General features: G+C 47.3%; 5 protein-coding genes across 13 annotated transcripts in view; 3 read left to right on the top strand and 2 right to left on the bottom strand.

Annotated features, from left to right (window-relative positions):
- The window catches only part of NINJ2 (ninjurin 2), a gene marked incomplete at its 3' end in the record, with an annotated part of 904 nt that extends 901 nt beyond the window's left edge, over positions 1-3 (top strand). The window contains exon 2 of the mRNA XM_079937020.1: positions 1-3. This exon is cut by the window's left edge and continues 164 nt beyond it. Within this exon, the coding sequence (XP_079793146.1) occupies positions 1-3 (3 nt within the window).
- A 3,845-nt stretch (positions 4-3,848) lies between these two features.
- B4GALNT3 (beta-1,4-N-acetyl-galactosaminyltransferase 3) lies at positions 3,849-96,533 on the bottom strand (the record flags this gene model as incomplete). Of its 2 annotated transcripts, none has more annotated exons than XM_079936658.1 (20): positions 96,130-96,533; positions 25,395-25,498; positions 24,370-24,447; positions 17,408-17,503; positions 16,930-17,020; positions 16,459-16,559; positions 15,939-16,006; positions 14,811-14,889; positions 14,626-14,692; positions 12,947-13,090; positions 12,060-12,169; positions 11,224-11,324; positions 10,938-10,999; positions 9,624-10,422; positions 7,957-8,276; positions 7,116-7,269; positions 6,826-6,898; positions 6,310-6,463; positions 5,629-5,755; positions 3,849-3,957 (listed from the first exon to the last, which is right to left on the bottom strand). In XM_079936658.1, exons 1-20 carry the CDS (start codon positions 96,296-96,298, stop codon positions 3,849-3,851), a joined length of 3,006 nt encoding a protein of 1,001 aa, XP_079792784.1. In that variant the 5' UTR covers positions 96,299-96,533. The 2 variants fall into 2 exon arrangements, with proteins under 2 accessions (XP_079792784.1, XP_079792785.1); XM_079936659.1 differs by having other exon boundaries at positions 9,624-10,419.
- A 15,269-nt stretch (positions 96,534-111,802) lies between these two features.
- On the bottom strand, positions 111,803-138,742 carry CCDC77 (coiled-coil domain containing 77). Of its 5 annotated transcripts, XR_013830375.1 has the most exons (14): positions 138,579-138,742; positions 135,547-135,599; positions 133,647-133,890; positions 130,478-130,620; positions 123,177-123,273; positions 122,208-122,280; positions 120,312-120,403; positions 119,227-119,375; positions 115,682-115,898; positions 114,319-114,444; positions 114,068-114,220; positions 113,138-113,185; positions 112,906-113,024; positions 111,803-111,844 (listed from the first exon to the last, which is right to left on the bottom strand). XR_013830375.1 is itself a non-coding variant. In XM_079935932.1 (12 exons), exons 2-12 carry the CDS (start codon positions 135,582-135,584, stop codon positions 113,039-113,041), a joined length of 1,479 nt encoding a protein of 492 aa, XP_079792058.1. In that variant the 5' UTR covers positions 135,585-135,599; positions 138,579-138,742; the 3' UTR covers positions 112,911-113,038. The 5 variants fall into 5 exon arrangements, 3 of the variants coding, with proteins under 3 accessions (XP_079792058.1, XP_079792059.1, XP_079792060.1); XR_013830376.1 differs by lacking the exon at positions 113,138-113,185; XM_079935932.1 differs by lacking the exon at positions 111,803-111,844 and having other exon boundaries at positions 112,911-113,185.
- Positions 138,743-146,424: 7,682 nt separating this feature from the next.
- Positions 146,425-223,058, top strand: KDM5A (lysine demethylase 5A). 2 transcript variants are annotated; one of them, XM_079938598.1, is made up of 28 exons: positions 146,425-147,011; positions 149,494-149,571; positions 150,696-150,818; positions 158,333-158,503; positions 160,452-160,586; positions 166,649-166,754; positions 167,924-168,015; positions 168,627-168,785; positions 170,211-170,330; positions 171,033-171,191; positions 176,833-177,014; positions 178,462-178,624; positions 179,727-179,846; positions 183,198-183,392; positions 187,090-187,271; positions 187,658-187,782; positions 188,223-188,373; positions 189,698-189,812; positions 191,713-192,068; positions 195,670-195,808; positions 198,431-198,610; positions 200,164-200,325; positions 201,980-202,531; positions 202,918-203,061; positions 209,513-209,672; positions 210,536-210,756; positions 212,634-213,041; positions 220,257-223,058. In XM_079938598.1, exons 1-28 carry the CDS (start codon positions 146,847-146,849, stop codon positions 220,461-220,463), a joined length of 5,070 nt encoding a protein of 1,689 aa, XP_079794724.1. In that variant the 5' UTR covers positions 146,425-146,846; the 3' UTR covers positions 220,464-223,058. The 2 variants fall into 2 exon arrangements, with proteins under 2 accessions (XP_079794724.1, XP_079794725.1); XM_079938599.1 differs by lacking the exon at positions 160,452-160,586.
- A 23,769-nt stretch (positions 223,059-246,827) lies between these two features.
- On the top strand, positions 246,828-277,014 carry SLC6A13 (solute carrier family 6 member 13; the record flags this gene model as incomplete). Of its 3 annotated transcripts, XM_079938407.1 has the most annotated exons (14): positions 246,828-247,029; positions 256,317-256,451; positions 259,344-259,484; positions 262,972-263,056; positions 263,695-263,827; positions 264,667-264,801; positions 270,715-270,818; positions 271,636-271,760; positions 273,309-273,421; positions 273,652-273,789; positions 274,473-274,575; positions 275,055-275,155; positions 276,218-276,388; positions 276,692-277,014. In XM_079938407.1, 14 exons carry the CDS (start codon positions 246,828-246,830, stop codon positions 276,797-276,799), a joined length of 1,794 nt encoding a protein of 597 aa, XP_079794533.1. In that variant the 3' UTR covers positions 276,800-277,014. The 3 variants fall into 3 exon arrangements, with proteins under 3 accessions (XP_079794533.1, XP_079794534.1, XP_079794535.1); XM_079938408.1 differs by lacking the exon at positions 264,667-264,801; XM_079938409.1 differs by lacking the exons at positions 276,218-276,388; positions 276,692-277,014 and adding an exon at positions 275,807-276,142.
- Positions 277,015-286,182: the final 9,168 nt, after the last annotated feature.

Here is a 286,182-nt window from a genome sequence, read left to right as displayed (position 1 = left end):
TGAACACAGCCTAGAAGGCAGGTGAGGGAGGATGGGAGGTCCCCAGGTGGCGCTTCTCACCTCTGGGGCTTTGGGCTGGGAGAGAGAGAGCCTTGCCAAGCAAAAGGGGAAGACCTGGGGCAGGGACGGGCTCTTGGAGAAGAGCTTGGCTTGGGACTCCCCAAGGTCCCCTTGTGCTCTCTCTTCTTAGGCTGGGCTTCTCTCCAGCCTGGGCTGGATGGAGGCTGTGGTTAGTGGGGGGAAGAGGGAGATGTGGGTTTTCTCTTTGGCACTGTCCAGCAGCCCCTACAGCTCCAATCGTGGTCCACGGGCCAGCAGCGTCAACAAAACCACTGGGAACTGGCCGGCAGTGCAGAGCCTCAGGCCCCGCTTCAGATTCAGATCTGAACCCATACCTGCGTCCTGAGAAGCCTGCCAGGGCAATCGTGGGACACTTAAGCCTGAGGCACTGGTCTGACCTGCCCTCCTCACCATCTCTCTGCTTCCCTACAGGTTCTGGGCCGGCCACTGCTTCCTGCTCTCTCCCCCGCTGATCTGCCAGGCTGATGGGCACAGTCCACAGCCCCTGGGAGAGCTCCTGGAAGGGCAACGTAGATACCCTTGCTTCCTACCCTCGGCCCTGGAACAAAGATGGGCCCTTTTATTAGCTTAAGTGAACTCATCTCGGCCTGGTGTCCTGAGCTCGGACTGGGGTACCACCCACCTTCCTCCTGGCAGCATCTCCTGTACCTAAGGCATGCATACCGAAGGCTGGGCCTGCCCAGCTTAAGGGCTTTGGTTCTGACCCCACCCCATTCCTCCGCTCTGCTCCAGGCCTGTTTTCCCTTTCTGTGGGATGGAATGATTTCTCTTTATAAAGGTTTCTGCAAATCCACTGTGAGTCAGTTTTTACGTCTTCAGTTGGGGAGGCTCGAGCACCCGGGCTGCTCTCTCCGTGTCCTAGAAACGGCTCAAAGGAGCAAGCCCTAGCCCGGAGGGGGAAGAGGCTTTTAAGTCATTCCCTCTCCTCTGGGTCCTGCTGAGTCAAATTTCCTGGCCTAGTGCCTTGGGCTAATTACCATCTGCTGCATCAGTGGCAGACGAGTCATTTCTGGATTGGTGTGTGTACGCATGGTGCTTTTTGAGAACCTACTATAGGCTGCCCCAGCTTTCATAGCAGCATCTTCTCTTGGGCATGAGTTTAAGGAATACAAACTAATTTTGATCTCTGCCTAGACCAAATATGACTAGGACAGTACCTTTGTACCTGTAAAGCAGCAACAGGGCACCCCCAGCTCAAACAGAAATGACTTTTAGATTGTCTGCTCTTTTATTTTTATTTATTTATTTTCACATTTTATTTATTTATTTGGCCGCGTCGGGTCTTAGTTGCGGCACGCAGGATCTTCATTGCGGCGCGCGGGCTGCTCTCTAGTTGTGGCACGCGGGCTCCAGAGCCCGTGGGCTCACTAGTTGCAGCATGTGGGCTTAGTTGCCCCGTGGCATGTGGGATCTTAGTTCCCGACCAGGGATCGAACCCACGTCCCCTGCGTTGCAAGGTGGAGTCTTAACCACTGGACCACCCAGGAAGTCCCTATCTGCTCTTTTAGAATGAGCCACACCTCAGTTTCTCTCCACTGTTTACCCAGCCATCCTGTGTCCACCATCCTTTCTCAACTGAAACCACCAACCTCCATGAATCTAGTGCTCAGAAAATGCTCCTCAGACAGGAACCAGGTACGCCCCTTCAAGTAAACCACAGCCCAGGGAGGGTTGACCCCAGCCCCCAGGCGGTGAAGGGTGGAGGGTCCCTGGCACATCCGTCAGAGGCTTGACAGCTGCAGGACGGCGACGTGAACCCTGGGCCCACCCCTCTCCCACCCTGATGGGCCAGAGGAAAACACAAGAGCGTTTTGTTTTCTGAGAAGATGCTGTATTCAATGCTTTCCCTCCCCCCACCCTACACATTTCCCTACAGAGTAGGGGCCATGCCAGGCCCTCTCCATTAAGGCAGGCGGTGTGGAGGTAACAAACATCAAACACAAGGCACTGGCTGGGGCGGGGGGGTGACGGATCAGGCAGGGGAGGCTGGGCGGGCTCCCGTCATCAGGAGGGCTGAAGCGGGAGGGCTGTCTGGGTAGCTTCGGACCTTGCAGGGCGATGCCCAGGGATACAAGCAGCCCCAGAAAGAAAGCTGGCACCGCAGCCAGCCAACTGCAGCGCTCGCCTACTCCCTACAGCCCTTTTCCCAAGGCACGGAGCCTGAGCAGGGACCATAAAAAGCCACGGCCTGAGGGCAGATATGGCCTCCGTAAACCACAGTCTATGAATTGAAAAGTCTGTGTCCTTCCTGATTTCTTAAGAGGGAGGCAGGGATTCTCTTCAACCTCCAGAAGGTTCTCGGGGGGCTCCATTCTCCCATACGCCAAGTTCATGCTCTTGGTGAATGCGGGGCCCACCAAGTGGACCCAAGTAGACTTGGACTCCGCCACAGCACAGAGCCTGGGCCCAGCTGACTGGCCCCCTGGGCCCTGCTGCAGCTCCCCCTACGCCCTTCCTCACAGACACTGGGCTTCGAGATGCAGCGGCCGATGACCGTTGGTGAATCAGAGTAGCGGCAGAGGCAGCAGTAGTAGAAAAATCCCCAGCCATGAAGGCGTCTGGGATCATTAGTGCAAGATAAGTCTGTGATCGTAGGTGACAGACAGGGTGCCCCAGACTACGAAGGTCAAGGGCTGTGTTCCCTGAAACGGCTTCACTTTTCATCCTCCGGCCCTGCTCCCTTCCACGTGAGGAAGTAGTTCAGAGCGATCCCCTCACCTCCCCAGACCTTCCCCCCGGGTCCCTGTTCCCTAGTTCCGGGTGTCTTCCTCCTCGTCTTCCCCACCGGGCCGGCCTGGGGCCCTCTCTGCAGGAGGGAGCTGGGCTGTGAGGACTCAAGCTGCCCACTTCCCTTCTCATCCCTTCCCGCTGGATCCCACCCCTCCTCTCATCCTCTCCCGGCCCTGCTTCACATGGTCCCCAAGGCCCAGCTCACAGGCCGCTGGGACAGAAAGGGGCTTCTCGTCCCTGCCTTCCCCACCTTGCCCATGATACACGGCCTATTCACCCAACACCAGGGGGCCAGGAGCCCCCTGCCCATCGGTTCCCCGGCTCCCAACCCCCCGTGGCACCGGGAAGAGGATGCCAGTCTGGAGTTAGTGCCGCCTGGAGGGTAAGGTTAATGCCCTAATTGGTGGCCAGCTGTCGGGTGGCCACCTGGGAGAGATACGCGTGTCCTGGAGCCACACGCCTGTGGGAGAGCTGAGAACGACTCCACGTGAGGCCAGCTCCTCGGTTACCAATCAGCTGTTGGTCAAGGACCGAGCGACGCACCTGTGGGTCTGAGGTATGCGGGGGGCCCCCTAAATGCACGACTCTGCCCCCTCACAGTCAATGCTGGATCTGGACAGGTACAGTTTTGGTTTTCTGTTAAAAAAATAAAAACCCCAATAAAATACGTCCAATAGGAGAGCTTCCCAGTCCACTGCCCCCTGAGGGGCCCAGGGTGGACGCTGGAAGGCACCTCCCGGTCAGGGTGGTGTCGCCCAGGTAGGGCTTTCCTTCCTCAACCCGGTTCCGCGGCCCGTCCCAGGAGCTGTCCCGTCTCTTTCCCATCTTCTGGCCCCGGAGGCCCAGAGGTGGGGAGAGGCCTTGGCCTCCTCCCATGGAGGACGGCTGCCGGCGCAGGGGGTGTCGGCTCGGAGGCCCCTCGGGCCCAGCGCGGCCCCTGCTCCCCTCCCTCCTTCCCTCCGGCAGCAAGCGGGCACTGGCCAGGCCACCGTGGTGCAGGGGCCGGAAGCGGTGGGTCCAGCGGGCCACCCCCGGGGTTACGGCGTCTTCATCTGGCGGCGGTTCCACATGCCTCGCTTGGAATGGAAGTGATGGAAGAAATTCCGGAGGGAGAGACGCTCCACTTCCAGGCCTGCTTGGAGGATCCTGGGTGGGAAGGGGCGGGATGAGCAACAGGTGCACAGAGGCGGGGGTGGAGAGGGGGGCCCCCCGAGGAGCCTGCCTTCCACGTCTCCGCCAGGCCCTGTCCCTGTCACCCTCTGGCTACTCCCCACGGGGCAGGGGAGCGGGTGGGGCAAGCAAAGAGAGCCAAAGGGCCTGGGCTGGAAGCCCAGCTCCGGACCTATGAGGCACGGCATCTTTCAGAGCCTCTCCCTCTACAAAGGATAGCGATGGGCTGGGTACTGCGAGGGTGAGGCCAGGACCAGTGATGATGGAGGCGGGGGTCGGGGGTGGAGGGTGGAGGCCACAGAGCAGACCTCGCCCATCCCTCCCCGCCCCCTTTCCATATACATGGCCTGTTGGGAGGCCTGAGCTTCCAGCAGGTGGAAATAACTGGAATTTGGAGCCGTTTCTCTCTCCTCAGGCTTCAGAGGAGGCAGGGAGGTCCAGAACGGGTCGAGGTCTGCCTCTTCGCAGCGGTGGGGGTGACACCAGCCTAGGCTTCTGTCCACCTTGGGGTCTGACTGACAGAGCTTTACGGGAGCTGCGTTATCTAATACAAGCTCCCTCACCCTCCCTCCTTTGCACCTTAAATTCCCTTAGTTTTGTCACCTTCCCTCGTGCCTGCTCTCTAGGGAAAAAACAAACAGACCAGGTTGTTAAGCCTCCAACAGTCACAGCTGTGAGATTTGGGGCAAGTTGTTAACTTCTCCCCAAGGCTCAGTTTTCTCATCTGGAGAACGGAGACAATCACACCTACCTCACAGAGGTCTGGGGCGCAATAAAGGAGGTGATGGATGTAAATCACCTGCCAAGTACAGGCGCCCAGAGATTGGTGGGTGAGGAAGTGCCCTGTCTCTCAGGAAGAAGAGTGTATCTTCCCTGTCAAGGTCCCCTCTCCCCCGGAGCCCCTGACCTTGCCTGTCCACCTCCTCTGGGCACTGTTCCAGCAATCACACCCTTTCTCTCTTGGATTTTTCCCCTCTCCCTCCTTTGCCCCCACCCCTCAAGCTCAAATCTCAAGGGATCATCCGCCCCCCCTTCCCTTCTCTTGGCAATAAATTCTTGAAGGAGGAATCTCAGACTAAGCTTCCACTTCCTTACCACCCACATGCTCTGAAATCCCCTCACCCTGGGGTCCCACCAGCCTGCTCTCTGCTGCAACCCTTCTTCCCACCGCTCCCTGCCGCCGGCTGGTCCTGCCTCTTCTTTACGTACCACAGACCCTGTCCTCCTCCCCCAAACTCCCTTCTACCAGGTTCCAAGGACCCAGAACCTCCTGGATACCTGTTGCCCTTTAATGGTCCACACTGGCTCTTTTCCTGACCCTCTGCTGGGTCTCTTATCCACCGCCACAAGCTCAGCCTCCTCCCCAGCCGTGTTTTCCCGAGTGGGCAGGTGGGAGCCTTGCCGAGAACAGTACCACTCGCATCCACACAGCTCGGAGCCTGTGTTCTTCCCCCCGACAGTCTGCCAGGCACCCACCACGCCCGCCCTGTGACACAGGCAGAGGCAGTATCCCCTCCGATAGATCCAGTCTCGGCGAGGGAAGGAATCTGACCCCCAAGAGGCGGTGCTGGGCCTGGGGGGGTCTAGCCCTGCCCCCACCCAGGGCCCCTCCCCCAGGCCTCTCAGGTGCCCTCGCTCCCCACTCACCTGTCCAACAGCTCCCAGTCCTCTCCACCCCAGCGGTCTCGGAACTCCTTGGTGTTCATGCCCCCGATCCTGTCCAGGTCTGACTTGTAGATGCCGAGCAGCCCAAAGCCATTCACCTCCCAGTAGCCTGTGGACAGACGCCCCAGATGAGCTGACCCAGGGCCAGGAGGACAGAGAAGGCTGAAAGCTCTCATCTGCACGAGCCCCTCGCCTATGTGCGGGGGGGGGGGGGGAAGCCCCCGGAGCTAAGGTTCCGGGTCCAGGGGAGGCAGCAGTCCTACCAGGGAGGGACCAAGGGCCAGCGACAGCCCTACAGGAGGCTCTGACGGCAGCAGCCCCCGAGGGCACAGCCTTGGCCGCTCCCTCTCCGGGTGGGGAATCTTCCTCCCAGCTTTGTATCCTCACACAGCACGCCGTCTGGCACATAGTAAGTGCTTAATAAAGGTCTGATGAACAAAAGAAGGGGAAGATGAGGCGGGAAATGTTCATCGCTGCTGCGGCTGCGTCAGCTCAGCCCTGGGGCACTTCTCTGCGGTCTGTCCAGCGGGGGGGCGGGCAGAGGAGCGGAAGGGGAGGGTGGGGGAGGGGTGCTGCTATTGTAGACACGAATATTTCCAGCTCTGGGTTAAGAAGCAAGACAGAGAGGCCTTTCCTACCCTCCCCAGCCCAGGACAGGCTCACCCTCAGGCCACTGGGGAGTGGCGCCGCAGTGCAGCCTCATGACCATGGGGGCGAAGGCCATCTTGCCCTCCACACAGTGCTTCCGGATGGTATCGATGATTCCAGCTGGGAAGTGGATGTGGAGGTCACAGAGGAAGATGATGCTGTGCGGGTCCTGGGGACAGAGGTGGGAGGGTCAGCAGCCCCTACAGACCACGGCGAGGAGGCCAGGCCGCTCTCTAGGGCAATCCTCAGGCTCTTTCCCATTTCAATGACTGACAAACTTGCGTGAAACAAATTGTTGGATGGGTTTCCAGGGTACTGGGCATCAGGGCGCAGTTCTCAGCATCAGAGAGGGAATCCCAACTCCTCCCCGACCTTTCACGGACTCCGAGGACCCCGCATGAACGCTCCCACCCTGGTACCGGCCCTGCGGCGCAGCAGAGAGGACCCTGTGTCCTCGTCCCTTCCTCCCGGAGGAGCCGGCCGTCTGTGCGTCTCTTCAGCAGCCTTAGTCACGTCTCTCAGGCAGCTTACCTTCACCAGGTCCACGCCAGCCTGAAGCCCGGCTGAGCGTTCGAAGTTCCCACTTAGCTTCATGTACTGGTAGCTGCGGGGAGAGCAGAGAGGGGCTGAGCCTCAGAACCCGGCTGTGGCAGTCCCAGGTGGAAGCTGGCAGGCAGAGAAGAGGTGGTGCGTGCACCTGGGATGGGCCTACGGGCAGGCGGTTGCGGCCTCCGGGAAAAGCTAGAGGCTGGGAATCAGGGAAGCTGGCGGGGCTTCAGGAAGAAGTGGCTCAGGCTGTGACCTGCCGAGAACACCCTCACCTCCGCAGCCTGGACCTTCGCAGGGCCATCTCGACGTCCATGTCCTCGCTGCTGTAGTCGGTGATGATGATGTTGAAGTGCGGGTCGCCGGTGACACCGAACAGGGTCTCCATGTCTCTGATGAATTGCTGCACCCAGCGCGCCTGGTTCTTTACTGCCCGGTGGGGCAGGCGGGGTGGGCGGGGAGAAAGAAGCAGAGGTAACGCAAAGGAGGGCACCTCCACTCCCGGTTCCTGCGTGCTCAGGAGTCCCATCAGACTTTTGCTGAGGGTAATGCAGCTACGGGAAAGGTCAGCAGAGCAGCGGGGGATGGAGGGTAGAGGGAGAGCTCACCGTTACAGGGGCCTCCACACCACCACCACCACCACCACCCCGCAGAGCCTCCCAGGGAGGGCTCTGCGGGAAGGGCGGGGGCTTGTCATCAGCTCATCCTGGTAACCCTCCTGGGCTCTCACACTCAAACCTTCTAGCTGTCCATCTTACGGTCATCCTTCACGTTCTGTCCGACCCCACGGCTACACTCCTTGACAGGCTCCCCTCTTGCTATGAAAACCAGCCAGTCTGCCCTCCCTGTCGCACTGCCCCAGGCCAGCAGCCCAAGCTGATTTTCACGTCCAACCCTGAATGCTGGGTCAGTAAGAAGAGCCGCTGGCCTATGGGTCAGCGTCCTTCCCAGCTGCAGCCCTGACTGCCCACATGACCTCACACTAGTTACTTTTCTCCTGTGAAGTGGCCTCTCCCACAAGTTCTTGTGGAATCACATCGGGGAGCAGAGACCGGGTGCTCGTGATCACGTGAGGCCCCTGCTCCGCGGACAGCGCCCAGGTGGCAGGAGGCTCACCCGGCACAACGAAGTGGACCACGGCGTGGTGGTTCCAGGAGAAGCCCTGGGGCCAGCACAGCTTGGGCTCCGGGGCCCGGGCACTCAGGACATGTCTCTGGCGGTCGTGTGGGCTCCACACCAGGCCTTGCAGGTTCCGGGCCTCGGCCTCTTCCCCACCAGCGGCATCGACGCCCTGCCTGCCACGCGTGGACACGAACTCCGAGAGCCGCACCAGGTGCTGGCCTCGTTCCAGCAGCTCAAGCTCCAGCAGGTAGCGGCCCCCACGGAGGTGGTCCTGACGCTTCTCCACGTTCACGATGCGCCTCAGCTGGTACCTCCTGGCGGAAAGGGTGCGGGGCTTGGGTCACTCTTCCCGCATGTGGGAGCAAGGCCAGTCGTCAGGAGACCTTGGTCTTCGCCCAGCTTTGCTGTTGGTTAACATGCTTGCGTGATGCTTACCTGCTCCAGTGAGCACTGCTGCCATCTTTAAAAATGCACCTATTGGGGCCTCCCTGGTGGCGCAACTGGTTGAGAGTCCGCCTGCCGATGCAGGGGACACGGGTTCGTGCCCCGGTCCGGGAAGATCCCACACGCCGCGAAGCGGCTGGGCCCGTGAGCCATGGCCGCTGAGCCTGCGCGTCCGGAGCCTGTGCTCCGCAACGGGAGAGGCCACAGCAGTGAGAGGCCCGCGTACCGCAAAAACAAAATAAAACAAAATGCACCTATTGGGCTTCCCTGGTGGCGCAGTTGTTGAGAATCCGCCTGCCAATGCAGGGGACACGGGTTCAAGCCCTGGTCCGGGAAGATCCCACGTGCCATGGAGCAATTAAGCCCGTGAGCCACAACTACTGAAGCCCACGTGCCTAGACCCTGTGCTCCGCAACAAGAGAAGCCACCGCAATGAGAAGCCCGCGCACCGCAACAAAGAGTAGCCCCCGCTTGCGGCAACTAGAGAAAGCCCGCGCAGCAACAAAGACCCAATGCAGCCAAAAATAAATAAATTAATTAATTAAAAAAAAATAAAAGCGATAAAAATGTTCTGGAATCACGTAGTGGTGGTGGCTGCACCACATCCTGAATACACTTAAAAGCCACTGACTCGCGCACCCCAGAACGGTGGACTGAATGGTAGGGGCCTTTTTTTTTTTTTTTTTTTTTTTTGCGGTACGCGGGCCTCTCACTGCTGTGGCCTCTCCCGTTGCGGAGCACAGGCTCCGGACGCGCAGGCTCAGCGGCCATGGCTCACCGGCCCAGCCGCTCCACGGCACGTGGGATCTTCCCGGACCGGGGCACGAACCCCTGTCCCCTGCATCGGCAGGCGGGCTCTCAACCACTGCGCCACCAGGGAAGCCCGGTATGTGCCTTTTATCTCAACTAGAAAAATGTTGGTGGGTTGAATGAATGAATGAAAGAACAGAGCATTCATCCATGCCTTCTGCCCCCGCCCTTCTAGCCCACATCTGGGTCTCAAGGTGTCTTTTTAGCCCCAGTTTTGCCTGTCCCATCTCTCTACCAGCTCCCTCCCTGAGAGCCTTCCCAGTGTTCAGCCTGTGTCCTGGGACAGGCCCCAGGGATCTCAGACCTTGCCTGATGGTGGGACCGAGACCTGACAGGCACTCATCCTCCCAGGCGCCTGCGGCCAGGGCCCCCCCCCCCGCCCAGCCCACGAGAGCCCTTTACCTTACCCCCGGCTGCGCTGGTTAAGCTTCTTCAAGAAGACCCGCGTGACCTCGAGCGCCTCCTGCTCGGGAAGCAGCAGGTTGCCAGACGTGTTACAGCTCAGGTCAATCCAGTCGGTCCGCAGGGCTTGGAAGTCGAGGTTGCCGGCACTGAAGGTCTGGTCCCAGTTCACCACCGGGTCGAACATGGACAGGTATTCCAACACCTCCCTCACCTCCTCCTCCTCTTCTTCCCCCTCGTCCTCTCCCTCCGCTCGTCCTTCCTGGCCGCCAGCCGCGGCCAACACCTTCTCCGCCTCCTTAGGCCAAGCCCTCCTGGGGTCCGGAGGCTCCGTCCTGTCGCCCCTTCTCTGCTTTGCAATGTATGACTCAACTTGACTCAGCCACTGGGACTGCCCCAGCGTCTTCCCGGGGCTGCCACCCGCGGGTCTGGGCCTCTTCACTGGAGGTGGGTGCCCTGCTGGGCGTCCCGGGGGCCACTTGTCAGGATGCCGTGGAGCCTGGTGGGGCTCGGGGTTGGGCTTCCTGGCCTTCTTCTCTGCTGGCTGGGCCGGGATGGCGCTGGTCCTCGCTGGGAAGGGGGCTGTGGAGTTCTGCGTGGGAGGGGGCACCACCAGGCCCCCCTGCGGCTGAGCCAGAAGCCTCCGCAGGCTTCGGAGGCGGCGGTTGGTGGCGTCCTGCCCGGGGGCCGTCGGGGGCCCTTGCTTCCCCTCCGGTGTCCTGGCGTTCTGGCCGTCAGGGGCAGGGGTGTCCTCTGCCGCTTCTCCGTACTGGGATTCTTCTAGAAGGCCTTCCTCGGAACCTGCTGTCAACAACAACCATCCCTCGCGTGGGGTTTCAACCTCTCCCCAACAAGATCCACGAGACGGCTGAGGACCAGTGGGTGAGCCAGCGGGGGTCCCTGGCGGGGCCTGCACTGGGCCCGGGGTGAGTTACTCAACCTCAGCTAAAGCCAGGGTCTCCCTCTTCCATAGGGTTGTCAAGAGTGAGTGACACGAAGGACAGAAAGCACTAGCCGGGGCCTGGCACATGCAGGGACCCAGCAGATAGCCCCACTTAGTCCCCAGTACTGCAAGGAGAGAGGCCACAGGAAGACAGTGCTTCTGCACAGCAGAGCTTCCCTAATGATGGGCCGGGGTAGCGAGGCCCTCGGACAGTTCAGGTAGCGTCCCCCATGGCCCTTCGTCCTCTACATGTGCCTTGGAAAGGAAGAGGGGGGAGAAGGGCTCCTCCCCCCACTCTTGGGGCTGGGGGGAAGGGCTGTGGGGTTTGCATTCTAAGCTCCTGCGGGGGGAGGGCGGCTCGGCTGTCACTCTGTACCTGGCTGCTCCGGCCCCTGCTTCGGAGGCTGGTCAATCTTGATGTAGTCCTGAAAGTTGAGCCTGCAGGAGTGAGGGAGGCTGGCATGGGCACCCTGCAGGCCATGGCGCGGTCGGGAGGGGCGGCCTGAGGTCATGCCCGGCCGGGGGTGCAGGGGGGGAGGCTGCGTGTGTGCACGTGTGCTTGTGTGAAGCACCCAGGAAGCGCCAAGGCTCCTTGGTGGAGGGTCTCTGTGGCCCTTCTGGTCCAGGCAGCCCTCCCGGCTCCTGCCCCATCAGTGTCTCACCTGTCCTGGTAGTAGGAGTTTTCCTGGTAGAAGCACTTATTATGGGTCTCCATGTGGCTCAGGCGGGTGTAGTCATTGGGGTAAACAAAGGACAGGTGAACCTGGAGGCGGAGAGCAGGGCTGCTGTGGACACAGCATCGGGATTCCACCCCACCCCTGACGTGCCCTCCCCTGGGCTCTGGACTGAACGTGCCCGGGTCAAGCGCCCCGTGTGCACATCCCAGCCTCCTGCCCTGGCTTGTTCTCCGCAGCTGCAGCCGGGGCCACCCCTCCACCCCGCCCCTCCTGCGGCCTTGCCCTCTCCTGCCACCTCCCACAGTCCCGAGACAACCCCTGTTACTCCCTGCACTGTCTTTTGCCCCCTTTCAACATAGCTCGAGGCCTCGGCCACCAAAAGCCTTCTCAGCCCTGCCCCACGGCTACCCCCAGCCTCTCCCGCCGTCACCTCTGGACCCAGGGGCGCAGCAGGATCCTGCCCCTGGGGCTTCCGTGCGGGCTAGGGGTTCTCCAAGGCGGAGCTCCACCTCACCAGCGCCTTGTCTATAAGTTTAATAAATACCGCCACCCTCGGGGCGGAGGGTGGGAGGCCTTAGCCAGCCCTCCCCGCACGGCTCCGGGCCCCGCAGGGCAGCCCATCCGGCCCCGCAGGGCAGCCCATCCGGCCCCGCAGGGCAGCCCATCCGGCCGGGCACAGCGAAATGCCGGTTCTCTGGGCCCCAGGAGGCATCCCACCCGCTGGCGTGTGGAGTGGGGAGGAGGGGCCAGCCTCTGCAGTCCCGGCAATGGGCAGCGAGCCCCCTCCCACGCCTGGCCCTGCCGCCTGGCCCGAGACTTACAAACCGGAGTCCCTGGTAGCGCTGCAGACGAAGCCCGTCCACCAGGTAGCTGGGCTTGTAGGGACAGTCGGGCAGGACGCGGCGGAGCTGGGATCTGGGGATCAGTGGCACTGGGACAGAAGGAGGCGGAGTGAGGTTGAGTGAGGGAGCCTGAAACAGGCTGGCTCACAGCCACAAAGCCTCCAGGCTGCGGGGCGAGGGCTGGATCTGCGGCCCCAAGCCCACACGTTTCTGTTTTCACTCGTGGCAGCATCCAGCCCGGCAGCTGAGGCCACCAAGCGGAGGCTGCCACCACTCTTGGGGGTGGGGGTGGATTCCAGGGGCAGCTGGAGGCAGAGAGCTCGCACGCAGCACCTGATTCGAGGCACAGGACGGTGCTGGGATCGCTGTACAGGGCCAGTCTCAAAACAGGTTTAGAAACTCCCAGTGAGGCCAAGAAGCCTCCCCCTAGTGCAGTGCCAGTAACTGAATTCCCTTCCGGCTGTCATGGCGGGGACAGGGCTGGAAGGGGACACTTTGTCGTCTTTTAAAATGTAAACACTCTGGACAGCTTAAGACTCCTACACCTTAGTGGGGACGTACTTCTCTCACTGGACAGCAAGAGCTAGAATCCAATAAGAAACCGATATACGTGATTGCAGAGGGCACACCTGGGTTCTGGCTCTATTTCTTGTCCTTTAATGTTTGCTCTGTAATGATTTGTACAATTGCAAAGCTGTACATCTGTCTTTTTGTACCTTTCTGTATGCATGTTATATTTCATACAAGTAAAAGAAAAGAGTCTCTGATTTGGGGATATTGCGGTAGCACAGAGGCCTCCTCCTCGACATCCGCGGACCTGGCAGCGCGTCCCCCGGCCGGAGGTCAAGTCCGCAGTGAGGTCGTACCTCGATAGAGGGTGTCCCGAGGGTCGGGCCGCAGCATGTCGGCCAGGGGCTGCTCATCAGTGGGAAGAGGGTCTGGGGAGCCTGCATGGCTGGCTGCTGTCTGCGGGATGTGGCCCACCTCATCCATCCTCAGGACTGTCTCATCTGGGCCCAGGGAGGAAAGAACAGAGGGCAGCTGTGACTCCCAGAGAAAGTCAGCCCAGAAGCCAGGCCCCTGCCTCCTGGAGGGGCCAGGAAGGGGCCGACTGAAGGCTTCCGTATCCCCAGGCTGGTACAGTATGTGACGCGCTCAATCCCGCTTGCCCCCAACCCTGCCTCCACAACCTGTGGTCTCCCTTGGACCCCCTGCACCAGCCCAGGGCCAGCACACACCACAGTTTTGTGTGAGTTGGAAAAAGCTACCTCTTCCTCAAAATGTGTTACCTGCTACCTGCTGGAAATTCATCATTAGAAGTCTGTTTATTTAACAAACACAGGAAGGGCACTTACTAAATAATAAGCCAGGCGCCGATCCAAGCATCTTACAAATATCAACGCATTGAATCCTCAGAGCTGCTGGGGCTTATGTACTATTACCATCATTCCCACTTTACAGACAAGGAACTTGGGCAAAGGGAAGCAAAGTCACGTGCCTGAGATCACACAAAAGCTGAGTGAACCCAGGCCTGTGTCTCAGCCTCTCCAGCAGACAAGCCCAGGCCCAGCAAGCAGGGAGCCCCTAGGCTTCCAGCACCCACCCCTCACCTCCCTCTGGGGGTCTGGTGTTCAAGACTACTTGTCCCCTATCTGACCAGCCCCGGGGGCTGGCTCCTTGTCTCTGCTCCCTGCTTCCTGAGATCATCTGCCGTGACCCCAGATAAGAGCTCGGTTACCTCTGGCCCATCTCACTGGCTTCTTACCTGAATTGGCCTCGGGCTTCCTTTTTCTTGGTTCACACTCAATCTATGGATTCCAATCTCCCTTCCTCTTCTGGCACCAACTGGCCCTTCTGCCCTGACCTCCTGCTTCGGTCACCGGCAGCCTCCCCCGACCCCTCTCGCCCCTTCCTCACTGCCGCCCTCTCCTGTGAACCAGACCTTCCGTTCCGCTCTCCCTCCTGCCCTCCGTGCAAACGCTCTTCCCACCGTCTCCCGGTCTCCTCCAGACCCACCTTCCCTTCCTCGCCAGGGCTTCTGCTCTGCCAGCTCCTCCTATACCTGGGCCCACACGGCCCACCTGCCGGTGGTGACTTCTCAGTGGGGCCTCCAGGCAGGGGGAAATCATAAGCAACAAGTATACTCGGGGAGTCCACTGACTGCAGCCTGAGAGAGGTGAGAACGCTTCCTCTCCTCTGGCCACAGCCGTGCGAGAACCATGGCGGCTCATCTGCAAAATAGGGACTGGCCTCCCTCAGAGGCTTTTCATCTGGAGTGAGCGTCCTGGTCTCTGGATCCCCTTGAAATCATACAGACAACACCGTGTGGAGGCGGACGGGTGTTTCTCTGGGGCGAGGGCTCGGAGAGGTTCCGGAAGGCGCTCACAGGTCACCGACCCCCCGGGAGCTAAGGACCTCTGACCATAGCGCCCTTCAGGCTCTGCTCCTTGGTCCGGACCCTCCACACCTCGTTCCAAGCAGCCCTCCCAGCCCCGCCAAGCCAGCCCCACCTCGGCCCGTCCCCAGGCTGGGGCAGGACACTCACTTGTGAAGAGGGACAGGGAAGCGGAGTCAATGATGCTGAACTTGGCCCCGGGGTCATTCCGTCGCCACTGGGAGAGGAGAGAGGGTGGACGCGGCAGGTTGGAGGTGGCTGATTTGGAACAGAGCTCAGGGGCCTGGGCAGAGGGGCGGCCAGGCACAGAGGCAGAGGGGACCTCGGGGGCTCACCGCGACTTCCACGTGGTCGGTGCCCTGGTCGTTCTGCTTGTGTAGCACCTCGAAGTAGTACCTGCGGGCGGCTGACAGGCTGGCGGGAGAGGGCAGGGAACGGGGGCTGTCTCCCAGGCCTCCACGCCGCCTGAGCCCCCTCCCAGCGCCACACACGCCCCGTCCCTCCCTCCCTTCTCCTGGTCCCAGGGACCTGCTGGCGAGCATCTGGGTCAGAACCCCCATCACCGCTTACTGACAGGGCGGCCTCAGTCTTCCCTCCCGTGAGATGGGATAACAACAGCACTAACCTCCCTGGATACTCAGCTCTCTGTTAACCCTCAGAGAGCTGTTCCTATGTGGAGGCACTGTGCTCAGTGCTTCATACACATGAACTCACGTAATCCCTGTTTGCAGGTAAGAACCCTGAGGCGCAGAAAATTTGGGTAATTTGCCCAAAGTCCCCAGGTAATAAGGGTGCAGGTGGGGTTTGGACCCAGGCAGTCTGGCTTTAGAGCCCTCATCCTCGGCTGCTGTGCTGAGTCACACGGGAAGTGGTGACCTCGGGGGCTGGCACGGTCAGTGCTCTGTGCAAGCTGTACTGTCTCACTACCATCAACACCAGCACCGGCACCTTCAAGCCAACACGTGTTCTTGCCAGTGTGTGCAGGCCACCAGGTGGCGCTCTGGGGCTGGGATGGTTCCCATCCCAGCCACTCCAGGCCTTCCCTCCAGCCTGCCCAGGGGCTCCCCGCCATTCGGAACTTTCTGCAGCTCAGAAAGAGCAGAGGCGGTCCAGCTGTGGACCCTGCAGGGATGGAGAAAACGGGCAAGCAAGGGCGGGAAGAAAGGAGACCCATTCTGTTTTCCAGTCCTGAGTGCGTCTGAACAGTTGTGTGACCCTCATTAAGTCACAGCCCTCTCTGGGCCTCAGTTCCTCATCTGTAAAGTGAGGAAGGATGGGCCAGGTGGTCTCTAATCAAAGACCTGGTTTACCTGAATGCACGTGGCCCTGGCTCGCTGAACCTCTGTGATGGGGCGGCGGGGGGGAAGTGTCCCCTGGGCCCGGGCCCCGGCCCTGAGCCGGCCTCTCGGCACCTCACGGAGGCTGGGGCTTTTGCCGTTCCTGTCACCACACTCCCTACTCACCTCACTGGTCTGGACATTTGACTCCGAAATTTCCCGAACTCTCCAGGGGCAGTCCACTCTTTCCCAGTCTGGAGGTGTGGGGAGCAAGGGAAGAGAAGGGCGGACACAAAGGCAAAGTATGGAGGGTGGGAAGTGGCGAGTGAGGGGACACAGGCAGAAGGAGAGAGGAGGCAAGTGGGAGGAGGGAGGAGGGGAGATGGGGAGGGTGGGAAGGGACACGGGACCACTCGGGAAGTAACTCCCCTTCCCCGCACGCCCCTCCCCCAGCAGCCGGCGCCCACCGCGGGAATCCTCAGCATCAGGACCAGAGCACCCAGGATGGGTGTGGCCCAGTCCTGAGTCTTCCCCGGGTCTGTTCCCGGCCACACCCAGTCCATCCCTCTGTAAGATGGGAGGCAGCGGGGGAGAATGCTGCTTCTTATGTCTCTTCCCTGGCTGTCACACCAGACTGTCCTGATGGAGGCAGGTGACCTGGCTCCCGGGGGCAGTGGGAGGGCCCATGGGACCGTGGGGACCCTACCTTGCCGACGCTGGCCAGCAGCTGCAGGCCTGAGACCTGGTCGTCACGGCTCAGCCAGAATTCTGCGTTGTCATCGGCGGCGATGGCAAACTGGATCTCCCCTGGGCATGAGGGCAGTCTCCAGGTGAGAGCAGGACGGGCCTCCACAGAGCGGGTTCTCATGTCTCAGGCTAAGTCCTCTTTGGGGGCTTGCTGCTGGGCTCCCCGCTTTGTAAAGTGGGGGTCTCTACACCCTGGGAGACCCCGTGGAGATGGAGACTTACAGGGAGGGACCAGCTAGTTCCAGACCCTTCAAATCAGGGCGTGAAGTGGCCGCCTGGGGGCCTGCGTGAGGCCTCACCACGGCCAAACTCCACCCCTCCCCTGAGGGTGGGCTAACAGGGTCCAGCTGACCCAGGGCAGGCGATGTGTTCCGGGCACCCTGAGAACTCGGGCAGGAAGGGGAAGAGCGGGATCCGGGGCTGGCCTCACCGTCGCTGAAGGGGTGCAAGTAGCCAAAGATGCGGAGGCCGTAGTTGGTCCACTTGGGGGACACGGCCAGCTTCCTCAGGGTGGTGCGGATCTGTGCCGGGAAACCAGAGGGGATCGTTACCCGGAAGAGGGAAGAGGGAAGTGAAGAGGCTGGTCTGCTCAGGGCTGGCGGGAGGACGAGGAGGGCGGGAGGCAGGCGGACCCGCCTCCCGCTCCCACTTGCTTCTTTATCTAGGTGACCTGCAACAGTGCACAGCCCCACAACTGTATGTGGCGGCCTCCTGGGTAAACTATATTGCCAGGGAAATCCCTGGGAAGGGAACAAGGGAGACACTGTGGGCGTTAGAAGGGGGTCCACAGGATAAAGGAAAAGAAACGAACCAGAACAAAAGCAAGGGAAAGTGAGGAAGACAGAAGCGGGGTGCAGGCGTGGGCGCCAGGAGCGGGGCAGGAGGGCAGCGGGGGAGGAGGCACTCACGTGTGGGTACAGGGGGAAGTGGAGGTCCCTCCGCAGCTGCTGCATGGAGCTGCCGCACCAGTCTTCAAACACGTGCAGGTTGACGCGGCCCCGGAACTGCAGGGGCAGGGACAGGGTGTGAGCGTGAGATGGGGCCGGCCTGCAGCCCCGGCCCGGCCCGAGCGCTCCTCACTGTTGAAGGTCATGGTCCACCCAGTCCCGCTCCCATCCTCGGCACCCGCGGCTGCCTGGGGAACCTCATCCCCGTGGCCTGGCCCTGAGGCCTGGGGCTGTTTTTCTGTCCTTGCACGTGTCCACACGCCCACATGCATGTACACGCACATATACACACTCCCGGCTCTTTCCATGCAGGAAGTGGGCTGGTCTGCATCCCCCAGGCAGGGGGAGTAACAGCCAGGACAGAATGGCAGGAGGGAGGTGCCAGGCTGGGGCTTCAGCCGGACCCGCTCTCCCTCCCCTACCGCCTCGTAAGAGGACACCCGCACAGCTGTCTGGGTGAAACCTCACCCACCCGTGGTCTTCGTGCTACTGGCTGCCCTCACGGGGAAGCAGCTGGCAAAGCTGCAGGAGGTCTGGGGGCCCCATCGGCAGAGGGGCTCTGACGGCTCTCCTGGGAGCTCAGAGCCTCATGCTGCCCAGGCCTCTGCTGGGATGCCCACCAGGTGCCTGGGCCTTCGGGGCAGCCCTGGGAAGGTAGGAGCAAGGAGGTACCTGCCTCCCCTCCTCGGCTGTGGGGCTGGTGGGCACGGGACTGAGCTTGGAGGCCTGGAGCACAGGGCCCCCCTTGGAGGGGAGGGGAGGGCAAGGGCAGCAGACTGGACCCTGAGTGGGTGGAAGGGTGGGGAGTTGGAGAGGGGAGGGGGGTGGGGACAAGGTCCCAAATTATCCTGACAAAGGGCTTCAGATCACCCCATCTCAGCCCTTCCCCACTCCCCGCACCCCTCCCCAGCTTAATCTCCAGGTTGTGGGAGGTGGGCCCCAATCAGGCCACACAAACAGGCCCTGCCCTTCCCGCCGTCAGATATCAGAATCCGAGCCGCCCTTAAGGAAGACAGAGGAGGGAGGGACACCCAGACTGGAAGCCCAGACAGAAGGGCTTCAGCAAGAGATCCGTAGGGAGGGATGACGGGGGAGAGGAGGGGCCGGGGAGGGCCCCCTGACAGGACTGTCCCCTCCCCATGCGGAGAGCCCGTCACCCCGTCCCCTCAGCAACTTGGTTCTTCCCGGGACCGCAGGTAGCAGCCGTCGCTCCCCAGAATACGAGTGGGGGGCTGGGACGGGTGGGAGAGAGAATGTGGGCTGGGTAGGTGGGGGTCAGGCTAGGGCTTCTTGGAACGAAAGAATGGGGGCATTGTGCTACTTCTGGGGAAATTCCTAAGTCCCTTTTACAAGACTCAGTTGTCTTCCCCACGCCCCTTCCGGGAGACTCGCCCCCAGAAGGCTGCTGTGCTCAGCCAGGAGGCCAGAGGCTACAAGGGCTTGTGCAGGGGAAGGAGGAAGGAGCTGGGCTAGCCCCCCACGGCCCCTCAGGGCCCTGCTTAGGTAGCGGCAGAGGAAACCCAGGCAGGGGGAGCACTGTCCACATCCCCGGGGGCTAGGCCCTGACTCAGCACAGAGCCAGCGCCCCAGCCACGCTCCACCTGCCCTCAGGCTGTAGGAGGGGATGGACACCATCCCCGAGGGACCAGTGGGCACCTTCTTCCTCCCCAGGCCCTGACTGGTGACCCTCACCCCCACCCCGGGGCCCATGTCCCTCCAAGCTTTGGAGACTTCGTGTCAGGCAGGGACATGGGACTCTGGCTTGTCAGCACGGCCCTCTGCCCCCTCTCTCCACCGTCCAGCAGAGCTAAGGTCCAGGGAAGAGTACTGGTTACTCCCACGCCCAGAACACGCCCACGGCCAAAGACGGATTGGAAACTTCTGCCTACAAGCAGTGGAGAAAATACCTGTTGAACCCTCTCATTTTATTTTTTATTTTATTTCTTTCTATTTTTTGGCCTCACCACACGGCATGCGGGATCTTAGCTCCCCGACCAGGGATCGAACCTGCGCCCCATGCAGTGGAAGCTCAGAGTCCTAACCACGGGACCACCAGGGAAGTCCCCTGAACCCTCTCATTTTAGAGGTGAGAATATTGAGGCCCAGAGAGGTAAACTGAGCCCCTAAGGACACACAGCAATGAACCCTGTGGAAGGGGGGGGGCTTCTGGGAGTACGGATGCAGCCTGGTGGGTGCTCACCCACCACGTCCACTGCCTTCCACCCACCACAGGGTCCCTGCCAGGCCTCGCTGGGCTCACAGAGCCTCCCGACCGGATGGAGGCATCTCCCACCACTGACTCCTCACACTGCCTGTAGAACTGTCTTTCTAAAGACAGATCTGATCACGCCACTCTGCCACTTCACACCTCCGAGGGTTCCCAGAGGCTTCTGGACAAAACCTCACCCTGCCTTCCCAGCCTCACCTCGTCACACTCCCGGTCATACCTACACCCCAGCGCGCACACGCCTCTGTGCCTTTGCAGATGCTGTTTCCTGCTTGGAAGGCCCTTTCCTTTCTTCCCCACCCGGCAAACTCCAGCTCACCCTTCAAGGTTCTTTTCAAATCTCTCTCCCTAGGCTTCTGCAACTTCCCCAGGCAGAGTTCCAGCTCCCTCCTGTGGGTTCCCTGCACATCTTAATGATCTGAGTGAACAAATGCTTGGAGAAGCTAAGTCTGGAACCATATGTTCCTTCATTTATCCTATAAGCACCAAGTGTCTGCTCTGTACCAGTGATGACGCAAAGATGAAAAGGGTTCCTCAGAGGAGAGAGACATGCAGACAAACGGGCCACCTGTGCCGGCTACTGCAGAGGCTGAGATGCAGAGGGTACGAAGGCGGGGCGGCCAGGTCCACCTCCAGGAGGGGTGAGCAGCCCAGCACGGATGTGAGCACAGACCATGCTGCTGCTTGGCCAGCCCGAGACCAGCACACCTGGCTGGACCACGTGACTTCCACCCAGCAGGACAATGAGGTCACCAGTTCCTACACACCGGACTCCCGTTCAGAGTTTCTAGCACCCGAGCTACTATTTTTTCTTTTTTAATAAATTTATTTATTTTTGGCTGTGTTGGGTCTTCATTGCTGCACACGGGCTTTCTCTAGTTGCGGTAATCAGGGGCTGCTCATTGCGGTAGCTTCTCTTGTTGTGGAGCACAGGCTCTAGGCGCCGCAGGCTTCAGTAGTTGTGGCACATGGGCTCAGTAGTTGTGGCTCGCAGGCCCTAGAGCGCAGGCTCAGTAGTTGTGGTGCACGGGCTTAGTTGCTCTGCGGCATGTGGGATCTTCCCGGATCAGGGCTTGAACCCGTGTCCCCTGCATTGGCAGGCGGATTCTCAACCACTGCGCCACCAGGGAAGCCCACCCGAGCCACTCGATTCCTGTTCACACCTGCCCCTCGAGGGAGCTCCCACTGGGAATCCAGGGGGTCCCAGCTCCAAGAGGGTAAGAGGTGGCTCTAGATTGGGAGGACAGGGCCCGAGGCCCGTCTGGTGAAATTCTGTTGGAGGGAATTGTCCCCATTGGAACAGATGGTTTGTAATTGAACTGTGGTGTCCCTTGTGTCTCCCCACGGTGACAACGTGTATGTTGGTGGTGGTTCAGGGCCCTGAATAAAGGGCAGCCTGATCCGCTCTGAAACCCGTACACAAACGTTCACGGCAGTTTTATTCCCAAGAGCCGAAAGAAGAAACAACCCAAATACCCATCTATCGAGGATCATAAAATGTGGTCCATCCACATAGTGGAAGATTATTCAGCAAAAAAATGAACACAGTTCTGATATACATGCTGCTATGTGGATGGACCTCGAAAACTTAATGCCAAGCGAGAGAAGCCAGACACAAAAGGCCACACAGAGTGTACGATTCCCTTTATATGAAGTGTCCGGAGCAGGCAGGTCTAGAGAGACGGTAGATTCGTGCTTGCTGGGGGCTGGGGGCTGGGGGGCAGTGAAGGGGTGGTGGCTAACAGGTGAGCGGGTTCCTTAGTGGTGAGGAAAATGTTCTAAATTGAAAGTGAGGGATGCACAACTCTATGAATATACTAAAAGTTACTGAATTGTACATGTTAAATGGGTGAATTATATGGTATATGAACTATATCTCAATGAAACTGTGAGAAAAAAGCGGGGGGAGCCTGAGAAGGGGAATCAAGGTCCCAGCCCTCCTCTCAGGAGAGAGACGCCACCTCGCCAAGCCCGCATGACGTCACCCACGGACTCTGACTTGCTTTGATCTGATTCTGCGTTCACCAAATTTCCTTCTTATAATTATTTTGCTTTTCTGGGGGTAGCGGCCTGAGCAGCAGACAGTGTCTGGTCAGTGGACCGTATACTGACTGCTAAGTGAATATACTGGCACTGAGGTTTGTTAATTGGTGGGGTTTGCTAGTCAGTGTCTTATGATCTGGGCCGACAGGGACAAGTCTTTGAGAGCGGTTACCCCGTGCAGCCCAGCCCACCAGCCGTCCACTCCCGGTCTTACAAGGGAGTGGACTAAGCCTGCTGTGCTCGAGAGCGACTGCTGGCCTCAGAGATCCTGAGCTGCCGGCCAAGGGCTGGGGCGGGGAGACGGTCAAGGGAGAGACCACGGGCAGCCTTCCCGTGTTCTGTCCGTGCTCACCGGCAGGGCAGGGCTGCAATAGCTACGCCACCTTGGGGGAGTGACTGAGTCAACCCCTCTGGAGCCATCGCCAGGAAAGGGGTAACAACAGTGCAACCTGACAGCCGTGACAACCAGCAGATGTTCAATAAATGACACGTGTCCTTCACCTGAGCACTTCCTGCTGAAACCGTATGTCAAAAGGCAGGAGACAGGTAAGGAGAGGGGAACCGAGGTCCCCACGACGGGCTGGAGGAGAGGGCACCACTGCAGCTGGGAGACGGCATATGCTAGTTATTTAAACATTCGGGGCCTAATTATCCTTGCCGGTAAGATAAGGAGACTGGATCAGTGATTCCCTGAAGATCCATGAAGACTGTAATGAGGATTTTATAAGCCACTTTTTGTTTTCTTTTGGCCACACCGCGTGGCTTGTGGAATCTTAGTTCCCCGACCAGGGATTGCACCCCGGCCCTCGGCAGTGAGGGCCCACTGGACCACCAGGGAATTCCCTATAAGCCACTTTTAATAATAAAAGGACAAAGTCAGTGGAAATCAGGCATTTACCACCAAAAGGCTAAACACACTTACTAAAAGATCAACTATTTCTTTAAAAAGTCAATTCTATTTTAATCACTATTTACTATTTGTCACTGCTGTCATGGAGATATATACGTATATATCTCCATCCTTGATTGGCCAAAAAAGGTAAGAAAACTAATGACTAATAAATGCAGATTATTATGTAGTTATAATCTTTCAAAATCATTGGTTCATTAAGAGAAATGATCCAGGGACTTCCCTGGCGGTCCAGTGGTTAGGACTCCACGTTTCCACTGCAGGGGGCACGGGTTTGATTCCTGGGGAACTAAGATCCCGAGAGCCGAGGCCAAAAATAAATAAATAAATAATCCAACTGGCCTCAACGGACAGAAGGCTGGATCGCTGGACCAATGGTTTTCGCAATGCCATCTCCAGGTGGGGCGGGGCAGGGCCTAATTACCCGATGATATCACCGGGTACAGGTGTGCCGGTGTTGTAATCCATCCTCTCTCAGGGTTTAAACAGAGGCAATTTCACGGTGTAGATAACCTACCATCATATTTTGTATGACACGCATCCTTCACGCCCACCCCACGGCAAATGGGTGGACTGGAAATAAAATCACCCAGGTGGAAGAGGTCAACCTGTGACAGGTATGGACGAGATGACGGGCTGGCTGACAGCACCCAGCCAAGAAAGGCTTGGACAAGTTGCACGATACAAAACCTAAATTTACGATGTTCACCCCCAAAGCACCACGCTGCTCTGGAGTCTGCACAAGCTTTTACTCAAGGTGATCTTGTGCATGTGATTAACCCCCTGAGCCTCTGCTTCTTCACTGAAAGAAAAAGAATCTGTCAAATCCTATGTAACAAAAGGTATGATGATGCTTATGACAACTTTCATTCACACGTTTAACTGCTTCCTATAAAAATTTTCTAGGGCTTCCCAGGTGGCGCAGTGGTTGAGAGTCCGCCTGCCGATGCAGGGGACGCGGGTTCGTGCCCCGGTCTGGGAAGATCCCACGTGCCGCGGAGCGGCTGCGCCCGTGAGCCATGGCCGCTGAGCCTGCGTGTCCGGAGGCTGTGCTCCGCAATGGGAGAGGCCACAACAGTGAGAGGCCCGCGTACCGCAAAAAAAAAATAAAATAAAATAAAAAAATTTTCTAAAGCGGAGTTTCCTAGTATATGTCCCTTAGAACACTGGTTTCATAGAATATTAATGGTTCATGGGAAACAGTAATTCTGGAGGCAAATAAGTTTGGTACGTGCTGAGCTAACAAACCCAGTCAAACAGATGACCGCAGAGCTCAGAGCCTTTCATGTGCTAATGTGTACTTCCAGGGAGTGGATGTCTATAGATCTGAAACCATATTTAACAGTGGATTCCATTCTGCCTGGAATATCTTATGGGATTTAATGGTCCATGAAAGACAGTTTGGGAAGCCAAATTTTATAACTGGGGATTAACACGGACATGAAAGTCCTGTAGCTTTCCTCAGCTTTGCTTTCCTCACCCATAAAATGAGGACATTGTGTTATCCTATAGGGTCATAAAGCTGACAGGAGATTATGCACAAAGCCTGGCACCCAGTAGGCCCCCTGCAAATGTTAGGATTCCTTCTCTAAAGGAAGAAAATTCAATGAGCCTGGAACCCTTTCATTTTTTTCTTCAAATTAGATGAAAAATTTTAATAACAACCACTAGAAGAAAATTTTCTGGAGCCTCTGGAATTCCCTATAAACATTGTTTTTTAACCCTCTCCAAGAGCAGCCTCACCTCTGACAGCCAGGGGACCGGCTTATTCCACTTCAGGTAGCTGCTGTTCCCCCCGCCACCTCTCGCAGAGTCTTGGTCCTGGCAGAACAGAGAAGAATGAACTTGGTGGGAATATGAGGGTGACAGCAGGATCGGGGCCCCTTGAAAGTGCCTGTGGAAGCAGAGGCTCAGGAGACCCAGCCCTGCTGTCGGAGGCTTATCGACTTACGGACACTCCCCTTTCTGGCTCACACTATATCCCTCAGGAATATACCTCCAATGTGTAACCCTGAGGTGCTTCTACTTCCCTGACTTTTCTCAGTCTTCCCATATGGAAAAATTTTTTCTAATTAGACCAGGCTCTCCTGAGGGCAGGGACCTTGCCTCCCTCTCCTGTGACTCATCTGTCCTAACAAGTGGGGGCCTCCTTGGAGGAGACACCCCACCCCCTCCCTACCCTGCAGGTCCATGGGTGCAGTTTGGCCCTGGTCCGGCCTTGGAGATCCATGTCTGTTCTAGGCTCAGAGGCTCAACCTTAGGGCTCCAGGCTGAACTGGACCTCAAGTTCCCTAATCCCCACCCAGAGCAGCTTCTAGGGACCATCAGCCCAAGAAACACCATAGGGAAAATACTCCAGTACAAATCTGTCCCCCAGCTATTTGCAGGGAGGGGCCGTCTCTACCGCATCATCTCTGACTCTTAGCGGCAAGCACTGGGACTGTCACTAAAGTACCAGCCCAGTCTTCATCCCGGCAAGAGGCGAGAGGTGCTGGTCCAGCTCAGACTGCTGATGGAGGCCACATGCCTGGACGGCTCAGACTTGGGCATCTTGAACTATGCGACAAGGCTTTGGGGAAGGCACGATGGACGTCTCTACCCACAAAGCTAGGAGAGCCCATGAGGCCAGCCTGCCATCCAGGGACTCCCTCTGCTCTGCCCTCTCCTAACACAGGATGTGAAGATGCCCTTAAGGCTCTGTGGGCAGCAGAAGCCGAGGACCCATGTTAACGCGCCAGCAGGGAGGACGGGCTGACCCTGCCACGTACCTTGAGGCCCAGCCTCTGGGGACGGTAGAACTGGAGATTTGGATCCACAGCCGGAATGTTCCTGCTGGCCAGAGCCTTGGCCAATTCTCTCCAGCTGCCATACCCTGAGGAAGGGAAAGAAGAAGAAAGGAACAAGGTCAGCACGACCTGAAGACCTCATAAATCCGCGAGATTCAGGGCGTAATAACAGAGGTAATTGTGTACCTTCTGTGGCTCCTGAGCCCTTGTCTTGGGGTGGGTATGAAGTGGGGTGGAGTGTAGGGGGACAGTTACAACCTCGGCCAAGGTCAACACGGCAGAGAGCGAGGGCGTGAGCTCATCTCCTGTTAGGACTCGCTGTCTTTCCCAATTCTGAGGAGGAACCAGGTCAGGTGAACCCGGAGCTTTGTCCTGCCATGTGACCACCACAGGCTGCCTGTCGAGGCCAATTTCGCCCAGAAGCCACTGGGTGCACGGTGGCGAGCTGAGCTTTCCCCTCACAACCTCCCTGCCCCCGAGCCAGGGAGCCGGTGGGGCTATCTGACGGGGGGCCCTCCCCCTGCCCACCGTTAGTCGCTGGGCTGCTGGATGGACCCAGAGCTGGGGGCGCCAGGAGACCGTGGGCCAGGACTTGGCGTTTGCCTTTCAGAATTATAAACAGCTGGAGATATGAGATTTGAGGCCCAGCTCCTCCTGGATGCATCTAGAGGCTGTGTGTGACGGCTGACATCTGTGCCCTGAGGCCCTGGAGCCGGTCGGCTTTCACACACCTGGGAAGGTAACAGCCAAACCACGGTGAGAATGAGGGAGACGCACGTGCATTCACAGCCACGCAGAGGGGCAAGGAGCCGCCGAGGGTCTGAGGGGGAGAATCAGAGCTCAGTGGTCAGCACTGCTGTCCACTGGGGGCTGGGGCTGCCCACAGGTCAGGGGGACGCTCGGGCAGGATGGAGACTTTGTGGAACCGTAAGGCAGAATTACAGGCCACCAAGAGCTGGGAGGGGCCTTCAAGACCACCTAGTCCTCATTTCAGGTAAGGAAATGGAAGCCCAGCTGTCTGGAGTCACTTAGCAAACACAGTTGACCCCCTTGTCCACAGGGGATACACTCAAGACCCCCAGTGGATGCTTGAAACCACACGCAGTACCGAACCCCATATATACGATGTTTTTTCCTATACATACTTATGATTAAGTTTAATTTACAAATTAGGCACCGTGAGAGATTAATAATGTTAACTAAAACTCAAATAGAACAGTTATAACAATATATTGTAATAAAAGTTATGTGAATGAGTCTCTCTCAAAATATTTTATTGTACAAACTGAATGCCTCTGCCATCTTAATGGAGCACTTATCATTCACTGTGGCTGGAGCTTCTGCAGTTTGAGGTGCGACAGCAAAAACAGTAAAAATTTCTTTTCCCTTCGTCACAATTTCACGGAGAAAAGATTCGCTCTTGCCGTAGATCTTAGCAACCTTAGCATACGGTTTTTTTTTCTTTCTTTAAGTTTCACCTTTTCACTCAAAAGAAGCACCTTATGGCTTTCCTTTGGCAAATGTGAATTTCCAGCATCACCGCCGTTGCACCGTGGGGACAGTGTTAAGTAAAATAAGGGTCCCTTGAACACAAGCACTGCGATGCCAGGACAGTCCATCTGGTACCGAGACAGCTACTAAATGACTAACGGTGGGAGGGGCTGGAGAAAGGGGCTGACTCACTTCCTGGGCAAGAGGGAGCAGGACAGCGCGAGATTTCGTCACGCCGATCAGACCGGCACACACTTGAAAGCTTATGAATTGTTTATTTCTAGAATTTCCCATTTAGTATTTTCAGACCCTGGTTGACCTTGGGTAACGGGAACCATTGAAGGTGAAATCATGGCTCAGGTAGGACCACTGTAGTGACAAAGCTAAGGCTAGAACCCAAGAGTTCAGATGGAACCCACTGGAAAAGCGCAGAAAGCTCTCCCACAGCTTCATCAAGATGCTCCCAGGACACTGCCGTGGGCAATGCCCGGCAATTAGACTGGCACCACTGGCCACCATGAGCCAAGAGATGCCTGGAAGCAGATGCATCCTAGGACCCCCAGGCGGGCACCAGTAGCGGCACAGCCAGCCAACCAGACACAGAAGGCGGACATCAGCGCTTTGCCAGAGTGTGTGTGTGTGAATACCTCCAGGAAGGTGGGTGGAATGTGGGGCGCGGCGGGGGAGCTTTTCTTACCCAGTTGCATGCTGGGTGCTCCACAGGGTTTACTCAGCACCTCGCAGGCACGATCCCATCTGGGCGAGGCCTGATTACCCCCGCTTCCCAGATGGGGAAAGAGAAGCCCAGGGCTGAAGGTCACGGAGTCCGCCGTTTCAAAGCGGGCATCGGAACAGAGAGCCTGTCTGCCTCACCAGCCAGCATTTCCTCTTCCCGCCTACATTTTCTCCTGTGGATGCTGTTTGGTGTGGACCTGGAGGAGACCCGGGGGCAGAGCGTCCGCTGGGGATCTGTGCCCCTGGGTTTCTGCGCAGACATGAACCGTCCACTCGTGTTATGTTTATCGGGACTTCCGCAGGTTTATCCTGCTGCCATCAAGGTCTCTGCTGTTTCCATGGCTGGCCAGCGGGCAGGCAGAAACAGGTCAGACTAGTTCGACACAGAGAGATGTTCTGGGGAAGAGGATCCAGGAGCCAGTGCGGTGTCGTGAGGGGGAGGGAGGGAGGGAGACAGAAAGAGAAAGAATGTTCCCAGACCCAGCCCTACCTTCCCGCCTGGTGTTCCTGCGCTAACCAGCCTAAGACACTGCTATCAAAGGAGCCCCATCCCTGCCCAGGCCCCGGGGACTGTGGGTTAGTAGCTGGAGGCTCAGGGGCCTGGGGGACAAGTGAGTCGTACCGTGGGAGGGGAGGGGAGGCGCTGCCTTGCTTCTGCCTCAGAACGACTGGGTCACCTCTTCCTTGACTTTGCTCTGTGGCTGAAAACGACCTACTTGTAGACAAGGTTGTGAGGATATAACCCTAAAAATTCAATTTGCCGGGCTTCCCTGGTGGCGCAGTGGTTGAGAGTCGCCTGCCGATGCAGGGGACACGGGTTCGTGCCCCGGTCCGGGAAGATCCCACGTGCCGCGGAGCGGCCGGGCCCGTGCGCCATGGCCGCTGAGTCTGTGTGTCCGGAGCCTGTGCTCCGCAACGGGAGAGGCCCCAACAGTGAGAGGCCTGCGTACCACAAAAAAAAAAAAAAAATTCAATTTGCCACATCCGAGAGAGTTCCAGCGTGTCTCCCAGGCACGTTCTTTCCCACACACTAGTTTTCAGTGCCAGCCAAATTCTTTGACTCCTGGAAAGTGAGACAGGTCACCCCAAGGTCAATGGACTCTTCCCGGGGTCTTCACTATGCCGTGTCCTTGCATTTACTGGGAAGTGACAAGGAACACTGTCTCCTGGACCAAACTTCGGAAGGGCTCCTCTGAGCACTCTTTTCGACTAGGCCGTAGTCCTTGGGCCCTGTCCTTGGCCCGCCCAGCCCAGATTTTAGGAAGAATCCTGTTAACTCTGTTTACAAAACCCTCCACCCTTGATACCTGAACCCAATCAGGTAGCCAGGATGCTGCTAGGCTGGGCTAGCAAGAACCCCCCACCCTGATGTCTCCTCCTGGCAATTCTCCATCCACTGACCCATCGCGCTGCTTGTGGGCTGTAAATCCCTGGCTGCCTTTGGAACTGAGCTCAGCTCGATACCTCGGTCTCTTTCCCACACTGTGGTAGTACTGAATCAAACCTGTCCGTCACCTTTAACTCGTGCCTGGCTCTATTTCTCTTTAAAAGAGGGTAACAGGTGGCTCTCCCAGTAAACAAGGGCAAATCCACAGAACGGAGGGGATGTCAGGGGTTAAACCTAACCAGGCCCTGCCCAGGTCACAGGTGCGTCTGGATGGCTTTGAAATTACTTGGAGCTGAGACAGTCACCAGCCCAGCCTTTAGCAATTCAAGGAGCAGGAAACGCCCTTGGCAGACTTCACAGTGTGGAAAAGACAAGAAGGCTTGGAGTCAGGATGCTCTCCATGGATGGCCACCATTATAAACGGTAACCGCTTGAGCAAGTAACTGAACCTCTCCGGTCTTATCTCTCTGGCTGGTGGAGATAAGACCCCTGCCCCTGCCGTGAGGACTAAATACTGTGCGTGTCAGACACAACTAGCACCCCGTCCCCCAACAATGTCTGAGTTCAGGGTTTTGGACCTGGGTGTCAGAAGATGTGAGTCCCAGCACCTCAAGAATTTTATAAAAACCGGAAACGGCCAGTCGCCGCCTCTCTCCTCTGGGCAGAGAAGCAAGACGACCATAGGCAGCAGCGACTCAGTGGTGGGGGTAACAGACAGCACTTCCTCTCTGCTGCCCGGCTGTTCTCTGCGCCCCTCCCGCCACCCACCTATCCTCCCAAGCCCGTTAATATTCACTGAGTGCACAGCAGGCGTCAGGCACGGTGTGGAGCTTTTCCGCCGTGTTAACCCTGCCAGAGGTACCCTGGCCCCACTTAGCCCCCTGGGGGAACCAGGAGCTAAAGAATGTGCTGATTTAACTATTGACATTGTCACCTGCCCTCGGGTAAGTGAACTCCTGCTCCTGGCCAGAGCGCCAGCTGCCAGGGCCCCTTTCTCCTGCAACAGGTGTCACATTTGTGCCAGGAGACAGACACCCCGATCTCAGGTGACAGATAAAGCACCACCGTGGGCCTCACGTTCTGCCCTCACAAAGCTGGGCTATCAAATTCACCATCAGCCGGAACTCTGCCAACATCTCTCCTCTGTGCTATGTGGACTCTTCAAAGGCCTGGAGAGCATCTCGTTGGCTCTTTGGTGAAAATACAGCATAAGTACAGCCCTTGGTGCTTTCTTTGTTTTATTTCAGATGATACTTTTTTTTTTTTTTTTTTTTGCAGTACACGGGCCTCTCTCTGTCGCGGCCTCTCCCGTTGCGGAGCACAGGCTCCAGACGCGCAGGCTCAGCGGCCATGGCTCACGGGCCCAGCCGCTCCGCAGCATGTGGGATCTTCCCGGACCGGGGCACGAACCCGTGTCCCCTGCATCGGCAGGCGGACTCTCAACCACTGCGCCACCAGGGAAGCCCGATGATACTTTTTTTTAAATTAATTTATTTTATTTTTGGCTGCGTTGGGTCTTCACTGCTGCGCGGGCTTTTCTCTAGTTGCGGCGAGCGAGGGCTACTCTTCGTTGCAGTGCACGGGCTTCTCATTGCTGTGGCTTCTCTTGTTGTGGAGCACGGGCTCTAGGCACGTGGGCTTCAGTAGTTGTGGCACATGGGCTCAGGAGTTGTAGCACATGGGCTCAGTAGTTGTGGCGCAAGGGCTTAGTTGCTCCGCGGCATGTGGGATCTTCCCGGACCAGGGCTCGAACCTGTGTCCCCTGCATTGGCAGGCGGGTTCTTAACCACTGCGCCACCAGGGAAGCCCCCCTTGCTGCTTTTTTTTTTTTTTTAAACTCTCACCTATATTATTTCCCTGCATCCTCACCAACTCCCTGTGAACTGTTGTCCTCTTCTTTAGAGATCAGGAAACAGAGAAGTGAAGTCACACAGTGAATAAGATAATCCATGTTAAGGACTTAGTGCTTGGAACACAACAAGCAATTAACCCATTGCAGCTCATTAGTTTATGATCCATCACAGCACTGCAGATGTGAAACTTGCATTCGTTTCTCCTGATCTCTGGTCTGATTCTCTTGCTGATGTGTCACGTGGTCCACAGGGACATTCACACAAGGGGCAAAGGCAGCCCCTGGCTGCTCAGACAGATTTTGGATAGATTGTGAAGTTTCAGCTGAGGGACTGGACATGGGGAGAGGAATCAAGAATGATTCAGGATTTCTGCCCTGGCCGTTGGAAGGCTGGAGTTGCGCTTACTGAGATGGGGAGGACGGGTGTCAGAGGAGAGGCCGGGCTGAGAGTAATGCCCAAGAGAGAAGTGGAGGCATGGTGGGGAGGGGGTGCAATGAACGTGGTGTTTCTGAAGCTCCATCTCCAGCTTGGGCAGGGCTCTGCTGGAAAGGGCTCCCACCTGCCCTAAGACGCACTTTGCAAGAGGGGAAGGCCTGCACCCTCAAAGGCTGTAGGAAGGTGGGGTTCAAGGACGAGCCAGGAGGGCTGGTCCCACAGGCTCCATAGGTGTAAAGGACCCAAAGATCTGCAGATCCTTAGCAGACGATCTGCTAAGAAGCTCAGCGTCTGTAGAGAGAAAGGTGGTGAACCCCAGAGGAGCTGAGCAGAGACAGAGCCCTTGTCCCACTAGAGAACAGCAGGTTGTCCAGGGAACAGGAGGTCATGACACCCGGGCACGGCTCCACAAAGGCCAGGAACCAGCACGGAGTCCTGGGATGAAAAAGCAAGGCTCTGACCTTGGAGTGCACCCGAGAGCCAGTCATGTGGGCTCCGCAGAGCAAAGCTGCCATGGCTGGACGCCAGCAGGGCCTGGATGCCACCAGAAACCCGAGGTGGCACAGTCAGGGATGAAGCCAGGGACTGTCACCTGGGAGAGAGTCTCTAAGGTAAACCAGAATCTCTGACAGCAAAGACACGGCCTTTCCTTTCCAGCCGTGACACCCCAGAGAACGTGATGCAAGAGGAACTATTATTAATGTAACCTTAACGTTTACGTGTCGGGCATATACTTATATTTATAGTAAATGAAATATAGATGATTTTATTTAGTACAAAAACCCTATAGGAAAATAAGGCTTAGAGGATAAAAATCTCACTGAAAGTCCCAGAGATAGTAAGTGACAGAAGATGTGAACGCTGTGTCCTGAATTCCATGCCTCTTAGACTTGAGAACCTGGTCCAGCTATGCCACCTCATCACCTGGTGTCAGGCACACCTTAGTCACCGGCCCATCCCTCCCCAACACCCCACAGAGTAGCTCCCCACTCCCTTTAACGCCAGTAACGCCAATAACACCTCCCCATATACGCCCAATAAGAGCAAGAGGGCGCATGGAGACCCAAGCACCCCCGAACAGCTGGAGAGCTGGGCAGAAGCACCTGCGAGCAGGCCTGCTGCCCTCGCCCCGGCCTCTGAGCCTCTTCCTTCTCGACACGAGGGTGAACCATGCAGCCGCGGGTCTGGAGCAGCGTGGGCCCCAAGGAGGGTCCTAAGTGTGGGTCCAGCTCTGTCTCACGCTCCCTCGTAGCACAGGTACAGGGCGGACATCGTGACAAAGAACAAAACAAACCCCACAACCTTTCAGGCCCCATGTTACTCATCCGGGTCATGACAGGACAGTCAGAGCCACAAACACAGTTCTGTCGTGGGGAATTTTGATGAAGACCCCGGATGAAATGAGATGGTTTCAGGAAAATCTAGAGGTAACAAGGTCCAGGATTTCTAAAACTGGTCCATGCCCACTGAAGAGGTGCTTTAATCCTCGGGTGGACCTGGTAAAGGACCCCAAGGGTCAGACTCTCTTGTCCAGTCATCCCGCTGGACTGGGACACAGACAAGTTTCGGAACGTGGAGAAGCAGTGGGGCGATCCTTTCCCCTCCAGGAGTCTTTCAAAGAGGAAGTTCAGTGGCGGTCAAGGGTAAGCAATGGCAGGCTGGGAAGAGTGAATGCATGAATCAATGAACCAACCAATCCCCAGCCACTTATTGAGCGCCTGTTGTATACTCAGTGCTCTGCTAACTGCTGCAATGGGGAGAAAGGTACAAAAGGAGACATTCAGCTCCATCCACTCCTGGCACACCTGGGGTGGGTGTCGTGGTAAATGAAGGGATCCACGTGACTGTGGCCTCGTGCATGTACTCTGGACCCACGCCGCGCCCCATGCAGGGCACGCACAAGCCATTCCTGCTTTGGGCAACAGACAGCCACACCTCAGGCCGCTGAGCTCACCAGATGCTGATGGTGTGATGCTGTGATGATTTTCCAGACTTGCAGGAACCTCAGACAAAGTGCTCTGCTAACATTTTCTGGGACCAGAGAATGGGTCTCCAAGATCCTAGAGTTCTGGAGAAGCAACACAGAGAGAAGAAAACCCTGGTTGCAGAAGATGGCCCTGGAGTCATCCCAGCAGAAAGGTCACCAGGACCCACCTGAAGACCTGACGCAGCCCACAGAAGCTCTGGGGTTTGGAGCCACAGCGGACCATGGCCCAGCAGCTAGTCAAAGCCCATGCTCTCGCTCCCGCGCCTTTCCAGGTAGAAGGACGGAGAAGTGGAGGCCCGAGATCCCAGAACTCTCTTTCCCGACTGGATGGAGGTGGGAGGGGTACTTTCCACAATTAAACTGAACGCTGGAAAAAAGGCTGGGGGAGGGGGGAGTGGAGATTCCACTAGGAATGTGCCTTTAAAAAAGGAGAAAAAAAAAAAGAGAAAGAGGGACTTCCCTGGTGGCGCAGTGGTTAGGAATCCACCTGCCAATGCAGGAGACGTGGGTTCGAGCCCTGGTCCGGGAAGATCCCACATGCCACAGGACAACTAAGCTCATGAGCCACAACTACTGAGCCCGCGAGCTGCAACTACTGAGACCGTGCGCCTAGAGCCCATACTCCACAACAAAGAGAAGCCACCACAATGAGAAGCCCGCGAACCGCAATGAAGAGTAGCCCCTGCTCGCTGCAACTAGAGAAAAGCCCGGGCGCAGCAACGAAGACCCAACACAGCCAGAAATAAATAAATAAAATTATTTTTAAAAATTTAAAAAATAAAAAAGAAGAGAGCGTCACCCAGCCAACTAACGAGAGACACGGAAGGGGAGAAGTGGGAAACATGAGACAGCAAAGTTAACTACGAAGACTGTGGGGAGACCATAGTGAAATGCCAGAGGGGACCGGTAGGGTAGCAGCACTGCTTACAAAGCCCCCGTCCACCCATTAACCCGCCCCACCCAGCGGCCGGCTGGTACCCTGTGCACATGACAGGGTGACCATCACAGCTAACATGTGTGCACTTGCCCAGGCCGGCGTGTGCTAAGCACTGGACAGGTGTTGTCTAGTTTAATCTTCATACAATCCTTTCAGGATGGTGCTGATATTCTTCCTATTTTACAGATGAGAATACTGAGGCCCTGGGCAGTTCGGAGAGTACACTCTGCTCAAGACCTCAGAACCCTTAGAAAATAGAGCTGGGATTCTCAAACCCAGGGCATCTGACTCATTCCATGCCAGGGAAGTCCCATCATCTGACTCTTTTAAGACAAAAAAATATTTCTTAACAGGTATCTAATACAGACCTTTTTGTTTGTTGAGTGAGGAAACAATGGAATCCAAAGGGAGCAGGAAGAGAGAGGCACCCCGAGGCCAAGAAAGTTTTCTAGGACCACACAGGGACTAGGTTTGGGACCTAGAGCCACCAACCCCCAGGCCTCTCTCCCCTGATGTCTCCGCTGAGAACAATGTACTCTTTCAAGCTGAACCCTTCTCTCTTCTCCATCAGCCTTGAGAACAAGGAAGATGAAGGATCTGATCTGAAGGCTGCCAGCCGCTAGCTGGTGAGGTCTGATCGAGCTGACGTGCCAAAGCCAAGCTGAGGTTGTCGTAACCTGTCCTGGGGAAGGAGGGCCAAGCGTGAGACCGGGAGGCATGCCCGGTAGTAGCTCTGGTCTCCAGCCGAGGACCTGGGCGCTGCATTCCTCCAGAATATCACACTAGCAGAAGCTCAAGGGCGAGACCACACCTAGGATGGAGGCTGGCGTCCTGTGCTAGCCCCCAGCCCTGAGTCAACAGCATCCCACCACGGTCCATCCATCCAAGGCCTTCATGTCCAAGCTCTCTCTTATATTTTCATCCCAATCCTAGAGTCATGTCCATTTTGCTGACGGGGATACAGAGACCCACAGATAAGTGAACGGACTTGTCTACCGTCAAAGGGGAGTCAGCGTTAAGACCGGACTAGAGCCGAGGCCTTTGATTCTGGGCCTGGAGCTCAGAGCATCACAGCACCGTGCTCACCCGTGGCTGCTGGGTTCAGTGGGCTACAGGGAGCCTGGCTGGACTCAGTCTAGGAGAGGCTGAGCACTAGCACCACGCTGGCAGGAACTAGGTCTCGTCATTACATTCACACTGTGTAAATCAGCTGGAATTAGAACCACCGTCCTACTTCCTGTCTCTGTGAATCTGACCACTGGACACCTCAGATAAGGAGAATCATACAATATTTGGCCTTTGGGTCAGGCTTCCTTCACTTAATGTTTTCAAGGTTCATCCGTGTGGTAGCATGTGTCAGAATTTCCTTGCTTTTCCAGGCCGAACCATATCCCATCATATGGACGGACCACATTGTGTTCCTCCGTTCATCTGTCGATGGACACTTGGGTTGTTTCTACCTTTGGCTACTGTGAATAACACCGCTGTGAACATGGGTGGGCAAGTGTCTGTTCGAATCCCTGCTTTCTCTTCTTTTGGGAAGGGGCTCTCTCTTAAACTGCTAAAAACTTTGTCCATTCTTCCAGAGGTAGGCCAAGGGGGGCCAGGCTGCTGCCCTCATGGCAGAGACATGGTGGGAAACCTCGTGTCCACCTGAGGACGCAGGAAGTCTGTGGACCATGGGTGGGAGTAGGGTGGAGTCTCCCAGCCAACACGTTAAGAGGGAGAGCAGAACTTCCGAGGGTGCCCAGGGTGGGGCCCTCCGCGTGGACAGCAACGTCCTAGTCTACTAGCCTCTGTGGAAATGAGCAGTTTCAACACATCCCAGCTTCTGAGACAGGCTAAGTTACCTGGGCCCCTAGAACTCCAGCCCAGTGCCAACACGGGTCCACAAACTGGGGGCTACCCGTCCTCAAGGAGACAGGTACGGGAGCTTAGAGTAAACATTGGGAACCTGTGGATGCGAGCTGACATTTCTGTAACACCAACATAGGACAGTGCGGTGTGAACCACTCTGGATGTCTCGAACTCCCACGGTGAGTCATGAGGGCTGCAAGCTACTTACTGGTAACGTGTAGTGAGACCACTCTTGTCACAGGTTGGGGGCCAAAATCAAGAAGTAGAAAAACCGGCCCTTCACTCAAGATAGTTTGTTCGGTTAGCATCAGGGGCCTGCCTGCCTGTCTTCCTTCCTTTCCCTCTCCTCCTTCCTAATTTGGACAAAAGGCAATTTGGGGAAAGACTACAGCGTGGCTCACAGAATCAGCGAGAAGCACACAACCAGGCTCCAGAAAGGCCAAGAACCAGGGCAGTGATGGAGGCCCCACCAGCCGGCCAATGATGCTGCAGATATCTGTGTGTCTCTACTCAGAATACAGATTCCCAGGAAAGAGTCCAAGTGGCCCCAGCTTGGGCCGGGTGTCCCTCCAGTGGTGAAGGGGGACGTGCTGTGGGCAGTGGGGCTGAGACCCCTGCAGCTCCTCTGGAAGAACAGGTCGGGGGAGGGAGCCTGCTCCCTCCCTCCATGTGGAAATCATGGGGATTTTCTGAATCTTCCGTGTGAAAACAGCTGAACTCAATAATTGACCATTATTCCTGAAACAAAAGTGGGACTTGTCTGAGAGCCCTCTTTTTTAAGCAGGGGCACATAAAATGCAGATATAGCTGAAAGTATGAAAGACACAGACATACAGAGTTGGTTCTATAATACTTAAAAGACTTTACAAGATAAGGGGAAGATGGGAGAGTTGATTATCTAGTATATCCTCAGGAAAAGTAAATTCCAGACTCATCCAGACACACAATGTTCACAACACAGTTCTTGGGAAGAGAGGTAAAACCATCATCTGTCAGAGCCTTTGAAAGTAACACGTCATCAATTCATCAATTCATCAAACACTTCATCAATTCATTTCAACCTTGGTTAAAAAAAAAAAAATGTAAGCACTGCAGTCGAGGGGAGCTGAGAAATCGTCACTGCAGCCCCCTACATGCTACATAAAGAAAACTGACGCGTGAAGACCGAGGTCACTGTCTGAGGTCACAAAGCAAGTTCGGGGCAGAACTGGCACTAGAACCCAGGTCTCCTCTCTTCCGGATCAGGATCTTCCGTCCAGACTGCAGGACGAACCTGGTTGTCCCCTGTGATGAGCCTGGCGCGAGGATCGGGGGCGGTGACGGCACTTTGTGGTCTGTGATCCTAACACTGAGGAAAGGGCCATGACCTAAAGCAGCCTGGAGAACACGTTTCTCTGGGTATCTGATAGCTTGCTCGTTTGGGTCCAGCCAGTTCTCAATGTAGAAGCTGTGAGTGTATAAAGGCGGGCCTCAGAGCCCTTCAGACGCAGAGCTGTGCCACATGCACCTCCGACCCCCCTCAGCCACAGCTTTAAGTAGGAAGATGTTCGGTTTCCTTTGAGACGAGATGGTGGAGTAGAAGGACCCCACCGAGCTCACCTCCTCTCACGAAAACACCAAAACATCACAAATAACTGCCGAACAACCATCGGCAAAAAAGACTGGAACCTACCAAAAGAGATGTTCTATATCCGAAAACAAAGAAGCCACAATGAGATGATGGTAGGAGGGGCACTTTCACAATATAATCAAATCCCATACCCGCCGGGTGGGAGACCCACAAACTGGAAACTTCAGTTTAAAATACTCAACTCCATTAAAGCAATATCTGCATTTAAAATAAGCTGGGTAGGGGACTTCCCTGGTGGTGCAGTGGGTAAGACTCTGTGCTCCCAACGCAAGGGGGCCCAGGTACGATTCCTGGTCGGGGAACTAGATCCCGCATGCCGCAACTAAGAGTTCACATGCCACGACTAAGGAGCCCGCGTGCCGCAACGAAGAGTCCACATGCCTCAACTAAGGAGCTCGCATGCTGCAACAAAGATCCTTCGTGCCACAACTAAGATCCAGTGCAGCCAAATAAATATTTTAAAATTTTTTAAATAAATAAGATAAAATAAACTTGATATATTATAATGCATAACACTCAAATGTTTACTCAAGCTTACTTCTGTATGGAATGTTTTCCAGTACAGTAAGCCCCCTACATACGAACGAGATCCATCCTGAGAGCACGTTCCTAAGTCCAACAGAGTTAGCCTAGGTACCCAACTAACCCAATCAGTTATATAGTACTGTACTGTGATAGGTCTATAACACTTTTCACACAAGTAATACATAAAAAACAAACAGAAAATAAAGAAAGCATTTTTAATCTTACAGTACAGTACCTTGAAAAGTACAGTAGCACCAGCACAACAGCTGGCACACGGGGGCTGCCATCGAGTGAACAGGCAGGAAGAGTTACTGCCTGGAGGAGGGAGAGGAGGTGGGAGATGGTAGAGCTGAAGGGTCGTCAGCAACAGGAGACGGAGGAAGCTGCAGTTTCACTCACGCCTGACGCTGATGGCGCGGGTTCTGGGCTGGAAATAAAGACACTGTCCTGCTGTGCTCTATACAGTACCGTACAGTAAAGTACACAAAAGCACAACCACTTGTAGGGGATGCACACACGTGACAACGTACGCCAGACACGTGCACTGACTTACGTGACTGGACATGCGAACGCACGTTTGCATCTTTGACAGTTCACAACTCGAAAGTGCGTATGTGACCTTGAAGGTTCACAACTTGAAGGACTTACTGCATGTGATCTAAAAAGTGGCTGTAGTCAAGTTCAAAAGAAAGCTACTTTAAGGAACAAATCCAACTGTACTAGATACGCTTGTAAATAAACTTATGGCATTAAAAAAATGACGTTCAATGAACAACTAATGATTTCATGGAAATAACTTTCATTGTTTTTATCACAGTTTGTCCTCTAAGCACCTTTATTAAAAAATATTTAATCCACGTATACAGACGTATCCACAAGCACATTAAATACTCCTTTGCCAGGTTATCTATCAACACTCTACATGGAAGGGAACAAATACCCTTTTCTCTGGGTTAACGACCACTTTTTAAAATAAACAAACAAAGGTAAGTATAGTTGAGAATAGGGAGGAAAGGAGCCAGGCAGGAGCAGTGATGGCCAGCTCGGTTGATGTTATGTCTGTTTCCTACCTTCACAAATAAGACTCTGCTCATTGGACTACAGTGTAGTTGTTAAAATATCTACGTTAGTGCCAATGCTACTGAGCTAAATACCATAAGAGAATCTCTACCGGGCTATTCTTAGCTTCACAAATGCAATGAGGACTTCCCTGGCAGTCCAGTGGTTAGGACTCTGTGTTTCCACTGCAGGGGGCACAGGTTCGATCCCTGGTCGGGGAACTAAGATCCCACATGGCGTGTGGCGCAGCCAAAAAGAAAAAACCACACACGCACACAAATGCCATGAAACATTGCCCTCTAGGACGGCTGATTAAACTATTAGGATATGGTCTTTACATCCCTAAGAGTCAAACACCATCTCTAGGTCTACAGAGAAAAGGGCAATAAATAGGAGAGTGAAAATCTGATGAAGTCAACTGGTTATTTGATGTGTCAGTGACCACATTCCCTGAACCCAAAGTCCGGTTATGTGGTCTGACCAAGGCAAGAGCACATCTGCAACAGTTCATCTTTCCTGGAAACCCAGGCCAAACAGTCACATTGTTTATTTGACACAAAATTATCGGTTTCACAGATCGCCATTGTCTTAGCCTCACCAAATCTGCTAAACGCACTGGTGAAATGACCAGACAGGACTGATCTATGCAACTCGATCTAGCCTGTCTATAGCTGGGTTAACAGGAATCTGGCCAAAGAGGCACAAATAGCTCGAGAGGATAAAGTTCATTCCAAGACCCTGTACCCCATGCTGTGCCCTCACCCTCCCCCCCACCATCTCCCCAGCACTCTCCTCCCCCTGAGGCACAGGCCATGCTGGACAGGGACAGCCGGCCCAAACCATACAAGAGGGGGCAGCACAGAATCACTGCGAGGCCGGGTATGTTTTGGAATTCCCCCACATCAAGGACACGTGGAAGGGTTGAAAGCCAACGATGTCTAAGTGGCTCCCCTGGCAAATCAAAAAAAAAGACTTTCAGGGTAAACGTCCCCAGGATGGCCACAAGCACTACGGAAGGTGAGGGGAGGCTCCACTCTACCCGCTTTTTGCTGAGGATACTTTGCTAAGAAACACGGTCACCCAACCCGAACATGTGTGCCCGATGTGTCTTAAAGAACCGCAGCGAACCAACAAATCAAGGTCCAGCAGGAACCAAAGAGGAACTCAAGGACTCGTGCCCGAAAGCAGACAGATGGACGGCGCTGATCCTTCACAAAATAGGAGAAAGTGAAAGAGAGAGCTTTGGAGAAGGAGCCAGGCCCACAGGCACGCTCCAAAGGCGCACAGGTGGGGCTCACGACCACCGAGCCACGCGCTGCGATCAACCTTTGAGATCGCAACCTTTTGGTCCGAGCAATTCTCGTTTTACCTGTGTGATACCTAAATGGTTTCTGGGGTACTTGTGAAGACAAGTGAGGCACTGAGAACTTAGATTATTTTTTGGCCTCCTGAGCGTAAACTTTGATATTTAATGACCCGTGATAGCGGTCGGTATCCTAGTAATCCAGAAGACCCTTGGGGATCTATTAACTGTTTAGCATTCCCAGGTCTTAGGGGAATATGTTTTCCGTCTTTCAAAGAGCCTGTTGTAGGCAATTTGAAGAGTAAGATGCAAATATTCCCCAGAGTGGGCAGAGCACTGCGCTAGGTTTCCCCAGAGCTCACCAGCACACAAAAACAGATGCAGGCTTCGCACAAAGAAGGCACAGTCTCTTATTTATTTTGAAGTGGCTTCTTGGATCAGCTTCTTAGAGTTGCGAGGGCTGCACTAAATGGTTCATAGTGGGAAGGAAGCTCAAAAAAAAAAAAGAGAGACCCGTGGAATTAAAGCGGAAGCTGCAGGCAGTCAATTAGCTGGATTTATTGAGCATCTCGTACGTACCCGTAGCCGCTCTGCCCGGCTCTGTGTGAAGAGCCAGTTTGGGAGCCAGGAAGATCTGGAATCGAGCCCCAGCCCTGTCACTTCCAGCTGTGTGAGCTTTGGCAAGTTCCTTAACCTCTCAGGGCCTCAGCTGAGTCAGCTCGCCACCACCACCCCTTTCCCTTAGGAAGATTAATTAGATCCTTGAATGAATTAAACCAACGTTTGCTCCCTGCAGACGGGGTAACGGGCAGCTTCCTCAGCATCACGGTACCAACTGCTATTTACCAATTGTTTACCCCGTCCGGCATTTTTCATTCATTAATTTCCAACATACACTAACCCTGTAAGGTAAATATTTCTCTCCCCATTCTCCCAGTAATAAAACTGAGGTTTAAAGAGTCTACATGGGACTTCCCTGGTGGCGCAGTGGTTAAGAATCTGCCTGCCAATGCAGGGGACACGGGTTCAAGCCCTGGTCTGGGAAGATCCCACGTGCCGCGAGCAACTAAGCCTGCGAGCCACAACTACTAAGCCCGTGTGCCACAACTACTGAAGTCCATGCGCCTAGAGCCCGTGCTCCACAAGAGAAACCACCGCAGTGGTTTCTGCGTGCGTCTGGTGCGTTTCATACCACAACGAAGAGTAGCCCCCGCTCGCCGCAACCAGAGAAGCCCGTGCGGAGCAACGAAGACCCAACACAGCCAAAAATAATAAACAAATAAAATAAATAAAATAAATAAATAAAAATAAAACTTTATAAAGAGCCTACATGATTTACTCAGGATCCCATAAGTGGCCAAACTGGGATTCAAACTAGACCTGTCTGGCTCCAAAGTTCACAGTCGTCCCACTGCTGCCAGGTCGACCCTCCCAGCAGCCCGGTGACGGCAGTGGCTATGGAGCCGTGGCCGGAGGGGTGGGTGGGGGGAACGGAGGCAAAGGACCCAGCCCAGGTCGGAAGGAGGAGCCTCAGCCAGTGCTGCTAACGCACAGAGGGCTCCGCTTCCACGCACAGGTCTGATGCCTCCTGTGCTTCCACGACACAAGTCTGCTTCACACACGCAGGGCGCAGCGAGGCCCCTGGAATTCAGAGAGGAGGACCCTGGTGGTCCGGGAAGACGTTGTGGTGAAGGAGGTCCAGGGCAGGTGCTCTGGGAAGCGGGTAGAGTTGCTGGGCCTGGGAATGGAAGTAAGTCGCCGCCCCTAAGGAGTCATGGTTTTTACAGGGCAACCTGGGTTGTTTCCATCTCCAAGCCCCACCCAGGCACCCACCTTGGCTCCCCGCGTGGAACACAGAAGTTTTTACCAAGATGAAAGTAGCCTATGAACACCACCCTCCCCCAGTGTCAGAGTGCAGAGGTTCACCAAGAGAAAGCGATGACCCTTGCAAGCCCCACTGCCCCCGCTGCGGGCCACCGCTCAGTTCTCTTACTAATAATGCCCCCATTACGCCTACCTTCACAGCCGGATAACCCACCCGGGGGCTCAGTCTGGACTATCCTCTTCCCTGTCTATGCCCCCACTCTCTGGTCCCTGGGTATCCCGTCTGCACGTGGACGACTTCCCCAGCTGCCCCCTGCCTGCCCCCCGAGATTCACATCTGTATCTCCGATGTACAAACCCACTCCCCTGCCTGGAGATCTGAGAGGCATCTCAAACTCAACAGGCCTGAAACCAAACTCTTGATTTTTCCTGCCAAACGTGCTTGCTCCCGTGCTCCCCATTTTAGTAACGGCAACTCCAGCCTTCCAAGTGCCGGGTCAGAAATCTCTGAATCATTCTTGATTCCTCTCCCCACATACAGTCCATCAGCAGGTCCAGTCATCTGCGCCTTCAAAAGCTACCCGAAGTCTGACTTCTTCCGACACCTCTACTTCCTCCACCTTGTCCCGGCCACCATCTCTCGTCTGGTCCCTGTGCCTCCACCCTCACCCCCTACAGTTCAGCAGTCAGAGTGACCCCACCAAAATGCAGGCCACGTCAACCTCCTGCTCAAATGCTCCAGTTCCTTCCCAGCTCATTCCGAATACAATCCAAGGTCCTTCGGATCTTATGAGTGAGGCTTACTGGGGGCAGACCCAGGTCACACTGTTTCTTCCGGCAGCCTTATTATCAGCACACACTTGCACGATCAAAAGTGTCCCACAGAATGTAAACTGGTGCAGCCACTATGGAGAACGGTATGGAGGTTCCTCAAAAAACTAAAAATAGAGCTGCCATATGATCCTGCAATCCTACTCTTGGGCATGTATGCAGACAAAACTGTAATTCAAAGAGATACGTGCACCCCAATGTTCACAGCAGCACTATTTACAGTAGCCAAGACATGGAAACAACCTAAACGCCCATCGACAGAGGAATGGATAAAGAAGATGTGGTGCATATATACAATGGAATACGACTCAGCCATAAAAAAGAATGAAATAATGCCATTTGCAGCAACATGGATGGACCTAGAGATCATCACACTAAGTGAAGTAAGTCAGACAGAGACAAATATCATGATGTCACTTATATGTGGAATCTAAAATATGACCCAAATGAACTGATCTATGAAACAGAAACAGACTCACAGACACAGAGAGCAGACTTGTGGTTGCCAAGGGGGAGGGGAGTCGGGGAGGGCTGGACTGGGAGTCTGGGATGAGCAGATGCAAACTATTATATAGAGAATGGATAAACAACAAGGTCTTACTGTAGAGCCCAGGGAACTCTATTCAGTATCTCGGGATAAACCATCATGGAAAAGAATATGAAAAAGAATGTATATGTATGTATAACTGAATCACCTTGCTGTACAGCAGAAATTAACACAACACTGTAAATCAACTCTACTTCAATAAAATAAATTTTTTTAAAAAGTGTCCCACAGACGATAGGGTCCCTCGACTGGAGATGCCCCTCATGTTAAATCTCTGCCCCGATCTCCTCTCCCGTCCCCTTATCACTGTTCCGCTCCAGCTGCTCTGGTTTCCTTGCTGTTCCTCCCACCACCAGGCATGCAGTACCTCAGGGTCTTCGCACCCCTAGACTTGGACATGGCTGTTTCTCTCTTCCCTGGTCATCCCATCTACAACAGTTCTCTCTGCCCCCAGTCACCACCCTCTCTTACCCTGCGTTATTTTTCTTTTTTTTTTTTTTTGGCCGTGCCACGCAGCTGGCAGGATCTTAGCTCCCCGACCAGGGATCGAACCCGCAACCCCTACAGTGGAAGCGCGGAGCCTTTACCACTGGACCGTCAGGGAAGTCCCCGTTACTTTTCTTAATAGCGCTTATTACCGCTTGACTTGTTACGCGCGTGTGTGTCTAAAATCTATCTTCTCCCCATACCTATTTTGTTTATTATGCCTAGCACACAGTAAGCACCTGTTGAGGAAATGATGTCACTGTTAAGAGTATCCATCCAGCTCCACACAGCGGTTAAAAGGAAGAGCTGCAGGGCTTCCCTGGTGGCGCAGTGGTTGAGAGTCCGCCTGCCGATGCAGGGGACACGGGTTCGTGCCCCGGTCCGGGAAGATCCCACATGCCCTGGAGCGGCTGGGCCCGTGAGCCACGGCCGCTGAGCCTGCGCGTCCGGAGCCTGTGCTCCGCAATGGGAGAGGCCACAACAGTGAGAGGTCCGCATACCGCCAAAAAAAAAAAAAAAAAAAAAAAGGAAGAGCTGCAGAGTCAGATGCCATGGTATCTAACTACATGATCTCAATCTCTAAGCCTTGGTTCCCTTCTCTAAAGTAATGATATTAGTAGGATTTACACCTTACGGGGTTCCTGGTTATGAGGATCAAATGAGAGTGGCATATAGTAAGTGCTCAATAATACTGGAGATAATAATAGAAAAAACAAGGATTAAAACATTTAGCATTTAATATGTGCCAGGCAGGGTACTAAACATACTATAAACATTATCTCATTTAATGCTCATAGAAACCCTTTGAGGTAGGTACTGTCATTATCTCCATTTTACAGATGAGGAAACTGAAATTCAAAGAGGTTAAGTAACTTTCCCAAAGCCACACAGCTGGTAAGTGGCAGAGCCAGGATTTGATCCCAAGGTCTCTGGTTCCAGCATCTGTTCTTACCCACTCTTCTGCTTTGATTACAAACTCTTCCTCTGTGTGGTTCCTTTTGTTTTCTAAAAATTCCAAGTGTTCATCACAACCGGTGAACTACAGAGAGATACAGTCGGCCCTTGAACCACATGGGTTTGAGGTGTGTGGGTCCACTTAGATTAGATTTTTGTCAATAGTAAATACAGTACCCGTACTACTGTAATAATAATACTTCAACAGTATTACATGATCTGCAGTTTGTTGAATCTGTGGACATGGAGCTGCAGATACAGAGGAACCACAGAGACGGAGGAACCGCTGATACGGAGGATTGACTATAAGTTATACTCGGATTTTCGACTGTATGGGGAGTCATCACCATAAGCCCTACCTCGTTCAAGGGTCAATTGCATGGGATTTTTAAGGTTATCTCTGCTCCTTCTTTCTCTCCTCACCACAACTAATGGTAACAGTCAGGCCAACTTCCATACCTTTGCACTTGTTTACACACTAACAGAATTCTTAACTTTTTTGTTTTAAAAGATATATTTATATTCCTCTGGAACTTGCTTTCCTCACTCACATTGTAGACATTTCTCTTGGTTAAAACATAATCCATTTTTTAAAATAGCTGCAATAACATTTCATGGTATTGGCTATAGCACGAGTTAGCAGACTGTTTTCCTACCGACAGCCATCCACTTGTTTCCAAACGATGCTTCCAGCTTGTGTGGCTGCTACCATCTCTACAATCAAGTTTCAAAGTGAGACGTCTAGGTACAATATATTTTTAGTAATTGACATATTACTTTTCAAAATGGTTTGAAAACAATCCACCTTGTCAACAGCGTGATTTAAAAGCATCTGTTTCCAGGCAACTTCATCAGCACCACAGGTTCGTCTTTAAAATTTTTGCCAATCTGATGGAAGTATGTGTTTTTTAAAACACAGATGAACTTACGCTATACATATTATCCTGCAACTTGCCTCTTTTTTTCCCTCAACGACAGTATCATGGACATCTTTTCAATTGTTGTAAACATTGCTGTTTACCTCATACAGTTCACCTCTGTGTCCTGGAACACATTTCTTTCCCACATGGGACAGCTGATCTATGGGCAAAGATGGCAAGAGAAGGTAGAAATTGGCAAGAGAAGGTAGAAATTATAATAAAACAAGTACAGAATTGGCAAGAGAAGGTAGAAATTATAATAAAACAAGTACAGAATCACTTCACACCCAGTGGGATAGTGGTCATCAAAAAGACAGAAAACAACAACTGCTGGCGAGGAGGTGGAACAAATGGAAACCCTCATATACTGCTGGGGAGAATGCAAAACGGGGCGGTCACTTCGCAAGACAGTCTGGCAGTTCCTCCAAAGGTTAAACGTAGATACCACGATTCTACTCCTTGGTGTACACCAGGAGAAACAAAAACACCACAGCACTAGTCACAATAGCTGAAAAGTGGAAACCACCCAAATGTCCATCAGTGATGAACAACTAACGAAATGCAGGAGTGTGTCCACAGTATGGAATTATTATTCAGCCATAAAAAGAAATGAAATGCTGATCCAGGCTCCAAAATGGAGGGGCCTCGAACGATGCTAAGTAAAAGCCAGCGCAAAAGGCCACGTGTCGTACGATCCCGTTTACGTGAAAGTCCACAAGAGGCCAGTCCACAGAGACAGAAAGTAGATGAGAGGCCGCCAGTGCTCTGGGGGAAGGGAACAGGGAGTGACTGCTGTGCCGTGCTGGGTTCCTTTTGAAAACGATGGAAATTGTCTGGAATTAGATAGTGGTGATTGTTGCACAACCTCGTGAATATACTGAAACCACTGAATTGTATAATTTAATGAGCAAATACACCCACACGGCCTCTACTTCTCTTTCCACCGAACACCTGAGGCTCCCCACTCCCCACGCCTTCCGGAGCATCTCCACCTCCAGTTCAGTAATCCTCATCCTGAGAGAGCTGGCAACAGGTTTCTTTTCAAAGCCGCCTGGTAGGGTTTGTCGATAGCACGGCCCCACCCCCACCCCGCTCAGACCCAACCCCCTCTACTTCGTACCCAGATCGTTTACTTATTAAACCAATTAGATTAAATGACTCACGCTGCACCCTTGGGCAGGAGACGGGTAAACAGCTCACAAAGGAGTCTGACTTGGACTGGAAAGGGCCTGCTTCCCTCTCAGCCCAGACTCTCTTTACCAGGCACCCCCCCACGCCCACCCCCACCCCCAACAAAGCGTTTCTCAGGTCGCAGGAGGATGCCTGAGATGGGGGGGGGCGGTTTGCTGCCCCCGCCCACTGTGCTTTCTCACCCCCTAGGACGCCCACACCGATCCCTCAAAGAGCTGACAAAAAGAGCCTTATCTCCACTGCTTACACAGCCAGCAGGCCACCAGCCCAGCATCCGCGTAAATGCTCGTAGAATTCCTGGTTCTCCCAAAACCTGTCCTTGTGCAAAACGGCCAGGAGGGTATCTAGCACCCTTTGCTGCCACATCTTAGCCCCACAGAGGGCACCTCGCTGCCCCATCTTCCGAGGCTCCATCCCTGTCAAGATGTGCTCGGCTTGGAGGCCGTGGAGAGGCCCTGCAGCTAACTGGCTGAAGCAGGCGGAGCTCCTCACTCATCTTACCTAAAAACGAGGGGCAGGGTCTGGATCATTTCTCCAGACTCTGAGACTCGTGACTGTTCAGTTCCATGAACACTGACTGAATTCACCGGGTCCTGGAGGGGACAACTGTCACAAGGTCTCCATCCCCAGGGAAGACAGCGGGGGACGGGAGGGCTGACCCCCCAAGGACACACTCTCGGGACAGTGCAGGGGCTCCCTGGGAGTGTGGACAAGCGGGCCCCGGGTCCCCTTTGCTCCCTGCTTCCACACCCCACCCTGCACACGGTGGAGGCCGCAGTTAGAACCACCCTGATCTGCTCTCAGCATCTCCTTCCAAGCACTACCTCTGAGGCAGCCCCCTGTGACAGCTTGGAATCCGGGAGGGAGGTGTGATTTGAGTCAGATCCTGTCCTGGAGTGGAACCACATCCTCTCCTGCCAACCCCCCCCATCCAGGAATTTCCGCCTTTGTATATTTATAAGACTCTCTTAAAATAGGTCCCGGCAAACAGGAGCAGAGACCTGATTTGGGTCGATGAAATCAGCATTTGGGAGGGTAAAGACTCCTGGGAGTAAAGCTGGTATTTTCCCTCCTATTCCGTATCTGGCTTCCAGTACCATCCAAATCCCCCAGGAGGGCTCCCCTCCCCCACTCAGTGCTGCCTCCCAAGCTTCTACCCTGGGAACCTCCCCGTCTCCTGTCCTCTCAGTGCAGAGTTGCTTAAAACACAGCAGTCCCCGGCCACCCTCTAATGCTCATTTATTGTTAAGCAGCTGCATTTTGCAAAGTCCTTCTAGGCTGTCAGCCTTTTGCTCAGTGAGCCCATCCACCCACCTAAATGGGGTCTGAGTTTTAGAAGGAGGGGACGCAACGATCAAGGGAAGGTCAGTAGGTACAGATGTCTGTCCTCGGCCCCCATCGGCCTCAGGACAAGTCGTCCATCATCCGTGAGGGGCTGGAAAGCAGGCGGTGATGAGAAAGGCAGCGTCCCGGGAGCGTGTCGGCCTCAGACACCAGCTGGGGCCTGGCAGAGACTCCCGGTCGGGTGAGAAAAGCCAGTATGGTCTCCACCTTTCCCAGCGGAGCCTGGCACCTCTGCCCGGCGTGGGTTACACACTGTCTGGTCAGCCTCCCTGGGCTGCATGGGAGGAAAGGACATCGGCTCCCCTGATCCTTTTCTGAGAAAGGACTTATTCTATTTTGCAGTGTGGGAAGCCTGCTGGGGTCTTTGTGGAAGGAGACAGAGGGTTGTCTCTTTCTTCCCTTACCCTGGTTTGTCTAAGTCCCAAGGCAGAGAAGGTCAGGCCTAAAAGGAGTCCGTTTGTAATCCCTGGCCGGGGGAAGAAGGGCCCTGGAGCTCTGCTATTGGGGCCTGTGTAAAGGAGAGGTCAGAGGGAAAAGACCAGGGCTGAGGCAGTGGACGTGGGGCTTGGGATGGTAGGGAGGGTTTAAGGCAGGTCAGACGCTATGGTGTTCCAAGGGACAACTACAGATAACGAATCTGGGTTAAACAGGTGAAATATAAAAATAAGACGCTGGGCTTCCCCGGTGGCGCCGTGCTTAAGAATCCACCTGCCGGGCTTCCATGGAGGCGCAGTGGTTGAGAGTCCGCCTGCCGACGCTAGGGGACACGAGTTCGTGCCCCGGTCCGGGAAGATCCCACATGCCCCGGAGCGGCTGGGCCCGTGAGCCATGGCCGCTGAGCCTGAGTGTCCGGAGCCTGTGCTCCACAACGGGAGAGGCCACAACAGTGAGAGGCCCGCGTACAGAAAGAAAAAAGAAAAAAGAAAAGAATCCACCTGCCAATGCAGGGGACGTGGGTTTGAGCCCTGGTCCGGGAAGATCCCACATGTCACTGAGCAACTAAGCCCGTGCGCCACAACTACTGAGCCTGCGCTCTAGAGCCCGCAAGCCACAACTACTGAGCCCATGTGGCACAACTACTGATCCTGCATGCCTAGAGCCCGTGCTCTGCAACAAGAAAAGCCACCACAATGAGAAGCCTGCACATCGCAACGAAGACCCAATGCAGCCAAAAATAAATGAGATAAAAAAAAAAATAGCTTTTAAGTAGAAGGAAAGAGATGGAAATAAAAATAGAGGAGAAGCAAAATTGGAAACCTGTGCTAATATTCCACTGTCCTGTAATAGGAAGGGCACTGGGGCAGGGGTCAGGAGGCCGGGGTTTTGTCCTTGTCCTCTCACTAGCTTTGGGACCTCTCTGACCCTTGGTTTTCTTCCCTATCAAGTGATGACATTTAAGGATATTCCAAATGTCACCTTCTGCGATTTGATGATAAACACACATAAATGAAAACTGCATGTTGCTGGCAGATCCATCCTGGGTCCTCTTTAAATATTAAAGACCCCCTCCCCCATACATTTAAAATATTTCAGTCCGTAAAAAAAACTTCTGAACTGCACAGGATTTTTCAGGGACAAGTCTACAGGTACACTGTACCTCTGCAGTTTTAGAGGTTAGAAAAATGAGAGAGAAATTGGGTTACAGTCTGATTTATAAGAAGAGTGCTGGCTGATGCTTAACTGGCTCAAATCTATGCAAATGAAAGAAGACAAAAAAGATGGGTGGAGTTGCAAATGGCAGTCCTCCCGCTTGTCCCCAAACTAGGGCTCTTCATGGGAGAGGGCTGGAAATCCTTGGCGGCTCCGAAGAGCTTTGTTTCCAGCTCCCCACGCACCGCCCCCAACTCCTATCAACTCCGGATGCCCAGGAGATTTGAGAGGCAGACCTATTCAGAGCCCTATCTCTCTGCAGATAGCAATCCTGGGCCTGGTTAACGTGAAACGAGGGTCTTCACTCGACAATGGAGTGTGGCGGGGAGACAGTATCACATCCAGTGGGAACATTCCGAAAATGGGACGAGAAAGCGTGAGAAAGGCCAGAAATCGCAACAGCGCAACCCAAGGATGGGGACAAATTTCTCCCCCTGGCAAATTTCAGCAAGAGCCAGTTCTTAATCGATTTGGGGTTTATCCAAAGAAACTCTCCAATCCAAAAAGGATGGGGGTGGGGAGACTGTGTAGATAGGTGTGCCTTCCCTTCCCCGGCTGGGCTCTCAGGGTTGGAAAGGACGCTGGCGCCGTACTGCCTGTTCCCGGGGGGGCAGTCAGCATGGTGGCCACCCATCCCTGTCTTTACCCTTTCACTTGATGTTAATTTATTCTAGGAAGAGAGTCAAAGCCGAGGTACCAGATAACTCGCTAATTCACCGCTTACATAGTGTAGAAGTCTGCTAAACCCTGTGGTGAATACAAAGGGCAAAGCTGAGTCTTTTACAAAACACCAACAGATATAAATTAATACAGTGCAAACCAGTAAGGATTAAGCTGACGCGTAACTGGCTCAAATCTTAAACTAGTAAGTACTGAACTATATTAATATAGTACAAACTGATGAGTGGGCATGGAATAATGGAGTGATTAGAAGTGCATGGAGTTAGCCTCGGAAGTGGTAACTCTGTGTAAGCCCAGCCTAGGCCCTCCTGCCCTGGCCGTGGCAGCCCTGGCACTCAAGGCAGATAGAACTCTGGACCTAGAAATCAGACCTAGATTTCATCCTGGTTCTGCCACTCAGCCATGCTGCCACTCTTCAGTGGTGGGCCATTTTCTGTTTTAGCCTGTGTCAAAGAATAACAACCCCTGCCCTTTCCAGAATGTTACAAGAATCAAGGAAAAAAACAAACAAAAAAAACCATTATATATATAATGAGTGCTCTGAAGTCCAAGGAAGGAAAAAGCACCAAGATCAATTCAAACAAGTTCTGTGTGTTAGTTTCCAATATGAAATAAAAGAGATTTCAAAGGCAAACCGAATGGAACAGTGGTCTTTGTTACGAGGTCTACACTTCCTCTGGCCTGAGCCTGTCAGCGTGCACGATAATTCGATCAATGACCCACACTGCCTGGCACAAAGAGGGAGACAGACCAGCGTGGCTAGACACCAGTTCTGCCCACGGTCTCACTCACGTCACCCTTATCTCAACAGGGCACCCAGACCCCTGTCCCTCTCCCCTCCCACGATTTTATAACTGTGACGGGACAACCCCTTTAATCCCCTCCTCCCTATAAAACTCACCGCCTCCTGGCAGCGCTAGGATTTCAGACACTACAGGCCCAAGGCCCATCTTCCATCTGTACTCCTGGTTTTCCTTCCCAACTCATCCCTCCCTCTCTAATTGCCTTTCTTCAGCTTTCCTTCTTTCCCTGGGGTAGCACAGGAGACCGTCCCCGGAGTTCTGAGTTAGGGGTTCCGAAGGAAGGAGGGTGAGGTATGAGGACAGTGCTGTGGGCAGTGAAGACATGGTTTTATCTTGTTATCTTTGGCTGACAGGCAGCAGGTTAATTTTTTAAAGATTTTTTGGTGTGGACGGTTTTTAACGTCTTTATTGAATTTGTTCCAATATTACTTCTGTTTTATATTTTGGTGTTCTGGTCACGAGGCATGTGGGATCTTAGCTCCCCAAGCTGGGATCAAACCCGCACCCCCTGCATTGGAAGGTGAAGTCTTAACCACTGGACCGCCAGCGAAGTCCCAGCAGCAGGTTAATCTTACGGTACCTTCTCTCTATAACAAACTCTGCATATTAGCAGTGGGCGGGGGTTGGCTGATAAAAGTCTCGGTGTCAGAGGGCTTATTGCTCAGCTTTAGGCTGTGTGGCACTTGATAATACAAGGCAGGCTTAGCTGTCACCCTGGTCAAGCATCCTAGGCTACAAAGAAGTGGGCCCCGTTTAACATTCCTGGATCCGTGGCCCAGAAGGGGGCTGGCAGAACCCCCAGGCAAAGTGTCAGAGAAAGGGACCCCACCCAGCGGCGGGCCACGGAGTCATACAGACATGTGTTTGACTCCTGGCTTTGCCATTTAGTTGGTAAACACCCTTGGGCAAATTCTGACCCTCCCTGAGCTGTGGTCTTTTCAGCTGAAAACGACCTCAAGAGCTCCAACAGAATGGAACTGAAAGAAAACCTCACGTGGAATCACTGAGCTGGGCGGTGTGTTTTGAGTTGAGGACCACCACCCATCAGTGGTCCATGAAATCAACTTAGTGGGACACAAACAGTATCTTTAAAAAAAAAAATGAAAGGAAAGCATCACAGTCACCCCGAGCTGAAGGAAGTATTGTGTTGTTCAATGGTTCCAGTTCCGTCTATAATGGTAAGTGTGTGTGCACTGGCAATGCAAAGGGCACTATTTTGTGGATCATGGTAAAAAAGTTTGAGTCCCTGACCCAGAAGGATCAGCTAAGATCTGGGGAAGAGTTGGCAGGTGATGTCACATGCGTCCCCTACATGGAATACCCTGTCTGAATCTGTAAACGTTGGCCTGACATTCGTTCACTCATTCTTCTCAAACAACCCGGCCCCATCACCACACATGCTCCCCTGCACTCCCTTGCCCTCCTCCCACACTGGGACTCTGGCTCAGCCTCAGCATCTGGATTCCGAGCCACTGTCTGGGGCTCGCCTACACCTCCCCAGTCCAACCATAAGTTCCCCAAGGGCAGCTGGCAGCGTCTTATCCCTTTCTCAACAGCGGGCAGCAGAGGCCCTGCACGGGGCGGGGAGGGGGGCATTCAGCAGCAGGGGAGCAGGTCCAGGTTTGTGGAGGGAGAAGGACAACTGGGTCCCTTTAGAATTCGATTCAACAGGATTCTTACTGAAGGCTCGTGCCGTGCCGGGCACCGTGCTGGTACCATCACTAGCACCGTATGTAACTTGAAAAGAACAGGAATTATTATTCCAGTGTTAAGGGTGAAGAAGTTGAGGTTCACCCAACAAGGAAGCAGCAGATTTGAATGCTAGTCTAACTTTCTTATTATTCACTCATTCCTTCATTCATTTATTCTTTCAAAGGACACCTAACAAAGGCCGGCCATACGCTAGGCATCGTGCCCAGCACTGAAGACACAGATAAAGATGAACAGTCCCTGACCTCAAATAAGAGCTAACAGACACTTAACTATGTGAATCTGGTAAATGCTTAGAGAAGGGGATGGACAGAGCGGGCTAGATTTGAGACGCGTTTCATGATTATACGGGAGAGGTGGGAGGACGAGTGATTTTTATATTTTACTTAAATTGAAGTCTACAATGTTGGATTTTTTTTTCTTTTTCTTTTTTTTTTTTTTACAACGGGCATGCATTACTTGTATAATTTTAACAAGAAGGACACAGGTGGTCAGCGGCGTCGGATGCCGCCGAGGCTGGCGGGATGAGGCCTGGAGAAGTGGGGTCTGCCGGACCCCAGGTTGGGGGGACCTGCCCAGATAATCAGGGCTTGTCTGCATGGTAGACGGTAAAGAAGTGGGGGCAGGGCTGCTGGGGGCGGTGGGGGAGGACAGAAGCCGACTTCAGACAATCTTTCATCTGACAAGCCCCAAGTTCCTTAAAGACATGGATTCAGGGCTCCACACAGCAAGGAGGGTTAGCAGCGATCAGAAATCTGAGACACAGACAGGAGAAACGCTTTGTGCAAGAGCCGCGGAGGAGTTGACCCCCGATGGCAGCGATGTTGGGGGCTCCCGGGAAAGGTGGGCTTGTGGGGCGGGGGGGGGGGGGCGTGTGAGCTGCAGGGGGGGCGTGTGAGCTGCAGGGGGGGTATGTGAGCTGCAGGGGGGGCGTGTGAGCTGCTGGGGGGGGGCGTGTGAGCTGCAGGGGGGGGCGTGTGAGCTGCAGGGGGGCGTGTGAGCTGCAGGGGGGGTATGTGAGCTGCAGGGGGGCGTGTGAGCTGCTGGGGGGGCGTGTGAGCTGCAGGGGGGGGCGTGTGAGCTGCAGGGGGGGTATGTGAGCTGCAGGGGGGGCGTGTGAGCTGCTGGGGGGGCGTGTGAGCTGCGGGGGGGCGTGTGAGCTGCTGGGGGGGCGTGTGAGCTGCAGGGGGGGCGTGTGAGCTGCAGGGGGGGCGTGTGAGCTGCTGGGGGGGCGTGTGAGCTGCAGGGGGGGTATGTGAGCTGCAGGGGGGGCGTGTGAGCTGCTGGGGGGGCGTGTGAGCTGCGGGGGGGGGCGTGTGAGCTGCTGGGGGGGCGTGTGAGCTGCAGGGGGGCGTGTGAGCTGCAGGGGGGGGCGTGTGAGCTGCTGGGGGGGCGTGTGAGCTGCGGGGGGGCGTGTGAGCTGCGGGGGGGGGGCGTGTGAGCTGCGGGGGGGCGTGTGAGCTGCGGGGGGGGGCGTGTGAGCTGCGGGGGGGGCGTGTGAGCTGCGGGGGGGGGGGGCGTGTGAGCTGCTGGGGGGGCATGTGAGCTGCAGGCACAGCCCTGGTGGAGTGGGGAGGCACCGCTGGGACGTGGGATCACGGGGTGCGGCCCTGGGTAGGTGGAGGACAGGGGTGCAGGAGAGAGAGGAGGTGGGCCAGGCCGCGGCACCCAGATCTCACCCTGGGCAATGCCGGGAACAGCGGGTGCAAACCCCAAACGGCCTCGGCCTCCCGCTTGCCTCTGTTGAGCCACTGCACCTGCCTAGGAGTTGCTACTCGGGAACTTGCTTAAACAGAAAGGAAAGATGTCACCCGTCCTGAAAAGATGGGAAGAGCTGCCACACTGTCCGCTTCGGGGCTGGGCATCTCCCCACCTCTTCCCCACCTTCCCAGACTTCAACGTCTCCTTGCCTGGCCTGTCATGGCCTCTCTTCCTGAGGCTTTTCTGCCCCTTCCTCTCCCTCCTCCCACTGGTCTCTCCTCCCTCCTCTGACCCCTCTGCACTGTGTCTCCACCCCACGTCCCCTGTGCCACCTTCCACGTCCTGACGGTCCTGATCAACACTGGGAGCCGACCCCACGAGGCTGTGACGATGGCTTCCGTCGGGGGAGGCCCAGCCCCGGGCAGGCGAAGGGCCCTGGCAACAGCTGCTGTAGGCAGAGCCCCGCCAAGAGCTCAGGGGTGCTGGGGCCGCTGTCAACAGGTGGCCTGCACAGGCGGCCAACTGGGCCCATGCCCGAAGGGCGGTGATGGCGAAACCACCCATAAACAAGTTCGTCTGCCTGGACCGCATCTCCCCTCCCGGAAGGACACCCAGTCCTCACCTTGAGCGTCTGGTTTATCCTGAAGCCCAAGCGGCTCGGGTCCCTCCTCCCCTTGGCCTTTGCTCTCGGCCTTAAGGGAGGCCTAGATCCCTCCCGGGGGGCGGGACAAGATGTGTGACGGAAGCAGCAACACGGGGTGGGGGGCCGGGAAGGCCCCACCCCAGCCGGCTGAGAAGTTCCTTCTGGTTCACATCTGCCCTCTGGCCATCACACCCCACCCGGCGTGCGTCTGCACCCATACAGGGCCTGCTTCCTTGACCTAAGTCACCTGCTTGGACCTTAACTTGTTGATACCCAAACCCGAGCTAAACGTACAAAGGTCAGAATGACCACAGCCAGACAGGCGACTCCCATGATGTCACACCCAACCAGCTCAAGCTTCCTGAAGGGGGACAACAGTCCCTGAAGCCTCCCCAGGCCTCTAAAAGAGGTCCGTCCACAGCTTCTACATTGCTGGGCTCCCTGGGTTCCGACCCAGATCACCCCCACCAGACTTTCCGTCTTCCGGCCACACCAAAGCTCCACTGCCAGGTCCCTAGATTCGCCAACTCGTCATTTAATTGGATTTCCCAATTCCACCATCGAAGAGATACGGTCACTGAGATTCTTTTCAGGACAGGCCGATGCCCCGTTGGCTGTCCAGCTCCTCCTGGAAGGAGCCTTTTTAAGGATGGGCTTGGGAACACCCAGGAAGACAAAGTTATCAGTGTTGCCTTATCAACACAAACTCCCCGACTCTGCTGTCTGGGTTTTCTTTCCCTCAGTTTGCTGTTGCAATCAGGAAATTTTCTTCTCTTATAGGTACCAACCCAGCCATTCCTGCCTCTCCCCACTACCCCGACCTATGATCCCACACACGCGGGAATCCTCGCCTCCTGAGAGCTTATCAAAAACCAACACGGGTGTGGATCCAAAAAACGAAAAAGAAAAAAAACCCCACAGACCAAGGAATGGATCAAGAACCAACTAAAATCAGGAAGTCAGTGTTAAATGGGCCCACAGATGCAGCCATTAAAATTCATCGTGGGGGCTTCCCTGGTGGCGCAGTGGTTGAGAGTCCGCCTGCCGATGCAGGGGACACGGATTCGTGCCCAGGTCCGGGAAGATCCCACATGCCGCAGAGCGGCTGGGCCCGTGAGCCATGGCCGCTGAGCCTGCGCGTCCGGGGCCTGTGCTCTGCAGCGGGAGAGGCCACGACAGTGAGAGGCCCGCGTGCCGCAAAAAAAAAAAAAAAAAAAAATCATCGTGGGTCTGACAGCATCCCTCCAGCACATAGTACAGGGCACTGGTTTGAAGCATCCAAAGCCAGCAGAGTGTGGCCCTGTAGTGACCTGCAGTCTAAAGTGTCTAGTTTTGGGTGGCAAGTGGACTTGGGTGGAAACGGGGGTGTGGGAGCTGGGGTGACGTGGCAGCACCTCGTTCGTTCAAAGGCCAACCTCACGATACTCATCAGAAGCAGCATCAATCAGGAAGAGGGAAAAACAATCTCTCTTCGGGTCAACCGCGGGGCACTGCTAAGGTATCAATAAGCCCAGGGGCAAGCACAGAGGACTTGGCAAGTGGCCAGGGTGGGGGAGGGGCATAAGGCTAGAGGAGTAGAAGCAGGTCTGTTTATTGTTTAGTCACTGCACCGGAAATCTGGGATGGGCATCCAAGTCGGGGGGCAGGGGAGGGCAGGGACTAAGAAACCCAGTGGGCATTGTACCCAGGAGGGGTCTTAAGGATCACAGGCTAGGAGGTGCTTTAGGGCATGAAATCCAAACACCCCGGAGGACGGCTGTCCTACTGCACAAGAGAGTAGCAACAAGGAGATGGCAAGCCGGCCTCACCAAGGACAGGATGTCTACATCCTGGCATGGAGACGAGGTGAAGGTGGAAGGATGGAGACAGGGAGGCCAAGCATGGCACAAAGCGCTCAGAGAGAATGAACGAAGGCCGTTCCTCAGGAAGAAGAGTTACCGTGTGACCCAGCAATTCCACTCCTAGGTGTACACCCAGTAGGCTTGAAAACAGGTGTCAAAACAAATATTTGTGCACCAGTGTTTAGCACTATTCACAACAGCCAAAGGTGGAAGCAACCCAAATGTCCGTCAATGGATGAATGGATAAACAAAATGTGGTCTGTTCCACACAACGGAATATTATTCAGCCAGAGAAAGGAACAAAGTACTAACAACACGCTACAGTATGGACGAATCTTAAAACCGTTATGCTAAGTGAAGGAAGCCAGTCATAAAGGGTCACATGCTCTATGAATTTGTTTATACAAAATACCCAGAGTAGGTAAATCTATAGAGACAGAAAGCGGAATAGAGGCTGGCAGGGTTGGGGTAAGAGGAATGGAGAGTGACTGCCTGAAGGGTACGGAATCTCCTTTGGGGGTGACGAAAACATTGCAACAGGGCAGAGGTGATGGTCGTACAACACTGCGGATGTACTAAATGCCACTGAACTGTACACTTTAAAAGGTCAATGTTACGTGAATTTCCCTTCAATTAAAAAAAGAAAGAAAGGATGTCCCTGCTGGTCCAGTGGTAAAGAATGCACCTTCCAATGCAGGGGACGCGGGCTTGATCCCTGGTTGGGGAACTGGGATCCCACATGCCACAGGGCAACTAAGCCCACGCAGCACAACTACTGAGCTCGTGTGTCTCAACTAGAGAGCCTGCGTGCCGCAAACTACAGAGCCCATGCGCCCTGGAGCCTGCACACCACAACTGGAGAGAGAAAACCTGCCCGCCACAACTAGAGAGAAGCCCACGTGCCACAACAAAGAGCCCACGTGCCACAATGAAAGATCCCGCACGCCTCAAGGAAGACCCTGCGCGCTGAAACTAAGACCCGATGCAGCCAAAAAAAAAAAGAAGAAGAATGAATAAAGTCAGTAAGGGAACAAGGCTGAGAAGACGCCAAAAGAGAAAACAGGGACTAGAGGTGGGCTAGAGATTGAGTTACCATCACTTGCTCTCCAGGTCCACTGCTCTCAGCCTTTTCTCTGCCATAATCCTTGACAGGTGACCTGTCACGGCACATCCTTGGGCATAGCTGGGGCTCTTCGCAGCTCTCAAGGAGCTAACGAATTTCAACCTTTTCTCCACACCTCAAGAAAGCGTATTGGAATACAAGTGAGGGGAAAAGGACATAAAGGGCTTTTATTTTATAGATACATATATGAACACAAATATATATACTACCAGTCAAGTATAACAATGTATACATACTTTTAAAATATAAATCCTCCATGAGCATTGATATTCTTGTAATTCTTCTCTTCACAACCGCCTGGCCCCTGCTTCCATCATTTCATGGGGATACAATTTGGGAGATTAGGATTGACATAAATACACTACCATGTGTAAAATAGATAGCTAGGGGAACCTGCCGTACAGCACAGGGAGCGCAGCTTGGTGCTCTGTGACGACCTAGATGGGTGGGATGGTGGGGGGCGGGGGGCGCGAGGCTCAAGAGGGAGGGGATATGTGTATACATACAGCTGATTCACATCACTGTACAGGAGAAACTAACACAACATTGTAGAGCAATTTTACTCCGATAAAAAAAAAAGAAAAAAGAAAGCTTTCCAAGGGCAAGACGTAACCCTGAACTGCTCCAGCATACTCAGGACTACCCTTAACCTACCTGGTACCTTTGTGCCCTTCCTCTGGTCACGCAACTTGGTAAGTGGAGCTCATGCTAGATTTTGTCCCCGCACACTCCCCAGAAGGGGAGCATCTGTGCAGTATACAACCTGCACAACTGTACACACAAGCCCTGAGCACAGGTTGGAAATATAATGGATACTTCCTAAGTGCTGAAAATAGGAAGCAAACTTAGACATCATCACATCTCACCTACGGCATCTTTGAGGTCTAGGCGACCCTTCAGTTTCTTATTTCAGATGGTGCATTTGGGGAAGGGTGCACTGGTCAACTGAGTGAAGGCTTACAATGAAAGTCAAGGTGACAAACGGGAAAGAGAAAGTCCCAAGGATTCCAGAGAAAATGAGGACCCTCGAAGAGGGCAACTGGAAAGCCTCCCTCAGTTAAGTGAACCACTAAGCCTTTTAAAAGCACTGGAGAAGAGCAGTATACTGAGGTAGCTAGGAGCATGGATTCTGAAGTCAGATAGACCTGGACTGAACTCCTGACTCTGTTAGAGTTGGCCTGTGCTAAACCTTCTGAGCCTCAGTTTACCTATCTGTAAAAGAAAAATAATACCTACTTTGAAAGAGGGCTTTTAAGATTTAAATGAGGGGAGGGGCAAGATGGGGGTAGGAGATTAAGAGGTACAAACTACTATGTATAAAATAAATAAGTTACAAGGGTGTACAGTACAACAGGGAATATAGCTAATATTTTATAATAACTATAAATGAAGTATAACCTTTAAAAATTGTGAATCACTAGGTTGTACACCTGAAACATATAATATTGTACATTAACCATATCTCAATTTTTGAAAAAGGCCTTAGCCATCAAGAGACAAAAGACTGAACAGTGGAAAAAAAAGAAAAAGTTTTTTTTTTTTTTTTTTTTTTTGCAGTACGCGGGCCTCTCACTGTTGTGGCCTCTCCCGTTGCGGAGCACAGGCTCCGGACGCGCAGGCTCAGCGGCCATGGCTCACGGGCCCAACCGCTCTGCGGCACGTGGGATCTTCCCGGACCAGGGCACGAACCCGTGTCCCCTGCATAAGCAGGCGGACTCCCAACCACTGCGCCACCAGGGAAGCCCAAGAAAAAGATTTAAATGAGCTATTGCACAAAAAGTGCTCCACAAATACCAGTTATTACTAATCCTCCAGCACCTGTTTATGCGAGTCTGAAGCTAACAAACTCTAGGTCTCCCTTTACACCCCCAGATTTCTAACTCCTAACCAAAGGAGCCAGGTGGGACTCTCACAGTATTTCTCAAAATAACAAGGGACATCTGATCCTAAACCCTGTAAATGCTCTGGTTAACGACTCTCGGTTACCAAGGAAAAGACACTCCAGGGAATTTCCCAGCAGTCCAGCAGTTAGGATTCTGTGCTTCCACTGCAGGGTGCATGGGTTTGACCGCTGGTCGGGGAACTAAGATCCCACATGCCTCGTGGCACAGCCAAAAAAAAAAAAAAAACAACACAGGCCCCCATCATCAGACAGGCAGCCTGCCTTCCACTCTCCCACCACTGCCCTCGGGGCCCTGTGTGCTCCAGCTTTTGGTGCTCGTGCCACTTGCTCAGTGCCATGGCTGGTGACCAGGGGCCGATCGGTGGGTCTTCCTTCATCCCTGTCCTAACGCCTCAGCTTCCAGTACTACTCACGGGTCTCTGAGACAAGGAAAGTCATATCCCTCCGGAAGTTCTCCCAAGCCATACAAGTTACACCTGCATGTTAAGCTGGTCCCTTCCCATCCTGCAGCGCTGCTACAGAGTGGGGAGGAGGGAGAAGAAACTCAGGGCCCAAGGACTCACCTGCTGGCCTCCTGGCTCCTAAATTCAGCACTATTCACAAGGGCTAAGTGAGCAGAGTTCAGCTTAAGTAAAGGGCCACTGGCTTTCCCTGCTAGTGCCGTGGATAAGAACCCGCCTGCCAATGCAGGGGACACAGGTTTGAGCCCTGGTCCGGGAAGATCCCACATGCCACGGAGCAACTAAGCCTGTGTGCCACAACTACTGAGCCTGTACTCTAGAGCCTGTGAGCCACAACTACTGAGCCCGTGAGTCACAACTACTGAGCCCGCGTGCTACGACTACCAAACCCCACACGCCTAGAGCCCGTGCTCCACAACAAGAGAAGCCACCACAATGAGAAGCCCACGCACCACAATCAAGAGTAGCCCCCGCTCACCACAACTGGAGAAAGCCTGAGCACAGCAACGGAGACCCAACGCAGCCAAAACTGAATGAATGAATGAATGAATAAATAAATAAATAAGTAAATACTGCTTGAAATGCCAGAGCTTGCAACGTGAACTCTCTGACTGATGGTACATTTTGCAGAATGGACAATAAGGCCCTTTTCTAAAGGTGACCTATGCCCATGAGGATGAGAACCACACTGAGAAGACCTCAGGCTGAGAGACCGATGCAGAAGCATGGTCAGCCTCCCAGCATGGACTCTGATGCTGCTGGGCCATCAGTTCCAGGTGATGTAGAAAACGCACCACCCACCTCGATGGCTACTGTTACTTCTATTAATTTTTTAAACTACCTCCAAATCTTGACGATTCACATTTAAATGAGATGGAAAATATATCTGAGGCCATGTTAAAAGCTTGTAGATAAAGGTAGGAACTACTAAGGAAAGTGGCTGATATACTGACAGTTTTTAAACTCTTGATAGATATAATGGTGAATTACTAAAAGCTCTCCCTCCAAGATCAAAACAACATTCATTGTATTTCAACACTGAACTTACTAGCCACCACAGTAAGGCAAGAAAAAGAAAGAAAAGGCATAGTGACAGGAAAGGAATGAATAAAACTGCATTTATTCTTAATCCAAAGATTATGTACTTAGAAAACCCAAAGCAACTGAGAAACTATTAAAATTAATGAATTAGGGGCTTCCCTGGTGGCGCAGAGGTTGAGCATCCACCTGCCAAGGCAGGGGACATGGGTTCGAGCCCTGGTCCGGGAAGATCCCACATGCCACGGAGCAACTAAGCCCGTGCTCCACAACTACTGAGCCTGCGCTCTAGAGCCCGCGAGCCACAACTACTGAGCCCACGTGCCACAACTACTGAAGCCCACGCGCCTAGAGCCCATGCTCCACAAGAGAAGCCACTGCAATGAGAAGCCACGCACCACAACGAAGAATAGCCCCTGCTCGCCACAACTAGAGAAAGCCCACACGCAGCAACGAAGACCCAACACAGCCAAAAATAAATAAATAAATATTTTTAAAAAGTGTTTAAAAAAATTAATGAATTAATTAGCAGGCTTGCAAGACACAGGGTCAATATACAAGTCAACTGTATTTTCTACATACTATCAATAAACAATTGAAAATGAAATTTAAAATACAATATTTACAAGAGTATCATAAAACATCAGACACATTGGAATAAATTTAGTGAAAGATGTGCATGAACTTGACATCGAAAACTCAAACCATTGTTCAGAGAAATTAAAGAAAAACCTGCAGGGAATTCCCTTGTGGTCCAGGTTTTCACTGCCAGGGCCCAGGTTCAATCCCTGGTCAGAGAACTAAATCCACAATCCGTGTGGCACAGCCAAAAAGAAAGAAAGAAAGAGAGAGGGAGAGAGGGAAAGAAAGGAAGGAAGAAAGGAAGGAAGGAAGAAAGAAAAGAAAGAAAGATGCCATAAAAAAAAGAAAACCTGTATAAGTAGAGAAATATTACATTTTTATTAATTGGAAGACTCAGTATTACTAAGATGTCCATTCTCTCACAATTTCATTCTATTCAAAATCCCAACAGACTTTTTCTAGAACTTCATAATGAGCTGATTCTAAAATTTGTAGGAAGGCTAAAGGACCATAAATAGGAAAATCATAAAGAAAAAGACCAAAGTTGGATGACTTATACTATAAGATTTCATAACTTACAATAAAGCGACAGCAATTAAAACAGTATGATATGGGTATCAAAGTTGGACAGTCCAATAGAAGAGTCCAGAAATACACACACACACACACACACACACACACACCTGATTTTCAATAAGGATTCCAATGCAGTTCAATGGGGAAAGGAAAACAGGAAAATATTTTAAAATAGAGTTAGAACATATAGATATCTGCATGGAAAAAAATTAAACTTAATCCACATCTGTCACCATACAGAAAAATTAATTCAAAATGGATCACAGAACTAAAGTCAAAAGCTAAGTTTCTTGAAGAAAATATATCTAGAAGATAATAACTTCATAACCTTGGGATAGGAAAAGTTTATTACACAGGATATAAAAGGCACTAATGATAAAAGACAAAAAGAAAATTAACTGGACCTCATCAAAACTAAAAACTGCTCATTAAAAGACAAAGAAAAAGCCTGAAAGTGAGGGGGAAACGTGTAAAACGTGTCTGACAAAGGACTCATACCCAGAATATTAAAAAGAACTCCTACAAGTCGATAAGACAATTCAATTAAAAAATGACCTAAGATTTAAATACTTCGTGAAAGATACAGGAATAGCCAACAAGCAAACGGCAAGGTCCTCAACCTCACTGGTCAACTAGGAAATATAAAGTAAAACCATAATGAGATACCACCTCAAAACCACTTGAATTACTAAAATTAAAAGACCGATATTGTCAAATGTTGTAAGGCTGTACACCAACTGTAATGCTTATACCTTAGTAGTGAGAGTATAAAATGATACAGAGACTATGAAAACAGTTCAGCAGTTTCTTACAAAAATTAAACATATACCTACCCTATGACCCAGAAATTCTACTCTTATATACCCAAAAGAAATAAAAGTATATGTCTACACAAAGTCTTGCATAAGAAAGTTTATAGTAGTTTTATTTACAACAGCCCAAACTGGAAAGAACCCAAATCCCCATCAAGAGAAGAATGGATAAACAAATTGTGGTTTAGCCAAAATTAGGAATACTCCTCATCAATTAAAAAAAAAAAAAATCTGTTGCAAACAACAACATGGACAGATCTCAAAACCATTTCTAGTGAAAGTACCAGACACGAGCCCATTACTGCACGACTCCATTCACACACGGATCTTCCTCGACTTATGACGGGGTCCTGTCCCAATAAACCCATCATAAGTTGAAAACATCATAAATCGAAAATGTGTTTAATATACCTCACCTACCAACCACCACAGCTTAACCCCTCCTAGCTTAAACATGCTCAGAACACTTATATCAACTTACAGTTGGGCAAAATCACCTCACACAAAGCCTATTTTATTATAAAGTGTTGAATATCTCATGTAATTTATTGGGTACTGTACTGAAAGTGAAAAACAGAACGGCTGTCTGGGTGCTACGGGACGGTTCTAAGTGTATCAGTTGTTCACCTTCGTGACTGCAGAGCTGCCTGGGAGCTGTGGCTGCTGTCGCCCAGCATCTCGAAAGAGGATCAGATCACAGCATTACTACTGCTGCAAAAGATCAAAATTCAAAATGCAAAGTACAGTTTTGGGGTTTTTTTGGCCATTCCCCGAGGCTTGCAGAATCTTAGTTCCCCGACCTGGGCTCCTGGTAGTGAGAGTGTGGAGTCCTAACCACTGGACCGCCAGGGAATTCCCCAAAGTACAGTTTCTACTGAACGCCTATCGCATTTGTACCATCATAAAGTCGAAAAATCGTTAAGTCAAACCATCATAATTCAGGGAACATCTGAATGAAGTTCAAGAACAGGCAAAGCGAATCTATTAGAGAAATCAGAACAGTGGTTGCCCAGGAGGAGCTGACTGAAGAGGGGCTCTATTCCCTGCCCTAAAACTCCTCTGCACTCCACTGACTCATGCCTCCCCTTGGCCCTAACCCCAGACAGTCGCTGATCTTTTTACTGTCTCCACAATTTCACCTTTTCCAGAATGTCAAAGAGTTCGAATCATACAGCATGTGGCCTTTTCAGACTGGCTTCTTTCATTTAATAATTCGCATTTAAGGTTTCTCCATGTCTTCGACAGCTCATTCCTTCTTAGTGCACTGTCTGGATGTATCAGTTTATTGAACCATTCACCTCCTGAAGGACATCTTTTTTTTTTTTTTTTTAACATCTTTATTGGAGTAGAATTGCTTTACAATGGTGTGTTAGTTTCTGCTGTACAACAAAGTGAATCAGCTATACATCTACATACATCCCCATATCTCGTCCCTCTTGCGTCTCCCTCCCACCCTCCCTATCCCACCCCTCTAGGTAGTCACAAAGCACTTAGCTGATCTCCCTGTGCTATGCGGCTGCTTCCCACTAGCTATCTATTTTACATTTGGTAGTGTATATGTCCATGCCACTCTCTCCCTTCATCCCAGCTTACCCTTCCCCCTCCCTGTGTCCTCAAGTCCATCCTTTAGGTCTGCGTCTATATTCCTGTGAAGGACATCTTGGTTGCTTCCAAGTTTTGGTAATTATGACTAAAGCTGTTACAACATCTGTGTGCAGGTTTTGCTGTGCACACAATCCTTTAGGTAAATACCAAGGAGCATGATTACTGGAGTAGATGGTAAGAGTATCTTTAGTTTTGTAAGAAACAGCCAAACTGTCTTCCAAGTGGCTGCACCATTTTGCATTCCCACCAGCAATGAATCAGAGTTCCTGTTGCTCCACATCCTCACCAGCATTTGGTGGTGTCAGTGTCTTTGATTTTGGCCATTCTTACAAAAAAAAAAGAGTTTTTTGTATATTTTGGATAACAATATCACGTGTGTCTTTTGCAAATATTTCTCCCAGTCTGTTGCTTGTGTTCCCATACTATTGACACTGATTTTTGCAGAGTAGAAGATTTTAACTGCAATGAAATCCAGTTTACCAATTATTTCTTTCATGGATTGTGCCTTTGGTGTTGTATCTGAAGTCCTTGTTATACCTAACATGAGATGGTTTTCTCCTGTTAACTTCCAGGAGTTTTATAGTTTTGTGTTTTAAGATCTTGTAATCCTTTTTTTTTTTTTACTTTTTTTTTTTTTTGCGGTACGCGGGCCTCACACTGTTGTGGCCTCTCCCGTTGCGGAGCACAGGCTCCGGACGCGCAGGCTCAGCGGCCATGGCTCATGGGCCCAGCCGCTCCGCAGTATGTGGGATTTTCCCAGACCGGGACACGAACCCGTGTCCCCTGCATCGGCAGGCGGACTCTCAACCGCTGCGCCACCAGGGAAGCCCTTGTAATCCATTTTGAGCTGAGTTTTGTGAAATGTGTAAGGTCTGCCCTAGATTCATTTTTTTGCATGTGGACGTCCAGTTGTTCCAGCACCATTCATTGATAAGACTATCTTTGCTCCATTTTACTGCCTTTGCTCCTTTGTCAAAGATCAGTTGACTAAATGTGGGTCTGTTTCTGGGCTCTCTATTCCATCCTGTTGACCTACTTGGCTTTTCTTTTTTGTCTGTCAATACCACATTGTCTTGATTACTACTGTAGAGTTATAGCAAGTCTCGAAGTTGAGTGGTATCAGTCCTCCAATTTTGTTCCTCTCCTTCAACGGTGAGTTGGTTATTATGGGTCTTTTGCCTCACCATATAAACTTTAGATCAGACTGTATATATCCATAAAATAACTTGCTGAGTTTTTGACTGGGAGTGCATTGAATCTATATATCAAGTTGGGAAGAACTGACATCTTGACAATATTAAGTCTTCCTATCTATGAACTTAGAATAGCTTTCCATTTATTTAGTTCTTCTTTGATATCTTTCATAAGAGGTTTATAGTTTTCCTCATAACTCTTGTACATATTTTACTAAACACCTAAGTATTTCATGGGGGGGTGGTTCTAATGTAAGTGATAATGTGTTTTTAATTTCAAATTCCTTGTTCATTACTGGCGTGTGGGAAAGAGATTAACTTTTGTATACTCATCTTGTATCCTGCAACCTTGCTACACTTGCTTATTAGTTCCAGGAATTTGGGGGGTTTTGGAGGGTTTTTTGTCGATTCTTTCAGATTTACTGCATAGACGATATCATCTGTGAACAAAGGTGGTTTTGTTTCTTCCTTCCCAACCTGTGTACTTTTATTTCCTTTTCTTGTCTTATTGCATTAGCTAGGACTTCCAGTATAATGAAAAACAGTGGTAAGAGGGGACATTCTTGCCTTGTTTCTAAACTTGACAAAAGCTTTGAGCTTCTTACCGTTAAGTACAATATTAGCTGCAGGTGTTTTTGTAGATGTTCTTCGTCAAGTTGAGGAAGTTCACCTCTATTTCTAGTTTGCTGAGACTTTTTATCATGAATGCATGTTGGATTTTGTCAAATGTTTTTCCTGTATGTATCCATAAGATCATGTGATTTTTCTTCTTTACCCTGTTGATATGATGGATAACATTAACTGATTTTTGAATACTGAACCAGCCTTGCATACCTGGGATAAATTCCACTTGACTGTGGTGTATAATTATTTTTATACACTGTGGATTCAGTTTGCTAATATTTTTTAAGATGTTTATTTTATTTATTTTTAAATAAATTTATTTATTTTATTTATTTATTATTTTTGTCTGTGTTGGGTCTTTGTTGCTGTGTGCAGGCCTTCTCTAGTTGCGGCGAGCAGGGGCTACTCTTCGTTGCGGTGTGCGAGCTTCTTACTGCAGTGGCTTCTCTTGTTGCGGAGCACGGGCTCTAGGCGCGCAGGCTTCCGTCGCTGTGGTGTGTAGGCTTCAGTAGTTGTGGCTCATGGGCTCTAGAGCGCAGGCTCAGTAGTTGTGGCGCACGGGCTTAGCTGCTCCGCGGCATGTGGGATCTTCCCGGACCAGAGCTCGAACCCGTGTCCCCTGCATTGGCAGGCGGATTCTTAACCACTGCGCCACCAGGGAAGCCCCCAGTTTGCTAATATTTTGTTGAGGATTTCTGCAGCTATGTTCATGAGAGATAATTGTCTGCAGTTTTCTTTTCTTGTAATTTTCCCCCCCTGGTTCTAGTATTAGGGTAATGCTGTCCTCATAGAATGAACTGTAAGTAAAGTTAACCCTTGCACACCACTAGTTTGAGCTTTGTGGATCCACTTACACAAGGACATTTTTCAATAGTAAATACTACGGTACCACATAATCTGTGGTTGGTTGAGTCCATGGATGCAGAGGAACCGTAGATATTAAGGGCCAACTATAAATTATACCCCTGCATTGTTCAAGGGTCAACTGTATTCCCTCTGCTTTTATCCTCTGAAAGAGACTGTTGAGAATTGGTATACTTTCTTCATTAAATGTTTAGTAGAATTCACCAGTAAGCCCACCTGAGTTTTGTGCTTTCTGTTTTGGAAGGTTATTAATCATTTATTGAATTTGTTTAATAGATATACACCTATTCAGATTGTCCATTTCTTCCTATGTAAGTGTTAGCAGACTGGATCTCTCAAAGAATTGGTCCAGTTCACCTAGGTTATTAAATTTGTAGGCAGAGGGCTGTTCATAATATTCCTTTATCATCTTAATGTCCATGGAATCTACAGTGATGTCCCCTCTTTCATTTCTGATACTAGTAATTTGTGTCTTCTCTTTTTTTCTTAGCTTGGCTAGAGGCTTATCAACTTTATTGATCTTTCCAAAGAACCACCAGCTCTTGGTTTCATAGATTTTCTCTACTGATTTCCTATTTTCAATTTCACTTATATTTCTGATCTAATCTTTAAAATTTCTTTCCTTGCTTACTTTGGAGTTAATTGGCTCTTCTTTTTCTAGCATCCTAGGGTGGAAGCTTAGGTTATTGATTTCAGATCTTTTTTCTTTTCTTATATATACATTAAAACAATGCTATAAATTTCCCTCTAAGCACTGCTTTCACGGTATCCCACAAATTTTAATAAGCAGTATTTTCTCTTTCATTTAGTTCAAAATATTTTTGAAATTTCTTCTTTGACTCATTATTTAGAAGTATGTTGTTTAACCTCCAAGTCTTTGAAGTTTTCCAGCAATCTTTTTGTTCTTTATTTCTAGTTTAATTCCATTGCAGTCCAAAAGCAGACACTGTATGATTTCTACTCTTTTTAAATTTGTTAAAGTGTGCTTTATGGCCCAGAAAGTGATCTTGGTGAATATTCAGTGTGAGCTTAAGAAGAATGCGTGATATGGTGTTGTTGGGTGAAGTAGTCTATAAAAGTCAGTTATACCCAGTTGACCGATGATGCTGTTGAGTTCAACTATGTCCTTACTGACCTTCTGCCTGCTGGATCAGCCACTTCTGATAGAGGGGTATTACAGTCTCCAATTATCTTAGTGGATTCATCGATTTCTCCTTGCAGTTTCATCATTTTTTGCCTCACATATTTTGATGCTTTGCTATTAGTCACATACACATTAAGGATTGTTATGTCTTCCTGTTGTATTAGTATCTAATGCCCCTCTTTATCCCTGATAACTTTCTGTGCTCTGAAATCTGCTCTGTCTGAAATATAGCTATTCCTGCTTTCCTTTGATTAACGTTAGCATGGTATATCTTTCCCCATTCTTTTATTTTTAATCTATATGTATCTTTATACTTAAAGTTGGTTTCCTGTAGACAATGTAGGTGGCATGTTATTTTTGGATCCATGTGACAATCTGTCTTTTAACTGGTGTATTTAGACCCACTGATGTTTAAAGCATACATAATCAAATACATTGTTGCTATTATTATTTTGAACAACTGTTATCTGTGAAACATAAAATTTTTTTTATTTTACTTTCATGTATTCATTCTCCAATGCTCTTCCTTTCTTTATATATATAGATGAGTTTCTCACCTATATAGTTTTCCTTCCCTCTGAAGAACTTCTTTTAACATTTCTTGCAAAGCAGGTGTACTGGCAATAAATTCCCCCAATTTTTGTTTGTCTGAGAAAGTATTTCTCTTTCACTTGTGAAGGATAATTTCACAGGGTACAGAGTTCTAGGTTGGTGTTTTTTTTCTCTCAACACTTTAGATACTTCACTGCACTCTCTTCTTGCTTGCATGGTTTCTGAGATGTCAGATGTAATTCCTACCTTTGCTCCTCTATAAGTGAGGCATTCCACCCACCCCCCAACTTCTTTCAGGATGTTTTTCTTTATCTTTGATATTCTGAAGTTTGAATATGATTGGGGGGAAGGGATTTATCTTGCTTGGTATTCTCTGAGCTTCCTGGATCTGTAGTTTGATGTTTGACATTAACTTGGGGAAATTCTGAGTCATTATTGCTTCAAATATTTCTCCTGTTCCTTCCTCTCTTCTCCTCTGGTATTCCCATTGCACATGTCACGCATTTTGTATTGATAGCTGTCCCGCAGTTCTTGGACAGTCCATCCTGTTCTGTTTTGTTTTGTTTTCCTCAGTCTTTTTTCTCTTTACTTTTTAGTTTTGGAAGTTTCTATCATCACATGCTCAAGCTCAGAGATCCTTTCCTTGGCATGTCCAGTCTATTCATGAGCCCATCAAAGGCATCCTTCATCTCTGTTACAGTGGTTTTGATCTCCAGCGTTTCTTTTTCATTCTTTCTTAGAATTAAGATCTTTCTCCTTACATCACCCATCTGCTTTTGCATGGTCTACTTTTCCCATTAAAGCTCTTAACATATTAATCGTAGATTTTTAAATTCCTGGTCTAATACAGGATGGCTAGAATGGCCTGGAGTTGGGTATTTCCCTTCCCCCAGGTACGTCAGGCTCTGGTAAAACACCTTCTCCTTAGGGCAGACCTTGTTAAGAAGAACAGTGTGCTCTGGCACATTTCAAAGTGGTCCTTTCCCTTCCCCCTGCCGGAAGCATATGGGTATTTTCCTCCAGTGTTCACTGTAGGTGAATGAGGACCTGGTAGAGCTCCAGGAAGTAAAAACACAGAAGTGTAACCTCCCACCCCCATGACTGGGGTTTTTTTATTTCTTTTATTGAGACTTAATTGACATAAAGTGTACAACATGTTGATTTCATACATTTATATGTTGCAATATGATTACCACCGTAGTGTTCGCTAACAGCTCTATCACGTCACATACTTGTGGTGGGAACAATTATGATCGAGTCTCTTAGCAACTTGGAAGTTTATAATTCAGTATTGTTGACCATAATCACTGTGCTATGCGTTAGCTCTCCCCCCTGAAGTTTTCAACTCTCAGACTTGTCCACGCGGAGCCTCCAGCAATTTGTCAATTACAGGTTAGGTTTTCCTACCCTGGCACTGGTTCCTAAGGAGCTTGCGGCTCCACCATGTTTTGTTTTTAAATTAACTATATTTGAGTATAATTTATATACAATAAAATGTATCCATTTTAAGTAAACAGTTGTATGAGTGCTGACAAACATATACGCCTGTATAACCTCCACCCCTTTGCCTGGATTATTCAGCTTCCTGGATGGTCTAGCATGCAGCTGGGGCTGAGAACCACTTCTCCGTCATTCTCCGTGGTCAGCCAAGGGCTTGGGACTCCCAACTCTGAGGTTATTCACTTATTTCTGGGTCTTGGTTTCTTCACATCTCTTGCTCCTGGATGGAACCTCTGTGAGCACCACCCACCACAAGAGTACCTATTTGCTGATTCCTGATATTATAGAATCCAGCTCAAAGTGGACACAAAATTTCCTTAAATGGTCACCTCAGCTATCTCTCACATATCTGTTGAGCCTGTAGCCATTTCCCATAGCTGGCTCCTCCCTCCGCATCTCTCGATTTTAGCCACCCTTGGACTGTAAGGACCTCTTTCCTCTCCCTGCCCATCTTCCCTGGGGAATGCAGCCACCTCTGCTCCCATCAGGGCGTGAGGAAGAGCCTGGCCTGGCCCTCTGTCTTCATCGTCCCTCACCTCCATTTACCTAAGTTCTCCACATCATTTGTGTCCCAGTTCAAATCCCACCTCCACCACAAAGCCTTCCCCCCCAGCTAGATTTTCTTTCTCTTACCTGTACCAGGCACTTGAGCACATAATCACGCTCCAGGTTCCCTTAGCACTCACCTTGTACTAGTTATTTCAAACAAGCAAATTCAATTAAACAAATATGGAATCAGCTGAGGGCTTTCTTTGAAGACGGCATAAGGCTAGGTTCTGGGCAATACCAGAACTAAGACCCAAAACAGACATGGTTCCTGCCCTCACATGACAGACTCTAAACAAAAGTAATAAGCTGGGGCTTCCCTGGTGGCGCAGTGGTTGAGAGTCTGCCTGCCGATGCAGGGGACACGGGTTCGTGCCCTGGTCCGGGAGGATCCCACATGCCGTGGAGCGGCTGGGCCCGTGAGCCATGGCCTCTGAGCCTGCGCGTCCGGAGCCTGTGCTCCGCAACGGGAGAGGCCACAACAGTGAGAGGCCCGCGAACCGCAAAAAAAAAAAAAAAGTAATAAGCTTTACCCAAGGTGAGGGGGTTTCTGGGCACTGGGGAGAACAAGCCAAGGGGATGTACTATTTCTGATGTACACACCTGTCTGTGCAAGAACACCATAGCTCCTGCAATACCAACAGGGCGGGGTTCACACTTCTCTGTACCTGCTGCAGCTCTCACACACCGAATTACCAAATGTTCATTGACTGGACCTGAACTCACAGAACAGGTACTGTTGGACAGGTATGGGGTCATCACAGGGGGTAATTTAGCATCCTCCAACACTAAGCTTTTTTTTTTCTTTTTCTCCTCTTTCCTTTCCTGCTCACTGTCTTTCCTTCCCTGTTCCTTGTCCCATTTCCAGGGTTCCCTGGCCTAATCCTGGACCAGCCTGGGGCCCAAGGGCATCCTGGTCATTGCTCAGCTGTGTACTCCCTTCCTCTTCATGGCCGTTTATTTCTTAGCTCATCCCATGCGGAGAGAAACCACAGCCCTAAGGTGGTCTACCTTGGCTACTCGTTAGAATCACCTGGAAAGCTGATGCTTAGCCCTCATCCACCCCCTAACCTAACTGATTGACTTGCGGTGAGGTCTTGGTAAGGACAGGCCGTCAAGTTCCCCAGGTGATTCAAATGTGCAGCCAGATTGAGAACCACTGGGACAGACTAAGGATTTCAAAGTCTTCCCCTTCTCAGTTGAGGGTGATGGTGCCTCCCCAGAGATAACCACAGAACTTGGCGTGGGCCAACAGAACAGTATCGCTCACGCTGGGGGTGGGCTAAAGACAGGACTTTGTATCTCTAGCATCTCAGCTCCGGAATGGACGTCATGGCAAAGTTGAAGCCAGCTCCCCTGGAGAAGGCAGGGAGAAGAGAGTTTTATTAACAGAGGAATGCTGAGAGCAAGAAGGCAGACTGCCTGGTGCTCTCAGTGGGGCAGAGGGGAGATCAGAGGAGGTACCACCTGAGAAGGAGCTGACACAGCATTATTTCTCAGTAAGTGTCAGCTTTCACGCTGATACAGTGCTTTTATATTCAAATGATTTGCACAAGAAGGATCACCAAGTAAAATGAGTTCCATTTATCAGATTTGGAAGTAGACGTTTACAGAGATTAAGTAACCTTCCTGCCTTTGTATCCTCCACCCAACCCCATAGGCCAACTGACTGCGAAATCAACCCATGTAATGGCTAGGGTGTCCACACTCAAACTTGACTGCAAAGATGACTCGCCACAAAACCCTGAACAAGGTAAGTAACCTCTCTGAAATTTAGTTTTCTCACCCGTAAAGTGGCATCTATGTAAAGGCTCCCATCCCCCCAAGAGCCATTGTGAAGATTGAATGAGCTCCTTGCAAAGTACACACGGTGGGCTATTATCACAACAGCTCTGCACTAGCACCCCTCACCTGCCAGGTAATACCTGATTGACCTGTCTCTCTTCTGCTTACCTAAGCCCCCCAAAGGCCATTTTTCTGTAGTTTGTAAACTCGCTGTATTTTTAAAATTACTTTTTAAAAGAATTATATCATACATATAAAAGGATACAGATGAATGGTTTAAAGAATAACACCTGGACTTCCCTGGTGGCACAGTGGTTAAGAATCCGCCTGCCAATGCAGGGGACACGGGTTCGAGCCCTGGTCCGGGAAGGCCCCACATGCCGTGGAGCAACTAAGCCCGTGCACCACAACTACCGAGCCTGCACTCTAGAGCCCACGAGCCACAACTACTGAGCCCACGTGCCACAACTACTGAAGCCCACGCGCCTAGAGCCCGTGCTCCGCAACAAGAGAAGCCACCGCAATGAGAAGCCCGAGCACCACAACCAAGAGTAGCCTCTGCTCACGGCAACTAGAGAAAGTCCGCACACAGCAGCGAAGACCCAACTCAGCCAAAAATAAATAAACAAATAAACTTATTTTTTTAAAAAAAAGAATAACACTTGTGTGCCCATCAGTCTGCCTAAGAAGTAGACATAATCAATTCCTTTGAAGCCCCTTGTGTCTCTGTCCAATCTCATTCCCATCTCTCTCCCCCAAAATAACACCTTCCTGAACTGCTTCCTTGATCTTTTTTTTGAAGGTCAAAATCTTTCATTTTTGCCAATATGACGGTGGGAAAAATGGTATCTTTTTGTTGTTGTTGTTTTTTCCTTGATTTTCTTTTCACCAAAAACAGATTGAGTCCCAGCAACTATTTTTAATCTTTGTATCCCCAGAATATTGAACTTTACAGTATTCAATAAATATCGGATAAATGAAGAAATGTCCTAGCAGAACTAGAACCACAACTGGTTTTTTTTTTGTTTGTTTGTTTGGTTTTTTTTTTTTGCGGTATGCGGGCCTCTCACTGTTGTGGCCTCTCCCATTGCGGAGCACAGGCTCCGGACGCGCAGGCTCAGCGGCCATGGCTCATGGGCCCAGCCGCTCCGCAGCATGTGGGATCTTCCCGGACCGGGGCACAAACCCGTGTCCCCTGCATCGGCAGGCGGACTCCCAACCACTGCGCCAGCAGGGAAGCCCACAACTGGTTTTTTTAATTCTCATCTGCTTGACCTTGGGCAAGCTTCTCTAGTCTTCAGTCTCCTCATCTGTAAAAGTGAGGACAGTTTCCATGATCCCTGGGTCCCCTTCCAGCACACGTCTACGATTAACCCAGGAGCTGTCTCCTGGGGCTAGGACCTGGCATGCTGGAGAATGATGTCACAGCCTCCAACAGGTGTGTCCTGACCCCCTGGCGGGCTTCGCGTGGGTGACACAGGTGCCAGTACCAACCCCTTGAGTTCTCGGCGCAGCAGAACCCTAGGGCTGGCTGTCTCCAACCACAAATATGCTTATCTCTTTACCTCCATATGTGATGCAAATATCTTCTTCCGTCATTTTTGATGTGTGCCAAGAGGAAAAAGGTTGAGAAAAACGATATTAGACTTAGCTTGGTGGTGAGCGGGAGGCTGGATTTAGCCCATAAACCCAGGACAGTCTGGGGATTCTGTCTCTTCTCCATGTTGCCCCAGCTGCCCCACGATGGAGGTACCCTATCAGTAGTTTCCGGGGTACAGAGCCATCTAGAAAGAGACGGAGGAATGAGCTATCGTCACGCAAGAAGGGGAAAGGAAGACTTGGAGAGAGCAGTGGCTTCAAGGTCCCACCCCCTGTGCAGAGGAACCCTTGTCCCCCCAGGCCATCCCTGCAGCTGGGACAGAGGCAGGAATGTGTTCCCGAAAGCAGACCTGGAGGGCCGGGCCCAGGGCTCCCGGCGGGCAGCCCAGCCCCACTGCCAGGCAGCCACAGCTGTTGGCAGGGAGTCCCCAGGTCTAAAATTAGCCTCCTGCTCTCCACCCAGGCAGCTCCACGCTCCCTCTGCCAGATGGGCCCTGCGGTGAGGTAATGGGAGCCTCAGGACAGCAAGGGGGCAGGGACCACAGCACAGAGCAGAGTCCCGCTTCCCCCGCAGGGTCAGCCTCGGGCTGGGGGACCGGGTACAGAAGCATGTGTGTGTGGAAGCTCAGCTTCTCCTCCGCGTCTGCACCTCTGGGAACACGCTGTCCTGTTCTGAGCTCGAAGTCCAGCAAGGAAAGGAACACACCCTCTCCTGAGAGCTTAAATGTGCCAGGGCCTCAATGGCCACCACGGCCTTGTGGGGTCAGGACCATCATTCCCATCACACAGAGAGCATGGGGATGCTCGCCGAGTCAGCTGACCTGAGCCAGGGACCCTGGGAGGGAGAATCCAAAAGTGCCCGCCCCCTTCTTTGGGAGGGGCATCTCCTCCAGGAGGGGCACCTTTTGAGGCAGAGCCCGAGCCCGTGGCTCCCTGACCTCCACCTCCAAGCCCCCCAGCTTCTGACGGTCTGGTCAGGAAGCCTGTGGCTGGAGCTGCAAAAATAAGAGGCCGATCCCGGGCAGCAGGCCTGCCTCTGGGGGCTGAGCACACAGAGGGCTGCCCAGGGGCAGGGCGGGGAGGCTCCGGGCGGGGACTGCTCAGAAATGCAGAGGAGTAGGAGGGCTACAAGGAAGATGACCGTGGTCACCAGGGGCTGTGAAATGCCCGCAAGGTCACCGAGCCTCTCCAGCCAAAGGCTTCCGAGACCATCGCCCCCAAGCCCATTACCCAGGGCTCATCCAGCCTCACCCCTCCCTCACCGACCCCACCTGGGGAGCCTGTCCTCCCACCCCCAGGTGAGTGGGGGAGGGGAAGGTGGGGGACGGTCACTGTCTCGCCAGTAAGAGCTGGACCCAGTGCCCAACTCCCACTTCTGCCTGCCTGGGAAGGCAGGGTCACACGGCTAGGAAGGGAGTAGAGAAGGGCTCTGAACCCGGCACCTTCTCGCTTCCAATCTTTCTCCAGCCACCTCCAGCTCAGAATCCTTAGTGCTGATGCAAACACCGCTTCCTCTGCGAACAATGTCAGAGCCAGAGAGCACCTCAAGGACCAAGGAGCGCAGCCTGCTCCATTTGCAAGTAAGGAAGCTGAGGCCCACAGGGCAGAAGTGACTTGCTCAAAGTTACAAAGCCAGTTCAGATCAGAACCAAGATGAACCCAGGTCCCCTGACTCCAGCCCAGGGTCCTTTCCCCTAACACTGCGCTGAAAAGAAAGCCCAGATGCTCCGGTTCTGTAACATGGCTTCTCCTCTCCTCCTTCTGCTAGGACAGGCCTCAGTCGATCAGCCAGCTCACCAGTGACCTCCTGCTGCTTGGCCAAGCACGCCAGGCCTCCCTTCGGGACCTCTCACCCGCACCTGATCCTGCTGCTCATCTCTTCCTTAGCAACACGACTTCTCCTCCACGTTTCCTTCACGGTTCGTTCTGTCTCCTCGTTGGCTGGCTGTGGACAGCCAAAGGCCCCCGCAGGTGCAGCCCCTTCTGCTGAAGACCAGATTCCACATCCCACTCCCCCATTCCAGCTCTGGCAGCCCAGGGAACATCCATCAGCTGGTGGAGGGGAGGGCTCTGGGCAGGATAGGACAGTGACACCCTTAAGGCACAGCCGTGAACCCAAAGGCCCTGCGCAGGTGCTGAGCTGCCCAGGGGAGAGCCTGGACCACAGACTGCAGCCCGCTGAGCTCCTGAGCCATCCGCATCTCTCTCCTGTTCTGAGAGTCGGAACCCTCCAGTGGGTCTCACGGGTTTGTCTATGCCGGCACCTCTTGCCTGCCCTCTCTAATAAAGGAGCAGCCCTAGCTGCTGTCTTCCCCGTGAATTCCAGGGTTCAGCACGCAAATGGTCCCCCACCCATAGACTCTGGCCGAGGATACCCTCCCAGACAGGTGGAAATGACTAATCTTCCTTCGGGAAAAGGGGCAGCAGCCTCTAATCCCAAAGTATGCCGGCAGCCTGACTGGGTCCAAGTTCCCAGGAAGAAGGTTCCACGTGAAACAAGGGCCACTGTTCTCCCCAGGCATCCATGCGTCCCTCACGTGACTGGTTCACGAAAGTCCTGCCAGCTGGGGAAAGTGCTCACCGCCCTGGGAGTTTCCAAACCTTCCCAGAGACATAAAGGAGCAGAAAAGTATAGAAAAACAACTCCTTCTTGAGAATTTTTTTTTCTTGGTTTTAGAAGAAACAACTTTGGGGTTTTCTTCTGCCTGTCAGGCTTCCCGACGTCTAAATATACCAAGCGTAATCATTTATTGTACAAACCAAGTTATGTACAATATATGTTTATCTTGCTAAACTAAGAGAAAACTACTTTGGATCTGTAAGGGGTGCCAAAAGTATTTCATAGTTGTTTCCCTAAAAATATTACAGTACATTTTCATTTCCCAGAAATCGAACCCCCCCTAATTTTTATATGAGCAAGTACCTTGGGCAGTTTATACCCATTTCTTTTTCTCAAAGCGGTAAATATCAACTTCCAATTTAATAGCTCCTGCTTCTGTAAATGTTTCCCTGCAACAGACAGGTGGTATTTCCTAAGTAGTAAAATTAAAGCTTCACTATTGTAGCATGTTACTTATGCAAATATTTTTCTAATTTTCATGCATCAGAGCAAAATTGAATTCTTATTCAACATGCTAAATCAAGCTTTAATATTATTTTTTCCACCTCCTCTCCGAACTCTTCCAAACACGTTCTGAACCCACTTATTGCTGTCTACCTGCAATTTTTCTTCAACTTGTCATCCATTTCATCTTTTACCCCCAAAAAGAACTGCCTCTTACAGACTTCCATAATCCCAGTACTAGGATTATGAAAACATCAGCCCTCATCCGCTTGTATCCTTCTACAGAGAAGGAAGGAGAAGATAACATTTTTCAGAATTTGTTACATGTTTTCCTACCAAAGGGTTTCATGATTCACGTGCTCCTGGATTCTTCTGATTTAAAATCAACTTTGTCGCAGTGAACACTGTGGTACGTCTCTTTTTGAATGATGGTTCTCTCAGGGTATGTGCCCAGTAGTGGGATGGCTGGGTCGTACGGTAGTTCTATTTTTAATTGTGTAAGAAACCTCCATACTGTTCTCCATAGTGGTTGTAAGCAATTATACTCCAATAAAGGTCTATTCAATCAATCAATCAGCTTTGTCTATTGCTATTCCCCATCCCTCCTCAACTCAAGGAGGTAAGACAGGAAATCGTAACTCCACACGCTTTTTTTTTTTTTTAAGGTCTATGCTTCTTTAGCAGAATGGGCCCTGTTTTTTGTTGTTTTTTTTTTTGGTACGCAGGCCTCTCACTGTTGTGGCCTCTCCCGTTGCGGAGCACAGGCTCCAGACACGCAGGCTCAGCGGCCATGGCTCACGGGCCCAGCCGCTCCACGGCATGTGGGATCTTCCCGGACCGGGGCACGAACCCATGTCCCCTGCATCGGCAGGCAGACTCTCAACCACTGCGCCACCAGGGAAGCCCAGAATGGGCTCTGTTTTGAGGATGGGAGGGTGCAAGGGACAAAGGGACCTGCTGGATGAGGACTGTCACGTCTTGGCCGCCCTTTGCAATATGAGAATTCAACATCAATAAGAACTTCCTTGCGGGTGACCTTCAGCTATCAGTGCACTATCAATGCAGAGTGTCGCTGGAGAAATTTCAGAAAACCCACAGATCAGCCCAACAGCAGCTGAGTTGGACACATGATCCACCCCCAGCTAAACGGCAATAACTTCAGCTAGGTAACTGGCAAGATAAATAGATCTGAGAACCAGTCATATGCATACTTAGTACACATCAGGGAAAAAGGACCACGTGAATCTCAGACATTAAAAGGAAGCTTCTCAGCAAACAGAAAGGGATGGTGAGAGCACTGCGTGGGCACTGGGAGTCCTGGGCCCAGCACTGCTCCCTGGGCAGGTGCTGAAAACATTCTCGGCCTTAAATCCTTCACTGGTAAAATCAGAAGGCTGCGCAAACACTGCACTTCAAGAGGCAACTCCAGTCGACTTGTAGCGACAGCCCGGCGAGCTGTGTTGAGAAAAATTCTGAGTCTGCAACTGGGCTCAGGAAGAGAATTTCATGTTCTACTGGAGATGCCTGCCACTGACCTGGAATAAGAAAGGCAGGTATTTTCCATCTCAGAATTTTAAAATCTCTGCGCTCCATTCCTATCCTAGGATTCTTTATGATACGTGAGAGAAAGCCCCCAAAAAACAATCAAAAGAGAGACAAAGGGGCTTTACAAGCTGATTAAGTGATAATAATAATAGCTAACATTTATTAAACAGGAACTGTACCAGGAACTGTTCTACGTACTTTATATGTGTTACTTCACTTAATTGTCATGATGAAACCCAGTGAGGTAGGTACCACTATTAATAATTCCATTTGATAGATAAGGAACCAGGACACATTGATGCTTAGTCACCTGCTCAGATTTAAACTCAGGTAGTCTGACTGCTGAGCAAGCTAGGAGGGAAAGGAGGGAGGGAGGGAAGGAAGGGAGGGAGGGAGGGAAGAGAGGGAGGGAGGGAAGAGAGGGAGGGAGGGAGGGAAGAGAGGGAGGGAGGGAGGGAAGAGAGGGAGGGAGGGAGGGAAGAGAGGGAGGGAGGGAGAAAGGGAAGAGTAAAGACACTGGCAGGTGGCGTGGAGGACACCACAGCAACCTCAGAAGTTAAGGCAGAAGGGCTGGCAGTGTCCACACAGGGGAAATGCAGGCCCAGCGAAGGCTGTGCGGGCTGAATTCTATCAGTGCTGAATTCTATCAATTCCATGAGTGCTCGTGGGGAGGATGAAGCAAACTGCCATGACCGGACACTTGGGAGCCACCTCTGGCTTCTCTGACAACCTAAGCTGGAGTTCACAAGAGCAACCCAGACAAAGGAGGCATCAAAGAAGATATCAGCTGTGAGTTTCAGATAGTTAAACAGACGTTCCAGAGAGGGTGAGGTCAGCTGGCACAAAACAACGAGGAAGGCTTCAGGAAAGGGATGAGGCCGACAGGATGGGCAGGGGCGTGAACGGCAGGCAGAAGGGTATCATGAGCCTGCAGAGCAGCGGTGAAGAGTTTGAGGAAGACCAGCCCGAGGGACAGGAGACCCCAGCTCCGGCTCCCCATGGCGAGAAGCGACGGTGAAGCTACTGCTCTCTGGACAGTCACTCCCAGAGTTTATACACGCTCCTCTGCATCTCCTAGCAGCCGGACTGCTTCCTGGCTCTTTGTTCCCCTCCCCACCACTGCAACTAGGGTAGAGGGATTTAATTGGGAGGATGTCCCCAAGTCAACCAAACTCTGAGAATTTACCATGTGCAGGTATCGGGCAAGGCACTCAGGCAGAGTTCTCAACTAGGGATCCACGGACGGGTGTCAGGGGCCTGTGCACCTCCCCAGAATATTATGCAAAATATGAGGGGGGAGGCAAATTTCTGGGGAGAGGGTCGCCAGTTTCCTCATCAGATTCTTACAAGGGTACACAAGCCACAAAAGGTTAAAAATCTCTGCACCAGGGAGACCAAGGGGGAAGTGCCCAGGTTTGGCACTCAAGAAATGCAATCTCGTGGGGGAAGACAGACAAACAGAAATAACCCAGGCAAGGCAGCCTCTGAGAAGTACCCTAACGGAGTACAAAAAAGCAGAGTGAGGGAGGGGGGCAGAGGTTCATTCCAACGGGGATGCCCACAGGATGTGCTCCCCACACCCCAGTTTTGGGATCCAAGTTTGCAATGAAGGAAAAACAGACGTTACAGTAAGTCCCCTACGTATGAACCTTCAAGTTGCGCAATTTCAAAGATACAAAACGTGTAGTCCATCAACGTCAGGTGTGAGTGAAATTGCAGCTTCCTCCGTCTCCTGTTGCTGGCGATCCTTCAGCTCTACCATCTCCCACCTCCTCTCCCTCCTCCAGTAAGTAACCCTTCCTGCCTGTTCACTCGATGCCAGCCCCTGTGTGCCAGCTGTCGTGCTGGACTACTGTATCTTTCAAGGGAATGTACTGTAAGATTAAACATGTTTTAATTTGGGGGTTTATTTGTTTTTATGTATTAGTTGTGTGAAAAGTATTATAAACCTATCACAGTACAGCACTATATAGCCGATTGTGTTAGTTGGGTACCTAGGCTAACTTTGTTGGACTTAGGAACAAATCGGACTTACGGAACTCGTTTGTTTGTAGAGGACTTACTGTATTACTTCTCCCCAAGCCTAGACAGAGCCCCTGGCTCAGGTACTCCCAGCAGGAAACCAAGAGTGTGAGGCCAACCTTATCCCCCCAGAAGGAGGGGGAAGGAGGACACTGCTCCAGGACTATGGGAGGTGGCAGGAAGATACCCTTCCTGAAAACGAGCGCTGACCCTGGTCCACCCGTCCCCGCTCTGCCAGCTCCCATCCTCTGAATTCTTGGGGTGCTTGTGGCACTGACCCTCGGGAGCCCCTCACTCTCCCAGCCTCAATTCTCCCACCCTTTGTCCAAAAACTTTGTGCCATCACCTGTTTCATTCTCTCCCAAGACCTCACCGCCATCTGAAATTCTCATCTCTTTGTTGAAGTGTTCATTACCTGTCTTGTCCTCATGAAATGTAAGCTCCATGACAGCAAAGCCCTGAAATGTCTGGTTCCCTTCTCCACCCCTAATACCTACAACACCGCCTAGCACGTACGCACACTCACTACATATTTGGTGAATGAGTGTCTGTCTCCTGTCCCTTTGTATGTATTCTCTTGAAGGGCCAGCATGGCATCCAGGTCCCAGAGGAAAGTGTAAGAAGAAACAGAGGCACTTTCTTCCCCAGAGACCACTTCTGAGATACTGGGTGTGCAAGGCGGCCCTTAATTTAAATGATTACGGCAGAGCGTAGCCAGAGGACCACGTGTGAAGCTCAGAACTTTAGTATCCTATCACCTTCTGCATCAACAATACTGCCAAAGTGTCATGTGTTTCTCTGACAGGTCTCAGCTTTCCTGTCACCCTCCTCAGCTAGGCACTCATCGCCCATACCTTAGGTCATTGCAGTGACCACCTAGGTGGCCTCTGTCGCCAAACCATCTTACGAACCTCCAGCAGCTTCATCTGCCAATAATCACTGTTCCTAGGACATAAAAGGTGTCCACAGACTTCCCTGCTGGTTCAGTGGTAAAGAATCCGCCTTAAAACGCAGGGGAAGTGGGCTCGATCCCTGGTCGGGGAACTAGGATCCCACATGCCGCGGAGCCACTAAGCCCATGTGCCACAACTACTGAGCTGGCGCACCTCACACAAGAGCCCGCGTGCCGCGAACTACAGAGCCCACGCTCTCTGGAGCCCGTGCGCCACAACAAGAGAGAAGCCCAGGTGCTGCAACGAAGACCCCGCAAGCCACAACTAAAGACCCGACGCAGCCGAAAAAAGTAAATAGAATAAATTTTAAAGTAAATAAAGAACTGCTTTAAAAAAAAAGAAAAAAAAGGTGTCCAGTAAGTGTCTGAAGAATTAAAGCATGAATCCGTGGATGAAAATAAGAAACACTGCCTTCATCATATAAAATCCCTGCTTTCAAAAATCTATGTTGCAATACAACAAACTAGTGAATATAACAAAAAAGAAATAGACTCCCAGATAAAGAGAACAACCTAGTGGCTACCTGTTGGGAGAGGGAAGGGGGGAGGGGCAATAAAGGGGTAGGGGGTTAACAGATACGAACTACTATGTATAATAAAAATCAGGGGCTTCCCCGGTGGCACAGTGGTTGAGAGTCCGCCTGCCAATGCAGGGGACACGGGTTCGTGCCCCGGTCCAGGAAGATCCCACATGCCGCGGAGCGGCTGAGCCCATGAGCCATGGCCGCTGAGCCTGCGCGTCCAGAGCCTGTGCTCCGCAGCGGGAGAGGCCACAACAGTAAGAGGCCCGCGTACCGCAAAGAAAAAAAAAAAAATCAGCTACAATGATATATTGAACAACACGGGGAATACAGTCAATATTTTATAATAACTATGAATGGAGTATAGCCTTTAAGAACTGTGAATCACAACAGACTCACAGACTTAGAGAACAGACTTAAGATACCAGAGGGGAAAAGGTGGGGCGGAGGGATAGTTAGGAAGTTTGGGATTGACATGTACACAAGGCTATATTTAAAATGGATAACCAACAGGGACCTACTGTGGAGCACAGGGGACTCTGCTCAATATTCTGTAGCAACCTAACTGGGAAAAGAACTGGAAAAAGAACAGATACATGTATATGTATAACTGAATCACTTTGTTGTACACCTGAAACTAATACAACATTGTTAATCAACTATACTCCAATATGAAATAAAAAGTTAAAAAAATTGTGAATCATTATATCGTACACCTGTAACTTATATAATATTGTACATCAACTGTACTGCAATTAAAAAAAGAAATTAAAAAAATTCTATATTGCTCTCCACCAAGTCCAAACGCGAGCACCCTGGCACTCGAGACTCTGCAATCACGTCACAACCACCCGTCCAATGTCATCTCCTTCACACTGTGGGAGCCTCTGCCCTCAGGATCTGAGTTCCCTAAACTTATAGTTAGCTTATGCTAGACACCCCCTCCAAATAGCCGCCTTTGCTTAGGCGCGCGCGCGCGCACACACACACACACCCCAATAACAACAGAATCTTGGAGCTGGAGGAGGTCTTAAAAACTGAAGCCATAATGTGTGTATGTATAGCTGATTCACTTTATTATACAGCAGAAACTAACACACCATTGTAAAGCAATTACACTCCAATAAAGATGTTAAAAAATAAATAAAAAATAAAAAACTTCAAGCCAGAGCTCTTCTTTTGGGGAAATACAGCAGAACACTAAGAAATGCTGCATAAAATTTGACAAACTTATTTACATAGCTAAGGGCTCCATAAAGTAAGGGCAATCTCCAGGAGTCAAAAAATGAAGATGTGAACATTGGTGCAGCTCTAGATAACATACTAGGCAAAATTAATTTTAGAGTATTAAAAACAGAACAATTTTTAAAAAGGAACCAAATCTGAAGCAGAGCCAAGTAAAACTTACAGATATGAAAAATACAGTCATTGAATCCAAAGAAAAAATGGGGCAGATGCCTCTGCCTCAAGGTCCCTACCTAATTTTCTACCCCTTCTTTGTGCCTATGCAGCTTGCCTGCCTTCTGTTGCTGGAAGTTGTTCACCTGAGATGGGCTCTCAGCCTCTCCCTTTTCCCAGCCCTCTGCTCAGCTGAAATAAAGAAGCAGAACCAGGAACTGAGAATTCACCCCGACACTCTGTGCCTGGCTCCTCGGGAAGCCTCCCAAGTCCTCACCGCACCCCCCTGCCCCGAATCTTTGGCTAAGAGGTGGTGGTGAGAGGTCCAGAGATCAGCTGGCCGGCGAGGGGGCTGTGCATGTGCACAGGCCTGCACACATCCATTTGGACCCCGGTTGGCAGGAAGGGTGGAAAGGAGAGGATCAAGGGATTTGTAAGAAGATCTCAGCAGAGAGGCCTTTAATCTTTGAAGCAACTGCCTGAATGGAGGCCACATTGTCAGGGATGACCTTGGGGGCCAAATAGCCAGAAGCGCTGGGATAACTGCCACCCCTCCGCCAGGCAACTGAGTCTTGAAAGACCGGAGCCCAAAGTCCAAAGATGGACAGGCCCCGTGGCCCCTTTGTGACACGGTAGTGGCTCCAAACCAGACCCGGAAACAAGCATCCCATTGAATGGAAGACTGCGAAACTGAAGCCCTCAAAAGAAACAGGACCTGTGCAAGCACCCGCGATAAATCAGCTTCAGAGCTTAGATTAAAACAGAGATAAAGCCCAGTGTTCCTGCCTCTGAGACCCGGAAGTCCTCCGAGCATACTCAGGGACACGCAGTAGAGTGACAGGCTACGTTGCCCAACTGCTGACCTTTGGTGCCCTGGTCCGTTGCCAAATGGCTCTCATTCTCCACAAAACCCTTGACTTCTAACCCACCCCTCCCCATCAGTGCAGATCTGTGTCTGGGGTGCAGACAGAAAGATGGAGGATGGAAAAGAGTCTTGTGGCAGAATGCGCGTGTGGTGGCAGGTGCGGGCGTGGATGGCCTGGAGACGGCAGAGGGACCGGGCACAGCTGTGTCACGGGCCAAGAAGCTGGAGAGACAGTGGCAAGAGGGCCAGCTGAGGAATGCATCTCCACACTCCTGCCTGCCAGCCTTTTTCTAATTCTTACCAGATTGTAAACTCTGAAGGGGAAGAGATGGGAGCCAACTCTCTCCTAGCTCCTGACATGTGCTAGGCTTATGTTCAATCTAACCGGGCACTTCACATGTGCAAGGCTAGCTAAATCTTATCGAATCGAATCATAAGAAAAGCTCCACAGGGAGGTCATATAACCCCATTACCCAGATGAAGCATCTGAGGCTTGAAAAGGAATAAGTACTTTATACAAAGTCCTGCAGCTGGTGAGAAATAAAGCTTGGATTTGAACCCTGCCCTGTCTTTAAATTCCATACGTTTTTCCAGGGATCATCAATGCTTTTTATCCCACTCAGTCCCCCACAAAAAAGTAAATGCTCCATAAACATCTTACTTAAGTTTTAAAATAAATCACCTCTGCAGCCATTCAAGATTTGCAAAATAAAAAAAAAACTGAAAACTACACATCACTCAATTTCCTGGCTTTACTGCACTTCGCAGATACTGGATTTTTTTTTATTCAAACAGAAAGTCACAAAAATTATAATCATCCTCACCAGTTCACTCAGTCCCATGTAATTAATTTTTTTTTTCATCTTGATCTTTTGTTAGCACTTTTATGAACTCATCAGTTTTCCATTAGAGTTCAGAAAATGCTTATTCATTCAGTTCGGCAGTATAGTCAGTTATCAGAAACCTGTGCTTGTCAGAGTCTTTTCCATGAATTCCTTGAAGGTGAAACCCTTTTATAGGCACATTTTTGCAAAAGCACCAGAGTACACCCAGAACTGTCTGTAAATGACAAAAGACTTAAAAATGACCACGGTTAAAGATTTGATGAAAGTTCATAATAATGCAATTGACAAAGAAATTTAGTTATTTCTGAGATATGCATTTTAAAATAATAACTAGAATTATGACTTATAACATGCATTTTAAACATGCATTTTATAACATGCATTTTAAAATAATATATAACATGCATTTTAAAATAATAACTAGAATTATGACTTATAACATTATACCAGGCTTATAACTTATAACGTTATAACATTATGACTTATAACATTATACCATATACCATTATACCTAAGATTTTTAGGAATTTCCTGTAATGTCTGAAACATTTACATTAACATATTTCCATACGAAAGCTTAGTATTAGTTTCTTTTTTAATTTATTTTTTTATGCAGCAGGTTCTTATTAGTCATCAATTTTATACACATCAGTGTATACATGTCAATACCAATCGCCCAATTCAGATACTGGATTTTCTACAAATTGAAGGTTTGTGGCAACCCTGCGTTGAGTGTCGAGCAAGTCTATCAGCAGCATTTTTCCAACAGCCTTTGCTCAGTTCGTGTCTCTGTGTCACATTTTGGTAATTCTCACACTATTTCAAATTTTTTCATTATTATTCTCTTTGTTATGGTGATCTGTGATCTGTGATCATTGATGTTACTTACTTTTTTTAATGATGTTACTATTACAAAAAGATTATGACTCACTGAAGGCTCAGATGATGGTTAGCATTTTTTTAACCAATAAATTGTTTTCTCCCCGAATTCGACCAATAAAGTTTTTTTTGTTTGTTTGTTTGTTTGTTTGTTTTTGCGGTACGCAAGCATGTGGGATCTTCCTGGACCGGGGCACGAACCCGTGTCCCTGCATCGGCAGGCGGACTCTCAATCACTGCGCCACCAGGGAAGCCCCCAATAAAGTATTTTTGAATGAAGGTATGTAGATTTTTTTTTTTTAGACATAATGCTACTGCACACTTAATTGACTACAGTATAGTGTAAACATAACTGTTATATGCACTGGGAAACCGAAACATTTGTGTGACCCTCTTGCAATATTCCCTTTATCGTGGAGGTCTGGAACTGAACCCACAGTGTCTCCCAGGTCTGCCCCTATAAAATCCATGGTCTGTCTGGAATATCATTCCTCTATTCCCACCCCCACCTTTCCTTCTCCTTTTCCCACCTTGGGCCCTCTTCCCAGGCCTTGGTGCCATAAAGCGCAATTCCACCTGCAATGGCTGATGGGATCTTAGTTCCCCAACCAGGGATCGAACCTGGGCCCTGGCAGTGAAAGCGCCGAGTCCTAACCAGGGAATTCCCAAAAACACAGTTTAAAAGAAGAGAAGAAATGGGTAGGAGGCAGCTAACACCTCTTCCCCTGGCCTGTTTTCTCATCTGTTAGTAAAGGGGCTGGACGGCTCATGTTCGTGACTTTCTACACCCAGAAGCCACAGCTCTTCACGCTCCTGGTCCCCCCACTGGCCTGGGGGGAGGTTAGAAGCCCAAAGGACAAACTTGAGGTTCCTGGCCTTCCTGGCCAGTCCCCTCGGTTGTTTTATTAGTATTGTCAGGGGTGCCCCAAGCTTTATTAAATTTTCCTTACATTTATGTCATTGTTTCCAATGACAGTGGCTCAGGCCCCAGCATGTCAGTAAATTCCAAGCTTTTGATGTCCACTTCACACATAAGGAGGTGAGAATTTATTTTTGAATGTCATTCAATTTTTCAATACCTAAATAGACTAAAAACAAAAACATCAGGAAAATAATAATTCATGTTTTGGGGGGGGGTGTTTAATCTAGAATTCTTTCCAGAATCCAGCATCTGGTTATCACAGCTATTATACTTTATTTATTTTTTTTTTTTTTGCGGTACGCGGGCCTCTCACCGCTGTGGCCTCTCCCGTTGCGGAGCACAGGCTCCGGACGTGCAGGCTCAGCAGCCACGGCTCACGGGCCCAGCCGCTCCACGGCATGTGGGATCTTCCCGGACCGGGGCACGAACCTATGTCCCCTGCATCGGCAGGCGGACTCTCAACCACTGCGCCACCAGGGAAGCCCCTATACTTTATTTTTTCTTTTCAAGAATCTCTAGGTCAGAGTAGTGGGATTATAGGTGACTGTCAGTTTCTTCTTCATACTTTTATATATACCATAGCACTTTTATTGATTTCTTTATGCCTTGATTTGGTCCAGAAGAAGTTAAAGCGGCTTGCAAGTACCACAGAATATAAGATGACATAAACTAATAGTAGTTGTGGGAAAGAAAGAAAAAGATAGAGGAATAAAATTGGTACCAAAGTGCAAATCGTAAAATCTTTTACACTTTTTTCCAAATGAACCAAAAACTGAATTCTAAAGCTTTCTAGTAACCAACACAAAGGGAGAAACCTGTGTGGTTATATAATTTACATGGCCAATAAAAATGAAAACAAACGGACTGCTCAAGAGAGCAGAGCTAGTTCTAATATCAAGATCAGAAGAAAAGTTCTCATCACAAGAAAAAAAATTGTAATTATGTGAGATGATGGATGTTAACTAAACTTACTGTGGTGATCATTTTGCAATGTATACAAATATCACATCATTATGTCGTACACTTCGATATGTCAATTATATCTCTAAAACTGGGAAAAAAAAATAAAGACCAGAAGAAACGTTTCTGGAAGGTTCTCAAACACAGGATAAGCAATGACTCTCAATCCCATCCTTGGAGAATGTCACAGGGCTATATCTCATAGCACTTAGGTCCTGGGTCTTGCCCCTCCTTAAGTTATTGGATCAGTTGTACTCGGTGCCTCATGCACAAAAAGGTAATTTTATAGGGGTTACTGTGGTCCAGATACACAGCCATTATCTGGTATAATGAACATGTGTTGTTTTCATAATCATAAAGAAATATTATTTTAAAATAAATCACATACTGTGTGATTCCATTTCCATAAAGTATAGAAATAGACTCTATTAATCTATGCTTATGGTAGTGACAGAAATCGCTGGTACCATTCTGTTTCTTCATCGGGGTGTTCGTTACAAGGGTATGCTCAGTTTGTGGAGATTCATCAAGCTGTACCCTCACATGTGCACTTTTCTGTACATATAACATACTCCCATGGGAATTTCCTGGTGGTCCAGTGGTTAGGATTCCGGGCTTTCAATGCCAGGGGCCCAGGTTCGATCCCTAGTCAGGGAACTAAGATCCCACAAGCCACGTGGGGCGGCCAAAAAAAAGAAACCAAACCAAACAAAAAAACCCAACAAACAAAAAAAGGTACTTCCATGAAAAGTAAAACAAAAAAAAAAGGGACCACATGGACAATTTGCATGCTTATTTTCTACAAAAGTTGGTCAATGGTAAAAAAATTTTAAAGTTTAGCATAAGAAGTAAATTACATACTAAAATATCACAGAGATTAAAAAAAAATATATGGATACTTCTAACACTGAAAGCAGTGCTTGTTGGAACCTAAGAGTCTGTAAAAATTTAATCTATCCGTCATGCTTTGCTCAAATGTATAACATATTCAGCCCGGGACCCTTTATATATACCCCATCCAAACTACTCTCACCCCTTCCAGTAGTACTTTTTATATCAGGTAACGTATAAATCTATTAATTGTGGATCACAAGGTCAAAGGAGGGTTGTCTGAAAGCTCAGAACGTATGCTTGGCCTAGCTGAGACCTCATCATCCTCGGACAGAAGGAAGCGTGCTTGTGGAAATTTAAAGGTAGGATTTGAGAGCGGTGCAACTCGGTAGAGAAGCAGACAGTCAGTGGCCAACTGCAAGAACAGCCTCCAGGCCCCCTTCCAAAGCAAACTCTGCTCTGGCGGCTGCCCTGCTCCGCTCCATAAAGCCCAGCCCAGGCTCTGGGGCCTGGAAAACTACTGCAGCGCGCCGCCAGCCACTCCTAAAGCCAGCACAGAAGTGGCTGCTTCAAAGGCCTCGTGCTGCAAAGCAGTCAGAACCGTGCGGGGCATCTGGACACCTCCCAGGACAGGCGCCGCCGGCAGCCCAATCACCACCAAGCAGGAGATCGGGGCCTCAGCCCACACGAGGGTCCCTGGGTGACAGCAGGATAGCAGGGCCGGCTGTGCTGCTGGGATTCTGCGGCCACGTCAGAAAGGACTAGAGAGACCAGGAAAGGAGAGGCCAAGGCTGGGTGAGGGCCCCTGTCCTCACACCCTGTGGTCCTGGTGCAGACGGCGCTGGTCCAAAGGAAACACACTTTTAATAGGAAAAGCAGTGATGGCTTAATTCTTATCCTTCGCATTTGTGTGTAAAGGCTACCGCTGTTTATACGTATTATGGTACAAGGAACAAGAATTCCTAGGTTCTATTCTTGGATCCATGACTGATAAGCCAAGTATCTGCCAGTGAAAATATCAGGTGCTTGGAAATTCAGAGCTTACCGTCCATAACCAGAAGGTATTTGAGTGCCCAGTATCTGCCCTGAATTGATTACTGACTTGAAGTTCCAGGCAGCAGCCGGGTGGCCAGAATGGCAGCATAAAGAGAGGTAAGTAGGACGGAGGAAAAGGAGCCAGAGGCTCCATGGGAAAGAGGGGCAGCCCAGCCAGGGCGACATGCGACAGGGTCCCGGGCCCAAGGGGCCCACGAAGCAGCTGTGCTTCCCTCCACACTTGCCTCTGCTCTGAGGCTCAGCTCTAAGCCACAGCCTTCCCGCTCTGCCCACACATCTGTCTCATCTGTTTTTCCCTCTCTCCTGGCCTGCGTCTCAGATTACCGTTCTGCCCTGAGCTACCTCTGTCACTGGAGGGTTTGTCTCCCTTCCAAATCGGAATGTCTGTGGCGACCCCGGGAGCCACAGGGCCCGCCTGACATCTGTGGCTATGCCACCGCAGCCCACTCGGAGTCACTTAGGAATCGCAGGGGCCAGCTGGACAGATGTGTTACAAGTTTCAGGCTTGGAAACACCTTGGGGTTTAGCAGGTACACTGGACACTTAAATGGGGACATTGCAGACCCAGCCTTGTGAGACGTGGAAAGAGGCTGGTGTGCACCACCGTTCGGCCCTGGCTCTGTGGCCAGCTGTGATCGCTTGGTTCCAACACCAAGTTGGTCTCAGCAGTAGGTCAATTATCGAGCAAAGAACCTAGAAACCATTTTAGTCCAGACCTCTGCCCTCAGGCAGGACGTAGCTAATCCAGTCTGAACAAATGGGTATAGCTCATTAAAAGCTGCCAGGACGGGGTCTTTAACTTCCAATAATAGTCTGGGCCTGGGGTTGCTCTCAGCCAGTACACACCGGTACACCTGTGCCAGTTCTCAAAATACTGGAACACTTACGAACGTGTTGGTATATAGTGACTGCCCCAGGTCCTCTGAATGTCCCACTAGAGCCCTGACCTGTCCTCAGGAGAGCTCCATGACCCAGCAGCTAAAGACTAATGCCAGCCACAGTAAGGAAACTTCCGCCCCATCCCAGCACCACCATCCATACCAAAGTACAGTATGGTTAAACAGTTTTACTATTTCCCTATCCATTCTACAACACTACCTTATTCTAAAACTTTCGACTGCTTTCTCTCATCTACTGAATAAATGCCACCCTTTAAGGTTGTTCTTCAGAGTCTTTCATACTGTGGCACCATCCCCTATCCTCCTTCACACCCTCTGCTTCACCAAACCCAGACGCTCAACATTTCCAAACACTAACTTGTCCTTGACTATTGGTCTTGGCTTCTGCTGCCCTCTCTGCCTGGAATAGCGTTCTCTTTCTGCATCCACTAAAGTCTTACCAACTCCTCAAGATCTCCTGAAATGTCACCACTTCCATGAAATATTAGTTGAAAGAGCCGTGCCCCATTTCCAGAAGTGTCACAGCAACGTGTAGGTTCTACCTCTGTAAAACGTAACGGTTGTCTCCTATTACGATCATTCTCATATACGCACCTCAACTCCCCTCCTAGAGGGAAAGCTGTGAGAGGCAGAAACCATAACAGAGTCATCACCACATCTAAGTGACCGAGCACAATGCCCTGCTCGAGCTACGTGCTAAACAAATATTTGTTTAAATGAGTGAGTATGAAGCCCGCGCACCTAGAGCCCGTGCTCTGCAGCAAGAGAAGCCACCGCAACGAGAAGCCCACGCACCGCAACTAGAGAAAGCCCACACGCAGCAACAAAGACCCAACGCAGCCAAAAATAAATAAATGAATAAATAAATTTATAAAAAATAATAATAAATAAATAAGTGCGTGAGTGAGTAAACAGCTCTCATTCTTTTGTCCAAGGGACCCATTCTTCTATCCGTGAACAGTTTCGGTGGCTTCTCCCTGAAGTTACTCCAAATGTGGTTGTATCTTTTTCTACAGATGGAGCCCAAACTGCATATCACGCATCTCAAACTACGGGGTTATTCCATAAGAAGCAGGAAGCGCGCTCCCTGTCATTACTTGACCACCCTGGAGTTTGTAACTACCAGCTCTCCATACATTTCTCCCAGCACCAGATCAGGGCGGCAGTCACACAGGGACAGGCAAATGAAAGGTTCTTGGTAACGGAGGCTGGCCTTACAGATGACAGGAAGGCTGGTGGTGCAGTGAGCTGGCAGGGGCTGCTACAGAGAGGCAGGGTGGCTTGCTGGGAAGCAGAACCAGGCTGGGGCTCCGGTTGCTGCTGTATGCCAGGGTGTACGCGAGGGAAGGCTAGCAACCCTCTTCTTACCGCTGTGCTTTCTAATCCCTCCTTCCCCACTCTCCCTCCAGAGGAATGGCTGGGAGTAAGACCTATAAGACAAGACAGGACTTTGATGCACGACGTCTGAGCTTCTTAAAAACAAAGGACGGGGGACCAGGAGCCAGAAAGCACAGCCACTGTCTAAATCTCATTCCAAAAGGAAATCAAGGAAAGAGTAGAGTACGATGGGACAGCCCGGCATGACAAGCCACCCTGCCAGCAGGTGGGCTTCAGGGCTCTAGGAGGCTGAGAAGAAGGTACGAGGGATCCATCAGTGCCCAGGCTTGGGCCCCCGTTAAAAACAACAGTTAGGGAAACGGAAAGCCAGTTCTGGACTAGGAAGCTGAGAACATTCTTCTGGAGAAGGGTCCATTTGGAAAAGGAAACAAAGAATAAGGAAACCCAGTCAGAAAGTGAAGATGCATCTAGAAGGGAAAAGAAACTGACCCAGGAATTGATGGCTAAGGATGAGACAGCCAATAGGAGACAGAGGTTGGGAGCCAGGTGTGAGATGATCATTATGGCAAACTGCTTCCGGTCTCTGAGGAGAAAGTTCACTTGGGGTAAAGGAAAAGTATGTGCTGGGGGGTGAGGGAGGCGGATGGGCGGCCATTCATTTCAGGGTCACAAAGCAACTGCTCTGCTCTCTGCGTTTGGCCATGCCGCAGCATGCGGGATCTTAGTTCCCTGACCACGAATGGAACCCGTGCCCCCTGCAGTGGAAACGTGGAGTCCTAACCACTGGACCGCCAGGGAAGTCTCTCCTCTCTGGTTTCGATCTGTGCAGTGGACTCCACTGGCTACCAGGTTAACAAGATGGTGGCCAAGGAGGAGAGAAGGGAGATCCCTCCCGGGGCCTCCCACCCACCCACACTCCACCTGGGCTCCTCCACGGGGGACCCTCTGAGTGGCCGTGGTATGGAAGAGTAGATACACTCTGTCTTTCAGAGGAGCGAGCAAGGCCTGGGGAGCTGAGGGAAGGCAGACTGGTCTTCAGAAGGAAGAACTCTTCCTACTTGAGACCTGTGGACCTGACTTGGGAAGACCCTTCCTCGTGGTGTGCTGGGCTCCCTGACCCTGGAAATGCTCAGGCGGGGAGATCACACAATCGTAGTGTTCACACTGAAAGGGACCAACTCCCCCCTTCTACCTGAGAAGCTGCCATTTGCGCCTGGATTTCCCAACTAGTTAGCGTCAGAACCAGGAATGGAAGGCCAGTCTCCAAACACACAGCCAGAAATATTTCAGCAGCCACAGAGTGAGCGGTTCCGCCATAAATACCCATCTCTGTCCTGAACCGGCTCAATTACTGACCCTAGTAATTCCCTGTCTTTGGCCACAAGAGGAGGCAAAGCACCACACCCAGCCCTGGGCAGAACAGCTGACACAAGAACTTAGAGCATCTTCTCACCAGAGTTCCATCCGTCGTCCCTTAGTTTTCCTGAAAGGGGGAATGTTTGTCATTCCATACGTTGTCTGGAATTATAAACCTCCCCCCTTCAGGATTGGGAAGGGCACCTAGTAGTTCTGGGAGTTTCTCTTTTTTCCAACTATTGCAGCGACCTTTTACACAGTGCCTGACACTTCGGAGGTTTTACTTCACTCTGTCAGTGTAAACTGAAAACCACCTCGGACAGGCATGCCTGTTGAAGTAAAAAGAGAAAGAGAGCATCCCCTCCGTTTTCCTAGGAGGAAACTGAGACAGAAATTTTAAGTGGCTCTGGCTCCGTGGAAAAAGAGAAGCAGGAATCTACCCACTGCCCGGTCCACTGAGCTGCCCTGAGCAGGATATGGGGGTTCAGCTCATTCCGCAGGGTTCCCGAGGGGGGCTGCAGACAACCCGCTGGGGGTGGAGGGTGGCCAGGACCAGGAGGGGGGACCGCTCGAGGGAGGTGGGAGACTTGAAGGAAGAGGAAGGGGCTGGGAGGGGAGTGGCCTGTGGGAAGAGGGGGAGGCGAGTGGCTCACGGCGGTGTCGTTAAAATAAAGGACCCCTCCCCCGAAAACGCCGCAGGGGAGCAAACGGAGCGAGCCACGGAGAAGGCGGGTAGCAAAGTTTGGGTCGCGCAGACCGGAGCGAGCGGCCTGGTGGAGGCGGCCGAAGGCGCCCCAGACACGGACCTCAGCCCGCGTCGACGCGTTTCTCTGGTACCGGGTCTGCGAGCCGAGTGCGGCCAGGGGTGGCCCCGAGGCTCCCCCGGCTTCCCTCCTGCGGGGCGCCCGGCACCTGGAGACCCAGCGAGGTGGAGACCGGGTCTCAAATGGGGGGTGGGTCCCCCCTGAGGCGGGAGCCGCCGGCCCTGCCCCCTCCCTGCTGCGCGCCTGCCGCGGCCCCGGCGCTACTCACTCCGGTTCAGGGGGTTCCCGCCGACCTGGGCCGACGCCGCCAATTCCAGATAAAGAGTCCAGAGCCCCACGGACACCACGGCGAGCAGCAGCAGCAGCCGGAAGCGCCTCCGCAGCAGCTTGACCGGGCGCAGCAGCAGCAGCAGCCGCGCGGCCCGGGGGCCCCCCATGGCCCTAAGCCCCTGGCCCCGGCCCGGCCCCGGCCGGCTCTCAGCGCCGCGCCCCGGCCGCCCGACCAGGCCGCCCCGCCGCGGGGCGCCGGCTCATGCTCCTCCCGAGGCCCCGCCGGCTCCTGCCCACGCCCGGACGCGGGCTTGCTGCCGGCCGCCCCACAGATCCTCGCTCGCCGCCCGCTCTCGGGCTGCCCACGAGGAGGCTACCCAGGTGCGCCGCCCCGCCCCGCCCCGCCCCGCCCCGCCCCGCCCCGCGCCCCGCCCCCTCCCGCGCCTCCGCCCGCCGCCCACCTGCCCCGCCCCCGGGCCCGCCCTGCCCCCGCGGCACAGGTGGGCCCCGCCCCCGAGCGGAGCCGGGATGGGGACCGCCGCTCAGGCCTCGCTGGTCAATACCCGGCGCCTCCGCCAGCCGGGGGTGCGTGGGGCAGGTATGATCTGCACTCTGCTCCCCAAGCACGAGTGAGGTCGAAGCTTTGTAGACGCGGGGCGCGGGGCGGGGGTAGTGTTGGGGAGGCTGCGGCTTGGGGCGTTTCGTGGCCCGCAGCGACCCTACCCCTGCCTTAGAGTAGACATCGGAGCTGGGGAACCCTGGCGTCTCAATTCAGCCGCGGTCTCCTCTCCCAACCACATCTCCAAGAGACCCTGGGAGAGTTGTACGGCCCCCGGGGTGAACCCAAGTAGTTGCTCCCAGACGAGGATGACAGAGCCCGGGGGGAGAATGGATGTTGGAGGGTTCTGAGGAAAAATTACAAATCAGAAAATAAACCAACAAAACGACAACAAAAACACAAACTCACTCCTAGAGTTAAAAAAGTTCATCAAGATATTCTGCATTCCAGTTCTCTGCCTTCAGGCAGGTAAAACATTATTACCTGATTTAAATGAGAGAATTAAAGTCCAGAGGAACACAGTGGACTGCCTAAGGTCATTCATCGGGGAACACTGCAGTTTTCTTTTTTGCTTTTTCTCCTGGGGACAATGCTCAGGAGACTATGGAGAAAGCAGGGGGTCAAAAGCATTCCCGGACATTTTAAAGCCACATGAACAGCATGCAAATACTGTTGACACACAGCTGTTCACATAACTGAGTGGTTTCCCCTCCCCTCTGCTACCACTGTAGCTGGATGTCCAACCATCCCATAGGCCCTACTGGACTATTGGAACTTTTCTAATTAGCCCCGCAACTCCAGGCTCCCCACCTGCCACCACCCCCCATCTTCTCTACTACCACCAGATCGTCTTCATAAAATCCTCTATGCCTCCATACACCTGCTCGAAAATGTGCTTACTGGTTAAAGTGCAAACTGTGAATCTGGCATTCAAGGCCTTCCGAAACCTTTTCCAACTTTACGTGGCCATGCGAAAGCTGCTGCAGCTGAAATGAGTTGATTCACCGCCTCCAACACATTTTCCTTTCCAGTTGGTCCAGTTGGTCAGGTCTGACCCCTCCTCCAAGGTCCATTTCAGGTCTGTGAAGCTTTCTTGGACCCGCCCAGTCCTGAGCAACCCCATCCTCCTTGGAGCTTTGGCACAACTGGCAGCCTGATGTGTACCCACCTACTGGTAGGTGCACACTCACTTTGAGTTTGAGTATAGTCTCCCAACTTCCCTGTGAGGCTTCAAAAGTGAGAACTGAAAAACAAATATCGCATATTAATGCATATACGTGGAATGTAGAGAAATGGCATAGATGATCTCATTTGCAAAGCAGAAATAGAGACATAGAGAATAAACAAACAAACGTATGGATACCAAGGGGGAAGTCGGGCGGGGTGGGGGGGGGTGAATTGGGAGATTGGGATTGACCTATATACACTATTGATACTATGTATAAAATAGATAACTAATGAGAACTGACTGTATAGCACAGGAAGCTCTACTCAATGCTCCATGGTGACCTAAATGGGAAGGAAATCCAAAAAAAGAGGGGATATACGTGTACAAATAGATGATTCACTTTGTTGTACAGTAGAAACTAACACAACGTTATAAAGCAACTCTACTCCAATAAAAATTAATTTAAAAAAAGGGGGGGGGAGAACTGTGCACCCTCAGGATGCAGCACAGCGTCCATTTGTCACTTGGTACCCTTTGAGGAGGGAGGTAGTCCCAGGAGGGAACGTCCCCCAGAATTCTCAGTGTAGTTATTCAGCAAAAGGTGAATCTGAAGGACAGTTCTCTACTAATAGCCCTGGGGAAATGTCTCTGTGAAGGTCCAAACCACAGCTGTGTGCACTTCCCACCCCTTCTTTCTCTCCCAAAGACCAAGACAGGAGCAGCCAGAGGGCACAAGCTTGGCCAAGGCAGGTGGGAGGTGACCAGGGCCCCTGCACGTGGAGTCTCTCTCTCTCATGGGGGGCAACCACCCTGGACGTTAGGCTGAATCACTTTCAGGACTTTGTATGAAAATTGGTGGCAGCCCCACAATTCTCTCCTTAAAGACTGGCCCTCTGGGGCTTCCCTGGTGGCTCAGTGGTTGAGAGTCCGCCTGCCGATGCAGGGGACACGCGTTCGTGCCCCGGTCCGGGAAGATCCCACATGGCGCGGAGCGGCTGGGCCCGTGAGCCATGGCCGCTGAGCCTGCGCGTCCGGAGCCTGTGCTGCGCGACGGGAGAGGCCACAACAGTGAGAGGCCCGCGTAACGCAAAAAAGACTTCAATCTACCAGACCCTTGAAGTGTTTATTATGTGGGAACTGGGAGAGATATAAAACATGGAGCATGCCATCTAGTTGAGGAAAAAGACATTCCACTAAAAAAGAAAAGTGACACTTTAAAGGTAGAGTTTCTGGTCCAAATAGTGAATTCCAAAGAAATTCAGAAAAGGAAAGAGATCAGTCTGCACCTCTCAGTCCTGTGCCCTCCTTTTCTCACTTCTCTGTTCTTATACCTTGAACAGATGGTTACTTTTGTGCTTATGGTGAGAGGGCACAGGGGTGGGGAGGGGTGAGGAGGCCAGGAGACTCCTGGGACTCTCCCTCCCTCTTCTGTTCTCTTTCCTGCTGTGGTTGCCTCACATCAGACCCTGATTTCAGACCACTTGCTCCAAATCCCTTTTCGACTCCTAGTGACATCACAGCAGGGAAGGATCTGGATTCTTTCTCAATCGGTTGAGCTTGCTGTCATCCTCCCTCAGATCCAGAGGTATTTGTGGTGACAATTTTTGGTGGCATAATATTGCCACCGAGGTCTGCTCATCGTGTCAATTTAACTGGATGCTCGCTGGTACTTCTGATGATTTTCTCCATCCTTTCACTCTCCCACTTCAGCCCTGGCACCTGCCCTGAATGGCCCAGGGCCATAACACACAAACTGTACCTGAACGGAGAAAATAAGTTCCAGCATGTCACCTGTCGTATTGATGGGACAGACTCTGTCTTTGGCTCGGCAAGGATGTCAGAGTCCAGCCAAACCACAAAGGTTCTTCTCCCAAATTACAGAGGCTTTCTAACAGAAGTCAACCTAAGCTTTCTAAAATGGGCTGAGGATAGCACAGGGAGCAGAAAATTCTGATTTGTAAAAGGGAGGGGTGTCCACTGACCTGTAGGTATGTGAGCAGAACTCTTGTATCCAGAGCAATTCTTACTCTAGACGATGGGGATGTCAGAATATACTAGATCCTGTAACCCCAGCGTTACCCTTCCCCTTTCCTAAAACCTGATGTCTACGTTATAATGCAGCACCTTTGGGGAATTCCCTGGTGGCCCAGTGGTTAGGACTCTGTGCTCTCACTGCCGAGGGCCTGGGTTCGATCCCTGGCCCTCAAGCCATGTGGCATGGCCAAAGAATAATAATGAGAGTAATGCAGCACCTTTGAACTTACAGCACGTGTGTTTTATTTCTCACCATCACAGGAGACTAACAGGGGAGATATTCTCCATTTTACAGACAGACTTCACAAGTAAGCTTTGGTTTCTTGAAGGTGACCTGCACCAAGTTCACATGACCAGTAAGTGCTGGAATCAGGACTAGAACCAGACCTTAAGCCTCTGGCGCTCTTCCCATTGCACCCAGGAAGTCCTACCTCTCCCGCCCCACCCTCCCTATTGCTTTCAACCCACACAGAGCCTCACCCTCCTCTTCTCTTTTACTACGGGAGCTTCCCTGCTATTCAAATGTATTTCATGGAGATAGCTTGGTTGGAAATTCCAAGGATAAATCAGCGAGGAACTCTGGGCCATCACGAAGCCAGTGTCTTCGACGGAGACACAGAGGCCTGAGATCCTTTGAGAGAAATCCTGAGAGAGAAATGAACAGTGCTGAAGTGATCCCCAAGGGCCACAGTCAACTCATGTAACTCATCCATACGCAAAGCTGTAGGTTTCTCTGATTCCATTTTGCACGTAGGAAATGGGCTCAGAGACGATAAATAACTTACTCAAGGCGATGTAGGTAACCCTATCTCACATGGGACTCAAACTCAGGCTTTCGAAGTTCAGACCTGCTACTTTTTTCTTTTCTCCCTTTGCACATATTGCTACCCTGGAGAAATATAGTCACCCTGGAAACTGTGAGCTCACTCTCAGCACGTCTGTAACCCACTCAGCCACGTGACCGTTCTTCTCATCCTCTCCTCCCCACCCTCATTCATGCTGCCTGGGCGGCCCTTTACTAAAGATGGCTTTTTTTTTTTCCTGTCCCTTTCTTCCACGAGTCCATCTTTCACAAATCTTTCTGCAGAGTTCGCTACTGCAGAGGTCAACCCCAGGAGAAGGTGGAGACCCTCACTGAATGCTTCTTATTGGCTACTTCTCCTGATGTCCAGTGCAGTTGAGTCCTTCTGTCTGGCTGATAGAATTGTATGAGCCCGGGCCAAGCCCCTAGCCTTAGCTCCACCATCTGTGTTCCTAAGTCATTTCGCATACTGGACTGGGAAACAGATGTATATTTACCATCTCTGTAGAAGGATCTGTGCAAGACTACATCACAGAGAGTCAAGGGAACCAGAGGAAGAGGGTAGAGATGTTGTGCTGAAGGGTCAGATCCCAGGCAGTTCACATACTGAGAGCATATAACTTCATCTCCCTCCCAAGCAAATGAGCCTCGAATGCAGTCCTCAAACTCGAGGCGTGACCCAGACCGGAACTCTACGCTTTGAAGCTTTTTTGGCATCTATGGCTGGGTCTGGCTTCCCTTTCCAGCCTGCACTGATTGCCTCCAAACCAGCACAAGCTCTCTTCCAGCATTCTGCCCCCAGGAAAGAGGATTCCCCAGCAAGTCAACAGACAATTGTCCAGGTTGAAAAACTAACTTTGACGTGTGCAGTTTTCACCTGAGTAATACCAATTATTCCCCTCCACTCAGGTCTGCTTGGTTGCTGGGAAACCTACAGGGAGAAAGGGTAAACAGCAGTCTTGGTGGCTCATTCACTGTTGCTCAAACAGAAGCTAAATCAGCTCTCCCTGAAGCTCCGCCTCCTGCCTCTCTGACACTAAACGCAGTGGAAAGGTATTCTCTCACCTTCTCTGGGAAGATGGTCTCTCCTGTCTGCATCTTCCAGCCTGCTACTACAGGTACTGGCGAGGAGCTTTGCGCTGAAGCTAAGGATGACGACCCATGGTTCTGAGTAAACGTATGACGTCTAGAAGCTGTGTGACTTACAGTGGCTCCAGGCCCACGGTCCACAGCGCCCGTACCTCTGAGAGAAGTCTTGGGGTTCCCGACTTTTCTTCCAAGGGCACATCCCACAGACCGGGTCCCCACGAGTACAGACACACAGGTGTACACACACTCCCCTTTGGGGGCTGCACAGGTGGCAGCTTCCTCGCACACCTTAGCTCTCTGGTACCACCTCCTGCAACGCTGAGGGTGTTCTCTCAGCATTTGCTGAATAGGCTGTAGGTCTCCAGGCCTCTGAGCGAAGCTGGATTTCCTGCCTCTCTTCTTTGATCCTGGAAAAAGAAACTCTTTCATGTACGTCTCCCACTCTTGACTTCACAACTTCTCCTGTCCCCAGCAGGGCTTGTCGGTGACCACACCTGTCCTACGTTCTATAGTCTGTACTGCTTCTGAAGCGTCCAGCCCAGAAGTCATTCCATAAACACTTTGTGCTCACGGAACGTGTTCTTACCCCTGCTCATAGGAGGTTCCGCCTCTTTTAAAGCCCATTCATGCAAGGACGCCTTCCTCTAATAAAGCAGAAACGGGAGCATGGATGTCCCTTCCCTTGCCTCAAATACCACTGAATCCACTCCTCTGCTGGGGGCGCTGCAGGCAGCCCAGGCAAGGGATCGGCAGGGCAATGTCAACCTACCTAATGGCTTTGCTGGGGAAGAACAATGATCCCAAAGCCCGGGACATGTGCCGAGTGCCACAAAACAGCTCAAGTGCTCAAGCCCCAGACAGACTTTCTGAAAACCTTCTTTGTCTGAGTTCATAGGTCCAGGCTATGAACCCTTGTGCGAGAACCCCAGTCACTCCACTTAGCGTTCAATCACTGCAGCATCTCAGCGGCCCGACTCAGGTTCCAGACAGTGATGCTGGGCACCGATGGAGCTGAGCTGTTGGTTTCAGGTTTCTCAGCTGTGTTATCTAAGGACCGGCTGCTTGGGATTTGATCAGGGCTGGTTTGGGAGAGAGGCAGACGCTGTCTTTTCCCCAGAACAGACTACTCTTTGAGCTGGGCCGCCACCCGGACTGGGGATGGAAAAAAGAAAACACAAATCCCCACTGTATGTGGTTCTCCGGAATTTAGCTTGGCCCTGGAGAAGGAAAGTTAACAGCAACATCGCTCTCCGCTCCAGGCCCTCTGCAGGCAGCAAACCCCATTAACTGAGGCTTGTCCGGACTGGGAAGGCTTAGGGCAGGGCCAAGAGCGAGGTCTGACCCTCTCAGCAGGGGCCGAGGCTCCTGTCTCTTTCCAGGTCAGTACTAAAGTGCTGAGGGCAGGAGACTGATTTCAAGTCCGTTTAGGAGGACCGATTAACATAGAACATTCTCCTCTGGCCAAGCTCCGGAGAAAGGAGACCAGCCCCGTCTAAGGACTTGGAACAAGACAGTCAGTGAAACGACTCAGGGGATGCGGTGCAGGTTCTGTTTTCCTGGCCCCTCATGTTCTGTCCATGTTCACCACGTGTAGGTGGTGGTGACGGAGGGCCATTGGGGAGAATGTTCGACGTAAGGACCCGTCTTTTAGAGAATGTGACCTGCTGAGTTCTTCCTAAGCTTTCAGAGCTGATGAAAAATTCTTCTGCCTTGACAAAGATTCTGCTTTTCATCCAGGCCTCTTACCGTCCAAAGAGGGCTGTCAGTGCAGGTCACTGAGAGACGTGGAAAACCTTTTATTCTGTCATCCCAGGTCTTTCTAGGGGACGTTGCACACTCTGTTTTCCTTTAGAGTATTTAGAAGGTGACCTCAGAGACAACCAATCCATCTCTGAATTATTTTTCTCATCTTGCTCAGCTGTCCTTTGCTATCCATTTTCCAATCCCAGTGTGATCTTGGCTTTCTAGGTGGCATATTTTTCTTCCAGGTGTGATTTCCCTTAAATCCCATACTGTTCTCAGGGGCAATTACCCCTGCTTTCAGAGACCTCCAGAAGAAATCCCACATCCCCACCATTAGTAGTTGGAGTTGTGGAAAAACTTGAGCTCACACGGGGGGGAGGGGCTGTGAAGAGAGCCTGTCCGAACCCTGGGAACCAACACTGATGGGATGCACGGAAGAGGGGTCAGAGGTGAGGAGGGGGCCAGCCCAGCAGACACGGGAGTCCGACGAGAACAGGGCTCGAAGGGGCAGAGGGCGGGGGCGGGGCAGGTGGGGACAGGGCGGCACATCTCAAATGCCAGCACTTGGGAGGTGAAGCTGGGGACCAGCTTTGACCACAAGGAGACGGGGAGGGATGAATTTGAGAGGGGTCGGGTCAGACTGGGCCGAGGTGACATTCAGAATCCCAAAGATATTAGAGAGGATTTAAGCAGAGAACATACAGAGAAAGAAGAGTTTTATAAGGTTGTTTTTGGGGGGCGTTGGTGTTCGTTGGTTTGACATGAAGTGAGAAAGAGAACAGAGCTATTTGCCCACAGAGAGCAGAGCTATTTTCTGCAGAAGCTTATCATGTGCTGGCTGGGCCTGGGGAGCGACACAAGAAAAGCAGGGCTGTGGTGGGCAATTGCTCTAAGTAAAAGAATCCTGGACAGACCAGTTCAATCCTGATGTATCACCGAGCTTGGGGCCAAAGGAAATCTTACAACAATCTGCATGACAGCACTACTACAGTAGGCTCATCCAGGTTTTAGATCTATTTACTATTTATTTTTTTAATTAATTTTTATTGGAGTAGAATCGATTTACAATGTTCTGTTAGTTTCTGCTGTACAGCAAAGTGAATCAGTTATACATATATCCACCCTCTTTTAGATTCTTTTCCCATATAGGTCATTTAATATTTAATGATCACTGTTCAAATGTCAAGCTGAGGTGGCCAATTAAGAGACTCTGGAACTGTCAACAGAGCAATATCAAAATTGTGCTCATTTAAAATTAGCCCGGACGTTGCTAGATACTAAAGTGCTTAGTGGATCTGAGACAATTGGGAGCCAGAAGGAGAAGAAAATGTCACAAAACCAGCACAAGGCCCAACATTGTGATCCAATCTGGAGTTACTGAGATGCAAAAACTGCAGACTAACCATGTCCACATGGAAATGGGGGGAGACTGGATCCTGTACATAGGATCACCATGTGCGAATCTACAATTATCTAAAATGGATAGATAGGTAGGTAGGTAGGTAGAGGTAAGCTGACGTATCAAGCATATTATTTTATAATAAATATTTGTCTAAAATAAAAAAATATATATTTAGCATGCCAACTTGAAATGCCTCTATAACCCAAATTCCGATGTAAATTGGGTGTATTTCTCAACCTCATATTCCTTGCCATTGGCTGGTCTGTTCCTGTGTCAATACAACACGGTTGTTTTTTTTTTAATTTATTTATTTTATTTACTTATTTCTGGCCGCGTTGGGTCTTCGTTGCTGCGCGCGGGCTTTCTCTAGTTGCGGCGAGAGGGGGCTACTCTTCGCTGCAGCGTGCAGGCTTCTCATTGCGGTGGCTTCTCTTGTGGAGCATGGGCTCTAGGCACGCAGGCTTCAGTAGTTGTGGCGCACGGGCTCTAGAGCGCAGGCTCAGTAGTTGTGGCGCATAGGCTTCTATACACAGTGACGTGGGTGTACTGCGTTGTCACCTTAGGAGGTAAGTAATTCTCCAGAAGTCCAGGCTGTATCCACACCAGCGTTTTGTAGGGCTAACTTGAAACTAGGCTACTAGCCAGTGCAGGAGTGGGAGACTTCACAGCTCAGAACCATCAAGCAATGTTTTCATAGCGAGACTTAAAAAAACCCTTTCCAAACACTTTCTTTGCTGAGCCTTTCCTTTCGCTTGGCAGCCAAGCCTCCCTCCAGCTCCACCTTTTGTTCTGCTGCTCTGCCTATTCCTTTCTTTAAAAAAAATACTAATTTATTTATTTGGTTGTGTCGTGTCTTAGCTGTGGCAGGCAGGCTCCTTAGTTGCGGCAGGTGGGCTCCTTAGTTGTGGCTCCAGGGCTCCTTATTTGTGGCATGCAAACTCTTAGTTGTGGCATGCATGTGGGATCTAGTTCCCTGACCAGGGATCGAACCCAGGCCCCTTGCATTGGGAGCACAGAGTCTCATCGACTGTGCCACCAGGGAAGTCCCTCTTTTTTTTTTTTTCTGAGTAGCTAGGTCCAAACACTTCATTTTTTACTTATTATTTTTAAAAAATTTTGGCTACGCCACACGGCTTGCAGGATCTTAGTTCCCCAACCAGGGATCGAACACAGGCCTCCACAGTGAAAGTGCAGAGTCCTAACCACTGGACCACCAGGGAATTGCCTGGTCTGCCTATTCCGATCCTTTTGGGGGTCTGTGCTCTTATCCTGGGGAAGCTGGGAGGGCGCGTGAAGCAGACTGGCTTGCTACAGTCGGAGGCGTTTTTCCATCGGTGGTCGACTCAGCTCCGTGTCCTTCGCCAAGATCTACTCTTAACAATTCTACCACCTGCCCCTCATCACTCTTTCCTGGCTTGCCACTCTTCTCAAGCTCCACTCACATCAATGCCCCATCTCACTTTCAGTGGATGGCTTTGATTTTATTTTCTATATGAAAAATGAGGCAGCCACCTTTCCACAGTTACTTGCTTCTCTGCTCTGATTGGCCTCCATCAGCACCGGCTCTCACCCTCCTGCAGCTTCTTCCTTCACAAACACCCCCTCATCCCTCTGTCCTCAGTACCGTCCTCTGGCTTTTTCCTTTCAGTCTATAAATGTGATCACGTCTTCCCCAACCTGAAACCAAGGAAAACTGCTTTCCTTGGTCTTATTGTCTCTAAAGCTACTTCCCATCTTCCTTCTTGTCTCACTCCTCAGCCTAATAGGGACCCACTTCCATCTCCACTTCACTGGAATTGCTTTAAATTCACCTGCTACTAAATCACCAAATCCAATATTGCAACTCCAGTTTAGCTTATTTTTCTGCAGTGTTTGACAATGCTGCCAACCTCTCACTTCTTGAAGTTCTCGTTCCCCTAGGTTTCCAGAACACTGTTTTCTCGTTATTCAGACCGTTCCTTTCTTACCAGCCATCTCTCTGACCATTAAGGTTTCCCCCTCACCTACATCCATAGTTTGGATCCACGATTTCAATTATCTTCTTTATGCTAGTAAGTCTCCATCTCTATCTTTAATCCCAACTTCTCTTCGGACCTCCATATCCCTATTCTCAAATTTACTGGAAACCCACTGCTAAATCTCAGTTAATGGTGTCACTGTACACATGGTTCTCCAAGCCAGAAACTCTGGAGTTAGAGAACTACCCTTAACTCTTTCCTAACACTCACATCCATCACAAAGAAATGATGTCCTGGGCTTCCCTGGTGGCACAGTGGTTGAGAGTCCGCCTGCCGATGCAGGGGACATGGGTTTGTGCCCCGGTCCGGGAAGATCCCACATGCCGCGGAGCGGCTGGGCCCGTGAGCCATGGCCGCTGAGCCTGCGCATCCGGAGCCTGTGCTCCGCGACGGGAGAGGCCACAACAGTGAGAGGCCCGCGTACCGCAAGAAAAAAAAAAAAAAGAAATGATGTCCTTTCTACTCCTGAGTGTTCCTCAGATTTGTCCCCTCCTCTCTATTCCTGATGTCTCCCTCTAGCTCAGGCCATGAATTTCTCTTCTGGATCAGGGCTGTAGCCATCTCCTTTCTTCTGTTCTCATGTACCGTGAGTGGTGACAGCATAGTCTGCTATGTTGCAAATATTACAGGGAATCTTGGTAGCCAACCTAGTGTGGTGTGGGTGGAGACGCAGTAGGAATCATAAGACTGGATCAAAAATAACATGGCCAGAGGCGATTTTATGTTGTGAAAAATCACATAAATTTCATGGATAAAAAGTGATTTATTCCTAAGCAACTCCTAAAAAGAGAAAATTTAAAAAGCAAAGCAGATGACACCAATGGCTCTTTTCTTAAGATCTAAAGACCATCCTTGGGACTCTCCTGGTGGCGCAGTGCATAAGACTCCGCACTCCCGGTGCTGGGGGTCCGGGTTCAATCCCTGGTCAGGGAATTAGATCCCACATGCATGCCGCAACTAAGAGTTTGCATGCCTCAACTAAGGAGCTCTGGAGCCACAACTAAGGAGCCTGCCTGCCGAATCTAAGGAGCCCACATGCTACAACTAAGGAGACGGCGGCTGCAATTAAGACCCGGCACAACCAAATAAATAAATAATAAATATTAAAAAAAAAAAAAGAGACCATCCTTTGCTTGGTTCCTGCAGATACTGCAATAAGCCCTGGTATTTAGTGATTGTGCCTTATATCCTGATCCACAGTACAAAGATTTCCCAAGAAATAAACATTTCATAGATTTATTATTGCATCATGCTTGCTTACTCTCACCCCTAATTTTTAAGAAAGTGAGTTTGCATTTCAGATTCTTTCTTCATGCATGAATTGATAACACTATGCTTCTTTTTAAATTTATTTTTATTTATTATCTTTAAAAACAAAAATTTTGTTTGGCCCTACCACGCAGCATGCATGAACTTAGTTCCCCAACCAGGGATGGAACCCACGCCCCGTGCAGTGGAAGGGCGGATGCTTAATCACTAGACTGCCAGAATGCTTCTGATTTTGGTTATTGGGTCTTTTTTTCCATTTTTAAGCAAAACCAAATGTTTTCAATTATTGCAAAGGTCTTGAAATACGTAACAGATTTACATTATTCTGTTAAGTGAAATTTCATACCATTTCTTATGCCCCATGTTCTAGGACTGTCTCCTGTATCCTACACTTCCCCAAACTTTCCGTTCTCCCTGCCTTTGCACATGTTCTTTTTTTTTGCGGTACGCGGGCCTCTCACCGCTGTGGCCTCTCCCGTTGCGGAGCACAGGCTCCGGACCCGCAGGCTTAGCTGCCATGGCTCAGAGGCCCAGCCGCTCCGCGGCACGCGGGATCCTCCCTGACCGGGGCACGAATCCGCGTCCCCCACATCGGCAGGCGGACTCCCAACCACTGCGCCACCAGGGAAGCCCTGCACATGTTCTTTTTCCACCTGAAATGCCCAGTCCTCTGACTCCAAAATCACCTCTAAGTTGAGCTCAAACATTACCTCATTTAAGCCACCTTTTCTGCTTTCTGTCCTCTGCACCCACAGCGCTCATCTTCCCACCAACCTTTGGAGCAAGAACACTGTTTTTGTGTTCTCTATAAACTTAAGATCCAGCACAATTTCTAGGATGTACAAAGCACATAAAAATAAAACGCTGAATGAAGGAATGAATGGTATTAAATACATCTTGGAATCTGAATGACAATGTTGGGAAATAGATAGGAAGTCAGTTGAAGCCAAAATATAGAAAATAGTTAACTGTAATTGAGTGCCCACTGTATGCGAGGCACACAACTAAGCCATTTCACAGACTTAAAAAAATTGATAAACAACCCACATAAAATTCACCTTTTTTTTTTTAGCTGCACCACGCAGCATGCAGAATCTTAGTTCCCCAATCAGGGATCGAACCTGTGCCCTCCTGCAGTGGAAGCGTAGAATACTAACCACTGGACCTCCAGAGAAGTCCAAAATCCACCCTTTTAAAGTATGCAATTTAGGGCTTCCCTGGTGGCGTAGTGGTTGAGAGTCCGCCTGCCGATGCAGGGGACGCGGGTTCGTGCCCCCATCCGGGAAGATCCCACATGCCGCGGAGCGGCTGGGCCCGTGAGCCATGGCCGCTGAGCCTGCGCGTCCGGAGCCTGTGCTCCATAACGGGAGAGGCCACAGCAGTGAGAGGCCCGCGTACCGCAAAAAAAAAAAAAAAAAAAAGAAAACAATAAAGTATGCAATTTAGTGGCTTTTAATATATCCACAGATTTGCAAACCATCACCTGAAAGAAACTCTGAACCCATTAGCAGTCACTACTCATTCCTCCCTCTCCTTGGGAACGAACTACTTTCGTTTTCTATGGATTTGCCTGTTGTGATGTTTCATTTATACGGATCATTAAACATGTGGCCTTTCGTGTGTGGCTTCTTTCACGGAGCATCATGTTTTCCAGGCTCACCCACGCTACAGCACAGGTCAGGCCTTCACTCCTTTCTAGGGCTGAACGATATTCAGTTGTCGGGATGAATGACATTTTGTTTACCTGTTCACCAGTGGATGGACGTTTGGGTTGTTTCCACTTTTTTTTTTTTTTTAGCTACTATGAATAATGCTGCTTTGAACAACTTCGTAGTTTTTGTGGATATGTATTTTCATTTATCTTGGGTGCACACCTAAGGAGTCAAAGTGAAGGATCACATGGTAACTCTGTGTTTAACTCATTTTTTATTGAAGTATAGTTGATTTACAATGTTGTGTTAGTTTCAGGGTGTACAGCACAGTGATTCAGTTATACATACATATATATGTAAGAATATGTATATATTTTTTTCAGATTCTTTTCCCTTATAGGTTATCACAAGATATTGAGTATAGCTCCCTGTGCTATACAGGTCCTTGTTGGTTACCTATTTTATTTTTTTTTAATTTATTTATTTATTATATCTGGCTGTGTTGGGTCTTTGTTGCTGCACGCGGGCTTTATCTAGTTGCGGCGAACGGGGGCTACTCTTCGTTGCGGTGTGCAGGCTTCTCATTGCGGTGGCTTCTCTTGTTGTGGAGCACGGGCTCTAGGCGCGCGGGCTTCAGTAGTTGTAGCACACAGGCTCGTGAGTAGTTGTGGCTCGTGGGCTCTAGAGCGCACTCAGTAGTTGTGGCGCAAGGGCTTAGTTGCTCCGCGGCATGTGGGATCTTCCCGGACCAGGGCTCGAACCTGTGTCCCCTGCATTGGCAGGCGGATTTTTAACCACTGCACCACCAGGGACATCCCGGTTATCTATTTTATATATAGTAGTGTGTATATGTTAATCCCAAACTCCTAATTTATCCCTCCTCATCCTTTCCTGTTTGGTGCGTGTTTAACTTATGGTAACTGCTAGACTGCATTCCAAAGTGGCAGCACCATTTTACAATCCCACCAGCAATACGTGAGGCTTCCAGTCTCTCCACACCCTTGCTGGCAGTACTGTCTTGTTTATTCTAGCCATCCTGGTTGGTGTGAAGTGGCATCTCATTGTTGATTCCACTTCTTTAGTAACTAATGTTGAGCATCTTTTCATGGGCTTGTTGTCCACTTGTATATTTTCTTGGAGAAATGCCTATTTGGATCCCCGGGCCACTTTCTGTGTTGTTTTTTATCGCTGAGTTGTAAGAATTCTTTACATACTCCCGCTACTAGATTTTCTCTTTCTTAATCCTCACAATCACGCTGCTTAAGCAGGTAGCTTGATCTCCATTGTTTAGGTAGAGACTAGAGCCTGGAATTCTAGTGAGAGGCATGACGGAACCTACATCTGTGAGTCTCCAAAGCCTGTGCTCTTCCCACTACTCTTTACTGCCTCTTGGTGACGGAGTAGCTTTAACTGACAATGAGGTTTAGAGAGCGGCTACACTAGTGTGTGGTTAATATGAAGACCGACGAACGTCGCTGGAATTGAGGCCAGGGTGCTAGAAACGTTATTGGCTCACTGCTGAACCCAGGGGGGGGAGGCCTAAGTCGCATATGAAATAAAATCTCTAAGATTCCTTCTTATTCTGAAATCCTGTGATTTGATAAGCCTTTTTGTTTTGCCCAGCATCAAACAGCAACAGTGATGGATAGCTAAGGCCTTAAGTGTTATTAGGACAAAAGGAAGCACCGCCCACTGACGTACATCCCTCTGAAGCCCAGGACTGGTCCCTCTGGGAATCCGTCTGTTTATCAGCGAAAGGCGCTTGATCTGCTATCATAGGCTTTGGGGAAAAAAAAAAGCAGTATCTCCTACTGACAGTTTAATCACCACTTTTCCTTAACACAAATATGAAACGCTGAGTTCTTTCCTTTGTCGTGGGTAACAGAATGATGCTATACTAAGCCAAGACCAGCTGAATTCCCAAAGGCTGTCCATGTACTTTCACAGCGACTCTGCCCCAAGTGCATGGCTATTTGCCTAGAAGAAGGACAGAGATGGAAAAAATGGATACGGTTTTAATGTCGTCATCTTACACTATCTTTGCTATCTCCAAAACGAGACGATTTCAAGGGATGCATTTAGGAGAACTTTAATACTTGTAGAGCACTGTAGAAACCATGGACTAGGTAAGTAAACTGAGTCATCAATAAAGTATAAAAGTGGTTTTAACAAGCGATTATAGAAAACTCAAATAGAATATTTTCAAATATATATTTTATTGAAAAATAGTTAAATTAAAATATATACATTATTTTTAAAAAACCATAGTACTGGGGCTTCCCTGGTGGCGCAGTGTTTGAGAGTCCGCCTGTCGATGCAGGGGACACAGGTTCGTGCCCCGGACCGGGAAGATCCCACATGCCGCGGAGCAGCTGGGCCCATGAGCCATGGCCGCTGAGCCTGCGCGTCCGGAGCCTGTGCTCCGCAACAGGAGAGGCCACAACAGTGAGAGGCCCGTGTAACGAAAAAGAAAAAAAAAAAAACATAGTACTGGTAAAACACTGAAATTTTCATACAAGGATCATTGAAGTTTCACTCATGCTTACCAAAGTGGCACCTTTCCTTTCCTAGACAAACATTTTGCTTAAGAGTAGGGCCTCTGGTGCCCTCTGGTGAAACTTCCTGAGATGCGGTGTCCAGAAAGGAACTCAGGCCCTACAGCTCAGGGCTGACAGAACTGCGGCGGATTCGCGTTTGACAGGCTGTGATTTGCAGCCTTTGCCCTCTGCCCAGGAGAAAGGCAAACTGAGACCAGAGTCTTTATCTCCTGGGGTGGGCGCTCCTCCCACTAACACTCAGCCAAGCTCACAGCAAAAACGCTTTCTTTTTTGTCATTGTCTCTTAAAAAAAAAACAAAACAAAAAAACCCCTGTCATTATAAATGGGAGAAATACTGTGGGAAAGTCTGTAAATAATTCAGATTATAATCCAGACCAAATCACACCCCCAGCCCCACCCCCCCCTAAAAAAACACAGAAAAGGTTAACAGGACAGCAAAAAATCATAAAGCTTAGGATGCAAAAAAAGCCCATCTTTACCTTGCCTTTATAATAACGGATACCACTACCCTAGACAACTCTGTGCCTACGGTTTCTGGGAGAAGGTGACCTTTTCCTCACATTTCAGGAAGCAGACCTACTCCAGATGTGTGCCAGTCCTAAAAAGTAAACATCAACAGAGTCTAAGTTCGTTCTCCAGGCTGAATACTTTGGACTTGAGGTTCTTCAGTTCTCCTTGTATTCTATGTGCCCGTCTGTTGCTGTCACGAACCTCACACAGGATGGCAAGATCCTGGTTTGCCCGGGTGTTAAGTGTTGCCTAGAGATTTGAAAAGAAGAAGAAGAAATGATTACGGCAGATGCCAGAGAGAAACCAGTCATAAAGACCAGGCTCTGTTGGCTCCTTTCTATGAGTCTTTTAGTACATAGGATAGCTTCGAGCCTTAGTTTAGTGACTAGCTAAAAGAAGGAAAATATGGAGTAGAATTAAGGCACAAAGGGCATGAGACACTTTGCTTTCCCACACAATAGTAAAGGAGCCTTGAGATAGAGGTCAATCAGCAATTAACAATGAGTAAAAGGAAGAGACCGATATAAACATTATTAGTAAATTTGCCAAACAATGAAAGAAAGCATCTCTTCTCTTCTGTCATTAACCTGCTTGTCGCACAGTGATCATTCAGGGTGTGTGGATGACCGGTTAAACCTCTCCAAGGAGGCACTGAGGGCAACTCGGATTCTACACAAAGCCAGGTCTGACAGGAAAAATTGCTTTTTAACTCAGCTACTCACTTTCCCCATCTGTAAAACAGACACAGTGCTTTGTTTCCTTTCGGCCGCGCGCGCAGCTTGTGGATCTTAGTTCCCCGACCAGGTACTGAACCCCGGCCCTGGCAGTGAAAGCGCCGAGTACAAATCACTGGACCGCCAGGGAATTCCCCGTAGACACAGTTCTTTTAATCTACTTCTTGAATTGGGCGGGATGAACATTTCTGTTGAGTTTAGCTTAGGTGGGAGCATGATGATGCCGTCATTCAATTACTTCAGTCTATTCTGTCCTCCCTCCGGCATGCACTGTTTAAACTGATTTTTGTGAGAGTGAAAGGGTGGGGATGCGGCCCAGCTTTCCTCTGAGGGGCCCTCGTGCCCGTCGGCTCACCTGCACCTCTTTTCTCCCTCTTGGTAATTCAGGATCAATTACCTTATAGAGCATCTGCTCCAAGTCTTTCAGTTTTTGCTTGAGAGCCTTAATATCAGTCTTAAAGCCTTCTACTTCCAAGACACGTCGTTTCTCCAAGGCCTCGTAGCGTTTCATCATGACCTGTAGACGCCTCCCCATCTTGTTGGTGCGATCCTAAACACAGGGACACAGGAGGGCATTTGTGGAGCTGAGGGAGCATCCCCGCGCCAGCTGCACTGCCCACCCCGTCGCGAGTGCAGAGAACTTCACACCTTAAAGATCTCTCTCCTCACTCCCTCCTCCTCACGAATTTGGGCAAGTTCTTCTTCTAGGGAAATGCACTGCTCTTGGTACATGTTGGACAGCTTTTTCTCTTGTACTATCTTTTCCTTCAGGGACTATAGGTCAAAAGGAAAAAGAAATTAATACTCTGTTCTGGAATTCAGACTACTCATATAGCACTTAGGTAAAGAAAGGAAAGAAAGGATTTCTAGAAGTACAAAATGAGTTAAGCAACAAGACTCCAGCAAGGAACTCTGGAGAATGTTTGAAAACCTATTTCTAGAGGAATCTCTTAGCTTTTTTCCTAAAGTGTACACAGTAGAAATTCTTTAAAATAAAACAAATATTTTTGGCTCTGGGAAGAGTCAGATAATGGAGTTCAGAACTGTACCAAGTAAGACATTACAACATACGTTTTGGGACATATTTCTGAAGTGCTTCTTTAAAAAGGAAAAAACATCAACAACACTTAAAATACACATGTTCCATTGAGCAGCCAGAATGATCTTGAAAAAACCCAAATCAGAAGTCACTTCCTTACACACAATCCTTCAAAGACATAGAAAAGCTGAGGGCTGCGTCTTCTCAGCAGGACCGGGAAGGCCCCACGTGAGGGCCGCCCCCCCAACCTCCGAGCTCATTCCTCCAGGCCCACGACGACCTCCTCCCTCACACCAGCTCTTCGCTCTGCCTCATGCTCTTCCCCGAGGTCTGTGTGGCAAGCTCAGTCCCGTTTTTCAGGTCTCAGCAAAAACACCAGACTTAAGACGGTGTCCCTGTGCTTCTCTACAAAAGTACACCTCCAACAACAATATATAATCTTCATACAACCCTTTTATTCCTTAGTACCACTTCTTAATTTTTTTTTTAATTTAAATTTTTTGGGGTGTTCTTTTGGCCACGCTACGTGGCTTGTGTGATCTCAGTTCCCCAACCAGGGACTGAACCGGGCCCATGGCAGTGAGCCCAGAATCCTAACCACTGGCCACCAAGGAACTCCCAGTACCACTTTTTTATAACCCATCGTTTCCTTGGTTATTTGTTAATGTTGCTGTTGTTTCTCACCCATTAGAATGTAACAGCTTGTTTACTGCCCCAGAGCCTAGCTCAGCGTAGGACTGCGACAAGTAATTGTTGAATGAATTTATCGATCGAGCCATACTTTAATTTTCTGAATGTGCAAACACTATAATGATGAGCTACTCTTTGAAACCTACTTCTTGAGGTTGCCGCTACAACAGCTTCCCGGACTAAATAGATCTTATTTGACAATTATTAGGTTCTTTGAAATTCTCTGAGTTCTTTCAACAATTCCAGAAAGAAAAAAAAAAATTCTGTAAAAGAGGAAACTACCTTAATGTATTCATTTTGGTGGTAATGGCTCTCATGAACTGGCCAAACCTTTCCACTTTTATCTTCTTTCTTCTTACACTGCACCCTGTATTGCTTAATCTTTGACATCAAATGATCCTTTTCAAGCATCCAGGACTTCTCCTTACTTTGGTTTTCAAATTTGAGTTGCAAGAAGTCTTTGGTGCTCTCGTAGAGCAGTTCCTTGGCGTGATGGAGACTAGGAAAGAATGTACAAATGCGGACAGGAGGATGCTTCTACAGCACATGTGACACAGTTATTCCAAACAAAGCAAAGACACAGGTCCTTAAAGATGGTACAATATGTAAACTCTGTAAAATATTATTAGCAGTTTTAAAAACACGCTTCATCTGTTCACTGGCAATCTTATATATGTTATTGGACAAAGTATAAGCATCTACACTGGTTCACACACTGGTCATTACAGATATTCTCCCGAGGGCTGATTTCAGGTTATATGATTAGAAGGACTATAGAAATATTTACACACAGCCTAAGTATGGACTTTTCCCAGGCATCAGACTTTACAATAAAGAACTAAACCATGGTGTTCTGAATGAAGGTTAGCACGAGTTCTAAAATGTCAAAACAGCTTTGCTTTTTTCTGTGCTGTGCTCCACGTGCAAGCTGCCCAGCATCAAATCCTGGCCTTTTTTCGAGATCGACTTCCTCTATGGCGGCACCTCAGCCACTTCAGCCCACGCAGTCTCTTCATTCTCTGAAATTCCCCATCGCTTTAAATCTACGTCCCTGCGCTGTAATTTGACACTCGCTTAACCTTATTTATCATTTATTTTTGCCCCGATACCACTAGATCATCAAGGACAGTACCAACTGCTGGATACACACAGGTACTAAATATAGATTCCTGCTGACTGAGATTTAGGAAAAGGCAAATGATGTTTCCATCTTCAGAAAAGAATATCCCTAAGAGTTAGAACTCATTAGTTTAATATCAACAGCTAGAAAAATACTGTATCAAATGATCAAACTGCTTGCAAAAGGTATTAAATACCGTGAGGCAACCACTGCAGTTTTCCACTGAACAAATGTCAGATCCATGTAGTTCTTTTCATGAGTAACACAGTACAGAGATAAGGGGAAAATGATAACATAACGCCAGAAAGGTACCTGTCACCAGAGGAATAGATATATTATATACAGAAATACACATTTATATCCTTATTTAGGTGCGTGCACACGTGTACAAAGAGGGAGAAATTGATTCAGTTATCACAAGCACTGCTCTTGCTTTCAACAAGTTATTTTATTCTATCTTATGTTATGGTCTCAGTTACAAACTGGGAAAGCATGATCTTGTTAGCGTACAAATGGTTTGAAAGTGACACCTAAAGGGCAGCCATTAATAGCCTTGGATTTCATGCCATTCAATACTCTCAGGATGATGAGCTAATGGAAGGAGCTGATTGTGTGCTCAGATACGCAGATGGCGCTAAACTAGGATGGTTATTAATAATCTGGAAGACAGATATAAAGTTACAATTTACCATGACAATTTAAAAATATTGTTCCCTTAAAAACAATTAAAACCCAACAAAGAGTGGAGCTGCTATGCTTAAGCACAAAATACCAACAATAAAAACGGAGAAGTACCAGCCAAATGCAAACATGACACTATGTTAAAAGCAGCAGAGCCTGCCGAGGGCTGGGAGGCATCTTCTACCTGCACTGATCAGAGAGCTCGACTTGAGTATCACCTCCAATTCTAGTGACCACACTTTAAAATGGAGGAAGAGACACTAAAGAAAGTCTGAGAAGACAAATAAAAAACACAACAGGACGAAGAATGCAACGTGAAAAACTATTTTAAAATGTAGGAAGTTTAATGCAGAAAGGAGAAGGTAAGCTAAATCAGCAAGTCTTCCAGAATTATTTGTTGTGCACACGGGGCAGGGCAGAGGCTACAGCCAGACCCTGGGAACAAAGACACAGTTATAACAGAAGGTGAAAAGGCCCACCACGCAGTCATGCTGGTCATCCAGGAAATGGGGGAGGAGACGTGTACCTCTGCTTGGGAAAGGTGTCAGAGAAGGGGTGACACTGCATAGTGAGGGGCCTCCTACACCGCAAGTGCTCTGTGAACAACGGTGTTACTGGTCTGACTGAAGAATGAGGTGAACTACAGCCACAGAGGAGCAGAGACTGAGGGATGAGGCTCCTAAGGGCTGAGGCAGCAGGACTCCATCAGAAGATACACGCAGTGAGGAAGCCTGCAGAGCACAAGGGGACCAGTGCCAGGAAGCACATCAGTTACTGCAACAATTTAAACAAGAACACAGCCTGGGCCAAGGTGGTAAGACAAACAGGGCAGAGAATGGACTGGACACAGGTTTCTCAGGCTCATACCTGACAGGGTCTGGAATTAGGGAACAGGAGAGCCAGGAGTCGAAGATCATCCTGAGGTTCCCAGCTTGGTAAACTAGGTGGATGTGACAGCATTAAACTAAATGGGGGGCTTCCCTGGTGGTGCAGTGGTTAAGAATCCACCTGCCAATGCAAGGGACATGGGTCCCACCCCTGGTCTGGGAAGATCCCACATGCCGCGGAGCAACTAAGCCCGTGTGCCACAACTACTGAGCCCATGTGCCACAACTACTGAAGCCCGTGCGCCTAGAGCCCGTGCTCCGCAACGAGAGAAGCCACTGCAATGAGAAGCCCGCGCACTGCAACGAAGAGTAGCCCCCACTCGCCACAACTAGAGAAAGTCCGTGTGCAGCAATGAAGACCTAACGCAGCCAAAAATAAAATAAATAAAATAAAATAAATTACACACCAAAAAAAGAAATGGGAAAAGAATGAAGTAGCAGGTTTGAGGTGGGGGAGGGGTGCTCGTTGGGAAAGAGAAAGTTGAGTTTCAAGCACAGTAAATTTGAGGTGTGCAAACATATTCACCTGAAGATGCCTTTACAGCCCAGCTCTGGCCACTGGAAGTGGACAGAAGGCTGAGGAGGGTTAGACAGGAGGGAAAGACAGGAGCTGCAGGAACCAAGGGAGACTAATTTCAAAGAGGGGGTGATCAGAGGGGCCAGACACATAGAAAGACACTCATTACAGCTGGGACTGTGCAGAGGTAACTGGTCACAGAAATTAAGAAATCAGTGATGACGTCAGAGAGGGCACACTTAGTAAAATGGGGGGACGAAAGCAGACTGCAGAAAGCGGGGGGACAGGCAGGCAGGTCTGGGGCAAAACAGCAGGTTCAGATAGTTTCCATTTTCTTGTGCAGGTATGTTATACTGAGTCAGGTAACACATCAGTGGAGAAAAGGACATTTCTTGACAATAAGATCAAGCTAAAACCCGCAAATGGGTTGAAGGGAGTGTGTGGAATCCCCCCAGCCCTTCAGGAGAAGCATCAGCGCACCCAGGAGCCTGGAGAGAGGCGGGCGTCTGATAAGACACATCCTCAGCGCCGGGACCCCGTGCTGCGAACGGACAGGACTGCCACCTTCTAAACCAGCGGCAAACACCTTAAACCCACTGGTGCGGCCCTCTTGAACACTCACTTTCTGGTGAGCTCTGCGACTCTCTCCCGATCCCTCTGCTGATGAGCCTGCACTTCCTCCATGCGGATCCGCCTCTCCTCCACGAGCCCCGCCACCTGCTCCCGCGAGAGCCTGCTCCGCTCCTCCAGCTGGGCCTGCAGCGCTTCCACCTGGACGGGCCAAAGGGGCGAGGTGTCCACTCCTGCCCTCCCCCACTCACTTCTCACCTCTAAGTGAGCCTTTCTCCAGAAAAGTTTAAAAACAAAAACCCCACGAACAAAAGCACAGCAACACAACAAACAGGAGAAAAATCTCAGCTGGACTCCTCTTCACTATCTTACAAGTGGGCTTAGGCGACACAAGAACAGACTCCGTCCACACCGAGCAAAACACCTACATCACACCAGGAAAGCTGGAAAAGCCAGTCTCCCCTACCTGGGACTCTCATCTTCTCACCACCTCCCTTTCTGGACTTTTAGGACCGTCTCCCTTTTAAGACTTCCTAGTTGCACAGAGAGAGAATGACTCGTTTCTTCATCGTTAAATTTAACAAGTAGAGCAGAATGTGTATAATGTAATTTCCTTCTCTGAGGCTGGCCGTCACAACCCCAAATGGAGCTACTGGCCAAAGGTAGAAACAGTCATTTAAATCAATACGCCCCCTGATGAGGACAGGAACTTGAGTGCAACTAGATGAAAAATCATGGTTGCAAGTGACATAGAGAGACCAGGTGGTTAGAGGATGACTTGCTACTTTCCTAGACTTTAGAACACACGCACCAGACAAATGGACTCATCCCTGAAGGTCAGTGTATCGGGACAGACAACTGCAGCTCTGTGTGTCTCGGCGCCAGCTCCAGAGGGAGTTCTGACTGTGATGGCTTTGTTGGGAGGGCTCGGCCTACGAGCTGAATGAACTGCAGGTTCAGAAAAGCACTGCTAGAATGGTGGAATACAGGGTAACGGTTGTAACACAGAACCCTGGAAAATTAAGAAACTCAGCCTTCCAATCACATGGCGTCTGGATGGACCATGTGGGCAAGGAGGCACTAGGCATATGTGATGCCCGAGCCAGGCTGGTGGACAGAAATGGTTGTGGTCTGTACCTGCAGGATGAGGGTCTCCACGTCCCTCTGGTGCAGCTGGGCACTCTCCTCCTTCCGTCTCACTGCTGGTTTTCTCCTGCTGCCTTTAGAATCTAAAATAGAACATAAAAGTGAGGGGAGACCTTTACTTAGCTTTTCTTTCTGCTATTCAAGCATCAGCATTACCTTTGCAGAGGAGTTTGGTTTCCTTTATCTGTAAGGGAAGGAAAGGAAGAAAAAAGACAATGTACAATAACTATAGTGGTAAATTGTTCAAAGAGGAATCTCTTAAGGGAACTCTGCTAGGATATCATCTGGATAGTAATATTCATCTTTCTGAAGAATACAGTACTCAATTTTCTTTGGAGTTGTCTATTTTCTTTGTAAAATCTTATTTAATTAGAAAGGGTAATGAATAAAAATACTAAGTCCAAACATTTTAGTTATAATGTATAACCCAATTTTCAATGGACAAGATGATTTTAAAAATAAGCAACACTAAAATTGCACTAAACATAATTTAATTCTTTAGATAATTCAAGAAGCTTATTTAGGGACTTCCCTGGTAGTCCAGTGGGTAAGACTCCGTGCTCCCAATGCAGGGGGACCGGGTTCAATCCCTGGTCAGAGAACTAGATCACAAGTGCATGCCACAACTAAGAAGCCTGCATGCCACAACTAAAGATCCTGCATACCGCAAGTAAACATGCCACAGCGAAGATCCTGCGTGCCGCAACTAAGATCCGGCACAACCAAAATAAATAAATAAACATTAAAGAAAAAGAAGCTTATTTATTTTTTTCTTTTTTTAAATTGAGGTATAGTTAATTTACAACATTAGTTTCAGGTGTAAAACACAATGATTCAAATTTTTTACAGATTATACTCCATTTATAGTTATTATGAAGTATTGGCTATATTCCCTGTGCTGTACAATATAGCCTTGTAGCTTATTTATTTTATACATAGTGGTTGGTACCTGTTAATCCCCTACCCCTATTTCACCTCTCCTCCCTTCCCTCTCCCAACTGGTAACCACTAGTTTGTTCTCTGTATCTGTGAGTCAGTTTCTGTTTTGTTATTCTCTAGTTTGCTTTATTTTTTAGCTTCCACATGTAAGTAATAACATATGATATTGTCTTTCTCTGTCTGACTTATTTCACTTAGCATAATGCCCTCTAAATCCATCCATGTTGCTGAAAATGGCCAAGACTTCATTCCTTTTTATGGCTGAGTAGTATTCCACTGTGTGTATATATACACACCACATCTTCTTTATCCATTCATCTATTGATGAACACTTGGGTTGCTTCCATATCTTGGCCATTATAAATAATACTGCTGTGAACATTGGGATGCACATACATTTTCAAATTAAAGTTTTCATTTTCTTTGTAAGAGACTAGATCTTAAAACCTCCCATCACACATAAAAAAACAACTTGTAACCACATGCGTAGTGATGCATGTTAGCTAGACTTGCTGTGGTGAACATTTTGTAATATATACAAATATCAAATTACTATGTTGTACACTAGAAACTAATGTTATATGTCAATTATATCTCAACTAAAAAAAAAGAAAAAGAAATAAAATTGGGATTTCCATTAAAAACAGAGAGAGAAGAATAAGGAGACTGAGGCTTAGAGAGGCTAATTAATAGTCTGTGATTCCAGAAGTTGTCCAAATCTGTTTTATGACTTACCACCATAAGCATGTTAATTATATATTTTTTATTCTACTTCATTAAAACGTCATGGAAAGGTTTTAAAAAAAAGGCAGCTCAATAAGACCTTAGACTCCAGAGGCATCATTACGAACATTCATTATCACTATATGGTATGAAAAAGTTTCTAATTATTTGTACTGTGCTTTTTAATTCTGCATCAATAAGAATTTCTAATAATGTGGTTGGTACCTGCTCTGAAAGCTGAAGATTCATTCTGTTCACTTACTTCTACAGCTTGGATAGTCTTTTGGAAAATGCTGACCTGAAGAATCAAAAAAAAAGAGAAAAAAAAAGGTACAGAAATAGCCTTCTTATAAATGCAATATTTCACTTTTTAGCTTTAGTTCTGCAGATTAAACATTATTCGTAAATTAAATTGGTCAAAATCGATACAATCATATGAGGATGTCATGCATATGAGAGACCAAAGTGGACAAAGTAACAAATTGGATAAAACCCAGTGTTCTGAATATAAATTGGATAAAACCAGTGTTGGTGATATAAATGAAAAAATAAAACTTCAGGGTTATTTGGTAATATCGGCCAAAAAAAAAAAAAAAGCAGTCTTTGACAAGGTCCTTTAGGAAAGTAACAGAAACACAGAAGTATGCATATATAGATATGTATAAAAACGGCTCATTGAAGAACTGCTTACAGAAGTGAAAAAAGGAAAATCTCAAATACACAAATATTTCTATATGAATGGAAAAAGAGCTTTATCTCTGGGGTACAGAATTATGGGAGACTGCCACTTTTATATTAGATTCCTGAAATATGTGTGTTATTTTAACAAAGACCATGCATGAATTTTGTCATCAGTATAAACAAAGATTTAAAAAGAAACTAGTACTGAAACTTGTTCCCACACTAAGTCTGCTCCTGCTGTTCTCTCTAATCTCATCCAAAACATCTCCTCTGAGCTTTAGGTTTCCAAACGGTGAAACGGGGTAAACAATGTTACTTCCAAGGTTTTTGAAAAAAACTCACAAAGCTCTTTGTAATTAGAGAAAATGCTTTGAAAACTTAGGTAAATGTGAGACTACCATAGCTAATTCTCCTTCTAGCTTCTTTAACAAGTACCAAAATTATTCTGATTATGGACCCCAGCTTGTATTTTGTAAAAGCCATGCCCACCCTGCTATACAAAGGACTACTTACCTTGTTGGGAGGCTCCTTATAAAAATAGGTCACTTCTCCAGTGTCTGTTCCCACAAGAGCCAAGAGATTCTGAATCTTCTTCTTGTCTTCTAGCTCCCTGCAATTCTCATAGAGAATAAGCAAACAGTGTCCAGAGTAAGTAAATTTTTGCTTAAAGGCTCTCCCTTCTGACTTTTTTTTCTTTTTTTTTTTTTGGTGATGCCACTTGGCATGCAGGATCTTTAGTTCTCCGACCAGAGATCAAACCCATGCTCCCTGCAATGGAAGCGTGGAGTCTTAACCACTGGACTGTCAGGGAAGTCCCTCATTTATTTTTAAAGCAATGATAACCTCAAGTTAAAATTAAATAGGATTAACCCTCCTACACTGTTGGTGGGAATGTAAATTGGTGCAGCCACTATGGAAATCAGTATGGAGGTTCCTTAAAAAACTAAAAATAGAATTACCATATGATCCAGCAATCCCACTCCTGGGCATATATCTAGAAAAGATGAAAACTATCTAATTTGAAAAGATACATGCACCCCAGTGTTCACAGCAGCACTGTTTATTGAATATAATAGCCAAGACGTGGAAGCAACCTAAGTGTCCATCAACAGAGGAATGGATAAAGGTGTGGTACATACACACACACACACACACACACACACACACACATATACACAATGGAATATTACTCAGCCATAAAAATAATGAAATAATGCCATTTGCAGCAACATGGATGGACCTAGAGATTATCATACTAAGTGAAGTGAGTCAGACAGAGAAAGACAAATATCATACGATATCACTTATATGTGGAATCTAAAAAAATTATACAAATGAACTTATTTACAAAACAGAAATAGACTTATAGACATAGAAAACAAACTTACGGTTTACAAAACAGAAATAGACTCATAGACATAGAAAACAGACTTACAGTTACCGAAGGGGAAGCAGTGGAGGGATAAATTAGGAGTTTGGGATTAACAGATACACACCACTATATATAAAATAGATATCCAACAAGGACCTACTGTATAGCACAGGGAACTCTACTCAGTATTCTTTAATAACTTATATAAGAATCTGAAAAATAGATGTATATGTGTACATACATACATACACATAGATATACATATGTATAAATGAACCACTTTTCTGTACACCTGAAACACTGTCAATGAACTATACATCAATTAAAAAAAAGTCAGGGCTTCCCTGGTGGCGCAGTGATTAAGAATCGCCTGCCAGTGCAGGGGACACGGGTTCAAGCCCTGGTCCGGGAAGATCCCACATGCCGCAGAGCAACTAAGCCTGTGCACCACAACTACTGAGCCTGCGCTCTAGAGCCTGCAAGCCACAACTACTGAGCCCACGAGCCCAGAGCCCGTGCGCCACAACTACTGAGCCTGCGCTCTAGAGCTTGCAAGTCACAACTACTGAGCTCGCGAGCCTAGAGCCCGTTCTCTGCAACAAGAGAAGCCACCGCAATGAGAAGCCCGCGCACCGCAACGAAGAGTAGCCCCCGCTCGCCGCAACTAGAGAAAAGCCCACACGCAGCAACGAAGACCCAATGCAGCCAAAAATAAATTAAAAAAAGAAAAGGTCAACAGAGAGGAGTCAGCATCTGCAACAGGCTCCAAAAAATTAACTAAATTAAATTAAATAGGATTTATCTAGACCTTACCTCTAAATTTTTTTGAATTTTATTTTTTTATACAGCAGGTTCTTATTAGTTATCTATTTTATACATATTAGTGTATATATGTCAATCCCATGGCAGTGACTGAGACCTGCTGTAACTGAATCGCAGTTCAACTTCTGCCCACTCAGACTTCCCTTACTCCCTCACAGGTGGTTTATTCCTGAGAGCACTCCCCAACACACCTCTTGCAAGCAAATCTCCATTGCAGAGTTTGTTTTCCAGGGAACCCAACCAAAGACAGTTGATACCAGAAATGGACCAAGGAAGCAAATTTTAAAATGACATTTCAGAGCCTGTGATACGATGTGTTACAGAACACAGTGTTCTTAGGAGCAAGACAGATGAGTGATCAACAGGGTATAGCTTAAACAATTAAATAAAATTAAAGATGGCGGGGGGGACTTCCCTGGCCGTCCAGTGGTTAGGACACCGCATTTCCACTGCAGGGGGCATGGGTTCCATCCCTGGTTGGGGAACTAAGATCCCACATGCTGTGCAGCACAGCCAAGAGAGAAAAAAAAAAATGGGGCGGAGCTGGGGGCTGTATATTCTATACAAACTCACAATCTCTGACCCATTTTCCATACCTCTGCTAGTTTTAAGACCCAGAGACTGTTACCTAAAGGAGAAGCTGTATCTCCCAGGAAGTAAGACCTGGTGATACCACAGCAAGTGTACATTGTAATGATTCCCTCATTACCTCCAAGGGCTTAAGCCATTTACTCAAGTAATCGTACACTGTGGGAAAGGAAATACCCAGACATTTCAAGGATTGCTGGATGCAGAGTCTCAGCTGACACCTGGTGACGTGAGCATTATCTAGGGCATTTGGGAACCATGCAATAAATGGAATTTTGGTCCAGGTCCAGCTCAAGCTCAAAGTGGGTCCACTGGATCCAGACCCAGTCAGTGGTCATTTCCCCCATCTCCAAACGTATAATTGGAATGGACATAATTGGTAGCTGGCAAAGCCTCCAAACTGCTTTCTTGGTTTCTGTGCTAAAGCAAGTGGCAGCCTCTGAAACTGCCCCACCCCACCCCAGCCACGATGGCAAATAAAGACCTAAAGGATGCAGGGGTGGAGGTCCCCATCAAATCCCCATCCATTCACAAGTATGACTCATGCAAAACCACACAGTAACAGTGGGCTACTACCAAGTAGGTCCAATTCCGGTGACTGCCAGATGTAGCAGTATTTTTGCTAGAGCAAATTAACTTGGTTTTAGGTACACAGCATGTGGCTACTGATTAAGCAAATGTATTCCTTCCCATTCGTAACAGGACCAGAGCAGTTCTCATTCGTGTGAGGGGAACAACAGTATACTTTTACAGGCTTCCCTAGGACCTCGTTAACTCTTCTGCTCTCTATCAAATTTGTCCAAAAGGACCTGGATCTGGCCATTCCACACATCATATCAGTTCACTACTGAGATGTCCTATTAAATCAGACTGGATAGACAAGAAGTGGCGAGTGTGTTAGAACCTTACATGAGCTCTAAAGGGTCAGAGGTAAACCCTACGAGGCACGTCAGTGAAGTTTTAGGAGTCTGATGTAGGCTTGCCAGGATACTGGCAGGGACAAATCCCTGCACCTCACACCGACCACCACCAAGAAGGAAGCATAATGCAGGAAGAACTCCTCAGCTTCTGGAGACAACTTTTCCATACTTTGGAACATTACTCTGACCCATAAATCAGGTGACGTGGAAGGTGAGCTTTCAGTATGGTCCAGGGAAGCTAGGCATGAGGTCAAGGCTGAAACTATTAAGGAGATTAAATCAGTAAATCAAAAACCTCCCAACAAAGAAAAACCCTCGACCTGACGGCTTCAGTGGTGAATTCAACTAAACATTTAAAGAAGGACTAACACCAATCATTCTCAAACTTTTCCAAAAATTGAAGAAAAGGCGACACTTCCTAGCACTTCCTATGAAGCCAGCAGTGCCCTGATGCCAAAGCCAGACAAACATTACAGAACTACTACAGACCAATATCCCTTATGAACATTGATATAAAAATCCTCAACAAAATATTAGCAAACTGGTATTCAGCAGCATATTAAAAGGATTATACACCATATGTTAAGTGGAATTCATTCCTGGAATGCAAGCAAGCATGGTTCAACATATGAAAATCGATCAAAGTAATACAGCACATTAACAGAGTGAAGGAAGAAAACATACGATCATCATCTGATACAGAAAACGCATCTGACAACGTTCAACACCCTTTTGTGACAAAAACATTCAACAAATTAGGGATGGAAGGAAACAACCTCTGCACAATAAAAGCCACATATGAAAAACCCACAGCTAACATCATACTCAAAGGTGAAAGACTGAAAATTCTCTTCTAAGACCAAGAACAAGACAAGGATGCCCATTTTACAACTTCTATTTAACAAAGTATTGGAAGTCCTAGCCAGAGCAAGTAGAGAAGAAAAAGAAAGAAAAGACACCCAAATAGGAAAGCAAGAAATAAAATTACCTTTGTTCACAGATGACACGATTTTATACATAGAAAACCCTAAGGGTTCCGCAAAAAACTCTTGGAACTAGTAAGTGAATTCAGCAAAGGAGCATAACACAAATTCAATATGCATTTCTATACACTGTCAACAATCCGAAAAGGAAATTAAGAAAAGAATTTGATATACAATAGCATCAAAAAGAATAAAACATGCAGGAATTAACCAAGGAAGGGAAAGACTTACACACCGAAAACACTGCTGAAAGAAATGAAAGAATAAACAAGTGGGAAGACATTCTGTGTCCATGGATTGGAAGATGTAACATTAAGATGTCAATATGACTCAGAGCAATCTATAGATTCAGTGCAATTCCTATAAAAATCCCGAAATTTTTTACAGAAATAGAAAAATCTACCCTAAAATTCATATGGAACCTCAGGGGACTCCAAATAGTCAAAATAATCTTGAAAAAGAACAAAGTTGGAGGGCTCACACTGCTTGATTTCAAAACTTTAGTACAAAACTACAGTAATCAAAACAGTGTGGTACTCCAAACAACAACAAAGGGAATTCCTTGGCAATCCAGCAGTTACTACTCTGCACTTCCACTGCAGGGGGCACGGGTTCGATCCCTGGTCAGGGAACTAAGATCGTGCATGCCATGCAATGTGGCCAAAACAAAACAACACACACACATATACACACACAAAACAGTGTGGTACTGGCATAATGACGGACAAATAGACCAACAAAATACAATAGAGAGACCATAAATAAGTCCTGCATAGATGGTCAAATGATTTTCAACTTTCAATGGGGAAAAAGTCTTTTCAACAAATGGTCCTGGGAAAACTAGGTATCCACGTGCAAAAGAATGAAGTTGGACCCTTACCTAATACATATACAAAAATTAACTCAAAATGGATCAAAAATCTAAATGTAAGATCGAAAACTATAAAACTCTGGGCTTCCCTGGTGGCGCAGTGGTTAAGAATCCGCCTGCCATTGCAGGGGACACGGGTTCGAGTCCTGGTCCGGGAAGATCCTACACACCGCAGAGCAGCTAAGCCCGTGTGCCACAACTACTGAGCCTGCGCTCTAGAGCCAGTGAGACACAACTACTGAGCCCATGTGCCACAACTACTGAAGCCCACGCGCCTGGAGCCTGTGCTCCGCAACAAGAGAAGCCACCACAGTGAGAAGCCCGCGGGCAGCAATGAAGACCCAACACAGCCAAAAATAAATAAATAAATAAATTAAAAAAAAAAGAAAACTATAAAACTCTTAGAAAAAAACCATAGTGATATTGGATTTGGCAATGATTTCTTGGATTTGACACCAAAAGCAGAAGCAATAAAAGGAAAAATATACAAATTGGACCTTATGAAAATTAAAAACTTTACTGCATCAAAGAACACTATTAAAAGCGTAAAACGGCAACTGTCAGAATGGGAGAGAACACTTGCAAATCACTTACCTGATAAGGGATTAATATCCAGAATATATAGAGAACTCCTAAGACTAAATAACAGCAAAAAGCAACTCGATTCGAAAATGGGCAAAGGACTGAAATAGACATTTCTCTAAAGAAAATATACAAATGACCAATAAGCAATGGAAAAAATGCTCATCATCAGTAATCATTAGGGCAATGCAAATCAAAATAACGAGATACTACTTGACATCCATAAGGATGGCTTATTATTAAAAAATGGAAAACAGGGACTTCCCTAGTGGCGCAGTGGTTAAGAATCCGCCTGCCGATGCAGGGGACATGGGTTCAAGCCCTAGTCCGGGAAGATTCCCACATGCCATGGAGCAACTAAGTCTGTGCGCCACAACTATTGAGCCTGCGCTCTAGAGCCTGCGAGCCACAACCACTGAAGTTCGCGCGCCTAGAGCCTGTGCTCCGCAACAAGAGAAGCCACTGCAATGAGAAGCCTGCGCACCGCAGCAAAGAGTAGCCCCCGCTCACCGCAACTAGAGAAAGCCTGTGTGCAGCAACGAAGACCCAACACAGCCAAAAATAAATAAATAAATAAATTTTTTTAAAAAATGGAAAACAAGTGCTGGCGTGCTTTAGAAGAAATTGGAACCCTTGTGCACTGCTGGTGGGAATGTAAAATGGTGCAGTCACTGTGGAAAACAGTATGCTGGTTCTTCAAAACAAATAATTAAACACAGAATTAGCATTTGATCCAACAATTCCACTTCTGGATAGATACACAAAAGAACTGAAAGCAGGAACTTGAACGGGTATTTGTACACCCATGTCCAGAGCAGGGTTATTCACAACAGCTAGAAGGTTCAAACAACTCAAATGTCCATCAACACATGAATGGATAAACAAAATGTGGTGTATACATACAATGGAATATCATTTGGCCTTAAAAAGGAATGAAATTCTGACACATATGTTGTACAATGTGGATGAACCTTGAAAAAATTATGCTAAGTGAAATAAGCCAGACACAAAAGGACAAATACCGTATGATTCCACTTATATGAGGCCTAGAATAGTCAAATACATAGAGACAGAAAATAGAAGAGTGGTTACTAGCGGCTGGGGGAGGGGCAATGGGGAGTTAGGGTTTAGTGTTTGGGATGATGAAAAAGCTCTGGAGGTGGATGGCGGTACGGCTGCACGATGACGTGAATGTACTTACTGATATTGAACTCTACACTTAAAAATGATTAAAATGGTACATTTTAGGTTAAGTATATTTTACCACAATAAAAAAAAAGTGCACTGTAGTGGATGCCATGGGACACTGCTCAGATGCTGCCCTCAGGACCAAGATGCCCATAACCCGGGAGCTGCCCTTGACTGAAGGGGGCTGCCTCTCCCGAGCTTATCTCCCTGGTGGCAGCCTGCATGCAATGACTGACCACCCGCTGTGGGGTTGGCTAAGGCCTCTGTTACCTCGGTGGACTCTACCACAGTTCAAATTCTCCCTCAACCCAAATCTGCTCATAGCTGTTCTTCCTAAGAGCCTCCCTGCTAACCATCGTGCCGGCAAATCTCCATCTCAGAGCCTGTCCCCTGGGAATGCAACCTAAGAGAAGGACCACAGAGAAATGTATCTTGTTGAGCTTGATTTAGAAACATACCCCCAACATTTCCCTTCTCTCACTTGGTACCTGATTCTCAGTCGGTCGTTTTCTGAGTAGAGGCGTAAGACATGCTCCCGCTCCTGGAAGAGGCAGACCTGCACGTCGCTTAGAGCTTTCCGCAGCTCAGCAATCTCTTCCTCCCTTTGCTGCAAATCCCATTCAAGTTTATGCTGGGGAAAAAGTTAGTTGAAAACACACTGGGCTTCATAGGAGTATCTCTCGTTGGATGCGGCAGAGTCAGTTCACGTAGAAATATTACAAAGCAGATGGTTTCATCAATACAGGATCCAAATGACAACAAAAGGCTGTGTACAGACAAGTTGAAAACTACAAAGTGAGCGTGACGTTTGCATTCAACATCAGAGCTCTCACGGTTCCTTTTACAGACGAGAGAACCCAGGACGCCACGTGATCCACCTGTTCTAGTCACACTTTTAATGCTTTCTATGTAAGAAGCATTGTTATGAAATTCCGGAAAACAAAGATGAAAAGGTATGATTCTTGCCTACAGAGCTGAGGAATTGTGTGGGGAGACGGACATGCCAACAATTAAAATGCAAGAATTATTTAATGGAGAAGCACGCACGGTAAAATGGTAGAGGGGGAAGGTACGGCAGGAGAAGAATCTCTGGAGCCTGTTGGGGAAAGTCAGAGTCCACCACCAGAAAGCTGAAGCCTGAAAGGAAGGCCGTTAGAGACAAGCAGAGGGCAGTGCTCTCGGGAAAGAGTGTGGTAAACCAGCACAAACCAGCAAAGAGCCAGAAATGCTTGGCCGACCACGAGGACCTCAGCATCGCTGGAGTGGAAAGTGAGAGGCGGCCGGGGTGGTGTGGCGCTGGAGGCTGGGACCGTGGAAGATGCTCAGGTGAGATGAAACTGGAGTTTGAATAGTGCGGCAGCAGCAGTGATGAGGTGGCCGGAAGGGACTGAGCGACATTCAGGACGCAGAATCAGTGGGTCTTAGCGAATGACTGAATGGAGGGCTGGGCAGAACTGCAGGCAATGACGCCAGTCACGAAGGCACAGAATAAAGAAAAGTTAAGAGACAGGGGTGAATGGAGGGAAATGGCAGTGGTCTATGCGCACACATGGGCAGGGAGAGGAAAAGGAGGTTCGTTCAGATACAGACACACCACCCTGGAGCTCAGGAGGAGAACGAGTCACTAGTTACCTGGATGTCACAGTCCCATAGGCAGAACTACAATGCATGGATAAAATGAGATCATTTACGGTGGAGTCGGGAAGAACTTGGGAAGACTAAGGAAGGAGAGCTGTCAACGGACACTGAGAACCGGTCAGAGAGGGCGACAGACACTGGGAAAGAAAAATGACACCGGAATCAAGACGGGAGCAGAGTTTTGGGAAAGGAGACGTCGACAGTGACAAACACTGCAAAGGGCACAGAGAGATGAGGTAATTTTGGCCGCAGGTCCTGGAGTCCACAGGTGGAGCAGCGAGGACAGGACCCAACCACAGTCAAGGAGTCGCCGAGTGGGTGAGGAAGTCAAACTATTCCGGAAGGGTGGCTGGGAAAGAAGGCGCCTCCCCGCTGAGAGTAGGTGGGGGTGCAGCTAGAGGGGTGCCTTTCTCTTTTGTTGGGAAAGACTTGAATCTGTCCATATACTGAGGAGGAAAAGCCAACGTCAGGCAAGAGGTTAAAAACAGAACACAAAGGGGAGTTCCCTGATGGCCTAATAGTTAAGATTTGGGACTTTCACCGCCATGGCCCGGGTTCAATCCCTGGTCGGGGAACTGAGATCCTGAAAGCCGTGCAGCATGGCCAAAAATTAAATTAAAAAAAACAAAACAAAACAAAAAAACACAAAGAGGCGAGGTAGCAAAGCAGGGTTTCTTAGGAAAGAAAGGGGGTTGGGTAGCAGAGAAAGTGCTGGATCATTCAGCTCACTGTGGCCCCTGGATCAGTAAGGAGGAGGAGATGGATACGGACGCAGGTGACTGTGTGTGGATGGGCAGGAAGCTGGTGTTCCCTCTGTGAACTGGGAAGCAAGGCTGCCTGAGGAGACAGGGAGCATGCGGGCAGGAGGGGAGCAGTGAAGGCAGGGCACAGGCGTGCAGGGACGGGGAGCCGACCACTGATGGGTAAGAAAACTGCTGCGTGGTGACTGAGGATACAGATGATTTGTTTACCATGAATTTATCCTGTAATGACCTGTGACCTTTCTAGGACAGTGGTTCTCAACTGGGGTGGTTTTGCCTATGCCCCCAGGAGAAATCTGGCAACATCTGGGGGCATGTTGGACTGTCACAACTTGGGGGTGGGGTGGGCTCCCGGTATCCAGCGAGTAGAGGCCTGGGATGCTGCTACACATCCTGCATACACAGGACGGTCCTCACAGCAAAGAATCATCAGCCCTCACGTCGGCAAGGCCAAGGCTGAGAAGCCCTGCTCCAGGACACAGGTGGTCGAGGATGGGGCTAAGCCACAGGGAGGGCTTCTGCCGGGCAAGGGGTGCAGATGAGCAGGGCCGCGTGCAGGCAGCACAGCGCCTAGACTACTGGAGAGAAGCCCGTGGGCTTCGGGTTAGAAGCGGGACACGGTGGCCAGAAGCTGCCCTGCTGCCCTGAGCACACTGAGAAGCCAGGAGCTGTGGAGGCAACACCGAAGCGAGGTCAGGTGTGAGGGAGAGAGAACCAGAGGTGCACAAGAGGCTGAGACAAAGAGTGAAGACTTTAGAGATGGAGCACTTTAGGGCATCGTGATCCAACGGGGCACCCAGATGGTGGGCAGCTCAGCTGGGGTGGAGGGGATCAAAAGAGGATGTTGAGGACTTTGCTGGTGGCGCAGTGGTTAAGAATCCGCCTGCCAATGCAGGGGACATGGGTTTGAGCCCTGGTCCGGGAAGATCCCACATGCCGCGGAGCAACTAAGCCTGTGCGCCACAACTACTAAGCCTGCGCTCTAGAGCCCGCGAACCACAACTATTGAGCCCACGAGCCAGAACTACTGAAGCCCGCGAGCCTAGAGTCTGTGCTCCGCAACAAGAGAAGCCACCGCGATAAGAAGCCCACGCACTGCAACGAAGACCCAACGCAACCAAAAATAAATTAATTAATTAATTAAAAAAAGAAAGAGGATGTTGACAAGTGTACTGTGACACCAGCTGGCACTCAAAGGCCTTCTCAGCAAGGGACGGGCTCACGCAGAGTGCACGAGGGGGCACCGGCTCCTCCTCACCTGCCCTTCGCAGGCCTCTCTGTACAGCTCCAGCTTCTTCAACAGGCCCTCGTTTTCTGCCTCACACTCAGACATCATCTTCTGGTAATATTCTAGAAGCTCCTGAGAAGGGCAGAGGACGGCGAGACGATCTTCCACTGAAGGCAAGGGAGTTGACTGCACGGAATCGGAGAAAGACACCCCCTTCCACCTGGTGGGGCCACTGAAGCCACCGGCAGCCTCCTGCTTGGGGAGAGCCGTCAGCCTGTGTGAGATTAGGAAGGACACGTTCATAAACTGTCTGGACATTTATGAGATGTTACAATTTCTTAAATTAAAAATCAGGTTTATGTCCTTAAAGTGCTTATAATTAAGGTGCTCACAAACCTTGAAAGTCTGATGTTACAGGTTTGTGAATAATCTTATGAACTGCTTTCCACGTATTAAAGGTTTAAGGCTGGATTCAAAATACAAGTTAGAGAGTAAAAAAAATCATTAAAAAAAAAAAAGGAATATCAACTAGGTAAGACCAGATAGTGACAGTCAAAAATTTGATACTATAAGACATACAGCAATAGGAACTTATGTGCTGTTGATGGAGTGTAATTTGGTGAAACTACAGACAGTAAATTGGCACAATCTAGTAAAATTGCAATTTCTTTTATCTGCACAGACATATGAGGTAACACATACAAAAATGTTCATAATAACATTATTTGTGATAACAAAAACAGTAAAGCTTCCAATGTCTGTTTGATAGGATAGTGGATAAACTATGGTATATTCATACCGTGGAATATTCTCAAAGTTATAGAAACTATGAATTACAGATACATGTATGAATATGAATGAATTATCTAAACATTAAATGCAAAAATGTATGTAGATGCATATACAGACGATATTGCCATTTAAGATTAAAACATGCATAATGAAACAGTTTATTTTTAGGGGTAGATATATAAGTGGGAAAACTTTTAAGGAAGGGCATGATAAAGATTCAGGATTAGAAAATACAGGCTAGTCAGTAACCACACGACCAATCAGACCCTAGTCTCTAGCATCAAAGACTTGAATTACATGGACCAAGACCAGCCAAGATCAAAGGCTAATCAAAGGCTGAACCAGAGGGATTTTTTGTTTGTTTGCTTTTAGTAAACAAGAGACTTAAGCTGAAAACAATGAAAGTTAGAAAACAAATGATACAAATGAAAACAAATGAAATCCTCATGTGAGAATTAATCCACTTTGGCTAACTGCCTGCAATTTATTATACAACAACAAAATAGACCACAGAGTAGAGAAATTTTATACCAGAAGCCCCGAGTTGTAGTTAATGAAGGTTATGGGCAGCACTTTTAATAAGTGAGCACGTACAGGAAAGACATTAAAATCCACTTTCAGCTAGCATGAAGAACAAATATTTTCTCAATCATCAAAAGCTCACAACAGAAATATTACTGTACTTAGTTTCATGTTTTGAAAAGGTGTTGCCTTATAACTCTGGGATATAGGTTAACAGATAAACTAAGAGGTATTTCTGAGATTCTGCAAACGAGAGTGTGGCAATGAGCATGAAGATGAGGCATCATGCAGGTTGACACAGAGGCAGAGTCCAAAGTCCCCTGTGTTTGTCTATTGGTTGTTTCCTCTATAATCCAAGGGTCCACTGGCACCGTATGAGGCCCATATAAAATGCCTGTATTCTTGTGTTAACATTTACTGCCCACATAAAATGCCTGTATTCTTGTGTTAACATTTACTATGTCCTAGTTTTTAATCTAAATTCCACATAATTAGAGAAATGAGGTCTAATATAGTCCAAATCCAAAACTCTTCTAGTTCCTAAGCCAATGTGTACTAAGGTGACAGAAGTCTGGATTCTTTATTTCAACAGCTCAAAAATAAGCAAATGTCTTACCTTCTGCAGACAGGAGATTGCGTCGGGGTAAAGTTCATGCTGTCCTTTCCCACCTGTCAAATACACAAAAACTCAAAATGAGGGGTCAGGAACAGAAAAAAAGTACAGGACGTACAGACAGGTCCCTCCCCACCAGCATCAGATGTGCTTCTGACAGCATCAGAATGTGATGTTTTATTTTGTTTATTTATTTAATTATTTTGCCACACTGCTGGGCACGTGGGATCTTAGTTCCCCGACCAGGGAACGAACCCGTGCCCCCTGCATTGGAAGGTGGAGTCTTAGCCACCGGACCACCAGGGGACACCCCAGAATGTGATGTTTTAGAATGTAGTATTCTTTAAAGTAGTTCCAAATCCTGAAATTCTATGAAGGCATTCTTCCTTATTATTATTTTCAAATAAAATCAGAATGGCATTTAGTATTTCGATGGACAAGCAGACAAAAGAACAGCCTTAGTATGAAGGTTTACTGCAACAAATTTACATGCAAAACAAATTTACAATCCTTTTGCTGAAATTATAGGAGAGGGAGATGCAGAAAAGTTTCTAATAACCAAGAGAAATTAAGTGGATATTAAGGTAGAGGACCCATCATGCTAAATTTAAGATAAATACAAAGCCATTGATATTATCTTTATCTGGTGCGCTGTGTCTATTGTTTCCCATCCTCCTCCATTCAACAAGTCACTCCTGCATTTGACAGTGTTAACCTCCCTTTTAAAATATTGCTTTGTCGTTGAGAGCTCTGAAATCAGACAGACTTGGATTTGAGTCAAGGTTCTGTCCCCTATTATTTGTGTGACCTCAGGCAAGTTTTTACTTAACCTCTCTAAACTTCAGTTACTTATTAGAAAATGGGGATAATAATAGCATTATGTCATAGGTTGGTGTAAGGATTAAATGAACAAAAGGGCTGAGCACGTGTCCAACACATTTAAGCACTCAATAAATGCAGGTGACTGCTGTTTTCACTGAAAATTTTACTCCCTTGGTTCAAAAGGTTTTGTCTTCAGGGACGTCCCTGGTGGTCCAGTGGTTAAGACTCCACGCTCCCAATGCAGGGGGCCTGGTTCCATCTCTCGTCAGGGAACTAGATCCCGCATGTCGCAACTAAGACCCGGCAGAGCCAAATAAATTAAAAAAAAAAAAAAAAAAAAGGCTCTGTCTTCAACTTTCTTTACTACTTCCTCTATCCATTTCTTCAGGAACATCATTATTCCCACTGCTTTTATGATTACCTGTATCATCTAAAACACTACCTGGCAAAGAGTAACAAACAAGTACTTGTTTAATGAATAAATGACATCTCTTTTCATCTCCTGACTTGAATTTCCAATTATGTAACAGACATTTTCACCTATATGTCCCACTGGAGCTTGAAATGTTTAACTTAAAAAAAAAAAAAAAATCCCAGACTGAAACAGCTCACTCCTGGGTCATGAACCCAAAGATTTGGTCAAAATTGACCTATGAAACTCCTTAATATTAAAAAAAAAAAAATCATTCAAGTCACATATTTTTTAGCACCTCAAAGCTAACACTTCCCAAACCAAATACAGCATCTTTGTCATCCAAACATATTCCTTTTTTCATATTTTAGTTAATAATTCAGCATCTTCCAAACCACCTGGACTTGAAATTTTATTTTTTTAATTTTTATTATAGTTGCTTTACAATATTGTGTTAGTTTCTACTGTACAGCAAAGTGAATCAGCTCTACGTATACATATATCCCCTCTTTTTTGGATTTCCTTCCCATTTAGGTCACCACAGAGCACTGAGTAGAGTTCCCTGTGCTCTACAGTACATGCCCGTTAGATATCTTTTTACATAATATCAATAGTGCATATATGTCAATCCCAATCTCCCAATTCATCCCACCCCTGCTTTCCCCCTTGGTATCCATACTCTATGTTGGACTTGAAAATTTAAATTCATCATTTCAATACTCCTTCTCTTGACCCTTTCATCCAACCGTATGAAAATCCTGTATATTCGGACAATGGCCATGTTAACTCAGGATCTCCACATCTTCTTCCCCACCCTACTACAATGGCTTAACTCTTTTACCACCCGCCCCTCTCCTGGACCATCTTCTAATAAGTCGTAACATTCATCCATGGCTCCTGAGAGTCTAATGCACTAAATCAAACTCTGCCTAAACGTCATGCCTTTTTAAATTTAAGGACCAAACCTACCTCTCCTACCTTACTTCCCTCCACTCCCCTAACGTGCCCTTGGTTTCCAGATAACCTTGCCTCCGTGCCTTTGTACATGAGCCTCCCTCCAGCGGGCCAATACTTCCCTCCACTCTCATAATTTCACTTAATGAAATCCCATCTCCGCACGAAAACTCAAATACTACCTCCTCCACCTCTTCTCTGCGTCTCTCCATCCAAAAATGAACTAACCGCAAAAGAATCCCATTTGTAATTGTCTAAAACTGAACACAGTAGAGTTCTTTGTGGCTACCACCTCTCCCACGATGGGGTACGTTCCCTGTAGGTGGGAACATGGTTCTATCTCCCGAAAGAACGATACCCTTGTTTATAGACAAACTACTGAGTTTCATCCAGCTTCTATCCATCCCTGTGACACCCCTGTTTAGGTATATATATTTATAGCTTATCTATTTACAATTAACATCTGCTTAGCACTTGAACATTTATTATTTTCTTTACTCCACAACTCTGTTTAGTATTTTTATTACCCCTCAACTTTACAAGTGAGGAAAGTGAGGCTGAGACCGGCGGGGGGTGAGGGAATTCCAGGGTCCCACATTCCGTACTCTTTTCTCCATTTCTCCCCGCCTTGACCCCCGGTGACCACAGCCTCCCATCCTCCAGCGCCCTCCCCCGCCCCACCAGCCCTCCGGCAGATGCTAACGGTTCCCTCCGGCCTCCCGACGCGCCCTCTCAGACTCACACCCCTCCCCTTCGCACTCCTCCCGCAGTTACTTCCCCGCAACCCGCCTTTTCCTCCCCAGACCCCTTCCCCGACCCCCGTTCCGGAACCCGGAACTCTACTCACGCCGCGCAGAGCCGCAGACGCCGAGAGCCCAACCGAAAAACAAGTCAAACCACCGGGCGTCGCGGCGCCACGGAACGTGCAAGACCCCGTCCAATCGCCCACTGGTTTACACGGCCCTCTGGATTGCGCACCAATAGAAAAGCTGTTCACACAGAGGCCCGCCCCCCCATTCCCGCCCTCCCTCGCGCGCCTTGCCCCGCAGAGGTCGCCGGGAAATGTAGTTTTCCTTCTGCACACAGCTCTCTGGATGGAGGAGTTGGCACACGAGCAACCCAGCGCCTCCCGGTACTGGTGGTGTTGATGTTTGGGGTCCGACGCCCTAGTTCTGGCGCACTTTAGGGCTCCCAGTTTAGGCTTTCTCAACTACTTTGTTTTCATGAAAGATGATGCAGAAATGCTATGCATAATCACAGGATTATTATGAATTGGAATATACGAGTTTATCTCAAGGAGGTGAAGAGCCTTAAGAAGATAGTTTCTTCTTCAATGACCTGATGGTGTAGAGCCAAGACAGGACCTGTGGATCAGTTTCTACAGTCAGAGGAGTATGTATATAAATGTTGTTTTTATCAGGTAGCAGACACACCCTCCTTTTCCTGAGAGGTGTGAGAAACTGTCTTTAATCATATATGTTAGTTCAAAAGCTAATTGTGATCTCATCTTTGCAGAAGAGTTGGGTGTAGGGGGAAAGGCACTTTAATATCAGAGCTGCAGCTACTGAGACAGGCTGGGATGTGGGACCCTTTACTGCAATGCTTGCACCTGGACAAACGTCTCCTCCAGCAACAGAATACAAAGAAACTATGAGAGACTAAAAATAACTGAATGCCTGCACAGTTGGGGCAAAACAGGAACAGGAAGATACAACAAGGCCAAAACCCACCTGCCACGATCCGTGCACACAGCACTACCGGGGGGGTAGGCAGACCCCCTAAGCCACCCTTCCGGCCCGGGGTTGAGCAAGGGCACCTGTTACTTGTTTTCACTCCCTCCCTGCTGCAGAATGAGTCCCAATAAAGCCTTGCCTGAATTCCTCGTCTGGCCTCTTATCAATTTCTATTGATTGAAAAATCCAAGGACCCTGGTTGGTAACACTACTGGTATGGAAAAGCTGGGACTCTTCACTGGTCTGAGACCTAAGGAAGTCTAAAAGGAACTTGCCATCCTCAAAATCTACTTTTTTTCCCCTTTTGTGATTTCCTGTTAGTTATATCAAGATTTTCCCAGACACCTTGGCTCAGTACTTTTGTCTCTCTTTTGGCACCTGCATTTTTTAAAAAAACAAATCATGGTGATCTTACCTTCCTACTAGTTCTCAAATTTATATCTTACTATTTATTTTCATTGTGTGTCTCATTACCATTAACTTGGATTACTTCAATAGGTTTCTCTAACTGGTGTTTTTGCCTCGGGTTCTTTTTTTCCTTCTCCAATCCATTCCTTAAAAGCTGCTTTTTTTTTTTTTTTTTTAAAGCACACTTCTGGATAGGTCATACTGTTACCGACCTGGGTTCTTGGACTCTTTAATCATTATAAATTGATGAGGCCAGAAGAGAAATTCAGGCAAGGCTTTATTGGAGCTCATGCTTCAGCAGGAAGGAGTGAAAACAAGTAAACAGGTGTCTTTGCTGGCTCCCCGAAGCGGGGGTGGTGAGATGGTCCCTTAACTGGGGTGAGGGTATGGATGGATCGGTGGATCGGCCTGAGGGGTGGCTTAGGGCGTCTGCCTACCCCCCTGGTGGTGCTGTGTGCAGGGATCGTGGCAGGTGGGTTTTGGCCTTTTTGTATCTTATTGTTCATAATTTGCCCCACCACAGATGCATGCAGTTATTTTTAGTTCCTTATAGTTTCTTTGTGCTCTGTTGCTGGAGGAGAAGATGTTTGTTCAGCTGCAAGCGCTGCAGTAAAGGGTCCCACGTCCCAGGTCCCAGCCTGTCTCAATACTCCTGCTCATAACTTCTGGTGACTCCCCACAGAGTAGAGAATGAAATCCAGATAATAATAGGGCACTCAAACACTGCCACAGTCTGACCACACTTTCTCCATTATAATAAATAACTAGTTATTTCTTGAATGTAGCATGTGCTTTCCACCTTTGGCTCACACTCTTCTATCTGGATTGACCCTTTCCATGAATCTTCATAAATTTCTACCAAGGCCAATGCAAATACCATCTACTTAATTGGATGTTATTCCTCCCCTTTGATATTCATGTAGCAAGTTGTCATTATATATATATTTTTTGTTTGTTTGTTTTGTTGTTTTGTTTTTGCGGTACGCGGGCCTCTCACTGTTGTGGCCTCTCCCGTTGCGGAGCACAGGCTCCGGACGCGCAGGCTCACTGGCCATGGCGGGCCCAGCCGCTCCGCGGCATGTGGGATGTTCCCGGACTGGGGCACGAACCCGCGTCCGCTGCATCGGCAGGCGGACTCTCAACCACTGCGCCACCAGGGAAGCCCCATTATATGTTTTAAAGCACAGCTTCTATTCGGATGTCATCAATCTTGAGTCCTTCTCTGACCGCCCTATCCCCCGCTTAACACCCTCCACACCCTCCCTTCTCTACTTTTTAAAAGACCTCATCACTGCCTAGAATAGTATATATTTGCGAGTGCTCATGATTTTGTCTCTCCTCACCGCTAGAATCTAAGTTCTGTGAGGAGACATACTTTGTCTCCTCGTTGTTGCTCATTGCCCACATATCCAGCACATAGAAGATTGCCTGGCACCACGCTAAATTCATTGATAATGATGTTCCTCGCCTTACAGCAGTCCTTTATTTGCTCAGTGGAAAAGCATAGGTGATTAGGAATCCATTCAAGGTCATACAAATTAAATCATAGTGAAGTAACTAATACTTATATCTTGGGTAAAGCATAAGCTGTGGACACTTTGAGGGAAGGTAGCCATAGATTAAATATGAGTGTTTAAATATGAATGATTTGAAAGTAGTTGTTGATGCCTTAATTAAGGGAGGACAATAAAAAGTGATAATTTGCAAGTAGTTTCTGTCGACTTCAGTTAAGGTACAAATATTTTCATTGATTGTCTTGAAGAAGAGATAAAATAAAACTATCAATTACTTATGAAGAATACGTCAAGGTTTAAATTTTTTTCAAAAATTGTGGAATTTTAAGGCAATGTTGAAGCCAATAATAAGTTCAGTTAGTACAGCATAGTATTCCAGGAGAAGAAAGAGAAGACAAATATAGAGGAGCTTTGGTTAAGAAAATACATTTATATCAGAGTTGTTGTTGTTGTTGTTTTGGCCATGCCACATGGCATGTGGGATCTTAGTTTCCCAACCAGGGATCGAACCCATGCCCCCTGCAGTGGAAGTGCAGAGTCTTAAGCGCTCGACTGCCACGGAAGTCCCCAGAGTTTTTAACATAGTGATCTTTCATTTAAACATTAAGATACAGAAAAGGAAGTTATAAAGGAAGGGATTAATTCAGTATTGCACAGCAGCAGTTCATAAGAATTTGGAGATCGCTTGTAAGTGTCAGGCCTACATCATATTTAATGGCTCTGGTAGGAACGTGATCTGAAGATTTTTTTAAGGCAATATTTCAAGTGATGATTACAGTTGATCCTTGAAAAGCACACGTTTGAACTGCATGGGTCCATTTATACATGGATTTTTTTTCAATAGTAGATACTACAGAACTCCATGACCTCAGATTGGTTGAATCCATGGATGTGGAATTGTGGATAAGGAGAAACTGCAGATACTGAGGCACCATGGACACAGTGGACTGGAAATCATAGTGGATTTTTGATTGCATGGAGGGTTGGTGCCCTTAATCCCTGTGTTGTTCGAGGGTCAACTTATTTCCTTATAAACATCATGATAGGGACTTCCCTGGCGGTCCAGGGGTTAAGACCCCGCGCTCCCAATGCAGGGGGTCCGGGTTCGATCCCTGGTCAGGGAACTAGATCCTGCATGCTGCAGCTAAAGATCCCGCATGCCACAATGAAGATCTCGCATGGGACAACGAAGATCCCGTGTGCGGCAGCGAGGACCCAGAGCAGCCAAATAAAAACAAACAAACAAAAAACATCATGATAAAGGAAGAAGGGATATTTTAAGCCATAGCTTTTCAACCTGTATAGTTCATAAAAATTGAATTTCTCCCTCCTATTCCAATTTGTCCCCTATGAAGTACTTGCAGTCTGTCTTCCCAAACCCCACTTAAAAATGTGTCTTATGTATATAGTATATGTATTCCTATTAATTGACTCTGTTGGCTTTTACTTTCTCTACTTTGTAGTACAAATAACAATTTTTGTCTCTTTTCTAAATACTAAGTCTGGTTTTGCTAGGTCCATATACATGCCTTCCCCAGACTCCATTCTGACACACGTTAAGAAGCACTGGAGTAAGTGATCAAACATAGCATTGGGTGGGAACCAAATGTTAAGAGAAATGTTGATTGAATTGAACATAATTGAATTCAATCACAGACCACCAGATACAAAATGAACTGTCATTATTTTGGCCTAAATGAATTTAAGGGTTTGTTAATTATACTTGATTCCTTGTAATGTTAAAGTATGTCAGAGAACCCATTTTATTGTATTTTAGAAGAACCTAGTGACATATACAGTGTAAAAACTTAAATGTTTAAATATTTAAGAATCAAAGATCTGTTGTTGAGACTGTTGCTCTAATAGGTTATTTACTTTTCTTTCCTCTATTTTTAAAAAAGTTATTTATTTATTTATTGGCTGCGTTGAGTCTTCGTTGCAGTGTGCGGGCTTCTCATTGTGGTGGCTTCTCCTGTTGCAGAGCACAGGCTCTAGGCATGCGGGCTTCAGTAGTTGTAGCTTGTGGGCTCTAGAGCGCAGGCTCAGTAGTTGTGGCGCATGGGCTTAGCTGCTCCACGACATGTGGGATCTTCCAGGACCGGGGCACGAACCCGTGTCCCCTGCATCGGCAGGTGGACTCTCAACCACTGCGCCACCAGGGAAGTCCCTCTTTCCTCTTTTTAAAGCAGGTCTTTTCCAGTCCTTTCTCCTTTATTATGTTAATTCAAATTATAGGATAAACCAGCAGTTCTCAAAGTGTGGTCTACAGACTCCTATTTGTCCCCAGACCCCTTTGGTCCCTGAGATACTTTCTGAAGGTCTTGCAGTCAAAAGTATTTTCATACTAATACTAAGATGCTATTTTCCTTTTTCACCAATGATATTTGCCCCAATGGTGCAAAGGCAATGGTGGGTGAAATTGCTGGTCCTGTAGCACACACACATCACAGTGGCACCAACACACTGTAGAAGTGGTCTTCATCACATGCACTCACGGTTTAAAAAAAGCCAGTTTTACTTAAGAATACCAGATGAAGCAGTAAAAATATTCATTTTAATAAACCTTGACTCTTTAATACATGTCTTTTTTAATAGTCTGTGATGAAATGGGAAGTACACATGGTGCACTTCTGCACCAAGTGGGAGTGTCTGCTCAAGGGAAAACACAAGCTAAACTAGCCATTTTTTCCATGGAACACCAGAAGGCCTAATAGACAAACTATAGTTATTCAGATCTAGGTTTCTGACAGACATTTTCTTGAAGATGAACAATGTGAGCCCATCTCTTCAGTGGAAACAATGGATGGTATTTGTTGATAATGAATATTTGAGCTTTTCAAGTAAAAATTGTAATTTTGGAAAACTTGTTTCTGTCAGTATGAGTTTGACAGCTTCCTAATTTTTTGATAAGATCAATGGTAATATTTTTGTGATTTAAAAAATAATATATGATCTGCATCAACATTTGGAAGATCTGTATAACTCAGTGAACCAACATTTTTGAAATGATCAATGCATGATGTTACAAAATGACTGGGTAAAAAGTCCATTCAAGGACAAATGTTGACTACCATTTTAATACAACAGAGTACAAAAAGTTCATTGATAAAATTTTAGATTCCACATTGCTAGCCTCAAAGAAATTACAATGATTTGAAAAGGCTAAAATTTTAAAAAATACTTGTCCCTTTTCCATTCACATCTGTGTGGTGTTGGATTTTCTTCATATATTTTAACCCAAACAACATACCACAACAGATTGAGGGCAGAAATAGATATGAGAATCTAGCTGGATGCCACTAAGCTAAATATTTTTTTAAAAATTTCAAAAACTGTAAACCAATGCCACCCTTTTCACTAAATTTCTTTTGGAAAATATTGTTATTAGTCATCAAATATATTTATATTAACAGTGTGATGTGTTAACTCAGAGGGTGTTTTTTTGGATGAGATTAACATCTAATCAATGAACTTTTAAGTATAGCAGATTGCCCTCCATAATGTGGGTGGGCCTCATCCAATCAGTTGAAGGCTTGACTAGAACGAAAAGCCAGCCTCCTCAAGCAAGATGGAATTCTCCTGCAAACTGCCTTCAAACTTCATCTGATAAAGAATGAGTAGGAATTTAGCCAGAAAAGGGATATAGGAAACTGTGGGGGTTGGGAAACATTATCTGTGAAGGCTCAGAGGTGAGAAAGCATGGTGCATTGAAGTCACCACAAAAGTTTCTCTGTACTGCATGGAGAAGCATAAGAGAGGAAGCTTGGGGGTAAGACAGCAAACAATAAAGGAGTTTGGAGTTGTCGAGTTTGGTTTTTTTTGTTTTGGTTTTTGGTTTGTTTTTGGCCCTGCCATGTGGCTTGCAGGGATCTTAGTTCCCCGACCAGGGATCAAACCCATGTCCCCTGCATTGGGAGCACGGAGTCTTAACCACTGGACCGCCAGGGAAGTCCCTGGAGTTGAGTTTGGAGATGAAAAGTGACGAGGTGAATTCTGGACTTTAGACGAAGCAACCTGATAAATGAGAGGAAAGAGATGTGACAGGGGGCAAGAACTGAGCTGTTATCACAGTCCAGGGGAGAGAGAATTTAAATTAGGATCGTGATAATTTGGATGGAGACATGGGTGGATTTAAGGTTTTTAAGTGATAGAATCTCCAGACTTGACACAGGGTTGTATGTGGGTAGTGAGAGAGCAAGAGTTAAGGATTATTTCTGGATTTCTGGATCAGGCAACTGAATAGATGAATGAAGTCATCCGTGGAAACTGGAAACACTGAAAAAACAGTAGGGAACTATGAGTTCAAGACACATTGAGTTTACCAAAGTGTAGTTGTCCAGTAGGTAGCTAGATGTACTGGCTTGTAACTCAGGGGAGGAGTCCAAGCTGCAAGTACAGATTCGGTAGTCATTAGCCATAGCTGGCAATTTAGGTCCTGGGGGAAGCTTAAATTGAAAGGGAACATGAGATCAAGCCCTGGGAAGGAAGTCTTCCTTCCAATAGATAATACAAGAACTACCGTTTCACGGTTTCTTCTTTAGTACTTTCTGCGTCATTCTCAGCAACTTGGAGGAAGCGTCTATGCCCGCCGGCACAGAGATGTTCGACAAGCAGGGCCAGAACAGCTGCCGTAGCTGTTACAGAAAACTGAGAAAGGCTCCAACGGTTGGAAAAACAAGGTCAACAGCCGTTGCTTCTCGGAGGACGAAATCAATTCCCGGATGGTGGCGAAGGCCGGCCCACGGGGAGATTCGGGAGGGTGGGCTGGACCCGAACTTGTTGCTATGGAGATGGGGCGGATTAAAGTGGCCGAACGAGATTATTCGAGAGGGACACCAAAGGTGAAAGGACTAAAAAAAGGGCGATGCCGGAAAAGGTAGTTATCTGGAAACAGACAGACACGGAGGTTGAAACAGGCAACCCTGCGAGGTCCGGTCGCTTGTGTTCCGGTCCATTTGTACACAAAGAGGGACCGGGCTCCGCTCGCCGGAAGTAGAACCTCTGCCCCCGGCGCATTACGCATCCTCCGCGCCGGAAGAGCGCCCCGCTCGGTCCGGCCGCTTCCCCCACAGCCCAGTAGGAGGGGCGGCTGGGACGCCGGGCTGTGCCGCTGGGAGTCGTCGGCAGCGCGGAACTTCGGCGCACGAGGAACCAAGGAGCGACCTGCGTTGCCGGGAGAGGGAGGGGGAAGGAAGGTCGCGTAGCGGGGCGACACGTCGCTGCGGAGGGATCCTGTTTCTGTTGGCGGAGGGATTTGGTCGCACGCCGACTTCCGGTGAGCCCCGATCCGAGAGGAAAAGCCCCGAAGGAAACAATAACAAACGCAGGAGGAAGCGGTTTGGGGGTTCGTGTGTTGAGCGGGTCTCGCCCGAGAAGATGAGCTTCGGCCCCTGTCAGGGGACGTGAGCGCGATCACCGGGCCCCAGCCAGCGTTTCTCCCCGTGGGCCCCCGGTGCCACCATGGCGGCCGTGGGGCCGGGGGGCTACGCGGCGGAGTTCGTGCCGCCGCCGGAGTGCCCGGTCTTTGAGCCCAGCTGGGAGGAGTTCACAGACCCGCTCAGCTTCATCGGCCGCATCCGGCCCCTGGCGGAGAAAACCGGCATCTGCAAAATCCGACCGCCCAAGGTACTGGAGTCTGATCGGCTTAGCTCGACTTCCCGGTCCGCTGCCCTTTCGCGTTCGCTCGCACTGGCGTCTCGACACCTGGACTTTAAGTTTCTCCGTGTTTCCGCTTTGGTTTCTTTGGGGTCTTCGGTAGGCACGTCTGGACGCGAGAGTCGTGTCCCGGGGCCTATCCGCCAAGAGCTTGGGAACTGATACTTTTCTTCCCCTCTTGGGTTGTGGGCAAGGGTAACAAAGGCTTTCGGCCTTTCTTTGGCCGTAAGGTGACTGAAGTATCGTGACGTGACAGCCCTACCCTCGCGTATAATCCTCGTTACAGTGCGATAGGAAAAACTGCCGTTCCGTCGGCTCTTGCTTCCTCCTAGCCCTGCTGACGCTTGATTTATTAAGTATCTGCAGGCCTCATCTCAGGGCTAAGGTTTCTTAAGTGGTAATCTGAGCTCTAGTTGTCCCTTGAGGTGGTATCCCCAAACAAGCACCCCAGACTGATTACCGCGGCAGTGAAAAAAAGTCTTCCCGGGGGAGGAGAAGGAAAAAGTAGCAATTACTTTAAACATTTAGAGGTTTAGAAAAAATTTGTCAATAATGGAGGTGGAAGAAAACGTTGAAATCTTAAAAACATAAGAATCGCAGTTATTGCACGTAACTGGGTTTGCCTCTAGGTTAGTTAGGATCCTGTCTTTACGGCGAGGAAAGCTGATACTACTCTTTGTTTTGCGGGGATTAGTGCCCCAAGAGGTTGAGGGTTTGCTCAAGGTCAAAGGTTTTCTCTCTACCCGTTAGGTCCAGTGCTTTCCAAATGATGTTCCTGGTCCACCTGCACTAGGGTCGACCGGATGCTTGTGAAAATGCAGATCCCTAGGCCTCATTCCCAGACTGGAATCAGTTTCGGGATATGGAAGTTCTAGAAACTGCTTTTCTAGCAAGTACTTTCCTGATTCTTAATGAACATTAAAGTTTGTGAACCATGTCTTAGTGCTCCTTAAAGGGATATCTTGCTTTATGTTTTGTCTACTAGTAATAAAATAAAATCCAGTCTTTTTACACCTTGTTGCATTTTAAAAAGCTTCTCTCATCGCAAACTAGCACAGAAGTGTGCAAACTACCACAGTGAATAAAAAGAGCTTAGATGGAGGGGGGAGGAGGAGCAGTTAGTGTAGCATTTACAGATGTTTTCATTTAATATTCTTTGAAGCCTCAGTAAGTAAATAAGGTCATTTTACAGATGAGACAAGTCTGGATAAGTTAAATAACTTATCAGATGTGTGATCTTGGGCAATGGCAAAGTAGATTTTGAATCTAGATCAATCTATTTGTTTCTAAAACTTAGGCAAGCTACTTCCTTTATGCTCATTGAATTTGATTAAGATTATAGACTATCAGTTGCAAGCAAAGGATTAACAAATAATTGCTATGATGAGTGGTGGTACGTGTATTGGCATCCTCCCCAAAGTTCACTTAACTATTTTATGAAAAATTTATTTTCACTTAATTCTTTTTCTATCAAGATTACCTGATATTGACAAAACCTTAAGCACTGAGGCTTTTCCTAAACCATATTTTCATTTATTCTGTTGCTTTAATGAATTAGAAATTCTATACAAGGTTCCTTTTAGTTTAAAAAAAAATATATATATGTATAGCTTTTTTTTACTTACAAAAGGTTGAAATAATATACCTTCTCTTTGTGTCACAATATTATTATCGAAAATAAATGTTGTTTACAAGCAGAATTTAATTTCAATGTTGGTGGATTTCTTTAGTTTCCAAGGTAAGATAAAAATTTTTTACTACTTTTCACATTTTTAAATAGATTACTATTTAGGCTAAATCAAACTATGGTCTCTGGAACTCTACTTGAAATGTGCTGTCTCATTTCAGTTATACCACATCTCCAATCTGGAAATTGTCCTTGTTCTGTGGGTTTGCTATTTTTTAAAAAATTTTAATATTGAAAAAAAAATTTGGGTGCCCAGAAGCTGGGCTTTGAACAAAACATTTATATAACATAGACTTTAAAGTGCTGTGTCACATTCCACATGAATGAAAAAACACATTGTCAAATTACATAAGTACTTCTAAAACATTACTTTTTGGTCTTTAATTTTACCTTTTTTTGTTTCTTTCAAATTCTATTTTCTTTTTATTTTGATAAACTTGGATGTTTACTAGATGCTGTATTGAGATGAGCTTATTGCATTCCACTTGAGTAATAGGGGAAAGCGTAATTGTCAGATATAAATGATGGGACTGTGAGATTTGAGGAGAAAATTGATAAAATAAGCTTAGTATTAGAATGTTAGAGATAAGTAATAATAAATTATTTTATCTAAAAAATATTATTCTTTCAGTCTCTAACTAAAGAAGACTTGTAAGTTGATCTGTTGTCAACATGATTTGTGGCAACTCACCCCTTAAATTAAGGGAATGAATAGTGCATTCCTTGCTTATTAACCAATATGGTGAAGAAATTTTTTCTATTTAGGATTGGCAGCCTCCATTTGCATGTGAAGTAAAAAGTTTCCGTTTTACTCCCAGAGTCCAGCGTCTGAATGAACTTGAGGTGAGTGTTGTTACATCACCGTTTCTGTCTCCTGATCTATTCTTTATATCAGGACTCCAGGTAGAGAACTTTAAGAAGCTCATGTACCAGGGCTCAAAATTAATGTTAATTGGGACTGAATGGAAGGAAGTTTCCGATTAAAAAAAATTGTTTATAGTAGTTATTACAGTTTCTTCTGCTTAACTGGTATTTTGGGACACTATCTCTAGCCATGTTTTTCACGGTGGAAATATCCAGTATTTAGCTTTAGAGAACTGGAATTCTTAAATTCTACTTTCTTCAGTGCTAATTATTCTAATAAATTTTTCTTTTGTTAATGTTGGAGGACTCTGTATCTTGTAGTTTTTGGAAAACCGTTTTAAAAATTCTTCTATTAAAAAAACCTAGTTTTCCAAGGTGTTTTTTGTATGTTTGTTTGGTTTTTTGCTCTAACAGAACTTTTCTAGGACTCTTAATCTGATTTATTAAGGTCTCCCTTTAAACATTTTGAATGTCTCTTAAATTTCTAAGTTGAAATCTGTTTAGATAGTTGTTCTTCCTGTTTTTGAGATTTTCAGAAGATTCTTCAATGTGGTAAAAAACTTCCAGAGTACAAAAGAGAAATCTTAGACAGTTAGGGCTTAATATGTCATGCTGAGTTTGTTTTTTTTCCTTGCTGCTCCTAAAGCATTTATTTTTTGAGATTTTAATACCTTTTTTTATTTCCTTTAGTCTCTTATAAGATATTTGATGGAGGATCTTAATATCAGTGAGGTGGAGAGTTGGTGTACTTGAAGTATGCATATTATCTCTAGATGAAATGACAGGTTTAGAATGCTTAGAAAATGCTTAGAAAAAATAATTCGATTTACTAAATTTTCTGATTAGCTTAAAGTTAACTTTTACAAAAAATTGCTGTGGTTGATAATATGAGAACTTTTCACATATATTAGAGTAACTTTTTTGTCTTAGTAAAGTTTAATAGAAGTATTTTGCTTCTTTTTTATTGACTTATAACGTTGGACTAAGCAGTAATGAGAAGTCTGAATTTCTTTAAAGAAATGAGTACCTTTGTTAAGTAAAACTCATTTACTTTCACTAAAACTTAATTCCTATCTCTCATTTCTGTATTTTAATAATCTCAGGCAATGACCAGAGTGAGATTGGACTTCTTGGATCAACTAGCAAAATTTTGGGAGCTTCAGGGGTCTACCCTCAAGATCCCTGTGGTGGAGAGAAAAATTCTGGATCTCTATGCTTTAAGCAAGGTGAGGCTTGTACTTTGTTAAGAAATTGAACAGGGGCTGGTGAATTTATGAAATTAGGAATTTCAGATATACTTGATGGAAAACATCGCTTCCTATGTAGGATTTGTTTGACAATGAAATGCAAGCATGAGTAAATGGAAATGATAGATTTCCAAGTTATTTTTAAAATCTATTTTATAGTTTGTTATGAGATTAATATTTAATAGCTACTCAGAATAGTAGGTTCTGTTTACACAGTATGCAAAAGAAATGACAGAGACATCCTAATATTATTTTGTATGAAATGAACAATGTCCTATATTGAGTTTGTCAGCTTTTTTTCTGCTTCTTAATTGAAAATTTGGTATATTAAAGAGATTAATGTCACTCAGCATTCTCATGTGTGGTACATACCAGTTGTATTAATAATACCTGTAAGTAGTGTTAGTGGTTAACTGAGGGCAGCATTATCCAGTAGGATGAATATTAACTTTGTAATGTTACGTTCCCTAATGTGAAAAAAACTAACTGACCTGCAACAGGGTTTGTAACGATGACCTTGACAACATATTTTGTTAATACAATAAGAAAAATCTATGACTGCTCTGACTTGTGAATGAAGATAGCTTGATTATCTGAGGAATTTTGCAGAACAATTTATTTTTTATATATTTATTTATGTACGTATTTATTTATTTATGGCTGTGTTGGGTCTTTGTTGCTGCGCGTGGGCTTTCTCTAGTTGCGGCGAGCGGGGGCTACTCTTCGTTGCGGTGCATGGGCTCCTCATTGCGGTGGCTTCTCTTGTTGCGGAGCATGGGCTCTAGGCGCGTGGGCTTCAGTAGTTGTACCTGGCGGGCTCAGTAGTTGTGGCTTGTGGGCTCTAGAGCACAGGCTTCAGTAGTTGTGTTGCGCAGGCTCAGTAGTTGTGGTGCACGGGCTCTAGAGCGTAGGCTCAGTAGTTGTGGCACGCGGGCTTAGTTGCTCTGCGGCATGTGGGATCTTCCTGGACCAGGGCTCGAACCCGTGTACCTTGCATTGGCAGGCAGATTCTTAACCACTGTGCTACCAGGGATGTCCCAAAACAACTTATTTTTGTGACCTTTCATATGCTATGATTGATAGGCTGTTTTGAAGTAAAAATTTATTCTCACTTTAGGAAGCTTCCACTTTCAAGGAAAAAAAATGCTAGAATAATTATATTTAAATTATTTTTTATGATACATTTAAAAATTAATGTCAGGTCAGAATTCTCTAGAATTTTTCTTTTATGTAGTACTAAGCATTTTGGAAAGTATAATCTTACGCTAAAATAGCAGTGCTAGGCTTATTTTATCAGTAAGGTAATGATATCAGTAATAAAGGACTGTGAAAATCATGTCATGCAGTTGTATAAAAAAACTGTGATACTGGGGCTTCCCTGGTGGCGCAGTGGTTGAGAGTCTGCCTGGCAATGCAGGGGACACGGGTTCGTGCCCTGGTCCGGGAGGATCCCACATGCCGTGGAGCGGCTGGGCCTGTGAGCCATGGCCGCTGAGCCTGCGCGTCCGGAGCCTGTGCTCCGCAATGGGAAGAGGTCACGGCGGTGAGAGGCCCGCGTACCCAAACAAACAAACAAACAAACAAAAAAACTATGATACCAACGGGCAAATTATAGTGAATTTGAGGGATAGGTTTTTGTCTTGTAGGAAACCATTAGGATAAAAAATTTGTTTTGAGAATTCTCTTTTTTGACATTTCTATTCAGTGAAAACTTACCTACTAACTTTTCTTTTTTTTGGCTGCATTGGGTCTTCATTGCTGCGCGCGGGCTTTTCTCTAATTGCTGCAAGCGGGGGCTACTCTTCATTGTTGTGCGTGGGCTCCTCATTGCGGTGGCTTCTCTTGTGGAGCACGGGCTCTAGGCGCGCGGGCTTCAGTTAGTTGTGGCTCGCGGGCTTAGTTGCTACGTGGCATGTGGGATCTTCCCGGACCAGGGCTCCAACCCGTGTCCCCTGCATTGGCAGGTGGATTCTTTCTTTGCGGTACGCGGGCCGCTCACTGCTGTGGCCTCTCCCGCTGCGGAGCACAGGCTCTGGATGCGCAGGCTTAGCTGCCATGGCTTACGGGACCAGCCGCTCCGCGGCATGTGGGATCTTCCTGTACCGGGGCACGAACCCATGTTCCCTGCATCGCCAGGCAGACTCTCAACGACTGCGCCACCAGGGAAGCCCTTAGACGTGATTTTGACACACTTTGATTTCCACTACTTTTTAGCGGGAAGCAGATTTTCAATCTCCTGAGTCATTAAATTATCAATGTGATTGTTTCCTGTTTTGATTAAGTCACTTTGTCTTTCTCCCTGGTTATTTTTGATAGTAAAAAGTGTTACTTGGAATGTCTGTAATTTAGTGGAATTCTGCATTAACAATTACTGTTTATAATCAGTGCAGCAAGGAACATTAGTCTAGCCATTTTTAGAAGAAATTTTTGTCAAAATAATACATTAAAAAAAAAATAAAGCTTAAAATAAAAACCAGCATTCTCCCTTCTTCATCTCTCCACTCTCTTTACTACTCCTTAGAGCTAATCACTTTCATTTCTTTTAGCTGTTTGATTTTGATCTCCATATTTCAAAAAAACCATGCTCATTATGCTATTTCTTCATTTTTAAGTGTTAAATATCTTATACGTACTGATTGCATACTATTAGAGATTGGCAATGGGTATAAAAATTAAATTCTTATGTACTTCAGGTCGCCTATTCCCTTATAGTGTAGTTAGGTCAATTTTTTATTAATCAGAAATTATTGCTGTGACTGTATAAATACAAATTTATTTGTACTTGTGCCTAATGGTGTGCTATGATTATGTCTCATGTTAATAGTGTGCTATAATTATGTTACCAGTTTTTATTTTCCTTGGACTTAAGAGTCCCGTTGCCTTTCTTCATTTTGTAAGTTTTCCTTGTGACTATTAAAACTTTATTTTCAGATTTTCCAGAAGTATAAATCTCTCAGTGTGCTCTCACCCATCAGAAAATCTGCCAGTTTCCTTTCCTTCTTGGATCCCTTCCTCTGGAGTTCTCTTTCCCGCTCCAGTCCAGACTAGTTTTTTGGTTTTTTTTTTAAGGTCAGCTCTCAGCTTAGAACTTCTTTCACTATTATCATTCTGGGAATTCCCTTTGTCTTTCTCCTTGTTTTAAGTCTTCGTATTACTTGGTTTATTCCTATTTTAGTAAAACATTTCTTCTCCTAGTTTGATGAGCAAGAAGAAAAATGGAATGTAAACTTTTTGCTTGTCTGAAAGTGTTCTGCTCTTAAACTTCATTGGTAGTTTGGTGGGTTTAGAGTCTAGACTGCAAATCATTTTACTTCAGAATTGTATTTTGAAAGCTTTACTTCATAGTCTTCTAGCTTCCAGTGTTGCTGTTGAGAAGAATGATGCTATATTAATTCTTGTGACTTTTTCTTGAAGACACAGGGTCTAATCTTTATTCCCAGTGTTTTGAGATTTCACAGTGGATATGCGCTGGTATGTGTTAATTTTCATTGAATATGTTGATTGCACTTGATGACCTTTTTAATCTGAACTCACCTCTTTGAGTTCTTGTAACTTTTCTTGTGTTAACTCTTTGACGGTTTGTTCCACTTACTTTTTCTTTCTTTTTGAACTCTTATTGGTCGGATGTGAGACTGTTAGACTGATCCTCTACTTTACTTACCTGTTTCTTTCTTAGGTTAAGAGTCCCTTCTTTTCAAACTCTCCTGAGAGTAAATCTCCAGGCTTCTGCTGTTGTTGGAGAGGGATGGTTGCCTGGCGTGCTAACCGGGGGAGGTCTGATTGCTTTTATACAGGTTTTCAGTCAACACTGTTCTTCTAAAATTTAATTTTAAAGGTACTGCTGCTTCCATTTCTTAAGCCTTTCCAGGTTCTATGTTGCGAAAGCTTCTCGTTAGCTTTCTTCTGTTGCAAGTGCTTGGGGCTTTTTCGTCTGTTTTTTTGTTTTTGCTTGCTAGATGATCATTCCTACATCTGCTTTTCTCTTGGTCTTTTTGTCCTCTTGGGAGTATGCCTTTTTGTCCCTTCCTTTTTAGTGGAGCTTTGAGAGGGAGCTTTTAAGTAGAAGACTGCTGCTGTTTTTCGTCTGTTAAAATTGTCTCTTGCTAACTGGAGTTAGTTTTTCATTGGACTGAAATTTTGGCCTTGAGTGGCATTACTCTTTTGTTAAGTTTTAATTAAGGGGCTGTCTTCATTGTGTTCAGTTTAAGTGCATGCCGTGTATTTCTTTATAGGGCATGGGTCATGTGATGTTTTTCTAATGACAGTGGTGTGATATAGTGCATGGCAAATGTTTGGAATAAATGGTTTATATTTTGAAATTGTGCATGGTAATCCTTGAATCTCTCAGCTGAAGAAAAGCAAGTATTAAGGTTTTGTGTGTTTTTATAGTATTAGGCCCGGTTAGATTGTTACAGAGTATCTAAACATGAAGCCAAAGTCATGGCTTTGATTTCTTTGTTAGTTTTGTCTTACCCTTGGCCATCCCCGATTATGGTGCTGTCATTGTCACAGCTGTGTGCCAGAAATGGTCAGAGCTGGGTGGGAAGCATGACTGGATCCGTGCAGCTATATCATTACTGACAGAAGCAGATTATTATGTAATTGTGTTGGGAAATGCAGATTACTGAGAGGGCTCCTGTTTCCTCTCTTAGACTTTTACTGCTCCTCCCCACTTGCTTCAGCCACAGTGGTTTCCTTATTGCTCCTCAACATGCTAGGCAGGCTCCTCATGGGGCCTTTACTCTGGCTGTTCCCTGCCCTGTATATCTGCTTGGGTAACTGCTTCACCTCCTTCACGTCTTTGCTCAAGTTTCACCTTCATAATGAGGCATTTTGTGACTGTTTGATGCTTCAATTTACCCTCATTCTCCTACTTGGGAGGCTTTTAAATTACTCTTTAAAATTTTTTTCACAGCATTTGTCACTTCAAAATTGACATGTTATGTTTAGTCTTCCACTAGGCTGTAAGCTCCAACAGGGCAAAGATCTTTATTTTATTCATAGCTGTATCTCCAGCACCTAGAACTGTAGCTGACAGAGTAGAAACCCTGGGAAGCTATGAATGAAAGGCATTCTCACTCATCCATTTGCTTCCAGACAGCCCTCTATCCAAACCACCCTTAATGTGTCTTCCTCTACACTACAAAATTTGAAAAATAATTTTTTTTTTTTTGTGGTATGCGGGCCTCTCACTGTTGTGGCCTCTCTCGTTGCGGAGCACAGGCTCCGGACGCGCAGACTCAGTGGCCATGACTCACGGGCCCAGCCGCTCCACGGCATGTGGGATCTTCCCGGACCGGGGCACGAACCCGCGTCCCCTGTATCGGCAGGCGGACTCCCAACCACTGCGCCACCAGGGAAGCCCTGAAAAATAAATTTTTTTCTCTACATGATTTTTCCCTGGTTGGCTCTCATTAACAGAGGGAGCTTCTTTGAGGATGTAATAAGAAAAGCTAAAAAATTGAAGATGGGTTCCACTCCTGTGCACATGAACTTCTGTGTTTCTATCAAGCTTTCAGGTACTTCACTAGAGGAGAATTTTCCTTTGGCTATAGTTTCATCTTTGCTATAATAAAATCCTAAGCACAATAGTAGAAAACGTATCCTTTACTTATTTATAGCATGTATATTCTCCCCCCAACCCCCAACTTCCCCCCCACACAGACATTTATAATACAGCCAACATTGATACAGTGTTTACTGTGTCCCGGTGCCATCCATTCATTCATTCATTTTGGCTGCGCTGTGTCTTAGTTGCCGCACACGGGATCTTCGTTGCTGCACGTGGAATCTTTGTCGCGGCATGCGAACTCTTAGTTGTGGCATGCATGTGGGATCTAGTTCCCCGACCAGGAATCGAACCCGGGCCCCCTGCATTGGGAGCGTGGAGTCTTAACCACTGCACCACCAGGGAAGTCCCTGTTCTGGTGCTTTTCATGTTTTAATTTGTCTTCACAGCAGCCTCATAATAAGGAATAGATACTGTTATTATTACTCTTTTAATAATGGTGAGGAGTCTGAGATGCAAATTATGTAACTTACCCAAGGTCATACAGCTACTGAGTTAGCAGAGCTGGGATTTGAACTCTGGTAATCTGGCTCTGGAGTCCATGCTCTTAGCCTTTAAAAAAAAGTTGTGGTGAAACGTACATAACTGTTTACTGCTTTTCAGTGTACAATCTTATGGCCTTAGATATTTTCAGAGTGTTGTACAACCATCACTACTGTCCATTTCCAGAACTTTCCCCTCCCTGTAGCACCTGGTAAAACCATTATCATACTTTCTATGAATTCACTTATGCTAGGTTATCTCATTTAAATGGGATCATACAATATTCATCTTTTTGTGTTTGTGTTATTTCACTTAGCATAATGTTTTCAGGGTTCATCCATGTTGTCACATGTATCAGAGTTTCATGCATTTTTAAGGCTGAATAATATTCCACGTACGCCTTTACCACATTTTTTTTTATCCGTTCATCTCTTGATGGATATTTGGGTTGTTTCTACCTTTTGGCTATTGTGAATAATGCTCCTGTGAACACTGGTATGCAAGTACTGTTTGAATCCCTGCTGTCAGTTCTTTTGGCTATCTCCCTAGAGGTGGAATTGCTGGGTCATATGGTAATTCTGTTTAATTTTTCCCTTAACTTTTTGATATAGTAGAATACAGTAGTGTACACTCAAAGAGGAAAATTGCTTTGAATTCAAATAACTTAATCACACTCTTTATTCTGTCATCAGTGAAACTGAAAACTGCCTATATTTTAGAATGTGAGAGATGTACATATCAGTTTCTGGAAGATGGGGGCCTGGGTACATGTCTGCTCTATACTGTGGCTGGTTTGATGTGAGCATTCAGCAAAAATTGGCCAATTTATCCCATTACTTCCTACCTTAATACATTCTGTGCTATGTTCTAGTACATCTCCGGAATTTATTTTTCCCCATCATTTCTTTATAATATTCTGTGTAAAGCCTTTCTCTTTTTGAAAAATTACAGCCTCTTTTTCAAAATATCCTCTGAATCCACTGTTTGTTTGACATTTTTGTTAAATCCTGTAAGTTAGTTGCTATATTTTCTAGTATCGGGATTTACATTCACTTTATATTATATAATAACATTCACATGTCTATACTTGGTCTGTTTTTAATTTTTATTTATATTTTGAATTCCATGTGGATATAGAGTACATGTATGTATTTAATTTTCTCAAGGTGCATAGCGTGCAAAGCATAAATTCATTAAATATTTTTGAATGCTTGGTTCATTGAAGGTACGCACAGTGGCCAGTAATAGAGTTTAAAACTTCCAAAAGTTATTGTCTCTTTTCCATACTTTAAATGTTGATGAGTTTCAATTTTGTCACATATTTCTTGAAAGGAAATATAAAATCTAGGCCCAGAATAATTTTTCCATTTAGCAGACAAGATGTAGAGTCAGAATACATGAATCTACCTCTTTCCCTAAATAATTTTTACTTTCTTTTCAGATTGTTGCCAGCAAAGGTGGTTTTGAAATGGTCACCAAAGAGAAGAAATGGTCTAAAGTGGGTAGCCGCTTGGGATATCTGCCAGGAAAAGGAACTGGGTCTCTTTTGAAGTCACATTATGAAAGAATTCTCTACCCATATGAGCTTTTCCAGTCTGGTGTCAGCCTTATGGTGAGATGCATCACTTTTTTTAGGATAAATCCACTCTGCCATATATAAACTTTAGATTGTTTACTATAACAAGATAGCAATTGGCTATGATTTCACCAGGTACTGAAATTTGGGGGGAGCAAGGTGTAGTTTAAAAATCACAGCTATTTTTGGTGGTTTACAAGATAAAGGCTAATGGGAATGAAGAAAGTTTTCTTATTTAAATGTGTAAGCTTATGCAAGACTTACGCTTTTAAAAAAATTCCTCCACTTGGTTTCATGTATTTTTTTTTGAACAGCTTTATTGAGGTATAATTTACATGCTACAGAATTCACCTATTATAGGTACACAGTCAATAAGCTTTAGTAAATTATACATTTATGCAACTATCATCACCATCCAGTTTTAGAACACTTCCATCAGCTCCCAAAATTCCTTTGTGTTTGTTTATAGCTGGTTCTTCTACCCTCAAACCTGGACAACTCCTGATCTGCTTTCTGGCTCTATAGTTTTGCCTTTTCTAGAAATTTCATGTACATGGAATCATACAGTATGATTTTGTATATGGCTTTTTTCACTTAGCCTAATGTTTTTAAGGTTCATCTATGTTTTAGTATTCGTACTTCATTCCTCTTTATGGCTGAATAATACTCTGTTGTATGGATATACCACATTTGTTTCTTCATTTATCACTTATGGACATTTGGATTGTTTCCAGTTTATGGCTGTTATGAATAATGCTATGAATATTCATGTACTAGTCTTTGTGTGGACATACGTTTTCATTTCTCTTGGGTAGATACCTAGGAGTGGAATTGCTGGGTTATACGGTAAGTTTATGTTTAACTTTTTAAGAAACTGCCGAACTGTATTCCAAAGTGGCTGAACCATTTTACATTCCCGCCAGTAATGTAGAGGCTTCCAGTTTCTGCACATCTTTGCCAACACTTGGTATTGTCAGTTTTTTTGCTTACAGCCATTCTAGTGGGTGTGTAGTGGTATCTCATTGTGGTTTTAATTTTATTTCCCTAATGACTAATGGTGTTGTGTATCTTTTCATGTGTATATTAGCCATTTGTATATCTTCCTTGATGAACTGTCTGCTCAAATCTTTTTTTTATTGGGTTGTCAGTCATTTTATACTTGTTTTAAGATTTTGCTAAATAGTCTGGATATAAGTCCTTTATCAGATGTATGATTTTATAAATATTTTCTTTAGTTTGTGGTTTGTCTTTTCATTTATAATGGTGTCTGTTTGAAGAGTAATCTATTGATTTTCTCCCTTTTTATGGATTGTGCTTCTGTTATCATATCTAAGAAAATCTTTTCTTCACCTAAGGCCAAGTGTTTTTTTTTTATAGTTTTAGCTTTTATGTTTAGGTCTGTGACCCATTTTGAGTCGTTTTTTTGTGTATAGTCTGAGTTAAAGGTATAAGTTCATTTTGGGGGCAGCGGAGAGGGGGTATAGGAATATCCAATTGTTCCAGCACCATTTGTTAAAAGACTACCCTTCTCCCATTTACCTTACCAAGGTGATTTACCTTGGCACCTTTGTTGAGAATCAGTTGACTATAAATATGTGGGTTTATTTCTAGTCTGTTTTGTTCTTTGTTTGATCTGTATGTTTTACCCTAACACCAATACTATGCTGTCTTGAGTACCATAGCTTTATAGTAAGTTTAGATATCTGGTAGTGTAAGTCCTCCAGCTTGGTTCTTTTTTCAAAATTTCCAAACAATTTGCATTTCCACATAAATTTTGGGATCCACTTCTCAATTTCTACAACAGAAGCCTGCTAGGATTTTGATAGGGATTGTCTTGAATCTATAGATCAGTTTGGTGGGAGAGTTGTCATCTGGTTTCATGTAGTTTTAGGGATTTTTTAGAAATTTATTATTTTTCTCCTTATTCTCAAATCTGATTTCTTACAAGTGAATCTGCCCTCTTCCTGTGCTCTCAATTCTTTAGGGTGTACAAATGCCTAATTTAGATCTTAAGGAAAAAGTGGAGCCTGAGGTTCTTGGCACTGATGTCCAAACTCCCCCAGAGCCGGGCACAAGAGTGAACATTCTGCCGAAGAGAACAAGGCGTGTCAAGTCTCAGGTATCAGTTTCCATGGGCCGCTTTTGACAGGCGTTTCTAGAGTGTTGACTGTGCAGAACACTTACTTGGCTCTGGGAGGTCATTCACGTGCTGTCGTTCTTTAAAACTCGGAGACGCGTTTCCATATACCTTTGAGATGAACGAGGAAGGGATTGTAAACTTCAGTCTGATTTGATTTAGAGAGTTCTTTGTTAATTTTGAACAGCTATGACAGGGGTGGCGGTTCAGAGAGTGACTCTGGATACTGTAGGGCCAATTTCATAGACATGCTGATGAATTCTAGTATATTTTATTTTCGTGGTTAGTATAAGTGAGAAGAATAGGAAAGAGTGGTTTTATCTTTACTCATCATTCCTTTAAAAACCAGTGGGTAAGTTTCTTAGTCTCCGAACCATTCCAGTGTAATTTCTACAGTGTTCTTGTGACCTGGAATAATTTTAAAGCCTAATGAATACATCGGAAGAAAAATGCCCTAATTTCTTTTTGTCTGCCCCTCTTCCCCTCCACCTTTTTCCTATTCCCATTTCTTTGTGGTCCTCGAAGTTGTGTTTCTAAAGGTTTTTGTTATAGACAATCTGTAGGCTGGGGAGAGTGAGGTGCCCTTAGGACTCTTGAGATGTGGCCCATTTAAATTAACATATGGGTGAACTGGGACAGCAGCTTTTCTGGGTCCTAAACACATTTAAGGATGGAAGTGGTTCACATGGAAAGTGGGTTCACTATTAACAAGAGATACTGGATCTGGGGTTGTGAGGAGTCCTGTCACTGTAGAGGCAGGCTAATGATACTTCATCTTGCTTTTCTGTAGCTCAGGGGATATGTCTCTTTCATGCCATGTCTACTTTCCTTGTTCTGAGTTTATGCTCGCTAAATAACCTCTTGATTAATAATTTAGCTTCTTAGGTACTCTGATAGCAGAAAGGTAGGTGTCTTGAATGGGGCATGTGAATTTAATGGAAATTTTTGGAAAATGATAGCTCTATTTTATTTTTTTAATTTTAAAATTTATTTATTTTTTTTGACTGCATCGGGTCTTCATTGCTGTGTGCGGGCTTTCTCTAATTGCGGCGAGCAGGGGCTACTCTTCGTTGTGGTGCACGGGCTTCTCGTTGTGGTGGCTTCTGTGGTTGCGGAGCACGGGCTCTAGGTGCGTGGGCTTCAGTAGTTGCAGCACTTGGGCTCAGTAGTTGCAGCACGCAGGCCCTGGAGCATGTGGGCTTCAGTAGTTGCGGCGTGTGGGCTCTGGGGTGTGCGGGTTTCAGTAGTTGTGGCTCGCGGGCTCTAGAGTGCAGGCTCAGTAGCGGTGGCACACTGGCTTAGCTGCTCTGTGGCATATGGGATCTTCCCGGACTAGGGCTCGAACCCGTGTCCCCTGAATTGGCAGGTGGATTCTTAACCACTGCGCCACCAGGGAAGTCCCAATAGCTCTATTTTAAATTAGTAAACTCTGGTTTGGTTGTTAAGTGATTTTTATTACCATGGTTGATCTCAGAAGTTCTGATCGTCTTTGGGTATATAGTGAAGATTCTGTCTTAAGACCTGAAATACTTGAAGACTAGTCTCTTTGACATGGTGACTCAACTTTGAAGAGTTGCCCCAGGTGGGCCCATTTAATCAGTTGCCAGCTTGTGAAATCCCTTGATGTTCCTTCTGAAACCATGAAAAAAAAGTCCTGCTTATTTCTGATTGCCTTTCATCAGATTATATAATGATTGCCATTCATTATGTAACAATAGGGACTACACAGAATACTTTTACCCATTGCAGTAATTGTTGCTGTAGTCAGATTGATTGATATTGGATTGATATTAGAACCATTTGAGGATTTGCAATTAAGAATTTCTTCACCTTGCAGTTTGTCCTTAATTAATTTTGCCAGTCTGCCTCATTCCTAGTCTTCTATTTCAGAAAGACAGTAAAGGCTTTCTGGTAGAACTTCAACCTCTTGCCCCATACATGAAACTATCTGGTGTTCATTCTTAATCTCTACCTATCTCTGTGGGCAGAGTGTGCCTTTTTCTCCAAGGGTAATCCTTCTACTCCCATCCTTCCCGGCTTTAAAAACAGAAGCCCTCTTCCTAGATAGTTCCTTACTCCTTGCCTCTTTTCATGAAGAAGTTCCCTGGAAAATCATCTATATTTTCTCAGTTTCCTCAGTATCTGTTTAGTTTTTAAACCCTGTAATCTGACTTTGAGCTAAATAATTTCCTTGAAACTACACTATTCAAGTTACCACAGAGTTAATAATTGTCAGATGCTGAGACCCCTTTTTCATTTCTTAACCTACTTCATCTCTGATCATGTTTGCATTTCTTGAAATTTGCTTTTTCTTTGGCTTCTGTGACACCTCTCTTCTCGTTTCCCTCGTCACTCTCTGACCACTCCTCAGTAATCTTTGTTATCTCTTCTCTCTGCCCTTCATGTAGTGCTCTCAGTCTTCCTTATCTTCACTCTACTCAGCTGTCTCTTCCACCCTGTGATTTGTTACTACCTATCTCTCAGGACTCCTAAATAAGTCATGACATCCGTGCTTCTTCCCTGTTCACCAGGGGTCTTGAGTGCATGTGTGTATATGTATGCCTTGGTGGCCACACACAGCTAAACTCAGTATGTCGCAAACATTATCACCTTTTCTAAATCTGTTTTCTTAAAAAATATTTTCTAGCTTGGTGATAGTGACAAGCACAGCCATCGAATAGTTTCCCAAACAAGAAATGGAAGTTAAGAAAGTTATCCTACTTCCCTTTCCCATCTCTATCACATCGCTTGATATACTCTGCTTTAATTGGTTTTTTCTGTGACCTCACTAGAATGAGTTCCTTGAAAGCTGAGATTGCAGTTTGTTTATATCAAGAATGACCAAACCCTTAACACTTATACATTAGAATGCCAGTATGTCCCATTTTTGGTGACACTAAGTTTGAGCCAGCACTTCTTCATTATAATGTACTATTCTCCTTGTAATAAAAGTAATCAGAGTAAACTATAAGACTGTGGGAATAACTTGTTTTCCATTAACTTTCCATTATTTTTCAATAACAATATTTCCATTATTCCATTAACTTGTTTTACCCAATAGTTTTAACATTCATTGATAATCCTTGCCTCAGTTAATTATGTTGGTGGTTGCAAACCAGGTGATTTTCTGGTTCTGTCATTTCTTCTATGTTTATTAGTTAGCATTTTTCTTTAAAAAAACTCTACTCCCACGCTTGAGTATTTTTCATACAGTAAAATGTGTATATCTTAAGTGTACAGCTTGATGAATTTTGATGAATGTATATACCTATGGAACCAACCTTGAGTGTCCCTCCTCCTTTTATAGTCTCACTATAGAGCATGACTTTTTTGATAAATGTCTTATAACCTATTACTACTTTTTATTCCTTTTTGATACTTGAATTGTTCCAAATTTGGCCTGCGGGAGCCCCTTCAAGAGGTTCATATGTTCTTTGACAAGTCTCCATCAGTTTTTTTTTTTTGTTTTTTAATTAATTAATTAATTTATTTATTTTTGGCTGTGTTGGGTCTTCGTTGCTGTGCGCAGGCTTTCTCTAGTTGCGGCGAGCTGGGGCCACTCTTCATTGCAGTGTGCGGGCTTCTCACTGCCGTGGCCTCTCCCGTTGCGGAGCACAGACTCTAGACGCGCAGGCTCAGTAGTTGCGGCTCACGGGCTTAGTTGCTCCACGGCATGTGGGATCTTCCCAGACCAGGGCTCAAACCCGTGTCCCCTGCATTGGCAGGCAGATTCTTAACCACTGCACCACCAGGGAAGCCCTCTCCATCAGTTTTTGAGCACTTACTTTCTAGCACAAAGAATCCCATTGTCTTCTTGCCGTGACTTAGACCTGGAATCAGCCATTTCTCCAAGGAATCCTGGTTCACTTTAGTGGGAAATGGTATTTAGAAGCCAAGATTTGAGCACAAGGTGTGCTTGTTCCTACTGGGATACCATTGCTTGTAGCCCCTTCTGGTGGCCAGGGCTGGGAAATCAATTTTTAAAAATTGTGACTTTATATTTTCAGCTCATACTGATAATTCTAGTCCTAATCTAGCATCACAAAGTTCTTTTGGTTTGTGTTGTAATTGTTTTCTTAGCATTTTGAGTTGGGAACTTAATTCATTTATTCCTGCTCTTTTGCTTTGATTGCTGTGTTTAAGACTATAGAATTTCCTGTGATTATTTCTTTCCTTTGTTCCAGAGATTCTGATATATGATATATGTGATATATGTATATACAGAGAAAAAATTCCAGGTGGAAGGGCCTTTTGATTTTGTTTTTTTGTTGTTTTTTTTGCGATACGCGGGCCTCTCACTGTTGTGGCCTCTCCCGTTGTGGAGCACAGGCTCCGGACGCGCAGGCTCAGCAGCCATGGCTCACAGGCCCAGCCGCTCCGCGGCATGTGGGATCCTCCCGGACCGGGGCACGAACCCGTGTCCCCTGCATCGGCAGGCGGACTCTCAACCACTGCGCCACCAGGGAAGCCCGGGCCTTTTGATTTTTGATGTTATTTCTAGCTTTATGCCAGTAAGATCAGAGAATGTTGTCATATTATTTCCACTTTTGGGGACTTTATTGTCTGTCTGAAAAGGTGGTTGTAAGGATTAATTGACTAGAATACTTTGATATGGCATATACTATATACTCACTATGTTAGCTTTTATTACTGTGTACTTTGCTTTAACAGTGGTAAAGAATGTGTAGTGTTAGGGGCTTCCCTGGTGGCGCAGTGGTTGGGAGTCCGCCTGCCGATGCAGGGGACACGGGTTCGTGCCCCGGTCTGGGGGGGTCCCACATGCCGTGGAGCAGCTGGGCCCGTGAGCCATGGCCGCTGAGCATGCGTGTCCGGAGCCTGTGCTCCGCAGCAGGAGAGGCCACAGCAGTGAGACGCCCGTGTACTGCAAAAAAAAAAAAAAAAGAGAGAATGTGTAGTGTTAATGTTTTTCATTGGACTGACTATAGGTTAATATAACCAAGTCAGCCTACCAGAGTTTAAAGATACATTTTGAAATGCCATTTTGGTTGGTTTGGTTCTTATATGCTCTTTTAGTAGTCCAGGCTGCCTGTGTCTGTCTGCTGTTAGGTCGCCATAGACTTATAAAGTAGTCTATTTTATCCTGGTTTATTTTTATTCTTATCGACTAAGTATATTTTAAGTAAATTTTGATTATTACCCTGCATTCAGAGATTATCTAAATTCAAGGTGTAACACTGGTGTCTGTCATGATGCTTTAATCCTCAAGTACTAGAATGCCAAATGACAGTAGCTTAAACATTGACAACACAGTTTTCACATGCGGACACATTTTCCACATTAGATTTTCAGAGATAAGTAGTTCTAGGATTCGTATAGCAACTTCACATTGTCATCAAGGGCCAAGCTCTTTCCATCTTCCTGCCTGGCCTTCTTCAGTGTATGGGTGATACATATATCTCCTCTTAATTGCATTGTGGCTGCTGTAGCGTCCAGCGCTGTGCTTCCATCAGACTGAGTCTTGTAGCAGTGGGGAAGGAAGTTGGGTCAAAAGGACTTACTCTTTGAGATGCTTTCTCTTTTATTAGAAGACGAAAATCTTTCCCAGAGGTTTGCAGTAGACCTTCCTTATGTCTCACTGGCTAGAACACGATAGCATTCCCACCCTTAGCTAGGTGATCGCCAACAAAGAGAAATGGCATTGGCATGATTGACTTAGGACAGTCAGTATTCATCTCCTAGGATGGGCATAATTGCCCTAATCAAAGATGGGTGTCCATTAGCAAGTTAGAAGTGGGCATTTCTATCGAGTTATTACCACTGTTACACCAGTAATTACCAGTAGTGTCTGTCTCTGGACAGAACCTAATTGACAACTATGCTTTTATGAAAGGTAGATTTTCTTTTGTGGAAAGGAATCTGGGTGTTGCAGAGCGCTTTGGTGACTTCAGCAATGAGGCAGCAAGTGGATTTAGAAAAATTAAAATTTTCCTTCATTTTGAATTGGATCTTGAGACTTTTCCTGGGTAAGAAAATAAATTTATGAATCACAATAATTAGACTAATGTGAGTTTATTTTTTTTTAGTCAGAATCTGGAGAAGTGAATAGAAACACGGAACTGAAGAAACTTCGGATTTTTGGGGCTGGGCCTAAGGTTGTGGGCTTGGCAATGGGAGTAAAAGATAAAGAAGGTAAATCTGTTATTTGGTCATGAAAAGAAATAAGGTACAACAATATGGTTATAACAAGATTCATATGATACTCGATCGTAGTCTGCCTTGGGATTTTCTTAGGCAGCATAGTTCCTAGACAGATCACCTTTTTAGTGGCAGATAATCTTAAGGTGTGAGGAGCCATATTATGTTGAATTTTTGTAATATTTTGGAAGAGAGAAAGTTCCTCCTCCATGTCTAACACATGACACAGAAATTGTAGTTTCTAAAGGCTAGTTTATAAGAGAATTGCAAAATTAATGGTTCTCACCTGGTAATCTAAAGCTTATTATTTTTAAATTTAAAGAGAAATAGAGGATTTCTCTGACCTTTAGTATCAAAATATACTGGGGAGAGCTAATGATTTAGATTCTAACCATAATTTTGACATTTTTCTTTAATTGCCTTTACATATTATGATACTTCATTTAAGTAACCTGTTTAAAGAATGCCTAGTACTCTCAGCTTAGCATGTTAGAAACTTGTGAGTAAAATTGCTAATGCGGAGATCAGGTTTCACAGTTCTATGTGCATGTTAGTTTTAAAGCTCAATTTAACAAAGATTGTGTTGGATATGTTTTTACTGTGTAAGAATTTAATGAATTGCTATAATCACAAGTCATATTGATTACTGTGCATTTTATGATATGGCTAAGTCTTTATTCAGATTGTGGGTTGAACTCTGGATAATCAGGTAATATTCTTCCATCACTCGCAAAGCATTCAGTGTGATAGGACTTCTAGATACAGTATAATGTTTACTATTGCTCTTTTAAAAGATTAAGGACTTTATCTTTTTTCTGTTTGTAATTGTATTAGCTGGCAGTGATCTCAAAGCTAGTCCCAGATTAGTCCCTGATAAGTACTACATATGGGCAAGTGTAGAATTAGTAGTTACGCTCTCTGGAGCTTGATTGCCTGGACTAGAGTCCCAAGTCTGCCGCTGACTGGCTATGTGATTTTGGTCAAGTTATCTAGCTTCTCTGTGCTTCAGATTCTTTATCTTCAGTGGGGGGATAATAGTTTATCTGCCTCATAGTGTTGTGAGATTTTAACTAATTTAAATAATCTAAAATAGTGTCTGGTCCATGGTAAGCTCTCAACATTAGTTTTTACTATTATTATTATATAACTATTTTTATTTCAAGATGAGGTCTCCCGAAGACGAAAAGTTACCAACAGGTCAGACGCATTTAACATGCAAATGAGACAACGGAAAGGAACTCTCTCTGTTAACTTTGTAAGTGTTCTGAGATGTGTCAGGAGGGAAAGGATTTATTTTTATTTTAGTTTTGCACTTTTTACCTTGCTATATCTTAGTATGTTATCTAGTTAGTTTATTTAGTTGTAAGACTTGATGGTGCATCTGAACTTGCCGCTTTGGTTTATATAATACTAACTCTGCTTTGTCCCATATACACAGACTGTTCCCTGAGTCTTATACCTTGTAAGTGAGTGAGTGAGAGGATGAAGTGAAACTGTAAATCCTTAGCTGTATTAATGCTCGGTGTTCAGCCCTCTACCAATAAAGAGTATTTGTGTATAGAAAGGGTGATGTGGTATATTTTATTTATATAAATTGACTTTCAAGTACCCTAGATTTGTAGTCTTCCTTTATTCTCATACCTTGATATGCTTTTATTAATTTGCTTGTAGAAGCTCTGAGGAAATTTAGGAAGTTTTATGCAAAGTATTTAAATATAGTTATTTAAAATAAATATTAAGGATTTAAGTTATGTTTACTTTTTAGTGTACATTATTTTGTTTGTTTCAATTAAGGTGTTCGTGGTAAAAATTTAATATTGCTTATTACAGAAAATAAACTTTTATTTTATTTTGTTTTTTTAACAGGTTGATCTTTACGTTTGTATGTTTTGTGGTCGGGGAAATAATGAAGATAAATTGCTGTTGTGTGATGGGTGTGATGACAGCTATCATACATTTTGTTTAATTCCCCCACTGCCTGATGTGCCCAAAGGAGACTGGAGGTGTCCCAAATGTGTTGCTGAGGTATAAGCCTAGCCTCACCTTTGGAATTAAGAACAGTAACACACACACACGCGTGCACAGTGAACACACTCCGTGAAGCTTCTTCTCCTCTCTCTTTGTTCTTCAGTGTTTGAAATCGCCAGGATTTTTGAAGAGTGATAGTGACTGGAAATGTAACAGTTCTACTGTGGCAGTTTGTTTTCTAAAGGGTCTTTTTCTGACTGTTGGTTAGATAATTCTGTTTATTGCTGCAGACTTTGTTCAGAATATTCATATTCTTGGAAAACAATAAAAATGAAGAAAGTCTGTAGGTTATTTGTTTTTTCTTTTTTTTAAAAAGTAAAAATCAGACATGAAGCTCTAGAACTTAGGATTCATGCATCCAGTTTTCATGCTACCAATAGATAAACAAGTATCTATTAACTTGTTTAAATTTTGACTTGATTGTACTAAATTGTTATTGAAAGATTATAATGATGTCATTATCATGAAATGTCTGGTCTGTTTACTTATTTTAACAAAATGTGATAGGACGTTGAAGGGAAAGAGATGGTATATCTAGATGTAGTCAAAGATGGATATTTATGGCCTTTGAATTATTTATTTATTTATGGCTGTGTTGGGTCTTCGTTGCTGTGTGTGGGCTTTTCTCTAGTTGCGGCGAGCGGGGGCTACTCTTCATTGTGGTGTGCAGCCTTCTCATTGCGGTGGCTTCTCTTGTTGTGGAGCACGGGCTCTAGGCGCACGGGCTTCAGTAGTTGTGGCTCGCGGGCTCAGCAGTTGTGGCTCGTGGGCTCTAGAGTGCAGGCTCAATAGTTGTGGCGCACAGGCTTAGTTGCCATGTGGCATGTGGGATCTTCCCGGACCAGGGATCGAACCCATGTCCCCTGTATTGGCAGGCGGATTCTTAACCACTTCTGCTACCAGGGAAGTCCCTTGAATTATTTTTTAATTTATTATTCTCAAGGTTAGATGATTCAGTCCTACTCGAAGTCAGTATTTGTGTTAAGAAATTGGTCATGGTGGTTGGTAGTATGAAAAAAAATCATTTTTCTAGCTAATTATCCTAGCAACCCGGTGAATATCCCTTTGTCCTTTACCTTTCCTCCCTCCATGAACATTTATTTTTCCACTGAGGATAATAGACATCCCTGGGCTTGATTCCAGGTTGGTAGTCCTCCAGGTGTTTGTCTTGGTGCCAAAGCTTAATGACAACTCCAAAGCCCAAAGCTGTTTCATTGCCACCTTCCTACTGGAAGGTGTGAAAATGCAGTTGAAGTTTAAGAACATTATTTCCTGATTCCACATTAATACTTGTTTTGTGGTCTAGAGTTGACTGGATTTGCTTCCCCTAGGGAAATGATCAAAGAAGGTAGTACCTGAGGGCCTTAATGCGTACTTCAGTTCAGTTTCAGTAAGTTAATCTTAGATTTTTTTTCTTCCCAGGAATGTAATAAACCTAGAGAAGCCTTTGGATTTGAACAAGCTGTACGAGAGTATACACTTCAGAGCTTTGGAGAGATGGCAGATAATTTTAAGTCTGACTATTTCAATATGCCAGTTCATGTGAGTATCTATCTTTTAGGTCACTTTGGGAAAGTATAAAAATTTATCTGATTCCAAAGCTTTTGCGTTGCTTTTTAAAAACTTTCATTATTTTGTAGAAAGCAGGGACAGCATAAAGAAGATGATAGAACACCAGATCTGAAGATTAGGGGCCTGGGATCTGTTTTTGTTTCTTTTACCCTCTGCCGTGGCAGTGTGCACTGTAGAGAAACTGGCTTCGACCTTCCACTTGTTCTTTAGTGCTCTGGGAGCGCTGTCCTTTAGACAGGCACGGAGGATGCGGCAGTTGCTGCTTTGGTTTAGTTATTTGTAGTATGAGGTTTGCTTCTTTCCCTGGGGGATCTTGGACTTTAAAAAAATCCCTTTCGAAATAATTTGCCAAAGCTGTTAAAATTCAGCCTTGATTTTTGTATTTCCTTTTCCTTCCTTATGTCCTGGGTCATCTTTATCCTTCTTAGTTGGAAAGTAGCTTGCAGAAGAAGGCAGTTCAAATTCATTATGTTTTTCTGAACATCTAAGTTGTCTTTAGCTTTTTCCCATCGTCAGTCAGAAAAGCTAGGACTGCAGTCTTTTCAGCTCTGGGAATTGAGAAGGTTTTCTGTTTTTTCATGGGCTTTTTGTTCACTTGACCTGTGTATTATGTCATAGTGGGTTATGGTTATAGAGAGTTGGTAATCTGTAATCTTTGTTTTCCCTGTGTAGATGGTTCCCACAGAACTAGTGGAGAAGGAATTCTGGCGGCTGGTGAGCAGCATTGAAGAAGATGTTATCGTAGAGTATGGAGCTGACATCTCCTCAAAAGACTTTGGAAGTGGATTTCCTGTAAAGGATGGTCGGAGAAAGATGCTGCCAGAAGAAGAGGTGCAGAGCACATAGTAGTATCCAGATTTCTTATCCTGAAGCTGATTCAGCCTTTACATAGCAGAAAACTTTCTTTAATCTTAAGGGACCACGTTCATTTAAAATATTAAATATGTAGAATTTGGACAGTAAAAATAATCTTCAGTTTTGAAAACAATAAATTCAAAGTACCATTAAATATTATTTAACTTTGCATTTTATCAATTTTTTTTTTTTTTTTTTTTTTGGCCGTACGTGGGCCTCTCACTTGTTGTGGCCTCTCCCGTCATGGAGCACAGGCTCCGGACGCGCAGGCTCAGCGGCCATGGCTCACGGATCCAGCCACTCCGCGGCATGTGGGATCCCCCTGGACCGGGGCACGAACCTGCGTCCCTTGCAGGTGGGGAGGTGGACTCTAAACCACTGTGCCACCAGGGAAGCCCTTAACTTTGCATTTTAAAACCAGTTAAATTGGTTTAAAACTTTAACTTTAGTTAAGATTTTGCCAAGCTCTTTCTGTTTGGAAATCTAGCAAGTGACAAGATTTTTTAAAAAAATTACATTTTATTGGTAGGTCCACAATTAATTTTCCTTTAACACCCGGGCAGGTAGGTTTTCAAATATGCATTTAAACTGTAACAGATAATGAAGTACTATCACCTAGGAGATGACCTCTGTGTGTAAACCTGAATTAAGATGATCATTTATTTCTTTTTCTCTTTACTTTGGTCCTTGTCACCTTTTCTTTACCTTTGTAATTGGCAGTCATTGAGAGTTTTATCTCCTATTAAAGGAGTTAACACATGGTCAGAAAAAAAAGTTACATAGTGGAGAAGGATATACAATTAAAAATATGGCCACTCTAGGTCTCTTAGGGCTACCATTGACATGGCATATCTTTTCCATTCTTTTACTTTGAAGCTGTTTGTATTTTGGAATCTGGTGTGTGTCTCTTATAGGCAGCATATGATTGAATCTTGCTTTTTTAAAAATCTAGTCTGAAGGTTGACTTATTTATTTATTTATTTGTCCCTCTGTCTGTCTGTCTGCCTATTTAGCTAGCTAGCAAGCTAGCTAACTAGCTAACTAGCTAGCTAGTTAGCTGCGTTGGGTCTTTGTTGCTCCACGTGGGCTTTTCTGGTTGCTGGGGGCTACTGTTTGTTGCAGTGCGCCGGCTTCTCATTGCGGTGCCTTCTCTTGTTGCAGAGTATGGGCTCTAGGCGCGTGGGCTTCAGTAGTTGCAGCACTTGGGCTCAGTAGTGCAGCTTGAGGGCTCTAGGACACAGGCTCAGTAGTTGTGGCACGTGGGCTTAGTTGCCCTGTGGCCTGTGGGATCTTCCTGGACCAGGGCTCAAATCCGTGTCCCCTGCACTGGCAGGCGGATTCTTAACCACTGTGCCACTAGGGAAACCCTATACAGATATATTTTATAGGAACAGTTCAGTGTTGAAATGTGTACATGTTCAATGTCACTGAATTAAAACCTGCTTTGTAGAAGTATAAAGAAATGTGTCAACCTTAGTTTCTTCATACCCTTCCATTGGCAAATGGTAGGCAATTACCTACTTATTGGGAAGAGGCTTTGTTTTACAGCTTTTAACTTTTTCTGAATTTCATTTTGGTTTTGAATTTTTAAGTTGCTCTTGAACAGATATTTATATCTTCTAATCTTAAGAGATAAGGTCACAGAGTTTTTATTTTTTAATTTTTTTTATTTTTTATATATATATTTTTGCGGTACGCGGGCCTCTTACTGTTGTGGCCTCTCCCGTTGCGGAGCACAGGCTCTGTACGCGCAGGCTCGGCGGCCATGGCTCACTGGCCCAGCCGCTCCGCGGCATGTGGGATCTTCCCAGACCGGGACACGAACCCATGTCCCCTGCATCGGCAGGCGGACTCTCAACCACTGCACCACCAGGGAAGCCTGGTCACAGAGTTTTTAAAGATTATTTTAAATGTGGTTAAATGTCAACCCTAAGTAAACAATATGGATAATAATCCTTCTAAATGTTTGAATTCTGTATGAATATTCATCTGTTTTTGCTTTTGCTCCATTCACCTTCATATAAGAACGTGGAGGGCTTCCCTGGTGGTGCAGTGGTTTAGAGTCTGCCTGCCGATGCAGGGGACGCGGGTTCGTGCTCCGGTCCGGGAGGATCCCACATGCCGCGGAGAGGCTGTGCCCGTGAGCCATGGCCCCTGAGCCTGCGCGTCCGGAGCCTGTGCTCCGCAGTGGGAGAGGCCACAACAGTGAGAGGTCCGCGTACAGGAAAAAAAAAAAAAAAAAATGTGGAGAAATTTGGGCTTTAAAGACATCAGCATAGCATGAAGAGACAGGGATACAGCTCTTTTTTCTAGTCTGGGTCATCGATTTGCTATTTATTTCATAAGCAATAACATTTTACTCAGGATTCTGTTTTTATGTTGTAAGATGGAGTGAGAGAACCCATTTATACAAAAGGATTTTAAGGACTAATTAGACAGTGTATATAAAATCTCTGTATTTTTTATACTTATATTTTCTGTCAGTTTGTTACTCTTCTCTGGAAGTTACTCTTAGAAAAGTAGATACCTGCCGTCTCTTCCCCAGGAACTGTGCATGTATGTTGAACTTCTGTATGAGTTAGCTTCTTGGCATCTGACAGCATGCTTCTCTGGTATCATAGTTTAGTGGAAAAGTACTTCTGAAGTTAATACATTTGTCTTATAAATACAAGTGCTCTGCAAACAGGGCTTCTGAGGAATAAAAATAGGCATAGAACTTGAAACCTTGGAAACATTTTTTTCATTTTATCCTCTCTGTGTCGTAAATCACTGAATAAATCCTGTTAATTTATTTTTCATTATTTTCTGTGGAATTGGCCTGTTTTAAATCCCACTACCACCGTCCTTGTCTCCGTCCTGTCATGTCATGTTGGGATAATTGCCGTGGTCTTACATAATGATCACTTGTGTTGGGGGTTCCCCAGAGCTTCTCAGGTTCGCTGAGAACTCATGACTGTGACTTATTACAGTGAAAGGATATAAAGTAAAATCAGCAAAGGGAAAACAAGATGTGTGGTCAAAGTCTGGAGGTAGCCAGTTGGAAGCATTCAAGAGCCCTCCCTCCCTGGAGTCACACAGGATGCACTTAGGTACTCCAGCATCAGACTGACACCATGTGTGAAGCATCGCCCACCAGGAAGGCTCATTAGAGACCCAGAGCTCAGGGTTCTTATAAGCGGCTGGTGACATAGGCACCTTCTGCCTAACACATAGCAAAATTCCAGACCCCCAGAAGGAGATCGGGCGTGCATAAACCACACTGTGCAGCACTGCGAGCCACCCTGTGTCAGTGTCACAAACTGTTTACCATGCAGCTTTCCAGATGCCAGCCAGGGGCCGAACTTGAAGCGGGCCTTTTTTTTTTTTTTTTTAATAAATTTATTTATTTTTTATTTTTGGCTGCGTTGGGTCTTCGTTGCGGCACGTGGGCTTTTCTCTGGTTGCAGCAAGTGGGGGCTACCTTCGTCGTGGCATGCAGGCTTCTCATTGTGGTGGCTTTGCTTGTTGGGAGCACAGGCTCTAGGTGCGCGGGCTTCAGTAGTTGTGGTGCACGGGCTTAGTTGTTCCGCGGCATGTGGAATCTTCCTGAACCAGGGCTTGAATCTGTGTCTCCTGCATTGGCAGGCAGATTCTTAACCACTGCGCCACTAGGGAAGCCCCGAAGCGGGCCTTTTGAAGGGTAGCTGTCTTAGGCTTGCTCTGTTAAAGTAGCTTTTCTGAACACTGCCACTCTCTGCAGTCTCTCTCATACATTGCTTTCGGTTAAAATTTTAAGATCGGTGGGTCTTGGGGAGTTCATTTTGCAGTTCTGTCTATTTAAGTTTGAAATTTTCCATAATCAAAAATTTTAAGATAAATATAAAAATATTTAAGATGTTTATCGTATTGTTTCACTTTTCAGAATCTGTTTTATTTCCGTTTTGAATATAGGATATCATCCAAGCTTCTTAGTCTGAAATTTAAGATTAAAGATCCAGTCTTCTCTTCTGGTCTTATTTCCTGCTTTTCTGAGTATGACCATTCCACTCTGCCTCTTTACCAGCCAGACCAGTATATTCTGTCTCTTGTCATTTACCTTCAAATCTTACCTAGTCTTCCAAGATCAACCCAGGTTTTTCCTTTTCCACCAAGTTTTCTTATTGATCCAGACTCATGATGATGACTATTTTGTTGTCCTCTGAAGAACTATATAATTTACTAGTTTATCTGTGTTTGGAGTTTAATATATATAGTCTCATCTTGGAACTGTTTGTATGTAGGCCTGGTCTCTTCACCTAGTTTCAGTATTTGTTCAGCCAACTAAAAAATATATTGAGTAGTATTTTTGAAAACTGCTTTTTTTTTTTTTGAAAGCCTATTGAGGGTAGGAATCATATCTCTTTATTATTCCGTATTGGGATTCCTAGTTAAGCCTTTGTTGGAATTTCTTCTATCCTCTGTAACTCTTAGCTACACTTTTCTAATTTCCTTATCTCTGTGCTGCCTTATGGATGATATCCTCAAATCAGTCTTCTGGTTCACAGATTCTCCCTTCAGCTTTGTCACTGGCTATTTAGCCTCTTAATTTGAGGGTTTTATTTTTAACTCTGTATTATCGAAACTTTCAAATGTATAAAACTAAACATAGTAATGCACTTCCCTCCCTCCCTACCTGGCATCCAGGTTCAACAGTTATCAGCCTTCTAATAGAAGGCGGATTCTCTTACCTGTTTTTTGCATTCAGTCTGTTGCAATATCACATCACATATCCTCTGGAAAACTCACACTACATTTCTGCAAGAATGAGAGTGAAAAAGGCAAATAACATCTTAGAATTATTATGAATGTAGTTTGACTTTGCAGGTCCCCTGAAATAGGCTTGGGTTCCTTAGACCCCACTTTGAGGACTGCTCTGCACAAGGATAATAGCACTTTGAGTCTGTGCCGCATACCGCTTCAGAGGTGGCTGTTCGAAACCCACGTCTGGAGCTTACGTCCAGTTAGAAACCTCTGTGAAGACTCAGACAACAGCTTTCCGTGTTCATTCTGCCTGTGCTTGCTTTCTTTGTTTTTGGAAACTGCGAATTCTTTTTTCTCTTGAGTTCATCTATGAAGCAAAATTTTTTTTGATGTTGTGAATAGATGTGTTTGTGGGAGTTGGGGGTGCTTTCTGCACCATCTTGGTCTTCAGTGTTGCCACAGATTCCGGATTCTGTATCTTACTATGTTTTGTCTTCACAGTATCTGGCACCATTCTGTAAATATAGTGGTAAACATTTTGGGAAGTTATGTTACCGGGGATAAAGTCGAAATATAATAGCGACCTATTAAAATGAGTCTTAGAGTATTTTACTGGTAAGCTATGGGGGCAGGTGGGGAGTAATAAAAAGCCTTATATGCTTCAGAGTAAACCAGAGATCTCTGAAATAATTAAAGGGAAATATAAATAACACTTAGGAGATAGGATTAAATATTTAGGAATATGAGTTACATGTAGAGAGCAAAGAGCATAGATTCTATGGACTAGATTATTGTAATTATTATAAAATTTTTACTTTTGTTTTTGAAGACTCCCTTGAGGTTTCTGTTGGGCACTTGTCATTTCTGATCTCTTATTTACATTTTTTTCCTTTTGTAGGAATATGCGCTTTCTGGTTGGAACTTGAATAACATGCCTGTTCTGGAGCAGTCTGTTCTTGCACATATCAATGTGGACATCTCTGGCATGAAGGTGCCATGGCTTTATGTGGGAATGTGCTTCTCTTCCTTTTGCTGGCACATCGAAGATCACTGGAGCTATTCCATCAACTACTTGCACTGGTACGTACAGTCTTTGTTAACAGCACACATACTTAGTGACCTTTCTACAGGTGTAACAGTGTTAGATGATGTGTTAGGGAGAGCTTACTTGAAAGTATTTTGTACCCCAAAGTTGGATAATGTGCTGTGTAGAGGTCTCAGGGTACAGCATGTCAGACACTTTCCCTCTTCAAGTATGTGCATGCAGCAGAGCCTCGAGTTTCAGACCCAGCTATGCTACATTCAGCGCACGTGAGAATTGCTCTGGTATAACTTCTGAAATGCAAGGCAGGATATTTTTTAAAGTTTATATAATTAAGATCTGACTAACCTTCAGTATTTAAGGTTGAAATTTGAAAAATTTCAAATTGAAATTTTTGTTTTTCCTTTTTAATAACATTTTCTCTAAAAATGCCTATGTTACATGTGTATTCATTAAATTTTATCGCTGATTTTTTTGTTTCACACCCACAGCTTTTATTTACTTACCCAGTTCCTTGTCCAGTATTCTCATCTTAACCAAATGATGTATTCCTCTCCATTTGAAAGATACTGCTCAGATCACACTATGCATTGGAAAGCTAATGATTTTCTTTCTCTGCTTCATCGCTGTGCTGTGTAATATGATAGCTTCTAGCCACATGTGGCTATTTAAATTAGTTAAGATTAAGTAAAATAAAAGTTTACTTCCTCAGTTGCACTAACCGCATTTTAAGTGCTTTATCGTCACTTGTGACTAGTGGCTCCTGTATTACCCAGCATCGATGCAGAACATTTTCAGTCATCTCAGTAAGTTTCTGTAGAGACAGCACGGTTAATTGTATGAGGGTTAAGAAATTCAGCTATTCTGTAGATAGCATGACTAATTAAATCCAGTTCCTTAAAGTTCAACTTAGTATTATAAATAAAACTCTAGTCCACTAAAGTCTAGTGTATTAATGATGCCAAGTGTTTGGTCTTAAGATTCATAGACAGAACTATATTCAGGGTTTCAACAATTTCTCGCCTTGGCTTATTTCCTTGGATAGTAAAATTGAACTCAATGAAGTTACGTAAAAGTACTCTAAAGGGCAGTGACTTTTACTTTGATCATTGTGGGGATAATTGGAATGTCCAGTGGACCTGTGAATCAGGCAGTATGTCAGTATCCTTTGGAACAATGCTTGCTTTTCATATAGCATCTTTCCTATTTGAAGATGCTGTTTAGTGATCTACCTTAAAGAGTTTATGTACTTTGAATTACTTTTCTGTAGTGATAAGTACGTACCTACCTATCCATATACTCTTGCCTTACCCCCCTATTATGAATAATAGCACAGATTTTTGAGATGGTTGCTAGGATTCAGGGCATATAATCTATGGCCATGGAGCAAGACAAAGTTAATTATAATTTAGTGGATTTGAATCAGAGACCCTGGCCTCATTGGCACCATGCTCTACCTAGATAAACAGTTATTTCTTTTGCTAGGGGGGAGCCAAAGACATGGTATGGTGTGCCATCTCATGCTGCAGAACAACTGGAGGAGGTGATGAGGGAGCTGGCCCCTGAGTTATTTGAATCCCAGCCTGATCTCCTACATCAGTTAGTCACCATCATGAACCCCAATGTGCTAATGGAGCATGGTGTGCCTGTGAGTCTTTTTGCATCTCCCTTCAGTATTTTAAATTTAAAGTTATGTACGCTTTTGATTAGAGTCACAGTATATGCTTGTTTTGTAATGGGAAATAAAAGATGACATCATCTTCAAGCCAAATTAGAATTTATACTCTGAAGGGAACAACATTTATTTGATTAAGAATGGGGTGTTGTAAAGTATGAATCACATTTACCTTCTGTATAGCAACCTATCAGAATAGCCATGTTTTCAGTATATCCTGCTTTTAATAAAAATCTCATATTCTTTATTATCCCCATTTAACCAAAGTATAAGTATTTTAAGTGGTTGTTCTAATAACTAATGCTTATCCTTGTGGAGATCATATTCCCATATTTCGTATAAAGATTTCATAGCCTCTTTTTCACATGAGATAATGAAGTAAAAATATACAATGAATACCGTTTCTGCTTTTAAACTTTTAGGTTTGAAAATGATTATTAAATTTAAGCTACGAATACCTGATAAAGTATAAATTTAATGTTTGCTACATGTAGTCAAGTAGTCATCATAACCTTATTAAGAAAGTAGATCGAGTGATAGTAGTAATGTTACTTTGTCTTTAAAGAGTAAATTTATGCAGAATCTGGGACTTTTCAGAAGACATAGTATTGTCATAAAACAAAGAGATTCAGGAAAACTGATTTGGGGGGGTCTCTCCATATGACATATGAGCTAATCAATTAGTTTCCAGAAAAAATTATCCAAAAGTAGGATGAAATTACATCCTTTCCCACTGTTTACGACACAGGAATGAAAGGAATAAAAGAAAAATTCTCTTAACTGTAAAAATTTTATTAGGTTAGGAAACTAGTAGCTCATGAGAGCAGCATTTTCTCCTTGAAAATTTCTTTAGGCTGTGAACTCTTGTCATGAATTACTATAATTTACAGTGACTATTTTAAGAAGGTGAAACTGACTGCTTCTTCAAGCCTGATACTGTTTTCTGGTCTGTGTAGGTTAATGCTTTATTGTTTTAAAGTTTGAAAAATGCTTCTGAAATTGACATAAAATGTTTCCCTTTTTTGTTGTTTTTCTTCTGTTTTGTTTTTGTACCCTGTTCCCAATTTGCATTTAGGTGTATAGGACGAATCAGTGTGCTGGCGAGTTTGTTGTGACGTTTCCTCGGGCCTATCACTCTGGATTTAATCAAGGCTACAACTTCGCTGAGGCTGTGAACTTCTGTACTGCTGACTGGGTCTGTTCGATAGCAAGTAGCTGTTGTGTCTACTAACAGCCCCGGAAAATGCATCTTAATTGCTGTGCTTGCTTAGCTGGGGAGGGGAGGGCCCACGGATATTTCAGTGGAAACTGGAATGTCTCTTGCCATTTACAGAGTTCCAGGTAGTTTTTATTTGGAAGATTTTATAGTTCGTTACTTCTCATTTGCTACTTTCTCATTTTATTTGAATTTTAAATGGGCAGTTGATGTTTTCTGAATCTTTTTCTGAGAATGTAATTCCTCTAGTCTTTGCTTTCTCTGAGCGCTTTTGGATTTTAGAAGGGTGACCACATCTTTTCAAGAATTAATTGTACCACGTTTACAAATATCTAGCTCTGATTTTTATCTTAAAATATCCAGTTCTGATATTTATCTTAAAATATTCCTTTTTTTCCTTCTGATAATTAGGTGATTTTATTCTTCCTGCTATTTTATGTTTTCTATATTCTTTTAAAAAAATTTATTTTAAAGGGCAGCTATAATATTGAGATCTCTGTGGGCTGCACTTTTGTGTAAATGGTATTGCCATTGATTGCTATTTTGCTTTTAAATGAGGTAGATATCAAAAAGTAATTAGTTATTTTTATGTCATGTCGGTGGGGAAAAGACTGCAAACCTATCATACACTCTTTTTTTTTTTTTTTTTTTTGGTGGTACGCGGGCCTCTCACTGTTGTGGCTTCTCCTGTCGCGGAGCACAGGCTCCAGACGCACAGGCTCAGCGGCCATGGCTCACGGGCCCAGCCGCTCCGCGGCATGTGGGATCCTCCCGGACCGGGGCACGAACCCGTGTCCCCTGCATGAGCAGGCGGACTCTCAACCACTGCGCCACCAGGGAAGCCCTAGCATACACTCTTTGACTCTATTTTTCTTTCAGTGAAGCTGTTTTTTGTCAACTCTCCTGACATTTGGGGGGATATTTTTTAGTAGTATTGGATCTTATATTTTCTGTGGGCACCTTAATTTGTTAAATTTCATGATTAGCAATATTGTTTCCTTGGCTAATGAATGAAATTGTATAATGAACAATCTTACATGACCTAGTAATTCTAAACTTCTTGTTAGAAAGCAACAGGAGCAAGACTGAGGTTAGGACTTTGCCTTGGACTTGAACTCTATTTTAAAACCTCAGCTAACATGTATTATGTATTTATGATTTAGGTGTTCCTTGGCTAGGTAGGTGTAGGGTGGGAAATGGAGGTGATTCAGAGATGAGTTAGAGATGATTTCTGCCTTTAATGTGATCACTATTATTGATGTTTGATCTTGGACAGCACTTTTCTTTTTTTTTGGCTGTGCCACGTGGCATGTGGGCTCTTAGTGCCCCAACCAGGAATTGAACCCGCAGCCCCTGCCGTGGAAGCATGGAGTCCTAACCACTTGACCACCAGGAAAGTCCCTTGGGCAGCACTTTTTTTTTTTTTTTTTTTTTTCTGCGGGACGTGGGCCTCTCACTGTTGTGGCCTCTCCCGTTGCGGAGCACAGGCTCCGGACGCGCAGGCTCAGCGGCCATGGCTCACGGGCCCAGCCGCTCCGCGGCACGTGGGATCTTCCCGGACCGGGGCACGAGCCCGTGTCCCCTGCATCAGCAGGCGGACTCTCAACCACTGTGCCACCAGGGAAGCCCGGGCAGCACTTCTTGTTTTTTTGTTTTTTGTGGGTTTTTTTGGCTCTGTTGGGTCTTCGTTGCCGCACGCAGGCTTTCTCTAGTTGTGGCGAGCGGGGGCTACTCTTGGTTGTGGTGCGCAGGCTTCTTGTTGCGGAGCATGGGCTCTAGGTGCACAGGCTCAGTAGTCGTGGCTTGCGGGCTCTAGAGCACAGGCTCAGTAGTTGTGGTGCATGGGCTTAGTTGCTCCACGGCATGTGGGATCTTCCCGGACGAGGGCTTGAACCCGTGTCCCCTGCCTTGGCAGGTGGATTCTTAACCACTTCGTCACCAGGGAAGTCCCGGGACAGCACTTTTAGTTTCACTGGTCTTAATTTTTTTTTACCTACTGTGTAAAGATGCTAAGGTTCACTTAACCTCAAACAAGTGAGATGATATTTGTGAGAGGAGGGTGATATAAATGAAAAGTAAAAGCAGCTTTGTATCTGGAATGAAGTGATGGTACTGATTTTTATAAGCCACAGTGGACAATCAGTTGTATTTTATGTGGCTTCCTTGTATATTGTATCAATAATAATTAAAAACTGCAAATCCTACAGTTTTGTTTTTCTTCTTGCTCTTGTTTTAAGTATTTGAGAAATGTTTAAAGAGTAAATTTCTGAGAATTAAGAAATGAAAGAATTGTATATTGTTATTAGGCAAGATAGTCGCCAATCATAAGCTCAGTATATATATTTTCTTGGGAAAGATTGTTTCTTTGGAAGAGTCCGGAAATAATGCTTGATTCAGAGATAGTCTCGTACTCTGGAACTCTGATTCCTGTGATTCCCTTCTGCCTTTCTCAGAATGGAGGCGAGCTCTAAAAGGTGTTCTTAAAGGTCCACTTTCTAATTTTTTCTGTTTTATATTATGGTTTTCAAATACAAACCAAAACTTCAGACACCCGGCTTTTTCCACTTGAGGGAAGGAAAGAAGCTGGAGAGAGAGAGCTTGTGTAGCATAGCTAGTATCAATTTGTTTTAAAGCTTGATAGATTTTCAGAAGTTATCTTAAAAAGTGTAGCTGTTGATTTATGAAAAGTGATCATTTAGTGATTTATTTCACTTAGGAAAATTAAAGTATATAATCTCATGGTTTCACTTTGAATTCTCTTTAGGCCAGACTGGTAGTTTTAAAAATAATCTCTAGATGCTAAAATCTAAATTGTCTTTTGCTTTGGTCCTTATAAAAAATAAAGTTAGTCCATGTGAACTGCTTAAGTAGTGCTTTCTTCCCCTCCCTCCCTCCCTACCTTGTATTGATAGTAGCATCTGTTGTTTGTTCTGTGGAAACATCAATGCTGAATATGTCCAGTTATCCCTTGATAGCCTGAAAAATTTTTTTCTTTTTCCTATAAGAGCGGTCTCATACTAGACTGGTCTAAAAGAGTTTGCTGCCTCATTTATATATCAAGGAACTCATACTTCTTGAGGTACATAATGAGTAGAAAATCAGCTTAGGCCAGAAGCTCAACATCTCACATTATGGGAATTTCCTGTGGGAAGGCCTTTGAAATTCTTGCTGGGTGGTAAGGGTTTAATACTTACAGTTACCTCTTATGTTCAAATGGACGTTGTTATTCTCTGTTCTTTATAATAAAAGAGAGGATCTGGGGGGCAAGTAGTGGTTCTGTTCTGGAATGTGTTATAAGCCAGTAATTTAATTTGAGAATCTTGTTTTCAGTTGCCCATTGGCCGTCAGTGTGTCAGTCATTACCGTCGGCTGAGGCGCCATTGTGTCTTCTCGCACGAGGAACTAATTTTCAAGATGGCAGCAGATCCGGAATGCTTGGACGTGGGGCTTGCCGCCATGGTGTGCAAGGAGTTGACTCTCCTGACTGAAGAGGAGACACGGTTAAGGGAGTCTGTTATGCAGATGGTGAGTTTGCTGAGTACGTTTCCTGTAGTTGATACTGCTCATGGGATATACCAAAATTTAAACCAGTGGAAAGAATCCGTTTTCATCTTTGATCCCTTTAGAAGTTGAACGCAAAAATTACTGGTTTGGAGAAGATTTCCCACTTCTGTACTTGCCGTTTTGGTTTCTTTAAGTTGAAAAAGTTTTAGGAATCGTGATGTCTTCATCTCCAGAGTTTTAAAAATGCAGTCCTATCAGGTAGAATTTCTTAGGTATGTATGTATTTTTAAAAATCTCCTACATATAGTATTACTTCTTTAAGCAAGAAAATTCAAAATTTTTTTTCTCTCAGCTTTTTTTTTTTTTTTTTTTTTTCCTTCGGTACGTGGGCCTCTCACTGTTGTGGCCTCTCCCGTTGCGGAGCACAGGCTGCGGACGCGCAGGCTCAGCGGCCTAGCCACTCCGCGGCCTGTGGGATCTTCCTGGACCAGGGCTCGAACCCGTGTCCCCTGCATTGGCAGGCAGATTCTTAACCACTGCACCACCAGGGAAGCCCTAGACCTGAAGGGTCTTAAGACAGTGAAAATAGTTTTAAGCTAAGGAAGAATACAGTGGACTAGCAATTTGGATCTGAAAAGTAAAGCTGATCCAATTTAACTACTCTGCTCATTGGCATAAATGGGGGAAAAAAATCTATAAAAGAAAATATAAAACTATACATTTTAGAAATGACATAAATACTATTATTACAAAATATTTAAATGCTGGTTATTCTTAAGAATTTAAGTTGACTTAGAAATAAGAATATTTGCTAAATGGTTAGCTTTCTTTTTCTATTTACTTGAATTACCTGTGAAAGAAACAAGAAAGAGTAAGATGCAAATGCATCTTCTTAAAACATTTTTTTTTACATTTTGGGGATATGTTAATATATGCCTGATAGTTACTATTCTCACTTTATACCTGTATTCTTAAAGCTTTGTTTTGATTATGTTCATTTATTTATTTGTTTTAAATAAATTATTTATTTGTCTGTGTTGGGTCTTCGGTGCTGTGCGCAGGCTTTCTCTAGTTGCGGTGAGCGGGGGCCACTCTTCGTTGCAGTGCGAGGGCTTCTCACTGTCATGGCCTCTCTTGTTGTGGAGCACAGGCTCCAGGCGTGCAAGCTTCAGTAGTTGTGTCACACGGGCTCAGTAGTTGTGGCTTGCGGGCTCTAGAGCGCAGGCTCAATAGTTGTGGCACGCGGGCTCGGTAGTTGTGTTTCGCGGGCTCTAGAGCTCAGGCTCTGTAGTTGTGGCGCACAGGCCTAGTTGCTCCGCGGCATGTGGGATCCTCCTGGGCCAGGGCTCGAACCTATGTCCCCTGCACTGGCAGGCAGATTCTCAACCACTGTGCCACCAGGGAAGCCCTATAGGTTTTTTTTAATAGGTACTCTTTATCAGGTTGAAGAAGTTCCACTCTATTTCTAGTTTATTGAGAGTTTTTACCAGCTATAGGAGTTGGGTTTTGTTAAATGTTTTTTCTGCATTTATTGATGTGATCAAGTGATTTTTGTTCTGAAGCCTATCAATAGGATTACTTTAATTGATTTTTGAACGTTGAACCAGTGTTGCATACCTGGGATGAATCCCACTTGATTGTGGTGTATATACAGTGTTGGATTCAATTTGCATACATTTTATTGAGCATTTTTGCATCTGTGTTCACGAGAGATATTGGCCTGTATTTTTCTTTACTTGTGATGTTTTTGTCTGGTTTTGGTATTAAGGTAATGCTTGGCCTCAGAGAATGAGTTAAGAAATATTCCCTCTTCTTCCATGCTCTGAAAGAGATTATAGAGAATTGGTATAATTTCTTCCATAAATCTTTGGTAGAATTCACCAGTGAACCTGTCTGGGTCCAGTGCTTTCTGTTTTTGGAGGTTATTAATTATTGTTTGAATTTCTTTCTAGATACAGACCTATTCAGGTTGTCTATTTCTTCTTGTGTAGGTTTTGACAGCTTGTGTCTTTCAAGGAATTGGTGGGCATAGAGTTGTTCTTAGTATTCCTTTATTATCCTTTTAATGTCCATGGCATCTGTGATGTCATTTTTATTAGTTAGCCTGGCTAGAGGCTTATCAATTTTATTGAATTTTTCAAAGAACCAAGATAAAATGAATGGAATTCTTTTTTTTTTTTTTTTTTGCGTTACGCGGGCCTCTCACCGTTGTGGCCTCTCCCGTTGCGGAGCACAGGCTCTGGACGCGCAGGCTTAGCGGCCATGGCTCACGGGCCCAGCCGCTCCGCGGCATGTGGGATCTTCCCGGACCGGGGCACGAACCCGTGTCCCCTGCATCGGCAGGCGGACTCTCAACCATTGCGCCACCAGGGAAGCACAATGACTGGAATTCTTTACTGTAAAACGTCTCTGATCTGTTAATATGCTGGTATTTGTTAAGCTCTAAGTTGGAAGGGATATAATACACAGCATTTACCTTCCGCCAGATTTACTTCTTTATTTACTGGTGTGTAAGTACTTGCTCAAGTAAGTAGAAACTGTAAACGGAACCCCCTTGTCTATTAAATGGAAGTCTTTGTAAAATGCACTTCAAGTGCCTTTACTTTCTTAAAGTGGCATGCTGAATTTGATAAGCTTTTTTTTTCAACTTTGATATTTTTTTATTGACATATAGTTGATTTACAGTGTTGTTAATTTCTGCTGTATGGCAGAGTGATTCAGTTTTACGTATATACTTTTTTACATTATGGTTTATCACAGGATATTGAATGTAGTTCTTTGTTCTATACAGTAGGATCTTGTTGTTTATCCATTCTGTATATAAAAGATTAACTTTCTTGGGAATTCCCTGGTGGTCCAGTGGTAGGACTTTGCACTCTCACTGCTGAGGGCCCAGGGTTCAATCCCTGGTCGGGGAACTAAGATCCTGCAAGCTGCAGTAGGGCGGCCAAAAAAAGAATAAAATTTGTTAAAAAAGATTAGCTTTCTTTTCGATGCCTTCTTGAAGTAGATTAGATTTGCATAGTTTAATTTTACATTTCTTTATCCTTGCATATGTTTGATCAGTGTTATCTTTAGATTATAGATTATAATATTTCTGGTTCAAGGGTATATTGTCCCTGGGGACAGTAATTTTTATTTTCGATTGATCTTTTTCTTATTTTATATAGGAAACAAAACCACATAAGACAAACGAGAACTTCGTGAATTATTATGTAGTAAACTTTGTTGTCATCACAGTATGGTCAGGAAATAGAACTTTTATCAGCTAGCCAATATTTTGTAATAACTATAAATAGAGTGTAACCTTTAAAAATTGTATATACAAAAAGGCCTTTAGGGCAGAATATATTAGAAAATAATACTAGTAAATACAAAAATATTGGCTTACTGTGCAAAAAAAATCTGTCAGCCATCTTCAAAGTACCTCCCAATTATAGATTCCTTTCCTTCCCTCAAAAAATGACTTTTAACATTTGTAGTAATCATTTCTTGCATTTAAAAATGTTTCCTCAGTCACATGTGCGTTCTTAGACACCAAGGTTTAGTCTTGCTCATAAAAAAAAAAATTGGTGGTGTTTTTAGAAAGTATTTTGATGATGTGCCATTGTACCTCCCATGTTTATATTGTCAGAGTAGAAAAAAATTTAATAACTGAAGTTCTCTGATGCTTGAAAGACTGGAAAGACTTGATGTAGTGACATCAATTATATTTCAGGGCGTCCTGATGTCGGAAGAAGAAGTGTTTGAACTTGTTCCTGATGATGAGCGACAGTGTTCAGCATGCAGAACCACCTGTTTTCTCTCTGCTCTCACGTGTTCCTGTAATCCTGAGCGGCTTGTGTGTCTCTACCATCCAACTGATCTGTGCCCCTGCCCCATGCAGAAAAAATGTCTTAGGTATCCAGAAGTTTCTTGTAAAACTTCTGTTACCGTCTTTTAAAATTAATGTCAGTACTGTCCTTTGTAAAGCCCTTCCCTGTGTTTGGACTGGTAAAACCTCTTGTCTGTTTGCCTCCTTGCTTGAGGACCAGCCCATTAAAGTTGGCCCTAAACTTGGCACCTAAAGTTAGTTGTTTTATCAAGTTGATTTCACATGTTCCTTATCTCTCCCTGAATTAAAACTCTGTGGGCTTCTTAGATTTTCTCTTTATGTATATACCAAAACCCCGTTCCCCTGGCCATTTTACTTTCCTTAAGCTGATTGTATGTCAATTTTAATTTATTTTCAAGTTGTTGGTTTTTGGAAGTTTTTATTTTCTTGTGTGGTGTTTTTTTTTTTTTAGATATCGCTACCCATTAGAGGACCTCCCTTCTCTGCTGTATGGTGTGAAAGTCAGGGCACAGTCGTATGACACTTGGGTCAGTCGTGTTACAGAAGCATTAGCTGCCAACTTCAACCACAAGAAAGGTTACGTTTCTTCCTTTCTAAGCACACACTGAAATGGTTGTCACTTTGCAAGAGGCGTTGTTTTGTTTTCCTCCAGGAAGGAAAAATCCTAGGCTTCATATGAGATTTGAGACTAATGGGTTGGTTCACTACAGAATTAATTTCCTGTTTGAGAATCTTCTTTTAAGTGAAAAAGTTGATGTAAAATGGGACAGATAGCTAACTTGCAGTAGATGTATCATATATTTTTGGGAACCCCATTGTTACCAGTGGACTAACATTAAAGGCTTATTGAGAAAGAGAAATTGTCTATAAGGATTAGAAATGAGCACCTGGTCATAAGCAAAAGTATTATGTATTGGTGAGATTTTCACAGCTGTGGTGTGTTTCTGCTAATTGGTTGGTGAATGGTTTTTTATTTTCTGTGGTCATAGTATATGGCTTTTAATTTATTTTTACAGATTTGATTGAATTACGAGTAATGCTGGAAGATGCTGAGGATAGGAAATATCCAGAAAATGATCTCTTTCGAAAACTCAGGGATGCTGTAAAAGAAGCTGAGACCTGTGCTTCTGTGGCTCAGCTGCTTCTGAGCAAAAAGCAGAAGCACAGGTAAGACTAAGAAGAGCTGAGTTCTCCAGTGGTTTTCTGTTTTGTTTTGTTTTGACCAGAATAAAGGCAAAGTCTTAACTGGCCTGTGAGGCCCTGCCCTGTCTTTTGAGGCCGTGTTTTCCCTCCCCCAGTAATGCCCTAACCATGTCTCCTGGTCTCCCTTCTTTCTTGCTCCACCCTAAACCCTCTCCCTCTGTTCTTCATACACACCAGTGTCTTCCTGCTTAGGGCCTTCATGCTTGCTCTTGGCTCTGCTTGGAGTTCTCGTCCCCTGATACCCAGGTGGCTTATTCCCTCACTTCTTTCATGTCTTTTACAGACGTTGCATTCTTGGAGAGGCCTTCTCTGATAACCCCTGTAAAATTGCAGCCTTTTATTCTTCTTTCCTGCTTTGTTTTTCTTCTGTCCCTGTCACCTCCTGATAGACGAATTTACTTATCTATTATCTTATCTCCTTCTTCCTTTCCCAGCCCCACTAGAAGGTATGCTAGTATAGAATGTTGGGGATTTTCATCCTTTTTCTTATTGCTGTGCTTTGAAGAATGCCTGGCACTGCGTAGGTGTGCACTAAGCATTTGTAAATAAACGATACTCCAGGCTGAAGGCAGGTGGCAGCAAAGAGTAACCTGGGTGCCAGGGAGGCTGTTGTTACAGAGCTGGAAGTATGTGCCCTTAATTTCATGTAATTCACGTGTGTTTAATTCCCTGTGGTATTGTTTCTTAGTAATTCCAACACGTTTCTTGTATCTGAATGCCTTTTTCTATAGCAGTTCACATTGGGTCTCTAATTACTTTATATGTTTTTTTATATTCTGTTTTATCAGAGAACTTTTCTTAGCAACATCGATCAGTGACTCTTCACCTGTCATTGGGTCACTGACCCCCTTGGAGGATCTGGCGAAAGCTTAAAGACCCTTTTCTTAGAAAAATGCACATACTGACATAGTTTTGAATCAGTTTCTGAGGGTTTATAGTCTCCTAAGCCAGGTTTTAAAGGTCTTTGTTCTATATCTTAAGTTTCTTGAGGTAGAAGATTTAGTTTTATCAGTGAACTTAACATTTTACTGTGAGGAATTTATTAAATGTTTGAAATGTTTAACACTTGTGAGATTGGAGGAACTGTAACTTGGAGAGTTGAATCTTTGAGTCATTACCCGAAGAGCTAAACACTTAATTTGGAAGTGATCACCATTGCAGTGAAATCCCTCAAACACTAGTATTCTGGGATTTCTTGGGTTAGAATTCTAAAGAGACTAGAAACCCCTTTGATATGGGAATGACTGTGAATTTTTCTTACTTACGTCTCAATATTATTTCACATCAGGCAGAGCCCAGATAGTGGGAGGACTCGGACCAAACTGACAGTGGAAGAGTTGAAGGCCTTTGTCCAACAGCTTTTTAGTCTTCCATGTGTCATCAGCCAAGCTCGACAAGTAAAGGTGGAGTATCACATTCTTTTCTGGGTAATATCCTTTGTAGTATGGGCTCCTGTTTTGGGTAAAGAGAATAGTGTGTCGAGATTCGTTTTTTTGTTCTGTTTGTTTCTTTTCTCAAATAAGTGCTGCTATTTAAGGATTTTTAGTAGGCAATAAGAACTCTTGGCTTCATTCTTAGTCTTTGATTCCCCCTTTAGAATTCTGGAACTAAGCCTAGTTTAGAATATTTTTTTCTATATTAATTTTAAGCCAGACCCTCCGTTTAATTTAGATGTAATTGAAATGTAAAAAATTAGTTAAAGGAATCTGAATGTATCAGTGATTACTAGTTCATGAACTTTTAAAAATGCAGAACTCTGAAATTACCAGGGCCCTCATGGTTTAATGAATATGTAAATCTCAAAAGTATCAAATACATGAATCTGCATAGTTAGTAATCTTCTGATAGTTTGTGGTGTGTTTTTGTGATTCGGCGATGGCTGTGTATCTAAAATGTTTTTTACCAAGATTATCAACCATGAAATCCAGTATCAGTTGTGTTGTCTTAAGCCCATGTCATAAGAGCGTTTTGCTGGTTGACCATGCTTTCCTTCCTGAGAGACTTTCTTTTCTAGACATCTGACACCATACTCTCTGGTTTTCTTAGATCCACAATTCCCAGTTCCTTCTCTTTAGGGAAGCTTTTTGATTTCTCCTTGGCTTGGCTTCTAAGTTGGTAGTATATTGGGAGTCTTGGCCCTTTCTTTAATATCTTCTTTGGTGACGTTAACTATCACCTATGTCCAGCTGATTCCCAGCTCTGCCTTTCTTCTTTTCTGCAGACTCGTACATCCAGTTGCATACTCTGCATTTGCCTTTGGCCGACTAAAAGACATCTTAAAAGCCTTCTAATGAATCAAAATTCTTGATTCCTTTGTTTCCCTTATGCACCACATTCCATCTCTAAACAGGTGTTCCTATTGTATTATTTCCAAAACGTCTCCCAGAGTGAACTAGTCATCACCTCCACTGCTTCAGTTAGGCTCTGAACCACTGGAATCTGCCACTTAGGTTACTGCAACAACTTCTTAACTGGTCTCTGTTCTTGTCCCCGAAAGTTTATTTTTTATTCAGTAGCCAGAGTGATTATGTAATAAAATAGGAATAAAATCATACCACTACCATGTGGTTAAAATCCTCCCAGTGGTTCCCCAAAGCCATTCAAATGAAATGCAAACTCATTGCAATTAATCTACAAGGCACTATGTAATCTGACCTCTGCTTATTCCTTAACTACTTTCTCCTGCTTCCACTTTGCTCCCCATCAGCCACTTAGGAGCAAGACACAAGCTCATTCCTCTTTAAAAGCTTTTGCAGTGATTATTTGCCCTGCCTGAACTACTCTCTTCCAGGTCTCCATGCGGTTTCCTCCTCTACCTCCTCATTTTAGTTTTGGCTCATCTGTCTTTTGTGACCATCATTGCAAAGTAATATGCCCCTCCCCCCCATTCCCTCTGATCACTTTTGTATTATATCGTATTGTATTGCCCCATTTGATTTTCATAGCACTTAAAACTAACCGAAACATTTTATTCATGTCTTCACTGTCTGGCCACTTACATTAAAATATGTGTTCCTTGAAGACAAAGGCTTTGTATTTTTGTTTAATGCTGTGTGCCTAGAATAGTGCCTGTAACTAAGTCAGCAGTCATTAAATATTTTTGAGTGAATTAATCATATTGAAAAGTAGGAGTATGTAATTACAGAGAAACATAGTTTTGCCTTTATCATATCTGTTTGGTGCTATGATGCTGAGATTATTAGATAGTCTAGAATTTGGTAGTTTGCCTGAACTGTATGTATTCCATACTCATTTTGTGTCTTTTAAGTTTGTTTTTTATTTTTTTTCTTTTGATCTTTTCAGAATCTACTGGATGATGTGGAAGAGTTTCATGAACGTGCTCAGGAGGCCATGATGGATGAAACCCCAGATTCTTCCAAACTGCAGATGTTGATAGATATGGGCTCTGGTCTCTACGTGGAGCTACCTGAATTAGCCCGACTAAAGCAAGAGCTACAGCAGGCTCGATGGTTGGACGAAGTACGACTGACCCTGTCAGATCCACAACAGGTCACTTTGGATGTCATGAAGAAATTGATAGACTCTGGGGTGGGGTTGGCGCCCCACCATGCGGTGGAGAAAGCGATGGCTGAGCTTCAGGAGCTCCTCACGGTCTCTGAGCGATGGGAGGAAAAGGCCAAGGTCTGCCTGCAGGCAAGGTGAACACATACGTTGGGGACTGTCACGTCTTTGATAACTAGATTAGAGAGTGGAAAGGGAGGAGGAACATGAGGGTCTTAATTAAATGTTTTGTGCCTTCCCTGACTGGTGACTAAGTTACCAGATTGGGCTGTATACAGACAGTTTCAAGTATTGTGTGCACACTGTGTGCAGAGTACTTGTTTTAATAAGAGCCCTTCCATTACTGATGCTCTAGTTAGGAGCTAAGAAATATAAAGCTGTGTTGCAGTATGTTGTGAACTGAGAGGCCCAGAAAAATCCTAGAGGGACTCAGAGGAGGAGCGGCCATTACTAGCCTAGGTGGTCAGAAGAGACGCTTGAGAGAAAGGTAAGAACTTACATAGAGCCTGGAAGAATGAGTGGGATTGAAGTGGAAGGGGAGGCAAGAGAAATATCCTAAGCTAAGCTTAAGGAATGTGTAGGATGTGCTTAGGTGACAAAAGTGAAGTGGTCTTCACATGAGTGGGGGATTCATGCAGGAAAGTAGAGGGAGATACGGCAATCAGGCAGGAGAGCGTGAGGGGTTAGCATCGGCACCCGTTGGACTGGTGGGATTGAAGTACAGCGCCCATCAGTTTGACGGTAATGCTCTTTATGAAAGTGTTTTTTCAGCACTTAAGATTAGTGTGTGTGTAATTTCCTTTGTGAGGATGAGGAAGCCGGGACGCTTACAGAGATCACGTAGCTGTCAAATAACAGCACAAGCGTAAGCCTTTTCCGCTTCACTCCAGCGTCTCCATGTACTTAACTGCTTCACGAGTCATGTAGTTTGCATGCATTTGATAGGCTTTCCCTCAGATGATTTGATCAACACGGTTCTGTTCAGCCAGAAGGTTCCACACGTGCTGGATGCCAGATGCCACTGAGAATATATAATGAAGCTTATAGCTTTTCCTATCTGAAGCATTCAGATCACTCTATGTCTTCAGATTCATGGTGGTTCTAGGAGGTGGGAGCATATTAAATGGGAAAAGTTAAATAACTTTGGAGTGCAGACCATGATTTGGTACACCTGATACAACTGACAGTAGTCTGCTGAGTGAAATTTTATTGCTAGTAATACTTGAAAATTTTCTTTTTCCCATTTTCCTACATTTAACCAGTTTTAGTGATTTTTGCCTCCAGAATGCCTTTTGAATCTCTCTTCTTCAACTCCACTGTCACTGACCTAGTTACATAACTGTTACATTTTCCCTTGATCTTTGCAATTCAGTGAGTATTTATGGAGTACCTACTACACGCCAGGTGCTGTTTCTAAGTGGAGGCCATAGGGAAAAGACACAAGGTCCCTGCTCTAAAATAGAGCCGACATAGTGGGGAGAGTCAGGTGAATAAGTGAATGAGTGTGTGAATTTCAGATAGTGTCGTGAAGGGAATAAAGCTGGTAAAGAGAGGACTGATGGGGTTGGTGGGGATAGTGGGAAGGTGAATCCTCCCTTTTCTAGCTCCTGTTGAGTTGTCTTTCTGAAACGCATACTTCGTATTCTTCATCTCTTAGCACTGGTTCACTGTCACCATTCCTTTCTGGCTATCTTCCTCCTTTGTCTTTGACCATCTCTCTGTGCCTCTTTCAGAATGGCTTTCCTCAAGATTCTGGCCTAGACCACTTCTCACTCTTTACACCTCCTTGGAAATTTCATCTTAATTTCTTGTCTCCATTTACCACCTTTATATTGATTAATGTCAAATTCTCATCTGTAACATAGATTTTTTTTTTTATAGATACCGTCTGCCTGTTAGATAATTCCATAGGATGTCCCATTGGTACCTCAAATTCCCCATATTCAAAATTACCCTTGTTAACTCCTTCCCATGCTCTTTCCCTTTGTTCCTGTTTTCTTTGACTTATACCCTCTTTCACTCATTTGAACAAGCCAGAACTTTGGAAATTAACTTTGACCCCACCCTTCTGTTTCTTTGCCGTCAGACGCAGTTAGCTACCAAGTCATGCTGATGATATTTCCTCGGTGTTTTTCACTTTCATTCTTTTTCTCTGGACTGTTGTTACGGATGACTTGGATCACAGCACCAGGTTCTGTCTATGACCTCACCCCTCAGTAAGCCATTGTCCGCACTGAAACTAGTATTTTCCTAAAATACAGCTGTGACTGTTTGACTCCCTTGCTTAAAGCCCTTCACTGTTTCCCATTCCCCTTGGGATGAAGTTCACATTTCCTTAACCTGACTTATAAGGCCATCTGTAATCTAGCCCTTTGCTTAAATATCTACCCTCACCCCTTGCCATCCTCCCTCTTGCATTCTGTGTTCTAAACATAGTGATTCCTCCCCCTGGTTCTTCAGACCTGCCGTGTTCTGTCTTGTCTCTGAACCTTTGCACATGTTTATTTTATTCCCCTGTGGAACACTCTTGCCCTCTGCCCACCCCCTGTGGCGCACCTCCACCACGCCTACCCAGTGTCTGGTCCCAGGTTTCCTGACTAGTTCCTATTCAGAAAGGGTAAGCGAGCTTAGAGGTCACTTCTGGGAATTCTTCCTTCACTGCCAAGTCAGTTAAGTTCCCGTACTGTATATTCTGATAGCATCTTTACTTTCCTTTAGGATTGCACTTACAGCGTATTGTAACTTTTTATTAATAATCACCTCCCCCCAGATGAAAGAGTTTCTGAGGCAAGGACTCTGTCAGTCTTGTGCATTCATCATCTCTAGGACCTAGCACAATGCCCAGCACATAGCAGGATTCATGGATGGTCAAACTGTTTCCACGCTCAGTAGCTTCCTGTTGCTCACATAGGAAAATTCATGTCTCTCAAGACCTCTCAATCTGCGTCTTTCTTTCCTGCCAAGTTCCCCTGCTTCTTGCTTTTACTCCTGCCCCACCTCCCATTCTCACCATTCCCCATCTTAAACTTATTTTTAACTTATTTTTAAATTTTTCTCTATGTCTTTGTTCATTATATTCCTGTTGTTTTTCCTTTAACCCTTCACTTGACCAAATTGTACTTCTTCTTTAAGGCCTAATTCAAAACCCTTCTCAACTCCCCCAGGCAGAATTAATTACTGCTTCCGGTGGTAGTGAACCTATAGTAATTTGTTCTTAGTTCCCAGTACAAGTATCATTCTTACCTTGTGTTTTGATGAGTTGAGGATAAGGTCTATGTTTTATTCATCTTTGTGTAACAAGGTGTTAATGAAAGTAGTTGAATTAAATATACTTGGTCAACGTTAATGGATTTCTAGACTACTGCTTTCTACATAGCTGTTTAATATGCATCTCTGACAATTTCAGATACTGTGAAGAACTAAAGTAGAAGTAATTTAGTGTAGTGAAAAAAAGAGCATGGGATCTGAGATTCATTCTGAGTCATTGTTTCATGTGTGCCGTTTACTACTTTAAATGACTTTGGGGAAAATAATTGATCTACTTTGACTTAAACTTTTCTTGTCTGTAAAATAGAAATAGAGGTAATACCTGTTTTGCCTCCCTTATAGGATTATGGTAAGAATTAAGTGAAGTCATGTGTATGAAAGTTCATTACACATTCTAAAATGTTATTTAAGTGTTGGTAGTAGTATTTTGACTTTTCCTCATGCATCCACCCTATTTTTGTGTTTTTTAAGACCACGGCACAGTGTGGCAAGTTTAGAAAGCATCGTGAATGAAGCTAAGAATATTCCAGCCTTTCTACCCAATGTGTTGTCCCTGAAAGAAGCCTTACAAAAGGCTCGAGAATGGACAACTAAAGTGGAAGCTATTCAGGTAAAGAGCCTTTTGAATTGTCCTACCATTCAGGTAATGCTGTCTCATAGATGAATCCTTTAAGCCTTTAATTCTTTAGAATAGAATAACTGGACTAAAATAATTATGTACTTAAAATTCACTTGTTTTTCCATGTGATTTTTATTTCAAAATATATATTACCTGTTTAAACTTTACTTGTTTCTGTTGACTCCCTGCTATGAAAGATGACAGAATTAGCCATTTAGTTAGTGCTTAGCAGTAGGAGTGTATTTCCTGCTGTGTTCTTTGACTTGTTTGCCACGTACACCAGTTACTTTTTTCTTTAATTGTAGTATAGTTAATTTACAGCGTTGTGCTAGTTTCAAGTGTACAGCAAAGTGATTCAGTTATACATATATTTGTATTCTTTCTCAGATTCTTTTCCGTTATAGGTTAGTACAAGATATTGAGTATAGTTGCCTGTGCTATAGAGTAGGTCCTTTATATATAGTCGTAGTGTGTATATGTTAATTCCAAACTCCTAATTTATTCCCCCCACTCCGCCCTGCTGTCCCCCAACTACTTTTAAAATAAGTGGCAGAAAAAGAAACTGAAATCAACATTTACTGAACCCCACAATACTCTTGGTACTATTCTGGTTGTTTGGGAGCAGAAACGTAAGGGAAGGGTGTAAAGATAGAACCCTGGACCTCAACATTGCGTATTCTAGTTGGCGAGACATATATCATACATCTGTAGTTCAAGACAATGAGCTAAGCGTTAGATAGAGATGAAAGTGTGCTTGAATACATAGTTTTTCTTCTGAATTACAAAACCGTTAAGCAGCATTTACCGTATTGAGTATGTAAATACTATTTATCGTAGAACTACACTGAAAGAAAAAGGAAGCCACCTCTCCCCCTAAGCTGGTGCCCTTAGAAAGAGTATTCCAAGTGTCAAGTTCTAATGACTTCTCTGTTACTTTCTTTTCAGTCGACTTTTTCTGAGACCTGCTTAACTGCTACTCTTTCTGTTCTGTTTTCTAAAATTATCTATTTTCATCAGGACAGCTCCTCTGTTTGTTTCATCTTCGACCTATTTCAGGCAGTTGGTTGTTCGCAGATGACTGAGAATCCTTAGTTGGCTGCTTCTGATTGAAGGACCGAGCCTGCAGGTAGAGGTAGCTGTCATGGTTTTCCTGTGTGATTATAGAGGACTGTTCCTCACCAAACACTTCCCTTCAGTGGGAGGACTGGCTTGTCAGCTCTAAGAGAGTGGACAGCTTCTGCTGCCCTTTAGGGTACGTCGCCTGGGAGAGGCTGTCTATGTCTGGGCTTAGCCGGAAGGTATTCTATAGTCAGATGGCTGTAGTTGGGCACGAAAGGGAGTAGCAGTAAATATATTTCTTGAGCCTGTCTGTATCTGAGCTTTCTTTTCTCTTTCAATTATTCTCTTCTTTGTCTATTCTTATCCTAGTACCATAGTGATTTAATGATACCATTATAATATCTCTTACGGCTAGAACCTTCTCATTCTTTTTAAAAATTGGACTGAAGTTTCTTGTCTTTCTGTTTCATTGTAACTTCTAAAATGGACATGTAGGCAAATATGTCAGGTAATACGTGGGAAGTAACTATCGGAATGTCAGTTTAGCACGAAACACTATGCCTTTCCTTCATAGCTTCTGAGTAGTGATGAATGTTATGGGGATATACACAGTTTCTTATAGGAAAGGTTATGTGTTCTGTCTGCTGGGGGATTGATGCACTCTGAGGTGTCGCGCTGAATTATTGTCTACAGGCTGCCAACCTACTACTTCTGATATTCTTGCCGAGTCCCTGGAATGGATTACTCGTTAACTCTCACTTCCTGTAATGATTCAGTTATTTAGTAAATTTAAAGCCATATAAATTCGAAAAACAATAGTTACTTCATTATGTGGAAATATTGAAACATTGTGACTTAGAAGGAAAATATCCATTCTTGTTTGTGTTTGTAGGACATAGAATGGAGGTGGTTACCAGAACTAAAATACTGCTCTGTAGTAGTTGGAAAAATTATGAAAGACTTTGAAACAGGCAGAAGAGATTACTTATGTCCTTTCTGTAGAACGGTGGATGTCGTTTAGCGAACCATCCAGGATGATTTGATTCTAGGAGTGTATGCCTTAGACTTTCTTTGACCAAGCTATTTTACAACTCTCTCAGTTGTTTAAAAATGATAGTAATGTGAATGAATTAGTCTGTAGAAAAGTAATTAAATTTGTAAGGAACAAATGATTTTCCACACTGTAGAAAAGATGATTCCATTGATGGGTATGATATTAAATACCTGTTTCCATCTACTAGCAAATTCCTTTCCTCATTCCTAATTGCATTTATATACGTTTGTTTTTAGGCTGTCCTTTGAACTAGTTTTTACATCTCACTGGGTCCCTTGTTATTAATAAAACAAAAATCTTTGACAGTGTGAATTTACGCAAACTTTTTTTAAAGGCCGTTGGAAGGCTCTGTTAATTCAAGAGATATTGATACAGTTAGGTTCAAAGAATAATATTTAATGAAAAAATTAACGCTGAAGTCTTTGTGAGGTCTGCCGACAATATATTGCCAGACTTTCTAAGAGATTGCAGATTGTGTAAGGGTGCCCTTTGTTCTCCAGAGCGGCGGCAGTTATGCGTACTTGGAGCAGCTGGAAAGCTTATCTGCCAAAGGCCGCCCTCTCCCTGTGCGTCTTGATGCGTTGCCCCAGGTGGAGTCACAAGTGGCGGCAGCACGGGCCTGGAGAGAACGGACTGGGAGGACCTTTCTTAAGAAGAATTCCAGCCACACGTTGCTCCAGGTGAGGGGCGGTTTACTTTATGTGTGTGCACTTCAGCACCCTCGTCAGAAGTTGCTGATGTAATACCTGAGGTGAGGGTTGTTTTCAGTTTATCCGGTCATGGTTACACAGGTGATTCCGTTTTGGGTAATATCAGATGTTGACCAGTAATCTGGAGCCTTGGGCAGACTTGTTTCCAGTTCATCTAATACTATGTCTAGAAAAAGAAGTCAGCCTGATCTTATCTCTGCTGTTATAATGGACTCTGTCACTGAAAGATCTTATTTCTCAGAGGCACAAATTAAAAAAAAATCTTTTTTAATTGAAGTATAGTTGATTAACAGTGTTGTGTTAGTTTCTGGCGTATAGCAAAGTGATTCAGTTATACATATATATTCTAAATTTATTGATTGATTGATTGATTGATGGCTGCATTGGGTCTTCGTTGCTGTGCGTGGGCTTTTCTCTAGTTGTGGCGAGCGGGGGCTACTCTTCACTGTGGTGCACTGGCTTCTCATTGTGGTGGCTTCTCTTGTTGCAGAGCACAGGCTCTAGGCACGCAGGCTTCAGTAGTTGTGGCTCACAGGCTCAGTAGTGGTGGCTTGTGGGCTCTAGAGCGCAGGCTCAGTAGTTGTGGTGCATGAGCTTAGTTGCTCTGCAGCATGTGGGATCTTCCCGGACCAGGAATCAAACCTGTGTCCCCTGCATTGGCAGGCAGATTCTTAACCAGTGCGCCACCAGGGAAGTCCCACAAGCATATATTCTTTTTCAGATTCTTTTCCATTATAGGTTATTACAAGATGCTGAATATAGTTCCCTGTGCTATACAGTAGGACCTTGTTTATCTATTTTATATATAGGTAGTATGTATCTGTTAATCCCAAGCTCCTAATTTATCCCTCCCCCCATCTTTTCCCTTTGGTAACCATAGGTTTGTTTTCTATGTTTGTGACTCTGTGTCTGTCTTGTAAATAAGTTCATTTGTATCATTTTTTTTAGATTCCACAAAGAAGTGATATCATAATATTTGTCTTTCTCTGTTTTTCTTCACTTAGTATGATAATCTCTAGGTCCATCTGTGTTGTAGCAAATGGCATTATTTCATTCTTTTTTATGGCTGAGTAATATTCCATTGTATATACGTACCACATCTTCTTCACCCATTCCTGTTGATGGACACTTAGGTTGCTTCCATGTCTTGGCTATTGTGAATAGTGAGAAGCACAAATTTCAATACTCATTACCCTTTTCCTATTGAACAGTTGAACATAGTAGTTAAGAGCATAGACTTTGGAGTAAGATATTTTCATGTTTGAGGAGTGGCTTCCTAGTGCTAACCCTGTGTCTGTGGGCAAGTTGTTGCCTTTCTGGTTTCCCTCGTTTGTACAGTGCCATGTACAGTAATACCACCTACATCAGAGGCTTGTTGGCAGTTTTGAATTAGATAATGCATGTGAAGTTCATAAGAACGTGTCTAAGACGTGTGAGTGGTCAGTAAATGGTTCATTTTATTTTCAGTTTTGAGATTTTTTTTTTTTTAAACCAGAGCGCCATATTTGGTTTTATTTTTGTAGGTGCTTAGTCCCCGAACTGACATTGGTATTTATGGGAGTGGAAAAAATAGAAGGAAAAAAGTAAAAGAACTAATAGAAAAAGAAAAAGAAAAGGATCTGGACCTTGAACCGCTGAGTGATCTGGAGGAGGGATTGGAGGAAACCAGAGATACAGCCACAGTGGTAAGAAATTATGTAGTGCATCTTGACTTTGCTTGGTGAATACAGAATTCTGTGACGGTGTCAGCAGAATCGCTGTTTTTCATGTTCTTAACTATTGTTGTTCCGTGTGCTTCATCTTTGGCCTTATGGTTATACATATTTCACATCTTGTTTAATATTTGGAATCAAAGAATATAAAAAGTTTACTCTTCTCTCTCCCTAACATTGTCTTTTCCATCTCTCTTCTTTATTGTTATTTTAGTAGTCATCTAATATTCCATCAAATTATCCATAACTTGCTGAACACTTTTCTGATATTGACCATTTTTGTTGTTACTAGGAGTTCGCTGTTATGGATAATAGCAAAGTGAACTGCTTTGTATAGCCTTGTCCTTTCTTCACATCATTTTCCTGCACTTGACTCTTAGGAATGGGATTTACTGGGCTAGAATTTCAGAGCATTTGGTGCTTAGTGCTGTTGTGCTTTTCAAAGGACTTCTACCAGCTGACTGACAGCAGCTGCAATTTGCAGTGTCTACCTCTTTTAGCAGCATTCAGTAGTATAGTGAGTGTGCAGTAAGATGTTTGTAGCTAATTAAAATTATGGGTTTTATTGGAGAGTAGGAGGAATATGTTACAATTACAAGGAGACTGAGGAAGTAGAAAATAAAATGAGTTTGGGCAATATGTAGTAGTAGTGAATCGCATATACTAAGTGAGTTCATATGGCTCTTTCTGCCTAAATGATCCTGTTTTGAGGCTGGTGGAAATAATTTCTTGTTAGAGAGCCTGCCCAATAAGTTAGTCTTGCCAGAAAAATAGCACTGGAAGTTATTTCAGAACTGCTTCAAAGCTACCGGAGTTTAAAAAGAAAATGCCCTGACAATATTCATAATAATTAAATTTTGTTTTTATATACTTCTTTGAAATGAGTTACATAAAACCTTGTTATAATTAGTCATCGGGCTTTGTTATTCTTCTTCTACATAAGTTGGAAAGTCCTAGAAAGAAATTAAAATTGGTTTGTATCAAACTTTCCCCCAGAGAATGAATTACAAGGGGGTGAGGAGTCAGTATTGATTGAATGTTTATCTTGTGCCAGGCACCAAGTTAGGCACTTCCATATGTTATCTTATTTAATCCTTAAAACAGCAAAAAGAGGTTAGTAGTGTTCCCATTTTTCGGAAGACTGAGATTCAGAAAACTTGTAACCCGGATCAGGAGTCTGTTAAGTGCAAGAGCCAGGCCTCATACCAAGGCTGCTTGATTTCAAGGCATACCATCTTTCTACTGCACCCTATAGAAGAATTAAAAAGTACTCTACTGATGCGAATTGTGAGTACTTGTGAATTTTGCAGATGAGGAATGTTTGCACAGAAACTGTCATGCTGCCCCAAATTTTAAGAAATTACTGATTTTTTTTTTTTAAAGGACAATGCTTTGGACTTCCCTGGCAGTCCAGTGGTTAAGACTCTGTGTATCCAGTGCAGGGGGGTGGGTTCGATCCCTGGTCAGGGAACTAAGATCCCACATGCTGTGCGGTGTGGCCAAAAAAAAAGACAGTGCTCTGTCACCGTGAGGCTACAACATGGAGGTGATCCCTTAGCCTTGAAGATTTGGTACTTTTGGGGTATTTCACAGTGACTCCCTTCACTTAAATGTTTTTTGTACACAGGTGGCAGTTTTCAAAGAACGGGAGCAAAAAGAGATTGAAGCCATGCATTCCCTCAGAGCAGCCAACCTCGCCAAGATGTCAATGGTAGACCGCATAGAAGAAGTAAAATTTTGCATTTGCCGCAAGACAGCGAGTGGGTTTATGCTCCAGTGTGAGCTCTGCAAAGACTGGTTTCATAACAGCTGTGTTCCTCTTCCTAAGTCAAGTTCCCAGAAGAAAGGGTCTAGCTGGCAGGCTAAAGAAGTAAAGTTCCTTTGCCCTCTCTGTATGCGGTCTCGAAGACCTAGGCTAGAGACCATTCTGTCCCTCCTGGTATCCCTTCAGAAGTTGCCTGTACGGCTGCCTGAAGGAGAGGCCCTTCAGTGTTTGACAGAACGTGCAATGAGTTGGCAGGACAGGGCCCGGCAAGCCCTGGCCACAGATGAGCTGTCCTCTGCCCTGGCCAAGCTCTCTGTGTTGAGCCAGCGGATGGTGGAGCAGGCAGCTCGGGAGAAAACTGAAAAGATCATCAGCGCAGAGCTCCAGAAAGCCGCTGCCAATCCAGACTTACAGGCAAGTTTAGAATTTTCTTTTTTTTCCTGTTTCATGGGGATAATATTTGTCAGTGTGTAAGTAGTAAATCAAATCTATCTTACCAGTAGATTAGGAAAATAACAGTAAGTTGCTAGCAACTATATTATGCATAATTTCCTCTTTGCACGTACGCCCATAGGATTTTCTTTGGGTATATACGTAACGTCGTTTCAGTGAAGTATTACCTGGAAATATCATTCAGGTAGACCTTAGCGTTACAATCAAATAATTTGATCTGTACTAACTGTTGAATTCTGTTAGCCGGTTTGCAGGTTTGTTAGGTTTTGGTGGTCTTAAGCATACATGAATTACGCATGTTTTTGTAGTGTGTCTCTCTGCTCATCTTGGGATTGCTTGTTGTTTAGGGACACTTGCCTAGTTTCCAGCAGTCTGCTTTTAACCGGGTGGTGAGCAGTGTATCTTCTTCCCCTCGGCAAACGGTGGACTATGATGATGAAGAGACGGATTCTGATGAAGACATTCGGGAGACATATGGCTGTGACACGAAGGTAAGTACAGGGCAGGCCGTGTGGGTTTGTTTGTTCACTGAGTTTGTTCAAAAAAGCTGTTGAACACTGGTGTTTGAAGCCTGAAAGTGGAAGAGAAAGCTAGTCATCTCTCTATCCTAGTTGATGGTGATAGCATTTTTTCAGTGCTCCAAAAAATATATAGATTGATGAAACTTAATTTTTTTTTAAAGGATGGAATTTTTTAAAATCTGTATTTATTTTCCTCACCCTGAGGCTTAGAGGGACTAGAAAAATTATACATTTAAGTTATTGAAAACTTTCGTGGCTGATTTCATTGCTTTTTCCTTTGGGTTGTTAAAGTCTCTGTAGTTTTGAGAATCCCATTCTAGCTTTGCTTTGAGTCTTTTTCTCTGATCTCCTATCTGAATGGTGCTAGACAGCATGTCATATTCAGGGATGGGTTATACTTGGGCCCATGGTTCGAATTTGTGGAGTTACAGTCACAGTTAGAACAAAGTATTTGCCCCAATATGATTGTTTTCATAATGACACCACACTGGGATGAAGGGAAGGTTTTGGCAAGGTTTTGTGTTGGATCCTTTTGGCCTTTTATTGTTGTTTTGTGTCATGCCCAAGACCTTTGCCTTTTGTCTAGTAATAACATCATGATCTAGGCAGACACTCTGCCAGCTTACAGTTAATCTCTTGATCTGTTTTGTATTATTCTTTGTTGAGCTAATGTTTAGCATCTATGCCAGTAACCGGGGAGTTTGTACTCTGATGTATGAAAAAACTAGGGTGCCTTCTCTTCCCAGTCTGTTCAGTGTCTTTTCCTTTGTCTTTTCAGCATACTAGGTAAGCTCATTCTTAGAGCATGAATACCATTGGCATTAGAACTCCCAGGATATAAAGTTAAACCATCTATCATAGATGCTTGTAAATTACCCACTGGAAAATGTTTTTATCAAGATAAAAATGGATCAAGGGGATGTTTTAATGAGGGAATTTTTAAAAATTACATGAATTAAAGACGAGAAAAGTTGAAACTTGAATTAGCATTTAAAATAAGGTTCTAGGGCTTCCCTGGTGGCGCAGTGGTTGAGAGTCTGCCTGCCGATGCAGGGGACACGGGTTCGTGCCCCGGTCTGGGAAGATCCCACATGCCGCGGAGCGGCTGGGCCTGTGAGGCATGGCCGCTGAGCCTGCGCGTCCGGAGCCCATGCTCCGCAACGGGAGACACCACAACAGTGAGAGGCCCGCGTACCACAAAAAAAAAAAAAAAAAAAAAAAGGTTCTAAGTGACTTCCCTGGTGGCGCAGTGGTTAAGAATCCACCTGCCAATGCAGGGGACATGGGTTCGAGCCCTGGTCTGGGAAGATCCCACATGCTGCAGAGCAACTAAGCCCGTGTGCCGGAACTACTGAGTCTGTGCTCTAGAGCCTGTGAGCCACAGCTACTGAGCCCACGTGCCACAGTTACTGAAGCCTGTGCGCTCCAGGGCCCGTGCTCTGCAACAGAGAGAAGCCACTGCAATGAGAAGCCTGCGCACGGCAAGAAAGGGTAGCCCCCGCTCGCAGCAACTAGAGAAAGCCTGTGCACAGCAACGAAGACCCAACGTAGCCGAAAATAAAATTAATTAATTAAAAGTATAATGATAAGGTTCCTAAGCACCTTGTTATCCTTGTGGTTAATGACCATCTTTATTTATAAAGTTGGTAGAATGACCAGGAGCAGCTGAAAGGGAATGCTGCCCACGCCACGTGTAAGTTAGCCAGTACTAGAATTGCCTGTTTGCCGTGGCTTAGAGGCCCTCAGTACTTCGGTTATCTTTCTAGCACATTAGGTATCAACCAGCACTCTAGAATTGCTAAACAGGATGGATTTCACTTGGAGGCAGATTGGTAACCTATGAAAGCAAAACATCCCAGGTATTACATGATTTCAGGGCTAGGGATCAGAGCAGTGGTTGATTCGGTTGTATGGAGTAGTCCTCTGTTTGCAAAATATATATGGGGGTCTTAGCTTACAGTCTGAGGAGAGGGTGTTTGCAGGGTAGAAAGATAAGATTATGGATTTTATAATGTTAGCAGTGTATTTGACAGCTTAGGACAGTGGAAGAATGGTGGCAAGACGTGATAATTCAAGGTCAAATTTATCTTGACGGCGGTATCTTTGCACTAAAAAAATTATATTCTTGAGGATTTTCCTATAGCGCAAGCACCGATTGTGTAGTGAAAATCTTATTTGCCAGTTTATTTGCAGTTGGCTTGGTGATTTTTCCCTTTATATGATCTTCCCTGCTTGTGACCATGAAATCATCCTTAAAATAGTTCAAATTTAGTGTCTTTGCTAGGATGAAGAGCCCCTGCCGGTTTAGGAAGAAGAGTAGGTAATTATAAAGAAAAATAAAATCAGTCATTGATCCTAGTTATCGTAGCATTGAAATGTTTAAAACAGACAGTGTGTGCTTTGCATTGTTTGATGACTTCATTTTGCATGTGATCACTAAAATAATCGGAGCAAGCAATTCAAAAAACTCGTTAGTTAGGAAAATCTATATGAAACAAAGTCTGTCACAGATGTCTTGTGATTGTGTCTGGGATAACCTTTCAGATATTCATATGATTATTTCCTTTTAAGGCATAGTGTTTACCTTTACTGGAACTGTCTGTCCATATTACAGTTTATATTTTTCAAATGCATACGTGTACAATTACACACCAGAAAGGAGGGTATAAAATAGTAGTAGGTATTATCTCCCAGGAAGTTCTATTTTTATCCCGGTAATTTCTTAATTTACAGAAAGGCAAGTTAAGCAGTTGGGTTCTTTCATTTTTTTTTCTTCTCTATGCTTGTTAACACTTGGGTGGCTTGAGCTTTGGTAGAAATAAAGTCCGCTATATACGAACCTTCAAGTTGCAAACTTTGAAAGATGTGAACGTGCATTTGCGTATCCAGTCACCTAAGTTTGTTCACGTGTCTGGCGTACATTGTCACGTGTGTGACAGCTAAGTCTGCGCATGGGCTTAGTTGCTCCGCGGCATGTGGGATCTACAAGTGGTTGTGCTTTTGTGTACTTTACTCTATAGTACTGTATAGAGTAAAGTAGTACAGTGTCTTTATTTCAAGCCCAGCATGTCCAGAAGCACGTGTAGAAGCTGGTACTACTGTACTTCTCAAGGTACTGTATTTTAAAAAGGTACTGTAAGATTAAAAATGTTTTTGTGTGTGTGTGTGTTTGTTTTTTATGTATCTGTGTGAAAAGTGTTATAAACCTATTACAGTACAGTACTGTATAGCCGATTGTGTTAGTTGGGTACCTAGGCTAACTTTGTTGGACTTAGGAAGGTGCTCTCGGAACAGAACTCATTCGTATGTAGGGGACTTACTGTAGAGTAGATTTTGTCTGAGACTTTAGTCCTGCTAATATCAGATAAGGTGGAGTGACAGATCTGTGTGTGCAACACATTTCTCACTGAGAAGCCATTCCTCCTTTCTTGCATATTTGCCATTAGTGCAACTGAACTGTAATTTTCCTTCTTAGGAAGAGTAATTTGTTTAAGCTTGCTGTTATCAGTTGTTTTACCTTCAGCCTATCTGTGCCTTTATATTTAAAATGTGTCTTTTGTAGACAGCACATGTGGTAGGGTTCTTTTTGGTGTGTCATTCTGCATATATATGCGTTTGTAGAATATATAGTTAAATCTTGGTTTTGAGGCAGTATTACAATCTCTGTCATTTAATTGGGGGTGTTCATTTACATTTAATGTAATTGTTGACATGGCTGGATTTAAGTTGACCATCTTTATTTTTCATTTTTTTCTGTTTTTGTTCCTCTGTTGCTTTTTCCTGCCTTCTTTTGGGTTAATTGACAATTTTTTTAAGGTTTCATTTTATTTCCTTTATTGGCTTCTTACCTATACCCCTTTTTATTTTTTATTTTTTTCAGTGATTGCTCTGGGGCTAACAATGCCTCTTTAACTTACCAAAGTCAGTGAGTACTTCTTCATATTTCATACTTCACCCTGGGGAAGTAATTTTTTTTTAATTTATCTTTACCTGTCTTTACTTTCCATCATTATTTTCTATGTATCTATCTATCTATTTATTTATGGCTGCCTTGGGTCTTCGTTGCTGCACGCGGACTTTATCTAGTTGCAGCGAGCGGGGGCTACTCTTCGTTGCAATGCATGGGCTTCTCATTGTGGTGGCTTCTCTTCGTTGCGGAGCACGGGCTCTAGGTGCACGGGCTTCAGTAGTTGTGGTGCGGGCTCTAGAGTGCAGGCTGAGTACTTGTGGCGCACGGGCTTAGTTGCTCCGTGGCATGCGGGATCTTCCTGGACCAGGGCTCAAACCTGTGTCCCCTGCATTGGCAGACGGATTCTTAACCACTGCACCACCAGGGAAATCCTCAATCATTATTTTCTGATCACTTTCCTTCCTAGTTTGGAAGCTTAACAGAAAGTTTCCTGCATGAGTTACAATCAAATGAGTAGAGTCAAGGTTAGAAAAAAAAATTGCAGTCAGTGAGATGACACATCTGGGGACTGCAGTAGGCGAGTACTAAAGTACTCTCCTATCTGTTGCCTTTTAAGACTTAAATTCTTCAATAGGAAATAAGACTTACACGAACTGTGCTGTTCCTGAATTTTCAGTGAGTGACACTGTCTTCCAGAATCTTCTTATGAAACCTTTTAAGTATCCTGTTTAATTAAGGATAGGCTCGTGATAACAATAGACCTTCCTCTCATGCACCCTACAAAGAAAATCAGGTGTTGCATTAGTCATTGAGCTGTTGTCTCTCGTCTCCTAAGCTACTCATTTATACTCTGCTTGGTGATGCTAGGTCTGGGACTCTACACCAGGGCTTGGTAAACTTTTTCTGTAAAGTAATATATGTATATATTAGCATACATTATATGTAGTGATATTCTCTAGGTATATTATGTAAAGTAAATATTTTGGGTTTTGCAAGCCATATTTGGTCTCTGTTACACCTTCTCCTCCTTCCTCTTTTTTTTTTTTTAAATAACAACTCTTTAAAAATGTAAAAACTATTCTTAGCTCACGCTCCAAACAAAAAAATAGGCAACCAGCTGGGGTTGGCCCGCAGACTGTGGTCTGCCAGCCCCTGCTCTACACATGTACCCTTTGCCTGCTGCCCTCCCCCTCCCCCCGCCAGCACAGGGCATTAGAGAAAATTAAAAGGCCTGTGCAGTGAGAAGGGAGTTGATCCTTCCCCTGTTTTATTCTCCATTCCTGTCATCATTGAACTACAATTGTTTTTCGTTTTGGGGGGGCTTTTGTTTGATTTTTGTTTTTGTTTTTTTACCCTGGCAGTGGCAACTGGTTCCAATTTCTAGTTGATATTTTTTTCACACTCCAGAAGCCAGCCACATTGTATTCTATTAGGGATAGCAGAACCAGCACTTCCTCGTCAGAGGTCTGGGTCCCAACTCTGCAGGCCCCTTCTCTGAGCTTCTTGGTTCTAATAACCCCACTTCTTTTCTCTGTTACCTCAACCCTTAGGGATGGCAACTCTTTTCTTGCAGTTGTCTTAGTGTTACTTTGGTGTTTCTGTTTTGCCTTTTCAAGACTTTAATGTACATTTAACGAGTTCACTTTATTAAATTCTCCTTGTTGAACTTTTTGTGATTTCTGTCTCCCTGATTGCACTGTGACCGTTGAAGCTGTACTTGTGGGTTATTCTCCCCTAACTACAGGGGAGGATCGTCTGAGCCCTAATTAGACTTGTCACAGTTGTATAGCTCGAATACTGTCAGGCTGTTTATTATATTAAGAGCAGTTGGTAAGCATCTAGGTTTGAAAACCTTTAGAGAGGATTAAATAATTTGTGTCCTTAAGTTGTCACATCTAAACCTTTATTCCCCTCCTAAGTCCATTTTATTTTTCTTAAAGGGTCAAAGTTCCTTAACTTGTGACTACAGGAGTTTTTATGAGTTTTAGACTGTAGAAAGTTGATTACGTAATCGTAATTTTCTTGTAGGTTTATTATCTCTGAGGATTACTTTTTTTTTTTTTTTTTTTTGCGGTATGCGGGCCTCTCACTGCTGTGGCCTCTCCCGCTGAGGAGCACAGGCTCCGGACTCGCAGGCCCAGCGGCCACGGCTCACGGGCCCAGCCGCTCTGCGACATGTGGGATCTTCCCGGACCGGGGCACGAACCCATGTCCCCTGCATCAGCAGGCGGACTCCCAACCACTGTGCCACCAGGGAAGCCCTGAGGATACTTTTGAGCTTTACTCTTTCCCTTTTGGCTTGAAACTCTGGTGATTTCTGTTTTTTTCCCCAATGGACATTTTCTGTCTTACTAAATACCATATATTTAATTTTAAGATCTTTTATTTATTTGTTTTTTTAATATATATACTGTGTTATATTAGAAACTTTAACCTGAAAGCCTGTATTTAGATTCTTGTCACGGGATAAGTTGTTTCCAATTCTCCATACCCGCTTCGTTTCTTCTACAGGACACAGCCAGTGTGAAATCCTCCAGCAGTCTGGAGCCCAGCCTATTTTGTGATGAAGAGATTCCCATCAAGTCCGAGGAGGTGGTCACGCACATGTGGACGGCACCCTCCTTCTGTGCTGAGCATGCTTATTCGTCTGCTTCTAAGAGCTGTTCTCAAGGTATTACAGCCCTTGGTAGCGGCATGGAGAAGAGAAGCCTGAAACCATACTGAATCTCTCTTTCAGTACAAACCCTGGCAGTGAAATGCGATAGAACCTGAAAAAATGCAACTTTGGAAAAGCCAGTCTCTGTTAGCATTTTTCTGTCATTAGGTCATAACCTGAACATTTCCATAGCATTATTGAATCCCAATTAGAAGGACTTTAGAGGCCCTCTGGTCCCATTCTAGTCCCATTTTATTTTGATCAAATCCCCGATAGGTAGTTATTTATCCTCTATTTGTTTGTTACCGGTTGTTGAGGAACTTGCTGCTTTTTAAGACTATTCATTCTGGTTTTGGAAAGCTTTGTTAGTTTTTCATCCCTTGGTAAGTAATTTCTCTGTTATGTTCACTTTCTTTGTCCCTAGTGCAAGTGAGTCCGACTGCTTTAGGTCACACCTCTGGAGAAGGGAGAGTATTTCTCTCTTCGCGGTGAAATTCAGGATTTTATGGAGCAGCGTATAGCATTCATATGGGGCAGTTATATGCTTAGTTGTTTGGTATTCTCTGAAATGGAGAGAGCGCGGGGTAGGAGATTCTCTCCCATTCCCCTTCCCCTCCAGTCACAAGGTAAAGAATCAATAAGGAACCTGTTGTTTTTTTTTTTACTCTAAACCAGTTTTTTAGAGTGGTCATTAGAATTCTAGGTCTTTCTGTTCTGTATTTTTAAAAATTTTATTTTCACTTTCATACTGATGCAGTGAACCCAAACTTCTAAATTAAATGTTGGAGGAGGAGGGACCATTCTTCTAAATATTTACTTTCAAAACATTACATTTTTTCAATCGTTTTCATTATTTTGTCTTATATTTTGGGGGCAAGGTTCTAGCACCACAAGGAAACAACCTCGGAAGAGCCCTCTGGTGCCCCGTAGTTTGGAGCCTCCGGTGCTAGAGTTATCGCCTGGAGCTAAAGCCCAGCTGGAAGAACTTATGATGATTGGAGATCTCCTGGAGGTGTCTCTGGATGAGACTCAACACATATGGCGGATTTTGCAGGCCACACACCCACCCTCTGAAGACAGATTCCTGCACATCATGGAGGTATGGATCTGAAGCTTACTTACAGTGGTTTTAAAACCACTTAGAACGTCCAGGTTCCTTGGAGGTACCACAGATTGCCACAAGGGGTGGCTGGGTGGGTAGGACTCTGATTGTCCTACTTTCTCATTACGCCAAAGTAGTTCTGCTTTGTGGTTTTCTTTATTGAGATTTTATGTAATACTCAGTTTTTAAAAAGGCCATTTCTGCCGAAAAGAAAGGGAGGTACTGTAATTCACAAGTTGAGAACAACTTCCTTAGCCCAGACTCACACTGGTGAAAGGCCCAAAAGTTAGGCAGGGGGCAATATAGTGGTTGAAAACAGGAAGCAAGGGAATGGTTAAATAGAAGTGGATTGGGTGGGAGGGGGAGTCCACATACATTTATACAATTTACACACTTGTATACAATTATAAATCACACAGTTTCTTATTTATACAGTTTATACATGTTGTTCTATCCATGATCTCATTCGTCCTCACCATAGTCCTGAGGGGGAGGGAGAAAGGAGAGACATGGCGAGTATTTAGCTCATTCTGCCTGTGAAGAAAGTAAGGGTCAGAGACGTAGAAACATGCCTGAGGTCACACGTGGAGTAAAAACAGAGACCTGGGTTCTCTCTCTGGCATTAGACTCCAGTATCCTTTTCATTATTCTTTTCCATGACTGTTTCCATGAGGCGGAAGGTACACTGTCAGCAGCAGGTGACACGGATACGCCTGGGGCACTGTGGTTTGTCTTTGGTTTGGAAGTCAGATTGAGGGTGCCTGACTTAGATAGTACTTTCCAGTCGCAGAGCATTTTCTTCACATCTGTTATCTCATCTGATCTTTATTTCACATATAAGGAAACACAAAGTGTTGGGAAGTTAAATATCTTATTCAAGATGTGATAGACTTAAGACACTTGTAACCCAGTGTTCTTTACGAATCTGCAGATTCTGAGGTTCCTGTCAAAGATATTCCAGTATCACATCTGTGGGAAAATAAATTCTCAAGTGTTATTTCTTAAGTAATTATCAAGCTTATGTTTTTCAGTATTTCTTTTTCTACCTTACCCCTTGTTCTTTCTGTTACTGGACACACTTTTACTATTAAGATCTTTAATGTTTACTACCTTGGCACATAAATAGCAACAATATTAGACAGTTGAGGGAAAAAAAGGCAAGTGTTTTTGCTTCGTGACAGCAACTGTTTTCTTGTGAAAGTCACTACATACCCTTTGTAATGAGATCATGGATAAAATTTTGTGTTTTGCTGACAGTTTTGATAACTTCGTAACCACCAAGGATTTATTGAGTTAATAAAGAACTTTAGTACTGGTAAATGGAGACCCAAAGAGTTATTACATAATTAGTTAGTATACATTTAGCTTTCTGTGTATGTTTTCATCTCAGTTACGTAGAGGTGCTACAGACTATACTAATATATGCAGACACTTTTTTTTGCCTTTTTTTTTCCCTCTGATAAGCTAAAAATAAGTCAGATATTTTATTTAGGGCTTGTCATTATTTTCTACTGTTATCTTCTTTGAATATTATATTTGCCTTCTTAAAATATCTTCAGAATATTTATTGTGGTATAATGTACACAACATAAAATTTATCATTTCAACTGTTTTTAAGTATACAATTCAGTTGTTTTAATTACATTTATAATATTATACAACTATTACCACTATCCATTTCCAGAACTTTAAAATTATTCCTAACAGAAACTCTGTACCATTAAATAATCCCATTTCCCTCCCCCCAGCCCCAGTAACTCATATTCTATTTCCTGTCTCTATGAAATTGCCTATTCCTGATACCTCATGTAAGAGGATAAAACAGTTTTTAAATGTCTTGCTTTAAAATTGTTTCTAATTTTATACTTATGAAGGATGACAGCATGGAAGAGAAACCATTAAAAATAAAAGGAAAGGACTCTTCAGAGAAGAAACGGAAACGGAAGCTAGAAAAAGAACAGCTTTTTGGCGAAGGAAAACAGAAGTCCAAGGAGCTAAAGAAAATGGATAAACCTAAAAAGAAGAAATTAAAATTAAGTGCAGAAAAATCAAAAGAGCTGAACAAACTGGCCAAGAAACTAGCAAAAGAAGAAGAGAGGAAGAAAAAGAAGGAGAAGGCTGCTGCAGCCAAAGTTGAACTTGTGAAGGAGAGCTCGGAGAAGAAGAGAGAGAAGAAGGTGCTAGATATCCCCTCCAAATATGACTGGTCAGGAGCAGAGGAGTCTGACGACGAGAATGCTGTGTGTGCCGCGCAGAACTGCCAGAGGCCCTGCAAGGACAAGGTGAGTCTAGCTGTACCCGCCAAGTATGCGCGGGGACATGGAGCAGCGGCCGGGCACACCTGGGTTTGAGGTAATGATGGTCTGTTTGGCCTTGTGACGTCACATGTTTAATTCAGTTTCTAGAAACATTTTCAGTTATGAGGCTCTTAGTAGAAGAAATGTTGTGTTTTAGAAATCGTATACGTGGTGATCGTCCTGACCGAGCAGAGAGAAGCTGTGTGGTACCAGGAGCGGTGTGTCTCGTGCGTGGGCACAGCAGGGCTCAGAGCAGTTGTGTCCCTTCCCTGCAGGGTGCCTCGGGGGACTAGACATCTTGTCAGTTAGCCACAGTGGCCCGAAAAGTCCTGGGCCAGTATCCTAAGAGCTGTGGCAAATTGCATTGAGATCAGTTCTGAAGACCTAAAACTAGGAGGTTAAATCTTCCCTTTTGGTCTGTGTCTTATCCACACCCAGCCCTATGTGTACTCTCCTAAATAGAATATGATTGTTTTCACATCTCTTGCAAAAAATAAAGACCTTTAAAGGTATTATTTTTGAAATGTCAGCCCTGAATTCTAAATATTAGCAAGGATATGATAGTCTTTCTTAAGGTAATAATTGATGTTATAAACTTCTGAGAAAGACGGATGGACTTCATGAAAAATCCTAGTTCATTAAATGGCTGAAGGTATCTATTATAGTGTTCCCATCAAGATTATTAGTAAATTCATGGTTTTAATTTTATTATCTCCATACACCACTTGATGTTTAGAATTTTAATAGCTCCTCAATTTGAATATATCAACAGAATAAACACAGCTGCATCACTATTCCCTTACTTTCCTCCTCAGTTAAATACTTGTTAGAGCTTGAAGAGGTCACCTTGTCCAGCCTCTTCATTTCACAAATGATGAAGCCAGGACTGAGTGAAGGTAAATGATGTGACCAAAGTCACAGAGCTCATTAGTGGCAAAACCGAAAGTAGAACCCTGGCTCCCAGACCAGGTCCTCTCCGCTAATATCCCCACCCCTCCGGTAACTGAGATGCAAGTACAAAAACACAGTGCAAAACTAAATGACTCGTATTTAAATTATACTTATTAAAGGTTTTCTACTCACGTTTGGAAAATGAATATATAGTAAAATTTATATCCCATAGTCCAGCTTTCTGAGGACCACAGCTGTAAATATTTTAGTGTGTTCCCTTGCAATTATTTTCCTGTATAGTTTGTTTTATATCGTGTCATACTGTCCACTTTTGTATCTGCTTTATTAGTTTCGTAAGTATTTTTCTATATTATAAATATTTTAAAGCATTTTGGTAGATGCATTATATGTGCGTGTATTATTTTTATCTTTCATTTGAATTTATTCTCATCTGAATCTGTTTATTAAAGAGGCTGATGACAGGTTAGCAGTTTCTCCTTGGGTCTGAAGTATTAGCAGCTTAGTGTTGGCAGGACCTTCTCCCTTTTCTTCCTCCTTTAACTAATTGTATGGCAGTTGGAGGACTGGCAACAGGATATGTTTCTTTTTCAAGCTTTCCTGTCATCCTTCCTACAGTGTTTATATCCATCATGAACCTTTCTCCTTTTTTCTCCTTTTCACTTAATAACCTCTTGCCTCTCCTCTGTTCAGCATTTAAAATACAGTTCAGTTCATCTACTATCCCTGTTCTTTTCCTGTAGCATATAAACGCTACAGGCAGTTTTTTTCTCAGCTGCCATAAAATTGTTAACACATGTCCTGCTTCCTCTCAGCGTGGTCAAGGAGTAAGGTGAGATCATCTGTATGTGAAAGCACTAGTTAACCAAAAATGCAACTTAGGTGTTAAGATGTGATCATTATTTTTAGATGAACCCTGGGATTTACTTCTAACATTATAGGTATTTAAAAAAAAAAATCTAGAAAGGGGAATCCCCTGGAAGTCCAGTGGTTAGGACTCCACAGCGCTTCCACTGCAGGGGCCCTGGGTTCAATCCCTGGTTGGGGAACTAAGATCCTGCATGCCACATGGCGTGGCCAAGAAAAAAAAAATCTGGAAAGTTATCATCTACATTTTGATGGAGCAAAAGTAGATTAAGCTGAATATTTAGAGAAAATGTCTATTGTTTAAAACGTACAAAGATTTGTACACATTAATTTGTTAAGATTAGTACAAAAATTGTCAGAACACATACACAGGTGAGCAGGTATGCCTTAACCTGTCAATAGCTACATGAAAGACACTTATATGAATGATGTATTTCTATAATGTGTTTAATTTTAAACAAATTATTTCAGATTATAAGCATTTTGCCCATCATTTCTGTTTTGCAATTTTTATGGTTCTCCAAGTCTGTTTCTGACACCAGTTTTACTAAATGGAAGGTGTGTTTCTTTAGAAACTTGGTAAAGAATTTTACAACTTTCTCAATTTGAAGTATAGTGTTTCTCTAAGGAAAACAAATTAATGCATGGTACGCATCTTCAGAGCAAAAGGATGACAAGAAAAGAATGTTTTTTAAGGAAGTCTGTGTTCTTTAAATATCATGTAGCAAAAAACCCACACAACTTCTTGGGTTCATTTATATTTAGGTAAATGTATTCTAACTAGTAATTACTATTATTTTTACCTAAAAATGTGCAGATTGAGAAAACTTTGAAGGATTACTTAAATGTACCTAGCTTCAATTTCAAGATGTTTTAGAAAGAAAAAAGAAAAATATTATCAGAAAATGTAAAAGGTTTAAAAAAGCCCCAAACTATCTCTTCCATCATCAAATTCAAGTTGAAATTAATTTTAAAAATAACAATGAAGAACTGTTTTCAAAAAATTAGTTTTAAGGTTCAGAATCTTTTTCTCCGTGAATTTTGCCACTTTCATTCAATCTTATTGGTACCAAGAGTAAAACGAGTTAATTTGAAGGAGCAAATTCTTTCAGGCTAATATTTAAGTAACATTTTTTCTGCATTAAAATAAATATTTAATCTTACTTATGAAAATAGATTTTTTTTCTCTTTACTTTTTTTTTAACCTTCTTACTATGGGCTTTTTCCTTACCCATTACTACCTCCCTAAGAAGTTTGGCACGATAAATAAAGAGAAACTGTTTATAAACTTCTGTCTCTCACTTTTACTATTTGTTAGGCACTCTGATTTTTTAAAAAATAAATAAATTTTATTTATTTATTTTTGGCTGCATTGGGTGTTCGTTGCTGCGCACGGGCTTTCTCTAGTTGTGGCGAGTGGGGGCTGCTCTTCGTTACGGTGCAGGGGCTGCTCTTCGTTGCGGTGCATGGGCTTCTCATTTCGGTGGCTTCTCGTTGCAGAGAGTGGGCTCTAGGTGCATGGGCTTCAGTAGTTGTGGCGCATGGGCTCTAGGCATGCAGGCTTCAGTAGTTGTGGTGCGTGGGCTCAGTAGTTGTGGCTCGTGGGCTCTAGGCGCGCGGGCTTCAGTAGTTGTGGCGCGTGGGCTCAGTAGTTGTGGCTCATGGGCTCTAGGTATGCAGGCTTCAGTAGTTGTGGCGCACGGGCTTAGTAGTTGTAGCTCACGGGCTGTAGAGCGCAGGCTCAGTAGTTGTGGTACAAGGGCTTAGTTGCTCCGCGGCATGTGGGATCTTCCCGGACCAGGACTCGAACCCGTGTCCCTTGCATTGGAAGGTGGATATTCTTAACCACTGCACCACCAGGGAAGTCCCAGCCGCTCTGATTTTAAAAGATTTTTGTGGAGAGTTGTCTCAGCAAAAGTGTTTGCGTTATCAGTGGCTTTATCATTCATATCTCCTTTTGGCATAGGTAATCAAAGGTTGGATTACCTGAATGAGAGACACACACAAACTGGTGATGTTATGATAGGGTAACCAACTGTCCCAACTTGCCTGCGACTTTCCTGGTTTTAGCACCGCAATTCCTGTGTTTTGGGAAACCTGTTAATCTTAGGCAGACTGGGAGGGTTGGTTACTTACTGTTAAGATCACCAAAAAAACATACACAGGGATTGTGAACATATGTCATACTTGATTAAATTGTTTTAATTTTGAAATCTGGCTTTTGCAAGAAACTTCGGTGCAAAAGAGATTGAATGCCAAAATAAAAAGAGCTCAGGTGGGTAACTAAGCTAAGACTGTCACTAAATCACGAGGCTTTCTTTTTTCCCAGTGCAGTAATATGCGCTAAGAAATGAACAAAAAATGTAATGTGCCAAATATTTTTTCTTACGTGTAAATATGAAACCATATAGCAAAACATGAAATGTCAAACTAACATTGTATTTCTCATTGAAGCACACATTTCCCCCAATCCAAACCCAGTAAGCTATTTTTACTATAGTTAAATGTCTTATCAGTTAATATCTGAACAGCTCATTGCTGTGAAGCTTTTCAGGAATTACTTTTTTTTGATTTGATAAGTATATCTCCCAGAAATACTGAAAGGGGAAATGACTATTAGAACTTACTATGTGGTTAGCCAAATTCTTTGTTCCTGAGTGTTCAGGCTACTGCATAGTCTGCAGGTTCAGTTGACATTCCAGACAAAAGTAGAACTGGATTTTGATTGTAAGTAGATGAACATGATAGGAAGATATTCGTAAAGAGGGCTATTTTTTAAAAATAATTTTTTTTATTTATTTATTCAGTTTTGGCTGCGTTGGATCTTCATTGCTGCGTGTGGGCTTTCTCTAGTTGTGGCGAGCGGGGGCTACTCTTCGTTGCGGTGTGTGGGCTTCTCATTGCGGTGGCTTCTCATGTTATGGAGCACGGGCTCTAGGCGCACAGGCTTCAGTAGTTGCGGCGCATGGGCTTCAGTAGTTGCGGCTCGCGGGCTCCAGAGCGCAGGCTCAGTAGTTGTGGCGCACGGGCTTATTTGCTCCGCGGCACGTGGGATCTTCCCGGACCAGGGCTTGAACCCGTGTCCCCTGCATTGGCAGGCGGATTCTTAACCACTGCACCACCAGGGAAGTCCAAGAGGGCTATTTTTTCCCTGCTAGATTATTAGGGTAAATTGTTGTGTAACAGGTAGGCTGGGATAGTATCTCAAGAAAAGTTATATACTTTTTTGGGATGGTGGGAGAGCTGGGCTTAGGAATGGACCTCTAGCCAAAATCACAAAAGGAAATGTTGTCTTCCTTATTTGAAAGACAGCAATAGATATGATTTTGGGAGACCGGAAGCCAGGGCGTGTAGTGCACAATTAGATTCTAAAAGACATGGGGCCGCTTTTCTCGGCAGCAAATAGTGGTGAATTGGTAACCTCTTACCCGGTGGGGGCTGGACTGGGTTAGATAACTGGAGGCAGGAGTAGTTACCTGTTGACTCAGGGTTGTCATAACCAGGTTGGCACCTCCAGGCTGGGTGGCCCAGAGAAGCACAGCTCTCCCAGTTCCGCTGATCAGCTCCAAATAGCCGGACAGTTGGGCTGAGCTCACCCCCTGTCAGATTAGCACTTTATAAATCTTCACCTGCTGGTAGCATCTGTATTTTTGAGTCATTGTCTCCCTTTTCTGTCTCCAGGACAGTTTGCCACAGCAGGGACATTTAGATCAGTTGTTTTCTTCACTGCACAGACTTCAGAAGCTAAATATCACACAAACAATTGCAGAACAAAACCACAACTTATGTCAGGAAGTAATTAAGTCACTCCGAACTTACAGAAAGCAGGACCACGTAGTGCCAGCGATGGTCAAATTTAGAATATTTAAGAATTACCTGGGAGCTGGTCACAGTGCAGGATTCTTGTTTGTCCCCCAAGATATTCTGAGTCTGTGGGTTTGGGCTGGGTTTCAGCTACACGTTTAACAGACGCAACAAGTGATTCTGACGCAAGTAGTGCCGCAGGCAGTTACTTGAAGGTGCAGAATGTTTTGTGGAAGGTAGGACAGTGAGTAGAGCCAGGAGACTGTGATCTTAAGAAGTGCCTTCAGTGTCCCAGGCTGGGGACCAGGTGTCTTGCCAGATATTATTTTACCTGATCCTCTAAATATCCTGTGAGCAAGATTTGATCTCCATTTTACAGATGGAGAAATGGGGCCTTAGGGAGATTAAATGACTTGCCTCAAATTTTACAAAAGAACTCGAGGAACGGTGAAAGCAAAAAGATTATTTTGACAGATGATTTCTCCCACCCTTTACTAAAAACCTGGAAACTACTAACCAGGAGTATCACACTTTTGATAAGTTTTATAGTATACGGACAGATTTTGAAAACTCCTCACTTTTCCTGAGACTCATTTCCCTACAGCCCAAACCTCCTTCCTCTGTTCTTTCCCATAAGCTGTACTGAAGAACTTAATTGATCCCTTCATACTCCATACTTTGCCCTGTTTTCTGGCAAAGCTCATTGTTGTAAGTGACTTCCTTGCTAGTGAAGTTATCAACTTCTGCACTGGGGAGAGAAGGGCAAGCAGCTCTTTGATCTTAAAGGTCCTAATCCGCAGTGGCATAGCTGTAAAAACGACCCCAGTCAGCTGCCAAATAGGAAAGCCCCAGCTCACCTCACTGTTAACTGTGTGCCCCAGGCTTAAAGTCAGCAAACAACAGTCCTTTTCTAGCCTCCTGTAATCACAGTGTTCTCTGGAGGGTCCGAGCTGCCACCGACCTGTCAGTTACCCAGACTTTAATTTGAAACCTCAGAGTGATCTGTTGACCTGTGTCTTTGACTGTTTTAATTGGCTAATTTGTAAGATTTGACCTCTGATATTTGCTAACTTTTTATAGGGAGTTGTATTTGTAACGGAAGAAGAGAAGAATAAAAAATATTAGTTTAAAAAGTGGCCTATGTGACTGCTTTTCTAAAAAGGTATTTAATGCTCTTAGTACTTTGGCTTATCTCTTTGAAATAAAGCTAATACACAGGATTGCCTTCACATTGTTGTACTCTTCTTGATTGATACTTGCATTGTCTTAGAGCCTAGAAATTGTTAATATTAGCTAAAACTACTTGGCTGCTCTATTAGAAGTTCCTTTTTTGTCAGATTTTCTCAAACATGTTTCTGCCTCACTAGGAGCCCCAGGTATTTATGAGGTAATGGAGTACCTAAGAGGCCTAATTTTGTGGACATATTATGGAAAAAATAATTTGGGGGTATTAACTTCCCAGCTTCTTTCTTTAAAAAATAACCCCGTAAGAAGTCATTGTCTATCTCTGGGCATCCCAATTATTTGCTATCATTTAAGCCAAGAAAGCTCTTTGGTTTGCTTGTATTCCAGGCTTAATGTGTATGTAACCTAAACATTCCCTGATCTTGTCTCCAACAGGTAGACTGGGTGCAGTGTGATGGTGGCTGTGATGAGTGGTTTCACCAAGTTTGTGTGGGTGTATCTCCAGAAATGGCTGAAAATGAAGATTACATCTGTACAAACTGTGCAAAGAAGCAGGGGCCAGATAGCCCAGGTCCAGCAGCACCTCCTTCTTTCATAATGAGCTACAAGCTACCAGTGGAGGACCTTAAAGAGACCAGTTAGCAGGTGCTGGGTTAGCTTGGGACATGGGGGAAAACGGACCACACAGAGACCGTAGTCAGTAGAGTGGTTTACATCCACTCAGAATGTTGCTTCCAAAGACGAATGGCCTTCTGAGCAAGTCCTCCCAGCCGACTTCCTCTTTGCATGGACGTGGGATCTGCGTTCTCTGTCAGCACATCTGTGCCGAGGGTGTCTGCTTTGGTCCAGCAGCCAGTGTTTCAGTTCGTGTCTCCTCTGAGATTGCTTGTCACATTAAGGCCAGACATTTGAGCGCTAGGGTGGCTGGTTGGCATTAATGCGTTGGTGTGCTGGCAGGGCATGTAGGCTGCGGCTTCTGGCCAGTTGGTACTAGTTAGAGGTTTGCAGCCAGCGCCACCCAGAGGTGCTGATCCCTTGGATCTCCTTAGTTAGGCCAGTGGGGGAGGAGTAGAGTAGCAGTTTCCTTCCACCTGCCCTGGCATTTGACGCCCTACACATCCAGCTAGGAGAGGGCCAGGGCTGAAGTTAGTCCTGTTAGAGGCCATGGGTGGTGAGTGGCACAGCCCGTAGACCTCAGCTCCATGTGCTTGTCTGTACCAAGAAGAAAACCCCAGCTGAGAGGCAGATCACCTCATCTTCCTAAGGAGGAGGATGGCATCTAGTTCAGAAGTCTGACTAGATTGGATTCTGGGAAGAAGAGATTTTATTTCAAGGCAAGGAGCCTTTTTTTGGCTTTGAGAAGTCTTGCTGCCTTGGGTCTGCATTTTAAAGAAGAGCAGGTACGTGGATCCAGGCTTCTGCGGTAGCAAAGAAGACAAGTCAGAACGTTTTACTGAGCCACAGCGGTGCCTGCTTTTCGGGGAACCCTTCATTCACAAGTGCACCAGGTGCCACCAGGCTTCAGGCATGGCCCCAAGCAAGACCAGCAAATAACAACTCTTGCCTTGCAGCCCGGCCCCCACTGGCTGTGGTTTCCAGGACTGGCCGTTTCTGACCGTGGCCCGCGGCAGATGCTGTCGCACAGCACGTGGCTTCATCAGAGGACGTGGGCTTAGAGTACCTCTGGGTGACAAAGTTGTTTTAGTAAATCCATTTTTTAAAAAAAGAAAAAAGGACTTGTTTTTACTTTTTTCTAAATGTCTCTGACTACTGACTGTTCTATAAATAGATTATTTTTCCTTTTTTAATATACATATATATATATATATATATATATATATATATACACACACACACTGTTACCAGCAGCTTATGACAGAGTTTCAGCATCAAAAATCCATTTGGGGGCTTGCTTTCTCGTCTTGCTTTTTAATAAAGGAATCCCATTCCTTCCTTGTAGTACAAGGAGTTAGCACTTCCTTCTCTATCCTAGCCCGACCAGATCTTCCATCTTGGTTTTGTTCAAATAGGTAATTATATTTCGTTTGTGTGTTGGGACTTGTGTCCCTTTCTGTGGGGAAACCTGGTCATACTGTATCTGTGATGGTAGTTCTGTTTTGTACGTGAAAGTTTGGAACTACGGTGCTGTGTTCTCCTCCCTCCTGTTGTGTTCTGTGTCCTTGTGAAGGTGTTAGGTAAGCTATATGGAAACTCTTATTAGAAGGGGACTAATTTTTTTTTTTTTAGGGCAAAAAAACCCAAAAACCCACCAAACAAACTAAAAATGGTGTTTTGTCTTCACTATCCTGTGTCCCTTTATTTTGGTTTAAAGATCTGTGGTTTGACTTAAATTCATCAGTTTTCCTTTTAAAAGGGGGGAGCAGGGTGGGCCCAGAGAGCAGCTTTTAGTCTTGTCTTCCCTTTGTGCCCCGATCTCTTTTAAAGAAATGTCTTCTAGTAACTAGAAGTGAAATGTACTGTCCAGTCACAGTTTGCGTGGGTATGAGATTTAACTCAAAAGGCATCTTACTAAAAAAAGCAAAACCTTTCCTATAAAATCTAGTTTCTGGAAATGCTTTCTCTACGGTTCTACTACCTATTTTTTAGTCATTTCTTCCTTAATATCATATAACGTTTTGAGTGTCTTGGCCTGTTAAGAGGTTCATAAGTGTTGGTGTGCATGGGTCTTAAAATCTCATCTCAAGTGTGTGTATGATTTAAGATTTCAATGGAAAGTACAAGGTAACTAAGTAACCAGTTTCATAAGTTATCATTTTGCCAGTCTCTCAATACATAAAGATATTACTACTTAGTTAAGAATTTCATCTGGTTGATATTATAGAAGAAAGCACAATGTTTTTTTGCCGTTTGGTCTTCTCTGTAAAAGTCTTCAAGTGCTTGTGGGTTAAAAATTGAATGCAGTCTTAAGTGATGGCTGCCCGGAATACATTTTAAAATATCTTGTTTTTCCTTCATTCCTCAGCTATCAGTGGAGGGGCATGAGGTGCTGAGAAAGACAGCTAAGGTGCTCTGCTGCTTGGAGTGTGGTGGATGGATAGAGGGCTGTTTAGGGAATAATTTATGTTCATAATAGGTATTTGCCTGCATATTTGACGGAGAGAAAAACGCAAGGCAGTCTCCAACCATGAATAGCTCCCTGTTTATCTTCTCCAACCATGAATAGCTCCCTGTTTATCTTCTGACATTTTGAAACTCAAATATATCATTTAATTGATACTGTGGGATTTTCTGTATTTATTTGAAAGTCACAGAGGATTTGGTCTGACTTTTGACCATTTAGACCAAAGGTTGAGAACAGATGAGAGACAGTTTAAAAGAAGAAAGAGAAAAGAAAAATATATAGAAATGTGTAATTTTGTAATTAGTGAACTAAGATTCATCTGTTAAAGAAATGACGATGTTTTTTCACTTAGAGGAAAGTACTTATTTTACAAAGTAACTCCATTCTGCGGTGTTGTAACATTTCATATTAAAACTTGATTTAAAATGTTTCTTTACCCTTCCTATCTCCTCAGAGTCGCAGTTCTGCACCACTCGTTCTTTAACTTATTCGTTAATTCTTTCAAAGGTATTTCTCACCACGTTCATTATAAACCATTTTGGCAAAGGTTATAGGAAGGAAGATGAAAACTGGTAGGTCAAGAGTAGGTCCTCGGAACCGCGCAAGTGCAACGACAGCTCTCTTGTGGTCCCTCCAGCCGGGGTTGGCCTCGCTGCCTGTAGTGACCCTGCAGAGATGTGTGGAGACGCAGGGCCAGGCTCCTTCCGGAGCTGCTGCCTCCCAGCTCTTCCTGACTCACACGTGGGCATCACGGAACAACAGCTACTGCAAGTTACGCTTCAGATAATTGAAACGGCAGATGTGAAACCTGGGTCGCCCGCGATGTACTTGAATAATCAAAACCCCAGCGAGGGCTGACCTGTGAGATGAGAACGATTTCACCTGTGCTTCACTTCTCTACTTTTGTCTTTGACACACGTCCAAGAAATGTCAGTTTGTTTGTTTCTCTTAATTTTTAGATTCTGATGCAATTCAGTGGGTATAAGAGAAACTCCCTACTTGGCAATATTTTAATTCTACAGTACATTTGTGTGAATATCAGCCAGTGCTTAAAGTAGGAGGGTGAAACGGAAAACTGAGAAAGCCCTTCTTTCAGAGGGAGGGATTATCCACTTTTTAAGGAGAAAGTGGCAATTTGAAGGGGAATTTGAAAATTGTGGGAAAATTAAGCAAAGACCCACACGTAACCAGGTTCAGTAAAGGTATACATATGAACTAGCTTCATATGTGTGTAAAAAGTTGCTTTTGCAGTACGTCCTTAAGTATAAATTTTTAAAAGCCGGCAATTGGTTTGCCTTTTACCTTTTGAAATCCCACTTTTTTGTTTGCTTTTAATTAAGGCATATCATTACTTTGGATGTGGATGTGCCGTGGCATTTAGTATTTACAGCATGAGAAGGAAAGAATGGATATTAATATATTTTGGAATTCTAGTCTTCTCTTGGTCTGGATCGTATCCAGTCACCACTATGCAACGAATGATGTGCACTGGGAAAGGATGTGACGGGTTTTTAAAGATGTGTCCTGCTTATTCTTACTTTTGCAATACTCCAAGATGTCTAAACAGGAATGTCTTTTGTAAGCCTCAAGACCTATTGATTATTCTCTTACATGTTTAGTTACCTGTTAGTGAGACACTTAAATATAATATAGACTCTAATTTACCAGGGATTTTGGTGGTGCCTTATGAAAAGTATAACTTGATTTCTTGTTTTCTGAGCATGTTTTGCATTTCTTTTGTTTTCTGAAAGAATGTTAGGTATAGTTATTTGCATTACATCTAAAAAATTTTTAAAAATTGTGTGTGTGCTCAGGTCCCCCCTACCCTGTCATTCATATTGGTGGCAACTCTAAGTGGTAACCAAGTAAAGGTAGATTTTGGTAATTGATCTGAGAGTCACTTTTAACCTGTTGCAGAACAGTTTCTAATGTGCATTTGCTCTCTATAAAACAAAGAACTGGCCTCAAATAACTTCACCAGTGGTGTGATTAGCCTGTTACATTGCTGAGAATAGTGTTTGCAGAAAGCGTGAAGTAGAAGTGATTCCTGCAGATTTCATGTCTCTCTGTTTTCAGCAAGAGTCCAGCGATGGCCAACAGACATTTTCCCCACCGTTGATTTCTTAAGCTGTTTATCCCTTTGTAGCGAACCAGTGATAAAAGCAGGAAAGATGAAGAAATACTTCCTTTTTCCTTTGGCCTCCTAGTACTTAAAACTAGCTCAAACTGCACCTTACACTTCAGAGAAGTAAATGGCCCTTTTGCTCATTGCCAAGGTTATCAGGTCATGCAGGCGAGGGACAGATCATTGCTGAAAATGTTAAGGTTCTGCCTGCAGTGAAATTGGCCTCAAACATGAAGTGTTTGATTGTGTATATATGTGTTAGGGAGGAGAATTAGTGGGAAGAAGGAGGAAGAAAAAACTGGTTATCTGAACTTGGAAAGGAATTTTCTTGCCAACAACAACAAAAAAACCATGAAATTTCATAAGATTGACAAATTTTTTTTTTGTGTGTGTGTGTGTGGTACGCGGGCCTCTCACCGCTGTGGCCTCTCCCGCCGCTCCGGACGCGCGGGCTCAGCGGCCATGGCTCACGGACCCAGCCGCTCTGCGGCATGTGGGATCTTCCCGGACCGGGGCACGAACCCGTGTCCCCTGCATCGGCAGGCGGACTCTCAACCACTGCGCCACCAGGGAAGCCCAATTCTTTTCTTTTTAAAAGTTGTGTGGAATCCACCCAGTTTAGACCACGTATTTCTTGGGGCCTTGGCATTGTGGTTGATACCAGTACGTTGAAGATCCAGAATCTCTTCATGGAAGCTCAGCCTTGCATTGGGAAGTCTCAGATAACACGACGAGCGAACAATACAGAAGAACACACTCGAGGACTGTATGCTGTGACAATACAATTTGGAATTTCTTGACTCTTCTCACCTATTTGCTCTTTAAAGTGTGTTTCTGCCCTGCTTTTAGTAGGCAGAAAGATGATTTAATGTTTCCATGTGACAAAGTCCCATGAAATTTCTTTACTAGGCAAGGATTTTCTCTAAGCTCGTCTGTGGAGCCAGGATGTATCTTTGTTAATGCAAAATAAAGATGCCACAGACAGCCTTAAAGATGGTTTGGTGGTTCCAGCTGGTGAACCTTGTAGTAAGGAACTCTGATGAGTTGCCAGGGACATAGCGGTGAGCTCAGAATCTAATGTAGTTCAAAAACAACACCCCCTCAAAACAAAAACTTCAAAAGCCCAGGTGAGGACTTCAGGGTTACATAAGAAAGAATGTTGGATTTAGGAATGCACTGATGTGGGTATTAGCTCTTTGTATGACGTTCTGTTGCTTACTTCCCTTTTTGGAACCTGTTTCCTACCATGTGTGGGTTAGTTCTTGTGGATACAAAGACATTGAAGTTACAGCCCTTCTCCTTGAAGGAGGATAAGGCAGACGTTTCTAAGGATGTTTCTTACAAAAACTTTGATGGAATTGAGAAGGGAGGATAGTAGAGAGGTTTTGGACATGTAGTCCAAATTCCCATTCCGTACTCCTGAGGAGGGAACGTGCAGGCTCTACTGAATATTCTGTTGTTAGAAAATGTAAGTCTCGGTCACTGACGTTCATATTAGAGCACACCCGTGGTCTCCACTTGGGTCTGAATTTTGCGGAGTTCATCAGGCACTTTGACGTATGCCCCAAGACCAGTATCTTGCTGTGCTATTCAGTAAGACGAGTGTATCAGACACTTTCCGACAGACCTAACCGTGCCCCTCCCTCCTCCTGAGTTGGTAGCTACCTGGTCTTAGTGAGAAATTCGCGCGCCCGCCCCCCTCCCCCCCCCCCCCGCCCCCTGCCCGCCAAAGCATCGGCCCCTGCCCTCCTCATTCTGGGCCCCTTTCTGCTGAGACCAGTAGGCCACCCGGGCCCTGGTGGCTTTAGTCTCCTGACTGAACCCTGCCATCCTTTCTACTTGGCACTAAGCTTTGTGGTCGGTTGTTTCTCCGTCACTCTGGCCCTGCAGGAGCTCGTCCCCGGTCGGTTCCGCCGTCCGATGTCGTCGCTGCTAAATACTGCCGAGTACACGCCCTTGATGGGTATAGCTCTACAAACTGACTCAAGGAGGCCGGCTCTCAGAGCAGGGCAGCAGCCCTGAAGGTCCAGCAACCCCTTCCATTCTTTTTTTTTTTTTTTTTTGAGGTACGCGGGCCTCTCACTGCTGTGGCCTCTCCCGCTGCAGAGCACAGGCTCCGGACGCGCAGGCTCAGCGGCCATGGCTCACGGGCCCAGCCGCTCCGCGGCATGTGGGATCCTCCCGGACCGGGGCTCAAACCCGTGTCCCCTGCATCGGCAGGCGGACTCCCTAACCCTTCCATTCTTAAAGACACTTCAGACCTTGGTCTCTTGTCCAGTCGCCATCCCACCACCTCTCTTCCTTCAGCAGAGGCCTCCCCTGTAACACGGAGGAAACTGAAGCCAGCAGGGCGGCTTGGCCTCCACATCTGTGTCAGAACAGGTGTCTGTCCTCTGGCCAACACAGACCGTAGGCAGACGGGCGAGCCGTGAGTCCCATCCCACGTCACCTCCTCAGAGACCTCGCCCCCTCCCTCAGCGCGTGAGCTCAGGTCTCTCCCGCTGACGTGCTCCTGACCCTGGCTCCCTCTCCTGCTCTCTTGGTCCTTCCTTTGTAGCCAAGCCCCGTTTGTCCCCACACCTCACTTTAAGATCCCTCAATCTACGGTAACCTGGACCCTCCTCTCCACATTCCACTGAGGCTGCTCTCACGGAGGCCATAACTGACCACATGTTGCCAAGTCTAGTGGGCACTCCACTTCGTATATGACATCTGACACTTGTCCACTCCCTTGGTGAGAGACCTCCATTGGCTTCTTGGCCACTACATTTTCCTAATTTTTCTGCTCTGCAGCTGCTCGTTAGTCTTCTTTTCTGTTTACCCTTCGAACAGTGTCATCAGAGGCTCATCCTCTATCTCCTTCTCGGGTGCCCTCGTTCCCCGCCCCCGCCAGCTAACACTTTAATTCAGCTGTTTCCCAAACCAAAATCACCTGCCCAGGCTGACTTGCTCTGCTCTTCAATCAACTGGTAAACATTTCCACTTGTATTTGTTTTAATCACTCCAAACTCTTTGTGTCAAAACCTGAACTTACCACCTTCTCACCCCAAAACCAGTTCCTCTCTATACCCTAACCGAAAGCACAGCTAGGTGCCCAAGCCAGAATTCTGCAAGCCATCCTAAGTCCTTGCTGACCGCTCGCTTCCCGTGAGCAACGAGGTGGTCACTAAATCCTTCAGGTTCACTCCCATCTTCATCTCCGTCTCTTCCGTTCCTGTTGTGATGCATCACTTCAAGTTCTCACCACTCTCGCCTGTTTTTTCGGGCTAGTCTTTGGTCGATCTCCAGTTGATCTTCCAAATTTCTACAGAATAAACCGTCTAAAGAGCTGGTATGTTCAGTGCGTTGTTCTACGGAATCTGCTCGTGTTTATCTTTCTACATGCATCTGCTTCCACACACTCTCAGCCGCTGTACTTCCGACACATGGATTTTCATTTCCTAAACACGCCAGGCTTCTGTCTCATTTTTGAGGTGCGGGCTTAAATGCCACCTCTTCAGAGGCCCCTGTTCTTTCACAACAGCTTGTTCTGCTCCTTCATGGGACTTTGCAGCATGCGACATGATTGTTTATAAATTCCGTGAGAGCAGGGCCTTTGTTCCCTTTATCTCCATACCCAGCACCTAGAACAATACCCTGTGTAGAATAAACATCCAGTAAATAACTTGAGAGGCTGCTGGTTTGTGCCTGTGTTCCTCGCTGTACCTTCACTCTCGCTCACCCTGTACACTACTCTGTGCCTTCGTACTTTCTCTTTCTTCAAAGTTCAGCACACCCCAAACCTCTGCTGAGAAGTCTTTTCACATCACTCCTCTCCTCCCGATCTGGTTTAGATGGCCTTTCATGGAGCTCTGATAACATTTAGATTTACAGCTTCTCCAGGTGTGGTCCCCGGATCCGTAGCATCAGCATCACCTGGGAGTTTGTTAGAAATGCAGATTCTTGGACCTTACCCCAGACCTTCCGAGTCGGAAACTCCAGGGGCGGGGCCGACAACCTGCATTTGAACAAGCCCTCCAGGTGACTGCATGCAGTGCCTGCTGGCATTGGAGAACCACTCAGTCACTGCATTTGTATCTCCAGGATTAGCACAATGCCTAGAACAAGATTATTGTAAAGATCTTCCTTGCAGAGAACTGAAATCCATCCTCCTGTGGCCTTCCACGGCAATCCTGATTCTTTAGAGAATCTGAAAACTAGTTCAACTGCCCTTGTTTGGTAGCCTTTCAGTGTTTAAGGATAGCCATTATTTCTACTTCCCGACCTTCATCCTCAATCTTCCCGTTTAATATTCTTTCTCATGTGCTGTGACCGAGTGCCTTTAAATTCAAACTCATTGGATTTATCTGAACAAACGCCAACGTACTTCATACCCACCTTAAGCATATATATTCAGAGCATCCTTTTAGCTTTCAAGCTACAGTTCTAAAAGTGGAGCCAGATGTCTGTATAGTCACCCCAACACGGTGGCATTCGCGATGACCATGACAAGGTCCCGTTGTAGAGTTGGGGATGGACAGTGGAAACCAAGGGTGGTCCAAAGCTCTGTATATGCTCCATCTCAGAGAACCTGGCCGTGGTATCCCGCAAGTCATTTTGTAAAGTGGTTTCATATCACTGCATTGGTGGTTCTCAGCCGTGGTGGCACACTTGAATCGTCTGGAGAACTTTTAAAAACCATTCCTGCCACTCTCGCCCCAGACCAATTGAATCACAGTACCTCAGAGTAGAGCCCAAGCAAGAGTATGTTTTGGACCAGCTTTATTGAGGTATAGTACCATGAAACTGTCTTACGTACAAGTCAGGGATTTTCAGTAAATTTACAGAATTGTGCAACCGTCACTCCAGTCTAACTTTACAATGTCTCCCTCACCCCAAAAAGAAACTTCATGCCCGTCCGTGTCACTCCCTGTCCCCACTCCCCAGCCCCAGGCAGCCACGAATCTACTTACGTTTCTATAGATTTACCTTTTCTAGACCCAAGCATTAGGATTTTTAAAAAAGCTTCCAGGTGATTTTAAAAATGCAGCCAGGGTTGAGAATCGCAGCACTAAATGCATGATGAGGAAGCAGTGGTTTCTTCAGAACTGTGTGTAAGGAGGGTATTCCACACATTTTCACATTTTTGTCTCCCTCTTAGCCGGCACAGGTAACCATTACTAGTATAAGATCATTAACTTGATAACGGGAGTTGATGGGCCATTCTATTATTTTCCCTTTATACCTTGTAGTATCAAATTCAAAATTGCCTCCCATGCTCTCCCCAGGCTATTTAAAAACATCTCTAGTCTGCTTTTTCCCCTTTGGTTCATGAATTAACAGCGACGGAAGTTCTCTTAGAGCATTCTCCCTGAGATGATGATGTCTCCAAAGATGATTGCGAAGTATCTGTGTCGATCCCATGCATAAAGTTACTTTCCTTTAAGAATCTTTCACATTGGTGTTTCTTTATCAGATGTTTTGCTGTCTGACTAACTTCTCTGCCAAATATAGATTTTTTTCTTTGTAAATACGCTAATATTTCTAAAAATTGGGGGGGAAATATATTTCTTGTTTTTTAAATAAACAGTACATGAACATTTGTTTCAGAAATATTAAAAAAAAAAAGAAGTAAATGAAAAGTCATCCTCCACCCAAAAATGACCACATTAAGATTTAAGCAAAGTTACTTTCAGACAGCTCCCTTTGTATATTTAGGTATGCGTATCTACAGATATGTACACCTTTACATGAATGTACCGCTTTGTAACTTGCTTCCTTTACTTAATGTCAACATTTGTATATGACAATAAATATAGATTTGTATTGTTTTTAATGGCTGTATAGTTTTGCATTCAATGGAATCTTAATGATTTTTAAGAGTTATGTATATTGAGGACATTATTTCTTTGTCTTGTGTTGCGAAATTTTGACCACCTTATTAGTCTTTTAACCTTATTTATATTTTTTCTTTATAGACGTTATTAAATCTCATGCTGTAAACTTAACCTCTTTAATTTTATAATTCCTAATTTTCCTGACATGCTTAGAATGACCTTCTCTTCTACAAGATAATAAAAATACCTCCACGATTTTGTTTAGTACTTTTTATAGTTTTATTGTCTACACTAAATTTTTGTTCCATCTTGAATTAATCGATGTGAGGAATGACACGTTTCTTTAGATTATTCCTCTCTTGGCTACGTTTCTCAGGTGTCTACAGCGTCTGCATTCACTCTTCAAAGTTTTTTGTTTTTTTGTTTTTTTTTTTTTTTGCGGTAGGCGGGCCTCTCACTGTTGTGAGAGGGCCTCTCCCGTTGCGGAGCACAGGCTCCGGACGCGCAGGCTCAGCGGCCATGGCTCACGGACCGAGCCGCTCCGCGGCATGTGGGATCTTCCCGGACCGGGGCTCAAACCCGTGTCCCCTGCATCGGCAGGCGGACTCTCAACCACTGCACCACCAGGGAAGCCCCTCTTCAAAGTATTTGAGCATCTACCTAGCATGTCTCCGCGTGTGTAAATGTGGTCATCCCCCAACTTCTACCTGCTCTGTGTGTGTGTGTGTGTGTGTGTGTTTACACTCAACGTACCCACTGCGTTGGCTCTCTGTTGCTGTGTAACGATATTACCACAAACGTCTCAGCATAAAACAGCACAATTATTACCGCACAGTTTCTGTGGGTCGGGAGTCAGGGCTGGGCTCTGACCTCTGCTTCGGGGTCTCCCGGGCTGTCGTCAAGGTGCTGTTGGATGTTGGCTGGGGAGGGATCGCTTCCAAGCCCACGTGGTGGTTATCACATTTAGCTCCTTGTAGGCTGTCGGACTGAGGGCCTCCGTGTCCCGTGGGCTGCATCCTCAGCTCCTGGGCTCATGCGCTTCCCCAACGGGGCCACTTGTTTCCTCAGTGCCAGCAAGGCAGTTTGTGACCAGCAAAATAGACGTCACAATCGTGTATAACACGGTCACATACACGCGATCACATACGGCCTGTCACCTGTGCCACATTCTCCTGGTTCGAAGTCACAGGCCCTGCCCACACTTCAGGGGAGGAGGTCCCAGAGCCGTGAACCCCAGAAGGCAGGGGTCCCCAGGATCTGTCTGCCTACCTCACACAGTCCCTGTGAGCCAGACGCTGCGTCAGATTCACACTGCAGTGCCCGAGAAAGGAAGCGCAACGAAGCTCACTCTGTTCACGTTAGATTGAAAAGGAAAAGTACGATGGCTTTGTTTCTCTCGCGTTCATGAGAAGAAAAGCAGTAACTTTTTTCACTTGGGCTGAACGTTTATACGACCGCCGCAATTTGGGATAATTATAACTGCTCTTTGGCATTCACTAGAACAAACATTTTCTCTTCTTAGAGAAACAGAAACCTCCAGATCTCATCAAGTCTATTTCTAGTGTTCTGAGTTCCCTGATCTTACTGGTAGTTCTCTTCTGAACACACTCCAAATTGTTCATATCCCTTTTAATGTCTATGCAAAGTGTTCTTTTAATCTTTAAGTCACAATTCTGGATGAAGGAATCAGATTTCCTTGAATTTTTTAATTCATAAGACTCGCAGTATGTGTAATTAAGAGGCTTTGCAAATTTGTTTCCTCTCTGTACGTTTTTCTTTTTTCTTCTGTAGCCTCATGGTTTTGGAGGCTGTCAGCAAAAATTGTTCTATTTTCCATTCCCGAGCTCCATTCACAGATACGGAAATGGGAGGATTCCCTCATCACGGAAATGACTCTTCTTATCTTTCCCGTTCATCCTGAGAGTTCCTATTTTTTAGTTCCTAGGGATGGGTAAGGCCGCTTAGTAAATTGATTTCTTGGTATGTGGTGAGAAAGGATAAGGCGAGAGAGGAGACTGGAAGCAGAATTCAGAGTTTGAAAGTATCTCATCCCAGGTTTGTAAACTAATAAGTAATAATTCCTTTCCAAGGTAATAGGACTGTCATCTCTGCTACTGACAGGCAATTCCTGTACATTCACTTGACTGGCAGCTTTTCCCCTCAACAGAGAGTGTGTCAGGGCTAGCTGTGTGTGTTTGCTTTGCATTTCTTCTTTTTTCTAAATTTAATATTTATTTATGTATTTGGCTGTGCCGGGTCTTAGTTGCGACACGTGGGATCTTCGTTGACACGTGTGAGATCTTCACTGAGGCGTGCAGGATCTTTTAGTTGCGGCATGCAGGACCTTAGTTGTGGCATGCGGGATCTAGTTCCCTGACCAGGGACCGAACCCTGCGTCCCCTGCCTTGGAAGGCAGATTCTTAACCACTGGACCACCAGGGAAGTCCCCTACTGTTCTAGGTTCTATGGATATCTAACTATCTATCTACCTGTCTATCTAGATCTAGATAGATGTACTAAATCATATCTTAGTATTATATAGTCTTAAGATTTCCAGGCATCCTCGTATCAGTTTTTCCATGCTTCTGCTGCCAGTAGGATAGGATTGGGTTAGCCAAAAAGTTTGTTTGGGTTTTCCATAAGATGGTATGGAAAAACCCAAATGAACTTTGTGGCCAACCCAGTATCTAAATTATTCCTCAAAGATGGCTAATCTTTGTGTGAAAAATGTGTCTGGGAAATATGATGTGTGAATAGCTAAGTTCTCTCTTTCTAAGATGTTTCTGATTTATGAGATGGCTGCCATTGTGCAGGGGTATCGAGGCTATGGAGACAGTGAGTGGACGGGTGGGGGGAGAAGCAGGTGGTGTTCTGAGTTCACACAAAATCCCCAGTTTCCAAGGTATTTCTTTTCTAAGCTGTATTTTTCCAAAGTTGTATCTGCACTCTCTGGTTTGCAGAGAGGGGAGGAAAGAGGGAAAATTTGTTTTAATCTAAAGAAGAGGGATCTGATAACTAAGGTCTAGATGAAGGGAACCCTAGATAAAAAGTAGTGTTAAAATATTTTGATAGGGGGGGACTTCCCTGGTGGCACAGTGGTTAAGAATCCACCTGCCAATGCAGGGGACACGGGTTCGAGCCCTGGTCCGGGAAGATCCCACATGCCGCGGAGCAACTAAGCCCGTGCACCACAACTACTGAGCCTGTGCTCTAGAGCTCGCGAGCCACAACTGCTGAGCCCACATGCTGCAACTACTGAAGCCCACTCGCCTAGAGCCCATGCTCTGCAACAAGTGAAGCCACCACAATGAGAAGTCCATGCACCACAGCGAAGAGTGGCCCCCGCTCGCCAACTAGAGAAAGCCTGTGCGCAGCAACGAAGACCCAACGCAGCCAAAAACAAGAACATTTTGATGGGGTTAGAGAAGAAGGTGGAATGAAATGTGAAAAATTCTGGGCCCATGTAACAGAAATTGAGGTATAGAATGCTTTCTCTTTTCTCCTCTTTTCTCAAGTCATTCCTTTCCAAGTGACTGAGGCAGTGCCTTGATGGTTACTAAAAGCAGCTGAGGCTCAGTCCCCATCAGCCGCAGGCTCTGCCAAAGAGCAGACTGTGAGAACAAGGCGGCAGGAGGGGCGGAGCCGAGTCCTTAGCCCGGCTCTGGGGCAGAATAAGGGGGCTGTGAAAACCAGAGTGGAGAGCCCATGGGGTGAAACTCCTTCCAGCAGGCCTGCCCCAGGGAGACAGGAAGGAAACCCACAGCTGTCATGGGGGAAGCATCCCATGGGTACCAAGGAAGGGTGGGAAAAGAATGAGTAGTGAATGACCCACGTTCAAATGGTACAAGGGGAATTCTCACTCTGTTGCTTCGTTAAAGTACCAGCATCACTCACAGAGCAGAAAGCCAGCACAATTCTTCTTGAATTCATGTTTTAAAAATGCCCTCAGCCTGAAATTACTACACAAGATGGTGTTTTTGTGAACTCGGGAAGTTGCGTGCAGGGCTAGATCTAGGTTTTCTAGGACCTGAAGTTTAGTCAACTGTGGAGGCCCTCCTTATGCAAAATGGTGCATAATTAAGAATTCAAAATTAGCCACGGGATTGGAAGGCACCCTATGCAAGGGAGGGGCCGTGGAGCTCAAGCTTTATTAACTTTACTAACTTTCGTTAACGGCATATCTGCCTCTGCTGGGTGAAGCAGGAGGGTCTGCGCGAGACCTGAGCTCAAATCCTAACTGTGTATCTTAGTAGGTTTGGAACCTTGGGCAATTTGGTTCTCCTTTCGGAAGTTCGGTTTCTTACCTATAAATCAGGGATGACGCCAGTCCTCCTGGGTTGTCAATAAAGACTAAGGAAAAAGTATGTTGAAGTGCCCAGCAGTGGCCATCACTGCAATATGGATGGCTTTCTATGGTGCTGCGTTTCGGTGGGTATAGCTGTTGATGAAGAGGTGAACACTAATTACTGTAGTCATTATCTACAGCGCTAATTCTTGGAGACTGAGAAAAATATCTTCAGTTCATTCAAATGTTTCAAGTACCTGCTGAATGGCCTGAGTGCTCTGAGACTTTTCTGTGTCCGGGAGGGCGCAGTGTACTGCCTTACAGAAGCTCATTCTAGTGGTGCTAGGTCTGGACTTTACTCCCTGCTCCTCAGAACTGGGACAGTGATAACTGTTGGAATGACTGGAGTTACTGGGAGACAGACTTTGGGCAGGTCAGGGAGACGCGGAATGAGCAGACCGTCTCTTTTCTATCACAGCCTGAGCTCAGCTGTGGAAGATTCAGAGCTGAAGGGAAACCAAGAGATGACCCAGTCTCACTCTCTTATCCCAAATGTGAAAAACGGGGGGCCTGAGGGGTGGAGTGGATGGCCCAAGGTCGTCAGACCCAGGACTGAATGGTGGCTTCTGCCTCTAGGATATCCACTGTTTTCATCACACCGAAATGTGCTCTTGCCTCATTTTCCATTTATGCCCTTTATTTCTGCCTTTCCCCCCACATTGGTCGCCTTGCAGAGCTCACTGCCCTGTTCCAATAGTCACTTCTTCAGGCGTCTGCCTGGTAGTCCGCTGGTGTGTACAGAGGGTTCCTCAATTGCTGAAATCGTCATCGCTGGAAACCAAGAACTGAGTCAGCAACTCAGAGCCACCGCTGGAGCGAACACAGCCCAGCGCGTCAGCAGGACACGGCTTGGGGGAGTCAGGAGGACGTCCTGGATGCTGCAGCCTGACGGGGATGTTTAGCGCCTGGAGAGCGTCCAGAGAAGAGAGAAGGGAACAGTGGGTGGGGTAAGAAAGAAGGCCTCTTAGGAAAGATGAAAGGGTTTGTGATTATTTATCTTGGAGAGGAAAAAGCTGAGAGTGGGTTTCAAAAAGAGTTTGAAATATAAGACCAGCTGTAGTACATCTTCCCTGAGGACAGAATGAGAAATAGGGAACAGCAGTCAGAGGATTTAGGCTACAGAGATTTCTGACTTTAGTTCCAACTCCACGCCCAGTGGAGTCATCCAAGGAGCCTTAAAAAACCTCAGTGTCCAAGCTACACCTCAGGCTCTAGCTCCCAGTCTTAAGGGTTGGGAGCCAGGCAGCAGTCACTCTTTCATGCTTCGCCGGTGATTACAGCGGGCAGCCACGGCTGCGAACATAGGCTAGGGGTGACGGTAAAACTCCTAACTGCTAAGGATCGTGTGATTTGGGAGGGGCACATGGAGTGGGGTGTGTGATCTGACCTTCCTCCTTGCAAATGACGTCAGCAGATACTAGACTCTTAGCTCTGTGGGTGTTTAGGACAGCGTCTGAGAGCCAGGTTTCGACGTGGGAACTTCTTCAGATGCAGTAGCTCCAACCCTGGTTGTGCATTAACAGCACCTCGTGGGGCTCAGAAAGTACGAGGGATCTGGACCCCAGCCTGGAGGTACTGGCTCAGAAGCTCTCAGGCTGGGCCCAGGCTATACATTATACATAAGTTATGGACAATATGTATACGTAGCCAGCTAGCTAGACAGCTGTGTATAGGTAGTTACACGCAGCTCTCTATACATTCTACAGCTCTCCAGTGATTTTGCTGCGGTCCGTGCTGGGAATCACTTTCCAGGGAAGGATCACGTGCTCCTGGGTTAGCTGTCCCTTCCGTCGGCAGGCGCTCTGTGAAAGGCACTGCACGTGCGATAGCATGAGCTGCATGATGCCTGGGGAGAAGTGCATGCTCACCCCCGCCTCCCCCTTCCTCAGTTTTCACATGCGTATCCCACCCCGGGGTGGGAGCCTGACATGGATCAATCAGTAGGTGTGTCCAGCACCATGGTGTTCCTTGGAATAGAGAAAACTAAGCTTTCTCCCTTAAGGAGTTCACAAACGCCCGCAATGGAACCAGTTAGAGAGCAACACAGGAAGGACTAAGGGCTGAATTAAATGCACAGAAGGTTGGCTGAGAGGGGGAGCAGCTGAGAGCTGCGTGGAGGGTGTGGGGTGTGAGCTGGGTCTTGAAGCGCCAGGAGGGGCTTGGAGGAGGGAGGCCCGCGAGACAGGAGCAAACGGGGTACGTCGAGGAAAAGCGTTTTACTAGAGGGGGAACTAGGGTGGGTGGGACCAGATTACCACGTGTGTGGCCATCAGCCATGACGTAAGGACCCTTAACAAAGCAGGTGACCCCTGGAGCAGGTGGGATGCTAGTGAAAAGGGGCGTCAGCAACGCCAAGGAGCCTGTCCTGTTACCGTCCTTCCCTCCTAGTTGATACGAGGCCACTAAAACCAGGCTCCACCAGCCTTCCCATCAGTGCTCTGCCATTTCCGATCCCGAAAAGCTTACATTTTCATCTTGTGGAAGAATCAAGAGGAAAATGGCCCAGTGACGTCCATCTACTCTAAAAAAATTTTTTTAACGGAGGGTGTAGCGGTGTTACCGATCAGCGCGCGTTCTTGGCCTTCCCCAGTCAATAGAAATTGACAAGAGGCCAGACAAGAAATTCAGGCAAGGCTTTACTGGGGCCCCTGCTGCGGCAGAGAGAGTGAGAACAACAGGTTCCCTTGCTCACCCCCTGGGGGGTGTAGGGGCGAGGCGAGCTGGCTCCTTATATGGGGTGAAGGTAGGGGTGTGTCCAGGGGTCGGGCTGGACGGGCGGCTTAGGTGTTTTGCCCACCCCTTTCTGGTGTTGAGAGCAGGGGGCATGCCCAGTACCCGGCTTTTGCTCTCGCCCTTCAGAAGTGGCAGTTGGGTTTTTTTGGTCTTTTTGTATCGTGTTGTCCATAATTTGCCCCAGCTCTGCAGGCACGCAGGTATTTTTAGTCCCTCATAGTTTCTTTGTTGCTGGAGGAGACGTCTCTCCAGGTGCAAGCACTGCAGCAGAGGGTCCCAGGTGCCAGGTCCCAGCCTGTCTCAGCAGCAGGCAATAATAAGAGTGAAGAAGGATGACACTGGGCTTAGTCTGAAGGCTGGAGGATACAGGAAGAGAGAAGAGAAGGCCTGTGGCCAAGGCCTTGAGCAGAAACATGGGATTCCCCTCCCCCACGAGTCACCACCTCCCACCCGCTCAGCTCAGCCCTCTGAGTGCATGGCCGCTGTGGCTGAGGGAAGAAAAGGGGCCCCTGACAGCTGGAGATGGGTCGGGCCCTGCCAGCCAGGCCTTGGTGCTGCCAGAAGCCAGGCCTGGTTCCACGTCAGCACCAGGCAAGGCCACGTGGTTGTGGTGGATCAAGAAAAAAAGAAGCCCAGTCAGTGATCAAAGATGGAACAAAGACAGAAACGTGAACGTGGTCCAAACCCCCAAAACGAGCCGGCACCCCATGCTGGCTCACGTGGGTGACTGCTGCTTCCTTACCGATTCCAGGTTTTAGCTTCACTTCATTCCTCCTGCTTTTTAGACAAGATTCATTAAGAAATCCAATCATAAAATATCCCTGCTTCCAGGGACTTCCCTGGAGGTCCGGTGGTAAAGAATCCGTCTTCCAACGCAGGGGCCATGGGTTCGATCCCTGGCTGGGGAGCTAAGATCCCACATGCCCCGTGGTGCGGCTTCCAGATAGCGTGCAAGCCCAGAGCCATGCTCTGCTCCCTGATCCCTCCTCACAGCCACCTGACACGCTGATCTCACAATAGACCCTTCCTGACGGCCCCTCACGGACACACGTGGTGGGCATCCTCCCTTCAGCTGCGACTAGTAAACCACAGGTGTGTTCCTGGTGGGCCTCGGCTGGAGGTTGCTGGCACGGCACGTTTGAAGGGGCCCTGTGGTTTTTTTGTTCAGGGAAACCAGGACGGAGAGAGCTCTGTGGTCATGGCCCCCTTTGCCTCCCCTCTCTGGACTGAGAAGAGTCATCAGCAGGGAGAGACGAGAGACACCCATCAGCTAAGCGATCAGGCATCAACATATGTCTTGCCCATTGCGAACTCCTGCAGTGGTGTTTAAAAATGTTTAGGATGAAAGACCCCCAACTACTGATGTTTTCAAGCATGAATCTTAACATGCTGTCCCCTGGCCCTAATCCCTCACCCCATTTACCCTGGTGGCCAACCGTTCATCAGCCTCAAGCTTCCTGCTGGGGTTAGTGACATGAACGTTGCAAACTCTCCTCTCTCTGTGCTCTGAGAATCAGGCAAGGAGTCAGGGTGACAGGATCAGAAGAAACTGGATACAACTGGAAAAGAACTACAATTAATTTTCTGGAGTTAAAGAGAAGGTATGATTTCCTTCCCTCGATAGGAGGGCGGAATGGTGGGGGAAGATTGCAGAACACACTGGGATTGGAATGAGTCTTCTCATTAGATTTTAAGAATATTCTTCAGATCTGATGACGTTTTCAGTGAAAACAACATTTTTCTTGTCATTTCATTATTCACTTCTATCCTAAGAAAGTACGTTTAATCCCAGGGGGCAGCCATAGGCCAAAAAAACACACTGCCGGAGCTGTTCTTCTTAACCTTTATTCTTGTCTTTCTCCCCCTGGGGTTAAAGTGGAGCGTGGAGCATGGTAGGTAGAAGTAATGGACCTCAGAATCCTACAAGCCTGAGTGCAAACTCTGGCTCTACCATTTTCTAAGTTGCGTGACCCTCGGCAAGTCATTTAATTCCCTCTAAGCCTATGTTTTCTCATCTCTATGATGGCCATAGTGGCAATCCCTGTTTCACAGGCTTGTTCTGAGGATAAGATGGGATGGTGCGTGGATACGTAGCACTGGGCACAGCGCCTGGCACCTCGGAGGTGCTCAGGAGACATTAATCATGGTGACGATTGATGTTATTAATGTTCGGTGTCATGAGTTTTATTTATGACTTGGGCTTATAGACTTTAGGCTAATTGTCCTATCTGGAATCAAACACAGCACAAGAGAACACATCGCAGTAACAGCCGTGGTTCCCGAGCGTGACATCAAAGCTTTTCACAGCAGAGGCAAGGACTCGGCACGACAACAGTCAGGACCACGTCATCTTTTTTAAAAAGTTTTCTTTTCAGTTAATTCCGGACTTACAGAAACGTTGCAAAAATAGTACAGAGAGTTTCCATACACCCACCACCCATCTTCCCCCCGTGTTAACAAATCATGTAACTATTGCATCGTTTGTCAGGATATTACCACCGGTAGAGTACGATTCAACTAAACGTAAGACCGCTTTACGTCGACATCCCTCTCTGTTCTGGCATCCCATCCAGGACTCCACCCAGGACCCACGCTGCACTCAGCTGTCATTTCCCCTTAGTCCCCTGTCCTGAAGAGTTCGTGGTCAGTTGTTTTGCCCAATGTCCCTCACTTTGGGTTTGTCTTATGTTTTCTCATGAGTGAAGTACATTTTTGGCAAGAATGCCACAGAAACGTTGTGTCCTTCTTAGTAATTGTCTCACACGGTTCAGGATGTGGATACTGATGTCTTGTTACCTCGGTCACTCAGTTCAGGTGGCTTCTGCCACCTCTACTGCGTTCTGCTTGCTCTCCTGTGAAGTTCCTATCTTCCCTTGTAGTTAATAAATATCTTGGGGAAAATACTTTGGAACTGCGTAAACTCTGTCCCTCTCGAACTTTCACCCACTGATTTTAGCATTCATTGGTGGGTCTTGTCTACAACAGTTATCATGGTGATATTTGTCTAGGGCTGATTTTCAATCTCTCTCTTTCCTTCATGCATTTATTAGTTGGAATTCCACTGTACGGAAGGGCTGGCCTTCCTCCCCCATTTATTTATTTAATGGATTATTTAGTTATGTTAGTGTGAACTCGTGAATGTATTTTATTCTTTGGGGTTATAATTCAGGACCATCGTCATTCACTTTTTTGCTCAAATTGTTCCAGTTTTAGCAAACCATGATTTGTTGGTGTTTAGTTCATTCCACTTGCTCCTTTCTTCCTTTTTGGTGTGATCTTTGAAAAGAGATTAAAAAGGTCACCAGGGATCAGAAAGGTCCCTCACCCCTGTGGTTAAACGAAACTATGCCCATTAATTTACAGGATCTCCCGAGGAGAAGACCGCCCCCACAGGCCACTCCCTTGGCCAACCCATTCCAATATTGAAACCAGTGCTGCTCGGAAATATCCTTTCTGAAACGAATCAAGCTCCTTTGAAAATTTATTTGCTCTTGTTTCACTCCTAGGAGAGACCCCAAAAAATTGTTGGGAGACTAGATCATGGCATGTTGGCATCTAAAAAACCCAGGGTCGGGCTTCCCTGGTGGCGCAGTGGTTGAGAGTCCGCCTGCCGATGCAGGGGACGTGGGTTCGTGCCCCGGTCCAGGAAGATCCCACATGCCGTGGAGCGGCTGGGCCCGTGAGCCATGGCCGCTGAGCTCCGCAGCGGGAGAGGCCACAACAGTGAGAGGCCCGCGTACCGCAAAAAAAAAAAACCCAAACACACAAACAAAAACAAGAACAAAAACAACCCAGGGTCAATTTGATAGAAACCAAGGCCTCCTAGTCTGCTTCTCCAGGGTCTGCCTTGTTTCGTAGATACGGCTCTGGGAGGACAGACTCCAGTCACCCTCACTAACGATCTCAAGTGCGTCTTGAAACTTAGCAGCCTCTTGAGAAGGGAGCCTTGAACGCTGATTCTAGCACTGTTTCCAGTTCCCGGACCCTGCACTCAGGAGACCCAAAGATGCTGGTGACCCGAGGGAGACAAGGCTTGCCCTGCCGGACTCGTGCTCGACCCCAGACAGAGTTGTGAGGAGCTGTCGTGCGCGCTCATCTATCAGGGTTCTCACACTTCTTTAAACTTAGTCAGCCTAGGCAGGGCAAAAGACCTACCGCATCGCTCCTGCTTTATAGAGAAAAAGAAATTGGAGAGGAATAAAGCTTTGGAGAGGAACGAAGTGGCAATCAACATGGTAACATGGCAGCAGTTATGCAAACATAATAGGATCAACAAGAAAAACCAGACGTTGCCTAGTACAGGAGCGGCAACTCAGAACTGACTCAGACTTACCCCACTGATCCTGGACACTGGGATCCCAGAGGCTCCCCTGCGTCAGGACACAGGAGGGCTGAGAAGCATCGCCAACAGCTGCGCGGCATCCGGCTTCTCAGAAGACCTCGGTAAACCTCAGTTATCCGGTGACTTTAGATTACAAGTGCCAGGTCATTAGTGAGTACGGCTCGCTGATAAGTAAGGATGGAAGTTAATTGCTTTTGAAGATGGACTTTTTTGCATGAGTTTGCAGCCTTTCTCAGGAAACCCTTGTCTATTGCTTTGCACACTTAAATTAGACAGATGGATGGTGGTGGGGAGAGGGAAGGGGCGGCAGAAACGTTAAGAATAATCATCTCCACGAGGCTCCTTGGGTGTTTTCAGGATGTGCTTCTGCGTCCTAGATGGGGGATGGGGGATGAGAGGGATAGAAACTGCCTTAGAGTCTCTGATTTACCCTCCTCACTGGCACATCTGTACGATCCCACTCAGTCACCCCTCATACCCCCTGACTCATTCCTTCTGTCTGGCAGGAGCCGGCTTTGCTCAGGGGTCTCTCAATCCCGTCCCCTTCAGGAAACTTCCTCGCTCACCGTGAATACTTTCTTAAGGGTAAATCAGGGCTTGCTGTGTGTTAGGCCCTTTACTCAGATCTCCTGAAACCTCCCACAACTTTGCAAGGTAAGGAATATTCTCCTCTTTCTTTTTTTTTAATTTTTATTTTTTATTGAAGTATAGTTGATTTACAATATTTCAGGTATACAGCAAAGCAATCTGGCTATACATACACATATGTATCTATTCTTTTTCAGATTCTTTTCCATTATAGGTTATTACAAGACATTGAGGGACTTCTCTTGTGGTGCAGTGGTTAAGACTCCATGCTCCCAATGCAGGGGTCCTGGGTTTGATCCCTGGTCAGGGAACTAGATCCCACATGCATGCCGCAACTAAGAGTCTGCATGCCATAACTAAGGAGCCCATGTGCCACAATTAAGGAGCCCTCTGCCGCAACTAAGACCCGGCGCAACCTAATTAATTAATTAAAATTTTTAAAAAAGAACACTTAAAAAAAAGATATTGAGTATAGCTTCCTGTGCTATACAGTAGGTCCTTGTTGGTTATCTATTTTATATATAGTATGTATATCTGTTAATCCCAAACTCCTAATTTATCCCTCCCTCTCCCCTTTCCCCTTTGGTAACTGTAAGTTTGTTCTCTGTGTCTGTGAGTCTGTTTCTGTTTTGTAGGTAAGTTCATTTGTATCATATTTTAGATTTAGGATGTAAGTGATATCCTATGGTACTTGTCTTTCTCTGTCTGACTTACTTCACTTAGTATGATCATCTCCAGGTCCATTCGCTTCTCCTCTTTCTATAGGTGAGAAAATAGGACTCTTGGAAGCTGGACACCTTGTTCACGGCCTCAGCCTGGGAAGGGGTAGGAGCAGGACCCAGACCCTGGACCACGGGGCCTTGGAGCCCGAGCAGCCTCCACGCACTCTGCACATCCGCCCTGGTGGGGCTGGGGCTCCGATGACTCCACCCTCCGCCATCCTCTTCCCCATCTGTCAGCTCTTGTGCCCTGATGGGGGTAGGACTTCGCTTTGCTGTGAACCTTGACACTTCCTTTTCTGTGTTGGTGGAGACAATTATTTAAAAAATCAATTCTAGCACATTATTTAAAACTTCAAATAATACTAAAGCTTAAAAAGCTTTACTTCCTCTCCTGACCCCAACCCCACTCTCCAAACGTAGCCACTAATAACCGTTCGGCGAACACTCCTTCAGACTTTTCTATATGCAGGTAAGTGCAAGCGCGCTTGTGCACGTGTGTGCACGTGTGCGTGCGTGCGTGTCTGTCTGTCTATGTGTGTCTCTGTGCGTGCGTGCGTGCGTGTGTGTGTGTCTGTCTATGTGTGTCTCTGTGTGTGTGTGTGTGTGTGTGTCTGTCTATGTGTGTTTCTGTGTGTGTGTGTGTGTGTGTGTGTGTGTGTGTGTCTGAGTGTCCGTGCGGAGCGGAGCGGAGGGGGGGGGAGCAGGGGACGGAGGGCGGAATGTGGGCGGGGTCAAGTTTAGAATTACAAGTGCCCGAGGAGTGGGAGCCACACTTTAAATAGGCAGCACCTCCCTTTCCCCCTGGACAGCTCTTCTCCCCTCTGACAGGACCTCTGGTGGCAGCTGCGCTGAGGTTGGTGCTGTTTTCTTCTCTTTTGCTCCTGCTTCTGGGTCTCAGACTGTAGGTGGGTAGGATTCACGGGACCTACAGCCAAAGGGTTCTGGGATCCTCTCCTGGAAACTATGACATTTATGTGTCATGTGCAAAGACTATATGCTATTGTCTTGACTTTCTGGAACTTCAGTGGCCGCTGATTTAAGGGCCAATGTGATTTGGAGAAAGAGACCAGACGGAGAGGAAAGACATTTGGGTTTACTTCTAAGAAAATCAAGGCTCTCTTTTCTGAGACAAGATTGAAAGTTGAAAGAACATAAAACTTTTGACAGGATTAAAAGAAAATAAAAATTTGAGTGCCTGTTATACTATGAAGTGCATATATATATATATATATATCCTCATTTAATCTTCATGGCTAAGTGTATCCCGTCACCCTCGCTTTTACAGACGCACAAACTGAGGCTCAGAGTAATTAATTCACTTCCTTGAAGTCGTGTGGCCTCTGGTGCAGAGCTATGATTTGAACCCAGGCTTGTCCTTCAGTCGCACGATGCTGCTCTGAGGACTGGTACCCAGCGCGGCTAAGGGACCCAGGGGTCCCTAGGGGTCTGTTCTTCTAGGGTCTGGGGGAATGGAGAAGTGAGGGAGATGGTGCTTTATCATTGGAAGACATCCATCAGCCCCAGAACCTGCACAAGACATGAGGAGACCTTCTCCAAAGGACTGGGGAAGCTTCTGAGGGCCAGCTGCTTGGGTTTCTCCTTCTTAACCCACAGTCTTTGAAGCCCATTCATTTATCAAATACGCAATATGTTCCTGACCTCCCTCTGACTTTCTGGATCCCTCGGGGAAGCCCCGCTGGGAAGGCAGAGCCACAGGAGAATCTGTGGCCAGTTGGGGCTCCTGTGAGAAAATTGTGTTCATGCGAACGTTTCTCGGGGAGTAGAAAGAAGTGCGTGTACCCACTTCTCCAGAGAGGGGGCGGCCGTATACCGTCGGGGATGCTTACGCTAGACCCACCAGCCAGTATGACTGCGGGAGGTAAGTGAACAAGCAAGGCAGCGTGGGCTCAGGTCCCAGCTGTGCCACACGGCCGCACCCGTGTCACCCAGCCTCTCTGAACCGCAGCTTCCTGCTGACAAAGCAGAGGGAATACTGCTCACGTCTCAGAGCTGTGTGGATTGAACGAAATAACTATGTAAAGCACTTAGTCTACAGTAGCTGTTCACTGAACGTGGACCGCATCCAATCGCGTCCTCAATCCCAGTACGAGTCTAGGAAAGGGCCAGGAAGGGTGCAGCGCTACGGCTCTGTATTCATTTTATGTTGCCTTCTCTACTTAATAGAGTCGTGCACTGGCCACCGCCAAAAAAGAAAAAGAGCCCAGAGTTCGGGACTTCCCTGGTGGTCCAGTGGTTAAGACTCTGTGCTCCCAGTCGGGGACGGGGGCACGGGTTCGATCCCTGGTCGTGGAACTGAGATCCCCCATGCCGTATGTGCGGCCAAAAGTTAGCTCATCTTACGCAGAGTGCTTGGTCCCGCTCAGCCACTCTCACCCCCTTGCAGGGATCCAAAAATACTGACATTTATTTTCCTATTACAAAATAAAACATGTTCTTCGATGAAAATGTAGAAAATATAGATAAGGAAAACATGCCTATAGCCCATCCACTGGTGGATATCCTAATCTTCATGCATACAAATGCTTTATAAGGTATTTTCCCAGCAAAATCATGTCATGTGTGCTATTTCCTAACTTTTCACTTCACACATTGTGAACAGCTTTTCATTTCACTACACTTTCTTCTGTAACACATTTTTTCATGATTCTATAGTAGTCCATCATACGTGCCTTAATTTATTTACCATTTCTGAACATTTATATACTTTCCAGTATTTGGCTGTTATAAACAGTGAACTTCCTCAGTGCTGAATCTTTACCAACCATCACAATTATTTCTTTAGGGTAAATTCCCAAAAGGGAAATTGGTGACTTTGAGGATACATTCAACTCCTATCCTTGTGACTGTCCCCATACATGGAATGGAGAAACTGAGGCACATGCTAATGCAGACGAAGCTGGCTGTAGGGTGGAAGGGAGAACTCCGACAACCTGGGGCACATGAACACCCCATGTCCACAAGCCCCACCCAAGGAACCTTCTAGGGGAGCAGTGTCTGTGGCTCAGGGTCAGCACTTTCTTCCTGACACATGAAAGGGATATATACTCTTAGCAGCTGTTACCCAGCCTTTACCAGCAAGAGATGCTAAGGAGGATGTGGATCTGCGGACAGGAGTAGGATTCATCTCTTCCAGGGCTCTATTCCCTCGGGAAGTTCCTGGCGAAGGAAGGGGGCAGCTTTCCTTCCAGGCTTCCCAGCAGTAACGGAGCGCCCTGCTTGTTTTCCAGGTGGAATGGATAGCAGGGTCTCGAGCACAACCAGTAATGGAGAGACAAAACCAGTGTGCCCAGGCATGGAAAAGGCGGAGGAGGCTGGCGGCCTGCAGCGGGGGCACTGGAACAACAAGATGGAGTTCGTGCTGTCCGTGGCCGGGGAGATCATCGGGCTGGGCAACGTCTGGAGGTTTCCCTACCTCTGCTACAAAAACGGGGGAGGTGAGACCCACTGCGTCACCCTCACCCCCCACCCACCCCAAGGCTGTCTGCATCTCACGCACTTACTGCCCTCTGGGGAGTCCCATGGACGCAGAGGATACTGGATTTGGAAAGGCCCTCAGGGCACTGCAGGAGAGACACCTAGACAGAGGGGCGACTTCCTGGGGGGTCCCTATTGTGGCTTCAGAGAAACATGGGTATAGGCTGGGAACCAGACGGATGGGAGTTTGGGTTCTGCCTCTGCTACTTACGCCCTGTAATCTCAGGCAAGCCTTACCTTGGGAGCTCAGGTAAATGCTGTAAACGGAGATAGTTCTACCTGCCCTTCAAGGCTGTTGTAACGCGTAGAGGTCACGTGTGCAAAGGGCCTAACGGACGGTAGCTATGCTGAAGAGGATGTCGGCACCCCACTGTCCCATGAGGTCTCGAGACTCCGTAGCCGTGACTTCCTGTCCTCCCCCTGCTCTGTGACATGTGTCCCCCCATGTGTCACCTTTGATACCAGTGGCTCTTCCTTTAAGATTTTCCCACTGAAATGTGTGTGGGGGGAGCATGAACTCTAACTCTTTCCTGCGTCTCTCCTGCCTCTCATTCTCCGCCATTCCAGGCGCTGCAGCCACTCCGCTGCCCCTGTTGCTGGTCACTTTCCCACCGGGGACTCTCCTTCAGGCACTCCTGGGCCTCTGGGGAGCCCCAGAGGGATTTGCCGGGTGCTGAAGTGCTCTGGCCGAGCAGTGGGCTCGGAAGGTCCCCTCGTTGGTGGGTAGAGCTTAGCGGGGCTGGGCTCCCAGGGCTGGTTTTATGGGAGGCTGCAGCCTGCGCTAGAGGAGGGGAAACGCCAAGGTGGGTCACGGGGACAGGCCGAGGGGGTGGGAGTTCTGTGGGCCACGAGGCCTGGAGGGAACCCTAATGCCACACCTACCCCTTTGTGGGGTGTGGGGGCCTCCGTGTGTGAGCCCAGTCTCAGTGGTTTTGGGGAGATAAAGCCCACGATGCGGGGTGGAAGAGGGAGCATGGGAAGGGGGTGACACACAGATGCTCTGAGCCCATAGTCTTACTTTCAGGATTGTGGCAACCGGGGATTGGCCGTGGGGTTGGAGGTTAACTTGTATTTTTCCAGAGGGGTGGGAATGGGCTGATGTGTTCCCTCTCCACAAGACTTCCTGGCCGGCAGCCTGAAGCAGCAGGACTTTGCTTGGCTGACATTGCGAGGGAAGGAGGGAGGTCCCGACCCAGCCCTGGACCCTCCGCCGGCTTGTTCAGACATTTAGGCCCGAGGGCGGAGGGATGGGGCTTGTCGTTCAGGGAGGAGAAGGAGTCTGGGGGCTAAGCCGGGCCTTGGGGCTCCGTGTCTGGAACCCGGTAACCAGCTTAGCTCCTCACGTGGCAGGAAGGTCGGGAGGTGAGCCGCTTTCCCCAAGCCTCTCAGGAATTGGGTGAGGGTGGCTGGGGAATTAGCAGGAGTGGCACGAAGAGGTGGGAGGGGGGTCCCAGGCTTGGTGCCAACCACTGGGCTGAGCAGGGCCTGGGCAGGGCACACGGGGTCATCCTGTCGAGGGGAGGCCTACGTCTGAGCTCCGCCTTGGGGCTCTGTGTAAGTTTGTGCGGCCCAGGGAGGTGTGGCCGTGTCTCGGGGGAAAGGCAGGCCGGGAGCAAGCGTGTCCACGGCCCCTGGTTCCTCACGTGGGTGCTTCTGGGGGAGCAGAGGCAGGAGGGTGGCCACCTCGTGCCGGGAAGAGCCTGCCCTCCAGCACGCCGGTCCCCACGAGCCGTTTCGGGGCTCACGGAACGGTCCGCGGAATCCTTAGGCCAGCACCCCGGTCTCTTCCCCGATAGGGCACAAGGCCTCAGGCTTCCTCTTCTCTCTCCTTGATGGACAACAGCAGCTGGAGGAAGTGCTCGGAGGGGCTCTGGGGCCGGGGCCGAGGCCGATGCCCGGGTTTGCTCTGAAGGGCATGAGTCAGCCAGGGCCACCGGGTGGACACGCGGGAGGCGCCCCTGCCAGTGTGAAGGGGACAAACCCGGGACCCGTGTGGCCTGTAGAGGGGCCCAGACAGGCCCGCTTTTCCGGGTTTTGGTGTTCCCAGAGGCTCAACCTTTCTGTCCCCTTTACCCCCTCGTCCCCTCCCCCCAGAGCACGGGTCCCACACTTCATCTCGCCACCTTTTCGTCTCTTTGTCGAGAGGGGACAGAGGCCTCCTTATGACAGGACCCTTCACTGCCGACATGGGGAAGGGGGTGGGGAGGACGGAGACCGTCTAGGTTGGTTTGACCCCATCCTCCTGCTTTAGTGATTTTATTTAAACCCGTGGTTCTCAGATTGGGGCTTGGACTCCTGGGGGCGAGAGGGACGTTCTGAGCAGCTTCTGCAGGAGGGTGCTGGGGTCACGGGTGTCATCAGCCTGCTTTTTTCTGGGCCCTTCCTTGAACTTCATAGCTGTAAGTAGCCACTTTTGTGCTTGGCTGGGGGGATAAACTCGGGACTTTATTATCATTAATGTTTGTTTGGTGGGGAAGTCAGGGAGGAAAACGTCCCCAAAGCGCAATTTCAGTTCCAATCTAAAAATATAAGTGATATCTTCTGCGGTTCCTTCCAGCTTTAACGTTTCGTAGATCCTAATAGAAGTGAGTCCCGGAGCAGGGAAGAGGCTGAGGCAAGCATATGATAGAGGAACAGGGAAACGGTGAAACACTGTAGTCGAAAACCAGAGATGCTGAGAAAGGGGTACCAAGAAGCCTGTCTAAAATCCATCAGGAGACGGGTGCAGGGGGCGCCCGCCTCAGCCGCCTCCTAGATAAGCGCCCTCCCTGCCGTCCAGGCCTTGTGGCCAGTCTACCCCGAGCACCTGCCCGCCCCCCTCCCCGTGGCTTTCGACAGTCAGGCCAACCAAGCCCGGACTGTGTCACCCAACGACAGTGACTTACTGTGGACCCACCACCTGCCAGGAATTATTCCGAGTTGTTGTGATAATCTATAAACAGAACAGACCCCTTCCCTGTCCCTGTGGGGCTTACACTCCTTGTCTGTCTGCGAGAGACAGACAATAAACAATAAACACAGTAAACGAGAAAATTACATAGCATATCAGAGGTTCCTGAGTGCTACAGGAGGGGGGCTGCGGGCCACCACACCGAGAACGTTAGAGTGAAGTCTTGCCGGTGAGTGAGAGCCGGCCACGTGGATATTAGGGGGAAAGTGCTCCAGGCAGAGGAAACAGGTGTTAATGGCCCTAAAGCAGGAGGTTGGCTGGCGTGTTTGGGGAGCCACTGGAGGGGAGTCACTTTGGGGGGGCAGGTCACCCAGGGCTTGTCAGCCACTGTGAGACTCTGGCTTTCCCTCCAGTGATGGGGAGGCGGGCCAGGGGTTTGAGCAGAGGGGCCAATCTTACACTTGTACGCTGTCTGGCTGCTGTGTTGAGAACTGATTGCAGGGGACTAAGGGGGGAAGCAGACTGGTTACAAGGCTAAGAAGCTTAGAGTCTCCTTGATGTCCTTCTTTCTCACATAACTGGTGGCTCTGCCCAAATACCCAAGTCCTGGCTGCTTCGGAACCTGGGCCTTCAGCCGGAAGCCCTCCAGCTCCCTGGACCCCGGCTACCGGCAGACTGAGTTGCCCAACACCCAGGCTGCCTGGGGCTGGAGACCCACGTGAGGCTACAGCTGGACCTCTCAAAGCCGGGATCTTAGAGGGAAGGGCCATAGCCAAGTAAAGCCTACCTCTGGATGTCAGGGAGAGGGAGCATGGGGACACCAATGTCAAGGGCATTAGATGGCCCCCGTTTGCCCTGAGGTTGTCCGTAGATATACTAAAGAACGAAGAGAAACAAGGAGCGATTTTCTTCATGTAAGAGTCACGGTTATTTTATGAGTACGTGACAACTGGTCACCACTTTTAGTTAATGAAGCAATGCCAAGTATTGGTCCAGCAGTGTTGATTACAGCTTGTAATAGTCATGCATGTTCACTGCTGTGCTGCTCATGTGGCATATCGTCAGTTTGTCCTAAAAAAATGTCACCTGGAGCCTTACAGGTGACGCCACAGAATGTGTTCCTATCGAGAAGGGTGTCCAGCAGAATGATTCCTTTCCAGGATGGGCATGTGGTCTCTCCCATCCCATGGGGAAAAATGCCAGGACATTTTAGAATTTGGGCAAGGAGACTAAACGGGGGATTTGGGGAGCAGATAACTGACTCCATCCTCCGTCTCCAGGAGTGGCTCCATCTTTGAGTGGTGGTGACTGGGGCTTGGGTGGGGAAAGAGGCAGTGCCCCAGGACTCCCTGGTGGGCACCTGGGCTCTATCTCGTCCCTAACTCCCTCCTCGGTTTGGGGCCAGTGACTCGGCCTGGCGGGTGTGGACCTTGTCCCCTCTGGCCAGCTGCCCAGGAGCTCAAGGAGGCAGAGGGGGAGGGGCGCAGACTGACCACCGGACCCAGTGCGGTTAAACATTGGCTCGGTTCACTGGGGAAGAGCAGGTGGCACAAAGATGGGGATGAGGGGCTTGAGCCAGGCTGAAAACTCTCCCCGCTGCCCCCTGTCTTCTCTCTCTCTCTCTGCGATGTTTCCAGCTCCCAGCAGGACTGTTCATATCAGCTACTGGGTTCTCTCTTCCCTAATTGCCCCTTCCTGCCCAGCAAGCCTTGGGCTGATTTATCTACTCACGTGCCTGAATTGTTTACGATATTTCTTTGCCCTTGTGGTCACCAAGCGTTTCCTTCAGTGCCTGAATTACGGATGCGTGGACTAGAGGCAAAGAGCTGGAGAAGCCTATTCCCCACTAACTTTTGTTTTAGCAATTTTATGACAGTATAATTGGCTTACAACAACTTGCACACATTTGAAGTGTACAGTTGGATAAGTTTTGACATAGGTGCACGCCCTTGAAACCATCACCACTATCAAGATAATGAAGGTATCCATCACTCCCCCAAATTTCCTCCTTCCCTCTCTCCCACCCCTGACCTCTGCTACCCCATCCCAATGCAACCAAAAACCTGTTTTGTTTTTTAAAAATATAACTATTTTCCAGCTTTATTGATATATTATGGATAGTAAGTTTAGGTGTAGAACATGATGATTTAATACATGTATGTATTGCAAAATGATTACCACAGTAAGGTTAGTTAACACCTCCATTCCTTCATATAATTACCTTTTTTTTTGGTGGTGATAACACTTAAGATCTACTCTCTTAAGAACTTTCAACTATATAAGACAGTATAGTTCACTGCAACCACCATGCTGTATGTTACATCCCCAGAAATTGTTTATCTTATAACGAAGTTTGACCAACATGTCCGCATTCCTCACACCCCCAGCCTCTGGTAATCACCATTCTGCTCTCTGCCTCTATGAATTCCACACATAGGAGAGGACGTGCAGTATGTACTTTCTCTCTGTGACTTATTTCACTTAGCCTAATACCCTCGAGGTCCATCCATGTGGCTGCAACACGCAGAATGTCTTCTTTTTTTATGGCCGGATAATATTCCATTACACATATAGCATTTTCTTTATCCATGCATCTGTTGAGGGACACTTAGGTCGTTTCCAGGCCTAGTTTTCCAGGTTGTTTCCAAACTATATAGTAGTTTGCATTTCTTATAATTTTCTGTAAATGGAATCATGCAGTATGTACTTTACTTGGCTTCTGTCCCTCAGCATAATTACTTTGAGATTCATCCATCTTTTTCATGTCTCAGTAGTTCCCTTCTTGTTATTACTGGGTAGTATTCCATTATATGGATATACTACAATTTATCTCTTCGCCTGTTGATGGACATTTGGGTTGTTTCCAGGCTTTAGCTATTACAGATGAAACTGCTAAGAACTTTTGTATACAAACCTTTGTATAAACATGTGCTTTCATCTCCTTTGAGGGAACACTGAAGTGTGGAATGGCGGGATTATATGATAGGGGCACCTTTAACTTTTTAAGAAACCGCGGAACACTTTTCCAACATGGTTGTACCATGTTTACCTTCCTGCCAGCAGCGTATCTGAGTGCCAGCTTTTCCACAACTTTACCGATACTTGGTCTGTCTTTTTAATTTTAACTTTTCTAATTGGTGCGAACATTACCTCATTGTCACTTAAATTTATATTGACTAATGATGTTGAATATCATTTCATGTGCTTATTTGTAGCCCACATATCTTTTTTGGTGAAAACCTGTTCAAATCTTTTGACCATTAAAAAAAATAGGACTTCCCTGGTGGCGCAGTGGTTGAGAGTCCACCTGCCATTGCAGGGGACACGGGTTTGTGCCCCGGTCTGGGAAGATCCCACATGCCGTGGAGCGGCTGGGCCCGTGAGCCATGGCCGCTGGGCCTGTGCGTCCGGAGCCTGTGCTCCGCAGCGGGAGAGGCCATAAGAGTGAGAGGCCCGCGTACCGCAAAAAAAAAAAAAAAAAAAAAATAGGTCGTTTGTTTTCTTACTATTGAATTTTGCTACTTCTTTATATATTCTGGATACAAGTCCTTTATCAGATATGCATTTTGCAATTTTTTTTCTCATTCTGTCTTATATTTTTCCTTTGCTTAACAATGTCTTTTGAAAAGCAGAAGTTTCAAATTCTGATGAAGTGCAGTTTATGAATTTATTCTTTTATGACTCATGTTTTTGATGTCACATGAAAGAAATCTTTGCTTAACCCAAGGTCTCATATTTTCTTCTAGAAGTTTTATAGTTTTAGGTTTCACACTTAGGTCCACCATCCATTTTGGGTTAATATTTGTATAAAATGAAGGTATGGATTGAAATTCATTTTTTGTGTGTATGTATATCTACTTGTTCTAGCATCATTTATTAAAAAGACTATCCTTTCTCCAATGAATTGCCTTTACACCTTTGTCAAAAATCAATTGTCCAAATGTGCTTGGCCCTGTTGCTGGACTCTATTCTGTTCTGTCGATCTATTTGTTTATTTTGACACCAAAACCACACTGTTTTAATTACTGTATCTTTATAATAATATGAAAATAAGGTAGAGGTAAGCCTAAAACTTAGTTCTTCTTTTTCAAAGTTGTTTGGCTATTTTAGGTTCTTTGCATTTTCATATGAACTTTAGAATCCGTTTGTCAGTTTCTACAAAAAAGTCTGCTGGGATTTTGATTGGGATTACAGTGAATCTATTGATTAATTTGGGAAGAACTGACATCTTAATAATATTGAGTCTTCTGACCCATGAACATGGTATGCCTCACCATTTATTTCGGTCTTCTTTCATTCCTCTCAGCAATGTTTTGCAGTTATGAGTGTACACATCTTTTGTCAAATTTATTCCTAAATAGTTCACCTCTTTGATGCTGTTATAATGGTATTATTTGTTAAATTGTAATTTATAATTGCTTGTGCTAGTAGAAGAAATGCAATTGATTTTTTATGCTGATCTTGTATCTTGTAACCTCACTAAATTAACTTATTTATTCTAGCAGCTCTTTGGTACATTCCGAAGGATTTTCTTTCTTTTCTTTTTAAATACACTTTATTGAGGTATGACTAATGTACAAAAAGCTGTACACATTTAATGTATACCACTTGATGAGTTTGGAGGTAAACATATACTTGTGAAACCATCACCACAATCAATGTCATAAACACATCCATCACGTCCAAAAGTTTCCTTCTGTCCTCTTTTTTTCATTTTAATTTTTTGTGTGTGATAAGAACACAACGTAAGATTTACCTTCTTAGCACAATTTTAAGAAAACAATTCAATATTGTTCACTGTGGGCACTATGGTTAAAGTGGATATCTAGGATTCATTCATTTTGCAAAACTGAAACTTTATACCCTTTGGCCAGCATCACCCTGTTTCCCCCTTCCTCAGACCCTGGTAATCACCATTCTACTTTCTGATTCTATGAGTTTGACTATTTTAAATTCCAACGGATTTTCTACATAGGCAATCATGTCATTTGCAAGTAAAGCAGTTTTATTTCTTCTTTTGTAATCTGAATAACTTTTTTTTGAGTAACTTTCAATTCCTTTTATTGCCTTCTCGCCTTGACTAGAATCAATATTGATGGAACCAATGTTGAATAGAAGTGGTAAATAGTAAGACTGGACACCCTTGTCTTACTCTCGACCTTAGGGGTTAAGCAGTCTTTCACCATTAAGTATGATGTTATCTGTAGGTGTTTTGTAGATGCCCTTTATTCCCTTCTATTCATCACTTGCTGAGAGTTTTTTTTTTTTTTAATCAGAAATGGCTGTTAGATTTGGTCAAATACTTTTCTGCATTTATTGAAACGATTATATGGTTTTTCTTTTTAAATTTATTAATATGATCCACTGATTTTTTTTTAATGTTAAAACAACTTTGTATTCCAGGGATAAACTCCACTATGTATTACTTTTTTTATATATATTGTTGGATATCTAAAATTTTGTTTACAATTCTGCATCTATGTTCATGAAAGGTTGATCTATAGTTTTCTTTTCTTGTCTTTATCTACTTTTGTTATCAGAATAATGCTAGCTTCGTAGAATGAGTTGGAAAGAATTGCTTCTAAATTTTCTGCAAGGGTTTGTATAGAATTGGTGTCATTTCTTCCTTAAGTCTTTGGAATGTCCCCAGCCTTGCGTGAGTACCACCAGGCTCTATCTTCTTGAGGGATTCTCTCCTCTCCTTGGGTAGTGTCCTCACACGCATGTGCTGACCAGCACTCAAGCTCGTAGGGGACCCTCTGCAGGCACTTGGGTCTCTCTGTGCACGTCTCTCCCCCTGGGACTCTCTCCTGTGAACTCCCCTGCCCAGTTGCCAGCAGATAGAGGTCTATGGTGGAGCAAATGCCAGCATCTCTGGCATCAGTAGACTTGTCTCAGGCAGTGACTGTGAAAACAGAAGCAGAGAGGATTACTAAGGGAAATCTGATTTCAGTCCGCTAAAAGCCCCTCTCTAACATTGAGAGCAATCATTTCCTTGACAAAAATTATAGACTGTGGGCTGTGGGAATGCTCCTGGATATCTGTGACTGAGTGAGCTGCTTCTATGACCACAAGCTATGTGTTCTTTGGGCAGCAACTGAAGTTGATGGGGAGCAAACCTTGGAAGGTATAGATGGAAACTTCAGAGAGAAGGAAGTGACTGGCTAGGTCCTAAGTAACTTGGTGACACCTGATCTCTGCCGTGGTTCCAGACGTCTAGACAGATGTCCCCGCCATTTTGCACAGTCCCCATCCCCGGGATTCTGACTGGAAGCATGGGGTGGTAACGGGGGGAGATGACCGTGGACCACAAGGAGGCTAGTGCCACGTAATGGACAGCCTGTTTCCCACCCGCAGGTGCCTTTTTCATCCCCTACCTCATCTTCCTCTTTACCTGTGGCATTCCTGTCTTTCTCCTGGAGACAGCACTAGGCCAGTACACCAGCCAGGGGGGCATCACAGCCTGGAGGAAGATCTGCCCCATCTTTGAGGGTGAGTAGCTCTGCGCCCGACTCCACAGTCTCTGCACTAGTGGTTATAAACCTTGTTTGGAATAACTGGGTGGTGTATCAGCAGTGCTGATACAGATAAGACTCTGTGTCTTTATGTTAAACCTTCCACCGTGGGCCCAAGACTGAATTACTGCCAGGGAATTCCCTAAAAAGAGAATTTGAATGAGAAAAAAATAATAATTCTACCATCTTTGGAATTCTCTGGCGGTCCACTGGTTAGGACTCTGTGCTTTTGCTGTCAGGGGCCCAGGTTCAATCCCTGGTGGAGGAACTAAGATCCCACAAGCTGTGTGGCGTGGCCAAATAAATAAATAAATAGATAAAATGTTTACATAGCACAGGGAGATCAGCTCGGTGCTTTGTGACCACCTAGAGGGGTGGGATAGGGAGGGTGGGAGGGAGACACAAGAGGGTGGAGATATGGGGATATATGTATACGTATAGCTGATTCAACTTGTTATAAAGCAGAAACTAACATACCATTGTCAAGCAATTATACTTCAATAAAGATGTTAAAAAATTTTTTTTAATTCTACCATCTTGACACAATAGCTATTTAAAACTTAGGATGTTTTATTTCAATATTTCTCTCTATATAGGATTTTCTTTAAGATTCCATTTTGAAACAATTATATGTTCACAGAAAGTTGCAAAAGTAGCCCAGAGAGGTCACGTGTACATTTCACCCAGTGACATTTTCATTTTCCTCAATGGTAAAAATCTTATATAGAACAATATCAAAACCTGGGAATGGACATTGGTACAATCTGCAGACCTTACTCAGATCGCACCCGTTTCCATGCACTTGCTTGTGTGTGTGTGTGTGTGTGTGTGTGTGTGTGTGTGTGTATGTGTGTGCGTATAATTCTGTGTAATTCTATCACTTGTGTTGATTCGTGCAAACACCACCGCTGTTCCATGACCACGGAGATCTCCATCCTGCTGCCCCTTCATAGTCACACTAACCCTTCCCCTCCCCACCCCATAACCTCTGACAGCCACTAACTTGCTCTCTATCTCTATAATTTTGTCATTTGGGGAATGTTACATAAATGGAATCATACAGTGTGTGACCTTTTGAGACTGGCTTTTTCTCTCGGCATGATGCCCTTGAGATCCACCCAGCTTGCTCTTGTATCAGTAGTTCATTCCTTTTCATTACTGAGCAGTATTCCATGGTGTCGATGGCTGTCCTGTGGTTTATTTAACCATTCACCCACTGAAGAACATTTGGGTTGTTTCCAGTTTGGAGAGATTTACTTCATTATTTCTTTCTCTCTATATAAAGTTTACATATCTATTAATATGAAATATACACAGTTTCTGTCGTTTTTGTGTTTTTTTGGGCCACGCTGTGTGGCAAGTGGGATCTTAGTTCCCCGACCAGGGATTGAACCCTCCCCAGCACTGGGAGCACAGAGTCTTAATCACTGGACAGCCAGGGAAGTCCCTCTGTTTTTTAGTTAGTGTTATTTTCCATTTTTTACACAACAATCATGTGATTGCATAAACTTCCGTAAAGGGGATATATCATAATTTGCTTAACAATTCTCTGTTCTGGGCTTTCTGCTTATTTTCAATCACTGATAAATGGATATTCTGCTGTCATGTATCTTCGTAGAGGTAGCCTTTACCCCCCTTTTTTGGAGTTATTTCCTTGGGATAAATTCTCAGGATTAGGATCACTGGATCAAATGGACAACCAAGTTGATGTCCCTTGACCATGCTTATTAAGTTGTTCTATGGAAGTGTTATGCTGACGTACACATCACCGGACTTGAGTAAGCGTCTTTCCTCCGTATCTTTAACAGCTCTGAGTTATATACCTGGCTCCCAAACTTGTCTGCACACTGGAATCACCCCAGGACCTTCCAAACATCCTGAGGCCTGTACCCCACCCCCAGAGATTGTTATTAAATTGGTCTGGGGTCTGGTCTGGGCTTTGGAATTTTTAAAATATTCCCAGGTAATTAATTCTACTACTATGTGGACAAGTTTGGAAATCACTGAGTTATATCGTTTGTAAACATGTTCACTAGTGTTGCAGGTGCAGAATGGTAGCTCATCATTTTTCATTTTGCACACCTACGATTATTAGGGAGGATGAGTGTGTTGTGAGGATGTTCATTGCCTGTGTGTGTGTGCTCCTCTGTGAACTGTCTCTTCCTGCTTTTAACGCGTGTTGTTTTTTTTAGTTTTATTTTTTGGTTGCATTGGGTCTCCGTTGCTGCGTGCGGGCTTTCTCTAGTTGCAGCGAGTGGGGACTACTCCTCGTTGCGGTGCACGGGCTTCTCATTGCAGTGGCTTCTCTTGTTGTGGAGCACGGGCTCTAGGCGCGTGGGCTTCGGTAGTTGTGGTTCGCGGGCTCAGTTGTAGTTTGCGGGCTCTAGAGCGCAGGCTCAGTAGTTGTGGCGCATGGGCTTAGTTGCTCCACAGCATGTGGGATCTTCCCGGACCAGGGCTCACACCCGTGTCCCCTGCGTTGGCAGGCGGATTCTTAACCACTGTGCCACCAGGGAAGTCCCTTAACGCGTGTTTTTACATTTCAGAAATATATCAGATGAATTCCAGGGAACATTAGCTATTGGAATCTCGGAGTTAGCCTTGTACATTTGTAAGATAGCTTAGAATCAGTGAACTTGCAGCATACAGATGAGAGTGTACAGGCAGCAGGGCAGGGCAGCAGGAGACAGGAGGAAGCCCGGCCTGGCCTGGGGGTGCTGCACGACGGGAGGGGGCAGCGATCCAGGAGCCCAGACCCCATACCCCGTGTCTCAGGACACTCACAGGGGAGCACAGACCCTCTCCTGAGCAGGGGTGGGCGGAGCCAGAAACCTGCCCCGTGTCCCCAGCCCCGTGTGCCTCCGCCCAGGTATCGGCTATGCCTCCCAGACCATTGTCATCCTCCTCAACATCTACTACATCATCGTCCTGGCCTGGGCCCTCTTCTACCTCTTCAGCAGCTTCACCATCGACCTGCCCTGGGGGAGCTGCCGCCACGACTGGAACACAGGTGAGGTCACCTCCACCTGCTCTGCTGCGGTGACCAGGAGAGGGATTGTCCCCATATCCTGGTCCCCAGGCCCCATCCTTCAGCTGGGACATGCTAGAAATCTGCCAAGGAGGTGACAGAGGTCTAATGTCAAAGATAAGAGCGAGAGTCCACCGGCATCACAGGAAAAATATCACAGACCTTTTCAAAAAATTCATGTGTTGAATCAACGTTATTATGAAGATAGAACTGACTTCTTTTTGTGCAGTTTAGCCCTTTATGGGTTTTGATTTGAAACGTGGTTAGTTTGATATATGGATATATGGTTTTCTCATTTATTTATTCTTCATGTCTTCTTTCTGATACTATTTTAGGCCTTTCCAACTCCCAAGTCATGTGGATTTAACCAGGGATAAGCTGTTTTGTGTGGCATCAGTATAATTTACCATAGCAAGTAATTTTCTCCCATGATTTTCTTTTAAGACAAGAGCCTCTATGGCGATAGAACTACTAAGTCTAATGAATTGAAAGAAAATGTTCAATTAAAAATACAAATTAAAAATTTCTAGGGTAGTGCTTTCCAAAAGAACTATCTGTGGTGAGGAAATGTGCTTTGTACTCTGATGCGGTAGCCACTGGCCACATGCGCTATCGAGTACTTGAAACATGGCTAGTGCGTGTGAGGACCTGAATTTTAATGTTTTTATTTAATTTAAGTTAATTTAATGTAAATAGCCACACGTGGCCGGTCACTGCCCTGTTGGACCGCGCAGGTGGACACTGTCCTGCTCCCAATGTCCAGACACCTCTCGTGCCTGTCAGCGAGGCCCTACCTGTGCCGTGATGAACTTTTTCTTGTTCAGATAAGTTACTCAGTTCTGAGCTAGAGTGTGAATCTTTTATTCACTTGCCAGGGAAGTGGTTTTGCACGTTTATCCTGGCGTTCAAGGCCCCCTCGCCCTCATATTTGATGCTGTCTCTCCAGGCTTTCATTCCCTTGTCACCACTTTGTCCCACTACTTGTCAAGTGAAAAGTCAAATCTTGGAGGTACCGCCCCGGACACCCCAAGATCTGCTAGGTTCTTCTCAAGTGTGTCTGCTAGCGCCTACACTGGCCCCGGCCCTTGACTGTGGCACTCACCCCGCTTTTCCTCTGTTTGTTGCAAGATCTTGAGGGCAAAATGGTGTCTTCATCTCTACACCTTTTGCACTTAGCATCATGAGCTCTCAAAAAATATTCATGGAATGAATCAAGTTTTTAAAATCTGTTTTATTCTATTATTTTCTTTATTATGTGTTTTTTCTTCCTTCCCCCTTCTTTCCTTCCTGCCTTCCTTCCTTCTTCCCTCCCTCCCTCGTCTCTCTCTCTCTCTCTCTCTCTCTGCACTAAAATCCGCCCTGCCAGCTTCTCACATGGGGATTTTATCCAGGTCTCAGTGCAGTTCCTCTTGTAGAAAGTTTCTGCCTTTCTGGTGCCCAGGGGCTTGGCCTCAGGCCATCATCAAGCCTGTGTGCTTCTGGCTGACTTGGCAGGGGGAGCATCTCTGAGGCAAACTCAATACCCAGGGCTTTGGCTCCATGACATTTTGGGCATTTCTCCTGGTGAGTCTGGAGTCCTCAGAGCCTAGCGTCTTGAGTAGCACAGGATATCCCATCCTGTCCAGAAGGAACAGCCCTTTTGGGTGTGCTGAGGCTTCAAGGAAAGTGACTTGGTTTGGAGGAGAGAGGGCTCCGCTAATATCCCGTGGTTCGGCAGGTGTGTGTGGAGCCCTGGCTCTACCCCAGGCTCTGTTCCAAGTACCGGGGACATGCAAGGTGCAGAAACAGAGCTCCTACCCTCGTGGCTTTCATTCTAGCGGCAGAAGACAGACCAGAAACAAAATCAGTGCATCCCATGTGGCATGCTAGAGGCACTGCTGTGCAGAAAACTAAACGGGGAGGAGAGACTGGGAATCTTAGGGGTGGGGTGTGATTTTAAATAGGGTCATCGGGGAAGGCATCTCTAAGAAGGTGACGCTGGGTCATGCTCTGAAGGAGGAGGGCGTGTGGAGGCAGACACTAGGTAGGAGAAGCAGCAGTGCAGAAGTGGGGTGGCATCCAGGGGGCAGCAGGGCAGGTGTGGCCGGAGCAGGTGAGTGGGGGCGGGGCAGTAGGAGAGGGGTGGATGGAATGGGGCCTTGGAGGCGATGATGAGGTTTGGGCTTCTTTCTCTGAGTGTGATGGGAAACCCTTTGGAGGTTTCTGAACTGGGACATGACAGAGCCATGACATGACTGAAGTTTGAGCAAAGCCTCCCTGGCTGCTCTCTGGAGATTTGACTCTGGAGGCAAGAGCAGAAACTGGGCCCATCAGGGAGCCGGGAGCCGTGGTGACCTGCATTAGACTGGTGCTCATACCTGTAACGGGAAGGGTCAGATCCCAGATTTTCTGGAGGTGGAACATACACAATTTGCTGAGCTGGATCCCAGCCTTCACGTCATCACAGACAAGCGATGCCGGGCCATTTCTAAGAAGATCAGCTTTCGTGTGTGCACAGTGGGGAAACGCTCTCTGTCTTTATTGATATTTCCCAGGATTACTGTCCTAATAAAACATAAAGAAGAGTATGAACACTTTGTGAAAAGTCCACAGTCGTAGACGGGTAATTAAAAGCCACTATTTATGGAGTGCCGGGCAGTCTCCGCTTATCAGTCCTACACTGGGATCTTCTCATGTACATTTATTTATTTAAATTTATTTATTTATTTATTTTTGGCTACGTTGGGTTGTCGTTTCGGTGCTCGGGCTTCTCATTGCGGTGGCTTCTCTTGTTGCAGAGCACAGGCTCTAGGTGCATGGGCTCAGTAGTTGTGGCTCGCGGGCTCTAGAGCACAGGCTCATTAGTTGTGGCGCACGGGCTTCGTTGCTCCACGGCATGTGGGATCTTCCCAGACCGGGGATCGCACCCACGTCCCCTGCATTGGCAGGCGGATTCCCAATTACTGCGCCACCAGGGAAGTCCCCTCGTGTACATTCAGAGACCACGGAAGTGAGGCTTAAAAGCCACACAGCGAATAGCCGGAGGGGGGCAGGGATTCAAGCCGGAGCCTTCTGATCTGTACCTGTGCTCTTAGCCCTCAGCTACATCACTTCCCCAGAAGGCATCCTTATTGTTCCTCAAAGGCCACTCTCTGCAGGACAGTGGCCCAGAAATGTTCGTATGTTTGAAGCTGATGGCGTGCAAAGCATCTTTCCTGAGGCCGCCTGATGGTGCTTTAATGAGAATGTGCTACACCCACCCACCCCCGCCCCGGCTCCACCCCGGAGAAGTGGGAGAGGGTGCAGTGGCTTTGCTGAGGTCATTATGTGTTTCGTTTTGTGTTTTATTATGAGGCTGTTTTGTTTAGGCACCTTCAGCCCAGATACCGTGCTTCCCAGTCTCCTGAAATTTCGCCCCACTCTCTGCTCATGTTACATACTGGCCAGTGATGTTTCTCTCGCTCCCCGCCCCGCCCTGGACCCCCGGCAGAGCACTGCGTGGAGTTCCAGAGGGCCAGCAGCTCCGTGAACGTGAGCTCTGAGAACGCCACCTCTCCCGTCATCGAGTTCTGGGAGTAAGTGAGGCCCCTGCGCCATCGCAGTGTGGGCGGCGTGTCCCATAGACGGGCGCGGGGCTGGGGACCCCACGGGCTGCAGGGGACGAGTTTCTGCCTCCTCCTTTGGTGGCGCCGTCACCCGAGTGGCTTTTTCCCACCGTGCCTGTATTTGTGGTTAGGGCAGGACTCTTCCCGAGGCTCTCCTCGCGCAGGGCCTGCGTCGCTCCCCGCCCCCACCCCCCCACCCCCACCCCACCCCCAACCCCCACCCCCACCCCTCCCACCCCCGCCCGCCATGTGGGTCCGCCCTCCCCTGCGGCTGCATGTGTGTTGCTTCTACTGCCCCGCCCCGAAATATTGGCGTTCACCGAAGACATGGTTCCTCACATCAAAGCATCCTAACCCTCCGGTTGAGAAAATACGTGTTCGCACCCCCTTCTCCGGGTTAAACTGGTCCTCAGCCTGCCAGAGCAAACCCGCCTGGGAACAGTTTGTCTTTGCCTCCTCTCTGTCTACTCCCATCTCTGGGCTAAGCAGAGCCTCATGGATCAGGGTAAAGGAGCCGACAAGCCTTCGGACCAGAGCCGGAGGCCCGGCTCCGCTGCCCAAGCTGAGGCCGGCGGCACAGGTGCAGTCGCTCACCCTTCTCTCCCCAGGAGGCGGGTCCTGAAGATCTCGGACGGCATCCAGCACCTGGGGGCCCTGCGCTGGGAGCTGGCCCTGTGCCTCCTGCTTGCCTGGGTCATCTGCTACTTCTGCATCTGGAAGGGGGTCAAGTCCACGGGCAAGGTCTGTGTTCGAGGGCCCCAGGCCCCTCCCTTCCCTGGGCCACCCTGCTTCCCCGGGGGCTCAGCCACCCAGGGGTTTCCCAAGTTGTACCTAGTCGGGGATGGGAGGGAATGATCCCACGAGGAGTTCACATGTCTCTCTTGCTTGATTCTGTGCCTTTCCTGGATTCAGTGGTATGTCCTTCTGGTATTTGGGGAACTGGAATAGGGGAGAGAGAGAGAGGACAGAGAGAGAGAGGCAGGAGGGACACGTGGGGAGGAATCTGATCTTGGAATGCACCATGCGTGTGGGCACACCGCAAACTGAACACGGTTCACGGCTCCCCGTTTCATACAGCTGTTCTCTGGGAAAGCAATTCCGTCATGACTATTAATCTCAACATGACTGTCATCCACCCCGAGACCCTGGGGAGACTCGTTTCCCTGGAGTGCATGAGGGCATCCCGAGTTCTCCTGGACTCCTGCCCTGGCGGCCTCTGACCAGGCTTCCCTCCTAAGCTGGCTGCCCGGTTGTGCTAAGCTTGTGAGCTCTGTGGGGACAGGGGTCATGTGTGACAGAGCTTCTTGTCCCTGACGACCCTTGCCACTGTTCTAAGCTTCTTGCTGGGAGCGTGCCTAAGTTCGCTCAGTCACTCAGCAGATATTTGCTGGGTGTGTGTCAGGGAGACAGAGGGAGGGGGGAGGGCTGAAGGCTGAGTGCTGAGCAGCTGCGGGGGGAGCGGGAGGGCGCAGAAGGGGTGACCTCTGCCGTGGGCTTGGCGGCTCCTCCGCCTGCCCCCTCCCCGTCCCCCCGCTGCTGGCTGCCCCAGTTCCTTACCTTCTCCTCTGCCCCTTGGCCAGGTGGTGTACTTCACAGCCACCTTCCCTTACCTCATGCTGGTGGTCCTGTTGATTCGAGGGGTGACGCTGCCTGGGGCCGCCCAAGGAATTCAGTTTTACCTGTACCCAAACCTCACGCGTCTGTGGGACCCCCAGGTAAGACGCACAGACGGGGCCGTCCCTGTGCTCAGCTGGCATCTCTGCTCCTGGACAACCCCAGGCATCCACGCTGAGGGGGGTGTCTCCACGCATCTCCCCCTCCTGGGTTCACAGCTGCCGGGGAACCCAGGGGCCCTGAGGCCCTCGTGGCGTTTTGTAGTGTTTCTGGGGGGCTGTAAATGCGTCCTAACAGCCTTTCCCCCAGGCTCTCCCCTTCCACTACCTCCCATCCCCTCTGGGTGTCTCCTTTCATTTCGAGCAGCCTCTCTCTCCTGACCCTCCACTGGCCCCTCTGGCCCGCCCTCTGCCCACAACGCCCGCTCCTGGCCACGGCCCCCAGCGCCTCCCAGGGCCAGCTGGCTGGTGGTGCTGAGTTTCCTGTGTGCTGTCCAGAGGCCCCCAGCCCTTCCTTCAGGGTCCACCCTCCGGGAGGGGGCTGTCTGCTGACGAGGGTCTGGACGGCAGGGCCTGTACTGAGAAGCCTCTGCCGGGGTCTCGTCTTCTCTTTGGCAGCCGTTCTGAAGGCCAGCAAAGCCAGGAGGGGGCCGGGGGTAGAGAGGCCGCGGGTGAGCACCGCCCAGAGCCCCGCCCGGCCCGGCTGTGGCCTGAGCCCGCTTCCCTGACAGAGGTCACCTCCCGGGGCCTCCTCCTGGGCTGGAAGGGCTGTGCCCCTGAAAGGGACGCCCAGCTCAGAGCAAACCAGAAATCGAACGGCTTTTCGTACGTTTCTATAGTAAGGCAGCGGCACTGTCACTGCTGAGAGGTGAGAGGGGGCAACAGAGGAGGCAACAGCCCCCCAGCTCCCTCCGAGGCGGGGACCGTTCCCACGAAGGCAGTGGCTCCCCTTGTGCAGAATTTGGGGTGGCTCTTCTCAAGCCTCCCAGCACCCCCGGATGAATTACGAGCTCTTCCATCCTGAGTCCTGCGGCTGCCAGGGCTCCCTGAAGCAGCAGACCACTCGAGCCCGGAAGCCTCCCCAGCCTCGGCCCGGGCTCTTTCCCCACGACATCCGGTGGGATAGGAGCTCACCCTCCCGTCCCCGTTTCTGAGACAGATAGAGACACAGGGGCAGCCACCTCGTCTCCCCGTGGACCCAAGGGCTGCAGTCGGGCCTCGGAGCCAAACTGTAGAACCCCAGCTGCTGAAGCTAGAAAACCCCAATGTCATCTCTGCAAACTTCTCGCTGCGCAGATGAGCAAACAGGGCCCAAGGTCACGTGGAAGGAACGGCAGGCCGGGACCCAGAGTGCCGTGGTGGAAGGCAGGCAGCAAGCAGGAGGTTGCGGGGCAGCAGAGCTGGGCGAGGCCTCGGAGGCCGGGGGTGGGTTCGGCTTGGATCCCTCACGCCGGAGGGAGCCGCTGCGGTTCTGGGGCAGCGGTGTGAACCGGTGGCTGAGCCGCAAGCCGCCTTCTCCTGGAGATCAGGCTGGGAGACAGGCAGGTAGAATGAAAGAAGAAAGGGAGAGAGGGTCCAGCGTCTCTGGAGCTGACCTATGGCTTCTGTGATCGACGCTGTTTGTCCTGACCAGCTTTTTAGCTAACAACTGCTGAGCGCCCGCTATGGCCCTGGCATCGTTAAGAGGGTCACATGCATTATTTCAGCTAATCCTCACCGCTGACCAATGAGGCATCCCCATCTTATAGACAGGGAATTAAGGCCTAGAGAGCTTAAAGAACTTTCCATCCGCGCACCTGCACCTGGAATCCAGGTCTGCATGGTGACAAGTCCCACAGGTTTTACGGTCTCTTGAAGGCAACGTCCTGTCTGCTCGTCTTTGTTTCTCTCGCAGCTCATTCATTCAGCAAAGATTTATTGAGCGCCCATTTTGTGCCAGGTATGTTCTAGGTGTAACGTTTGCTACGTAATAGCTGCCGGCAAATATGAAGAAGGTGGACCAGAGCGCCTTCAACTCTGAGAGTTAAAAGGCTGTAATTCTGTGTCTGGGTTACTGCAGGGAATAAGACCTCTTTCAGGCTTCTCTCCAGGACACCATCCTTCCAACCTGGGCAGCTGCAGGCTGTGCAGGCAGCGATGCCTTCAGAATCCTCTGAGTCCAGGGAGGGAGACGTTCCAAGAGCCAGGCTTGGTCCTGAGCTTCCGAGCAGACTTCCTAACGGCTGGTCCTGGCCTCCTGCTGAAGCCCACCTTTCTGTCAGTGAGCAGAGCAGCCTCTGCAGGGCGGGATGCCCCCCGCCAGAGCCCTAATGGGAAGTAGCTGGCGCTCCCCAGGAAGTGTGCCAATGCCAACCTGCATTTGCCTGGCACTTGAGAAAGCTGCAAAATTCCTGCAGCACAAAGACCAGAGCGCCCTTCTCGGCCAAGCTCTCCGTCTGGAGCGGAAGCCAGGCGGAGACACTGCTGAGTTTATCTCGTTGGCCAGGCTGCTGTGCGGTGGGGGATTGCTGCCTCGCCCGGCGCCCCCAGCACCGTCTCTTTCCCACTGCGGAGTGGCCCCGGGAGACTCCGCTGGTGCAGCGTGTGCTGGGTCCTGGCGCTTTTTCTTTCCCTCACGCTGACCCTTTGTTCCACTGCACTTTGGTAGATCGATAAGGACAGGGGCTGGGGACGAGGTGTCCAGAGAGTCCTTGTTGAACACCTGAAACCTCTACCTTAAGCTCTCTAAGGAAGGGTTTATTTAGGGAAGGAGGTTGGAGCCATTGATGAGAACGAGTCTTTTCATTTTGATGTCGTGCATGGAAACCTATGGGACCTTATTATTACTGGAAGGTGAGTTGCTTCTTTAAAATAACAGCAACGACAAATAGGCCAATAGCTGACACGTGTATTATGTGCTTACTGTCTGCCAGGCCCTTCCCTGAGAGCACAAGACAGTTTAGTCCTCACACTAATCCCACAAGTTAGGTGTAGCCTCATTTTACAGATGAAGAAGTTGGAGCTTAGAAAAGTTAAGAAATTTGCCCCAAACTACGAAACAAGCATGGAGGGGGAGCTTGGGTTTCATCCCAAGTCGTCTTCTGCCTTAATCACCATGATATACATTTCCCAAAGAATATGAATGATTAGTTTTAAGAGTTGATTTTTATTATTCTAGAATTAATTCTGAAGTGGGATAGGGAACTAATATTTCTTTATGTGTTAGGCATTTTACATACATTATTTTTATTTGTTATTTTACCCATTCCATTTCTTAATATACCCATTTGTTATTTTACTTGTTATTATACCCATTTTCCTGATGAGAAAAGTGAGGTTCAGAGAGGTTAAGTGATTTGCCTAAGATCACACAGCTAGTTATTAACAGAGTTAGGAACTGAACTCAGTTCAGTTTGACTCCAAAACCCAGGCTTACATACGATTGCCTTCCTGAAAATAGAAAATGTAATAGTCCTTGGGGTTGGACTCAGGTTGAAAACATCTTTCCTGGACCTTCTAGAAATCCTCTCTTCCTCTGTCGCCCCTCCAAGACCTCTCTTTAGCCCACACTCCCTGAAGCGCTTTTCGCTTGTACTGTTGGGCAGTCTTCTGCGCCAGCCAGACACACCCTGGAGCTTTGTTCCCGAAACCAGGGCTCGCGGACGGGGCACGTGGCAGGTCGCCTGTGGGGGGTAGAGAATGGCTTGCCCTGCTGTCCTCCGGCCCTTCCCGCGGCCCCGCGGCTCTCCCGCCCCAGCAGGCTGGCCAGGAGCAGCTGCGCGGAGCCGGCTCGCTAGCCTCCAGCCAGTCTGAGCCCCGCACTCTGAGCTCTCAGGCCTCCTGCTGCCTTTTCCTCCGTTCTCCTCAAGCTCTCCTCCCAACTCGGTCTTAGTCTCTCCCCCTCTGGGCGAGGTGACCTGCCAAGTCACAGTTTTTCTTGTTTCTGCTTCCCAAGCCCAAGTCTGCAACACTTCCTAACCGTGGGATCTGCACGTGCGCAGCCACGGAACATCTCCGAGGAAACAGAGTTTCCTGCGTGGACGGCGGGTCAGGCTGTAGCCTGGGCCCCGCCAGGCACGGGGAGTAGGCCTCGGGGGCCCGAGGCTGGGCAGGTCCAGGGCTGCATCCTGGATAACCGGCCTGGAGACACCTCCCCGGCCCTCCATCCCAGCCTGGTGGGATCCTTCCTGTACAACCTTAGAACCTCTTGCCACAGCAACCCGCACTTGGGGCTGCGATAATGAACAAAAAGGAACAGTGACCTTCAGACCAGAGGCCACTGGGTCTTCCTGGGAGGACTCTCCTCGCAGAGTCTGGGGCAGATTTAGAAGAGGAAAGGATTTGAGACGTTGCAAAGGAACAACCAGGCTCCCCGAGGCACGTCCTCGGTCCGGGGTGTCCTCGGAGTTTTGTGGCCTGTCCTCGGCTTCTCTCCTTTCATTCCTGCCTTTTCTTTCTCCAGCTTCCGAGACCCCCTCTTCTTTCCCCATGATCATTTTTCCTGAGGTTTAAAGAAGCTCCCCTTGGTGTTTTCGACCTTGCCTGTTTCCTTGCTGGTCCTGGCTCCTCCCTTGGGGTCTTCCTCTGTGCTTCCTGCCCCGGACACCCTGTCCCTGGTGGCAGCTCCTGCCTCCCTCATAGCCTGGGGATGGGGGTCCCCGTGGGCAGGAGGGGCAGAAGGTTACAGACAGTCTCCCCCTGTCCTCACCCTCTTTCCCGCTCTGTCCCCATCCCTGCAGAAGTGGAGGGAGAGCAGGAGGAACGAGTGCCCGGGTGGATGCCAGTTCTCAGGGGCTGGAAGGCAGGGATCCCCACATCTGACTGGTCATTAGGGTCGCCCAGGAAGCTTTGAAACAATACAGGTTTCCGGGTTCTCCTCTAGGCCTAGTTCAGGGTCTCACCCGGGGATGCTGGCTGAGGAGTCTGCGTTCTGATGCTGTCGGCTGGCACGGGTTCCCTCAGACGCACCGCAATGCCGAGGAGAGTGGGCATTTGGGGGGGTGAGTGGTGAGAGAGGAGGGAGGTTAGGGGTGGTCACGACGGTTAGGGGTGTGGGGAGGGAACAGGTAGGGGCCGAGGAGCTGTACACAGAAGCAGCTGAGGCTTTGGTGCCCGTGGGCCCTGTGAGCCCGATTTTAGTGGAAGAGCGGGGGCCTGTTTGGGGGCTCACGAGGAGGGCGGACATGAGACAAGAAACGCGGACCCAGAAGTGTTAGGACACCAGCCTGGCGATGTCCGCGGCCACGGTTTGGTGCTCAGGTCCCCTGAAGGCAGGAGGTGCCCGGGGAGGGTCTGTGGCCGCAGGACCCCACCTCCTGTGGGTCTGCAGCGCCGCAAGTGCCGTTCTCCTTGATCTTCTTTCCCTTTGGGATGTTATTCTAGCTGTTAAATCTAAATCATAACATGCACGGGCGGGGCCAGCCAGCTGAGATAATAACAAGCACAGCCATACCCTATGTTTAGCTGGAGAGCTATCTTCCCCCCAGGGAGTACAAAGCTCTTCACAGATGACTTCTGTCCATCCTCTCGACGCCTCGTGACCTGGGGCTCGCTCTTCCTGTTTTGCAGAGGATGTTGAGGCGCAAGGGGCAAAGCTACGTGCCCGTGAAGGCGCTGACGCAAAGGACCCGCATCCCCGCAAAGCCTGTCGCTGGGATCCTTCCAATCTCGGCACGCTGCCGGGGGACCTGGGGTGGGGGACGTGGAGGTAGAGCCCTGGGCTTTGTTTCCATTATAGAAAAGACGGGCCAGGCCCCACTCGGTTCTAGAGCACCAGCTCGTCGGCCTCCATCGTGGGTCCTTCAGTCTTTCTCCAATGCCTGATGCCCGTGCCATCCTGGGGGTGCCCGAGAAACTCCATCTAGGGGCCCGGGAAGTCGAGCGCATCGGAATAGCATGGCCGCGGGGCTGCCTGCGCGGGCTGAGGGCAGGGGTCTGCCATCCTGTGCCTGGCTTGGCTGTAGGCCTGTGTGGTCCGTGGAGCCCAGACAGCCTGGCTCCCCTGAGGCACAGCTTTCTCGTCTTTTCCCTGCATAGGTGTGGATGGACGCAGGCACCCAGATCTTCTTCTCCTTTGCCATCTGCCTAGGGTGCCTGACGGCCCTGGGCAGCTACAACAAGTACCACAACAACTGCTACAGGTGAGCGGGGGGCAGGGCCTGAGTGCCTATCCCTCCAGGTATGCTAGAGCAGGGGAGATTTGAGGGTGCGCCAGCTCGTGGATTTCCCTACGCCCCACCTGCCTTCACGCCATTTTCCAACCCCCAGGGCTGCCAGGTGGTGAGAGGAGCCAGTGGCAGCTCGGGCGAGGGATTGCTTCCCCCAGGACGGGATGGTGATGGGTGGCCGGGAACCCCCAGCAGGGCCCAGCCTGGGGCTAATGTAGAGGGCAGTGGGCACAGGTGTGCAAGCAACCCAGCTCGGGAGTGACGTCATACAGAGCCTGGTCCTGTGTGCTCTGTACCTGCGCCCCAGCAAACACTGAATCCCCTCCCTGTGGTTCCCTCAGGCCCACCTGGCTCACGTCAGAGAATTTAAGCCAGTTTTAGTATTAGCTAAACAAAATCACATCATGCATTTCAAAATTGAATTTAGGTGAGTACAGAGCACCTGTTGCTTGGGTTCTCCGTGCCCCTCTGCTCTCCATTAACGTACCGGCATGCACGGGGTCACAGGGGTAGTGTCCCAGGAGGCGCAGTGGCAGCGTGATGGGAAAGGGGAGCTGTGTGGCCATGGGTAATGTTTAGATTCTGTTACTTCCTTAGGGTCTCATTCTTGCAGGATGACCGTGGGTTTAGTCCAAGTCTGAGCCCATGGAGTTGGGGGGACAGAACCAGACCCTTGGGTTCCCTCTGCCCCTGCCAGGCCGGCGGCGTCACCTGGGGTTCCTGCGTCCCGGCCTGAGGCGCTGGCTGCCCCTCTGACCCTGCTGTCCCCACCTCCCCGCCCCGCCTGCAGGGACTGCATCGCCCTCTGCTTCCTCAACAGCGGCACCAGCTTCGTGGCCGGGTTTGCCATCTTCTCCATCCTGGGCTTCATGTCCCAGGAGCAGGGGGTGCCCATCTCTGAGGTGGCCGAGTCAGGTGGGTGGTGTTTTGGGGGGTGCGGGGGGCCTAAGGCAGGGGACTCTGTGAGCTTTGTTTGAACCTTCACCAGCCCGCCTGGATCTGCAGGCATTCCTATTGTCACCTACACTGGGGGTGACCTCTCAGTGGCTGCGTCCTGGGGAGACCTGGGATGGACTTAAACAGCAATTCCAGCTTCAAAAGGCGAACGGGTGTGCAGAGAACACTGTCCCCTGCACCCTGGCCTCCAGCTCCTCACCCTGGAAGCAACCAGTGTTACCAGGTTCATGGTTTTACTTCCAGAAATAGTTTAGGCTTTTATGAGAAAAAGAATACACACACATCTGTACGTACACGTTCAAACACGCGTCCGTATTACGGTTTCTGTCTCTTACACCTCGTAACAACCAAGTGATAACGTGCCGTATACATTGTCATGCATCCTGCCGTGTCTCGTTCCCCTTAGCGTGTGTCTCAGAGGTAAGTTAACTCCCGGCACGTGGAGTCTCCTCCTCTAAGTGCCTGCCTTCCCACCACGCGGTGCTGCTCTTGCTTTTAAATAAAATCACAGACGGATCCCCCGTCTGGGTAAGCGGCCAGTGTTTGCCTTGCTCGCCCCCCACGCCTGTGGACCACCCACTTGCACCTCTAACAAGATGATTTTGATCGTGGGGTTCACAAGCTCCCCCCGTCACACAGGGTGCCGAGCAACGGGAAGCTGACGTCGCTGGTTCTTGTTAAGAACGATGGTGTTTCTCTTTTACGAAGCACAGCCCTGTGCCAGGCTCGGTGCCGGTGCCGTGTGTCCGCTGGTGCGTGGGGTGGGTCCCAGCAGCTGGGAGACGAGCGGAGGAGCTGACCACTGTCCCGGGTCCCTCGGTCATACCCTTCCTTTCAAAGGAAGCTTCCTATCGAGGACCCGGCGCTGGCATGTGACCTGTTCCTGCCGTTTGAGCCAGCTGAGGGCAGCAGTGTGTTTGAGAGGATGTGTGTCGTGGGTATTCTGAAACTCACGCCAGCTCACTTGCTGTAGGGTGACAGAAAAGGCTCGGGGAGCAGCGGTGGCCAGCGGTGGCCCCAGACCCAGTCTAGTCTTGGAGGTATTTTCTTTGGAACTTTACGGAAACCACACAGCGCTTGCCTTAGGGGGCAGGACGGCTCCAGGTCCGCCGCTCCCTCCTTTTACACTGGGGCAGCTTCACAGGCGTCCGCGGCCTGCCTGGCCCCCAAGCTCTTTGTAAGTTTGAAAGCTCTGGTTTGGGGGCAATAGGTCTGGAGAGTGAGCCCTCAGGATGTGAGGCAGAACTTACAGGAATGCAGGTGACGGACCCCGTCCTCTTCTCTTTGCATATCCCGTAGAATGCTCACAGCCTTCAGGTTCTGTTGCTGCCAGTGAGAAAACAGTGGGCGATGCGCTGGAGACTGGGGACCGGGTCAGGGTTGGGTGGCTTCTCCTGGGTGGGGACGGTGCAGGGGGGTAGCTCTGGGCTTCCGCTGTCCCGTGTCCCACACTGGGAAGCCCACCTTGGGGTGGCACTGGGCCGTGTCCCTCTCTCCCCGCCGCAGGCCCTGGTCTGGCCTTCATCGCCTACCCCCGGGCTGTGGTGATGCTGCCTTTCTCGCCCCTCTGGGCCTGCTGCTTCTTCTTCATGGTCGTCCTCCTGGGACTGGATAGCCAGGTATCGAGAGGTGGCCGCTCAGAGCCCGAGGGACGGTGGTGTGTGTGGGCTGGGGGCTGGGCGAGTGTCAGGCGCGGATGCCCTGCTGGGGAACAAAGGGAGCTTTGGAGGGGGGTCCGCTCCGGGGCTGGCAGGAGGCCGGCAGGGCTGCCCCGGGAGCGAGGCGCCAGCTGGTTGACGGAGCCTCTCGTGAGGGCTCTTGTCCTCCAGTTCTTTGCCCTCTCGTCCAGTTCGTGTGCGTGGAAAGCCTGGTGACGGCGCTGGTGGACATGTACCCCGGTGTATTCCGCAAGAAGAACCGGAGGGAGGTCCTCATCCTGGGGGTGTCTGTCACCTCCTTCCTCGTCGGGCTCGTCATGCTCACAGAGGTGAGGGGCTGGGCGGCTTGCAGGTGGGGCCCGGCGAGGGGGAGAGCTCAGGTGGGTGACTGCCACCTGGCGGGGGGGGCAGGCTGCTGTAGTTACAGGTCACCGCCTTCTGGGCTTCGGGGCCCGGGGGCTCTGGCCCTTTCCCACCCCAGGAGGCACTGACCACCTGGCTCTGGGCGTGGCGGAGGGGTGCTTTGTCTCCACGGAAGCTGAGAGGTATAGACATGTTGGGCTGGGAAAAATCGCCTCTCCAGCAAGATCCCATGAGCTCCCAGGCAGCTGACCCACGTTCCAGGGACAGACTTCAAAGGCAGAAAGGGCGCCCTGGGGTGGGTGACATTCTGAGTGATGTCTCAGGGGAGGAGGGGGATGGAGCTCATCAGCCTGATGACACCCGTGGCGGCCCCTATCCTGACCCTGTGTCCAAAATGCACACTGTCCTGGACTTCTGGGTCCCCCCCTGCGTGTTCTCAGGGGTGAGCTAACAAGGGCTCTCTCATGCATCTTCCTTCCAAAAACAATAATCAAACATTATTATTGTCCCATGTCTGCCGAGTGCTTTACCGCTTACAAACTACACTGTCCCTTAGTCTCTGTCTCCTGTGACCCTCCCCACCTCTGCTCCGTGCCCCGAGGGTGCCTGTTTCCTCTGGCTAAAGTCCTGTCTCTCTCCTCCCGGGCAGGGCGGTATGTACGTGTTTCAGCTCTTTGACTACTACGCAGCCAGTGGCACGTGCCTCCTGTTCGTGGCCATCTTTGAGTCCCTCTGTGTGGCGTGGGCCTACGGTGAGTGACTCTTCCCGTGGTCCTGCGCAGGGCCCTCGGACAAAAGAGTGACCTCACTGCTCACACCCACCTCCTCCTCAGACTTCTCTCCCTCCCAACCTCAAACATCTCAAGAATCCTACCTACATTGCTACCATTGGAAAAGCCCTCCAGAGGCGGCCTTGTCCACCCTCCTGGTGCTGGCTGCTCCCGGGCCACCCAGGTGGGCCCGTGTCCCATCCTACCCAGAGCTTTTCAGCCTTTAACAGCCTTGATCACCAGAAAGTTCCTGCCTTTGCCTAAGCCAGGTTCTTCCCACTGCTGTTTATGCCTACGAATTCCATCCGGGGAAGGCTCTGCTCCCAGCAGGGACTGGAGAAGACAGCCACGATGTCTTTTACAGACTGTCCTTGCCCTTCCTGGTTGGTGTGGTCCCCATCCTGATGCTTTGGATGCTAAAGGATGTCCTTTCTCCCCCTTCCTTCTCTTCTTCGTGGCAGGTGCCGGGCGCTTCTATGACAACATTGAAGACATGATTGGGTACAGGCCGTGGCCCCTTATCAAATACTGTTGGCTCTTCCTCACACCGGCTGTGTGCACAGTAAGATAACCTCCGGGGGGCTTCCCTGGTGGCGCACTGGTTGAGAGTCCGCCTGCCGATGCAGGGGACGCGGGTTCGTGCCCCGGTCCGGGAAGATCCCACATGCCGCGGAGCGGCTGGGCCCGTGAGCCATGGCCGCTGAGCCTGCGCGTCCGGAGCCTGTGCTCCGCAGCGGGAGAGGCCACAACAGTGAGAGGCCCGCGTACCGCAAAAAAAAAAAAAAAAGAAAGAAAAAACCAAAAAAACGATGACCTCCGGGAGGAAAGCCAGATGAAGGGAGAGAGATGGTAGAGCAGAAGGGTAGACGGGCCATAGCCCTAGAAGGTACTTACCCGTGGGCATTGAAAATCATTTAGAAGTTTCATTCATCCTCCTGTTGGGTTCTAGAAAATGCCGGCAGGATAGATTCTTCCTTTCCGTTTCACAGAAGGATCAACTGAGGGCCAGAGCTGTCAGACTCAACCCCACAGTGTGAGTCTAATGTGGCAGGTGCATCGGGCTGCTGAGAACAATACCGATAAGCACCGAGATAACAGTAGCAGTTCCAGAGCACTTACTTCCTGCCGGGTACCAAATGCTTTACGCGTTTAACCCAGTCAATCCTCACAAGAGCCCCACGAAGTAAGAATTACCATTATATCCACTTTTCAGGTGAAACGGAAGCCCCAGAGGTTAAGCAGTTCGCCCAAGCTGGAAGGTGGCCGAGAGCTGGGGCTCAAGCCCAGGCAGCTTGGCTCCGGAGTCTGGGCCTGAGCCACTAAGCGCTGCTGCTCTGGCTTTACCTGTGTCAGCAGCACCCCCTGTGTGCGAAGTATGATGAGGCCGGGGCGACCCAGGCATGACCCCTGCCCTCCAGGTGCTCACGGCCAGGCACAGAGCCATGTCCCAGTTGAGGATGCCCAGGGGCACAGGGACCCTGGAGGGACAGGGTGGGTGCCCCGGAAGTACCTCCTGGGGGTGTGGATTTTGAGCAGATGTGGAAGGAGTTCGGAGGCAGACTGGCCCAGCTGGTCGGGGGGACCCATGCTCCCCCAGCCGCGTCTCTTCTCCTCTCACCCTCAGGCCACCTTCCTGTCCTCCCTGATCAAGTACACCCCACTGACCTACAACAAGAAGTACCTGTACCCGTGGTGGGGCGATGCCCTGGGCTGGCTCCTGGCTCTCTCCTCCATGATCTGCATTCCCGCCTGGAGCTGCTACAAACTCAGCACCCTCAAGGGCTCTTTCAGAGAGGTAGGGAGCTGGTGGGGAGGAAAGCAGTCAGAGGATGAGCTGGGGTCCCCTTGCTGGCAGGTGGCTGCCTGCCTGGGTAGCAGCTGGCACACAGGAGGGCCAGGGACCCTGGTGTGGGGTCAGAGGGACAGAGGGAGTGCTGAGCAGTCCCAGGAAGAGACAGGATGCCTCCAAGACACCGCTGTGGTTAGGGTGTTGGCACCTGGAGAGCAGGTTTGGCACCTCTGGGGAGGCAGTGATGAGGGACGCTGGCAGACTTGCCCCCTCTCCGGCTCATGACGGACCCCTCCACTCTGCTTGCAGAGAGTTCGCCAGCTCATGTGCCCAGCTGAGGACCTGCCCCAGTGGGCCCGAGCGGAACCCTCTGCCCCGGCCACGCCCAGGACGTCGGAACTGGAGTCTCACTGCTAGGGGGCAGGCCCTGGGACAAGGGGCCAGTGAGCCTGGCTGTGGGGACAGTTGCAGAAGGAAGGCACAGAAGCAGCCCTGCTGTGCTTCTCTGCCCCGCACCACCCGGGGTAGACAAGATAAGAGGGGACATGCTGGAATCCACCTCTGAGCTGGGCATCTCCCACCCCAACTTCCCTGCTCCAGGGGTGGCTGGACAGGTGTGAAAGGCCAGGATCAAGAGCATCCCCTTTGAGAGGGGCCTTGGGAGGTGGGGTGAGGCTGCAGGCGGGGGCGGGGCGGGAGAGCTCTGTTTGGCGCCCTTCATTCCATTAAATCCACGTTCTTCCCACCAGCTGCTAGCAGTTCCGCTTGGTTTCTGCCCCGACCCACCCCCGCCTTGCTGCCTTGCCCACCTCCTCACTTTAAAGTGGGGCTTTTAGGGATTTCCCTGGTGGCGCAGTGGTTAAGAGTCCGCCTGCCGATGCAGGGGACACGGCTTCGAGCCCTGGTCCGGGAAGATCCCACATGCCGCGGAGCAACTAAGCCCGTGCACCACAAATACTGAGCCTGCGCTCTAGAAACCGCGAGCCACAACTACTGAGCCTGCGCTCTAGACCCTGTGAGCCACAACTACTGAGCCCTCGTGCCACAGCTACTGAAGCCCGCGCGCCTAGAGCCTGTGCTCAGCAACAAGAGAAGCCACCGCAATGAGAAGCCCGTGCACCACAGCAAAGAGTAGCCCCCGCTCGCCACAACTAGAGAAAGCCCGTGCACAGCAACGAAGACCCAACGCAGCCAAAAATAAATAAATCAGTTAATTAAAAAAAAAAAAAGGCGATGGAGGGGAGAAGGAGGAGGCACCTGAGCCCCCGCTGGAGGAAGGAGGAGGAGAGCGGCTGGGCTTCTTCCTGCCCGATTTCCCCTGCCGTCTCCTTGCCTTGACCTCGCCTGTCCAAACTGTGTGCGCCCGCCAGGGGCTTGGTGTCAGGGGTACGAGAGCGGGACAGCAGGGACCGCGGGCGGAGCAGGGCACTACCCGGCTGGGCCAGAAGAGGGAGCCGCTGCCTCGGGACCACCACGCTGCTCCGCTCGGAAGGAACATGGATAGATGCGGATGCGGCAGCCCCGGCGCGGCCACGATGGCGGCGCACCGCGGGGACCTCCGCTCGGCTGCGGGGCCTGAGCGCGCAGATGCGCCCAGAGAGGAGCCAGGTGGGAGGCAGAGCCTGTGCGACGTCGGGGTCAGCGGGTCTGGCCTTGGCGCCCCCGCCCCCCGCCCCCGGCTCCCACAGGGGTGCGCCGCAGCCTGGCTCTGGGCAGGTGCCTGGAGCTGGAGCGGGCGCGTGTGTCCGGGGCCCACGGGGGAGCGGGGACACACAGCAGCCCTTCCCCCCGCATGTCTTCCTGTGTCCCCACCTCTGTTCATGTAGCTCTTCTTCCCGAGCTGTTCCTGGGAGGTGCAGGGCATTTCCTGGGCGATTTTCTTACGAGTCAGTTAATGGGAAAATGCACCGAAGTCTTCAGGTTTTGATTCTTCGCCGTTGGGAGAGTTTATTAAAATCGGTGACAGCAGCCCTGCTGTGTGTTGGCCTTGGTGGTTCCTTCCTGGACAGTGGCTGGGCACCCCCCAGTGTGCCAGGAGCAAGGCAGTCCTAAGATGGAAGAAATAAGTCTGCTAGAGAAACGTGTGGGCCTCGAGGTCCCACACCTGGCGTCTCCACCCGTCTGAGGACATTTCCAGGACACCTACTGCATGGTGCTGTGCTCAGGATTCACGAGGAGCAAAGACAGATACATCTCTTGAAGGACAAAGGATGACAAACGCTGTGGAAGAGAAGCAAGGTCTCAGAAGGAATAAGTGGGCGTGGGAAGGATCCTGAGGGTCTAGGGTTGGGGGTCTGGGAAGGCTGTTCTGAGGCTGAGGTATGTCTCTCTCTCCATCCTAGCAAAGTTGCAGGGATCTGCTAGGCCCAGGGAGGGGGGTGAGCAGTTCAGTCACGGTGGTTTGAACCCTATTTCGGAGCTTCGTTGACGGTGCGATACGGTGTGAAAGTAACCCGCTGGCACCGGGATCAGGAGACACAGCTTCTAGTCGTCAGCGGCCTCGGACCTGCTGTGTTTCTTGGTGGAATTCAGGTCTTCCTTTTTTGCAGATGGAGGTAACACTGGGCACCCCGCCCACACACGGGTTTGTTGTAGGGCTGGATGGGGTCACGGGTGTGAGAGCCCAACGGTGAGGTCATGAGACCAGTGGGGGGAGGGCTGATCGGGACCTGCTCTAAAAGCCAGGGGTCACGTCAGGGAACGGCAGCAGGAATACCCAGACGTGGCTTTGCCCCCTCAAAGGGGTAGTGGGGGCGGGGCCGCTTTCTGTCCCCTCTACTGGAACTCTGCTTGGAAGGGCAGATTCAGATCCTGCAGGTCCCAGAGGAAGAAGACAGAAAAGGAAGGGGAGCCCTTTGTCTAGAGGCCACACCTGTCAGAGAAGAAGACCTTAGGACACATCATTTAGCTTCTATTCACCCGAATTTTCTCATCTGTAAAATGGGCTAACAACTCCTACACTTCAAGGTTCTTGTGAGGCAGGCATAGAGCCTCAGGTCAAGTGATAGCTGGAAGGAGAGAGGAGCGCAGCGGTACCCGGAGAGTTAGGACTGGAGCCCGTGGACATTGGGGAGCCACGGAGGGGGCACTGAACCCGTCAGGCTGCCGTGGAGCCTCAGACCTCAGACCGTGTTCACATCACACCCAGGTCTCAGATCCACACACGTGCGCACACACAGTGCCTCACTCTCCTCAGATGAATGTGCATAGACCCAGACACCACAGTCTGCCAGGCGTACCCCTTTACGGAGGCTGGCAGGCCTGCTTTAGGTCTGTGTGCTCTGTGACCTTGGGCAAGTTCATCGCTCCGATCCTTAATTTGCTCCTCTATAAAATGGGAATAGTAGTATTTACATCAGTGTTGTTAGAGCCCAGTGGAGGGTGTAGGCACAGCTGCCTTGGGGACATATTTCAAGCAAATCCATCCTATTTTCCATGATTCCACCCTCCCCCCACCTCTGCATTGGGCTGTCAATGAAACAGAAAAGCCCAGAAAGAGCTCAGTGACATCCTTGCTGCCCCCTGGACTCCCCAGCCACAGGCGTCAGGTTGCACTAGGCCCCAGAAAGAAGGCTACACGTTTATTAACTAAGCATTTTTGCCAGGAGGCAGGAGAGAGGCGGAGCTAAAGGAACCTGCATCCTGTGGCCTGAGAGTCCTGCTCAGCACCAGCAGTTTTGTCCAAGAAAAGCGAGACATGAGTCCTTCCAAGCCCTAGTCTGTCCCCTGTTTCTGGGAGAGCAATGCCCTTTCAGAAGAGGGAAGACTGAAATCAAAATTCCCCTCAAGTTGCATCCATCCATCCATCCTTCCTTCCTTCCTTCCTTCTATCCATCCTTCCATCCCTCCATCATCCATCCAAATGCCTACTCTGAGCCAGCACTATATTAAGTGCTGGAGGCAGAAACAAAGAATTATGAAAAGTGACCCCTGCCCTCTAGATACTCCTGGTCTGGGAAACAGTTTGCTGCAGTGGAACAAGCAAAGATTTTTGGAGCCAAGAGGCCCAGCTTCAAATCCCAGCTCCCTCATTTACCACCAGTAAATGAAGCCTTAGGACACATCATTTAGCTTCTAGTTGCCCCAGTTTTCTCATCTGTAAAATGGGCTGATAATTCCTACATTTCGAGGTTCTTGTGAGGACAAAATGGGGTGACATGTAAAGCACCTAGGCTGAGTTAGGTGCTCAGGAACTAGGTTCCTTCCACGCCAGGACTTCCAAAAGTGTGCACGGGTTAGAAGATGACTGTGGTGAGGAGAACATTCGACGGGTTTCACTGCAGCAAGATAACGGATTCATTATTTCATCTCGACTCTGGGCCCTCCCCAGTATGGAAACAGGCCTGTCTTAGGTAGGCTTTCCAGGTAACTTAGGGAGCCCTATCTGTTGTAAAATGGGGTCTCCTGCCCCCAAGAGTTCACCAGTTGTTCTGAATGCCCAGTGGGGGCTGAAGCTGCGGGGTTGGGTGGGCTTGAGTGCGGGAGTTCGGGTGTTAGAGGGAGGCGAGGTCAAACACGGCAGCTCTTCTCTCGTGAGGTGGAGGGGAGGTGACATGTGTATCCCCAGGTCCTCGCAGAAAAGCCCCACACACTGTAGGCGTGAAGTAACACTTTTGACTGAATGACAGAGCTAGGAATTCACCCTCTGCCCAGCCTGGTTTCCTCCCTCTGGCGCCCCTTCCCGGAGAGGCTGGGTCTTCTGTTCTGAGTGGCTGCGGCCAGGTAATCACACGGACTTTGGTACCCCTCTGCAGCGAGCTGTGCAGTTGACACACGGTGGGGACGGGGACAGGGCATTGCAGCAGCTCGATCACTCCGTGCCCGCCGAGCACAGGGGAAACCGTGTGAATTCGGCCGGGGCCACGGCCCTTCTCCGCCCCAGCCCGCCTGGCTTGCTCTCCACGGGGAGCCTCAGGGAGATGCTGAGAGGGGCCTGAGACACTGAGCGGGGGGTGCTCGATGGAAAACTACAGACTGAGACTCGCGCTCCACACCCCAGCCCTGCGGGGAAGTTCTAGGACACACAGGGGAGGAACAGGCAAAGGGAAATTTCCCTTTCTCTTCACAGCTTCTCCTCCCCCCACCACCTGGGCCCGAAGAAGCGTCTTTATTATCCGGAAGGGGGCACTGTCTGTCCTGAGTGAATGGCACCGGACGGTCCTGTATGAGCACCGCGAGGACATCTCAGAAACAGCGATGAGGACCCCGTTCTGGAGAAGCTCACCGGGCACGTCGTGGGGACACAGATATTTATTCAACAAGTACCAGTTCACCACTGATGGCCGTCAGGCAATCAGACAAGTCCCAGCTGTGTGCTGAGTGCCCAGAGGTCCCCAGAGCATCGTCACTGCTGCCTGGGACACTCCAGCATCCCAGCCCCTGCTTCCAGACGACCCTTCAGCAAACATCACCAAGTGCCCTGAAGCACCGACAACACGCTAAGCAGTCTCCCAGACTGCCTTTCGCCCTCCCAGCAACTCTGTGAAGTAGGTGTTGTCACGCACCCTTGACGGGTCGGTAGACAGAGGCTCAGATGCTTGTCTGGCCGACAGACAAAGGAGGCGTCAAACCCAGGCCTGTCTACCTGCAAACCTGGGTCCTTTCTAGGTTCTTGAGGTGTTCTGGCACCTTCTCTAGGAAAATCCCAAGGAAGAGGGTTGTGGCTGTGAAGGTCCAGAGCCTTACTCTGAAACCACAGAGGGCAGGTACTTGGTGGAAAAGTCCAGCAGTGAGTCACCTCCTCCCACCCCCTCGTCAGCGAGGCCAGTTCCCCTCCCGAGATCTCAGCTTCCAGCCTGGCTGTTGGTGGTGCCCATCCTACCGCCCCGGTGAGAGAGGGCTGTGCCCACCGGAGGAGAAGGAGCCAGCGCCAGAGGGGGCACGGTGAGATGGGGGGGAGGGACAAGGGGCAAAGGTGGGGAGACGAGGGGGGCGTGAGTCTCCGAGCCCAGCTCTGGGGGGTCGTCTTGGGACAGCGCCCGCCGGTGGGGTAGCTCTGGCCGGGAGGGAGGTGGGGAGGGGCTGGGGACAGAGGACTTGACTTTCTGAGCTTGGGTGTTGTAATCCTGGCTCACAAACTTTTGGCCTCAGTCCCTCCTGCTGCTGTGGTATTTCTCTGCCCCTCCACTTCCCAGTACACCAGCTCACACTCGAGTGTGCACGCGCACACACACACACACACACACACACACACACACAGAGTCGCTTTCTGTCTGGGAGTCCCAGGACCACGACTGGATGGGATTCTGAGCTGGGAGGCAGAGAAGGAGCGAAGGTGGGGGACAGTTTCCCTTTCAGGTCGGGTCTCCTAGTGGCTTCCCTGGGACTCTGCTGGGGCCGCGAGGCTTGCGGGACCCGGGGAGCCAGACCGGAGGAGGTGAGCTCCTCGCAGAGGGTGCGGGGTGGGTGGGTGGGGCGACACCTGGGAGGGGGACTGGGTGGCAGTGTGTGTCCGTGCCGTGAGCGGGGCCAGAGGGAAGTCTGGTGTTGGGGAATCCTGGGACAAGGGGGTCACCCCAGCTCCTTTGCACCCTCTGCAGCATCTGAGCTGCTCAGGGACAAGCCTGGCTGGCGGAAAGTCCTGAGACGGGGAGGGGGCTGACTCCAGGGAGCAGGGGAGAGAGGAGCGACCCGGGCCAGAGAGCGAGAGGAGGGGGAGACAGACGGCGCCCCGCAGCTGGGAAGGAAGCGGCCAGCAGAGAGGCCAGACCCGTCAGCCTCCCCGCGGGCTCCACACAGGGGTGCAGACGGCAGGGCGGCCTGTGCCCGGGGGGCATCGGGGGTGCGGGCGGCCCACGGGGTGTGAAGGACTCAACGGGGGTCATGTGTTGGTGCTGTGCACACAGGTATGTGTGTGCAAGGGGACGTGACGGGAGCGGCAACAGCGTGTGTGCTGAACGGGGAGCTGGTATGTGGGTGTGGGCTGAAGTGGGGCTGGGACGTCCAGGGCCTGGGCCGCTGCCCCCGGGGGCGCGTGGAGGGCAGCAGCATTTCCACCTGTGTCCGCTCCTCCTCCTACCTGCCCAGACCCTGAAAACAATGAATTTGGGGCTTGTCAGCCTCCTGAAGGTTTCCTCTGCTTCTGGAGAGCACTGGCGTGTGGTGAGGTCCAGGCTGCCCCACACCCTGCCCCAGCTTAGCAGAGCAGATGGGCAGCAGGGCAGCTGGTGCTAGGGGTTGGAGAGGTGAGAGAGCTGGCATGAACCCTCGGGACGGTGGAGACTTCTGAAAGTCATCGTGACTGAGGATAACACTGTGTTTAAGTATTCCTGGCAAACGGGCCGGGGGTAGAAGGGCACAGTAGAGGGGGGCAGGGAGGGGGGCAGGAGGGTGGGGTGCTCTCCTTTGGCCTTTAACCCCCAAAAGGAGAGCTCAGTACAGCTTTTATGTCTAACGTCCTCCTGGAAAGTTCTTCCTTGAGTCTAACTTGAGTCCCGCTTGCTGTAAGGTAAGCCTATTTCCCCTTGACTTGCCATGGCCCTGGGCCAGCTTCCCTTTTCACATGCTCTTGCTTTCATTCTGCCATTCCGGTTTTTCACTCTTACCCATAAATCATGCTCCTCTCAACAGCCTTTTTGAAAAAGAACAAACTTGTCACGTGAAGGTCAGCTCATCTGCGTTCTCTTCTCCTAAATCCTGCGCCCACCCTGGGCTCTGGGCTTTGCTTCCTCAGCCTGTGTTCCCCTCTGGCTTTCCCTTCATTTACTCCTTTCCCAGGTGGGTCTCCCCCACCTCCAGCTGTTGAGGACAACTTGGCCCTGAAACAGCTGCCTCTGGTCTGGGGACAGGGAGGCTTGTCTCCTGGCCACCCCGTTGGTGACCCTATGCTCGGACCCCGAGCTGGGCTACGCGATGGCTTGGCGAGCAAAGGCAGTATCTCTCCTTGTCTTTTACGGATCTCATGCGTATACCCTGCCCTCCCAACACCACAGTTGAGTAGGGGTCATTCTCTCTTTCAGGGAGACTTAAAGCCCAGAGAGGAGGTGTGAATTGCCTAAGGTCACACAGCAACGTGGCCCTCAGCTCCCCAGTTACTGTACTGGTAAGTTTGTTCAAACCATTCAAAAATGGTTTACTGAGCACCTGGGGGTGTCAGGGCCTGTTCCCTAATCTCTCTGGGCTTCATTTCCTCATTTATAAAACGGAGTTAATCGTAATTCTTCAAATATTTTTATGAAGACGAGCCTTAATAATGCATGTGAGGATGCGTGTGTTGTCAGCACCGTGCTGACTCAAATGTCAACTTCTTTTTTTTTTTTTAACCCTTTTACTTCAAAGGACAGGGACACAGGGGCTGGTATGCTGTTTCAGTCCTCGCTTTTCTCTGATACCCCTCAATCTTGAGGGGAACAGGTGTTGGACAAGAAATGGAGTCAAGTTTTTTGTTGTTGTTGTTGTTTGGGGTTTTTTGGCCGTGCTGTGCAGCACGCGGGATCTTAGTTCCCCAGCCAGGGATCGAACCCGTGCCCGCTGCAGTGGAAGCGCGGAGTCTCAACCTCTGGACCACCAGGGAGGTCCCCCGTTAACTTCTACTATTACCAGCCAGGTCTGGACCAGACCTTGGGTCTCCTGTTGGATGCTTCTTCATCCATGTTTCTGAGTCCATTCATTCATTGGATAATGATTCAGGGGTCAGTCCTCAGAGTCCCCCAGCCGCAATTCTGTAGCAGTATCCACAGTTGGTTCAGGTGCCCCAGGGGCCAAACCGCCCCGTTCTTTCCACCTGAGGCTTGGTTCTCAAAGCCCCTGGGGTGTGGCTGATCTCTCTGAACCTGGAGCTCTCTTTCCTTCCCTTCCTCCCCCGCCCCTTCCTTTATATCAGAGGGTGAGGCCTTTGATTCCACGGGGTGCCTCTCTCCGCGCCTTCCCTCCTGGGCTGACCTTGCCACGGAAGCCTCCGAGTAGGTCCCAGTACCAGAGTTTCACCCCGACATTCTTTCCCATTCCTGGGATAACCTGCACTCTCCAAGTCACCTTCAAAAATTTCCATGACCTCGGATGGCCCTGCCACACCTTTCTAACTGACTCGGGCTTGGGCTGCTGCCTGGGTTAAAAGGACCAACAAGTAAACACAGACTCTTCTTTTAATAAAAAGAATCCCTTGTGTTTCTCTAGAAACTTGGAGGAGCAGAGCCCTTGGTAGCTCCTGGTCACTTTGGTTCCCCACTGCCCCTTGGAGGCAGAAGCGGGGGGCCTGGGGGAGAGGACCCTTCAGCAGCGCGGCACGTCTTCCTGGCAGAAACAAGAGTGGAGGTGGCGGAGTGTGGGGAGGGAAGGCCAGCAAGGATTCTGGATAGAGCACGCATCGGTCTGTCTCCTGGCAGCAGATAAACAGCCCGCGAGAGGGACAGGGTAGAGCAGAGAGTAGCTGCTCTTTAGCAGGGCAGGGAGGTGGGAAGGGCAGTGACCTGCCGTGGTGAGCAGTCGCTTCTGGGTCTCCCTTGAGGGGACCGCTCGGATCCGGAGGTGAGCGCCCAAGTGAGGGTCCCTCCGGTGGCCACTTCTGCCACCAGAACCCCGCCTGCTCTCAGGACAGAGGTTCAAGAACCAGGGTCCCCTCGAAGGCCGCTCCTGTCCCGACCTGGCCTTGTGCCCCACCCTCCTCTGCCCTCCCAATCAGATGCCCGGAGTTAGCAGGCTCCCATGTTTACCCAGAGGCAATCGATCACGCTGGCACAGCTACGAGCACACAGCTGGCCCAGGGAAGACCATGCAGTTACCGGGCCACACCTGCCCTTTGACCTCCTGTTACCCCCGACAGCCTTTGATCCCTTCTGGCCTGGAGGCCGGAGGCTGGGCAG

Source organism: Stenella coeruleoalba (genome assembly GCF_951394435.1).
Source record: "Stenella coeruleoalba genome assembly, chromosome: 11".
Classification (NCBI taxonomy): Eukaryota; Metazoa; Chordata; class Mammalia; order Artiodactyla; family Delphinidae; genus Stenella; species Stenella coeruleoalba.
Note: the sequence above shows the minus strand (reverse complement) of the source record. Positions and strands in the feature narration are given on the sequence as shown.

Bases quoted from the DNA above. Each gene is read 5' to 3' on its own strand.
- CCDC77 (XM_079935932.1), bottom strand. From the start codon at position 135,584: ATGAACTTTACCCCGACGCAATCTCCTGTCTGCAGAAG. The intron at 122,281-123,176 runs GTAAGTAGTCCT...TTGATTCTTCAG, and splicing joins ATAAGGAGCCTCCCAACAAG to GTCAGCATTTTCCAAAAGAC. The intron at 120,404-122,207 runs GTACCAACCACA...GTTCTATTTTAG, and splicing joins ATCTTCAGCTTTCAGAGCAG to ATTCTAAAGGCAGCAGGAGA.
- KDM5A (XM_079938598.1), top strand. From the start codon at position 146,847: ATGGCGGCCGTGGGGCCGGGGGGCTACGCGGCGGAGTTCGTGCCGCCG. The intron at 149,572-150,695 runs GTGAGTGTTGTT...TAATAATCTCAG, and splicing joins AGCGTCTGAATGAACTTGAG to GCAATGACCAGAGTGAGATT. The intron at 183,393-187,089 runs GTGAGTTTGCTG...ATTATATTTCAG, and splicing joins GGGAGTCTGTTATGCAGATG to GGCGTCCTGATGTCGGAAGA.